Source organism: Camelina sativa, chromosome 6 (assembly GCF_030686135.1).
Source record: "Camelina sativa cultivar CO46 ecotype springtype chromosome 6, ASM3068613v1".
Lineage (NCBI taxonomy): Eukaryota > Viridiplantae > Streptophyta > Magnoliopsida > Brassicales > Brassicaceae > Camelina > Camelina sativa.
In genome coordinates, this window is record NC_141885.1 from 22168999 (window position 1) to 22415009 (window position 246011).

Consider the following 246011-nt stretch of genomic DNA (forward strand, 5'->3'; position numbering starts at 1 on the left):
ACTAAAAAGTGATGTGTAAAGTTTGAAGGATTTGACAAAACTAATAAAACAGAACTATACAACAATTCGAAAACACAAGCAACACCGCGTATATAAGAAAACTGCGATTGTAAAATTATGTATGTCATGGTCGTATATGCAATGTGTTTAATGGGCACACTTTGAAGGTGAACATAGTGATAGTCCACATCATGAGTCCGGAATGCATTTGAATTCACATACCCATTAAGTTTAGGAAAAGGTTATTCCGTCAAATATATTGCTTCAACTTTATACAAAAGCTTTGAATGGTTGTACAATATGCTCCAAAGCACACTAAAATTAGACTAGTCTGCACTTAATTTACCATTCACCATTGCATACCAGTATGCATTGTTGCATACTAAAAATTTCCATACTAGTATGCATTTAAGCGTACAACTCCATACCATTGTAAATTCACTATTGATCTGCATTTTTCATTCTGCTCTTCAAAAGCTCCATACTAATATAAACTCCATACTAATCTGCTCCGTACCACAATTCAATGTTTTGCATACCAAAATATTGGTATGCATTATCCGGTTTACTCCATACCTTACAACCATTCAAAGCCAGAATCTATTGGGCAATTTTTGACTCTAAATTTATCATCAAATTCATACCAAACAAAGCTACATTAGTAGTATACTTTCCAAAACATGAGTTCATATTCAAAAAAATAATAATCATTTTGGTACAACAATACTTTCAATCACACTTTTCATTTCTTTGCTCAGTATTATTTCTAATCACTAAAACAACGTAACCCTAGCAAATAACCTATACACAGAGACGTCCAAAAACACTAAAGACGATGATGCTCTAAGACAAACATCCACCCAAAAACATTAACTAAACTGTGGTTTGTTGTCCAGCAGGAACCTTACTCAAGATCTACCATTACGAGCAGAAGCAGCAATGGCTGATTTCTCCGACCGGAGGCTGGAACTTGCTTCTGAAGTGTTCTCATCAGAGGATTCCTCCTCCTCCCCCTCCTCCTTGTGCTCTCCATTTTTCTTCTTGGCATTGAGAAACCGACCACCACATCCTCTTGGCCGTCTTATAGCATGTAAATGACGAGATTCATGCATATACGGCTGAAAAACAAGAACATGTTAGAAAGGAATCAACTAAAGAATTTACAGGTTCAACCTGCCAAGGAGTTCACCTTCTTTGACTTAATGTCTCTATTTCGTGCCTCAAGTTTTGCCCGGGATTGCCTGCGCCTGAGTATACCGTGGTATTGTTTTGCGTTAACAAAAACAGGCTCCTCTACTGCATCACATTGCAATGGAACCCCTGGTTGCTGCATTCCCATTAACTGCAATTGGACCTGACAAAAAAAAACTCTTTTCAATAAAACATAAGCACGTTTCAATATCAAGAAGCCGACATAAGGGGGGAGTAATAATACATACCCCAGGATAGGGATGTGGAAGATACTGTTGCTGTGCAAAGACGCTTCTATAGTAAGGATCTGGATACGGGTAGAGCCCATGTGCCTTCAACACCAACACAAACAAAAGGTAAAAAACCATAGACTCGTAGATCTCAACTAGAAAACAATGAAAAGCTTAGCATTCCTTGGAATCATTACTATCTCAAAGCTTACACAATTCGCACTAAAAGTCTAAAATTTGCAGAAAAGGTGATAATCAAAGCCTTCCAGCTTGAATTAGTTCAAGCAAAAGTCGAGATTTTGACATTGTAAATTTCAAAAACAAAAGCGAGAGATGATCGGATATAAAGCACTTGGACAACAAAGGTAGGTAAAGCACACAAAACTAAAACCAAACATCGTATAACCAAAGTCAAGATCATTTCTTCCAACTTTTACTTGAGAGAATGTGGTTTAGAGAAATTACCACGGGCTCTGAGTAGGCAGAGGTTGTATCAATAGATTCAGAACTTCGTCCTGAAGGAACCGGTGGTCGGGTTTGGGAATCAGGACGTTCTTCTTGCTTCCCATGACTATCATTCTTATCTGGCAAACCAAAGAATCAATTAGAAAAGATAAACGTTGAAAAGAGAGAGCATAAGAAGAAGACGGGATGTTTCAGAAAGAGAGACAAAACCAGAAAGCTCATGAACTGAAGAAGTCATGTTTCATGAGACTGCCCTAGTTATAGCTTCCAGGAACAAACCTGAAACAACAACCACAACAAAAGCACAAAAGTCAGTACCAAAGCCAAGAATTTGAGAATCAGAATTCAATAACCAAACAAAAAAAAACACAGAGTTTGAGAAACACAATTCAATCACAACCCTACAATTTAAACCAATCCCAGAACAAGAAAAGACCAATCTTTAACCTCTAATTTCACAACCCAGCTTACACAGCAAAAGCAGTTTTACAGGAAACGAGATACATACAGTACAAAAGTTAGTAATTTCAAAAAATCTGGTGGGAGAAAAAGAACAACCTGAATTTTAATCTTTATAAAGAAATATAAAGCTGATTCAATCAATCTCTGGATCTTACGCTCAGAATATCGTTAAAGGTCTGGTCTTTTTTTTTTTTGTTTCTAGTAATAAGGAAGAAGACGAAATGACGAACAGAGGCCTAAACCGGCTAAACCCAAAGAACACTGCGTGACGTTTTCAGGTCAGAGCCTATTACACTTCATAGCGTTCTTCTCCAATACTTATAAACGTCATGCTGTTTCTTTGTTTGAATACTCAGCGAGTCCCCACTCTCACTGCTGATTGGTCAACTCAAATGAGTTGGAGTGAAAAACGACAGGACGTGCAATAGTAAGAAAGGAGGCAAATACAATGAGGACAAGTGGCGAGACAGCGATCGAGATTGTAGGTAAAGACGGGCAGATCTGAAAAAGCTGCCCGAATAATGTTCTCAATTGTTCAACTCCACTAGTTTTTTGCTTGGCCCAACTTCTGCCCGTTGCCCCCACACTCGTGAGTCATCGAAGAAGCGTCGGTATCGAAACCGAAGAAGATTCCTCCGTTTCGCTTTTGGTTTTGTTCGAATTTTAGAGACAATTAAACCGAGTGTAAATTCAATTTAGATTGGTTTGGTTTCGGTACACGGATGGAAACAAAAACCTTTTATAGACAAATGGAATAAGTGACTGACTCATAACATCTTCACAAAACACGTTTCATGTAATTAAAAAGTCTTTTTTAAGTTTTGGATAATAATTCAGAAGACTTTTTGGGTTTTGGGGTTATAAATATCGGTTAGCATAATCTATAGCATTGAGATAAACTTGAAAGAAGGATTTAACAACACTACACTCTAACCATAATCTATATATATATATAGGACCAAAATCTCATATCCTAGTCGATGATTCAACAAAAAAAAGGACTATTTAAACATATAAAAGCAAAAGAAGAACTGAGCATCACTACTGTATATATCTTTCACTAATGATATACAGTATAAAAGCTATGTTAACTACGTACTTAATCTGGTGTAAACTAAACGAAACAGTCGTTCATTCACATATAACACATATACTGTATATCATTAGTGAAAGAATTGTTCAAAAATTCTACCGCAATTTTCTTGTGTTTTTTCAAAATATTTAGATCATTGTGATTCTGAAACTATATAACTTATATAGTATTGTTAAGACGTTTTTGTCCATCTTTTCTAGTGTTATCATTTCTTTGAAAGGAAACTTAGAATTTATATTAAAAAAAAAAACAAAAGAAGCAAAAGAAATAAAGATGAGACAAAATACATAAACTGGATAGAAATAAAGATAAGGATGAGCTATTCTTTACTAAATGTTAAGTTAAGAATCCAACTATGGATCAAGTGTTGTTTTGCCTTGTTCCATGTTTCCAAACTCCAAAGTAGGCTTCTTGAACATGTTCTCTCCAATGCTTTTAGTTTCAAATCATGTTTTATCATTTTCTTCTTCTTTCAATTGCATCTAAAATCTATGAAATATAGAAATATCGAGTTTCAAACATCTACAGATGGGAAAAAATGTCATTTAAACAATGAACTTTCAAATTTTGGCCATTTAAACCATGAACTTTGTTGTAGGCCATTTAAAACATCAGCTTTTATTGATTAACTTTTTTAATCATGAAGTTTCGTTGACCAAGCCAAAAAGGCATGACGTTAAATCTGATAATTGACCTACTAACAGATGTTACTATATCGTTAATCACTATGTTACTAACAAAACGACGTCGTTTAAATGGAAGTTTTAATTCGAAAAAATGTTATTTAAACCATGAACTTTTAAATATAGGCCATTTAAACCATGAACTTGTAAATATATGTCATTTAAAACATGAACTTTCAAATTTCTGTCATATAAACCATGAACTTGCCTTCGGCGTTCGGTGAAATCTAAACAACCTGAAAATTTTGGTTATCGAAGAAAACTGAAAAGAGAAAGCCTAACCGTTCGGCGCAATTGATTTGGATAATCGGATTTTGATTTGGTTCGGACCGACTGGTTTATTAGAAACCGCAGAAGTATATAAGCCTAGTATAGTTTATCTCTTCTTTCTTTGACTCTTTCTAATCATGCGATTCTGAAAAAGAGAAAGAAAAACATCAATTAATCCTTCTTTTTTGATCTTTGTCATATATTTTGTGTCTTTTTGTATTTGTCTTGAGACTTTTTATTTATTAGGACACTACGATAGAGTTTGAAGGATTGATCATCTTGTTTAAGGACACTACACTAGAGTATGAAGGCTTAATCACTTTTTTCATCTATTATGGTTTAAATGACATAAATTTGAAATCTCATGGTTTAAATGACATACATTTACAAGTTCATGGTTTCAATGGCCTATATTTAAAAGTTCATGGTTTCAATGACATTTTTCGAATTAAAACTTCCATTAAAACGATGTCATTTGGTCAGTAACGGAGTGATTAACAGCATAGTAACGTCTGTTAGTAGGTCAATTATCGGATTTAACGTTATGTCTTTTTTGGCTTTGTCAATGAAACTTCATGTTTAAAAAAGCTAATCAACAAAAGTTGATGTTTTAAATGGCCTACAACAAAGTTCATGGTTTAAATGGCCAAAATTTTAAAGTTTATGGTTTAAATGACATTTTTCCCTCTACAGATATAAGGGAATTTACCAACTAAAAGTCTAAAACTACCAACAAATTCATTTTAAGCCTTACAATAATATCACAATGTATATTTTTAATATTTCAAGATCAACCATTTTCACAAAAAAATCTAGATATATTACCCAAAATATAGATGCGGAAATTTTAAATTATCTTCCTAAATCAAAAATGAATTGAAAGTTTCATACTACACAAACAATATCCTTCTCAAAGAAGCTACAGACCAAAAGAAAGTTAGAATTCCAAAAGAGAGGTTATAAATCTATATTATGAAAGTTGGTTAACTCTCTCCATCCTTCTGCCACATCAGCCATGGAGAAAGTGTCACATGTCCATCCTTCTTTATGTTGTTTGACTAATCATTTTCTGTCTTTTTTTGCTTGATTTTCGTAGTAACTCACACTTTGACCATTTTCGTCTTCCCTTGCTTTAGTAACTGCTCCTTTAAAATATCACTCATATCCTGCTGTTTTTATCACCAATGAGACTTGACTTTAGAATATAGATTAGAATGCTAAAGATAACAGAGGACTAAACTTCCTAAAGAAAGAAAATTGTCTTATACTAATGTTAAGACAATCTTAACATCATCTAGAAATTGTCTAATTGGAACTGGTTAGTATACTTATTGTTCCAAATAGCTGATGGGTATAACATGTGGCTTTGTAAGCTTCTCAAGAGTCTATATCCACACATAGAACAAAATTATATTGGTTGTAACTGTTTATTTTTTGTAGCTTACCTATACTATGTTAATGCATTAGTAATGAATTTTTATCTTTTGCTCAAAATAGATTACAAGTTAGTTTCTTAATTATGGGCATGCTATGTTTTGCTTAATGTTTTCTTTAATTATTCCTATATTTCTTGCTTTGGTATGATGTATCAGATTTGAAAAAAACAAATTCTTATAGCAGGAGTCGTGAATATATAGAGAAAGATGTTTAATTAGTTCTTCTAATTATAGTTTGTAAGTGATTGTATACATTCTCATTCGATAACAAACAAAAAAAATGAAAATTCTCTCTTAAGTTTACATTGTTGTGTTGTTCCTTCTCTGCAAACTTTTTTTCTATGACTCTATCTGCTCAACTATACTCAAGATTGCAAGTTCATTCTCACTATGGCGAACCTTAAGGATTTTTTTCTTTGAGTGGTGTTGTTTCTAAATTTCTGTATTATGTATATAGGGCCGGTATGTGTGTTTTTAAATGTAATCTTACTATAGAATAAGAAGAAACTGGCCATTTTGTGTTTGATTCTTACAAGGTTGAATAAATTATAAGACTTGAGAATTAACCAAATTTACTATAGTTTTTTTCTTACTGCTAAAGTGCCAGAGAATAAGAAGATTCAATCATGTGTGGTGGCTACTCCAAATTTTCAGTCATATGATATGATATTGATCATCATGGTTTGTGCTTTCATTTTTTACTACTCAATACATAATATGATACTAACAGTGAAAATGTAATTGTTCATATCGCCAAAAGATAACCCGTGCAGTGCGCGGGTATTCATCTAATAAATATAAATTTATGGCTGGATTGGTTTAACTCTGAGACACTTTTTAATAGTACTCTTTTAAAAGAATTTAGATAATATAATTATTGGATTAGGTGGACTGGACTACAATGATTTTGTATTAGGTAGAACCTTAATGACTATGAGATCTACTGATCATTATGATTTAACCAAAATTCTGTCGAATTTGCATAAAATTAAGTTTTACCAACACATTTTAAAGAATATTAAAATTATATCAATCATACTATATGATATAAGTTGAACCATTAAATTTTATCTAACCCAATGAAGTAAGTATTGAACTTTGGAATTAATGGATTGACTCCAACAACTCACAAAAACATATACACAATCCATGATGAACTTTTAATTTGTTGGAAATTGTTTGACCGATTTAAACATGGTCTATATCTTGCATAAAAATAAAATTAAGACTCGTCAACAAAATGTTAAGCAGAAAACAATGACTAGAGTCAAACACATACTATAAGATTGATTATACAAACATACACAATGTGAATTGTGAAGGGAATACAAAAGACAACAAAAATAGAGGGGTATTTTGGTAAAATCGAGAAAAGGAGCTGGCACTTAGCTTTGTTCTCGAGAATCTCGGAGTCTCCCGCTCCGGTCTCTCTCAGGTGTGTCGTAAGCGCCTCTCTTTCGCCTTTTCTCCCCTTTTCTATGCGTTTTCTAAGGAAACCCTAAAACGCTGCCAACCGAAGAAACCGTTGGAAATCGAAGCTGTGTTAGCTCTTCTCAAAGCTACTTGTAAGTTTGCTTCTCCCTTATTTTGGTTATGCCCAGTTAAAGTTTTGATTTTTATTTTTCTAGGATTTGTAATATCTCAATTCATTAGATGGGTTCCTCCTGTTTCTTATGGAATTGGTCTTGATTAAGAAACCATGAACCTTTTGTTAATTCCAGTGTTGTAAAGTTTTGATTTTTAATTGAATTTTATTGGAATTGTTACTAAAGGAAACTGTTAAATCCCCCTCCCTTAGGGCTATTGTGAGAGAGAGTGGTTTTATGGAGGAAGAGGTTGTGATGGCGGCTGAGAATGGTAGTTTAGAGTTTCATGATGACAGTTTATCATCATCACTTGAGATTGATGATGGTCTTATTAAAGAGAATGAGAATCCTGATGTTGATTTCCTCGAGGATTTAGATTCTTACTGGGAGGATATTAATGACCGTTTGACTATCTCAAGAGCCGTCAGCGACTCCATTATTAGGGGAATGGTTACTGCAATTGAGTCTGAGGCTGCTGAGAAGATTGCTATGAAAGACCTCGAGTTGTCTAGGATTAAGGAGAGGTTGCTTCTGTACCATGTGGGTTCTGAAGAGAATGAGTCCCCTCTGATGCATGATAAAGCGTGTTTGGATACTCCAGATGAACTTACTCAGGGGTCTTTAGGCAGTCTTAAAAATGAAGCCAGAAAACAGTTGATGATGCTTGTTAAAGAACTCACCAATTTGAGAGAGTATATTCACATCAATGATTCAGGCGCCAACCTGGATGAGAAATTGGGTTTAGACAGCAGTCTGCATGAGACCAGGTCCAAAACTGTTGATAAAATGCTTGATTCCTTGAAGAGCATTCTAGAGACTGTGGTGAAGCGGAGGAATGATATGGAATTCCCTTCGTCGTGGCAGCATGAGCATGATTTTCGAAAAGAGATTGAAACTGTAGTGGTGACCAGCTTTGTTCGGAGTCTTAAGGATGAGTATGAACAGAGACTGTTGGACCAAAAAGCTGAATTTGGTGGTAATAGAAGTCTGATACTTGGGAATATCAAAGAGATTACTGGTTTGCGCCAGGAACTAGAGGCGATTCGTAAATCGTTTTTGGATCATGAAAATGGGGACATCGAGGCAGGGGAGGAAGGCGACCGGAAAAGAGTGGAGAAGTTGCACCGTAAGATGTCGGGAAGCCTTAATTCAGTTTCTTTAGTTAAGGATAACGGTAAGCATGAAGAGAGTTCTATTGACTTAATGCCGGAGAATAATGAGACTTTAAAGCACATGTCATGTGATGAGTTGATCAATCACTTCAAGATCGAGATGAATAAAATGAAGAGAGACCATGATTATAAAATACAAGACATGACAGAGCAATGTTTTACCTATAAGCGCAAGTATTTGAATTTACAGGAAAGGGGTTCTTTTACTTTTGTGGGGAAGGATAAGGAGCTAGAGGCGCTGAAAAAGAAGATCCCATTTGTCATCTCTAAATTGGATAAGATTCTGATGGAAGATGAAAAGTTGGTGTCTGAGGGTAAGCACGATGCTGATATCAAACGCCAAGTGGATTCTCTTCTTCTGGAAAATCGTCAACTTAAAGATTCACTTTCAGACGCTGCTGAGAAGATGTCACAGGTTTCCCAGGCTGAGGCAGATCATCAAGAGTTGATCCGAAAGCTCGAATCAGATGTTGAGGATTCTCGTGTTGAAGCTTCTATTTATAAAGATGTTTATGGGTGTTTTGTTGCGGAGTTAGTGGGTCAGATGAAATGTGCAAAACAGGAGACAGATTTAGAGCATTGTATGTTGAAAGAAGCATATGAGTTGATACTGGAAGATCTTGCGAGTAAAGAAGCCCGTGAAAGGAAGGATGATTTTGAAGACTCTTGTGTCGAGTCTGTCATGATGGAAGAGTGTTGTTCAGTCATATACAGAGAAACCTTGAAGGAAGCTCATAAGAAAATCGTAGAGTTAAACATGCATGTAACAGAAAAAGAAGAAACTCTGAGATCAGAGATGGTTGACAAGGAAAGACTGAAATTGGAGATTCATATGCTAGGGTGTCTCGTCAAGGAGAAGGAGAATTTAGTCCAAACAGCTGAGAATAGCTTGGCTACAGATAGAAAGAGATTTAAGTTAGTCTCTCACCAGATTAACGATCTGCAATCACAGATAGAACAGCAACAAACAGAGATTCATGATAAAAACGAAGCACTGAGAGTTGTTTCGGCACGCGAGTTAGAGAAAATAGAAGGTTATGAGACAAAGATATCCAAGTTAAGAGAAGAGTTAGAGTTAGCAAGAGAGGGTTTGAAGGAAATGAAAAATGAGAAAAGGAAAACAGAGGAGAAGTTATCAGTGGCAAAAGCAGAGAAAGAGACACTGGAGAAGCAACTTGTGTCTCTGGACTTGGTGGTTCCTCCTAAATTAATAAAAGGGTTCGACATTTTAGAGGGTTTGATTGCTGAAAAGACGCAAAAGACAAATTTTAGGTACTCTTTTATCTCTGTTTTCTTTCTTTACCTTTAGACATGGATATACAAGTACTTTATCACTTGGTTCAACAGCATGCAAATACTAATAGTGTGAGAACTTTCTTGGGACTTAGGTTAAAAAACATGCAGAGTCAATTGAGTGATCTGTCACATCAAATCAATGAAGTCAAGGGGAAAGCATCGACGTACAAGCAACGGCTGGAGAAGAAGTGTTGTGACCTCCAGAAGGCCGAGGCCGAGGTGAGTATCATTGCACCTATCGCAAGCTTAATACTCTTACATACAATAAAGTGTTTGCAATTTGTCATTCAAAAATAATGTGTGTATGGTTGTTGAATCACAGGTTGATCTTCTTGGTGATGAGGTTGAAACTCTCTTAGATCTTCTTGAGAAAATATATATCGCTCTCGATCATTACTCTCCAATCCTAAAACATTACCCTGGCGTAAGCGTTCTCTCTCTCTACACATTTTCTCCTAATCTATTTAAGATTGATTTTTGTATGATCAGACGATACTTATGACTTTGCAGATCATTGAGATCTTGAAGCTTGTCCGGAGAGAACTTAGCCGAGAATCAAAGAGACCATTAGATTGATAACTTGGATCTCTTCCACACTAGTTTATTTATGTCCCTTTTTGTACAAATCTCTCAGGATTATTTGATGTTGTTGATCTTTAGTTTTGTTTAGTAGATAGGGTTTGGAAATGTAGTAATGTATTGTCGTCAATCGCAATATGTGATTTTCGATCACTGAATCTTTTTATAATCTTATAATACAGTTAGATTACGTTAAGGAGAGATAAATCAAACATATTGAACTTGCAAGTTATGGAATCTGATCTTTTTTTTTTTTTCAAACACTCCATTATATTAACTATTAAGTTTAAAGGATTACAAGCTTCCCTTGAGAAACTGAACACACCAAATAAATTTACACAGGATAGATGACTTAGACATGTTGTAATCAAAGACAACAACCAAACTTTAAAACTAGGCATAAAACCGAAAGCACTACAAGCTAAATAAAAGGGGCCTAAAGCCCTGAAGATAGCGAGTTCCCACACAAGGTAAGGCCACTCGGATTGATAGAAAGCAGTCCATTGCCAAATGAAATGACTAGGGGTTGATAATGACCAGATCGCCGATCCCATAACGACATATTGCCACACTGGAATACTAAGATTCCGACGGGTTTTAAAGCTCCTAACTCGCACTGATGACGAATCATCATCTCCCTGAACAGGGAGACATCATGTAGGGCGGGAACAAGTTCCCAAGAGCCGAAGGCCAGAGAAAGAGTCCATAACCGAGCCACCTTGCCACTCTTTGTTGATGAACCTAAAACAGATGGATAGCGGAGAACAAAAGCTAGAGGTAGACCATGAAAGCAAAAGAGTGGATTTGGGAGAAGAAAGTAAGAGCCAACAGAGAAGCCCGACATTTGCTTGAGTTTTCAAACAAAGAGGTAAGAGAAAATCATCTCTCAAACGATCAACGAAATAAGTCTCTCTTTCAAATATGAGGAAACATGAGATAGAACTCTATATATGAGGATCTGATCCACCAAAGACAAATGCAAAATCTAAACCTTGTGATCATAAGAAGTAACTCTATATATCCAATCCAGTGGAAAGATACAAAAATAGTATCGCCAATATAACTTGTGGTATGAGTTGTAGGCCTGATAATTTTGGTCTTCTTTGATGTAAACCGAATCGCTCGCCCCAAAGTGTCCTAGACTCAGGTTGGGGCCACAGACATGTGTTGGCATATTGAAGGCGTGATTGGTGGAGCTGACGTGTCGATGTCAGCATCATAGCACCGCTCAAACTATTTAAATCTTCAACTAGTCATGATCCTTCTTCTTCCTAGCTTTTTCGTCTAAGACCGCACCAAAAAAAAAGGAAAAAACTCATATGCAGGCAATATAATGGAGAAGACCATCAAGGTTAATTATTTCTTCTGTCTCGTGACTTTTCTTGTCGTTCAAGTTTATTGGGGTTAGTTCGTAATTGAGTTCTTGATACCTTACTTGCAGAACTCAACTCACAGTCCAGAGAAAATACTTGTGCATGCAGTAAAGGTAATCAATGATTGTAATCTGTCTATCTATATGATCTTTGACTTGATGAAAGGTTTTTTACTTGTATATCTAGAACCAGGAAAAAGAAGATCACTTACGTGTACAAGAAGAAACACCTCATAATGATGTTGTTGTTGTTGATGTTGAAGATGATGATTGTAATCATGATCTTGTTGATGTTGATGATAATGCTGACGATGATGAGGAAAATGAAAGATACTGTAAACGTGAGTTTGATCATGGATACCATCTAGTGAAGGGCCAAATGGGTCATAGCATGGAAGACTACATCGTAGCTGATACCAAAACCGTTAAAGGCCACAATATTGGGTTATACGCTATTTTTGATGGCCACTCAGGCCGTGAGGTTGCGGATTATCTGCAAAACCATCTATTTGATAACATCTTGAGTCAGGTTTCAAAAACAAAAACTCACTCATCCCTTACTCAAGAATATCTTATAAAATTTAAAGACTGTTGTTGTTTCTTGAAGCCGGATTTTTGGAGAAACCCTAAGAAGGCAATCAAGAGAGCATATAAGTCTACGGACGACTACATTCTCCATAACGTGGTTGGTCCACGAGGTGGCTCCACGGCTGTGACAGCTATAGTGATTGATGGGAAGAAAATTGTGGTTGCAAACGTTGGAGATTCAAGAGCAATCTTGTGTCGTGAAAGTGGTGTAGTCAAGCAAGTTACGGTTGATCACGAACCTGAGAAGGAGAGAGACCTTGTCGAGAGCAGAGGTGGCTTCGTCTACCAAGAAGCAGGTCCCCTTCTTTTTGTGTCTTAATTGAAACGAAAAGAAAAAACAATGATTAGGTAATGACGAATCACCTATGTTCCTTATAATGTTTAGGTAATGTTCCGAGAGTGGATGGACAACTAGCAATGACGCGTGCGTTTGGAGACGGAAGGCTTAAAGAGCATATAAGTGTGACACCGAATGTAGAGATTGTCGAGATACACGATGACGCCAAGTTCTTGATCTTGGCTAGCGATGGACTTTGGAAGGTTTCTTCTGTATACTAGTCTCATAAGACTTACACCACAAATATTGGACTAATCTTGGTCGGTTTTCTCAATCAGGTGATGTCGAATGAAGATGTTTGGGATCAAATCAAAAAGAGAGGGAATGCAGAGGAAGCTGCGAGAACACTAATTGATAAAGCTTTGGCTAGAGGAAGTACAGATGATATCTCTTGTGTAGTTGTTTCTTTCCTTCAGTCCATCGATTAGATAATTTAGGTCTCTCCTATCGTTCCTTTAAGTGATCACAATTCGAAAGAGAAAAAAAAAACATAGTTTCATACAATAATAAGTTCCAAGCTGAATCACTGTTACATATTTGCTTCAAAATTGCGTTTATTAAAAAATCACAAGGATTCAGGACTCGTGGAGGGTCTGATTCTGGAAGGCATTCTTAAAAGCCTGTCTCTTTCCATCATCTGATTCTTGAAAGAGTGCTTTGGGGTTATGGACATCTTGTTCATGGCATAATCAACATCCTCATCCTCGCCTTCTTCACTGTCCTCATCTCCATTCACGATTACCTCAGCATCAAAATCATCTTCTTCATCTTCGTCGTAGGGAGCTCTCACCATTGACCAGTAGATGAAATTCGGGGAGATAAAGCTAAACATCATCCAAGAAGATGCAGAAACAGAGTCAAGGTCAAGAACATTAGCCTTCATTTAAGATTCTTGCAAAAGAGTATCAGTGCAATGGTTTTAAGATAGTGATGAACCTGTTTGAGGATTTGAGCAAGCAAGGATCAAACGGGAAGAAAGTTTTAAGCTTATCACACCCGCCAAAAGAACCGGAAAGCTCAGACTCAAGTTGGTTATTGAAAATGAACGAGTCGGAGACGATGAACAGACCATCTGCTTTAGCTTGTCTAAGGAACTCCGCTACCACAGATGGAATGCATACCTAGTCCCAAAGCAAATTCGCTTATCATGCAATTAATAAGTTGGATCACTTCCAAATGACAGCTGAGCATATGTGACGAAAAAATAACTCACACTTAATGGGTCTAGTTTGTGCGTTAAAATTGACTCCAATGGTGTAAGCTCGGACCGTAAGCGAGGAACATCCAGGATAGACCTCATCCGGAAGCAGAGCACATACATGATTGCCTGTGGTCACAGAACAGATTCAAATGACGGTTTCAGCAACTGTAACCACATTTTGAAGACTCTTTGAAACTTGAAACTTTAAAGGACATATCACAAAATATATTTTCCAGCATGAAATAGCAACGGGATGATTGTAGAATTTTGTGACAGGTGGAGCTTGAGCTTGTAAGCTATACATACCTGGCATCCAGAGAAGAAAATAAGATGTGCTTCAGGCCTAATATCACCATTGCAAGTTCTGCAGTAACCCACACACTCATCCATCAACCTACAATGTTTTAGACACAAACAAAATCAATGTTAGAAGTTACAACAAACGGAAGCTTCAATAAGATCAAATGATTATGTTTAAGGTAACATTTTGTAGAAATCCCTTCCACCTTTTCAACATGCTAGCCACAAAGGAAACAGGCAAAAACTTTCCGCGAGCCAAGAAGCTAGCAAGATAAGCCACCGCACTCCTTCTGTTGATGGGGAGAAACAAAAGCACAACCAAATTGTGATTAGAACAATAACAAAGCATGGCATGCCGCATGCAGCGAATAAGAAAATTTCGATTATGAAAGAGGACGGGGTACTTGCCTGGTAGCTGGAGACTTGCGGCTGGAGAGAAAAATGTCCATCAACTTGCTTGCAAATTTCACACCACAATTCTCAGGATCGAGTGAGCAGGCATAGAACATCAGAAACTGCAGATTATATCGAAAGTGAGTGTAAAATGAGACATCTCATGTCGACCTTGCTAGATTCTGGAAGAATGATGTTCAGAATTATGCAAAATATGATAATTATGTGGCCTACCTGGGAGAATTTTGATTTGTATGTGTCCAGAACGAAATTCTCAAATGACTGAAAGAGGAGTTCAAACACCTAAGCCAACCAAAATCATTAGAAAAAATCAGAACGGCTAAGAAGATTTTGTGAGTCCATTAAGAAAAGTATAGATATTTCAACGAGGTCCCATTTTGTGTCATACCTCATCCAACCGACCATCATTTTGACAGGATTCAAGATGCTCAAAAGCTATGACCATCAATTTGTCCAACAACTCGGAGACGACAATACTTCCACCTGATGTATCCTGACTTAGAGGTCCTACTGGAAACTGCAATATATAATCAAATCCAAACTCTCGTAAAACAGCAAAACGAATGTTCCTACTAACTTGTTCCCTAGCAACTTTTAATCATACCAAAAGAAAACATAAATGATTAAAACAAACATAAGCTACCTCGTCTCCTTCATCGATGGTGCCTTCAACTGCATCTTCAAGTTCCATATCGAACATGCCTCTAGAGTCATCTTGTGGAATATCATCCCATCCAATCTCTACCTACAGGGATACACCAGCATAGCATTCAAACACCAATACCACCACACTTACTGACCTCAATTGTATATATTCATAATAATCTGTCTACTTACATCCAAATCTCGCAGTCTCTCCATCACCACATTAAGAATCACGCTGCCACCAACTCGCCCGATTGAGCTATTCTCCAACTTTAATAAGTTCTCCACATATATCACCATCAACTGCAAGACGGGTAAGATATATTTTTCTTATGAGTTTATCGCCAGTATGAGCTTGCGACTGCAAATTTACCAAAAAGAAAGACTCACAAGGTCCTTTCTGTGTATTTTGGGCATGTTCTGAGAGAGCATTGGCACTAATCTTGAGGGAGTAAGAGGAACCAAAATAGATATTTTCAGAAATGCTGCATGCACCCGAGCAAAAACTTCTGTCTTCTTGTTTAGTATACGGGGGTTCGAAAGATTTTTTATTACCCAAGGAGGTGGAAGAAAATTCTTTATGAGCATATTCAGACAAGAGTCCAGATATTTTCCACTAGTGACAGCCTGTGATGGAAAAAGAGGCAAAACATAAATTGTATACCTCCTCATCTAGTTTAATAACAATAGACATAAAAGTGTTGAGTTGTGTACCAGTGATATGACTAGGTTCACCAATGCATCCATGACATTAGGGTTGTGGTCCCACAATTTCATTCCAAAAAGCTAGACATGGCAATTGGGATGAAATCCAGGGTAAGAGGTGGAAGGATGCATCTTAAACTAGTTAAGCTGAAAGCAACTGTTAGCTTGAATAGAAAATTACCGCAGAAAGAAGCTTATAATGGTGAACGATATCTATGCAAGACACAGAGCATGATAGAGCCTTCAAGACTGTCTGCAAGTTGAATTGAACAATGAAAATACTTCAGCAAACAGAAAAAAGAAAAATGAATAAAAGAAAAGAGAATTGATTGCCATACAAAGAATAGAACACACCTCAAGCTGCGCCACTGCATCAAAATCAGCACGAAAGTCTTTCACGTCCCTGCTCATAACTTCAACAATCTCATTGTAAAGGTCTGAGTCACCCTGGCATTATCAAAGAAATAATAAACTAGTATCAAGAAGCATAACACATAGAACATCAACATATATATATATATATACGCAAAACACATAAGCAGCAGAGGAAAGAAGCAAGAGTTAATACAAGACTCACAGTTTGGACAGAGGTAAGGGCCTTTCTCAAGGTCTGCACCAAATTCATGTCAGATAAATCAACATTCTCCACAAGGTCCGATGCATATAGGCTCGACGAATCATTTAGAACCTCCACTGCCCCCATCCTCAACCGAACTTTGTTGTAAACGGGTGCTGCTGCTGCTACTTCAACTTGGCCAAAGTACGGAACTTTCCTGATGGAAAAGATGAGTAATTCATAAATCTCTAAAACTTCCAACATTAACTTACAAACAAAGGCAACCCATAAACACTCAATTAAGCTTACTAGAAACAAAATCAGTTAAAAGTCTAGTTCGAATTTCAGACCAGGAAAAAAATTCTATGTACCAACGGTGAGAATAGGGATAGGGAGAGCTACAACAATCAATATAACCAAAAACACACTACAGAAACGTTTCAACCCCCTAAAAAATACACAAAATGGAACGGTGAGAGAACTAACAAAAGATGAGTAATTGAATTAGCTTATGCTATTCACCTACCTACCTCCGTCGGCTTAGGCTTCACTCCGCGAAACTTTTTTATAAGTCTCCGGAGATTTTATTTTTCTCTTTCTTGAAGAGAGAAAGAAGCAGACTCTGATGAAAGACGGCGAGAATCGAAAAATAAAGGGAGACGTTAGGGTTCCTCTCTCTCGCACCTTTTTTTTTTTTTTCTTTTCTCTATTTCTTTTTAATCCGACGGACCTGCTCTCTCTATATTTCAATTAATTATCCCACTTTATTGTTTTTTTTTGTTTTTTTTGTCTTTATAGCCATTTTTATCATTTAATTGTTGGTAAAAATTATGAAATTACACCAAAATTAGGTTTGTGTCGTGACAAACTATCACACGTAGACATCGTTAAAGAAATAAAAATAAATAAATAAAGGTCAATTTGCCTAATAACCAAAATCCTGAATCAAATTAAGTAAATAGCATATAATTCCAAAAAATTAGAAAAAAAGGATAAGGGGTAGACAAAATTACTATTTTAGTGTTTTCGTGATAAAGATAGTAGTGAAGGGTGGCGGCGGTCCGGTGACCGGTGGCGACGGTCCGGCAATAGTGGTCCAGCATTCGGTGATAGTGGCCCGGTGACTGGCGGTGGTGGTCCAGCATCCGGTGACTAGGCGACGACTAGCGGCGGTAGTGTCGGTGGCCTGAGGTCCATCATTCTGGCGGCCAGAACTGGTGGTATGAGGCTAAGGGTGATTGTGGTAAGGAGGTGGGATGGTGGTGATAAGAGAGTGACTATGGTTGTGGTGGTAAGGGTAAGGGTAATATAGTATATAATATAGTTTATATAGAGTATATAATAAGTATATGGTTCCTATAGTTAGATAATTAATTTTTGTTTTTTTCTTGGTTTCTTTTGCCAATTCCCCTAAAAAATCCATGCCCACAATAAGTCATAACCATAATTAAATGCGACCTCAAACCAAACCAGATATATATAAACCGAAACGAGAAATGATTAGGAATTTAGGACCAAACCAGCAAATACCTCATCTTCTGTTTACACACATACACTCTCACAAATTAGTTATCATTACAATTTACACCCAAAACAATACCGTAAAACAAGAGACAAGAGAACAATCAAAGCCAGCGAATACGAAAAGAGAAAACAATATTCTTTTGGTTTAAACATGATCTAAATATCTCAAGCATCGAGCTCAGCATCTTCATCCTCTTCTTCATACTCGTCCTCATCGGCTGTAGCATCTTGGTATTGCTGGTACTCAGCCACGAGGTCGTTCATGTTGCTCTCTGCTTCAGTAAACTCCATCTCGTCCATTCCTTCTCCTGTGTACCAATGCAAGAAAGCTTTTCTCCTGAACATCGCTGTGAACTGCTCGCTCACCCTTCTAAACATCTCTTGAATCGAAGTCGAGTTACCGATAAAGGTCGATGCCATTGAGAGACCCTTTGGTGGAATGTCACAGACACTAGACTTAACGTTGTTTGGGATCCATTCAACAAAGTATGATGAGTTTTTGTTCTGGACGTTGATCATCTGTTCGTCTACTTCTTTTGTGCTCATTTTGCCGCGGAACATTGCTGATGCAGTTAAGTAACGTCCGTGTCTTGGGTCAGCAGCACACATCATGTTTTTGGCATCCCACATTTGTTGGGTCAGTTCGGGCACTGATAAGGAACGGTATTGCTGCGAGCCACGGGATGTGAGAGGGGCGAAACCCACCATGAAGAAATGGAGACGCGGGAACGGGATTAGGTTGACTGCGAGCTTGCGGAGGTCGGAGTTAAGCTGACCAGGGAAACGAAGACAGCATGTGACACCGCTCATCGTGGCAGAGATCAGGTGGTTTAGATCTCCAACTGCAAATGACCAAAGCAAAAACAAGTTCCTTGTTACATGTCAGAAAAACTTGGTGGTATAATTTTTTTTAACATATGTCTATTAAATCTGTAGAAATAAGATAAGGATTTTGAGATTTTCCTACGGTTTCAAAACCATGTCCAGATAATGATCAGCAATCTAAGAGTCAACATTAAACATTATACTTCTAAACGCAACTAGATAGAAGAGTCAAAAAAACCGGAGAAACATCTCTTCTTTGGTTGTTTGTTAGTGACTTAGTGATAAGTGATAACATAGAAGACTCCTAATAACGTACAAGAGACAATGACAGGAGACCAACCCAACTACTACCAGTATCAAATGGTTTATCAAGTTGAGGTAAATCTAAAGTAGATTACTATAATACATCATTTTAGAGTTATCACTTCTGAGTTCTGACTCTAATTCTGTTTTGAGATTTTCCTACGGTTTCAAAACCTTGTCCAGATACATCATACTTCTAAAACGCAACTAGATGAAAGAGTAGATAAAAAAAACACTACTTACAAGTTGGAGTGGCTAGCTTGAGGGTACGGAAGCAGATATCATAGAGAGCTTCATTGTCCAAAACCATACATTCGTCAGCGTTCTCAACAAGCTGATGCACAGAGAGAGTCGCATTATATGGCTCCACAACAGTGTCAGAGACTTTAGGAGATGGGAAAACTGAAAACGTGAGCATCATACGATCTGGATACTCTTCCCTAATCTTGGAGATGAGAAGAGTTCCCATTCCAGAGCCAGTTCCTCCACCCAACGAGTGACAAACTTGAAACCCTATTCAAGAACAAAATCACAACAATGTTTATGGAAGATACAATTTAGTATCCCAATTGATTAATACCTAATCAACTAAATGGCCACAGAACCATAATCAATAGATCTCTATGCGTCTCATCATCACTACCACACAAATCAAAGCTCGAGACGAATCGAATTGACAAAAAATTTCAAAAGGCGAGGAAGCAGAGGTAGTGATGAGTGAGAGCCTTACCTTGTAAACAGTCGCAATTCTCAGCTTCTTTTCTAACAACGTCGAGCACAGAATCAATCAATTCAGCTCCCTCAGTGTAATGACCTTTAGCCCAGTTATTCCCGGCGCCGGATTGGCCGAAGACGAAGTTATCTGGCCGGAAAATCTGACCGAAAGGACCAGATCTGATGGAATCCATAGTTCCAGGCTCAAGATCCATCAAAACGGCGCGTGGAACGTACCTTCCGCCGCTTGCCTCGTTGTAATAGACATTAATACGCTCAAGCTGGAGATCGGAGTCGCCGTCGTATTTCCCAGTCGGATCAATGCCGTGCTCGTTGCAGATCACTTCCCAGAACTTGGCTCCGATTTGGTTCCCGCATTGACCACCTTGGATATGAAGGATTTCTCTCATTTTTTCCCCCGCGAAAATTTTTCAAAAAAAAAATTATAGAAAACTGAGTTTTTGGAAGAGAGAAAACGAGAGACACCTTCTCCTACGCTTTGTTTTCTCGAAGGCGTTAGAGAACCAAACAAAAAAAAAAAAAGTTTGAAGGGTACCGATTAAAATGCGGATGGTGGCTAGTTATATAGGAAGGGAAAATAAAAAACCAAGGGATATTTTTGGAACAAACAAAAAAACAATTGGTTGGTCTGTCTTGGAATGAGCTGTAACAAGTGACTGATCTGTAGAAAAGGATAGGGGATAGATTGATTACAAATTAATTTATTATTGTTATTATATAAAATCAGTTGTTGTGATCTTGTCACAGCTACTTGAAACTACAACTAACTTATCTTAATTATTAGGTTGTTTTTTCTTAATTATTAGAGTATTTACTATTATTATAACCAAACTGTAGTTGTTTTTGTAGATGAGATGGTTATAATTTGTTGGTGTGGTGGATTTTGCTGCCGGTAGAAACAGTTTTTCAAAAATTGACCACATCATATGCCATATTCTCCAATAGCGTATCCGACGATGAAAAATGTTTGCGGATGAGGGATCCAACAAAAACGTGCACCTAAAAATCCAAACCAAATGAAAACATTAGGATAAGTAGGTGTTCAGTCCGTTGATTTAGGATCGACATATACATCTAATCTAAGTAACATATTACAACGTATATCATATTTTTCTAACAAACCCTTGTTCAGTTCTATCTTTCGTTTTAAACAAACAAAATTTGATAAGTCATGTTGTCAAAGAAGCTCTATCTTTGAACGTCAGATTTGATCAACATATTCACATTATTTGTTGTTTTAATTCTTCGATCACGTATTTTCATTACATTTTCTCACATATTTTACGAACCAGCTAAATGGCTAATGGTAATCTTTTTTCAAAACTAATACTATGTAGAAAAGCCATTTAACCAATTAAACAATTTTGTTTATAGATAATTTTCTGTGTTGTATTTGGTAAATATTGGATTTTAAGCAATAGAGAAATATTCTTATTCATTTAACAAACAAAATAATATATAATCAAGACTTAAGATGATAGTGAGGCCAACTTAAGTTGTTGCCTTGACGCTGACAACATATTGGTACTTTGGTACGTGAATGATTCAACGTCAATATGATGATCATCATAAGAGTCCACATCAAAATCCTAAAAAGCATTTATATATTTTACTCCAATTAAAAAAATCAAAAGTATGATCATTATCTAACGGCCAATCTCCGAATTTAATAATTGACTAATACAGCATGTAATCTTCCAATGCATGAGCGTAATTTCCTAACTTTTTATATAAGTGAAGTTGAATTTGAATTTCAAAAAGAGAAAGAACAATCAAAACTGTTAAGTTGTGCTCTCATATAATTCAATCATAACGTTCTCATGGGTCTATCCGTCTATGGAAAATGATGGCTTTAAGTCAACAAATTATTTGAACATTTGTTGTTCGCTTTAAGTCTACACAAGACTAGAACTAGAATATTGAAATAAGCTTTTGGCTCACGTATGACTAATTTCCTAATTTTTCCTTTTTGTCAAAATTTCCTAAGTTTTGATATAAGTGAATATAAAATTTGAGACTAAAATTAAAAAAAAATGTCAAAACAGTAGTGTTAAATGTAGCAACGTGCAAAATATTGGGGGGGGGGGGGGGATCCTAATAACAAGCGTGACAAGTGAGAACACGAGCGTATAGCAAAGCCACAGCTAAGGTATGAGACTAGAGCCAAAAGAGCAAACAACCTGGCACAGCCGTTGTTGAGTTTTTCTTTCTTTTTCTTTCGATTTTTGAATATTGACTGGACGATTCGTTGGCCTTCCGAGATCTAAGGTCTTCTCTCAAAATCAACGGTCCAGATTCAATCAACTTCCCTAGAAGATATACACACCGACGTTGCCTCTCTCTATCAAATACACACATCCCAACGCCAAAACCTCAAGGGGCGAATCGACACAAAAAAAAAAAAAAAAATCTCGGCGATTCTCTTCGTCTTCCGACGTCTCTCGTTTCGTCGTTAGAGTCGCTGAGATCCTGCACTTGTCGTTCAGGTTCGTTTCTATTCTCTCTTTGGTGTTTTGAATCCGTGTTTGTTTGTTTGTTTCATCCTCAGATTTCATTTTTGCTGGAACATTGAGATTTCAATGGGATTGATTTGGTGTTGTTAGTGTTTAGATCGGAGTGATTTGGTGTTGATTCTAGAACAACAAATCATTAAATCTCTCATTACGCATTGTTGTTGAAATGCTTAATTTATTTGGGACATTTTTGCTAGATGGAAGGTGACAACGTAAGCCTCATTGTTTCTCTCTCTCTGCGAGATTAGCGAAATGGTTCAATATTAAGAACTTCGATTTATGGTTATAAGACTTATATAGGACTCTTTTAGATTCTGTGTGTCAACTCAACTAGGAACCGTGTGTTTTGTTTCCTTGATGGTGATTTTGAGTTTTCTGGATAGGTTACTTGTGTATATATATGTGATGTTTGTGTGTGTTTTGGTGGTGGGTCCTTTGGAGGAGAATGAGTGAGAAGCACATGATTAATATTTTTTTTCTTTCAATCTAATTGATACTTGCTTTTATGCTAGTAATTCAATTTCTTGGGACTAATATACTAACTAACATATTTGGATAAGTTATTTGGGTATAAATTGTATAAGAACAATAAAGTTAACTATCTTGTCAAATAATTGAATAGACCCCTATCGTTTTCTTAGCCATTTTTAAGAAGTGATGCTTAAGAGTCAAGATTCAGGCCTCTAATCTATATGAGAAAAAAATTCCCCATATTGAAGAGAATCTGTACGTTTTATATATTTTGACCTGTTGAAAATGACACCAGGTGTTTCATTATAGTTTCTGTTCGAAACAGTTGTAGTTGCAGCATGTTTTTTTCTCTTTATCGTCTTTGTTCTCTTATTTTTTTCAGATCAGTAAAAAGTCTGCCAAAATGGTTGCTCAGGGATTCACTGTGGATCTTACGAAGCCCCTTGTATTTCAGGTAAAGTAATGTTTTACCGAGTTTTGGAATAGTGTTTGTCAACATTGTCTTGAGACCATAATCACCCAAGATTGTCTTCGTTTCTTTCTTAGAGCTATTTAAAGTAAAGTTCCCCTTTCAATCCCTTTTGCCATTGCTTTGGATGTGTTACAGGTTGGTCATCTTGGAGAAGATTATGAGGAATGGGTTCATCAACCTATCGCGACCAAGGAAGGCCCTCGTTTCTTTCAGAGTGACTTTTGGGAGGTATATCAGTTTCATTTAATTTTCATTGTCAATTTTACATATAAACTTTTCAATAACAGGCAATAATGTCGATAAGCCTCTAATAATCTCCATTCTCTGACATATTTTGCAATGGAACAGTTCTTGACCCTTACAGTTTGGTGGGCGGTTCCTGTCATTTGGTTGCCAGTTGTAGTCTGGTGCATCTCAAAGTCAGTAAGCATGGGCTGTTCACTTCCAGAAATCGTCCCAGTTGTTGCCATGGGAATATTTATCTGGACGTTTATAGAATACTTTCTTCACCGCTTCGTTTTCCACATCAAAACGAAGAGTTACTGGTTCGACACTCTCTCTCTCTGTCCTCTCTGTTACATTTCACATACATCGTAGGAGTACTCCCTATGTATCCACTTCAAACCGACAAACTCCTCAAAACTTGACTTCATCAGATGCTAATGATTTTGTGGAACCATTCCAGGGGAAACACGCTACACTATCTTATTCATGGATGCCATCACAAGCACCCAATGGACCACCTTCGACTTGTATTTCCTCCTACTGCAACAGCGATTTTATGCATTCCGGTACTCATCTACACTGACTAACCCAGCGTTCTACCTGTTTTCACTGCCAGACCTTAAAGCATATTTTTTATCTTGTGTCCTAGTTCTGGAATATCGCGAAGGCGATCTCAACTACTTCAACCGCACCTGCATTGTTTGGTGGAGGTATGCTTGGGTACGTGATGTATGATGTCACTCATTATTACCTTCACCATGCCCAACCAACTAGACCAGTGACCAAAAATCTCAAGGTAAAAACAATGCCAAGTTTTTTTAAAACCCGGGGAGTTCTTTTCTTTTCTCTTGGTGTGATTGCAGAAGAGAGCTGTACAGTAAAAACCCTTTTGACTTATTAGTTATGCTCTTTTCTTATGATTGTGCAGAAGTACCACTTGAATCATCACTTCAGGATTCAGGACAAAGGATTTGGTATAACTTCGTCGTTATGGGACATAGTGTTTGGGACAGTACCCACAACAAAAGCCCCCAAGAAACAGCAATAGTACTTACTAAAAAGCAAAACGAAAAAGGATATTTTCAATACTTGATGTTAAAATTTATTTTAATCATCCTTAATGAGTTTTGAGATGCTTATCTGAGGTTTCATTTGGGTCACGGTCTTTCTAAATTAATGTTTCACATCCTAATATAATATCTTTGGTGTGTTACTCAACGAAAGCAATCAAACATATCTACTAGCGTCCATGCATTTGGCCAGTGGTATTCTATCTCAAATCTGTAAGGAAATAAATAGCAAAAAAAAATTGAAAATGTAGTCTTGTAGTACCCAGTTCTTATCGCATGTGAAAATTTTATACCATGATCTATATAACTTGATCCGTCGTGTATCGGTGATGTGACAACGACGTTTGATGACCAAAACGATTTATTATATTGTTTTAATACAGTTTAAGTCCAAAAAGACAAAATTTTACTATATTTGAAAGACAACCAAATTATATATGGACCGGAAGGAGTGAATAACTAAAAAAAAACAATTAAAAAGAAAAAGCTTATATTGGGCTGGGCCTGGTTAACGAAATAAAACCGACCCTCCCTCACCCGCCCCGAAGATCCAGTTTCTCGCGGTCTCATCGACTCCTCGCTTCCTTCTTCTCTTCGAACTCTCTACTGTTCCTTCCTCTCTTCTCTTGCTCACTGAAAATTAGGGTTTAGGGTTTCTGATTTTCGTTGTCTATTAGGATCTTCTCCCCCCACCCTACTCCGTTTCATGGCGTTGAATTTTCCATTTATGTGAGATTTTGATCCACAATCGGAGTAGTTCTTCCGGCTATGGCGGCGGCTAATGCTCCACCTGAACTGGCTTCAGGAAACCCTTGCTGCCTCGCGGTATGTGTTTTCTCCACAGTATTTGATTTTCAAACGATTTATGGTGTTTTGTACTTTCTTTCTCATAAGAATCTTTTGGACTTGTATCTCACAGTGGCAAGGGAAGTACATGGGAATGAGGAAGAGGCGGGATGCTTTTAAAGAAGCGGTAACTCTTCTCCAGAAGGCCATAGCAGATGCTAATGCTGAAAAATCTAAGCTCGAGAAAAGTAAGTGGATTATCTGTTTTGTAGGTTCTTTCTTGTTTGAAATTATATCTATTGGTAGCAATTTAGATGCCTTGAATTTGGACTTTAAAATGGCAGGTATTAGCTTGCTGCGTTTTGATGTGTTGTGCTTCTATTGATGATGATTAATTGTGTTATGGTACATGATCCCTTGATGTATTGAGGTTAACCATAAACATTAGAGAAGATTATCGCTCTATGCCTCATGTCTATGATATGAGGTAGCTAATTCTTCCAAATTGATGATTCTTTAGCGATTATAATTGAATGATCTTACTTGAGCTGCTAGGGATATGCTTTAAAACTCGGCTGTGGGACTTGGCTGGAAACATGTTGTTGTTACTATAGTTCCCAATCTTCTTGTGATTTTTTAACTGATCACTGCCTTTTTGCTATCTGAATACTACAGAACTTGGAGAGATGGCGGCTGACAGAGACACTAAGGAAAATGATTCAACGGTAAGAGCAGCACTGGAGAAAGAAATTTCTGGTTTGAAGTCTGAGATATTGTCTTTGCAACAAAAACTGGAGCAGAACCTTAAAGAAACAAAGCTTCTTCAGCATCAAGCTTCCAGTCGAGGAAAGGAGATCAATGAACTGAAGGAACTCCTTAAGAAAGAAACATTAAGGGCAGATAATTCTGAAGAAGAGCGGGAACACGCTTTTAAGGAACTGAACAAGGCAAAGGCTCTGGTAGTAAAAGATGAGGAGACCAAGCCACTTGTTCCTGAAGTAAAAAAAGAAATTAGTCTGGTTAAAAATCTTCTTGCAAGCGAGAGGCAGAAGACAGAGTCAGAAAGGAAGAAAGCAGAATCAGAGAAAAAGAAAGCTGATCAGTATCTTTCTGAGTTGGAGATGTTAAGAACTACAGCTCATAAGACTTCTGATTTACTTACTTTGACCTCCAATCTGGAGACTGTAAAAAAGCAACTTGAGTTTGAAAAACAAAAGGCACTGAAAGAGAAAAAACGTGCAGATATGGAGAGTGCAAAAGCTAGGGAACAGATGAAGCTTGCGGAAGGTTTTTCTAAAAAATTTGAAACTGTTAGAGCAAGAAATGAAGAGCTTACGAAAGAAATGGAATCGGAAAGCGCTAGTAGCAAAGTAAAGTTAGCTGAAAACTCGGTAAAACTGGAAGAGAAGATAAGGCTCCTTGAGATGCATAAGAAATCAGCCTTGGACTGGAAATCTCGTGTTGATGATCTGACTCAGCAGTTACAAGAAACACGATTAGTGACTGAAGGTTTAAAGAAGCAAGTGCAGGAGCTATCACCTTCCCAGGAATCCATCAAGACTCACTCTATTTCCCCTCAGAAAGTCAGAGATCTGGAAAAGGCTAAACGCAAGCTTTTGAAGAAACAGCTGAAGTTTGAGAGAAATTGTGCAAAACACTCCAATAAAGTGGCTAAATTTGAAAAATTTCAAAGGGAATTTCAGGCCAAAGAGCTAGGTCAGTTAAAACTGGAGTTTGGTAGTTTTGCAAATCGCATGAACCTACTGGATGAGTATTTTTCAACAGACGTTGAAGGTACAGCTGGCCTTAAAAAGGTTTGTTTCTGCCATTAATTTTTTATGACATATTTCTTCTCATCCTAATTTGAAAATTGGCTTGATGACCGTAGATGTGTTTTGAAATTTGATACTTTCTTTGTTACCCGTTTTCCAACGTTTTGCATGATGGATAAAATATAATCATTTTGTTTATTTTCAATCTTCCTGAGAGAATATTCTAGGCTTAGATGCGTGGCTCAAATATTCCAATTTAGCTGAACTAGTCAGTTGAAGTTATCTGAGCATGAACACTTGTCTGTATACTTTTGGAGTTCTTGTGTTTATTGCAATTAGTGACACTGAATCTGACTGTCTTGACTGTAGAAGGTGAGAACATTTTATCTGTTTTCAACTTTGTAACACTGGCCTATATCTAAACAGGGATTATTTAGAACATTTTATCAATCTAACACTTTACTGTATCAATCTAATTCCTTGATAGTCTTCTTATGTTTATCTTATTGCTATGCAGGCTTCAGGAAGCAGGGAACTGGTGAAGCTACAATCACAGAAGAACTGTAATGGTGAAAAGCATTGTGACGGACGACGCAATTTGGTTGCCACCTCTGGTTTTCTGGAGCAGGCTCGCAAGTTTTCTGCTCACTTAACTGCTAAATCTGGACGAGGCGTGAGTGAGTCTGTCTCAGGTACTATTTCTCAATTAGAGTCTCCGACTGGAGGCTCTAGAAAATTACAGAGTTCTGGAGTAATTTCCAGCGCAACATCTTTTTCTGATGGGCAGTTACTGGCCTCACAGGGAAAAGAGCAGTTCTCTGTTACTACTTCAGCAGAAATAGCAAAAGATAAACCGAATGTCCAACCAACAAAATCAATTATGTTCCAGAAAATCTCCGACACAACTAAAAATGGGAATCTCTGTTTGGTGGCTGAAAAATATCGTCAAAGATGTCGGACAGATAGTGATGAGGTAGTTGATGAGAACTCCCGGAAAAGAAAAAGATTGTTAGAGGCAGTTGTGTCTCGTAAGCATCTCTCATCTGATGATAAAAAGAAAAATTCGCAGATTGGAGAGAAGATGGGCACAGTGCAGTCCATGGTTGCTGGAACCGGGTATAGGCCTCTAGGAAAAGAAGGAACCTTGGTCCCTGATAGGCAAGGTGGCTCCTCCGCAGATGGCATTACAGTTTCCAAGAAAAGAAGGGTTTCTTCTAAGAAGAAGACTAATTTTTTTGAGTTTAACCAGTCAGACAAGATTCCAGGTAATAATGCTGGAAAAACTATGTGCCTCTCTACTGCTAAAGGACATGAGGCGACAACATTATTTCCGGAGGACGTTGCTGTTACAGATTATATGAAGTTGCTAGAGTTGGATAATTTGGAAGAAGAGAGTTATTACCAGATGGCCAGAGAATCGCTTCTTTCTCCTGATCTTCCTCAGGTAGATTTTTTGGGTGGCGAGATCGTGAATGAGGACAAAAATCCTGCCAGGGCTCTTGACTTGACTGCCAGTAATAACATGGGTTTACGTGAGACCATAATTTCTAGTGAAACTCCCAGTCTCAACACTCCGAATGATTTAGTGACAGTCACAATGCCACCCATGTTGACAACTTTGCATAGTCATATTCTTCAACACGTTGTTGTGTTTTCAAATATTGAAGACCGGAACAGTATCATCAAAATATTCCATGCTGCAAAAAATTGTGCTCACCAATGTCCGGCAGTTACTACAACACAGTGGGCAGTGCCAGCAATTCTATCCTCTTTAAAAATGGAAGAAAACCTTTTGGCCCAGTAAGTTGTTCTGCTCTCTGATGCTTTTTCAAGTCATAATGGTTATATAATTTGTTTTCAAACTTCATCAGTAAACTAGTGTCCGGCGCTAATTTATTCTTCTTTTTTTTCAGGGAAAGGGTTTGTGTGTTCCTCTCGTTGCTACTCCATAACTTCTCTGTGGTTTCCTCAATGAAAATGGGGAACACTTTGAATGTTGATTCTTTCTCCTGCATGGATTCTTTTTCAAAACATATACATGGTGGTATGGCCCAAAACCATTTCCCTTATTTATTCATCTCAAAACTATATATATCAATCTTATTTTGATTTGATGCTTTGATTTATTGAACTTGGATTTTTCTTGTGTAGTTATGGCTGATATTGAAGCTGGAATTATGCTGTCTGAATTTTCGGAAGAACTCCTTGCTCTCCTTCAGGACCTCCTTTCCGAGCAGAGGGTACTATCTTCTGTTAAATCATCAGAAACATCTGATTCTGATCTAAGCATTCCTGTCACCTTCAATGGAGAATATATGGCTCTCGTCAGCAAAATCGCTCCAAATGAGCATTTGGTGGCTGGAAGTACTGTTTTGGCGGCAATATGTACTGCACTGGATCGTACTGGATGTATCTGGGAAGCTTCCTTTGAAATCTTGCACAAGCACAGTCGTGAGAACTCCTCAGTGCTACTGACCATTCTTCACGTTTTTGCTTACATTGCTGGAGATAAAATGGTGTCCTCTACTGAGTATGACCTATCAATTGAAGTGTTGAAATCCATTGTCATGTTTCTAGAGAACAGACAGATTGGTACTGTGGATGCAAATGCTAAGTTGCACTCAGGCAAGAACAAGTGTCTATTCTCAGACAGGTCTTCCTCGTTGGAGGCTATGGCATATAAGCTCATGGAAATTCTTCAGGAGTTTGCGCAGTCTAATACGTTGCATCAAAGCTTGAAGGAATTTAGCCCAGCACACAAAGACTTCCAGTGCGTATTGACCAGGGATCAAAGTATTAATCTCTGTGACATTCTGTCATTGGTGGAGCTTATTGCTTGTTACACGGTACGTAATTAATTTTTTTTTGAAAGCATTTCCAACCTTGATGCATTGTTTTTCTAATTTCTAGTCTACTGAACCAATTTGATCTGATATTTCAATGCAGGCATGGGACTGGACTAGGGCGAACATTGTTGCTCCACTGCTTAAGATGCTTGGAATGCCATTGCCAATGAACCTCTCTGTTGCAATCGTCTCTCTTCTCGGGCAACTTAGCAGGTAATATTTTAAGTTTTGTCTCTTTATACAGAAGGACCAATATAATATCTAAGATCTCATCTCTTGTTTGATATTTTCCAGTATTGGAGTGGATGCTGGTGGCTATGAAAATGAAGGAATCTCAAACTTGAGAGTGAAACTGTCAGCATTTTTACAGTGTGAGACGACACTAAAGGCCGGTTTTGCAGTCCAGATAGCAACTGTGAGCTCCCTCCTGAAGACACTTCAACTGGATTTGCCAATAGCCTTTCAAGGCAAAACCACAATCCTTCCTTGTTCTCACGACCAAAGCTCATCTGGTTCTGTCAATCTGGTTACCAAGTGGTTCTCTTTGTTGAGCGAAGAACAACAAGTTTTTGCATCCGAGTTTTTACAAAACCTTTGTTGATAGATGGTTCCTCAGTCCAAAAAGTCATCAAAAGCAGTAAAATTTTTGGATATGTCTCTTACTGTTTGATTCTTCATTGACTGATTCCCTTGGTTCTAGGATGCAGATATGAATGAAGAAGATTGTATTGTGTTGCCAAATTTTGTATGTCTTGTGGTGACACTCGTACAAACTACTTATGTACTAAAATGTAGTTCTATAGTTCAGAATAGGAAAATATCTATATTTAGTTCGAAACCAAATTTTCTGTTCAACAAAACCAACCCACATAAACAAGTAAAGATTGTTTTGCCTAAACAGAAACACAAAATATAGAGCGTTCCCTATGACAAAACCCAGATCCATATTATTTCTATACTTTTAAGTTTTTAACTGATGTTCTTTATTAAAATTTAAAACCCATTGACTAACAACAAGAACGAAGTCCAATATAAATCAACCAATCTTTGTTGGAACACTCTGTTCATGCCTGAAGAAATTATCAGGATCAAACTCACCCTTGATCTTCACCAACCTCTCAAAGTTCCCTTTGTAATACTTAGCCCCCCACTCTCTAGCATCACTTCCTTCCTTATTAGTCCCCAAATCAAGATCCCTGTAATTCACGTACGCCTGCCTCGGGTTCTGGGACACATACTGCTCCATGTAATCATACATTTCCCTAATCCACTTCATATGCTTGGCCTCACTCGCTTCCCCATCTGGCCAAGTGCTTAGCCACTGAATCTTGAACAACGTCCCTTCCCTGTGAGGGAAAGGTGTCTCTGACTCGGAGATCCTCGACATCATTCCTCCGTAAGGGTTCCATATCGTCAAAGGCGAATCCTCTTCTAAAAACCTCTTCCATAATCCTTCTAAGCCTTCTACTGGAATTGGCTCTTTCACAAAGTCTGATTTGGCTTTGAAGTGATTCTTGAACAATGATTTACCGGCTAGTAAAGCTTCTGGTGCTGCACTGTTTGGGAATCCGGCAATGTACATCACTGATTTGATCCAGCTCATCTCAGTGCAGTCCTTCTCGGTCAGTCCTAGCTCAGGGAAATCCTTCTGCATTATCTGTCGGGGTTGAAATTGTAAGAATAAAAAGTTTATTCCTTGAATTGTAAGAATCATAGAAATAAAAGAGGTTCAAATTTTAGACCCATAAGTTTGAAATAAAGCTCTATCGTACCTCCAAGAGACGATTAGAGTCGCCGAGAAACTGAGCTTGGAACGACATCGAGATGGTTCGATCTGCCGATCCGGTGGTTTTTCTCGCCGGAGAAATAATCACGCGGATGAAGAGATCATCGTCAAGCTTATCAGCGACTTGTTGCCATTTGTACAATACATTAGTCCCGTCTTGCTCAAGCGTCTTCGTTACTGTGAATACCGTCACGGTGGCTGGAACCGGTACGAGCTTGATCTTCCAAGCGAGGATCACTCCGAAACTACCGCCGCCAGCTCCGCGAATCGCCCAGAAAACGTCTTCTCCCATCGCAGCACGGTCAAGGATCTTACCATTGGCGTCGACGATTCTGGCGTCGAGTACATTGTCAGCACCGAGGCCGAACTTGCGCATCATCGAACCGTAAGCTCCGCCGACTAAGTGACCGCCCATGCCAAGGCTTGAGCATAAACCCGCCGGGAAACCATGGGTCTGGCTTTTTTCTTGGATCCTTTAAACCAAGAAAGGTTAACCGATTAAATTACCGGATCATTAACCGAAACTTAACATGCAATATTATGAACCAAGTGTAGTTAAACCCTTTTAAAAAAAGAACACAAACTACTAAATTATTGAAGGTTAACTAAAAGTTAAATTCAATTCTAGACTAAATTAATGACTCTTAAATAGTTTGTGTATATGAATGTTAATTCTAAATGACAAAATAACTATGTAGATGACAAAGAGAAATAAATAGTTAACTTAGTGGGAAAAAGGCTACGAAATAAATGTTACCAACTCTAACCACACAAATATACAAATGCTTTGTAACAAGAACAGGAAAAAGCTAAGTCATACTTCAACCGACGTTTCTAGGGAATCCCACTAATATAAAGTTTATGATTAAAAAAAAAAAGTTTCCCCAAATGGCAATAGGTAATAGGGGATGGATATATTAGGAAATATCGTAGCTGAAGACGTCAATCCTTCCGTTAGAATTTGAAGTCAAAATACTGCGAAGTTCTACCAAAATAAATCAGTAATACTATTATGATAAGAAAAAAAAAATCGATCAAACTTAATTGAAGCAACTTTTGTTTATTGTTACGAAACAAAAAGAATAATTATCGCTATTTAAAAATTTGGTGTTATGCTTCAATTTTTGTCTTTCCTATTCAAAAAGTTTGGCCTAGCTATATAAAGTTATGCGTAAGCGTTACCTATAATAAACCTCTCCGTTGGTAGCACCAGCGTGAGCCCACGCGCTGCTACTGTCCAAATCGACGTCGACCTGTCTAAGCTTCGACAAATCGACGACCACAAACGGCGTCTCGTCCTCGGCGACGAACGAGAGCCCTTCGTAGTCGTGGCCACCGCTACGTACCCTCAGCTGAACCTTAAGCTTCTTGGCACACACGACCGCTGCTTGGACGTGCGTCTCGTACAAAGGCTCGAATATGAAGACAGGCTTCGGCTTCGACGGCGTCAAGTACCGGAGATTCTGTGCCGTGGATTCAAGCTCCTCTTTGAACAAAGTAGCGTTTTGGTCAGGTGAGAAGAACGAAGCCGTTATCGGGAACGAGACGTCGGAGTTGTCGACGAGGCACTGCATGAAATCTTGTTGTAGGGTGGTGGATAAAGACGATGGAACCGATACTAGTAGTAGCGTTACAAGAAACGCAATCGGTATCGCTAACGCCATTTTTCTTTAATGTAAATGAGGTATTTTTTGCTTTTGGTTGTTTGAGGTATGTGTTTGGGTTTATATAGGAGGTTGATGTATGTGTGGTGACTGGTGAGGCATTGTGATTTGTGAGATGGCTTACACGTAAAGTTGGTGTAAATATTACATCATTGCTAGATTTGCATAATACTTCTAATCTTTTATTTATTACTAATATTGTATCAACTTCCGTTGCTACAATTCTTTTTATTTTTATTTTTCTGATTAGGTCAAAAGTAATGGGTTTCTTGGAGTTTATCACTTAAACATATAATCAAACATGATGTTTTGTTAACCAAATAAGGAAATGAAATGAATTGTTAGAATATCCAAGTAGTTAGGTCAATTCCTTGCATTGTCCTTTACTTCAATGCTATATAATCTGAATCTTTACATGTAAATTTGAGGTAACTTTTAAATCATTACTTTTTATATATAGATATATGTCATTTATATATTTGCAACATTGTAATGTTTATAGTATTACAAAAACTGAAGTAACGAGTAAGACCAATGTACAAAACAAAAGTATAATTAACGATACACAAGTTTTTGTGTCTAAATAAAATGATTACTAAAGGTCTAAATATAAATTATTGTATAATTAAAGGTTCTGAAGAAATGAAATGTCGTTTAAAAGCAAGGAACAATTTGTGCCTTTAGGGATAAACAATGCTAATACGCACTAATTTCAAAATTTTCCAAGGATACCGACACGACTTTATGTTTTTCACATCTAAAGATAGCGACACCACTATCTTCAGTAATTGAGGCGTGAAGCCTTAACACATTCTCTCATATCCATTTGAATTGTAATTAATCTAATTTTAATGATCACCCCTGTGTTAATCGTTTATGTTATAATTCAACTTTGACTAGTTAATCCAAAAATCTAGCTACACATACATTATACAGTACACTTTGTTTTCTTTACAAGAATTTTCACGAACCAGTTACTACAAAGAGTAATCGTAACTACATAGAGTAAAACGTATTTTATCAAAAAAAAAAAAAAAAAAAAAACGTAACTGATATCGTAATGTCAACTTCGTCCTCGGCATAATCGAAACTGCAACCTCTATTTTGTTTAATTCGTTTTTTTTCTTTCTAGAATTAATACCACATTTGGTGCCTAGTATTTTGGATTAATGTAGGTTTCGATGTGAGATATTACTTCTTTAGTTTTGGTGAAAGAATTGTTGTGAAAAGTGGTGTGATTGATGGTATTCTGAGCTATGTAGCTTAAAAGCAACAAAGTGATATTGTCTAACGTTTGTGACTCAAAAGTCTCATACTTGCTTGCTTCAAAGTCTTTATTTGAAGTATCTCTCATATAACACGCTTGACACGCACGCACGCTCAAACATACACACTGTATGTAACACACATTGTTTTTTTTTTTCCTACCATCTTTGTTTTCTTATTAGTAGACTTTAAAAAAAAAATATTCAATGCTATTTTGACTCTTGTGTAAAATGAAACTGAAAAATCAATTAAAGACACGAACTACTTTCCAGTACCAGGTCAAAGTCTAAACATTAATTTACTGCACTTTTCACCAAACAAGGTCGTCCGTCCGATTGCACTCGTCGTCTTTTTTTAAGATTTTGTATAATAACAACAACAGATAAAAGTCCCAATGCTAACCACAGAATCACTTATATTTTTTGTTTATACATTTTTAGTTCCTTATTGCATGGTTTGCCTTAATATTTTGATGAAATTAATTAAAAAATACCAGATAGGGATCTCATCTTGGGACTGCCCCCGTTAATTATTAGCACTCTTGAGTGGAAAAAATGAGTCGAACATCCTCGTTCGTTAATTCAAACAGTTAGTTCAAACCTCAAAAGCACAAGAATTTTTACATTCTGTGTAAACTTCACATGGCGGGGTACGTACTGTGATTCGTGAAGGACCCTAAAATTTTTGACATAAGGAAAAAGTATAGTAACAAAAAAAAACAAAACTAGGCTCATATGATTCTCACGAGAACTAATAAACCAAAATAATAACATATGGACTTTGAACATTACTGAAAGTCCACGAAAAACGCTTGTAAATAGGTTGAAAATAACTGAACGGAAATGTATTCGCAGAGGGCCTCTATAAAAATTTTATAGAACGGACGTTCCTATATATGTATCATCTGGATCAAACTCAAATAAAAAAAAATTAGTTTGCCTATTACATGTAAAATCTATAATGTTTGAAGAAGAAAAGAACTATACGGTAAATTCTGATTAAAAGAATAATAGCGACTTATACAATCACACATCTACTACCACAATTTTCGTTTTTACATTGTTTCCAATTGGGATAGCAACTAAATGCTTACACAAACTGCTTGCTTAGGTTAATTGTTTAAAGAACTGGGAAGATTTAATACTGATCATATCACTATGACTGGTCAATATTTGCTTCCTTATTCAACCACACGAAAGTGTATCTATTTTAAAGTAATTTAAACAAGTAGTATAAGTTTTTGAAAGAAACTTGTCGTATTCACATAGCAAATGTAAACCGATAACTCGGTCAAGGCCACCCAACCTAGCGGCCCCAGGGCAAGATTATTAGTGGGTTGTTATAAGAGGTTGTTAAACACCATTTGATTATTTATGAATTAATTGTGTATTGTTTTGAATTTAAGAATCCATGATCTCTTAGTTAAAATTTTCTCCTCTAATGATAGGTTCTAATTTTGGGTCTCTTATTTTTTAAAATATTGTTTTTAAAAATTTAAAAATTGTAAATAGAATAGAAGTGGTATAAATGTGTAAACATTTAAAATTTTATTAAAATAGAAAATATTGCATTTAATTAATTTTTAAACATAGAAAACATAATAAAAACACTAATACATATTACAATAGAAGTGCAATTCATAAATAGAGAAAATGATAAATTTTAATACTGATTTACTCCAAATTTTGTTCAAATATTCTCAACCAAATTTTCCTTTTTTCTATTTTTTTGTTCAACCAATACAATGCCGACACGACTCTTAGATCACAAATGGGTATACTATATAAGGGAAGTTCTTAGATTTTTTTTTTGTTCTGATTTATTTTTTAGATCCAAAATACTAAGAACTCCCGTATGAACCTGCCAATGGGGAATGTCTCATACATCATAATTTACCTTTGCTTTACATAAATTTCCTTCACCAAATATCTTCGTTTTGAACATTTTGTGAGTTTCAATCTTTTTTGTTGATTTCAAGGGTGAATGAATATATATTCTAGTTAATGATATAAGATGATGTTTAATTGAAAAATAATCGTATGTTCGAAAAAAAATTAAATATGATTTCCCATATATTTACATCATAAAACTTAAGTGTCCTGATCCTGGCCAAGAGTGTTAATCAGAGGAAGGCAAACGCCTAAGTAAAGTGATTGGTAACCTGCTTTCTTCTTTTGTAGAGAAAAAAGAGATGATATGTAGCAAATCTATACTAATAGTGTAAATAACATGTATTGTAAGTGACACTTTCATAATATTGTAACTGTAGATTTATGATTTGTCACAACGTAATATTGTAAATAACATTCTCCATATGGTTAATCTAAAAAAAAACATGAAAATAATTCAGAAAATATATTTGGATAAGAAAAATTAAGCAGTAGTTCGTTTTCAAAGTTAATATTTAAAAACTAAAGGGCCTAACGAAACCAATGGGCTTGTATAACACTAGCCTTTCCGATAACCATCGCCAACTCGTCGAAACATTTGAGGCTTGGTTTTTAAGTGGTAGTTAATTTTAGAAAGCAAGAGCGATGTATGGGTGTTTGTCGCAAAATGGTAAATGTTATTCCTAGCTAGTTTTAATGTAAACTGGACCTAGTCTATTATTTAGGGTCCCCTTGGGTTTGTTTCATTACTTTAAACATTAATGTCCATCTCAATATATGTCTAAAACAATAGGATGTAAAGACTCATAAGGGCTCCTTTCTTATCCCATATCCGAGCATTCATCTAAGGAGACGCCTCTATCCCATTCAATTGAATCGATCTACATTTAAAGATAATTATTAATTTGTGTGTCACTCATCAAGTATGAAAGGAAATCATTTTCTAAAGATGGTTGTTGTGCTAATTAGAAGAAGGGAAACGAGATGAAGATGGGAGACTTATCTGTGAACCGGGTCTTGGTTCTGTTCAGAAATAGTTTATTGCCATAATATGTGTGATGAATTTCTTAATATTAAAACCAAAAAAAAGAAAAAGAAAAAAAACATGTCCGGATTACTTTATGTGAATCAGTGTTGAAACAGGAGTTTCGTGAAAGATGTTGAAAGTGTAACTGGAAACTGCAGTTGGAACTAGAGTTGCATACAGAGAAACTATATCCAGTGCCGGGTTACATAGGGGGACAAGGGGTGCGACCGCCCCAGGTTCATAGATTAAAAAGGCAAATAATGTAAGATTAAGAGGCACAAAAAATAAATAATGCAAGATAAAATGATATAAAAAAAGAAATAATGCAAGATAAATGGGCATAATGTAAGATAAAAGAGGCAAAAACAAAATTTGTAACACAAAAATAATTCATTAAAATATGTTTTAACGATTTATTTTTACGAGTCAATAACCAAAAAGACTTTTTATCTTCTATAATTATCTCAACTTACTCTATCAAAATTCAAATAAGAAAAAGTAATTACGTGAGAACCAATATACTATTAAATTCAAATAGAGATAGTTTTGATTAGTTGGCATTCTTTAAGTAGTTTGGAAAATACATGTGTCGAAATCATTGAGTGTAAGAGATTTCAACCTTTATTAGAAAACTTCAGTATCAGACTATATAAGAAAAGTTGTCTTAGAACCGAATAAATCATTTAAAGTAAACGTGTATCAATTGTTTACAGTTTAGTTTCTCAATAAAAGTTAATTGGGGGAAAGTATTTTGTGTGTGGTTCTTAATCTCTACAATACAAAATGAATTCTATACATGATAGTATATGATACCATATTTTTTGTAAGCAGCCGATTGATTAGGGTGATATTTACCTATCGTTGAATATAATATATAGATGACAAATGCGTCCATGATCACTACCTCGGAATATCACCGACCCACGCATTTCGTTTGGCTTTTTCGTATCTGGTGTATAGCCGTATATATAGGGATTGAAACACTAATATATATATAGTCATTCCCAAGTTAAACACCTCCTATTTGACATTTTCAACGAGAAACTCTGTATATTTTGTCATTAGTATTTCATACCTTAGTTTCAATCGCATATTCGGAGTAATTTCGTATTTGTGTACGTAACAGCAACACGTACGATGCAAAGACGACGTACGTGTACTAAGTTGGACCGGCCACTCTCCCCATGTACCTCATTAATTTTGGAAATTTATTTCAGAACCGGTTCTGGTCAAACCACAATATCATAAAATTCACGCGATTAGGACAAAACAATATTATGTAATTATGAACAACCATTATAAAAGGAATCAAAAGAGAAAACAACTAGTATATATTGATTATTGGGAAAGGAACAACGAGTTGAAATTGGCGAAAGGAACAACCACTTATTATTGTTGTTGATTTCAACTGGTCAAGCATGTAAAACGACTGAACACAAAATTGATAATATTGACCCTTCCTCTTTTAAGTTTTGTTATTATTATTATTATTTTTTTTTTAAGTTTTGTTATCTTAGGGTTCCTTTAATTCATTGTACTATACTCTTTTAGGTAATTCAATTGAAAGTCCTTTTTAATTGAAGCCTCACATATATCAGTTCTTTTTATTTTTTTTTTGTAACCAGAAGATTCTTTCAATCCACTCACAGCTTCATTAAAGTCATTTGAAAACACTCTAAATTCATATACGCAAGTATACTTTTTATAATATCCCAGTAAATTGAAAGTCGAGCCCCCATCACCGCTCTTAGATTCGTGTTGCGTTATGACCTCAAGGTCAAGGCTCAAGCTCTGTTAGTCTCGTCGTCGATTTGGTCTTCGGACAAAAGTTGCATGCTTTGATATTTAATTTAGGGACATATACCGGGAAGATGGTCGAAACGGTGCAACCAGATCCACCATGGTCGAAACTCGAAACGGTGGCTAAGCTAAGCTAAGTGACGTCAAGTATTATATACAGGATTAGGCAGTTGTACAAAATGGCAAGGTATAAATTAAAATGAATAAACGCTCTAATTAATTATACAACTAAAGTGTTATTTAAAATAACATAAAATAAAATAAAAATCACAATATACCATTTTCGTCAAAACACATCACAATGTACTTGAAAATAAAATAATTTAGAGATATATTTAGTTTCTTAAAATCTAGACGTCAGAAAGATATATATAATCTAAATAAACCTAACTCTGTGGCTATAACTTTATACTTTATATAGATTAACTTATCTCATTAATTTCTTTTAACAAATTTCTGAGTCTTGTTGTAACTTTAGTTGACCATTACATTATTGATCAATATCTCTATTATGGTTTAGAGATAACAGAAAATAAGAATCTTTTATAGATAAGAGTTTAGAGTAAAGAGACGAGGAGGTTCTTTTCTATTGATATTGGTTCAATGATTAAATCAACACATCACTAAAAAAAACATAGCAGTTTCGGACTACCAAATCAGACGAAAAACGGTTGGAAAAAAGTATTTCTAACCATAAACCGACGACAATAAATTGGTTAGAAATTGTTGGTTAAAAATTGTTTTGGTTGGAAATCGGTCGGAAATTTGTGGCCAATAATAGCGGTCAAAAATCGGTTGGTAATAAACGGTCAAAAATCTGTTGGAAAAATTTGACTACACTCACCGTGAACGTCCTCACGGATCAAAAGAAAAATTCTTGGTTTACTCTAGGGGTGAACCAACTCTCATTCACCCTCTGTTAATTAACCAACCAATCAGAATACAACAATATTCTATGTCATATTATATTAAAAAAAAAACAAAATTAAAATAAAAAAACAAAACAAATTAAGGAAACAGATTATGTAGATATTTTATTAAAAAAACTATGTCGGTTTGGATTTATAAAAGAGGATTAGGGTTTAAACTTATAATTTTAAAAATTATATGTCGGTTTGGATTTATAAAAGAATGGATAAGATTTAGATTTTATAATTAAACAAAATTATATGTCGGTTTGGATTTACAAAAGATTGGTTAGGGCTTAAATTTTACAATTAAACGAAATCATATGTCGGTTTGGGTTTACAAAAGAGTGGTTAGGGTTTAGATTTTACAATTAAACAAAATTTTATATCGGTTTGGGTTTACAAAAAAATGGTTAGGACTTAGATTTTACAATTAAACAAAATTATATGTCGATTTCGGTTTATAAAAAATGGTTAGGGTTTAGATGTGCTAATTAAAAATTGTAATATAATATTAAAATTAACAAATTTAAAATTGATTGATCTATAGAATTTGTTTCTTTGTTAAGATTTATTTAAGGATGAACCTAAGAATTGTCCCGATCAAAAACTCCTTGTGTGCTAAAAAAATTCATGCTCACGATTCTGTCTCTTCTAACGTAGTTCTTGTGTATTTGATGGACAATTCTTGGGTTCACCCCTAGGGGTGAACCATTCTTATTCACCCCCTCTTAGTTAAGGAAATAAATTATTGATTAAGCAAATGAATTATGTATATCAATTAATTTTATAATTATTAATTCTAAACATTATATTATAGTTTTAAATTATAACATCTAAACTCAAATCACTCTTTTTATAAACTCAAATAAAAATACAATTTTCTAGTTGTAAAATCTAAACCCTAACCACTATTTTATAAACTCAAACCGACATATAATTTTGTTTAATTGTAAAATCTAAACCCTAACCACTCTTTTGTAAACCCAAACCGACATATAATTTTGTTTAATTGTAAAATCTAAATCCTAAACTCTAACCACTTTTTTGTAAACCCAAACCGACATATAATTTCATTTAATTGTAAAATCTAAACCCTAAACTCTAACCACTCTTTTGTAAACCCAAACCGACACATAATTGTGTTTAATTGTAAAAACTAAACTCTAACCACTTTTTTGTAAATCCAAACCGACATATGATTTCGTTTAATTGTAAAATCTAAACTCTAATCATTATTTTATAAATCTAAACTAACATAATTTCCTTAATAAAAAATCTACAGAATTGGTTTCCTTAACTTGTTTTGTCTTTTTATTTTAATTTTGATTTATTTTATAAATATAACATGACATGACAGTTTGTTTAATTGCTTAATAATGAGAGAGTGAATGAGAGTGGTTCAACCCAAGAATTTTTCGTATTTGATGGCCACTTAATTTAATGACTGCTACATGCAACAACATTTAATTACTAATTGTATTAAGGGTCCCAAAAAACAGAAAGAATTATAAAGTACTCTTATATATTTAGATACTATTAATAAAATAATATTAAAATATCTTTTAAAAAAAATGATGAAATAAGCATGCTGTCGCGTTAAGAGTCGAACTTAACACCTCCCGCTTACTAAACGGGTGCTCTAACCAACTGAACTACGAGAGCTGTTTCACAAATAAAAGTTCACTATGAAATATTTATCAATTTATATCACAGTTGATCATTGGGTGAGGTCGACAATTCTAAAGTAACTTCCACTGTTCCTTTTTCATATGTCAAAGTAATCAATATCTTCTACGGAACTTATATCCAATATGCATACTTTTACTCATAATACTATACAAAATACAAGCTGATAAAAACAAAGTACAATTAAAATAAGAAAACTAGATACTCCTATAATATATCTTCAAACTGAATTAAAATTTTTCATAATATATCTACCATGCAACGCGGGAATATTCCCTGTAAAATAAAAATACACTATAAGAACACTTCCCATGATTAAATACTCTTATTAATATCATAATTATATTTTTGAGGTAATTATATTGTCAAATTAAATATTGTATGATAAGTAACTAAACCAATTATTTTTAAAGAAATGGCATGTGGGTATGATCTAAAGAAAAACTCAAATGTTCTTAATTAAGAACTTCTCCTCCTTTCTCTTTTCATGATTTTGTATTATTTTTATCTTAAGAAAGTCATTACGAACCTCTCAATGGGGATGCTCTATAAATAGTTAAATACACACACAACACACAACAATACTCATTCATTGTTCTAAAACCAATCAGTCACCAATAACAAAATGCCAATGCAGCAGTTCTGGTCACGACCACCATTTCTTATTTTTATTATCTATCTCATCACAAGTCAACGAGTCAACTCATCACCACCGTCACTATCTCTCCCGGAGCATTTCCTCCGATGTCTCGACACTCAGCCGTCCGACCACGGCAGTCCCAACTCAAGAACCGCCGTGACTCCCACAAACTCATCTTTCTCAACAAACCTAATGAACGGCGTCAGAAACCTCCGGTTCGCTTCTCCTTCCACGAGAAAACCAGAAGCCATCGTAGCCGCCGTAACCGAAACCCACATAAGAGCGACGATCTCCTGCTGCAAACTCCTAAACCTCGAGCTAAGGATCCGTAGCGGTGGCCACGACTACGAAGGCTTCTCATACACCTCTCCAGTACCATTCGTGATCTTAGACATGTTCAACTTCAACAAAATCGATATCAACATGAAAGACGAAACCGTTTGGATCCAAGCCGGAGCCTCGCTAGGTGAGCTTTACTACAACATTGCAAGTAAAAGCAAAGTCCACGCTTTTCCCGCCGGAGTCTGTCCCAAAGTCGGCGCCGGAGGACATTTCAGCGGCGGAGGATTCGGTAACCTAATGAGAAAATACGGTTTATCGATTGATCATATCATCGACGCTCAAATCATGGACGCCAACGGTAAAGTCTACCGTAACCGACGTGCAATGGGAGATGACGTGTTTTGGGCCATTCGCGGCGGAGGAGGCGGAAGCTACGGCGTTATCTTGGCATGGAAGTTAAAACTCGTTAGGGTTCCGGAGAAGGTCACCGTTTTTAAACTGGAAAGAACGGTGAAAGAAGGTGCCGTTGATTTGGTTTATAAATGGCAACAAGTAGCTCCGGTTATCGACAGAGATTTATTTATCCGGTTAGAGATTAAACCGATAAACCGGAAAATCTCGAAAGGTAAGACTATTAAAGTCTCATTCATCGGAATGTTTCTTGGTTTACCAAAGAAGCTTTTAAACATAACGAAACAGAGTTTTCCCGAGCTACATTTAACAAAATCGGACTGCATGGTTAAGAAATGGATCGAATCGAGCGTTTTCTGGGCTAATTACCCAGAAAATGCACCGATTGAGCTTATGCTGAAGAGAGTATCAACAAACGAGTACTACTGGAAACGTACTTCAGATTTTGTTCAAACTCCAATATCAAAACAGGGTCTTGCAAAGATTTTTCAGACGATGATCGATCATTCACCACTTCCACGACGAGTTTGGATGCAATGGAACCCATGGGGAGGGAGAATGGCTGAGATAGCGTCTGATGCGACGGCGTTTGTGCATAGAGGTGGTAACGTTTTCATGATTGAGCATTTCATGAATTGGTATAAACCTGGAGATGAGCTAGAAGAGAAGTTCTTGTCGATTGCGAGAAGTTTTAAAGAAGCAATGGCTCCGTATGTTTCGAAGAATCCGAGAGAAGCTTTCTTTAACTACAGAGACGTTGATATTGGGATCACAACGCCGGGGTATAATGCTACGTATGAAGGAGCTAAGGTTTATGGGGATAGTTACTTTAGAGGGAATTATTTGAGATTGGTTAAGATTAAAGCCCGGTTCGACCGGACTAATTTTTTCCGGTCTCAGCAAGGGATTCCGGTTCTTGCTTAGTTTGGTGTTTGGTGAGTCTTTGATTGTATTGTCTGTTGGGGGAGTGAGTATTAAGTTGTTAAAAGTTGAAATATGGGATCCGATGAATCTATATATAGGGTGTGTCCTTTTGTTGTTTCTGGCATTGGCTGTTGATAATTTTGTGTTAAATAAAATAATGGTTTATTTTAATCTCCAAGAGAGGTCATGCAATGAAATCTATAATAAATGGAAATAATTTTCTCCTATTGTACCATGCAAAGCTTTATAGTGATGATGAGTCTGAAATGGTATCCGCGGACCACGGACGAAAACGACAACACATTAACACAATGCAGATTTAAAAAAAACTGATTGATGTAAATTTATACGTTTTGATGGATATATTTCGAAGAAACTAGAAAGTCTATAGGCATGTCCGGCATATGTTTTTCAAAGTTTGTATGCGAATTGCCAAAAACTCAGAATTGAAAATAACATGTACGGTGTTTGTATTTTTTGGGGGGTACGGTTTACATTATTGTGTTAATAAATGGCTATTTCAATCTCTAAAATCACTCAAGTTTATAATATCATATACTAAAAACTAAGCACTTATTTTATACCATCACATTTTTGGGGTTTATATTACCACTTATATTAGAGCATCTTTATCGATAGAGAGAATTTCTTAGTCATAAAAATTGATAATACAATCAAAATGTAAATTGATAATTAATTTTCTTTTTCAAAACTAAAATAAATCAATTAAAAGCTAAGACAAGATAAGAGAGTTTTTGATTTATGGGTTGTTTTTTCACTCTCTATAGTACATTTTGATTATAATTTTTTTACTTCTTGTTATTGTTTAGCCATCTTGTTAGTTGTTATAAGAAGTATTCTGTTGAAATTTTAATGGGAGGTGCTCTTTAGTTATCTAAAAAAGAAGCAAGCCTATTCGTTTTTGTTTGGATGTGTCATGACTCATGTGTAGTATGTGACTTTTTCAAGAGTAAACCTAGTATAGTAGTATTTATGTATCTATATGAACACAAAGTCATGGGTCCACTGCAAAAAGTGTTTATCAGAAATCATGGCGCGGGGTTACAGATGAACACGTGATAGGATTCACCTACTGAAAGCTTAAACAGAACATGGTCGAGTTGATTACAATTATTGATATGGGGCCTAGATATTTTAATTTTACAGTTTTAACTATGATATCGACTATTCGACTGGTTATGGTTAGTTACATTTATTAGTTCGATACAATTTTTACATGATTAATTGAAGCATTAATGTGTCAAGATTCTAATACGTACAAGACAGTCATCTTTGAGTCTCATTCCAGGCGCTTATATTCTTGATGCATGATGAAGAAGGAAGGCCTCAAATTGATCTTATTCTACAGGATATTCAGCGGCTTCTTCACAATTTCGATGAGGTTAAAAGTTTAGGTTCTCTTAAAGGGTGGTGTTAACGGAGTAGCCGAGCTCAGGAATCTAAGTTGTATTCTACAGTGCCAAATTAGTTAAAATCCAATGTGGATGTAAATCTTGTGTGAACTTTGGTTAATGAAATAGTTGCTGACTTGCTGTTGAGCTAAAAATAAAATAATGATTAATTGATATTGAAACAAAAAAAATATATTCCAACTTGCAATATTTTGATAATGATATTTCTGTTTTCTACACCGAGACCGAGGGCGAGGAGTTAATACTTCAGATGTTGGTTGTTCAACAAGGCATTATTTGAGCGGATGGATGAATATGAACTTTTTTCAATAATTTTTTTTTCGTTCTGTTGTTAATTTTATTGCTCTATCTTTCTCATAGTTTTTGAATCGTGCTACAAAATGAACGAGGGAAAAGAAAACTGATATGTCATGGCAATATAATAAAAGATTGTTTTCAATGTTTATTTCTAATTAATACTACATAGAGGACATGGCAAAGGAAAAAAACTACATTATGAGAAACATATGGAAATCACACTAACATTTCATATTGCATAAAGTGTCTCGACAAAACCAAACCCAAGTTCATAAATAATCCACACAACATTAAATTCAAGCATAACAAAATTAAACACAATGAACATGAAACGAATTCCACAGCGATATCAGACTCATGTCAGGCACAACAAAATAAACCATCATGATTCATGAACATAAAAACATAACTTCACCAATCATAGGAACGAGATTAGGAATAATAGGTGGGTTCCGTTTCTTGCTCATTAGAGGCCTTTGTCTTTCGTTTAAGATAATGTAGCTTACATTCAGGTGGGAGGGCATAGAATATGCCTCGTGAAACCTCGTATTTTGCGAGGTGTACTATAGATTCCCAGTAAAGGGGGCTCTTACGAACCATCCTTGGAACTTCCCCCACTCGCTTAACAACAATGGCCATTTTCTCTTCAATCGATGGTTGGTATCGATTGTTATAATTGCTTACATCAGTCATCGCCTTAGATGTGGTTGCCATGTATGTTACAAAATCTGTAGGGTTATCAGAAACGAAAGATATTAGTTTACAGAGCACCAATGAAAAAGATCTCACATAGGATTAGGATAGGAAGAAGAAAATTTATACAAACTAATATACAACTGACATGAGCCTATCCACCCATTACAATTATATCAAGTTAAAAGACGTTAAATGTGAGTGAAAAATACCGATTGATCGACAAATAAGTCCAGTGACAGTAACTTGAATCTCAGACTTTAAGTACCTAGGCTATATGCCTATATCATATCAAGATCATGACAGAGCACACAAAGTCAAACACTAGATCAACCTATTCGTAAGTTGGCAACGAATAACCCAGCTGATATGTTTAACCATAACATCTATAAATCCAAAAAATAATTATAATAACTAAGTCTTTCTAACCAGAGAAACTAAAGAAAGAAACAATCTAGAGAGAACATAAGACTGACAAAACCTTCAGTGGATCAAACTGAACTATGTCAATTAGAAATCATACCACGGGAGAGAGCAAAGACGAACAGTTCTTTGAGCGAAGCAGCGAGAAAAGAGTACACAGACACAGTACACACAAAAAAAAAGGTGAATGATCCCTTCACCCAAGAAAGTTAAAGCGTTGAGCAGTTTCTTTGATATTATCGTCCTCATCCCACCTATGTATATTTTTATTTAAATATTAATGAATGAAGTTATTAAAGCCCAAAATCCTTCCGAAATGGGCTTCAAAGAAATTAATTAATGGGCTTTATATACCATTTTAACGGCCAATTTATGTGTCATATGCAGCTCATTTTACTTAGGTGGGTTAGTAAACTTGGAGGCAAAGTTAAAGAATGAGGGCACTTGGAAGTTGGAACCACTAAACCAGCTTTACCCGCCTAAGTCGCCGTCTTTTACCAAGTCCACCGGATAAAATTAAAATTAAAAGATAATTAATCTGTTACTAGATGTTGTTTACACATTGATCTTGTTTACGATTAATACTTGACTACTTTGTCAATAAATAATATATAGACGATATCACGAAGAAGAATTTTACTGGAAATCACAACAACGTATATCATCTAATGACATAAAGCCAAACCCTACTTCATAATCCACGCAACATCAAACTGATCAAGCACAAGAAAATAAACCAATGTATTTAAACAATAGAGCCCAAAAATTGGAATTGAAACTGGATTAAAAGCTTCTAGATACGGAAATTTCGAGAGATGACTGCTTGAAACCCAAGACCAAGAGTAGTAAGAAGGAACTACTTCAAATAACACAAATGGGCTTAAAACGATTAGTTAAGGGGCTCTGTTTTTTTAACGGCCCAATTACCTCATTTTTACTTAGCTGGGTTAGTAAACTTGGCGGTAAAGTCAAAGAGTGAGGCACGTGGAACCACTAAACCAGCTTCACCCCGCCAAAGTCGCCGTCTTTTTACCAAGTCCACCAGATAAAAAAAAGGAAGGAAAAAAAAATACTAGTAATTACTAATTATTAATTAATTTGTTGATTAAAAAATCGAAATTATTTATTTCTAAATGAAGGTTTAAGAAAAAAAAACGAGAGGCGATGAGGTTAGAAAATGTATGGCCTTGTTTAGGCCCAGACTAAATAAAATATCGAGAGGATGCAGTTATTGAGTGAAAGAGTAACGGCAAGCTGAGTAAATAAATATGGGTGTAATTATTCAATTATTATTTCTCTAATTAACTGATACGTATTAATTCTTAATAGCCGCCAAATAACTTTTAGGTGACGGTTACTCTTAAATTTGGTTACCAAACCCAAAAAAAAATTATGATTATATATATGTTTAAAAGAAAATCTGTCCCAAATATAAATAAATTAGTAGCTCAACTTTCATATATCGATAAGCACAGGATCGCAAATAATATTACGAATAAATTTTGTTTTTTTTCTAACTTTTCATTCAGCTCATTTTGACACATTTTTTTTTACAATATACACTTCCCGATAAATAAATAACCTCAAATCAATTATTTACTATATTATGTTGGCGACGAATGATTATTAAAGCTAGATGTGATTAAAAAAACAGTAAAAAAAAAAATTATGGCCTGATAATTAGGAGGTGGTTACAAATAATAAAAAATGTAAAACCCACAGTAACTCCCTCCTTTATATTCGCTAAAACCCTAACCTCTCTCGCTCCGTCTCTTTCTCTCTCGTATATATGCGTGTGAGACAGTTAACGAGTCATCCAAACTTACAACGTTGAAGTCTACTTGAACAAAAAGGACACGACAGTAGTATCGTCTAAAATCTATCTCAAGGTCTTTGATTCTCTCATTTATCCTCTCTTGTCTTTACAATTTGTTTATTTTTTTCTAATGTATTAGCTCATTACTAGTAAGTAGTTAAAGCTTAATAATAATGCATTTAAATACTTCGTAACTCCTCCAGATGCTTAACCTTCTTCTTTACCTCTTAATTTACAGGTTTCATCTCCTCAATGTCCATGGATTGCTTAAGCTACTTCTTTAACTACGATCCACCTGTCCAGCTCCAGGATTGCTTTCTTCCCGACATGGATATGATTATCCCTGAATCTGACAGTTTCTTCCTCGAATCTCAACCGCAACTCCAGTTCCATCACCCATTGCTCCAAGAAGAAGCTCCTTCACAGACCTACTTTGACCCTTTCTGCGACCAGTTTCTTTCTCCCCAAGAAATCTCTCTCCCTAACCCTAAAACCAAAATCTTCAGCGAAACACACGACCTTGATTCCTTCCTCCCTGCGCCAAAGCGCCAGAAACTTGTTAACTCGAGCTACCATTGTAACACTCACAATCATTTCCAGAGCCATAACCCGAGTTTCTTCGACCCTTTCGGCGACCTTGAATTCGTTCCAGAAGCTTCTTCCTTCCCGGAGTTTAGAGTTCCAGATTTTTCGTTAGAGTTCAAAGTAGGCCGAGGAGCTCAAGACGACACCAAGAAACCGACGCTTTCATCTCAGAGCATCGCGGCTAGAGAGAGGAGAAGAAGAATTGCTGACAAGACTCACGAGCTCGGAAAACTCATACCTGGTGGCCAGAAACTTAATACGGCCGAGATGTTCCAGTCCGCCGCTAAGTATGTCAAGTTCTTGCAGAGTCAAGTTGGGATTCTACAACTGATGCAGACCACAAAGAAGGTAATGACCAACCCCCAAAAAACAACCTTATAATCCAATTGAAACTAAGTTAGAAGTTTTTTCTCACGAGCTGGGTTAATTTTGGTGACGCAGGGTAGCTCCAATGTGCAATCGGAAACTCAGGTTTTGCTTGAATCGCAAGCAATCCAGGAGAAGCTATCAACAGAGGAAGTGTGTTTGGTTCCGTGTGAAATGGTTCAAGATCTAACAGCTCAAGAAACCATTCTGAGAAACCCTAAGATTTATCGAGAGATCAACAAGCTACTGTCTAGAGATCTGACTAAGTAGTCTTAGTTTCAAGCCTAAAGTTCTCAATGCCTAAATTTGTGTCTGTTCTGGTTAATTTCTGTTTTTAGTTAGTGTTTTGTCTGTTGATGTTGTGGCTAATTATCCTGGTTAATCTCCTCTTAACTGGGAACTAATACTTTGTTTGTAACTTTGTATTAGTCTATGTATTAGCTAAGCTATTGTCTGACCTTTTTCTTGTTAGCAATGTATGTCCGCAAGTTGAAACATTTTTACTTAAAAGTGACGAGATCTTTCATCTTTCTTTATTCAGCTTTTTTACCCATAACAATTTTTGGGGCTTATTGTTTCGTGGGTCTTACAAGATTTAAGCCCGAACAATAAACAAACTCTCTAGTTCTCCCGATAGAAAAGGGCCGTTGAGTGATTGGTGCCTTGATTTTGGGGATTCTCGAATTTAGTATTTACTACTATTTTTTATCACGCCTTTATATTTACGGGGGAACAAAATTTAAGTTTATAAAATCTCGGTTTATATCTTTTTATGAAGTAGTTTGGTTATAAATTAAATTTAGAAACATCATTTAACTGAGTTTACTTCTATAATACTGAGATTGAGTTGTAGGAACTAGGAATCATGGGATCATGAGGGAGATAGTCCGTAGTCGTGCTCTAATGTTGATCTTCATATCACTTTTATTTTTTTTTGTTTATTCTTTCACTATGATGATTATTTTTTAACTTTTAATAGGGGAACGTGGGTTTTCCTTTAATTTTGGGAGTGTTTTGGATATTAATACACTTAAAGATTTTTTTTACAAATATCATACTATTAAAAACTATATATCATCAGGAATTGAATGAAGAAATTGCCACCTTACTAATAGTAATGATATATGTGTCAAAAAATGATTATTTGGTATTGGTATTTTTTTTAATTTTTTAACCTTTTTTTTTTCCTTCTTGACTTGTGTGTATGTTAGCTGAGTTTTCACTTAAGCTAGGGGAGAGAATGTTTCTGAAGATCATGCTAGACTAGAGTTGAGAAAAGTCTGCGTTGTGGGATATATTTAAACTTTCAAAACACCACATCGTACTTATTAACTCAATTAAATATACTTACTATAGTAATAGCAACACCATATTTTATTATATACTTAATTATTCATAATTTTAGTTTATCTATTTGGAGGGATTACTGATTAGTCTTAAATTTATTAACAAACCATCATTATCACCTTACTGGTTTATTCTCCTTATTATGATTTAATGTTACAACGAAGCTAGTCTAAAAAGCTTATCGATGGGACTTACCACTATACTTTATCATGTTATTATTTTCTCGATATATAACCAAAAGTTAATGTCCCATAATTATACTCAAAATAAACATCATAGTAAACACTTTCATTAATCTAAAAGAAGGTGACACCAAATAGTAGCATCCATAAGCCTATTTACCCACCAAAATCTTCGTCCAAATTAATATTGGCCTCTCGTTCTATATGTCCCATCGTGAGAGAATAAAATAAAAAACCATAGAAAAGTAAAAATTATGATAATTAAACGTGTAATATTCGACTGTTCTTTTTGTCTTGCCCCCTCATCAAATCAAATACTTTCCTTAGAAAATAATTTTAAATAGGTTGTGATGCAACTTTTCTTTCTATCAATCAGAATCCGATGGATTTGACAAAACTTAAGGTCACTATTTCCAGAATGATTTTGATCAAAAGTTGAGATCCCACACACTCTCTTCTATCATCATATAATCTTTGTTACCCTACCGGTGATTCTTTTTTTTTTAGTTGTTTAAGTTAATTGAAGAATGTGTTGCACAAATTTATTTGATTAATTTAATTTTTAAAAACATGCCGCTGTAAAGAAACTACAAATGAATTTAGTCAAAGGCAAATACTAGCCGGGACAGAGAGTTCAAGGTCATGATGGATAAGATTAGAAATCAAGAAAAATCAAGAAACAAAGTAGACGACAAGTCTATTTCAAATATATGTATAACATAGCTTATTTTAGTCAATAAATAATAGGATTTAAGTAAAATAAAAACAAGTTGTACTAATTAACTATTAAGGTAAGAAAGTTCGTAAACGATGCCGATTTTTTTTGTAATACAACTTCTCAAATAATTTATACAAATGTCATACGAGTCACAATTCAGCCAGAATGAATAAAGACTATTATATGGGATTCTCATTTAATTCGTCCCGTAAGAAAAGCCATGAAACTAGGGTTTTCTTCCTGCCTTCCAAGATCATCTACATGCATGGTCAAAAAGAGAAATTGTTCTCACTATCATGAACTGTTTTCTTAAATTTATATTCGATTTTTAATTTTAGTTTTTGGAGATTATTTTTCAAACATCTCCTTCCCCAAACATTTGTTTAAAGGAAAAATATCAAAAGGCAACATCTTCACAACTGAGAAATTCAATTATAATTAATGGGTGAGTCTGAGTCATGCTACTAATACTGTGGATGGACATCTTCGCTTTGTGTCCCATCCACCAATATTCCTTAACCCCACTTCTCTTGCTCCATCCCAGTACCAGTTTAGCACGCACAAGCACAAATTTATATACACACGTATCACCTATGTGTATATCTATGTCGTTCCATACCATAATTCCTATTAGTTAATTGATTTAGACTAAACTGGATAAATTAATGACCCTAGGATTTATATTAACTGTCTTAACTCTTAACAAGAGCCACATAAGCTCTGGCCACCTCTTGAATTTGAGTTCATTGTATGTAGTTAGAAATAGCTTGTACCAAAAAGCAGTTTTCAAATTATAATTCCAATTGGAATCTGAATTATATCAATTTAATGTGAAATATGAATGCTTATATGACAACAATATTTGGTCTTTTTCTGTAAGCACTGAAAATTAGTTTGGAACTCTAGTCTGAGATCTTCGGTTATAGAAAAAGGAAAGAAAAAATAGTTTTGCTCGTTAAATTTTATAAACAGTCTTTAAAGAAAAATAAAAACACATAAGCTAGCAAAAATACAATGGAGTTTTAGTGAACTAGATGGATCTCATCTAAAAAAATGAATTGTAAATGACTTGAATTCTCTTAATTGGCTACTCGGCGGTGGCATGCGCTAGGACTAATACGTCATTTAGTACAATCGTATCACAAGAATAATATAATTCTATGTTTACATAATTAGAATATTTATAAGGACCTTGAGGAGTCGTCGTCATCAAAGAAATCGCTAAAAACGTCGGGAATGGTCGTTGTGTTATCCATGTTGCCTCCGCCGCTACTGTGAGATAGCAATATATTCAAAGAGTCTCCCTCAAGCTCGTCAAGATTTGCGAAGAAATCCTCCGGCTGATGTTGAAACTCGGGCAACAACTCCGGTCTATACGTATCTTCAACGTCATTATCGAACTCCATATTGTCATGGCGCTCCTCCACCTTCTCCTCTTTAACCCCCGCGGCCGCATAAGGAGGAGGAGTGGAAGAAGAAGGCAAGTGGGACTTATTGTGTTCGTCTTTGTTATTATTGTTTTGGGAGAACCTGGATGAGGGAGACGTAGTTGTGGCTGCGGTTGCGGTTGAGGATTTGGAAGAAAGGTATGATGAGGAGGAGGAAGAGGAACGAGTGGAGCCGGCGAGAGCATTGCGTTGAGTGGGCCACGGATGGTTATGTTCAGAGGTGTAAGTAATGACTAACATTTTTGGATCAGTGCGGCTACGTTCGACTTGTTTCCTAGCTGAACAACCTTTTGAGCTGCTACATCTGTAGTAACCCCTGAGAAACAAAGAATTTATCCTTCAGATAACCATCAAAGACTTTTTTTTTTTGTATATATATCATTTCAGATTTATTATTAAAAATAATAATCATCAATAAATCTGAATGATATCCTAGCTTTTCCGATGGAATCTATATTATGATTATAAGATAAGTGTGCATCAAATGTCCCAATAAGGCATTTAATAGGCTTAATGTGGGCCGTAGAAAATTAAACGAACTTTATACTTTTATAGTTCCATGCTAATGATTGCAACTGCAATATTCTTTGTGAAAGGAGATGCAAAGCTGCAAATTCTACTTACATGTGAATTCTTTTTCAGTGGTTAATCAACAAAAAAAGTATTCCTTTTCTTACGAAACTTGGGACGAAATAATAAGACACAATGGAACTAACCGACATATACATTTTTGTATTAAAAATAGTGATTTTTTCATGTTGTTACAAAACTTTCCTATTGAAAGAACATACTTAATTATATATTTATATATATTCGTAATATGTATAGTCAGTATAGACGATCGCGAACATATAGGGTTATTATAACTATAGAAATGCATGAATATATGTGTGTGTGAGTATTACCTTGGATAAGGAGAACCTTTGATGGGTTTTTGACCGTACTTTCGCCAAGCCCATAGATCAGACGGAACCACTTCTCCACTGGACCGGCTGTTCATCGCCGCTGGAGCTGGTATGCACACCACTTTCTTTGTCTGGCTCTTCCTGCATCCATTTTGAAGACCCATGTAAGTATTACGTCGTCGCTTTTAAAGCTAATTTTGTTATCTATGTTAGTGTGGGTCATGATGAGTTCGGTTTGAGATATGATGGGCATGGGACGTAGTAAATGATCGTTGTTTGGTTACGATGTTTACACTTCATATATGTATCCTGCGCATACTCTTTTTCAGTTTGAAGTCTAAATCTTTATTCAATCAAAATCATCTAAAAGTAAAATGAATATTTTTAAAAATAGCAAAAATTTAACATTTACACCCAAAGAAAAAAACACAAGAAAATAAGATCGTACACAAACAAAAGCAAACAGAATTAAAAATTGAAAAACGAAGAAATACAACATGTAAGATTCGGAAATTTTACATGAAGGGTTGCAAATACATGCACAAAAACGAAACCCTAGTTTCAATATGTCTTATGTTTCATGAAAATAAAAATAGATTAATATGTAAACGTTGAGAATTGGTTTTAATGAACAAATTGCGTTTCATTACAATTAATTTTCTTGACACACTAATTGTAGCATATATCCCATATAGTTTTTTTTCAAAGGATGTAACCTTGGTGAGTAGCCTAATCAAATATGAAACTTAGAAAAAATGGTTGTCATTCGTTATACGTACAACATTAATATAAAATCTCCAAAGGAAAAAATTCAAATATAGTCAATCACATGGTGTTATTATATATTTATCACGACCATGTAACATTAAATGATCTCGTTTAATTAAGAAGGGGAAAATGATAAATAAATCATATAGATCGAATTTTAATCAACTTACCTTCTCTTTATGCCAAGATTCTGAGGGGAAGAGGAGATCTGAATCTGTGAGGATGATGACATGTTGTTACTATTATCGACTAGTAAACAGTTTCTTGGACTGTTAGTGGCATCAACGCGGATCATCCCCCACGGCGAAGTTGGGGCGTTGGAGACGGCTATGGCCGGTGAATTGCAAGTGGATGCATCTTGGGTAATATTGCTTTGCGAGATCCGGATTCTTGGGAAGGCACTGCATTGACTCGTAATTTGGTCGACATCCTCAAAACCCTTTGGCAAGACTGCAAAACTGTTGTTGCTCTCGTTATCTCCGGCACCGGATAAGAAACCGAAGTTGGCCGCGAGGTGGAGGAGAGGATCCGTCATGCTTACGAACGGGTCGCCAAAGGGATTTGTGAGACAGCTGACAGAAGCAGCGGCGGTGGGGAACTCTACGTGGAGATCTGACGTTGGCGGGCGAGACATGCTGCTCGGAGTTGGACCTTCCGGTGGCCCAGGAGATGACACGTGTCCTGAACCAATTCCTCGTACGACGTCTGTTAGGTCTCCTTGGAAGTTGTCCATGTTTAGTAACTCAAAGACGCTGCACATAATATGTATGTATGACGCGTGTTTATGTATATTATATATACACAGAAAAAGAATTAGAAATCCCAAAACCTAAAGAAAAAGTAATTAGGAAAAATGATTTGGAATCAGGTACATATATAAGTTTGGTTATAATTCTCGATCGAGTTTTTGTGGATATATCGGAAAAGAGTGATGACAAGTGATGTTGAATTATTTTCTTGGGGAAAAAAGAAGATGATGAAGAACAAAAAATGGTTGATGAAACGAGAAAGGGGCGCTGACTTTTCAGAATGAGAATATCTTCGACAACTTTTTCATGTTAGAGAGAGAGAGGGGAGATCAGATTATGTAGTCTTTTATATATAAAATGAACTAATTCATGACATTTGATTTAAGTATATATATCTTAAGGAGGTGAAGTGATAATAATTTTAAAATGTATACAAAAATATCAGGATCGAGACATATACGGCCAAGTCTTGTAGTACTTTTTTTGTACACTATATTAGTAAAATATTATCATATAATGTGAAAGGGCATAATGAGATGCTGCACTTGAGAGAAAAAAACAAGTGACTGGGAAGTAAAGAGATCGGCAAATAGCCGCATTTCTCGGAGTCCGTTTTATTTCCATCCAATATGATCAGCCCACGTAAATATTCTGAAATACATTTTGCTGTTGTCTTGAGTACCAAAAAATTTGTTTGTCTGTATGTATTATTGTATTTGTTTATTCTTATAAAAATGAATGATATGGGACTTACTTATATGAATTTTTATTTTATTTTTCTTTCTCCACCCATCTATGATATAGACTGTGTTTTGTTTTGGACAAAATATGATAGACTATGTTATGTGATCGTTTATAATTGATTTCATCTGCTAATTTATGGTCCAGTTATATACATAACAAAACAAGTTATATTCGTTACTGTTATATATTGAATTTTGTCCTTATTCAAGTCAACTGTGGTTGACTTGTTATTTAGCAGGTCATTTCGTGATTTACAGTAACAACAACAAAAGAAAGAGCATAAAGCAGTTTTAGTTCTTATAAAACTAAAAAAGGAGTTGCAATTTTAGTGACTATTATATGCCCTGCACCCTAACTAAAATCATTGTTTAATCAAAATTTTCAGAGGATTATGGGGCTAATAACTAATCAAGAAGAAATCATTAGCTTGCATATAATTACACCGGGAAAGACGAAAGATATGACGAGGAATTCGTTTCCTGTCAGAATCGTATATGACAAAAGAATTCTTATACTACTTATTAGTACAATTTTAACAAGTGTTAATATATATGTAAAGAAATGATCTTGTTTTGTTTTGTTTGTGAATATAATAACACTTTTCCAAACTCGTCCTCTTCGCACTGTTTAGGCATATAACCAAACAATCTCATCAAACAAAATACATAGAATTGTTTTACATTATAAAAGACATTTGATGTAATGTAAGTGGCCAAGACTGGCAAAATAACGACTCTTCGTAATATACGAACAAATATTCTATAATTTATAATTAATCCAATTTCCAAATCTGAGTTGGTTTCTTTGAAAACGAAAAACAATTCTCAGTTGGCTTATGGATGTAGATTGATTTAGTATTGGTGCCAACTAATTATACGTTTGCAGTTATCTCATTCTAGATTTGCCATTTTGTCGCCAACTATATATTTCTATACTACTTACTATTTTCATTGTTTAGATATTCTTTTTTGGACAAACACTTGTTTTCATTTATTCAAAGAAAGCCAAGTACAGAGGTAGCAAAGGATTCAAAGATCCATTGGTTAGATACTATTTACACCAAATTTCTTGAAAACATATATATCTTTGTATGGTGCCGACTAAATAAACTCAAGAATGAAAGTTGTATCATGGGTAATAAATTCCTCACATGGTATTAGCATGTGTTTTTATGCATGTTGGACTTTAATTAATTTGTTTGTATATTTATAATCTCATTCACAATTATTATTGATATACTCGCACTATATAAAATATTGTAACTCACCTAGACACCTACTTGGTTATTTTTTTTTGTCAACTAGCTGGTTAACAACAAACATTTTTGTGTGTTGATTAAATTAAATACAAGAGTTTCGGAGTAGCTTATAGCTGCCAGAATATTATTGGTCAAATTAAAATAACCCATTTCTTAACGGCTTGAGATATAATATAAGTTAACCATTGTGCAAATAAATATTATATGTGCTAATCCCACACATTTAATATATAACTCCCTCTTGATCAAAACATGTAAATGTGTAATGTACTAGTCTATCTATTGTACTCGTTGTGTTCTTACCAAATTCATATATCACAGTGATACTACCAAAATCAAATCATATGGTCTATATGTTGTTAAAAATAAATTCTAACTTTTTCCATTCATTCTAATAAAAGAATGATGAATGAAATGTTTCATATGGTCGATTCTTTTCAGAAAAATATATATATATACATATATAAATCTTTCGCACTCGTTACTTTTTGTCACAGTATATATAACTACCGAGAACAATTGTAACATAAAATAACCACACCTTTCGTCATGTAAGATGTTTCATAGAAAATAAAATTTACCTGTTCCAAAGAGGAAATGAACCCCCACAAAAACAATTAAAATTTCATTTCTTTATAAAAAAAAATCACAAACACTATCAAAATACCTAGTTTTGGAATGTAAAAAAAAAATGGTCGGCTTCATGACAGACACTTAGATCCACGTTCGTACATTACAACCTCATCACTACTATCTTTTATCCCATATTATTTATCATTTTTGTTTTCCTTTTATTTTATTTACATTATCAAATTTATATATCGATTCAATTTGCTCATATTAAACAGTTACAAAATCGACCTATTAATATACATATACACACATATTCATGAATTACGACAGATTTCACTTTCGTTGGAACTTGGAAGTTTTGGAGTTGGATCAAGTTTATAAGTGTGGACTGAAAGTTGAAGCTGTCTTCAACTGCACAAGCTTGTTGTTAAAAAAAACCGCACAATATATACCACTGCTTCAATTGGTGATTCATTCCATTCGGATGAAAATAATGATTCATACCCACAAAAAAACAAGATTAAAGTTTTTTAAAGAAAAAAATTAGACATATGTTTCTATTTGCAATTGATTCCTTTATATGTATAGTCTCTGTGTTTTATTTTTTTGTGCTAAACATTTTGAACAAAATGGAAGTTAAATATATCTTTGTTCAACGTTAAAATATACGTGTAGACTGTAGTTCTCACTTCCCGGCCCTATCGTTTCTTTAGATATTTTATCAAATGAGATAAAGAAAAAAGAAAAAGAAAAAAACAAGCACGACCCATATGATATGAAGCAGGCCTCGTCTCTAATGGCACACAGATTCATTTTTATATGAAACGACATGGACTTATACATTGTTTATATCACAATAATTAGACCAGACGGTGCAAAAGGGCAAAATAAGTCATGCCTCCCTCGTTCTACGGTGACGCATGTTGATGAACGGATTCAATAATGATAATAGTAATAATATCTATTATCCAATACCAATACTAGTATTAAAAAAAAGTTAATAGATGAACATATATTTTGATTGGTAACCACGAAACATGTGTTTTAGATTAGAAACGTATGTTTAGATACAATCAATATTTTAAACAAGCACTTGAAACATATGTATATATGGATTGGCAGAACACGTCATGAGCAGGTCTTCTTTGGATTAGGGATTTCAAATCGCAAACTAGTATTGTATTATAAAAGTGGACAAAAAACATAAAACAATAATTAATCACGAAAATTTTGCATGATAATAAGAACCAAACTGAAGGTGCTTGCTTATTCCACCAAGTAGATAGATTTTACATTTAAAAGGTGCGTGTAAGTAACTAGTAAGTTATGTCTATGACGAGCGTAACACATATTCTATGACTATTCTAGTACAGCTAAAAACCATTACATTGAGAATTGCAAGATGGTCACCAGTACAAATTGATTCAACATTAGAGTAATTGACTAATGTTATTGGGTTGTGTAGCACGTGTACGTACTACTTTGCACATGTAAAATGGATATTGACTTTACGTAAAATCGTACCATTCCCTTTAAGTGCTCCCAAAGTTCATAGAAAAAACAATAGTCATCCTCTTATTATGTATCATAATTCATAAACATGATTATTTTAATTTGAATTACGTAAACTTTAGCTATTTGCTATAATTTTGTTTTAAGTATCTGACTGGTCTAACAAACAGATCATAGCTCGTAACGCAAAATATAAGCCCATAAATTAAAGAACTTGTACTTCGTTATTTTACCACATGAGGCCCAAATCAGATTCATGGTGTCGATTGTACAAATTAAAAGAACAGGGGGCTCTGATGCATAAGCGTTGTAGTTTAAGGGGTTAAATGTTATTAACCCGTTTACTTCGGTGTGTTTTTGTTCGTTTGGTGGTATTAGACTCGAATCTGTGAGACCTTCAGGAAGAAGAAGCAATGGCAGCCATGGGAGCAGGACCAGACCACCTCTTCAACCTAAGAAACAATTTCTATTTAGGAGCTTATCAAACAGCGATCAACAAAAGTGAGATCCCTAACCTCTCTCCGGAAGATGCCGTCGAACGCGATTGCTTCGTCTTCCGCTCATACATCGCTCTCGGTAGCTATCAGGTTTCTCCATTGATTCACCTCCTCGATAACATTGACTTCTTCTGCGGATTCGATTTCGTTTTGTTTGAATCTGTTCTTTGAAATTTTTTGGTGCTGTAAAAAAGCTTGTCATCAATGAGATCGATGAATCAGCCGCTACGCCTCTACAAGCAGTCAAACTCCTCGCTATGTATCTATCGAGTCCTGAAAATAAGGTAACTCAGCTTTTGATTTGTACATGTTATATAGTAGTAGAAATTGTCAAAGAGATTCGAATCCTGATATGGAACGGTTGTTCTTGTTGGTTCAGGAATCAACAATTTCGAGCTTGAGAGAATGGTTAGCAGGTTCAACAATAAGAAACAGTGATACATTGAGGTTGATTGCTGGTATTATATTCATGCATGAGGAAGATTATAATGAAGCTTTGAAGCATACTCATGCTGGAGGAACTATGGATTTGTAAGATTTTTTTTCGAAATTCTTTGGTGGATTGTGATTATATTCTGGTCTGGTGAGAGTGGTTGTTGTGTTTACATGCTCTTTGATTGTTTGTTTGTTTGTTTGTTGCTGCTTTGTTTCTAGGTATGCCTTGAATGTTCAGATATTCATTAAGATGCATAGATTAGAGTATGCTGAGAAGCAGCTTAGAGTGATGCAACAGATTGATGAAGACCACTGTCTCACTCAACTTGCTAGTGCGTGGTTGAACCTGGCAGTGGTATAATGCGAAGTTTTGATCGTTTTTGTTGGGCTTATTTCGCATAAATTTTAAACTTCTTGTACTGATACGATTTATGATGATTTTAGGGGGGGTTCGAAGATACAGGAAGCTTATCTCATTTTCGAGGATTTCACGGAGAAGTACCCGATGACATGCTTGATCTTGAATGGCAAAGCTGTTTGCTGTATGCAATTCGGGAACTTTGATGAAGCTGAAACGCTACTGCTTGAAGCACTAAACAAGGTAACTATAATCAGACTTGCATACCTTCTTCACTGCACTTATATGTTATATCTTGGCTTTTCTGTGTGTTGGCAAGTGTTTATACGAGTTGTGGTGATTGCAGGATGCTAAAGACCCAGAAACTCTTGCAAACCTTGTTGTCTGCAGTCTTCATGTCGGGAAATCATCTTCACGCTATCTAAGGTAAATTTTCATCATCAGCTCGAGTATAAGGCGTCTTTTAGAACTCGCTAAAATTTATTTGAGAGTTATGGTATCCTTGGTTCTTATAAAAATATTGGGTAGTCGCATTAGTTGAGTCCATTTGTATTCCCAAACCTTTTTGCAGCCAGCTGAAACTTTCACACCCCGAACACGTACTTGTGAAGCGTGTATCATCAGCCGAAGACAACTTTGAGAGTGCTGTTCAATCAGTTGCCTGAAGACTCTTCCATGGTTGAAGCTAAAAGAGTTGTGCAGGATCGGTTTGCTGTACCGCATTCTCTATTAGAGTAACCAAACAACCATACTGTCTATTCTTTTCATGATTAGTGTATTAAACAGATTTTGCCAGTGGATATGTTACAGTTACTATCTCATTACGTCTAATATAAAACTTCCACTTCTCGCACTGTCAATTTTGTTTGTCATTTACTTTCGAAGTTAACTGATCCAGATGTGTAACCAAACCAAAGCCTTGAGGGGATTCACGTCCACGGCCAATCTCACCATCTGAGGAATCGATAATTTGAATCCAAACTAAATATACCAAAACAACACAAAAGCTTCTCACTTGGCAAGAAAACTTAAAATTTGCAACCACTGTTTTTCACTTCTCCACCAAGAACCAAGATTTTTAAAAATCTCAATCACAATAAAATATGTGATTGATATAGATTTTATTTGATTAATCAATAATCTCATATATAATCTCTATATATGGTTATGCATACAAAATAGCTAATAATAAACTAGTACTCATAATCTTCTACTACTTTTACTACCATCTATAATCAAGACTCTAAGAATCTCTATAGCTATCATCTACTAGGTGAAGGAGTCCTTGAAGAGTAAATTATCACAAGAAAATGCAGAAAGGTCAGTATTCAGAAACCAAGGGAGACGATCCATAGCCGTTGCGATGAAGCTTTTGCCATCTCCATGCCGTCTCCAAACTCTCATGAAGATTCGTGTGCTTGGCTGTCCAATTCAGCTCTTCTTTGATCTTGCTTGGATCACTGTAAACCTCTGCGTAATCTCCTGCCCGTCTTTCCAAGTAATCAACTTTTATATCAACCCCTGTCGCCTTTTTACAAGCTTCCACAAACTCATTCACTGAGCTACCTGCTTGCACAACAATAATATCACATTTGTCTATATATTTATTCACTTCACTTCCCAAATTTTTTTGCCTACAATCGATTTTTTTATACCTTTCCCAGTACCAACATTGAAGATCCCAACTTTGCGGGGTTTGGCCTTTTCAAGAGCTTTTACATGGGCATCAACCAAGTCCGTGACATCGATGTAATCACGTACGCAAGTCCCATCCACAGTCTTGTAGTCTGTTCCTTTAATCTGCAGATAAAAAAACCAAATAAACATCTACAAAGATCTTTTGTAATGATGACACATAGCAAAGAGCGTGACAATCACCTGCAGCCCGGGAATGATGCCTCGGGCAGCATCAAAGCAAGCACCAGAGATACGTCCATGCTCTCTGAGTTCAGGTCTTGGAGCTTCACCCAGTCTTCCTTCAGGATCAGACCCAATCACATTGAAATATCTGAAAAAAACTCAAACTTCAGGGGAGGAGAAAACAAAAACAGAGCCCTAAACACACACACATAACAAAAGAATTAACTAACAAACCTCAGGATCATAACGGCCATATTGGAATTTTTGGAAAAATCCAAGATGATATCTTCTGCCATCTTCTTAGCCTTTCCATAAGGATTGATTGGGACCTGAGGAGTTTCCTCTGTTATTGGCATCTTCTCAGGCTCTCCATACGTAGCACATGTGCTTGAATATATCAAAGTCTTCACACCGTGAGCAGCCATCGTCTCTAAAACTACCAACGTGTTTGATGTGATATTGTGATAATACCTGCAAATGACATAACATCAAGCTACTTAGCTACTATATATACATATATGATTCACAACAAATTTGACAGTGAAGGTCAAATCTTTCTTGAGAAGGATCAAGCTCACTTGAGAGGAAACTCTGTGCTCTCTCCAACATAAGCAACAGCGGCGAAATGCATCACAGCGTCAAATGCGTTTTCAGAAAATATTTTGTTAACCTGAAAACATTTCTTCCTTAAAAAACACACAAAAAAAAAAGTTTGCCAGTTGTTTTATTAGGGGTCTTATATGTAAAACCACAATGAAGGATCATACCGCATTTGCATCTCCAAGATCAGCATAAATGAATTGGAGCCTTCCAGGTTCTGGAAACAGTTGTTGCAGTATCTTGACTGCAGCGAGGTTCCCTCGAGATAGATTGTCCTGCCAAAAACATAAAAAGATTTACTTTTTTACTTGGATACAACACAAGAAGCATGAAGCTATGTAATGTAAGGCAATGAAGATGCATTTCTACCACAATGGTGACTCGGTATGAATCTTTAAGAAGGCGTAAAGCTGCATGTGAGCCGATATATCCAGCACCACCAGTGACTAGAACATGGGTAACTCCTGGTTCATGTTGAGAGAACTGAAAGATGAATGAAAACATCATAACAACCACTCAAAACATTATTACTTCAACAATGAGAAAGGGTATATCAATAACAAGTTAATAACATTATAGGAAGTAATGTACCACGCTTGGGGTATTGAAGGTTGGGGATTGCTTAAGCAAGAGAATGCACATTGCTGTAAGTGTCATGGCCATAAGAATCTTCCCCATGTAATTGTTGTTCTTCTTTGGGTCTGCAAAATCCAATCCTACACTCCAAACATCACCAACACGTGTGAATTTTGAATCCAAATTAGAAGCACAAACAAAACAAAAAAAGCTTTTGACTTTGAACTGGAGCTAACAAACTCCAAAAAACCTGGAACCTCTGTACCAACTTACCAACCATTGATGTCAACTACTTATAGACAAGAAGGCCTAAAAAGACCTTACCAAAAAAAAAAAAGAAGGCCTAAAAAGATGTGAAAAATCAGAGTTCTATTATAGATGAGTACTTTCAAAAGGCATAGATCTGTTCTGCCTCCCGATTCTTGCTCTGCCAAGATTCAGCATTTTGATTCTTAAAGTACACAGCTTAGTGTTCAGTTTCAGCTGCAAGAGATTAACAACTCGAATGTTTTAAAAACTCACATCTGCAAAAACCTCAGTATTCTGCTTAATTATATGTCTTTTAAATAACTTTGGGAATACGAAGTAACTCCAAAATGGGTTGGTAGGTCTTTCAGAAAAATGAAAGGATAATTAGATATATATAAAAAAACTACTACTACTACTAGTCTACATATGCATATAATCACACCGACACAGAATTTCACAAAAACAAAAAAAGGCCAACATTGTAGCCTGATGATCAGGAAAACAGATGAAAACTCTAGCTAGAAAGCAAAAAATGTTGTAGAAACTGGACTTGATCAAGAAGCAGAAACGGAAGAACAAGAAAGCTTAAAAACGACATTAATATCAATATCAGAGCGAGAGAGAGAGACGAACCTGATAGAGGAGTGATAAAGACTCAAAATTTTCTCGTGGGTTCTCTTCAATAGTAAGAACTAAGAAAGATTCGATCTCAAATTCTAAGCAGAGACGGAGAGGAAAAACGTATAAATAAGGAAAGCAAATAGAGCGGTCTTGACGGTGAAAGACTGAGAGAGAGAGAGCGAAGAGCTATAAAGTTTGCAAGTAAATGATAAAACTTTATTAAATGAGGTGTTGTTTGTTTATATAAAAAGAAGCAGCGAATGAGATTGCAACAGATATTATTAAGGGGACGCGGTGATTGGAACGAGGGAGCCCCAGCATCTGTGCGTCCTCGACGAACTCTCTGCTGACATGTCGGTAAAAAGACTCTACTACGTGTCTTTCACTTCATGGCCAAAACTTTACGACCTCTTGACAAAACACCATTATTACTATGTACAAATTTATCGAAATTGTTACTATAATGATATATTGATATGAAAAACAAATATAGGTGGCTGTTAGTATCGTTGCATGTGAAGTACTTTTATTCAATAAATTATAAAATATTTGAAGTGATTGTAGTATAAAATGAGAAATTATGTTTAATCAGAACTTTTGAAACATTTTCCAAAACTGAGTGTTATAGATTTATTATAGTTATACTAATTTGTACTTATTTTATATTGTAAGCATAACTATTAATGATTCTAGGTGAATTGCATGAAAAAATTAGAAAATCCAAATTCAAAAGGACATCACTGTAGTTTTATTTCGCAGTTAATATATTTATCTCAAAAATATACAAACTGATAACTGTTTTTTGTTTATTATAAAATAGTGGAACTTTTAATATGGAAAAATAATTGACTTCATTGCATTTAGACAAGTTTGCAACTACATCTTTGAACAAGCAAAGCAACCGACAGTAGTACCCATGCACATTGACTTGTTAGATCTTGAGACCATATATTCCTCCCTCTATATATTTCGATTCTTTATCATATACATCTACATTCCATTCATTTACTATTAAACTAATTTCATATTTAAAAATTGAATTATACTAGCAAGTTAAAAAGACCATATTTATTAAAAATGAAGTGAAGTGAACAACCATATTTGTGTTCTATTAAAAATGTGATATAAAAAAGTAAATAAAATAAAAATGTGTAAAAAAAAAAAATTCTTTATGAAACAGCAAATTTAAACTTAAACCTTAAACTCTTCAGGTCTGTTATGGAGCAGGCCTAACGGGACTAGGCCTTTTAAAACATCTCTGCGTTTTTTTATTGGTTCAAAATGAAAATAGTTAGAAATTTTGAGATTGAAAAGTACACGTACCAATCTGTAAAAGTTATTAAAGTAGGTGCAACAAAACGAAAATATCTGAAACATCCTTTAGATGGTTTTGGGTGTCTCTCTGGTTCGCCAGTAAAATTATGACCGCAGACTGAAAAAAAAAAAAAAAAAAAAATGGCGGCATCATCGTCTCATCTCTTCTTCGCACTCCCTTCGTCGCGTCTCCATACACCTTCTCCAGCTGCACCAAACCGGAACCGAGTCCGTGTTCTTGCGAAATCATGCCCGGAGAATCAGACCTTCGATTCGGACAATTCAGATTCTTCCTCGGAGACTTCCAACAAAACCCAGGTTAATGATCTAACTTGGCCTTTCTTCGTGCAATATTCCGAGTTAGGGTTTAGGAGATTTGTACCAGCTGCAAAAATTAAAATTCAAATGATCGTTTCGACTCTGTGATGGTTTTAATTTGGTGACTTACTTTATACACAGCTACTTGATTTGTCACATTCTCTAGTTACTATTGTGTGTATTGTCCTAAGAGAAGAAATTTCAAGTCTTGGTCTTTAGTTCTGCTACAAATTTGTGTCTTTGTTACTGTTCACTGTAAATTTGGAGCTGAGCAAGTTTTTAGTTGTGTTTGGAAGTGCTTCCATTAGCTCTTAGTCTTAATTTCTAGTATTGAATTTAAAAATTGAAGTGGAGACTTGACTTGGCTTTGTGTTCTTGGCTGCAGCAGGGTGATCAGAAATCGGTGTCACGGAGACAGTGGATGACGGCATGTGTGTGCGGATCTGCAGCTTTAATTAGCAATGCTTATACCTTTGTCTCTGTGGAAAGTGCAGCTGCTTTAGACAAGAAACCAGGAGGTTCTTGCCGTAACTGTCAGGGCAGTGGTGCTGTTCTTTGTGAGTCTCACTCTTCTTTGTTTTCATATTGAGCACCTTGCTATATTAAAGGTCATATTGAGCGAGCACCTTGCTATGTTTTAATGTTCTCTGTGTTTCCATTTGATGTACCTCATGAGCTTACTACTGATGCCATCATGCCCATATGGTTTTAACTGTATTTTCTTATGATATTAGGTGATATGTGTGGTGGTACAGGAAAATGGAAAGCTCTCAACCGGAAACGTGCCAAAGATGTGTATGAGTTCACTGAATGTCCAAATTGTTACGGTTTGTATCTCTTTCCTACTATTTCTTTAGTTTGGTGACGCTTGGGACAATGGATTTCCCTGATTAACTGGTGGCTCCTATTGCAAATCAGGTCGGGGTAAGCTTGTTTGCCCGGTCTGTTTGGGTACAGGTTTACCAAACAACAAAGGTCTTCTTAGAAGGCCTGGTGCTCGCGAGCTACTCCAAAAGATGTACAATGGTCGGCTTCTTCCCGATTCATGAGCAGGTAGGTATGAGTTCATTTTAAGACTTTCACATGGAGATTATTGGTCCGTTTACGAATGAAAAGCTTGGTGAGGACATACTATACTAGCATAAACCACTATAGTTTTTCCTGTTTCTCATCCTTCCTTCTCTTGGACTTCTCACAGATTGTGTGACTGCAAATCTTGCTTTTAAGCACAGAGTCAATAGACATGATTACAGCAGCGGAAAAAAAACTTACACATTGAGGAAGCATGGAAAGTATAGAAGAATTTGAACAATTCAACATGTTTTTGTAATGTTGCTAGGTTTATGTTGTAAATTCGATAATCCTTAAACTTTCCTTCTCCCGCAGACCCTGATCACCAACATGAACCATAAACGAGTCCCTGAGCAAATGCTTAGGTATGAGCCGAAGAAAAATGTGAGTGTTAAGTGTATATGCATGATAAGGTCTCTTGGCCTTACTAGTTACTACTTCTTCCGTCCTTTTTAGCCTCATGGCCCTCATCAATATTATATAATACGCACACTTAATTATGGATTTAGGCATATAAATTCGCACTCATTTGTACTTCATATTTATGGACCTCTAAATCTACTACTCCATCACAAAACAATGCCTTGGACACTCTTCAAATTTTCTAGAACCATATATGTTCCTTACATACCCATCATTTCATATTCAAAAACAATAAGTCTAGTTGGACTTAACAAGAAACAAACCAATGTTTAGAAAGAAAAAAAAAACAATTTCGCTAGGGTTCGGTAAGCATACAATGATACAATCATACAAATGTACAAAACAATAAATAGGATAGTGAAATGTGAATGTTAAGAACATGTTAAAATGTAAAAAATACAGCTGGTTTCGATATAATTAGACTAATTCAATGAGCTCTAACCAAGCTGCATGAGACACACATGTTCATGTGCATGCCTCTATATTTATTATTAGTCAATTTTCATGTTTCTCCTTCTGTTTTCAACCAATTTTCATGTCAAACGTACTGTTATTTTTATTGGAAAAGTATGCATGCAGCAGCCAACATGCGATGCACATGCATTTGTAATTGTTAAATCAGTCCACTGATTTTCGAATTCGGTACATTCGATGTTTTATAAATATTGGCACCATTGAATTGCGTTTTGTACGTAGGTAAAATATTTTTAAAACAATTTAAATTTTCGTTAACTTGTGTGAAAAAAAAAAAAATACCAATGAAAAAATCCATAGGCCTATATATACTCCTCACACTAAACCTCAGCTAGCTATTGCAACAGACAGAAGCAGATTAAAAAAAAAAAAAAAACACACAAAAATGGCTTCTTCAGTCATCACTATAGCCCTAACCCTAATCATGATCTTCAACCTCACGCCGAAAGCAACCGTTGCTCGTCGTCTCAGCGATCAGAAGCCGAGTGATGAAAGGGTAGCCACCACTTCCGACGAAGCGAATAACCTGCCTTTTCCACCCGGGTTGCCATTCAGCGGCGTTCCTCCGTTACCGTCACTTTTTCCGCCGTTTGTGCCTTCTCCATTCCCTGGAAACATCCCGTCCCACGTTTACCGTTTCCGTTTCCGATGCCGTCATCACCTCCGGCGCCATCTATACCTGGCTTCCCTGGCTTTAATTTCCCTCCCCTGCCGTTCCTCACGCCGCCACCTTCGTGAACGTATAGGTTAATTAACGCCGTTGTTATAGTAAATAACTATCACGTTTGAAATAAACTCATGGTAATATCGAAAAGGATCATGTGTACTCGATGATAGTAGTATAAATATAAATTATGAAAAATTAGTTAAGATATAGAGTATTTGTCGTGTCTGTATCACAATGTTGATCTAATTAATGAATAAAGACTTCGGTTTGACCAGTTTTAGCCCTGAATTAAGATCTTGGTTTAAATCGGATCTTTGGTTTGTCCGGTTACATTTTACAGTTGAACCAGACAAAACCGAATTGGTACGGCCGGTCGCTACTTAGACGTTGAACAACAAAAGTTACAATATTGCAGTTAGATGAGAGAGAGAATATAATGCAAGGATTCGATCTCGATGAAAAGAAGTCTAAGGAAAGGAAAAATTGGAGAGAAGGAAACATTTCAATGTTGTTGTACTCATAATCGATAACCTTCCCAGGTGGAAGAAACTATAGTTATAATTACAACTCAATCCTAACAAGTCTTTATCATAAAACTAGAAATTAGGTCCATAAACGGTAAAGGCCCACTTGAGCCCATTATTCAATATCTTAATCATAATAAGTTCATAACACTCTCTCTTCTGACAAATATTCTTCAAGTACGGTTCAAGTCGGACTCAAAAGGTCTTCCTTTGATGGATTTCAGTATCACGGCATATTCATTCATTTCCAACGAATCCTTCTCATTCTTATGGTTCCAATACTCCTCTAGGCGATGGTTCGGGTCAAGAGCCTCAGTGGCCTGGAGAGATGAAGATGATAAACTTGTGTTAGAGAGACCAGGTATCAAACACAAGACCCTAAAAGTCGATTCGATTAGTTAAAATTTTACCTGAATTACAAACTCAGAGCGGAAACCGAACATTTGTAGCCCGTCGATGTTTTCCAATGTTTGAACATTTTGTCCTTGGCTGCTGCGTTCTGTTCTCTCTTTGTTAACCCTCTTCAACACCATTTCCCAGCATTTCTGAGCTGAGACATTACAGAAGGTCTCTTCTTGAGACCCTTCCAAAGTAACCTGAAACGTTATTAACCAACACACAATATAATGTAAGGCAAATTCCAAGCCTAACACAAACCAATAAGAATTGAAGGGCTCTTACCCTGAATAGTGGACCATTAGATCCTGCATCTTCTTCAATCTCAGACATGTAACAGCTAATTCTCATTGGATCTAGCACGTTATAGAACTTAACCCGACTCTTAAACCCTGTACAAAATAAAGTACCACAAACTTAAGCTCTTTCGACTCATGCATATGTGCATTAATGAAATTTATCTTAGGTTATTATAAATGGTTTAGGGAGATGTGCATGCACCTTTTGGAAATATAGCATGCTTGCTATACCAAAGATCTCTGATAACCAAGGAACCGAGATTTATAGGCTCGATAGAGAGAGCAAAGTTCATCATGGATGCATCATCACTGGTCTCTGAAGAAGCATTCAACTCCTCATCCAATTGAAAGTCAAGATTCACATCAAAATCACGAATTCTATGTGGTTCTTCCTCAACGGTAACCGGACTAGATTCTTCCTTCTGAGAGCTCTCTGAAGAAGAAGAACCGAACTGAAACTCAAGATTGGGATCAAAATCACGTCTGATCCCTGGTTCTTCCTCAACGATAACCGGACCACATTCTTCGATGGATTTAGAAGTCCATGTTATATTATCATCTGATTCATAACCTTCAAATGCTCTGGCCAATGAGCTTAACTCATCTGCGGTGTAACGATAGAGGATGAAACGATCACTCTTTTCACATGAACAAAGATCGTTCGCGTGTTTCGTGCAAGTGTATTCTCCTATAGAGCACTTGGTGCAGCCGGAAGCAGTGAGATGCAAGTCACTTAAGCAAAAGACGCATTCCTTTTCACAGTCCAAATCAAACTCCTTCTCCATTTTTAGGTAGCTGAAACCATTTCCAAGAGCCTCAATTCTTCCTTCTTCTAGACGCAACCGAGCCTCATCAATTGCCTTAGTAAGTTCACCATTCTTCCCACAGAACGTCTTCCATCTTAAATACATTGTTTTTGCTTTCCCAAGAGGTGAGACTTCACGAAGGGACTTAACAGCTTTATATTCACAAAGGAACTTAACAGCTTCAGAAGCTGCTCCGAGGAGAAGCTTGTCATGGGATAGAGAAGTTTTCCTGGTCTCTTGGCTATAAAGTTCGATAGCATTCTGTCCGTAAGGCAACCAGTCAAGCGTAGCCAAATTCACTGCTTCTGCACAGTTGAACCCGGTGTTGAATCCGGAGTGATATGCCCTAGGGAATGTTACAATAAATTCCCCTGCTTGCTGAACCGCTCGGTAAACCGGAACCTCCTCAGCTTTCAAGATGGAAGGAGAGAACTGAGTAACAAGTCCATGAAGTAGATCAGGTTGCTCCTTAAACAGATCTGGTAGATGTCTTCTCATCGCCTGCTCCAGCGCAGTTGCATGGCTTCCTGGAACTCCATACCATACTTTTGGGGAGCCAAAGTGATTATAGTTCACTGAATATAGGTGATGGTCCTCGACATGCTGTTACGAGAATAAAAAAATAACAAACATTTTTGGTGAAACTGAGAAAACCAAAAATAAAATAAATGATTAGAGATCTGTGAGAGTGTGATCTTACCCAACAAAACGTCGAGAAACACATGCCAACATAGAGCCATGGCACGACAACACCTGAGATATCACAAGGCTCATACGACAATAAAGAGCCAGGAAGACGAGGTAAGTTATTCAAGTTCCAACCAGAATATATGTATTGATCCACTTCAGTATCTCCAGTCAACATGTTGACTCCTTTGTAAAATCCACTTCCAAGCACCCGTCTCTCCAAGTCTGCCCCATAGTAGACCTGCCAACCACAGGTGACAGGACATCTAATGACAAAGCTGTTTACATAAACAACTAGCTATCTGGTTTTTTAGTTATATTTTAAGAAACGCTTATAACATTTTCATTTTTAGTTATTGTTTTGGGCTCAATTTTTTTTTTTTCAAGTCACAGAAATCTTTTAAGAAACCCACAAAATCTCTTATATAGGGAAGAATCTATTAAAATCTCATTTTTCCTATTTTTTATGATATGGTCTACTTATTTTTAGAATCATGAATCAAAAACCAAAAATATGTAGCCAGCCAGTCAAGGGGAATGTAAAATGTACCTCGACTTCATCTGTTGGTTGCTCAATGATCCTCCAGTACTCTCCTTCGATTTCGTTAACAGATGGGGCCCATTCGGTATCTGCAGCATTGTCTTTTCTTTCGAAGTATGATTTCTTGAAAGATCGATCATATTTCTCAAACTCCTTAAGAGTGAAATCTGAACCAGAGTTGAAACCAAATTTCTCTTCTTCGGTCTTCTCGGGAGAGGAAACAGAGCTAGAGACAGAGCCATGTATTTTCTTGGGTAAAGCCACACTCGGCTTTCTTCCTCGTTTACGTTTTCTTCCCTTAGGTTTCTCCTTCTTCTTCATGGCCTCTCTGTTCTGAAGCAGATCCACAATCTGAATACGGGTTGGGAACTTTGTCTCCTCCCATAAATTTCTCTCCATAAGCCGACAAGGAGGACACCATTTCAGAGGTGGTACGATTCGACAAATACCATACGGTTCGGCTAAGTGACGTATGCTTTCAATGTAAGCAATTGTATCTTCAAACTCCTAATAACCAAAATTCAGAATAAAAAAATATGGAAAAAACAAAACATCAACATAACCTCTGAAACACAAGATGGAGAACAATTAGTAATACCTCTGATGAAGGGTGGAATGTAATAGCTTCATCAATGTTTGGCCTCTTAGCTTTAGATGGATCCCATCTAGCAAGAACCTACATTATGTCAAAAATAGGTATTTGTAAGCCTTTATGGACTACATTGGATTGGTGCAAAGTAAAGTTTACGCTCAGCTCCGAGAATCACTTTGGCCTTACCTTCCGATGACGGGGACTAGTAGGAGGGTCTACATTAGTGTCCTTGTCCTGAAAAAAAAAAAAGGACATTAGTATGCTTGAGAAAAAAATCAAGAGAAAATTAAGATGGAGGAGACTACACTTTGATAACGAAAAACCTCACAGTTGGATTCCAATACTAAATTCAAATATAGTGATGGTGACATTAATATGCTTGAGAAAAACATCAAGAGAAAATTAAGATGCTAGGAGGACGCTACATTCTGATATCAAAAAACCTTAGAGTCGGATTTCCAATAAATCCAAATAGCAAAAGTAAATGAAAGCAAAATGGTGATGGTGAAATTAGTATGCTTGAGAAAAACATCAAGTGAAAATTAAGATGTTAGGAGGAGGCTACACTCTGATATTGAAAAACCTGAAAGTTGGATTTTCAATAAATAAAAATAGCAAAAGTAAATGAAAGCAAAATGGTGATGGTGAAATTAGTATGCTTGAGAAAAACATCAAGAGAAAATTAAGATGCTAGGACGAGGCTACATTCTGATATCAAAAACCCTCAGAGTCGGATTTCCAATAAATCCAAATAGCAAAAGTAAATAAAAGCAAAATGGTGATGGTGAAATTAGTATGCTTGAAAAACATCAAGAGAAAATTAAGATGCTAGGACGAGGCTACACTCTGATATCAAAAACCCTCAGAGTCGGATTTCCAATAAATCCAAATAGCGAAAGTAAATGAAAGCAAAATGGTGATGGTGAAATTAGTATGCTTGAGAAAAACATCAAGAGAAAATTAAGATGCTAGGACGAGGCTACATTCTGATATCAAAAACTCTCAGAGTCGGATTTCCAATAAATCCAAATAGCGAAAGTAAATGAAAGCAAAATGGTGATGGTGAAATTAGTATGCTTGAGAAAAACATCAAGAGAAAATTAAGATGCTAGGACGAGGCTACACTCTGATATCAAAAACCCTCAGAGTCGGATTTCCAATAAATCCAAATAGCGAAAGTAAATGAAAGCAAAATGGTGATGGTGAAATTAGTATGCTTGAGAAAAACATCAATAGAAAATTAAGATGCTAGGACGAGGCTACACTCTGATATCAAAAATCTAAATAGCAAAAGCACATGAAAGCAAAATGGTGCACGGGAAACCATGACTCATGAATCAACATTAGTAAATCAGATAAGTAACAGAGTGCAACATTTAAGGCAAAAGTCATAATGCAAAACCTACTTTACAGTCTCAATATTGTCAAATCAAGTATGTCAATATAGAGTAAGATCTGTAGCAATAACTATACCAAAATGACAATACTATATACATGATTCAACAATAAATCATCCTCATAACTACTCGCAATTAATCGATGAGATCTTTAGAACTATGGGATTATTCGAAGAATCATCCTTAGAACTACACGATTGATTGATAAATCATCCTTCGAACTACACGATGAATCGAAGAATCATTCTTAGAACTATGCGATTTTTTCGATGAATCATCATCGAAAACATATAAAGAACATCAAAAGCTTACCTCTTGGATCTGAGCAACACTGAAAGGTTCCATCGAATTGAAACCCATCACTTCATTCCACAAAACCAAGGGGACCCTAATAAGAACCGAGAAGACAAAAATGAGGTACCCCAGAGGATCAGACAACCCTAACCCTAAATCCAATTAAAGTGGTCAGCAAATGGTTAAAAACATATTTATAATAATAAGAATAAAATCTGAAGATATCATACCAATCAAAAGGACAGGTCAAAATCTCTTATCCCAAACTGTGAGTCTGTGACCATAAAATAGCTTAGGCAAGTAAAAGAAAAATAAAATACCCGGAATTTGGAAAATTAATTGACCTATTAGTAAACTAGTATTGTAGTAAAGTAGTAATGAGTAAAGGAGAAGCAATCCAGAACAAAAGCTAACCGATTAATTACCAGATAAAAATAAATTTACCATTAAAAAATACATAGATGACTTAAATTATCGAAAATAAGTTGTTAATAAAAGGTACTAAGACTATATAAGTTCACCTACGAAACTTGTGCGCTAAGTGTCTTTAAAATTAAATCACCCTGATTTATCGCATAACATATTCAAATATAATGAGCTCAGTATTATTATTAACATACTATAAAAATTGGATTTTTTTTTTAGCGTATTTAGACAGAGATAGACAAAATAAGAAGATAGAAGCGAGACTGTGGGAAGAGGACGAGGAAGATGGAGCACAAATAACCGCCAAAAACTTAAAAAACTCGTACGTACAATTCATTTTAATTTTTAAGTCAAAGGTACGACATAGACCCTCCACTTCTATGTTATTTACATTTTTGTGACCTTATTCTCTTCTTTCTCCTCTTTTGTCCCTCTTCCGTAGATTTTGTATGACATTTGATTTTTCGGTTCGGTTTGCTTCGGTTCAATTGAGCTAATTTGATTTTTTGGTTCAGTTGTGGTACTTTGATTCGGGTTCAAGTTTTTTAGATTTTGGAATATTATTCTGGAATAGATCAACTTTTGTATATATATTATTTGTATTTAATTAAAATTATAATCTTTGGTAAATTTAGGTCTAGCTGGTTTGATTTCTCGGCGGGTTTTGGTAAGATTATGTTCGGTTTATTTGTGCGGTAGAAAATCCAACTAGTACCATTGTGCTCGAGACTAAATGAAACATGTCTGAGTTAAAGAGAAAATGGTTGAGTTAAGAATGTAACCCAACAATAATTTTGGCCGAGTTTCTACTTGATGGTTGATTTGTCAAAAAATTGACTGAGTTAATACTTTGACACGTCTCAATTAAGCTAATTTTATTCTTTGGTTCAGTTGCGGTACTTTGATTCGAGTTCAAGTTTTTTTGATTCGGGTGCCGAGTTAGTAGCAAAAGATCAGTTACCAGAATAACATGCAATTACGGCCGACTTATGAAGCGATACGGCTAAGTTACGTCATTAAACGGCTGAATTTGGCAGTCATGTTTTTTGTTTTTTAATTACTGTAATAATATTTATGTTGCGATTGACTTATAGTTTTGTTTGGTGGCTGGTTTCATTAGGTTGATTTACATGTTCGCTTGGTGGCTTTCTTGCCACTTCATCATTAAAAAAATGACGTCGAATGAATCATTCCATGTCATCATCACCAAAAGAAATATGAAACTATTTTTTCTAGTTGTATTGTTCTTCACCTTGTTCAAAAAGGATTTACATGTTTTTTACCTTGTTCTTCACCTTGTTCAAAAAAGATTTACATGTTTTTTACCTTGTTCTTCACATCAACAGAGATATCCATAACTTAATTTTTGAACATACAATTTGTTATCGTCTTCCTCATTATTCTTCATTTTCTTTCTTCATGCTCTGATTATGTGATGGATCCGGTTCCAGTAATTATTGTTTTCGATAATTGGGTAAAAAACACAAATATGTATTTAATACCGACGATAGAGGGTGTAGAGTTGTGCAGATAGATGCGAAAAAGTTGTCGATGTAGTATTGTTGTAATACATTTGTTTACTTTCAGTTTCTTTCTTGTAATAACTTAGCCGAGAAGCAATATAAATCGTTTGTTAAAGTTCAGTTTTTTTTCTTTTAATAAGTCAGTCGCAAGCAATATAAATCAGCCGTCATATGAATTTACACAACATTTCGTCTTCCGTGAAGTATTATAACTCAGCTGCAAAGCAATATAAGTCAACCATCTTATGAATCTACGCAACCTTTCATCTTTTGTGAAGTATTATAACTCAGCGGCAAAGTAATATAAATCAACTGTCATATGAATCTATGCTATCTTTCATCTTTCGTGAAGTATTATACCTCAGCTGCGAAATAATATAAATCAGGCGTCATGTGAATCTACACAACCTTTTTTCTTCCGTGAAGTATTATAATTTAGCCGCAAAACAATATAAATCAGTCGTCATATCAATTTACGCAACCTTTCGTCTTCTGTGAAGTATTATAACTCAGCCGCGAAGCAATATAAATCAGCTGTCATATGAATTTACACAATCTTTCGTCTTTCATGAAGTATTATAACTCAGCCGCGAAGCAATATAAATCAGCCGTCATATGAATCTACGCAACCTTTTATCTTCCATGAATTATTATAACTCAGCAGCGAAGCAATATAAATCAGTCGTCATATGAATCTACGCAACGTTTCATCTTCCATGACAACATTATAACTCAACCGCAAAGCAATATAAATCAGACGTCATATGAATCTACGCCACCTTTCATCTTCCGTGAAGTATTATAACTCCGCCGCGAAGCAATATAAATCAGCCGTCATATGAATCTATGCAACATTTTATCTTCCGAGAAATATTATAACTCAGCTATCAAATCGAATATATCTAACAAATCAATCACCATATGTAAATCAACGACAGCGACAACAGTCGTAAAACATCGATAAAAACCGTCAATAAGCCGAAAAAACGGTTAAATCACGGACTATTGTCGGAACACTAAAAAACAAAGATTTGACACATACCAGAACACGAAAATATGAACACAAGTGTAGACGTAATGAGACATCAATGACGAGGGAGAGAGGGAAAGAGAGAAAAGACGATATTAATTGTAGTTACACGCAGTACACTAAATATATTAGCCCTGGGATTTTAAACCGAACCGAACCGAACCGAACCGATATTTTTGGTGTTCGGTTCGGTTTCGGTTATGGCGGCTGAACTGATCGGTACAATTTTTTTTTTTTCAAAAAAACCAAAATATTTTGGTTCGGTTTTCGGTTAACCGTTTTTTTTTTTAACTTTTTTTTTTAATTTTTTTAAATTTTTTTTAGGAAAAAAACTAATAAAACCGAAATTTACCCTAAAATAACCGAATTTACCCTAAAATAACCAAAATAACCGAAACCGAAAAAACCAAAATATTTGAAATAAAACCGAAAAACCCGAAATTATCTCTAAATAACCGAAAAATCCGATTTTTTCATGTTTTTAATCAAATTTTGGTTAATTTCGGTTTTGAAATTTTAAAACCAAATTAACCGAGAAACCGAAATAACCGAACCGAAATATATTTCAGTTCAATTCGGTAAGATTTTCAAAACTCAAAAAAACAGAAAAACCGAAATAACCGAACCGAATTCACCGAAATAACCGAAGTCCCAGGCCTAAAATATATGAGTAAATGTTTTTAAAATATATAATCTATATATATAAAGTTAACTTTGCTCACTTCTCCCTCCTCCGTATCAACATCCACCTAATCAATTTTTTTTGTATAAAAATATTATTTTTAATATCCATTCATTGCATATTTATTACTTATAATTAATAATAATAAAAAAAATAACGAATTAACTAAATTTAAATAAATTTTAAAATAGTATAAAAATAATATAATATTTCTAGTAAATAATATAATATTTCTAGTAAATAATAAAATTAATAACTATCTAAAATGAATTAAGTAAAATAAATGAAAATTTTAAAATAGTAAAAATAATACTATAAATTTGTTTTAGTAATAATGTTATTATTAAAATTATAACCAAAAAAATGATTATATTCCAAAATTTATAATGGGTTAATGAGTTTTAGAATGTTAGTAAGATTTTAATGCATGGTGGAGTAAAAAAACAAGTTATGTAATTGTATTTATAAAAATCTAAACATGAAAGAAAATTGAAGTAAAATATTAGTTTCTAAAAAACATATACCATCAAGATATCTTATTAAATTTTACTTATATCACAGAAAAAAATTAATTACTTAACTTAACTTAACTTTTAATTTTTGATCTAAAAAAAAGATAATGTAAATGGCGCACTTTTTTTTTGGGACAACTATGAAAAAGAATTTTGAAATATAATCTATCTAAAAAAACAAAATTAATGTGAGAAAATATAGAAAAAATGATATGTAAGCCGTTACAAAAAGTGGCATGTGATTTGTGTAGCATATCTCATAAGCTATATTATCAACTTGAGCTACAGTTTTATAACATAATATAAAATATATATAACAAATATAACATAGATGTATATATATATATATATATATTATCAAATGTTTTTAACCCAAAACATTGGTAAAAACAACATATTTAAAGTACACTATGTTTCTTTTTTTGAGAAGACGAAGATAGGGTTGCATCACAAAATTAACATATGAGATTTTAGAAAAATATGTAATTTGGATTAGTGAATAGATATTTATTGTAGGGTTTAAATGTTTCATCATTTAAGCATTTTTGATTTAGTCGGAAATTATATTATGGAAGATGATGCATTTGGACAACCTTATTGTAGCGACATAACACTAAAACTGTTCAAAACTTTGTATATTTGCATTTAATCTAAAATATTGATATGTTTAAATGGTCTCTATAATAAGGTCAACGATCGACATTGACGTTAGAACTTTTAAAATTATGTTTTCATGAGATATGAGTATGGAAGAACTCTTTAAAGATAAAAGGTAAGATGATTGTCGACAAAATTATTGCGACAATAGACAATATATGATATATATAGATTAGTAAAATAAGTACGGCATTTATATAGATTTATCTTTTAATCTTCAAATTATATTTATGTTCAGTGGTTCTTATTGATAAAAATTTTAACTAAAATCCCACGTAAAATCGCAAATAGATATAACCATTATAACAAATAAATATTATCTTCAAAAATATATATGTTGTATATCACTGAGTAAAGTAAGTTTAATATTTATATAGATTTATAATTAAAAGTTAGAATGATTATATTTGAGCTCAACAATTTTTACTGATAAAAAATATTTAAAATTAAAATCTACAAATTCTAGTATATTATAATATTTATACTTTTCTGCAACATTGGAGTAAATTTATTAACTTATTTGACATCAAAAGCCAATGGCTTCATTTAAAGATGTTTCTCTATTCTTCCAGGAAAAAAATACATATATATAGGTCTCCGACAGTTGAGCTTTATTGCAGCTGGACAGATAAAATCCAAGATAAAGAGAAAATATAATAAATAACAAACCCATAAAGATGGAACAAATCAGTCACTGACGTCTATTATTATGTCTTACATTGGATAAGATGTTTCTGAGCTCTATTGTTGGTTTCATTACTAAAACCAGTTTTTTGGACCAAGCCTTGCTTCTTTTCCAAGTACCATAGTTTGGTTGTCTTGGTGAATAGAAACTGGATTCAGGACTGTTTCTAGCTCACCACAGGATGCTGCTATTAGTCCTGGATACAAAGAATTGTAATTTGATTCAAATTTTCTGAGCATATTGATATATAAAAAAAAGTTTTGGATTTGAAACAATGACAAGAACTCTGACCTAAGAACAGAGGAGATACTTTCCCGGGTCTCGATTTGTACTCAGGATGGAATTGAGCTCCTATGAAAAAAGGGTGGCTTGGAACTTCTACTATCTCCATGCGCTCCCCAGTTTCATCTTTTGCAGCGAAAGAGAGACCCGCTTTCTCGAGGCTTGCAACCATATCAGGATTCACCTGCAAGAAACCAGTTACTTGTATCAAGAAATGGCCAAGCTTTCAGAAACTAAAATGTGTATTCAGGCTTGCAAGAAACCATACCTCGTATCTATGGCGATGCCTCTCATCGATAAACTCTTTGTTCCCATATCTGTAAAAAGCAGTTTACATAAAGTAGTAAAATGTAGCATTGGGAGAATTGAATTGGATCAAGTTTGATGGTTTCTTACAGTCTTGCGGATTTACTGTCCTTGACATGAAAATAGGCTCTTCTCGAGCCTAACCGCATTGTGCCTCCCATATGAGTCGTGGAGCCCTCAGGCATGAATATGATGCATGGAGTTTGGTTTCAGGTTCAAACTCTGTGCTATTTGCATCAGGCAAGCAGAGAAGTGAGCGTGCAAACTCGATGACAGCGATCTGCATCCCAAGACAGATACCAAGGAAAGGGATATTGTTTTCTCGGGAGTATGTTGCTGCAAGAATCATCCCCTCCATTCCCCTATCACCAAACCCTCCAGGGAGAAGAACTCCATCTGCGTCCTGAAGAAGCAAATTATGCTATGTTTTGAATCATCAGGCTTCTCAAAGATTGCCAAAAAAAAAAACAAATAACAAACCTTCAGTAACTTCCAAGCAGCCTCATATGCGCGTGAATCCTGCCCAAAAGAGATACAAATTCTGTTTTAGAGTATTCATTAAGAGGCATATTAGCATGAACGTGATTAACCACACTTGTTTACCTCTTTCTTGGTGGTCTTTTCGAGATCACAAGATGGAACCAAATCAACTACAAGCTTTTTCTGGATAGCCACAGAAGCATGGAAGAGGGCCTAATTAACCAATGAGCAGGGTCATTAAACCAAACCTTAAGAGTGATGTGCCATGAGAGAAAGTGATGAATAAGTTTACCTTCAAGACAGAGAGATAGGCATCTGAGAGATCTGTATATTTCCCCACGATAGCGATTCTCACCTGTAAAACATTTACTTGGGTTTCAAGAAAGAGACATCGAGTTTTGAAATACAGAAACTATTCAAATCTTTGGCAGTTGAGACCCACCGGTACATTTAAATTGTCACTAATGTCTACCATTGAAGCCCATTTGCCTAAAGAAGGTTCTTTAGCAATACCAGAAAGGTTCAGGACTTTTGAGATTGCTTCATGAGCCTTCTGATCCTGTTTCATGGGGACAACGAGAAGTGTTGCATCTAATGAGTTTTGTGATAACTTTCGAATATCATGCATCACAGTAGTTGAAAAATCGTACATTCAGCATCGAAGGAATGTGCCAGATGTTGTGAACATCATAGAGTGAGAAGATATTCTGAATCTGAAAACAAGTTTTCAAGCTGATTAACCGAGAGTTTTGAGTAACCAGGAGTACAAGACAACAAGGAAAACTAAAACAAGATGCATCATACCGGAAGATAGCAAAACCGAGATAGCTTTGCTTTTACATTCTCTTCAAGTACCTAACAGTAAAACAATGTTGGAGTTTGTATAATAGAAACAAGAAGATAGACACCAAGATGAACAAGTTACGTTAAAACCTTTGTGCTCCGACAAGCTATGATATTAGGTGTCAGTCTCAAGCTTCGTATATCTCTAATGCTGTGCTGTGTTGGTTTTGTTTTCTGAAATAAAAGATTCAAAACAAATGAAGTTTTTCAAAGACATATTACTTCTGGAAAATGTATATACATACCTGTTCACCAACAACACTGAGCACAGGCACAAGAGTAACATGGATCAGGCAGAAGTTATCAGGCCCTACACTGTATGATAATTGGCTAAGTTCTTCAGTGAAAGGCCTGGACTCATTATCTCCTGCAAAAACACAAAAAAAATCTCTGTTTTTATATACAGAAGAAGCAAACAAAAAAAAATCCAAATTCCATGTGTTAAAATGTTACCTATAGTTCCACCTAATTCAATGATGCAAACATCAGGAGGACCTTCTTTTCCATCAACAGGAATCATTGCAACTCTCTCAACCCATTCTCGAATTGTATCAGTGATGTGAGGAACAATCTAAAAATCCATTACCAACCAAAAACATATAACTCAAAGTTTATGATGATGAGAGAGTAGAAATGTTGAAACTATCTTTCATTTACCTGAACAGTCTCTCCTAAATAATCTCCTTTCCTCTCTTTATCCATCACATCTTCGACGTTTTGTTCCAGGATATAAACGTCGAAGATGAAGTACGTGCTTGTAACTGGAGGTGTTGTGAGTGGATTAGGAAAAGGAATTACTGCAAGCAGTGTTGGTGTTCTTCTTCAGTCCTGTGGTCTTCGCGTTACTTTTATCAAAATTGGTATCTTTCTTTCATTGAGTTCAAAATGTATATGTAATGTTTGCTTACGGAACACTCAATCTAAAACCAGTTTTTATTATTTCTAGATCCTTACGGAACACTCAATCTAAAACCAGTTTTTATTATTTCAAGATAACAACATCACTTACGGGAAGATTCAGCAGGTAACTAATTACATTATGTTTATCTTTGGATTTATCTGCAACAAGTTCATAACTAAAGTACTTTTGTTGTTGTCACAGTATGTGATGGATAAAGAGAGGAAAGGAGATTATTTAGGAGAGACTGTTCAGGTAAATGAAAGATAGTTTCAACATTTCTACTCTCTCATCATCATAAACTTTGAGTTATAAGTTTTTGGTTGGTAATGGATTTTTAGATTGTTCCTCACATCACTGATACAATTCGAGAATGGGTTGAGAGAGTTGCAATGATTCCTGTTGATGGAAAAGAAGGTCCTCCTGATGTTTGCATCATTGAATTAGGTGGAACTATAGGTAACATTTTAACACATGGAATTTGGATTTTTTTTTTTGTTTGCTTCTTCTGTATATAAAATCAGAGATTTTTTTTGTGTTTTTGCAGGAGATAATGAGTCCAGGCCTTTCACTGAAGCACTTAGCCAATTATCATACAGTGTAGGGCCTGATAACTTCTGCCTGATCCATGTTACTCAATAGAATAAGGCATTTCGTCAGAATGTTTTTCCACACTCACATTTTTTTTTTTTAACATTCATTATATTTTACATTGAAATGAACGTTTGAACTCTGGAAAGTCCCTAATTTATATTTATATTGGTGTTACAACAAACTCATTCTGTTCCTTAGGGATGGATAAACACAGATATGATATTGATTTAAGCCTTCTTAGCTCTTTTAATTGAAGCTTTGTTGATTGCATCAGAGATCTCTCTCCGTCTTTTCGCATTGTTTTTGTTGATCTCTCCAGTATTGTTGTTATTGGTTTGAGCGTTTGTTCCTCCAGAGCTCTTGTTAGCTGCTGCTTTCAATGCTTCTTGCACAAACACCTTCAATCTCCACAAGGTAACATCCGTCTATTCGAAAAACAGAGAGAAAACCGTTAAAAAACCTGAAATTTCTAATGCCAAAACCACAAAGAAATAAGAACACGATTTTGGTGTTTACCTGAACATCAATGTCAAGCTCAACTTCTGGTGCTCCAGCCGGAAAACTCGGGTTGCTCTCTGAAACCATTTTCAACGCTTTCGACAGATCCTCGGGAGAGAGTCGACCTAGTGCTGCAGATAGTCCCTTCTTTTCTTGAGTGGACAGTTTCCTGTTCATTTCAAATCCAAACGAAAACTCTGTTAAGGACCCTTCAATAAGACCGTTCATTAAGGGTAAAATGATTTAACAGAGGAGGCTATTAACCTGCATCTCTGAACTACTGATTCCCGGAGTCTCTCCAGCTCAAGATCGATCTCATATAGCTAAAGATATGTACAAAGAAAACTCATCAAACCGGAGCTACTATATAATCAATGGCCTGAAACAGAGCAACAAGTAGAAAAAGGTTTTTCAAAGTATTTTGCTTACTTCATTGCTTAAATCCCTAGCCATTTCCGCTTGTGCAGCCTCCAGAGTAAGCTGTTTATTTGCATGCTCCTCAGCTTCTTCGTCTGCTTGTTTCTTTTCCTGTTCATACCAAAGCAATTCTTCTAACACACTATTATAAAAAGGGTGATTAATTGGAAACTGAACATTTGGTTTACCTCTTCTACAAGTTTAGGCATTATGTGAATCCATTTCTCCTCGAATTTTTGCAACAGAGATTGAGCCATCACATAGACATCTTCTTTTGCTTCGTTATACTTCATCGCATTCTTGAAAACTAGCCTAACATCAGCATATATCTCCCGCACATTGCTATACTCTGAACCCTCCATTTTCTTTTTGATCGTTCCCAAGTCCATTGGCTTCTCTATAACCTGATAAGTAAATGAACACAAGCTATCGACATATATCAAAAAAATCATTTCAACATTTATCGAAAACAGTTGATTTCACCATACATTTAATTTGGCCTACAGAGTAAAATAGCAAAGTTTGTAATCTTTACCTTGTAATAATCATGGAGTCCAAGTCCTTTAACATCAACAGGCTCCATGAACGGCCATGCCCATTTATTTTGAGTAATCTAAGGTATTAGAAGACGGAAACGTTCAAATGCAGCAAACACTGAGCAAAAATCTTTGCTTGGCAAACTAAGGAAGCATCAAACGAAGTAAATCAAAATCCTAAGCTTCGTATCATCAGAAGAAAAAGTGATAAGTTTTTCTTGCTTACCTGACGAAACATTGTAGCAAATTGACGCATAAGTTCAGGGCTGGAAACATGTTTTCCCTTTGTTTTATCTTTACCAGCCGAGTTACATTTCGAGATATTTGGTTGAGAAATCGCAATCTTTTTCCCTCCTGAGTTACTCTTAGAAGTATTAGTTTGAGCTGCTCCATCTTTGGTAGAGTAAAAGTGTTCAACTTCCACAACTTTTTGCTCAAGCTGCCATCACATATAGCAGTAAGAGACTCGACACTAAGAGAGTCATGGCGTCAAGTGAAAAGCAATTCATTTTACCTGATTCACTCTTTCAGTAATATCATCTATGCAAGTCCCAAAATCCTCAAGCTCACTAACTCCATTTCCATTGAAAACAACAAGCTCCGAATTCTCGACATCACAGTTTTGCACAAGCACAGGTTCCTCCTAAACAGTGACACAAACTAATCAAGAAAAAGCTTCAACACAGCTCCATGCCTTAAAACAAACTGCATCTTTCTACAATAAACTCAAACTGGTAATTGAGTCTGTATACCAGTTCTAACTACTTAAAAGTGTTCAAATTGAACAAAGTTGAAGACTTTATGATAACCCAAAACCTCAAAAGAAGGTGACTTCACAACAGAAGTGCTAGATTATGAGACGGAATAAGCCAAAATGTAATAAACAAAGTCTGGGATTGAATCCAAACAGAGGCTGCAACTTAACCGGGAAGTAAAAATAAACTTATGTACCTTGACATGTACAGACATTAGAGAAGAGTAGTAGTGACTCACGAGAGCTTTTTCGAAGGATTCAGAAAGACAGACGCAGGTCGGAGGAAGAAGAAGAAGACGGAAGAGAACGCGTTGCTCCGGTTTAGGGTTTACAACGAATAGGCTTTTTTCGAAAACTCTTTGTATCAATATGGGCTTCTCTGTTCGGCCCATTAATAAACTATTATTACAATCAACTAACATTACAGACAATTACGCGGTTTTATTACCAGCTAAAATATCGGGTTTGTTGCATCTTCCTCTTTTTAAAAAAAAATGTAAAATTGACTTTTTAGTATTTTCATTTTCCTCTATAGAAAGAAAGAAAAAAAAAATCATCTGAAACGTCATATAAAAATAATTATCTTACTTTTTTGCATTTTTAACTATAATACTTTCTTAAAACCCATAAAATATTTTCCAAAATCGTCAGTTAAATTGCCTATAAATTTTATATAAAAGAAAAAAAAAATTAACAAGGAAGTTGCAAATGCTACACCTCGCTACATTGGGTGTATAAAAAAATACTTTTATAATTTAATACCTAAAATACGTTTTCCTACAATTCTCATGCATTTTTTTTGGTCCTCTTGGCATTGGCCATGCCATTCATGTTACTACAATTAAAAACACTCGATTAAAATACTTTTAGCAATTTTTTATTGACCAACATAAAATTCTGAAGACACATTGTTCCAAATGCAGTATGGAGCCTAACCATCCAACAACAAAATAATCTTATCTTATTAACTCTCAAATCTTTTTACATTAAATCTTGTCAAGATTCTCAATTCATTTTGATTATCCACGCGTACCTAACACTGATTAAATAGCTTATTTTGGTCAAACATGTGGAGACACGGATTTAGTATATTCAAATATTATCCTGTTCCTTCTTCTTCAGACCGCCTCTGTATTAACATCGCAACATGTTCGTCACTACTTCTCCACGCCGCCATAGACGTGCTTTCCACTTATGTACTCCCCATTTTTACATCTATAAATATATTTTTTCGTAGAATTCTAACCCAACCTTAAAAAATATAACTCACATTTGTCTACCAAAAAAAATATATATATAACTCACATTTTACTTTCATCATCTTCATAGTATTATACTGTCTGGGATTTCTGAGTATAATTGTTATGTCTCCTCCAGCATTGATCGTGTTAGAAGATAGTTTAGCCCACAAATGGAGCAACGACGAGTGGCAGGGTTTCAACGTTTATTCAGGAGACCAAAACCCTAACCCTAACATTAACTTCTTGGTGAAGAAGGCGGCTCCGCAGAATCAGATGATGGTCTCCCGCCCATCGGTGAACGAAGAAAGCTTCAGAATGGTCTTGCCTCTGGCCATGTCTCCGCCAAGAGACAACGCGGTGCCGCTTCCTGTTCTTCCCCAACCGATGATGAAACAACGGAAGAAGTTTAGCCACCAAGAATCCATGCTTTCTCTAAGAAAAACTAGGTATCCCGAGAAAAACTTCTACCAAGAAGAAGAAGAATTCAAGTGCAATGCCTTCTGTTTATCCCTCCCTGGGTTTGGGAAAAAACCTGTGAGATCACCAAAAAGCGAGGATTCAATGAAGAAGAAAATGATCAAACCTTCATCATTCTCAGATTCAACTGCAGTCTCCCTAAGCGCTTCCCTCGAGAAATTCGAGTGTGGCTCATGGGCTTCAGCGACAGCTCTAGCCCGCGAAAGCGGTCGATTGTATTTTGATCTACCGGTGGAGATGATAAGATGTGGCGGTGGAGATGTGCAAGAACCTGTGAGTTCGGGTTTCTTCTTTGACAAGGAAACAGGAAGTCTTGCTTTGAGAAGTGTCCTAAAGAAGAGCAGTTCTCTGTCGGGAAGACAGCTAGGTGGTTCGGCAGAGACATCACCACAACGCCGTGTCAGATTCTCGACCATAAATTCGGATTCTTGCCCGGCTTCGCCACGATCTTGTATAACCCCAAGACTGTTGAAAGCTAGAGATGACTTCAATACGTTCTTAGCGGCACAGAACGCGTGAAAACACACCAAAAGAATATTTCTCAGCTCTCACTAATTAAGACATTACAATAATATACATTCGTATCTACGAATGCTCGGTCTGTATATATCAGTGGTGAGATCATGTATTCATGTTCATCTTCTTTTTAGATTCGAGTCTCCTCTACGTTACAAAATCGATGAAAGACATTGAGCATTTGAAAAATATGCTCTGCTTTGATTTCCTCTGTTTTTTTTCTTCATAATGCTCCTTTTTTTACGAATGTGAAAAGTACCAAATTTTTTCCTTCATTATTTTAAGATTGGTACATTACACAAAATATAAAATAAACGCCAAGTACTAAAACCTCGTACATTCTACAAATCCTGTTCCAACTTGATGCTAGGAAAGTGAAAGGAGGTATATGTAGATATTATCTTTACAAGATGAAAACTTCAACGCCAACAACAAAAAAAAAGAGTTTGGTTAGTAATTCACATATAAAAAAACATATATATATGAATCTCGGACGTAGATCCAAAACGCAAACGCGCTCCGGTCAAACGTGAAAGCAAACAGATGAGTTAGAAGAAGAAAAAACGTATCATAGGTATGTATCGTTATCGTGTTGCACCGTTTGGTTTTAGTAATTTTCAGGTTCTTGAATCAACGAAAACGCGAACGACGTCTAGAATCATGGCACAACAAATTGGACATTTCCCGCCATTGTATTTTAGTTCGTTTGCGCATCTCATGCATGTACACATGTGCCCGCATCTGCAGAAATCAAACGGAATAGATATATTTAATAACGTTTTTTGGAGTCACCACCAAAGCAAAGTAATATATAGGGTTACCTGTATAGAAGTGTTTCAATTTGGGTTTCGTTACAAACGCAGCATTTGCGTTTCAGGGGATTTTCAAGGTGAACTGACTTTTGAAGTCCGGCGTTTACGTCCAAACACGTTTTGACAGAGTCTCGTAACTCAGACATTTCTTGTTGGAGCTGTAAAATGCTTGATCTCAATTCGCTTATAATCTCCATCTCCTGAAACATTTTTTTAAATGAAATGTAAATGCCAGCCTCATCAAAACAGCTGATAGCGACATTTCAACAAGAAAAGAGAGGCTCACATTGGAATGAAGATTGTGCATAGGTGTTGAAGGCGCTGAAGATTGTGCATAGGTGTGAATAGGTGTTGGAGTAACTCCTATGTCCTGAGAACTCCATGATCCTGCCGGAGACGGTGCAAATATCTGCGACGACGATTGGCTTAAGTCATCTCTGTCTTCATCTTTCTCTTCTTCTTTATCAGCTTCTTCAATCCGCTGAGCTGGATGTGTCTGAACACGGGACATTATAAGCTTATCGATCTTCTCTTGTAATCCGCTCTGGAGGAAACCCGAAACAGTTCCTCTGTTTGAACCATAACCAATATTAAGATCTTTCTAGAAAGTAATAAAGAAGGGTTTTTGACTTTGGTTTACCTCTCGAGAAGTCTACATATATCGTCTTTGTCAGATCTAGTGTTCATCACTTCCAGATACCGAGATTTCCTCAGATCTTCCCAATAAGTCCGAGGCCGAGATATTTCTGTAAACCAGTCATTGCTCATGTCTCCGTAATAAGACTGCTCATCCTCATACTCTTCTTGCTCTTCCCATCTGTTTTGGAACGAGGTTTCTTGTCTCTCAAGGAACGGTGTCTCTTCTTGAGTTCCATGCTTACCGCTTTCAACCTTGTCTGTTACCTCGTTGCCTAGTATCTGCGGTTCTTGATAATCAGTTACGCTTGTGATCATAGGGCTAGTGCTATTAGAATTTCTTTTCAAAACTTCAGTTTCGTTCTTGCGTAAGATTGCTTCCTCTGTGTTGCGGTTTTGAGGGCTTGAACGCTCTGTGGAAGGAGTATCTGGGATAACACTGATTTCTCTTGATCGCAATCTCTCTGTTTCTACGATGGATTGTTGTTGACACTTCATTCGTTCGGCTTCAGAGGAGGCGTTTGCTGCATTTTCCCGGAATTTTTCTCTGTTGCAATTTTAAGACTGAGGAGATGAGAAAATCAAGTTCATGAACTAGTGGCGTAGCCAAGCTCGAAGTCAACGCTAATGCATACGGCATACCTTAGATGAAGAATTTTAGAACAAGGTTGGACTCGATACAAATCACCTTTCGTGCTACCGCGATGACGATCTTGAATCGCTAGACCGCGTTTGAGACTCCTTAGCCGCAACATTGACTGTCCAAAACAAAAACAAAAAACAAGACTTCACCTTTTTTACAGTGAAACCTTAAAAAGGTTGTGAGCTGTTTTGTATAAGTGATGCAAAGTACGTACCTGGAGGCGACCGCGCTGAGAAAACCTAGAAACCGCGTTGCGTCCAAGAAGCGATTCCAATTCGCGGTGGCGTTCTCGTACCATATGCACAAGCAAGTCTGACAACGCTTGCCGTCCTCGGATTCGTGGCGAACAAGTAACCACCGGAAAACTTCTTTGCTCCGTCGTCTTCGGCGTTTCGACGGCACCGACATTATCTCGGGGAGTTCGCTTCTGTTCGTTACTCAATCTCCGTACCATTTCACCGACACGGCCCCATTTGCTCTCACCGGAATCAGAAACCGTACTATTCGGAGTCCCAGATTCAATCTCCAACGTCTGACCAGGACTCTTCGACTCGTTCTCCGACTCAGAGTCGCCGTCGATGGGTGGATCCGGAATGTGGATTTCTTGAACGCTCGCTTCTGAGCTGGTGCTCTCTGTTGATCGACCATTAGATCGGTTCAGCCTTGCCTCCCATATCTGCACAAGAGAAGAAGCACCTCCAGGACTGTCTGTAAAGTTATTCCCTTTCCTCGAACGTGGTTTCTCCGGCGATCCAAGACGACAGTTGTTGTTCTTTTTCCGCTTGTTCCCGATCAAAGAATTGACTCTGTTCTGGGAACCCTCGTCGGAGATCTCCGGAGGAGCAGTTTTCACTAGAGCTTTCAGATTCTTCTTGAAAACGAAATCGTCTTCGCTGTGCCGTTGGTTGCGATCTCTAAGGACACATCCGAAGCTAGGTCGTAACGAGGCCATTAAAGCCAATTGACTTATCTGTCAACGATTGCAAACACAAAGACCCATCTCTGATTTGGATCTTAGAGAAAAAGATCGATCCAAGGTAATGAAATAGAAATCAAAACCTTTCTCTTTTGAAAGGGAAAAGAACAACAAAGTTGGTTTTGTTTTAGCTAAAAACAGAGCAACCAAAGTGGTGTGTTAGAATCGTAACGATGAAGAAACAGTTAATTCAAGTGAAACAGTATGTTTTGTTATATCTATATTTAGACATAGCACTTAACATTGATACCAAAATAAAATATTTAGACATAGCGACGAAAAGTAAAAGAAAAAAATGTGAGTCATAGAATTGTTCTGAGTCTATCCTCTAAACTTGGAAACGTGTCGGAGAGAGAGAATAAAAAAAAAACAGAGTGTAAAAAACAGGGGAAGACAGATTCGGACGAAGACAAAGTATATGTTGAGGTCTCGAGGAAGCTTCTACAAGTTGTTTTGTGAAGTTCTTTAGCGATGGAATGCAGTATTAAAGATCATTTAACTTTATTGGTTAGTAGTTATTTCTCCTAATTAGATGATTAATTAATGAAAATGAAAGCGTGGAGGGTCCAAAAGCGGAGACTCCAAAGGAGCCGTTGGGTTGAATTAGCCGTTGGCAAGTAGGGACTTTTAATTCACACTTATTAGTTTTCTAATTATCTTTAAAAGTTTTTTTTTTTTTTGGTGTGTCTACCATTAAACTTGTGGTTAGTCTGTTTTTTTTTTTTCATGTATTGGTTTGATAATTGAAGGGGAAAAAGATATTGGTTTCAACTGTTTTTGGTTTTGAAAAGAAAATAAAAATCATTACAATTTTGTGTTTGGTTTATTTTTACTTAAAGTGGGTTAATTTTAGATTTTAAATGTTTTTTATTTTAAATTTGAAATATATTTAATAACTAGAGAAGTTATTTATAGAGCATGAGAAGTCATTTAGATTTCTATATGTACAACAAAATATCAGTTGAACTGGAATTACATTTGGATCAACTACTCTCTTATTTAGGTGGAATTAGTTAGTTTGATTTATCTTCAAGATTTTTGTTCCTAACTTAAAAATTACATACTGAAGTTGTGTACTATATAAAGTGTAGACGACGATGTCTAGTGTTTTAAATGTAGGAATATTATATAAGAAAATTAATAAGTAATTGTACATATGTTTTAAATAACTAAAAAAGAGTTTATAAGTACCAAAGTGGTATAGATAAAAATTCATATATATTCTAAAGATATAAGATTCGTTTCCTATGAGTTATGATCTACTTCATAAATCATAACTCTCTAGCACTTCTTTTTGATTCTACTGCCTTTCTTTAATATTCTTATATCAAAACCAAAAAAAAATCAGTTGAGTTCGTTTGAATGAAACATTGAAGTGCCGTAAAACATGGTTGCGACTTGCGATCAACAATCTTCTTGGTTTTCTTAATAATGAGTGACATGAGTGAGGTGAGTCAAACCAAACCAATTAATTAAACGAACAATTAGTATATATAGGGATATTGTATATAACTATATATGTAGAGTTTTAAATGATTGGCTGGAAATCGTTTTCCCAAACTATTGATGGTGAATGCAAAATGGGTGACGTTCTTATATTGTTTGCTGGTTATAATAGACCTTTCCCGAAAGTGGATTTGTCGCTGGAGGCAGATTACTAAATACATGTTCTAGAGAGCCAGAAGATATCCATGAATATGAATATTAGGGATGTTTTCAACTTATTCATTAGCAGAAACCTCATCCACAATATTTTATATGTGGACATCTATTACAACTACTAACTATAGATGAAACTACTTGTTGCGTAAAAAAATTGTATGTTGTAGTCCTATATCATACCATTTGCAAATGCTTGTTTGACTGGATATAAAAAAAAAAGTCTTTACCAAAACTCTTGATAATGTTAGTAGAAGTTATTGTGTTAATAGTAAGATTGATGAGATCGGCATGAGAGAACTGAGAAGGCATTACTCTATCACCGTTGAATTTTGTGGTAATACATTCTGAACCAATATTAGTAAGATTCAAAACTTTTTATTAGTCTAGTTTATATTCCAATCTCTCCTCTCCTTCTATCTTTTTGTAATTGATTGGTACCTAATTTAGGAGCAACCGGGAAGACCAAAAAAACAAAAAAAAATCTTCTGACCAGTGTTATGAAAAATGTTTAAAATAGGAACATGACATCGTTAAATCTTGTCATGGAAGAGACTCTTTGTCTTTTGTGTGGCTAATTTTCCGTAATTTAGTATTTCTCTTTCTCCTTTTCTTCACGCTTTTCCTTTTCTTTTGGGTAACTAGAATTTTGGTATAAGATGAAGAAAAAATAGTGTTCGTCGGCTTGTGTTTGTCTCCGACACCTCCAACCAAATCAATTGATGAGATTTGTCGTCGGCAGCTTTAAGTTAAGCTAAAAATCCATCACAGATTTACAACAATTTTTTTTTTTTAATTGTAGTAGTGTAATTATATATATTTTCAATAAGTGTAATATTGAGTGTTTATATAATAAACTTTGGAGTCATATATTAACCCCTTTGATTTGACAGTCTCCATCAATCCTCAAAGTTCACACCACAGACAAAGTTAAAAAAAAAAAAATCGTACCATCTTCGCTTTTTCTTTTATTTTCTTTCTTTACATAGCTTATAAACACTTTCCACGCATTAATACACAAAAACAAAAAGAAACACTGCCTCCACAATCTCTTTCTCTCTATAACTCTATTAGCTAAAGTTTACAGAAAAATCAAAACTCTTCTCTTGATCTTTCACGAGCTCCCCAGTTCTAGTATAACCCTCAAGTGACATCAACCTTTTTTGTTGTACCGCTTTAAGTTGTATTATAATATTTATAAGCTTCTTATCTTTTTTTTTTTTTTGACATCAAAGCTTCTTATCTTATATTGGTATAACATGTGATGAGATCTCCTCACATCATCATTTTACTTGCTCTCTTCTTCTTCCTTTCTCTAATCCTCCAGACCCATCAAAGAACCATTGATGATCAAACTCACCGGATTGGCTCCAACGTTGGAGACGTCAGTTATGTGGCAGTGACTTCGCCGGAAGGAAGAAAAAGGGAGAGGTTTAGAGTTCGGCGACCGATGAAGACATGGCGGAAGGGGAAGATGTTCGATGCCCGTGAACATGGAGTCCCAAGTGGTCCAAATCCCATCTCCAATAGGTAGAATATATATTTTAATACATAGAGCTTGTTGTATGAATGTTTTGCCTAGTATTATAGTATATCTCTTTGCTTCTGAGGCTGCACGTTCAAAAAAATAAACGACTAATTATGTTGTTTGTTGATTCAAAGTTTGAAATTGGCAGAATATATTTTATTTATTTGGAGTTAAATGGAAAAAATAATTAGACATATTTATTTCTTACAAAGGTTTTCGATTTATTTGGAGTTGATGACACGCTACTTTGTATTGTATAAAACACGGTACCGCTAAATCAGATACTAATGTTTGACTGACAATTAAAGATTTACGTGAATCTAGCAATTACGTTACTTTCTCTTATATATATATATTTTTAATATGTATATTATGTATAATTTAGCGAAGAACCATAAATATATATATATATATATATATATATAGTGCAAAAAATAGCAATGAGAAACAATTTTAGACGAAAATACGTCGAAGGGCCAAGGCCATGGGGGTCCCCGGGTTATTAGATAAACAAAAAAAACAAATACACATCTAAAAACGCACGCATATGTTAATAAATACGTAGTCAAGGGTTTGATGATGAATCATTTCCATTTTTAGCATGTTTTCTTTGAACATATCCACTATGTTCTATATTCCTGAAGCAATTCTAATCTCCCATGCAAAGATGGCAACCTGAAAACACATAACTTCAATATAGACTTGTTCAGTCGTTACTGTTCTTATATTGGTATTCTAGCCATTCGACACTTGTTACACGAAAAAAGTATATAGGGCATATAAATGACAGTAAATAAATATTAAGCTATAGATCACCTTCCAAGAGCCATATAATCAGGTGGCTAATTAGTCGCACCCGTAAACCAAGGCATTAAGAGTTCGACTCCTCTTCCAGCGTGGGAATCAACCAAGCTACATAATGTTTTCATTTTTCCAAACTACAGCAAAATGAAAGAAAAGACGTGAATTTTACATCATCGTTTACAAAGAACATACACTTCCAAATTCGAAACTAGGTAAGAATACAACGATATAATCGAGCTAGTTTAAAGATAAAAGAAGAGCAGAAACTCGCAAGAATACACGTACATAATTCCCAGCCGCCGGTTCGTTCGATTATGTGATGGTAAAAAAAAAGAACAGATATAGCTAGACAACGTGTCAACGTACGTACTTATTGTAAATTCTTCTAGTATAGTATAGTTGTGTCACATTAAATAGCGCCACGAACCATGCAGTAGGGATCCATACAAATTAAACTGTTCGGGTATTAATTATAGCTAGTACTTGCATGGTGACTTCAATTCAAGAGGTCCCCCAACATATACTGGCACATGCATAGCGACCTGCATTGATGTTGTGTCAAAGAATAGGTAGTGATGACTGATGATGATGATGACTAGAGTACTCCACAAGAGTATTATACTTTTTCTTATTAATGAGGACCTTAGACCATAATCATGGGCTGTCTCTTATAAGGGGTTGTTAAATTTTTTATGAATTAATTGTGTATTGATTCGAATATAAAAACCCATGATCTCTTAGATAAAATTTGTTTTTCCATTGGTAGGTTCTAATTTTGGATATCTTATTTTTGAAAATATTGTTTTTTAAAATTTAAAATTTTAAATAGAATAGAAGTGGTATAAATGTGTAAACATTAAAGATTTTTTAAAATTAGAAAATATAGCATTTTAATTAATTTTCAAACATACAAAACATAATAAAAACATTAATACATATTACATAATAAAAACATTAATACATAATTTTAATAATGATTTCCTCCAAATTTTGTCCAAATATTCTCAACCAAATCATCTTGCAAGCGTTGTTGTTTTTCTCGATCACGAACATCCTTTCGATTCTTGAGCATAGTAGCGACACATGAAGGTCTAGGTGTTGGAAGCGTGTAGTCAACTTCTGAAGCTCTACTTGACTCTATTTGTGCGAATTCAGTTTCATCAAACAGATTGTACCCATCTCGTTCGTCCTCTACTATCATATTGTGCAGTATGATACACGCTCTCATTATTTTCCCAAATTTTACCTTATCCCAAATAAGAGCCGGGTTTTTGACTATGGCAAATCGAGCCGCAAAACTCCAAAAGCACGCTCCACATCTTTACGTACCGCTTCTTGTTGTCTCGCAAATAAAGAGGCTTTTGGAGTTTGTGGCAGTGGAATAGATTGGATAAAAGTAGACCATTTTGGATAAATACCATCCGTCAGATAGTAAGCCAATTTATACTCATGTCCGTTGACACTGTATTTAACTTTAGGAGCTCGACCATGCAAAATATCATCAAAGACTGGAGATCGGTCAAGAATATTGATATTGTTTAATGTACCTGGTAGTCCAAAGAAAGCATGCCAGATCCTGAGGTCATACGAAGCCACCGCCTCTAAAACGATTGTGGGCTTTCCAGATCCGCGGGTGATCCATACGAAGCCCCTTTGCAGCCTTTACACCTTGAGGACGGGGATGTGATCCATCAATATCATTAACCGGATGTGCATCCTGTTCAGACCCATCAACACACACCCTTCCCCTCTTCACTCCATTGCCTTTAGTAGATGTGGATGCACACCACTTTTGATCGTACCTTAAGTCTCTCCAAGCATGCTCCAAGGTAAACCGATATCCTTGATCATCAAAGTATATTTGGTGTGCCAACTTCATCACATCATCTTCATTCTGTCCACTACTCTTCTCTCTTGTCGCAGTCTCATAACAACCAACGAACTTGCACACCAAGTCATTTATCCTCCCCCACCTCTGCTTACAATGACTTGCCTCCCTCTTTGGCCGACCTGCAACATTTGGACACTTTGCAAGGTAATCCGCAATCCTTCCCCAAAAGGCATCAAGTCTTTGTTGATTCGAAGTCACCGGATCCTTGCTCGTGTTGAGCCAAGCAGAGACAAGCATGATATCATCAATTGGTATCCATGCATGCCTTGTTTTGCGGTTTTCTTGCGGTGATGCAGGTTCAAATGGAGTTTCATCACATGGACTTAGAGAAGGATTGCCTTGGAGGTTTTGTGTTTCAAGTTGGCTTTGTAACAGATTCAAATAGCTAGAGGTGGGATGATATGGATTCATGTAGTCGTCGGAATCCATATCGTATTGTGTTTGTTGGTTGAAAGAGTTTTGGTGAAAGAGTTATGATGTTTTGGTGTTTTGGTTAAAGAGTTTATAAGGTTTACAAGGGTGTAATTGTTTTGGTGTTTTTTTTACTATGAAGAGGAAGACTATGAATTTATAAGGTTTATGTTTTTTTACTTTACAACTAATTAAGTCTTTACCTAAACTACAACAACCACACATTAAAAATCTCCACAACCAACTAACACAATACTTCAAACAATAACATCAATGACTGACTAGACTAATACCTACACTAACAAGTAGTAAACACATTTATCACAACCAACAAACAAAAGCTTTAACATAAATGACTCACTCTCATACTTTAACTAACATCAAATAAATGAAGAACGAAGAGGATGATAATTACCTTCCTTCATGGCCGACGACACACACTCTATACTCATCAATCCATCGACATCCTTTTTGCCCATTTAACCTCAAAACAAAAGAGAGACATACCACAAAACCGCAAATTACAATGAATATCAAACAAGGACAATATACTAAAGGAACAACACTAACTTATCATGCAAACAGAAGGAATGAAGCATACTACAACCAAAATCGAACAAGAACAATATACTTTGTTTTATGACAATAATGTCTAAACAAAACAAAAGATCACTTATCAATCGGTAAACAAACACAAACACACCAAAAACTATACACAAACAGACCAAACACATGGTTCTCAAGAACCCTAATCCTTTTAAAGCCACCCTTATCAATCGGTAAACAAACGGACCAAATCGGAACACATACACAAACGGACCAACTCATAACACAAACACAAACAGACCAAATCGGAACACAAACACATGCACACCAAGAACCCTAATCCGTTTAAAGCATCAATTATCAATCAGAACACAAACACACCAAAATCAAATCAACCTAACAGTTTACCTAATTATATTATTGTAGTCAAAAACTTACCCTCTCAATCGAATTGATCCAATCTCTTCCGATTGAATCGCCTTCTCCTTCAAATCCCCTCCGACACAATCTCAACGACGATTGAAATCTCCACCGCTACAGTCGCCTCCGATAAGATCACCGCCGATAATAATCGCCTACGACCCAACACTCCATCGATTTTATTACCTCCGATTAAAGCATCTCTTTCTGACATCAAATCGAGTCTTTGATCGCGAGAAAAAGAGAGAAAGAGAGAAAGATGCGTAAAAAATAAATAATTAACCTTTTGTTTTCTTCTCTCAGCCAACAAGAAATAGACATGTAGCGTCTCGTAAAATCGATTTGAGGCTGTTATATTAGAGAGTCTCTTCTATTTTTCTTTTTCTTTTCATTTATTTTTAACCCAAAAAAACCTTAAAACCCCTTAACATCCCCCATAATCTTGCTCTTAATGGCTTAATCTGCTATTATTATAGTATCTAAATTTTTTTGGATCTCCACGGAAAAAGAAAATTTTTGGATCTTTCGATTTACATCATGTTATTGCGTATACATTATCAATAAATAATAACGTAAAAAACGCGTTTTTGAAAAAGGAATTCAAATAAATATACGTATATATATCTAGTTTGGGTCCTAAAAAGGCAAAAAACGGGAAAAGAGAAAGGAATAAAAAGGAAACCAGAAACGGCATAGTTTAGCGTGTAAAGGAGAGACAGATCTGGCATCCAAAGTTGCTTGCATTGCATTGGACCATCATTTTCTTTACATTCCTCAAATCCTCCTCTTTATCCAAACTAAATTATAGTATAAATGTATAATCCTAAAAAACATCGATTTATACACTCCATAGTCCATACCATACATTTAGTAGCCAAGTTTCAGCATTTTTTAGCTTTAAGAAAACTAACATGCATTTACCTTTTTTCTTTTTAGTTCAATTTGGTTAAAACAAAAAGGAAAAAGAGATGGTACCAAAACTTTTATTTTTCTTCAAATACAATATGATATGAGAAGAGAGGTAAACGTTATAAAATACTCGAAAGATATAATGGCTTAGTAAGCCATCGAAGCCCAGTTTGCTTACTCTATTGGGCCAAACCGAGAAGATGCAAATCCATTAAATATGCACTTAATTTCATAAACCGGAAACCAAACCGAGAAGATGCAAATCGAATTGTTTGAAAACCAAAATCATCGACTCAACCGTTCCAAAATGTGGAAACCAGAACAAAAACACCGGTTCGCGTCTGACTCGTCGTTGTTCTCTCTCTCTCTCTCTCTCTCTCTCTCTCTCTCTCCCCAAGGTTTAACTTCGCTTTGCATCGTTGTTGAATCTAGAAAAAGCTCTCTAATTTTCCGATGTCTTTCAAATTAATCTAGCTCTCACTCAGGTTGATTTTCTGAATTTGAAACCTTCTTCTACTCTCTCCAGTTGATTGTGTAGAACAGTCGATGCTAGTTGTGGAATTGCATAGAGATTTTTAATTTGTCATGATGATGATGGTTTATATGATTAGGCTTTTGTGTTGTTCACAAAGTGTGCAATGTTCTTGTTTCACCTAAATCATTTGTTTAGGGTTTACTTCAGAGGATTTGTATTAGTTGGTTGCTTTTTGCAAGTGATGATGCTTAAATTTAAGTTACCTACTCAGTTAGTTGTAATTGTGCAGGACCAATTTCATAACTTTCCAAGTTTTATTCAGAAAATGTCACATGTAATTGTTCGTTGCATCGATCTTTCTTAAGAGGCTAAAGTTCCTGTAACTGATTACAACATGGTCATGGTCACTATAGAGCCTGATAATATTATTGTTATTGGTATATGAGAAGGTACATTTATCTTGCAAGGTGGTACTTCTTAGCACCGTATGCTCAATTCACTACAACATTTTGCTATTTAATGTCTTTTGGACATTTTTTAGGAAGTGGTTTCCCACAGAGTAACTCATTTCCAATGTAAATGGACGGATCTTGAAACTTGACAAGCTTAGGTATGCTCCCCTCTAGTTTGTTGAACGAAAGATTCAGGCTTTGCAGAGAAGATATTGCTGCCAAGCTCTGAGGAATGGCTCCAGAAAGCTTGTTTCTTGATAGATCAAGCGTCTCCAAGCGACTCAGTTCTGAAATTTTCTCTGGAATGTTTCCTGCCATGGAGTTATTTGATAAATTCAGGATTCGGAGATACGAGAGTCCCAAGATTTCTCTTGGGATCTCTCCGCTTATGTTGTTTCCTGAAAGGTTTATGCTATTGACTATGTCTTGGTATTCACGAGCTCTCGTCACAATGAAGACTAGATTCTGGAACACCTCATTGTTTGTGCCTCGAGCAATGGCTGTGAGATTGCTGATGCATTTTGGAATTGGTCCCGAGATTTTGTTTCCGGAGAGATCCAGAATGCGTAGATTTGGAGCGCTGCAGAGATCATCTGGAATTTGGCCAGTGAAGGAGTTACTTTGCAGACGAAGCATGAACAGAGAAGACAACTTTCCTAGCCATGAGGGAAGCTTCCCAGTCAGTTTGTTTCCTCCAAGATCGATGTTCGTAAGTCCAGAGCAGTTCTGAAGACTCTCTGGGATTTTACCTTCCAACGCATTTTGGTTCAGAAGCAAGACGCTGAGAGAAGGCAACAGATCTAAAGACTCTGGTATTTGGCCTGATAAGTTATTCTCTGACGCATCAATTCCATAAAGCATGAACTGCCGGTGCCAACAGTTTGGCAAACTACCAGAGAAATGGTTCTTCCTTAGAGATAGAATTTGCAGCCCGGAGATATCACATAGAGATGATGGGATGTTGCCAGTGAAGCTGTTATGAAAGAGGTAGATATTTTGAATCCTTGGCATCAAGACGTCAATGTTCTGAGGAATATAACCCGAGAAGTTGTTCTCGTAAAGACGCAGCTCCGTTGCGTTTGTTGACCAGAGAGGAAAAGGGCCTTCAAAGCTGTTGGAGCTCAAGTCAATGTTGTTTAACTTTGGGAACGCAAGCTTTTGAGGTAATCTACCTTTGATTCTGTTGTTTGCTAGAATCAGGTAAGTTACTTCAGAAGAGATTCCTGAAAACCAGCTATCCGGTATTGTATCTTCAATTCCAGTGTTTCTGAGTACGACATAGTTGAGCTTGGTCTGTACTTGAAGCCACATTGGAAACGAAGGACCGATCTGGCAGTTCTCGATTTGAATTAACTCTAGTCTGAAAGGAGGAATCCAAGTAGATGGTACCTTGAAGATAAGAGATCTGTATGGTTCAGTTGTGAGACGAATGGTTTTCAAGCTTCTGAGATTCACGAAATGAGACTTTTGCAGAACGCCTTCCCATGTATTCGCCATCAAGTTCAGATCCACGAGCTCCGCAAGCTTCCCGAAGCTTTCTGCTATCGACCCGTTCATGGTATTGTAAGAGAGATCAAGTTTCTTCAGTGACGCCATGTTTCCTATAGAGGAAGGGACCGAACCCGTGAAGGTATTCGATGAAAGATCCAGAGTCTGCAGATTCCTCAACGCTCCAAGCGACTCAGGCAATGCCCCAGCTAACTTGTTGGAACTGAGATCGAGAAAGACCAAGCTGTTGCCTTTGTTTCTAGACAAGGCGTCTAAGAAACCATTGAGTTGACCATTGAGTTCGTTTGCAGAAAGGTCAAGAAATTTCAGTCGAGGAAGGTCTCCGAGAACAGATGGAATCTCGCCCTGGAGTGCCAGATTATTCGACAGATCAAGTGTCTCTAGAAGCTTCAAGTTCTTGAACTCGGTAGGAATGGAACCTTCCAGAAAACACCATCTAAGGGATAGCTCTCTGAGGTTGGTGAGACTAAATAGCCAGTTGGGTATTGGCGTATTGAGAGAGTTTCCAGACAAATCAAGAACTTCAAGGTGCTTCAGATTGGCAGAGGAAGACAAAGAGAGAGGCAAGTTCTTGATCTCACTATCGGACAAACGCAACTCCTTAAGCGTCGTGACTTTGCTGAAATCCTCTAACCAGGTTTCACCGGCACCGCTCAGATTCACATTTGCCATGTTGAGGTACTTCAGAGAAGTAGACAGACCAGAAAGCCACCGGAGGTTGCTTACACGCAAAGAACTAGCGTAGAGATCAAGAGACTCCAGCTTCGACAAGTTCCCAAGATTGGCAGGAATTTCCCCGGAAAACGAGGAGGAAGAAAGATTCAGGTACCTTAGGCTAACGATTTGGCCGAGAAATTCTGGAATTTCCAGTCCACCGAAATCGTTTGAACTCAAGTCCAGGTAGCTCAAGAACTTGAGAATGGTCAAAGACTGATGTAACTTCCCTCGCAAGGAACTTCTTTCATACTCATCGGAGCGAACGTCTTGAACCGGGTTTCTGAGATCAATCTTGACGACGTGGCTGGTCCGTACGTCGCAGAGAACACCGGACCAGTTGCAACAATCAGGTCCGGACCAAGATTTGAGTCGACCCGAAGTATCATTGAGTGATGCTCTGAAGGTGAGAAGAGCTTGTCGCTCGGTGGATATGCATTTAGGCTTAGCTGCAGATACGAAATCAGGGACTTTTAGAAGTAAAATGAGAACCAGAGAGAAGAGAAAGAAGCTAGGCCTGAGCTTAAGTTTGAGATCCATACTTTTGAAAGCTGAGTATGTTTAGTTTCTTTTGTCGAATGTTTCAATATATACATGTTCGAACGCAGACATATTGGACCAGCATTGTATGGTATATGCATATACAAACAGAATAGATGTATAGAAATATACGCCTGTATCTTAAACAAATACGAACACGGTTTTATATCAAAGTAATGTATATAAAATATGAATATAGAAACGTGTTATTTTGCTGGTGCGCATTGAAGTAAGTGCAAATAGATATTTGCGCACCATTCAACTCACATGGCTCGTGTGGGGTTTGTTCTCTTTGTTGTATTTTGTCTATTTGAGGCACTCTTTTTTTTTTTTCTTTGACTTTATATTTTACAATTTATACACCGACGGACTCCTCGATTTTTGTTTTTATACAAAGCAATACGATATTTTCTTAAATTGGGATCTTGTTTTGTCCAAAAAAAAAAAATTGGGATCTTGTCCAATCTTAGCGAAGCAATTTCCTTATAAAATGGGCTTGTAAAGGCCCATTAAATTATCAGTTAACGAATCGTTTTGGTCCATTTGGATGTCTTAATAAGCACGACTAATTTTATTTTTTATTATAAATTTGCCTCGTTAATTATTTGGTTACAGAGACACTAATCATCAGAAAGAACATTCGAAATAGTTAGTCGCAGAGTCATGGTAGCTCCGCTGACTTTGCCAACTCGTCGTCACTTCCGTAGCCATTAAGCTGAGCTCAAATTTTTCCTCGAGAAAAAAAAAACAGACTCTGCAATTTGTTATTTTTTCCTCGAGAAGAATGTGTCCTCCGAGTAAAAAAGGAGCTGTCTTGGGCCCCTTGGCTGTGATTCTAGCGTTGACCATGGTGGTGGTGGTCAACGGGGTTTCAGCGAGATTCTTCGTGGAGAAGGGTAGCTTGACGGTACTTAACTCATGGACAATGGGAGGTAAGCATGACGCAGCCATCGCAAACTTTGGTCTCCCCAACTACGCCGGTTTCATGATCGGCTCCGTTGTCTACGCCAGCCAAGATGCTTACGGATGCGACTCTTTCAACAAAACCTTCAATCCCAAGTCTCCTTATCCCAAAATTCTCCTCATTCATCGTGGAGGTACAATTACAAAGAAAGTTCTGTAATTGGGCTTTTGCTTCGATTAAATTAGTAAAAAAGTTAAGCAATTTTGACTGTTTCATCAAGAATCTGGTTTTTTTTTTTGGTTAACATTGTGATTGAAGTTTGAAACTATTTTGGTTTTGATAACATTGTGATTGAAGTTTGAAACTGTTGTGATCGATTTTGAGGGTTTGTGAATTTGACTCTACTTTCCTTTTTTGTTTCTAGTGTGTAACTTTGCTACGAAGATATGGAATGGGCAACAAGCCGGTGCAGCGGCTGTTCTTGTAGCAGATAACATTGTTGAGCCATTGATAGCAATGGATTCAGCTCAATATGAAGATTCTGACTTTATAGATAAAATCAACATCCCATCAGCTTTGATCCTTCGCTCTCTCGGAGATAGTCTCAAGAAAGCTCTGAAAAGAGGTGAGGAGGTCATCTTGAAGATAGACTGGAGTGAGTCTATACCAAACCCTGATGAAAGAGTTGAGTATGAGCTATGGGCTAATACTAATGATGAATGTGGTGTACACTGCGATAAACAGATAGATTTCATAAAGAACTTTAAGGGAACAGCTCAAATTCTTGAAAAGGGCGGTTTTACTTTGTTCAGACCTCATTACATTGCTTGGTTCTGTCCCAAAGAGCTTCTACTTGGCAACCAATGTCAGAATCAGTGTATAAACCAAGGGAGGTATTGTGCTCCTGACCCTAAGCAAGACTCTGAAGATGGATATAATGGGAGAGACGTTGTTTACGAGAATCTGAGACAGTTATGTGTTCATAGAGTAGCTAAGGAAAAGAACACTTCTTGGGTCTGGTGGGATTATGTGACAGATTTTAACATCAGGTGTTCTATGAAGGAGAAGAAATACAGCAAAGAATGCGCAGAAACTGTCGTGGAATCTCTCGGTAATAAAGGCCTTTTGTTTTCCTGAGAGATATCACAATCTGCTTGCAACTCTTTCTTTAACAGTGTCAGGGCCTTTTCTTAGGGTTGTCTCTTGAGAAGATCAAGAAATGCATTGGTGATCCTGATGCTGATGTAGAGAATGAAGTTCTAAAAGCTGAGCAAGCTTTTCAGGTTCGCGGTCACTTTCAAATTCACCGAGCTGTTTATTCTACTCTTTTCATGACATTGTGAAGTACAGTTAGGGCAAGAGAATCGCGGGGTTGTCACAATCTTTCCAACATTAATCATCAACAATGCTCAATATCGTGGTAAGCAGCTCTTCCTTCTCATAGATCATCAAAAAGTTTGAAGATTATACAATCTTAATGTGTTCCATGATCAGGTAAATTGGAGAGGACCGCAGTGCTGAAGGTTATATGTTCAGGATTCAAGGAAAGAACCGAACCTTCAATATGTTTAAATACAGGTCAAGTCCTTTTCCTCGAGTAAGATAGTCGTATTCTGTGACAAACATACTAAAAAAAATCTTCTTGAATCTTATTCTAAACAGATATAGAGACCAATGAATGTCTTGAAGCAAATGGAGGATGTTGGCAAGACAAAATATCCAATATAACGGCTTGCAAAGTATATAGTGATAACGAGCCATATAACAATACTTTTATCGTTCTAGAATCTATTCTATATCATCTCTTCTTTATAGATTACATGAATTTTATCAGGACACATTTAGAGGAAGAGTATGCGAGTGCCCTGTTGTGAATGGTGTTCAATACAAAGGAGATGGTTATACCTCCTGCAAGCGTATGTTTTTGAAACTTCCTTTTTAATATATCTCATTGTACACTTTTTTTCACTGGTCTAATCAAAAGTTCTTTGTTTCTCGTTCTTGATTACAGCTTTTGGACCTGCGCGATGTTCAATGAACGATGGAGGTTGCTGGTCTGAAACTAGAAAGGGTCTAAATTTCTCTGCTTGTTTGGTTAAGTAACTGCTGCTTTTTCTCCCACTTTGCTAAATTTTGAAACTTTTTCTGACTTATGTATGTGTTTGATGTAGAACTCGGAGACATCAGGATGTCGTTGCCCTCTAGGCTTCCGTGGAGATGGTCTGAACTGTGAAGGTGAATTCTTTTTGACAATTTGTCATAGTAAAATCGAGTTTCTTTGACATTGCCTCTCACCGATAAAAATTGCTTCATCATGACTAGACATTGATGAATGCAAAGAGAAATCAGCTTGCCAATGTGATGGCTGCAAATGCAAGAACATTTGGGGAGGATATGAATGCAAATGTTCTAACAGTAGTCTCTATATGAAAGAAGAAGACACTTGTATCGGTATGTTCATGTAAATCTTTTTCTGATATCACTAGGAAAAAATCCCAATGTTTATATTTGCGCCGGCTTGTGCAGAAAAAAGAAGTGGATCAAGAAGTAGATGGTTGTTCACAATTGTGGTTCTAATCGCCATTGCAAGCATCTCTTTAAGTGCTTATACATTCTACAAGTACCATGTTCAGGTAATGTCACTTTGCCACTTAAGACATTTCTTATGCATCATCATTCATCAAAGTCTGACTGTCCTTTCTCTATGCAGTCATACGTGGATTCAGAGATCGCGTGTATTATGTCTCAGTACATACCACTCGAGAGCCAAAGCATCAACCAAGACGCTAAGTAAGTAAGAACTCTGCTTGCCTGAAAATGAAGATTGTTGAATCTTGGTTGTAATATAGGGGTCTTTTTTGTAAAGAATCAATTTTTTGATGCGTTATTTAATGTTCTGAAAGTTATATGATGTAAAATAGAAAATAATAATAATTGCTTTCATTGAGAGTTGAACTCAAGACCTCCCGCTTACTAAACGGGTGCTCTAACCAACTGAGCTATGAAAGCGTTTGCACCACGTATTTTAGTTATTTCTATGATAAAATCGATGCTACCGTCTCTGCTCGTCTGATCCTTCAAGTTCAAATCGTTTCCACAATTTTGTTGTTTTTTAATTCTGGGTTTTGACCCTAGACCCTAAAAACTCGCATGAGTTTTGATCTAGCTTTTGAACGATAGTAGTTAAAGATATAAAGGGTTCATCATCCTCCTCCTGGTAAGTCTTTGTTTTCTTATCCTTCTGAATGATGTGATGTACCTTAATACCACTTGCGTTATACATTTTTTTGATCGCTGTACCTTTGTGCTAGTAAGTTGTAAGATTGGAATATGAAATGATTTGGAGATATAATTGGATGAGTTAGTAACTGATTTCAATTGGGAATTTCGATTCCATTTTTATTGCTTATGTGATTATTTTGATTGAGAGGGAAGAAGGATACAAATAAAAGAGTAAACTTTGGGTTAAAGTTGCAGAGCATTTCGAAAGTGGTTGATTTTTGTAACGAGGATGGAGCCTGAGAGAACAATTTTGCAGCACAGAGTAGACTTTCAGTTTGGATTCTATTTCATTGATGGATCAAAACTCCTTGTGAAAAAGCTTTTCTTTATGCATATTCACAGAAGATTCAAACTTTTATTGTTGCAGTCTTGCAGATTCCAGGGAAGATACCTTTTGGGGAGCTAAATATAGTTTCTAAGATTTTGGCACGGTTTGCTGATGAGCCATATCGAATGTTGCATGAAGACCAAACAACAAATAGTAAACCAACATAGCTAAAGTGCAAACCCCAAACCTTATAAAAGCCTCAGCTCCCAAAGATCCCATGAGAAAGATGTTTGTTGCGATTGATAAGCACGGGAGCCATGGGACTAACGGTACGCCCCACACTTTCGGTGTTCTTTGCTGAGGGACGAACAAAACAATCCCCAATGTCCCCAAGAACCAGAAAGGAACTGTTATTGTGTATCCGATCCATGATCCCTTAAGCCGCATCCCCCAATAAGCTGAGGTCCCCATTGAAGAAGCAACAACGACTAAGAGACAGATGATAAGCTTAAGAAGATCAGCTCTTGGAGTAACTTCTCTCACGTAGTATCTCCTCACGAGTAGTGCGACAGGCATCATTGTGAAGATAAAGAGAATACTTATCGATAGGAGGCTTGACAAAACATCTAAACCCGAAAAGAAAGCGATTAGAGCACTTGGAATTGATACTAGGAGGTTAGCGTTTATAGGTGTTCCGGTTTTGGGATGGACGAGTGCAAATATAGGCGGTATCATGTGTGTCCGTGCGATGTGAGTAACATATCGCGCGTGTGCTAGTGCTGCTACTAAAAGAACTGTGGTCATTCCTTTGAGAGCACCAAGCGCCACCAGGTACTTTCCCCATTTCATTCCAACGCTCTGAAATGCTACCGAGTAAGCTGCGTTTGGATCTATATCTGTGTACTTCTGCATCATACTCAAGGATAATGCCATCAAGCAGTATATCATCGTTATTATCGACATTGAACCGAGTAACCCTATTGGTATGTCTCTTGATGGATTCTTGGTTTCTTCAGCCATTGTTGCTATGCTATCAAATCCTCCATACGCAAAGTACACAACTGCAGCTGCTCGGAACACTCCCTCAGGTCCATAAGGCAAGAATGGAGTCAGATTTGATGTGTCAGCGTGAATGAAACCCGCTACTATCACAAATAATATCACAAAAGTGTTGATAGCAGAAGCTATCCAGTTGAGCAATGATGTCTTTCGGGTGCTGATCGATGCGATTGTGGTTGCAGCGGCTATAACCACAACAGCTATTGGGTCCAAGAGATTAAAACCGGAACTGAGATCTGTTTTGATCCGTAGAGCGTTGGGTTTGCGATTCAGAAGAGTAGCAAAATATGAAGTCCAGGCTCTAGCAACAGCTGCAGTCCCAACTATACTCTCAAGAAGTATGTTTCCTGCGGTGATGAAGGCCGCAAAATCCCCAAGCTCAATCCTTAAATAGGCGAAGGAACCACCAGCTACGGGGACTTCCATAGAGAATTCCGTGTAGCAGAAGACAGAGAGCATAGCAGAAACACCTGAAACAACATAAGACAACACAATAGCAGGTCCTGCTTGTTCATGAGCTTCTTGACCTGTCAAAACAAAGATTCCAGCTCCAATCACTGAGCCGAATCCGAACCATACTAAATCCCACCATGTCAGACACCTTTTCATCTCGTGCTCGCTCTGTTTCTTGAGCTCGAACCGCTCGGTCTCGTCATCAGACCTACTAACCAACCTGTTCTTGAACCTGGAACATGTCTGAGACAAAGCAGCTCTGTAATTACCAAAGCTTTGAAAAGATTCCTCAGGGAAGAAATCTCTCTTGCTCCATCTCCAGTACCCTCTCTCTTCACCATCCATTTTATCTCTCTTGCTTCAAAGATTTTGTTAATGAAAGAGAGCTAAAGAAACACAATAGTTTGACTAGTAGACGGTTTCATACAATTCTTTTGTACTTTTGTAGCCTCCCTCTTCTTCCAATGACACGAAACTATCGTCAACTATACTGTCCATTCAATTAAACTCCCCACTTTTTAGATTTGCTTTCGTCATCTACACCACTCTCATTGTCTTTACTTGAGTACCTCAAGGTCCCCAACCTTGAAAATTCATAATTCAGTGCCTTTACACTTAGGGGACTGTAATGTAATGAATTTGCAAATTAGACCTTGAATGTTTCAAAAGTACCACCACATTTAGTCCCTATTCTCAATTTGTCTTTTTTTTTTTTTTTGAACAACTTCCTATTCTCAATTTGTCAACTTCAGTTTTATATTGGAGAACTCAAGGTTTTAGATATTTTCTTCCTGAAATCGAATTTGATCAGTGAGAGAGACGGAGGAGATATGGGTGGTCAGAAGAAAGGCGGCGCTAGGGTTTCAGAGGATGCGGAGGAACAGAGTCCTCAACGGTTGCAAGCAATTCTTCTCGCCGATAGCTTCGCCACAAAATTCCGTCCCGTAACCCTAGAACGCCCAAAGGTACTGTTACCAATAGTAAATGTCCCGATGATTGGTTACACATTGGCATGGCTCGAATACGCTGGGATAGAGGAAGTATTCGTGTTCTGCTGTGCTCATGCGATTCAGATTATCGAATATCTGGAGAAATCTGAGTGGTACTCTCACCCAAACTTGGTTGTGAGAACGATTGAGTCTCACAAATCTATCAGTGCTGGAGATGCTTTGCGTTACATGTATGAACAACAGGCTGAGACGTCTCAGATTCAAGGTGATTTCGTTCTCGTTAGTGGTGATACTGTGAGTAATATGCCACTTGCTGATTTGATTCAAGAACACAGAGAGAGGAAGAAGAAGGATGAGAAAGCTATCATGACTATGGCTATTAAGCAGTCTAAATCATCGTCACTCACGCATCAGTCGAGATTAGGAACTGATCAGCTTTTCATTGCTGTGGATCCTTTGACAAAGCAGCTTCTTCATTACGAGGAGGATAAGATTGATCATCCAAGAGGGTCAGTTTGCTTAGATAAGTCGTTGTTGGAAAGTAACCCTTCTGTTTTAGTGTCTAATGATATGCAGGATTGCTATATTGACATATGTTCTCCTGAGGTGCTTAGTCTCTTTGAAGATAACTTTGATTATCAACATCTCCGTCGTCATTTTGTTAAAGGTGTGCTTGTTGATGATATTATGGGTTACAAGATTTTCACTCATGAGATTCATTCGAGCTATGCTGCTAGGATTGATAATTTCCGAAGCTATGACACGGTTAGTAAGGATATAATTCAGAGGTGGACATATCCTTATGTACCAGATATAAATTTTAGTGGAAACCGCCCTCTAAAGCTCGGGAGACAAGGGATATACCGGGCTTGTGATGCTGTTCTGTCACGATCTGCTGATGTTGGAGCTTCTTCTGTCATTGGATATGGCACGAAAATTGGTGATGGGGTTAAGATCTTGAACTCGGTTATTGGGAATGGATGTTCGATTGGATCAAATGTCGTGATAGAGGGATCATACATATGGAACAACGTTACGATTGAAGATGGGTGTGAGATAAGGAACGCTATTGTCTGTGATGGGGTGAAAATCAGAGCAGGAGCTGTTCTGGAGCCTGGTGTTGTTTTGTCTTTTAATGTTGTAGTTGGGCGGGACTTTGTTGTGCCTGCATACTCCAAGGTTTCCCTACTTCAACAGCCAACGACAGAAGACAGCGATGAAGAGCTGGAATATGCTGATAGTAGCAGCGGGACTGCAGATCATTTGTCAGGCCTAAATTTGCAAATGGAGTCCAAAGCATCTGAGCTTGGTCCTGATGGAGCAGGTTACATATGGGAAGTATGTGAAGGGGCTCATGATGAGGAGTGGAAGCATTCAGTTGCACCAATCCCCAAGGATAAACTTGCTGAGATTACTCAGGCCATAGACGATGATGACACCGATGATGAAAGTGTTGTCCCAACTTCTGGAGAGTTGAAATCTGATGCTGATAGTATTAACACTGATATGAATGATCCCAATGACGACTACTGTTACTTTGAGAAAGAGGTTGAAGGTACTGTCTTAAGGGCTGTTGAAGAAAACATCAAAGTGGACCTTGTAACTTTGGAGATTAATGGGCTCCGGTTGTCATACAACATGGAATCTGCAGATTGTGCAGGAGCAACATTCTACTCCATGATGAAACTAGCAGTTGATACTCCACACAACTCTGCTAGTGAGTTGTATAAAAACGCCGCGAGTATCATTACAAAATGGAAGGAGCTTCTTGGGTTCTATGTGAAGAAAATTGACGAACAGATAGAAGTGATTATGAAATTTGAAGAGATGTGCCAAGAACCTCCCAAAGAGTTGGGCCCTTTGTTTACACAAATCCTGCATCTTCTATATGACAAAGACGTGTTGCAAGAAGATGCCATCTTGAGATGGGCTGAAGAGAAAGCAGGCGCGGATGAAACTGACAAAGTATATCTTAAACAATGCGAGACATTCATACAGTGGCTTAAAGAAGCATCTGAGGAGGAAGATGAAGATGATGAAGATGAAGAAGACGATGACTGAACTGGTAAACATGAGTTGGATGGCTTTCAATTGATTGCCTCACATTTTGATTGATCATTTTACTTTTAAGAGATACTCTGTTTTTTTCTGTTATCATCAATAATCTTTTTTTTTTCCATGTCTTCTTCTGTTACTTCATGAGATGTTTTCTCATCTATCGAGTCTGCACATGTATGCGTTTGACGTATATTTTGAGTCTTTACTAAATCTCTTGTAATCGTCATGCAAGAAGAAATGTGTGTTTTATTTCATTTTCCAATTACTCCCTTTACTTTCTCTTATTTACAAATAATAGCATTACAATTTCACTAGATCTTCCCCTAGTTCCTGCGACGCGTTCTCTTCCTCTCGATTCGATCTTCTATCTTTAGACGAATCGGTGCTTGATCAAGGTTACGTAAGAACCCTAATTTTTGGATCCAAGAATCTAGAACCTCCCAAATGGAGAAGAATCTCGCCGGAGGCTCAATTTCGAGACCGAAATGGAGAAAAGTAGCTTACGGAGGGATGCAAATCGGATACGACGACAACTACACCGACGAATCATTCCTAGAAGAAATGGTGATGAACGCAAATGTGGTGAGGCGTGATTTGCTCAAGGTGATGAAGGACTCTGTCTCAATCTCTCAATACCTCTGCATCGTTGCGTTTGTAGTCTTGGTTTGGGTTCACACTCTTGAATCATCTTTGGACGAGAACTCGCTTTTGCTACTTGATCTCTCCCTCTTGGCATCTGGGTTCTTAATTCTCCTTTTAACCGAAGAAAAAATGTTGTCTTTGAGTCTCCTCTTGCGTTACCTCGTCAACATCTCTTTCTTCACCACGGGGCTTTACATCTTAGCTCCTATTTACCAGACGCTCACACGATCTATCAGCTCAGATTCGATATGGGCAGTCACGGTTTCGCTCCTCCTGCTTCACCTGTTCTTGCATGATTACTCTGGCTCCACCATTAGAGCTCCTGGAGCACTCAATACTCCGAATCTAACAAGTTGCATATCTGTCAATGCTTCAATCGTTGCTTCAGTCTTTGTTGCTTCACGTCTTCCTTCTAGGCTCCATGTCTTTGCTGTGATGCTTTTCTCACTCCAAGTCTTCCTCTTTGCTCCTCTCGTTGCTTACTGTATCAAGAAATTCTCATTTGGGTTGCATCTTGTCTTCTCCTTTGCTCTCATGGGTTTGACGCTTTACTCTATCTATGCTCTGCATAGACTCTTCTTCCTTGTCTTTCTTCTTCTTGTGCTTCTTGTCAATGTTGTATGTCCTTATTGGCTCATCAAGATGCAAGAGTATAAGTTTGAGATTAATGGTCCTTGGGATGAAGCCAAGCTTTGTTTCGACATTACAGATTGATTGATTAGTGATTACTCTCTTGATATTTTACTAGACTTGCCTCTCTTATTTTGTTTTGAGTCTCCCTATATAGTCTGATGTTAGATTTTGTGATGGTCAAGTTAATATAGTTAAACAATCATAACAGTCTCATGATATCAAACATATCGTAGTCAACTTGTCAACCAAGTCAGGATAGCCGAGTGGTCTAAGGCGCCAGACTCAAGTTCTGGTCTTCGTAAGAGGGCGTGGGTTCAAATCCCACTTCTGACAATTATTTTTCTATTATATGCTCTGTTTTATTTTTAAAAAGGTCATGTTCCAAACGCAAAACTATGTTGACAAAATACACACACAAGAAACATTTGCATTACACTCGATCATCTGGTAAAGTCTTAGACGGAGCCACCACATCTTTGCCACCGGAGGTGGACCATGCACAATCAGAGAAGGAGAAACTCACTGAACGCAGCGGCCGATTATTATTCCGTTGGTACGAGAAGACGCTCCTCTCGCTTCCGGCACTTCTGCTTCTGTATCCCTGCCGCGAGCTCCTCTCTTGAGGTAACACCAACGCCACATGGTCCACCCTCTTCTTCGTCAGTTGCGCCCGTACTTCTTCTGGTAACCGGAGCGTAAACCGGTCTAAATTATTTACCGGTTGAACCACAGAATGTCCGGTCGAATGCGATCTCGAGAATAATATCTGAGAGACGCGACAGTGTGACAACCTCGTTGACCATGACCGGTACGCTCTGTTTGCATTGGTCCACGTCACACCATCGAACAAATGCGCGTTTGCAGAATCCGAATTTGGATCCGGAATCAAGACGCTCCTCTCACCCGGTTGGAAGAAAAGATCCACACGACAAAGCGGACACGTGGAGTGATCAGAGAGCCAGGCATTTACGCAATCAGCGTGAAACACGTGACAACAACTAGGTATCAAACGCAGCGTTTCATCGTCTTCAAACTCACATAGACACACCGCACACTCGACTCCACCTATCCCGATCCTACGCTCCTTCACCTCAGAGTAGAGAAACGTCGGGAACGAGTTGATGATAGCCTCGTCGAGCCCGCGCGTCGCCGTAATACTCGTACGGGATTCATCGTCGGAGGAGTCTGTGAACGGGTTGATGATGGATTGTGCAGAGTGAAACTGGCGAGAAGTCCAACGAAAGCAAACCGAAGCCAAGCCGACAACGAAGATGGCGAATAGCAAAAGCGTGATTACTATGATGGCTAGGTCGATTGCTTTTGTCTCGGTTCCGCCAGGCTGCGCCATTACGTAATCTGATGATTCGTCCGTTACGTACTGGAGCAACACTCTTATTTTTCTCTCAAGAAATACCATATGATTTTCATGAACAGAAGTATACAATTAGTTGTCTTTGTGGTGTATATAAGACATATGGATAAACTACGAACGAAAGTATTCACTCTCAAATCTTACCTAGGCCATTTTTTTCTATTGGTTTTAATGTCTTACCTAGTAGGCCTTTTCTTAATATATATATATCAAACATTTAATATCAAAAAGGTTGACACAATAATTAGCTTGCCATAACCAAATTCAAAATAAGAATCTTCATAAATAGGTATATAATAAATATGCTTAATGCATAAAGCATGTGTGTTGACCAGTTTATTGATTTCCAAAAATCTTTAGTAAATTCTCAAATTATTCAGTATAATGCCAAAATTGCAATATGATCCAAGGAAAGAAAAGACTGATCTAATTTCACAAACGTGAAAAAAATGCACCACACCATTATTCCAGGCGAAACTAAACCATATTTTTTATTGGTACTGTATAGGTGTTTGTTTATACATCAATCTTTGTGAGATAGATGGAGTATTACATAGTGGACGATCTACTCAAATGTCACAAAAACAAGCGGAAGATGACGTGACTATCTAGCAAAAGTAACTTAGCGAGATACCTTTTAGTTCACCGTCACTTGCTATCAATTGTGTAAAACCCATTTGGTACATTTCAAAGATTCACGATCTCACACTTTTTTTCCCCTGAAACCATTAAACAATTCTTTTTTTTTTTTGACAAACAATAATTGTCATTTTTGTTGGGTCATGCTCAAACAGTCAAAAGTCAAAAAAGCGAATACGAGGCATAACAACATTTAATCCCAAAAACAAATTGTAAAAATAAAAAAAACAATTATTTACACTCGTTCATCCGGTCGGAGGCGTTCGAAAGACCGTTCACCAGCTTCAATCGCTGTCGGAAGATTCTTAGGCCCATCTCCGGAGCAAGCTGACCGGACAGAACCACTCCGAAAAGAGAATGAGAAAGACAGCGAATGCAGCCGTCGACCATTATTATAATTCTTCCGTCCGTACGAGAAGACGCTTCTACCGCTCCCGACGCTACCGCTTCGGTAACCACTCCGTGAACTCCTCGCCTGAGGTAATAACGCCACGTGTCCCATCGTCGTCCTTGATGTCTTCATCAGCTGGCGTCTTACATCATCCGGTAACCTCAACGTAAACCGGTCTAAATTCCCAACCGGTTGAACCAGCGAATGTCCGGTCGAGTGAGATCTCGGGAATAAAATACCAGTTATACGCCAGCTAGACAATCCCGTTGACTTTGACCGAGGCGTTATGTTGCTATTGGTCCACGTCACACCATCCAGCAAATACGCGTCCGAAGATTCCAAAACCCCCCTTCCTCTGTCAGGATCCATACCCGACGAAACCGTACCCGGGTCCGAAACCATGTAGCTCTCACTGCTACTACTCTCGTCGTCACCCGTTTGGTCGAGGAAAAGATCCGCTCTACAGAGAGGACACGTGGAATGATCGGAGAGCCAGACGTCGACGCAATCGGTGTGAAACACGTGGCAACAAGGAGGCATCATACGCAGCGTTTCGTCGTCTTCGAATTCGCAGAGACAAACCGCACACTCGGCACCACCTTGCCCGATCCGCACCGTCTTCACCTCGGAGTAAAGAAACGTCGGGAAAGATTCAATAGCCTCCGCGTCGAGTCCACGCGCCGTCGACCTCGTGATCCTGACAACGCGGGCCTCGGCGTCTGCGTCGGTGGATTGGAAGACTGAGGGACGTGAGTAAAACGGCGCGTTGCTACGACGACAGAAGATGGAGCCAAAGACCATGACAAAGATCACGATGAACAGAACCGTGATCACTATCACAACAGGATCGTTGGCTTTCGTTTGAGGTGCGGGTGGTGTGGTCTGACCGGATCCATAAGGAACGGACTGAAGCAAGAGCAAGAAGACGAGAAGCAAGACAAGGTTGCAACGTGTGATCCAAAGGCTGGAGTTTGTGTCGATGATCGCCATATGATGATCATCATATGTAAGTGAAGGAGAAGAAGAGGTTTTGTTTGGTGTGAAAATATAAAGGTGGTTAGAGAGAGTCAACGTCTGGGTTTGTGGAAACCCACGGAGGTGTAAAGAGTCGTTGCGTTACGGTGGATCATAGCACTTGCTTATTTTTTTTTTTTATTTTATTTTTTTTTTTTTTTGATAATCTTTATTAGTAAAGGCAATTTTATTTGATTTGATCTATTCACACCTTTGACTTTGAAGAAGTCTAGTGTATCCTTTTTGTACTTTTACAGCTTGGAAAGATTACATTACACCACTTCTAACGATGAAACATTTCACGTACGTCTGCAATTAGTGGTAACAATCTTTTTCGAAATTAATAGAAAATCTCAATGATTTAAGTTATACGTTCTTAACAAAATATATCTTTGTGAAAATAATAAATGGGGCTATATCTTATCTATAACTTAAAATCTTGTATAAATGAAACAAAGTTAATGGTTTAGTAAATCTTATCCATTAAAAGTTTTTGAAATAAATGTATTCTAAGTGGAAAACTACAATAGCAAGATTTTCTAATGCAGAATCATCACAAGTTATTTTTTCTTATTTTTTTTTAAAAGTTTCTATGTTTAGCTAATCTTTTTAGTTCTCTTTGTATTAAAGGATAATTAAATAAGGAGATTAAAATAGTTTAGGTGTATAAAATTGTTGAATAAATTGTGTTACTAGTAATAACCAAAATTGACATCTCAATACAGAATTGGCATCCGAAAGCTAACCTCGGACAATTCATATATGATAATAACGTATATAGTAATACTTAATCTTGAGCCATATATGAGTCCACTAGCGAGTATCATATATCGGACCATATATAAATTTAATAATTGCAAGTGTAGGAATCTAATTATTATTTTTGGCTATATCCAAAACAAAAATAAGTGTTTATCATTTGACATCGTGACAACTATAAACTTTCTATATACCATCACAATCCAATCAGCCTATGTAATTCACGACCATCATCATTGACTTAGATAATACAAAATTAAATATAGCAAAACTTATGAAAAATTTGATGTTAGTTATCTCGTGCGGGTTTCATCCAAAAACATTAACGAATCATGGAGTGTTCAATAATAGACCCAAGATCCAATCATTACTTTGTTGGAGGAGACACTTCAAAACCAAAACACAAGGAGACAAACAAATTTCATTAGATAAATGACGGCCAAATCAGTCTGCGATCTAAACTGCTCTATTTTTAAGGTGGATAACAAACCACTGTAGACTAATTCTATTTGTATGCAAAAGCGATTCACAGTTGATCATTGCAGTTTTATTTCTGTTTTATTTGGACCACACCATTACGGACTACATTTACTAAATGGTAAATAAAAAGCGATCCAGTCCGCATACATATTTGTTCGCCCCAGTCGCTACAACCATTCACGCCTTAATAATAAATTAATACATTATTCAAAATCTTAGTCATCACATCATTGTTGTTTATTTAAGTATATACGACGCCGTGTTTGTATAAATTTAAAACATCCTTTTAATTGGGGGCTGATTTAGAAATCGTTACTTTTATGAGGGTCATTTTGCAAATTCCATTTCCCAAGTTTTCTTTCACCTTCTCCGGCGAACCAAACCTTTACAATCGGGATTTCGAAAAACCCTAAATCAGCAAAAAGGGAGATCGTCGTCCGTCGATCTAAGAAAGCTCGAGTGTTCATCATCTAAACGAGGGATTATGAAGGTAAATTGGTCAATCGTCCGTCAGGTTTTTCACCGCCGGTTCTCCACTCTCCGGTCCTCGACACCATCTTCGCGATTATCCACTTTTTCCAGTTCCGTCGGACCTCTTATGTTGGCGCCAAACTCGTTGTCGTCGATGATCGCCAGGAACTCGTTGTTTACTGCCTCCAATACTGGCCGATCCATAGATTGTAACTTCTCAAGCACTTCTCTTCTCCACCGGAGAAGCCTCTGTTCAGAAGCTGGAGGTAATTGGTTCTGCGGGTTCTTGTGTATTTGCGTAAAGATTGGAATTTGCAATCTAGTATATGATCTAGGTTAAAAAACGAGACGGATGAGAGAAAAAAGTAATGAAATTGGGAATTCATTTGTGCTCAGAAATGAATATAATCTTGCAATTTTGATATTAGGTGAGAAAGGTGTTGTTATGGTGAAATCAGAGGAAGATTTCACCAGTGCAATGAGCAAAGCTCAAGGTAAAACATTATCGGATGTGTTATTACTTACTTCACACACTAAGTGAATGTGACTTCGTATGATTCTCTGCTTATGTTGTCTCTTCATGTTTATCTGTATTTAGATGGATCTCTACCCTCCATCTTCTATTTCACTGCAGCTTGGTGTGGACCATGTATGTTGTTTCTTCAGAATCTGAGTTTTGTTCTGTATAGATATTCTTTTTTTGTGAGTGCCCTTATTAGTTGGTGTTCCATTTTACTTCAGGCAGGTTTATCTCTCCTGTAATCGTGGAGCTTAGTAAACAATATCCCGATGTAACTACGTATAAAGTCGACATTGATGAGGTATGTTGATTTGTTCTGCTTTTGTCTATTGTCCTTGACTTTCTTTGAATAAAAACCTTCCCACAGTGTTTTGAGCTTCAACCAAAGAATAAGATTATTTGGTGTTCTGTATACAACTTGGCTCGCCACACTCTGTTTCAATGTTTATACCTACTTTCGTATGTGATAAGAGTTAGGGAGTAAAGATAGCTGAAACATACAATAATGTTCAAGCATCTTTTTACCGTTCTTTGATCAATAATCTTCTGTTCTCATGAACGTCCGATTAAAACTTAATTAACAAAGATATTATTTCTTGCATATATTTGTAGGGTGGGATTTCAAAGACTATCAGCGAGTTGAATATCACAGCTGTGGTGAGCTTCGTTACCTATTCTTTCTAGAACATAATTCTACATTATAAAATCAGCAGGAATGACTCATATGTTGAACCAATCTCATGACCATTTATGATGCAGCCAACACTTCATTTCTTCAAAGGAGGCTCGAAGAAAGGGGAGATTGTGGGTGCAGATGTGACGAAGCTGAAGAATCTCATGGAACAGCTCTACAAGTAACTGTTCCAGTAAAAAAGGTGTTGAAAACTTTGCAAGATAGTTTGAGACTGTGCAATCAAATCAATGTTAAACGTTTATTTCTTCCTTTTACAAGAACCAGGCCGATGTAGTTTTCTCCAAATATGGTTGGATGGTTCATATTGGTTAACCAAGGAACTGAGGGTGGAGAATGTATGCAAAATATGATCTCTTTTGAATAATAATTGCTGAATCCGTTGCCTTTTAGTATTTAAAGCGTTTGAAGTGAGATGTGATTACTTTTAGCAAATAATTGACAAAGATAGGAAAGCTCTGTATATCATAATAAATTTGACAAAGTTTTCAATATATATATATACAATAAAGTCGACAGTTTTCAATCTATGAAGTTCTATAATGTCCAATAAAATCGACAGTCGACACCCCCGACATTAAAATTTTGACTCTCTCTGCCATGGCTAAAAGCCTAAAACTGGTCCTATTATAAATGGGACGCTTTTGTTGGAAAATTGATGAGTACGCTGTAGAGTAATAAATGTGTAGGCAAACAGTGGAATCAGCCGAACAACTATTTGATCTGAAGAGCAAATAATTTTTTGGTCTACACTCTACAGTGTATAAAAGTAAGAAGGTATATATACAGTACGTACAATTATGTTTTGTTTTATATGGAAGTTAATTTCAAAGGAGTTGAAACCTACGGAGTCAAAGAGAGGGTTAGGCGAACAAACTGCCGGAGGAGGACTTTGGGCCTTGGAATGAGACAGGAAGAAGGGTATTATGGTCATTTACGATACTACTACTGTTCTGTTGTCTTCTTCTTCGTCTCTCTCTCCCCTCGCGCATCTTCAGTGCTATAAAACTAACCAACGCGTAGATTGAACATTTTAGAGTGAGATTTACGTTTGAAGGTTTCGATAGACGAAGATGATGAAGGAGCCAACAACGACGGAGATAGAAGAAATTGGAACTTCAGCTGTCACGACGATGCCTCCTCCTTCTCTGACGACGGGGTCACCTCACCAGGCGTTAGTGGAGAGGCTCAAGGATTACGGACAGGAAGATGTTTTCGCTCTCTGGGATGAACTTTCACCGGAAGAGCGAGATCTCCTCCTCAGAGACATCGAGGTGAATCGGAGAATTTACACAGTTCCTCCGTTTCATTTTCGAATTTTTTTTTTTTCATCTTAAATATTCCTCTACTAATTCAGCAAAATTAGCTGAAGATCCTACAAATTACTGTGAATCATTTTCTCAATTTCGCATTTGATTTGGATTATTGTAAGTGTGATGTGTCTATCTCATCTTCCAGAATTTGGATCTTCCAAGAATAGATCGGATCACCAGATGCTCCCTTCACTCTCAAGGTTCATCATCTCTATTATTGACCTCAAACCAAAAGTTTTCTTTGATATAGAGAATTAATCGACCTCTGTTTTTGACCTTATTTAGGGTTGCCAGTGGCTGCAATAGAACCGGTGCCGGAGAATTGTGTGTCAACGGTTGATGAAAGGACAAAGGAAGACAGAGAAAAATGGTGGAGAATGGGATTGAAAGCTATCTACGAAGGCAAATTGGGTGTGGTGCTTTTATCTGGTGGACAGGTACCTTTACTTTATTCTTGCAGTTTTGGGGTATTTTTCTGTTACTTTGGAAACAAAACATATTGATATGGCTCTCAGGCTCTAGGGTCCTTTTCTTGGATTACTTCTAAAAGATTGTTGAGAAGGTTTTAATGATTCTCGGATTATGGTTGGAATTGGGATGTGATTGCTGAAATGATGTTGGAATAATGCGTGATACCTACTCATATAATTGCATTTATAGATTTCTGTTACTTAAATTATTGTGGTCATAAAGGCTTTATGTGAGTAGTAATCATGACTACTTTTAAAATATCTAACCCGTCGGTGCTTTCTTCTAGATAGTGTGAACCACCTTATCATGAGAAAGAATGGTTATCACGTGACCTTAAAGATGCTTTATAGGATCTTGTTATCTTCTTTTCATTTACTTTAGCATTTCATACCTTGAGAATAATTTTCTGTTGGTATTGATGGGAGTGTAATTACCTGCAGTTGTATGATATAGTTGGCCAATTGAACAAGATTAAAGAGGGGAATTACTACTTTCGTATAGGTTTTGATTGGCTCTTTGATCCACATTGTAGTGATTGTTGGTACATTCATTGAAAGAAATGAAAATGCTCATGAAATGATCTGGTTACAAAAATAAAATTTGTAGGGGACAAGACTTGGAAGTTCAGATCCCAAAGGGTGTTATAGTAAGTAGTTCTCATTTTCAGCTCTGTTTTTGCCGTACGTCTTCTATATATTGTTGCATATTGCCTTTTGCAAGTTCAGATTCTCTTATTTTAGCAAATGCGACATATTCTATAACATTTCTATGTTTACTGTTACCTCTATCTTTTGTTACCTTACTAGATTAGTTTTATTATCTTAGATATCGGACTGCCATCTGGGAAGTCACTTTTTCAGATTCAAGCTGAGAGGATACTGTGTGTCCAAAGACTTGCTGCTCAGGCAATGAGTGAGGGTAAAGTTTACAACTCTGCGTTTTATTTTTCCTTACAACGATACTACCATTAGTACCTTGTTTCACATAACTTTTTTCCTGCAGCAGGTTCAACTCGCCCAGTTACAATACAGTGGTATATAATGACCAGCCCATTTACTCATGAACCAACACAGAAATTCTTCGACAGTCACAAGTATTTTGGCCTTGAGCCAGATCAAGTAAGAGGGTTCTTAGCTGTAACGTTTTCTGCATTTCTATTGTTTTCTTCCTTGTGTGCGGAGACCAATATTGATCCCGATCTCTGCAGGTCACCTTTTTCCAACAAGGAACCCTGCCTTGCATTTCAAAGGATGGCAAGTTTATCATGGAGACACCTTTTAGTGTATGTGTCTTCAAAGCAAGCTGAAATAAGCTTAGATGCTGGTTCTTGAGGTTTATAGTCAGTTACTGTTTATTCTTAAAGACATTGGCCTTATGAATTTCATTCTGTGTGACTAGCTAGCCAAGGCTCCGGATGGGAACGGGGGAGTTTATGCAGGTATATATTCTCTAGTCCTTCTTCTCTAGTTATAGGAAATACTATCTTCAGCATTTTCTGTTTATCAGAACTTTTTCTATGTTTATTCAGCTCTCCAATCGTCAAGGTTGTTAGAAGATATGGCTTCGAGGGGGATTAAGTATGTGGATTGCTATGGTGTTGACAATGTTCTGGTTAGCTCTTTCAGTGCTCTCAAGTCTTTATTTGTGTACTTTCTCGATTCTTCTCGAACTATTAAAACGATAAACAAGAATCTTGGAAATCAGGTTCGAGTAGCTGACCCTACTTTTCTGGGATACTTCATAGACAAAGGTGCAGCTTCTGCTGCAAAAGTAGTGCGCAAGGTATATCCAGAGAACTTTCTAATTAATTGGTTCAACAAGCTAATCATCAATAATTTTTCACTTTCTAGCAATTAGTTTTGACAGAGAAGTTTGTTGTTATGAAAACAGGCATATCCACAGGAAAAGGTTGGAGTATTTGTAAGGAGGGGAAAAGGTGGGCCTCTGACTGTAGTTGAGTACACAGAGCTTGACCAGTCTATGGCTTCTGCAACTAATCAACAAACAGGACGTCTTCAATTTTGCTGGAGTAATGTAAACTTCTTTACAGGCTTTCTAAGTTATACCTATGACCATTGTTTCTGGCATTATTGCTATTGCTCCACTTCTATGCAACTTAGACATTGGTTATTTCAAAAACCTGTAAAAACAGTGAGTGCTGTTATGGAAGTGGCTATGTGTTCAAGTTCCTAATGAATGTCAAAACGTTGCAGGTGTGCTTACACATGTTCACTTTGGATTTCCTTAATCAAGTTGCGAATGGGTTGGAAAAAGACAGCGTGTGAGATGCTTTTTACTGATCATGCAATATGAGAACATTTGACATATTCAGTAACTAATTTTAAAACTCTTCCAGTTACCATTTGGCGGAGAAGAAGATTCCGTCTATAAATGGCTTCACAGAGGGACTGAAACTAGAACAGTTCATATTCGATTGCTTCCCTTATGCTCCTTCTACTGCACTTTTCGAGGTACTGTTATGTCAAACTGTTATATTGTTTGAAACACATCAAAAACGAGATTCACATGATTGTTTGAATCTCAATTTTTTCTGCGGATTTTTCTTGTCTTTGTAGGTATTGCGGGAGGAAGAGTTTGCTCCTGTGAAGAACGCGAATGGGTCGAATTTTGACACACCGGAAAGTGCGAGACTCTTGGTTCTACGGCTGCACACACGTTGGGTCATAGCAGCTGGTGGATTTCTAACACATTCCGTTCCTTTATATGCAACTGGTAAAGAGCACATCCCACTCTTCTATTCATTTGACTTTTTTTAGAGGCCCTAAACCAAGTAAACCAAACTAAATTGAAACTACTAAATTAAAACCAAATAGGTGTGGAAGTGTCACCATTGTGCTCGTACGCGGGAGAAAATCTAGAAGCGATTTGTCGGGGAAGAACGTTTCACGCACCATGTGAGATCTCCCTCTAATCTTCTTCTTGCTTTCTCTTATTTGTTCTTGTAATTTGGCCATCTTCTCCCTTTTTATTTGGTGTTTTGATTCTCTATATATGAACTGTAATCGGCGAAGGTGGTCAATAGTAGTCTTTTTAAAATGTGTCACTCGTCATTATTGTAACAGTGGTGAAGGTCTTCAAAATTGTGATGCGTTACTCTTCATTATTTACAAGACATCTTGAAGTCAAAAAGCTCTACAAAATTTGTGTCGAGTAATCTTTCACCAGGTCTCGAATTTGACAGGAAATGCATTATTAACAAAAATTGACCCACCAAACTTTCTTATATGGTACAAGATCGAAAAACAGACAAAAATTGACAGGAAGAGCAAGGAATTAGTATTCAGTACTAACTGGTATAAATGGTACAAGATCGAAACAGACAAAAATGGTCATCTATAAGTTGCATTTTCAACTACAAACAGAAAATTTCCTGCAAGCTGTGTCATATCATTTCCTTATCGTCTTGACACTTCGGGCAGTTGAATTGTTTAGCCAACACTAAATGGCTTGGATAAATTCGTCAGTTCACCGATCTTAAACCAAGAGCCTGAACACCTCTCCGGTATGCAGAAGGAATTCAAACAACCAAGAACTCATCTTCTCCCGCTTCTGCAGTTACGTTCTTGTTCTTCCTCATTTTGTTGCCAAGATCGGATACTACCGAATCCAAGGCTACAAACTGAGGATGTGACTTATCTCCAACAACAAAAAGATGCGTCTGATTCCCGATCTTAATCCAACTGCAACCCGGCTGTTTCTTCAACCCTTTCTCCTTCATCTTCATTCTCATCTCTGCAGCTTCTTCCCTTTTCCCGCTCGCAGCATATATATTAGACATCAATACATAAGTCCCAGCATCATCCGACCCTGTTTCCATTACCTTCTTCACCACCTCTTTAGCAATATTCACTTCACTGTGATTATTACAAGCGGATAAGAGCGCTCCATAGAACGATCTTGATAGCCTAGCCTCATCACAGTTGATGAAATTTAAAACATCTTTCAGTCTACCAGCACGACCACAGAGATCCACAAGACACGTATAGTGGTCTTCTCGCAGAGGAAGTGACTCGTCTCTCACAAGCTCCTTAAAGAACTCCATTCCTTTCTCTACCAGTCCAGCGTGACTACAAGCAAATAGCAAATTAAGATAGGTAACCTCACTAGGTTTGAACCCGTGTTTCCGCATCTGATCATACATTTCAATTGCTTCCCTCCCATGCCCGTGGAGTGCATAAACCGCAATCATACTGTTCCATGATATCAAATCCCGTTCGCATACCAGTCCATTATCGAACAGTTTCCTAGCAGCAATCAGTTCACCGGATTTCGAGTACATGTTAATAAGCGCTGAAGTCACAACTTCGTTCTTTTGGTGAACCGACTTAGATATCAACTGGTGAATCTGCTGCCCCTCCACAAGCCCAGCCAAGTCACTACAGGCGCTTAAAATGCTCACATAAGTTCCTACGTTAGGCTTAACACAGCCATCCCTTAACATCTTTGAGAATACTTTAAGCGCTTCTTCGTTTTCTCTATTCTCGACATATCCTGTAATCATCGTGGTCCAGGAAATAACATTCTTTTCAGGCATCCGGTCAAATAAAACACATGCCCTGTTAACTTTCCCATACCGTACAAACCCTGTGATCATCGTATTCCATGAAGCAAAGTCCCTCTCCGGTATCACTTGAAAGAGTTGGTCAGCTTCATCTATCCTGTTGTTATGTGTGTAACCCGTGATCATAGCATTCCACGAAATGATATTTCTCTCAGGCATACAATCAAAAAGCCTTCTCGCTTCATCTACCTTACCGTTCTTTGCCAAACCATCGACCACAGCAGTCCATGAAATGACATCCCTTTTAGGCATTCTTTCGAATAGATTCATCGCCTCATCTATCCTACCACGCTGCACCAGCGCTTTAATCATCGTGTTCCAGGAAACAATGTTTCTCTCAGGCATTTCATCGAACAGTTTCAAGGCTTTTTCAATTCTCCCTCCCTGAGCATACCCATCAATCATAGTATTCCAAGAAACAACATTTCTCTCAGGCATTTCATGGAAAAGCATCTCAGCTACAGAAAGCTGCTTAGATCTCAAGTACCCACTAACCATGGCAGTCCAAGTCACCACATTTTTCCTAGAATCAACCCTATCGAACAATTCCCTAGCTTCTCTCATATTCCCTAACTTAATATACCCAGTAATCACATGAGTCCATGTGACCGCATCTGTCTCAGGCAATTCATCGAACAGTTTACGTGCTTCTACAATTCTACCTTCTTTGCAAAGCTCCCTAATCAGCCATTCGAGTCGTGGCACACGCGAATTCGAGGTGTATCCTTCCCTTCTGTGTATATGGCTAGAAGAAGAGCAAATCGAACGAACGAGATTGAATACTTGCACATATCGTTCATGGCCTGATACGGGCAATACCAATAATCTTCTGTAGTAACTTCGCAGGTGCGACAATGCGCGAGATTGCATCAGCTAGAAGATGATCTTATTTACTGTTTGTTTTGGTCGATAGAAGAAAAAAGACGAGTAGTGTTGAAGCGAGTTTTATCACTTTATGTCTGTTGCGTTGTGGACCTTGTGGTCATATGAAATATTTACAAAAATATATATGTGAAAGTTTACAAATTGGGGAATCGAACTCGTGCATTGGAGAAGCAAATTATACTTTTACGTCTGGAGTGGAGTAACAAAAAAAAAAAAAAAAAAAGAAGAGAATAGAGTCAACAAGCATAAGGAGCTTGACCAAGAAGTGGTTGAAGCTCAGCCAATTGTTGCCTCAAGAAATTGTAGACAGACTCTGTAGAATCAGAAGCTATTCGAATCACAACTCCTTTTCCCTACAAAATATTTACACCAACTTTGATTAGCCATTTATGCGGATTTGAATCTCTTCAATTAAAAGTTTGACTGATATTAACCTCATGGCCGAAAGTGCTGCAGGAAGCTATAAACTCTGGCTTCATGACGCGATTACGAGAGCTTGACTCAGAGTTTTGTCTCCTAGAACGTCCTCCATAAGAGATCTGTAGTTGTTCAGACATCATATTCTTCACATTTTCTTGGACTTGCTTTTGGATTTCCTTCAGCTTTGACCTTGATTCATTGTCACACACATTTTAGCAAAGATACAGAGAGTAATGCCAGACTATAAAATGTGCATTACAATCACATACCCGAAGAGTATGACCATTGCTATGGCGTGATAGTCTTGCATCCGTTCGGCTATGCTTTGGATGCTCCTCTTCTCTAACAGTACCTGCAGTGAATAAAACCATTACTAAAGCCAAAGCTTGGTCTAATCTCGCTAACTGTAAGAGGAATTGTCTATAAATCTAAAAGTGGGTAAGAGATTAGTAATTACTGTGTCAAGAAATAGAGGGTAATCATCTTCCAGGTAGACGTTGTTGATGCTCTTGTAAAATTCAAAATCCCATTTTTCACCGTTTGCGTGACGCCCGCTAGTGATCCAATCCACAAGGACAAGATTAGAGTCGGAAACCAATCTAAAGATCTGTTTCTGATAGTACCGGGCAGTGGAGAAGCAAGTCACTGGATCTGGAATCACAACCAAGAGTGACTCACTCCCGATTCTCGCCTACTGTACACAACAAACCCAAAGATCAATCAAGAACACAAGACTTCAAAGAAAAGGGTCCTAATTCTATCTTCTTGTAACACAGCTCACAATGATTAATAGCAAAAGAAACATTACTTCCACTATTTGTTCAGAACACTTTGATCCTATTGCCTTGTATACCTGAATGGAATCACAAGATCCAAGTCAAGAAAAATCAACCAAGTAGGATAAAACTAGTGTTCAATTCAAAGAGAGAAAAATCCCTAATTTGAGTCAACCTTAGTAGAAGACTGGGTTGTAATCACTGCGGTGCATCCATCACCAACGGTGAATTCACATGAAATCGAATCTCCCTACATAATTTGAACAAGAACTTGTTCGATGATTCAAGCATCGATGGACAAAGAGAGAGCGAGACAGAGAAATATAAAGAGGAGGAAGAATGGAGATACAGAGACAATGCCGCCGCCGTAGGTGATGCTGTAAATCCAGACAACGTCAGTTCCGGCAGGAGCAGCCTGAAAGTTCAGTGTCGGAATTTTAAAAATGAAAGATTGAATTTTTCAAACTGTGAAAAGATTCTCCAGAGAGAGAGAGGGACCTTGCTCGGAAGTAAGAACTTGAGAGGATACTTGGAGAAGCAACTCGTAGCTGTAGATCTTCCTCCTACTTTCTCCACCACCACTTTCCCTGTCACCATCTCTCTCTCTATATATCCTTTACAGACGGGAACTTTCTCGTTCTAGTTTGAGTTGAAATGTTGGATATTTATATACACATCTCATCAGTTTCTGGGTGTTGCCAAAAAATATGATTTTTGGGTAAAAATGTCAACTCTATTAAGTAGGAACAACTCTAATCATAATACATAAAGTCGAACGCAATCCAATGTTACAACATTTTTTATTTCCCACTCTTTGTGTTGCCTGGTGGGTTCTCATCTTCAGAATCTCTTGGAAATGTTTATAAGAGCAAATATTTGAGGATTCATCAGTCAATGGCGGAAATGTCTAACGTTGGTGAAGAGCAGAGAGACTCCGTACTTTTTGCAGCAATCAATGGCGTCTTGGTCTCTAATACTGCCTCCAGGTTCTGCTATCACGCCTATTCCTTTCTCACACGCCTCTTCCACCGCATCTTTCCAAGCTGCACAATTCACACAACAAGAAATTTCACAATTCAGATCGGCCAACAGATCTGTTGGTTGATGAGTCATTCATTTCAGACAAAAGAATGGAAAAAAATACCGAAAGGGAAGAATGCGTCACTGGCCAAGGCAGCTCCTTTGGCTTCCTCGCCAGCTTTCTTGAAAGCTAATCTCAGACTCTCTACTCTGTTTGGCTGCCCACTTCCCATCCCCAGCATACAATTGTTCTTGATCCAGAAACCGAAGAATCAGAAACAAAGTATAGAAAGGGAAACAAGAAAAAGGAATCAAAGAGAGAAAAAAAAAAATTCCCAACCTTTGCTATCACAATGGCATTGCTCTTGACATGCTTAACGCAGAGCCAAGCAAATTTGGCATCCGCAAGTTCGCTTTCAGTCGGAGTTTTCTCTGAGACAGACTTGAAACTGATATCTTCTGGAGTTATATCGTCTGAGTCCTGAGCCAACCAGCCACCACCAACCTGTCTGAGCGATAGTTTCCCTTGGTCATTCTTTTTAGCCTCAAGGATCCTCAAAGTTTTCGATTTCCCTTTGAGGACTTCAAGACCTTTAGCAGTATACTTTGGAGCAACCACGATTTCATAAAACATTCTAGTTTCCCCATCTGTTGGGCTCCTGAACTCCCGGAGCTCCCTCGCAAGAACCTAGAGAGAAGATACAGATCACTAAACAATAGAATAATCTATGACACAACAGTAGCTTGATTTCTGATTACCTCGTCAACTTCAACATTGAAAGCTACAATGCCACCAAAGGCACTAACTGGGTCAGCTTCTACAGCTAGCCGGTAAGCCTCAAGAATATCATCACGAGAGGCCACACCACATGGATTTGTATGCTTCACGACTACACATGTAGGGTTTTCAAATTCCGACACACAGTTCCACGCAGCATCAGCATCAAGATAGTTGTTGTATGACATTTCCTGCTCACAGATATAAATAGAAAAGTCAAAACATAATTGGCAGTATAAAACTATGACCAGCTGCTATATACTTTTACAAATATGATGTGTAAAAAGTATATTACCTTTCCATGGTGCTGAATCGCTGTTGCGATACCACCAGCGTTCACTTCAGCAAGGCTCTTATCAACATAAAATGCAGCTTTTTGATGAGGGTTTTCACCGTAACGAAGAGAACTCTTAAGTTCAAGCGGAACTGTAAAGCTGGGAGGGAACTTCTCTTCTGAGAAAAAAAAAACAGGATTAGTAATCAATGTAAGTTGCCAATTTGCATAACTAGTGTAAGGAGAACCACATAAAAACAACCACATACTTCCTTCAGTCTGCTTCCATAGCCATTCTGAAACAGCAGAATCATATGCAGCAACATGCTGAAAGGCCTTCCACGCAAGTTTTCTGCGGAATTGTTGGTCACTTTGTCCTCCTTTGAGATACTCCAAAACAGCTTGATAATCCTCTGAGTCCACAACAATGAGAACGTCTTTGTGGTTCTGTCGAACATAATAGTAGAATAAGTACATTAATAATCATGAAATGAATGTAAAGAAAAAGTCTCATACGGATATACCTTAGCAGCTGCTCTAATCATAGCAGGACCACCAATGTCGATGTTCTCAATCCCATCCTCAAAGCTGATCCCACCTGGAGCAGTAACTTTGTCGTAGAATGGATACAGATTGACAACCACCACATCAAATGTACCTGTCAAGAAATACAAAAAGCAACACGTGAAGTTTAGTATGAAGGAGACATTATTATAGATGACAAAACCTTAGAACATAGAGGGTAAATTAAATGTCAAAACTCACCAATCCCATGCTCATTAAGAGCTTCCATATGATGTTCCACATCTCTTCTAGCGAGAATGCCACCGTGTATGTTTGGGTGCAAAGTTTTGACACGGCCATCTAGCTATAAGAGAAAATAAAAAGGAAAGCCAAGTTTAATATATACTAGACTCAACAAAACAATGGTACAATCATTGCCAAAAGTCACAAAATTTGACACCAGCCTTTTATATTTATCGAAATCTTTAAAGCATTAAAATAGAAGACAAAATCTGAAGCAAGAGCAGCGAGCTTAAGAGAAAAAAAAAAGCAAACTTGCCATTTCTGGAAAGTGAGTAATCTTCTCCACTTTAGTCACAGAGACTCCAGCATTCTCCAACGTAGAAGCAGTTCCTCCGGTAGATACAATAGTGTATCTACGCAAATAACATATGAAAAAAAAAAGAGAATCAATTAAACACATAAATTGAAATGTGAATCGAAAAAGAAAAATTGAAACTTGTATAGTTGTAAGCAAGAGAATTGTGAAGAAGAAGACATACCCCAAGTCTTGCAGACCGTTGCCAAGAGAAGCCAAGTCACTCTTGTCAGATAAAGATATCAAAGCTTGCTTCTTTCCTGATTCATATATGCTCAGATTAATTCAAAACCACACAACAGAATCAAAACCAATCTCTGGAATTTTTGAAAATTGCAGCAAAAGAGAAAAAAAAATTGCAAACCAGAGGAGCCAGAGGAGTGCGGCTGATTCGTCTGAGCAGTTGTCTGAGACTCCGCCATAGCTCGAACCGCAACGAGACTCGGACGCAGCGATGTACAATAGACCTGCTCATTGAAAAATCCCACTTAAACGTTAAAAAAAAAAAGTTAAGCAGAACGTGAAAACAAAGACACGAACCACACACACAAACAGAAGACGAGAGAAACTCACGGGTTGGGCAAAACGAAAAGGCGCGACGGTTTTTCTACGAAAATAGCCGCAGAGAATATCGCCGGAGCGAGCACTCACGGAGGCAGCGGTGGCGGCGGAACTGAGCATAGTAGTTTGGTTTTGTTTCAAAACAGTGTGCGTAAAAGTGTTTTGAGCTCTGTTTTAGGTTTTTTGCAAATTTGCGGCTAATTTTTGGAAATAAAATAAAAATAACAAATAAAAAAAAGGAAAAAAATATTTAAATATTATTGGCGTCAGGTGGAATTATGTATTTATTATTTATGGCCGTGACAGTTAGATTACACCCTGTATTATATATTTCCCCTGGAATATTTTTTTCGCAAACCTTTAATAAAAACTTTTATAGTTAAAATAATTAGTAAGAAATAAAAAGAAAAACTTTAGTGGATAATCAGACTGGCAAAAAAAAAAATATACACAGAGATGACATAAGCTTTTCTACGATTATTATTATATAATAATAAAGTTACATGTGAATAAAATAATGTACGAGATAGTAGTAATAATATAATTTGGTTTATATAACGCATACAGTACTTTGATTTCTCTTTTTTTTTTTTTTTGAGAGAGAGAGAGAGGAGAATATAATTTTTTTTTTGTGGAATGTCCAAAAAAGAAGAAGAAGAAGAAGAAGAAGAGAGATTAAGGAGGAGGGAGGAAGGACTTGTCTTCTTTCTTTCTAGTTTCTTTCTACTCATCGATCGTCAAACCTCACAGTCTCTCTCTCTCTCTCTCTCACTGTGTATGTTCTTCCTTGTGATACCCTTTCTTTTGCTCTACTTCTTCTTTTGCTTACTCAGCAGCCTTCCTTCCTTTAGGTTTATTCTGAATTTTGATCTTCTGTTGTCGAGAATTCTCTGGATCCGATGTGTTTCCCCTTTGAATTTTGGGTATTGATACTTAGATCTTGCTTTTTTTTTTTGGTGTTTCAGTGGTTTTTTTTTTTTTATGCTTGATCGGTTTTTTTTTTTTTGTTTTTTGTTCGTTTGAGGTTTGGAATTGTACGGTAGTGTGACTCTATTTATTTCGTGGACTTGATTTTGATTTTGGTTTTAGTTCTATTGGTTGATCCGTTGATTTTCACTTTTCTTTCTTTTTTTTTTTTTTTTTTGTCGGAGATACAAATGGGGTTTTGCTAATAGTTTGGTGAAGCTGGTCGATTTCAGATTTCCAGCTCGACTCGTGTTACCCAAATTGTAGATGTAGGTTGAGTTCACTCCTTTCAGTTGATCAGTTTAAATATCTGTAGCTAGTTTATTGTAGATTTGCTAGAGTAGGGAGTTTCACTGGTTTGTATACCCAAATTGTTCCTTATATAGTATAGTTTGTTTCCAGTCCTAAGGTTTGATTGTATGTGGTGTTTTTTTGTTCGTTCCTGATTATGTTTTTGATGTTTTAGTAAAATTACTCTTTCTCTAAATTTCAGGCACCTCAATGAGAGTTTGATTTTTTCATGTTAGAAGGTCTTGTTCTGCAGCCAAAAAAAACGTTTGATACTTACGAATGATGCTTATGCTAAGATTTGACTTGGGCTATGATCATGATCTGTCGCCTCCAAGCGTCTCTGAGGGAGTTGATGAACTAGATGGATAGACAACTTGACAAAGAAAACATGGATCAAGCAAAGGGCTATGAAAACGTTCGGTATACTTCCCCTGACCCTAGAGATGAGGGCCTTGGCTCCATGAATCAACGGTTTCCTCACGATTCTTCTACTAATTTTAACACCAATGTACGACCTCCAGATTATGCTATTTCGACCCCTGCTCGGCCAGTGCTAAACTACTCTATACAGACCGGTGAAGAATTTGCTTTTGAGTTTATGAGAGATAGAGTAGTTATGAAACCGCAGTTCATCCCAAATGTGTATGGTGACCCCAGTGGTATGCCTGTTCCTGTTAACTTAACTGCCATGGGAATGGTTCATCCGATGTCAGAGAGTGGCTCTAAAGCCACAGAAGATAAACGTCATGCCTTTGAGCAAGAGAGGAAACCTCCTTCTAGAATTGAAGATAAGACCTATCATGAGCTGGCCCAGTCTGCCCCAGTTACCTCTTCGAGGAATGATACTGGTCAAAGGCGTCCTAGTTTGGTTTCTTCTAGAGCTTCTGATAGCTCTTTGAACCTGGCGAAGTTCTTGTGTAGTTTTGGTGGTAAAATTATACCCCGCCCCAGAGATCAGAAACTTAGATATGTAGGTGGCGAAACGCGTATCATACGTATTAGCAAGACCATTTCTTTCCAAGAACTCATGCATAAAATGAAAGAAATGTTCCCTGAAGCACGTACCGTAAAATATCAGCTGCCAGGCGAGGATCTCGATGCTTTGGTCTCTGTATCTTCTGATGAGGATTTACAAAACATGATGGAGGAATGTATTGTGTTTGGTAATGGAGGATCTGAGAAGCCGAGGATGTTCTTGTTTTCAAGCAGTGATGTAGAGGAGGCTCAGTTCGTTATAGAACATGCAGACGGTGATTCTGAGGTTCAGTATGTTGTCGCTGTCAATGGGATGGATCTAAGCTCTCGAAAAAGTTCCCTTGGAATAAGTGCTCCCGGGAACAATTTGGATGAACTACTGCAAGGGAGTATTGATAGGAAGATCAATCGGGCTACCACAGAACCAGCAGTAGCTTCGGTTGCTCCTTTGCCAGGTAATGAATCTTTATCAGCGAGCCAAGCTTCTCAACTTGTAACAGGTTTGTCTACTGGAAATGAGCCATTTCCACAGCCTTATTTAGGACAGCAATTGCACTTCACTGGACTTGGTAGCCACCAAGTTTACACATCAGCTCACATGGCAAACATTGCCTATATAGATGAGAAGGGGTCTGCTTCTTTGCATGTTCAACCACAGCCACATTATATCCCTTATTCTGTGAATCCTGAAACACCTCTGGCGCCTCACTATCCACAAAAACCTGAGCAAGGAGTTTCGCGTGAGGAGCAGATCTTTCATGTACAAGACCCAGAACCAGAAGCTTCATCAAAAGAGGCTAAGATGAGAAGAGATGATTCATTTCAGAAGGTAAATGATCCTGCTAATGTATCTACTGATGAGAGCAATCTTTCGGCAAAGGAGCCAAAGATGAAGAGAGAATCCTCAACCCCAAGGGTCAGTGAGTATTCTGTTTCTTCTATGCCTGATGATTTGATAGTCCCAGACCACCTCGTAAAGGAAGAAGCTCCAATTGCCACACAAACATCCAGTTCAACACCAGATATAAGTTCTTCAGCTCTTCCAGAAAAAAGTCTTAGAAAATCCCAGGACCATGTTGAGAACAATCTGTCAGCAAAGGAGCCAAAGATGAAGAAAGGACAAACCACAAGGGTCAATGAGTATTCCGTTTCCTCTGTATCTACTGATTCTAAGGTCCCAGATCTCGCCCTCAAGGAAGAAGCTCCTGTTTCCATGAAATCATCCAATTCAACACCAGATCCAAAATCCTTTGTTTATCCAGAAAAAAATCTTAGAACATCCCAGGATTATGTTCCGAAAGCGGGTGCTTTAGCTACAGCAAGTGAAAGCATGACAAATAATCAGGACAATCCATTTTGTCTGCCTGGAGGACTCTCAGCGTCTGGACATGGTACTTCAGATGGTAATTCATCTAATTTGAGCAATGTCGACCAGCCTGTGATTCATCCGAGAGTTTTTCATTCTGAGCGCACTCTCCGAGATCCAGCAGAAACTAACCGTTTGTCTAAATCTGATGATTCCCTTGCTTCTCAATTTGTAATGGCTCACAACACTTCAGATGCATTCCTACCTATCAGCGAATCATCAGAAACTTCTCATGAAGCAAATATGGAGTCCCAGAATGTGCATTCTACCGCACCAGTAAGATCAGCTCCTGAAAGCATCTGGACAGCGGAGGGTAGTATGGCACAGTCTGAAAAGAGAAACTTGGAGCCTAACGCTTCGGAGCATGTAAGTCAGACAAAGACTTCATTAAAGGCTGTTCCACGAGGACACACTGAGAAGGGGGATATAGTTGTTGATATAAATGATAGGTTTCCTCGTGAATTTCTTGCTGATATTTTGAAAGCGGAAGAGTCTTTCCCTGAATTAGAGCCATTGCATGCCGATGGGGCTGGTGTGAGTTTAAATATTCAGAATAATGACCCTAAAACTTGGTCGTACTTTCGAAATTTGGCGCAGGATGAGTTTGAGAGGAAGGATCTATCCCTTATGGATCAGGACCACCCTGGATTTCCCACTTCCCTGACTAATACCAACGGAGTTCCTATTGATTATAGCTACCCACCATTGCAGTCTGAGAAAGTTGCTTCAAGTCAGATAAATTCACAAATCCACTTTGATGGAAATATCCAGCCGGATGTGTCTACCACTACCATAGCAAATTTGAACACAGTAGACACTCATGAAGATTACAGTCAGTCACAGATCAAAGGTGCTGAAAGCATAGATACAACTTTGGTAAGCTTATCGTATTCAACCTAAATATGGAAAATCTAAGAAAGTTTCACTACTAGAAAACACCTGTCTCAACTGATAATTTACTAATTTCTATAAATTTGGATTTGTATATGCAGAATACTGGAGTTCCTCTCATTGACTTTATGGTTGCGGATAGTGGCATGAGGTCTCTGCAGGTAATGCATTTTTCAGCGTATGGCTTAACATGTTTACAAGCTGTTGCTTTTGCACCTCTCTATTTAATCAGATACTATGTAATGTTTGAACAACCACCATTAGTGAAGTGAACAGCATCACAACAAAGAGCCTGTTTGATTGTTCTGATTTACTTTAATAGATGGCTTTCGTACAACGAAGTATTACTCTTTAGCATTACAGACCCTAAGTACCAGAAGGACTTTTATATTCTGTCAACCAAGTTATGACTTTCTAATGCAACCTTTAAGCTGTCTTTTCTGTTTATGGTATTGCCTGCTCTTGTTTAAAGGAATTTTGTAGAATAGGCATCATGTAGCCCCATTGGCAGGTGAAATCATTGAAAGTTTATAAATCTTGTTGTAATCTTGCTCCTGGGTTTCTCACTGATGGAGAAAAAATGAAACGATTGTTATCCATTTTGTTTTCTGTTTCAGGTCATTAAAAATGACGACTTAGAAGAACTGAAGGAATTAGGTTCTGGTACCTTTGGAACTGTTTATCATGGAAAGTGGAGGGGTACAGATGTTGCGATCAAGCGAATAAAAAGGAGCTGTTTTATTGGTCGTTCATCTGAACAAGAGAGATTGGTGAGCTTTCTTTCGTAATAAGTTGAGCGTTCTTTGGATTTATATAAGTACATTGATCACTGAGTGGTTTAAAGTAATTGTATTCATTAGGGTAACTAGAGTACTGCTAGAAGACACTACCACTATCTCAACTCAAAACCGAGCTTTTCATTGTCCATTTTTCTTTGCCTGAAGCGGTTTTTAGATGCTTGTTATGAGCAAGAAGTTGGCATTCCCTATAGAATCGTATTTGATTTTTCCATCCGTAAAGAAACACGATTCTTACTTTCACAAAAGTTGCATTAGTTTAATTGGTTTTCAGTTTCACCAACTACTGATTGAAATTTTCAGACCTCCGAGTTCTGGCATGAAGCTGAAATTCTTTCAAAGCTTCACCATCCAAATGTTATGGCATTTTACGGCGTAGTGAAAGATGGACCAGGAGGAACTTTAGCTACAGTGACAGAGTACATGGTCAATGGATCGCTTAGGCATGTTTTGCTCAGCAACAGGTAATTGTTTATTACAGCATGTCGTAATCCTTGCTTCATCAAGATATATCTAGTTTTATATCAATTCAAATTTGGCGAATACAGGCACCTTGATAGACGTAAGCGACTGATCATTGCAATGGATGCAGCTTTTGGAATGGAATATTTGCACTCAAAGAGCATAGTGCATTTCGATTTGAAGTGTGATAACTTGCTTGTCAACTTAAAAGATCCTGCCCGTCCCATATGCAAGGTGACTCTCCAGGACAGTTTGAGAACAGAATGTTGCAACATTTTCATTTTGTTTTGTTTAAGTAACAAAGATATGATGCTTTTTGCAGGTCGGTGATTTTGGTCTGTCAAAGATAAAGAGAAACACTTTGGTCACTGGCGGCGTAAGGGGAACCCTCCCTTGGATGGCTCCGGAGCTACTTAGTGGCAGCAGCAGCAAAGTTTCTGAAAAGGTAAGAGTCCATAACATCCTTGTGCAAATGAATGAATTCCAAAGCTCTCAAATTAGTTGTTGGTAGATGAAAAACAGAGATAATCGGTTTTTGTATTTATTTAGTTTCCATGCCCTAATCCTGCAAGTAATGTTTCGCCATGGATACTTCATGTCACACAGGTTGATGTGTTCTCTTTTGGAATTGTCTTGTGGGAAATTCTTACCGGTGAGGAACCCTACGCCAATATGCATTATGGGGCAATAATCGGTAAGTTACTCTCTCTTTTCTCATTCGCTCTCAGATCCCTTTCGTACCAACAAGGTTGTGTACAAGTAGGTTTGTCTGTCTTGGCAATGGTTTTAAAATTTAAAACTGTCCCCGGTTCTGAATCTATGGGCATACTTTCTAGAGCTGAGTCGGTGGGCTAACCCGCCTTAACATTCCTATTTGCATTAATGAATATCAAGCTTAACTGTTTCGGTAGTCTGAATCTCTTGCTCATTTGTTACTTGTGTGAATAAAAACCGTAGGAGGCATAGTGAACAATACATTGAGACCAACCGTGCCAAACTATTGTGACCCGGAGTGGAGAATGCTGATGGAGCAGTGTTGGGCTCCTGACCCATTTGTTCGACCTGCCTTCCCGGAAATAGCCAGACGTCTCCGCACCATGTCCTCCTCTGCGGTCCACACAAAACCACACGCCGTCAACCACCAAATCCACAAGTAATCTGTCAATTTTATTGTTGCTGGTACGTAATTCGTAAAAAAAAATGGTTTGTGTATAAAATATCCTTTGCTGCTTCTTTCGGATTTGTGTGCTGCTACAGTTTCAAGGTGAGAAACGATTGTGTTGATTTGTACAAGAAACCCTAAAAGCACATATTGTATAGCCATTTTTATTATTATTGAGTGTAAGTAAATTGGTTTTGGTACAAAGGCTTTGGACTTGGACTCTTTTTCTGTACTCGGAGTCTTTTTTCTTTCAATAATAAAAAGATCAATTTTATATGTATATGATTTTGTTATAATAGTTTAACTTGATTTATATAGTTCTTTTAAGTAGATATGCATAATGAGTTGGCATCTAAATATTTCTGCTCATGCACCAAAATTTTGGTATAAACTATACAACATCAGAGACATATTAACATACAAGCAGAGTATTTAAAACACATGCATATACATAAATACTGTTTATATCATTATACATAGAAAATCTGACCAACATTCAAAAGACTTTCCTGAGGAACATTGTAGATAGCACTATGTTCTCTACAAATCTTCCTTAAAAACGCATACACGTAGTCAATGGCTATCTTCTTGTAGAATCTCGCTTCTCTCCTGGCTCGAACTACCGTGTTCCCCATAATGTGCACCACTCCTGCATCACGGCACCTATTTATGAACTCCAGCTCGTCTACTCCACCGCTCATCTGGCTCGACGCTGTCACAGTGTGGCTCACCCGTTTCACTGGCGTTATCGACTCTATCGAGTCAAATGTATCAAACGTTGCCAGATTCTCGTTCTCGTTTCCGTTCCCAAGTGTTTCTTTATGCTGTTGCTGGCTTCCGCAGATGCTGTACTCATCGGAATCCGAACAGCCTCCTTCCATCATTGATTCAAGGCGGACGTACAAGAAGAGGCTCTCAAAGAGTCGTTTCTCAAAGTCATCATCTTTCTTGTGCAAATCTCTGTATCCGTACCTGTTAACACAATGGACGACGAAATCTATAATAGCTAATACAAGAGTGTTCAGTACACCCTAGTAATCACCGCGTAAACACTGTTTGAGATGTTTACCTTGCAACACAACGGAACATGTGGAAGTTTTTTGGACCAATCCTTTTAACGAGGAACCGCTCTTCCTCGGGGACGGTGTAAACAGGGAGGTTCTTGACGCATACGAACACCACAACTGAATGAATGGCCGGTAGATTTGTAATGAAATGAGAGAAAATGTGAGGGACTCCACTAGCTAGCTCCGTGTAAACGAGACCAACCCCGGGAACCCGAACAAGTCCAAGGCTAGGACCAAGTCCAACGATCCAAGCCATTGAGACTTTACTGTGCATTTCAAACTCATATCTCTTCAAAGTCCCGTAGTGCCATACCGACATGATGAGGAGAAAAGCTGCAGCTATCACAAGCGGAACCCAACCACCTTGGTCAATCTTGAAAAGCATGGCCGAGAAGTAAGTGCATTCCACGACAAGTGAGAGGATAGTGAATATGAGAACTAGAACCCAATGGCAACGCCACACGAGGATCATGATAAGCGTCATAAGAAGTGTTGTCACGAGCATGACAATCACAACTGCGGTCCCGTAAGCGTTTCCTATCTGACTCTGGTTCTTGAATCCAGCAGTGACAGCAATGCAAAGGATCATTAGGATCCAGTTGATGTCAGGAACGTAAATCTGACCGAGGAACTTGCGAGAAGTATGCACCACTTTCACTCTTGGAAAACACCCGTGGGCTAGAGCTTGCTTGACTAAGGAAAACGTCGCTGATATCGTTGCTTGGCTCGCCACAATAGCTGCAGCCGTTGCAATAATGAACATTGGCCAATATACACTTCCTGCAAAGAACATATAATTTTACTTAAAATGACCTTAAACGTTTTCTCTACAGAATTGAAAGAATCGAAGAAGAAACCTGGAATGGAACGGTAAAACGCATCAGCCACATGATCAGGATGCCTCCTAATGTAGGCAGCTTGTCCACTATAAGCCAAAAGAAGGCAAGGAAACACGATTACAGTAAAAGCTATTTGCACAGCTGAGACCGGAAAATGCGATAGATCAGCGAAGAGTGCTTCGATTCCTGCCATTTTCATGGACATTGGCAAGAAAAAGAACAATCAAGATCAAGAAAATATGAATAGATTTCTAAGAGCAGATTTTAGTTTTCTTTTTACCTGTTATACTAAGCATAATGCCTCCAAGAGAGGTCCAGCGATCCCGACCTCCTCTTTTAAAATATCGGTATATATAAACAGGGGAGAAAGCTTTCAAGACGCTAGTGTCGTGTTTCCAGATATTGTAGATACCGATACTTGCAATAGAGAGGAACCAGAGGAAAACAATAGGCGCAAAAAGCCAACCAACACGGTCTGTTCCATAATGCTGTACACTAAACAAGCTGACTAGTATCACAACAGCAACAAAAACAACCACACCTGTAAAAATAATAAACCACATAGTTATGATTACTATAGATGTCATATGTTTCAAGATGAAGCTGAACAGCTGCAAAGTGCTAATACCATTGCTTATGTGAGGAAGGTTTACTCTTAGCCCACCAGCAGCTGAGAGAACTGCAAAAAGATTAAAATTTATAAAAAGGGTTAAGGTTTCACATTTGTAGAAAACATGTAGATGTAAAGGTAAAAGGAAAACAAACCATGGAGAGGTTGCATACCCGAAATGGCGGGAGTAAGGATTCCGTCGCCGATGACCATACAGGTACCAACAAGAACTAAAACAAGAAGAGCGGTTTTTCTAGATGTATGCTTTTCTAACCACCTTTTGGTTTTGGCAGCAAAGGAATGCTCATGAAACGTAGTGCGGCTGTAAGTAGTAAGCTCTTCATCAGTACGGTGTTGGTTCTGAATTGTTTTCACTTTGGCATGTCTACAGAGTAATGAATACAGAGCAAACGTCCCACCTACACAAAAAAAAAAAAAAAAAAAAAACAATCAAGTCAACAATAAAACCAAAAAAGGAGAAGCTTGTGAACTGGTTAATAAAATAGATACATACCTTGACCATTATCATTAGCTTTACAAACAACGAAAACGTATTTGAGAAGAGGGATGAGTGTGAGGGAGTAAATGATGAGAGATAGAGCTCCAATGATATCTTCAGGATCTTTGATCCCATGAGGAAATGTATTGTAGAAAACATAGAGAGGAGAAGTCCCTAAATCTCCATATACAACACCGAGGCTCTGAAACGATAGCTGCAGGAGCAGAATAGCCGAGAATTTCTGCAAATATAATGTTAGAAAGTGTGATAAATCAATGGATCCAAAACTCATCAGAAACAAGAAACTGAGATGAATCTGTAATAAAAAAAAAACACTACCTTTTCTCTGTACATGTTTCTAAGACGACCAGCTTCTTCATCCATAGATTGATCAAGCTTCTGGTCCAAATCCCACATGCTACCTCTCTCATCACTCTCTTCTTCATCAATCTCAACACCACCCATCGATGCTGCTTCTACTCTTGCCGTCATTTTTATACTACTCTTCTGATTCTAACACATCAAAAAAACCTCCTCCTTTCAAAGTTCAGGTCTCTTTGATACATCCAAAACCTGAATTTGCTTCGAGTCTTCAAGAAAAAAAAAAAAAAGGAAATTTAACAAACGAAAACAGATTTTTTCAAGAAGAAAAAGAAAAGTTACCAAAAGAGGAATGTCGTAAGAGCTGATTATACCAAAAATATATAGAAAACAGTAAAAAAAATGAGAAAAAGAGATGGAATAGTAGCAAAGATCCTGTTTATTAACAACCAGCCAAAGATAATCTGGAAAATGTAACAATCAAACCCCAAAAAATATCAAAAAAAAAAAAAAAAAAAAAGAATATCCCTCTCAAATAAAAAAAACTTGTCTACAGTAATAATAAACCCATCACAAAATTATTAACTAAAGAGAATTCCAAAACCTTAGTGGGTCCTTTTTGATTCAGAACCATCGAATAATCTATGAAACATTATTCAAAGATGAATTGTTGAAGTTACCAGAAAAAAAAAAAAAGAGTTCTGTTTTTGTCTGAGGATTGAGAAAGAAAGGACGAAAATTAAACGCAGGAGAGAGCTGCGTTTTTGTCTTTTCTCTCTATCTCTCCGTAACGTAACTGATGAGAGTTGTTGTTAAAAAAAAGAGAAGAAGAAGGCAACTTCTCTGTTCTAAGAGAGAAACAGAGAGAGAGAGAGAGAAGGAGAAGTACATATATGATTCTGAAGTTTCTTCTGACAGAGATGAACGTGGAGAGTTTTTTAATCTGTCAAATTTTTAAGTCCATTCATGTTTTTTTTTTTTTATGTTTTGTAATTATCGAAGAAGGGTTTTTAATATATAGTTTTCAGATTGATTATACAATCCTTTATTCCTTTACACACACAAAGAGAAAGTACTCTACTGAGATAAAAAAAATAATAATAATAACTTCCAAAAGGGAACAAAATATTTGGTATTAAGTATTTTAATATCAAACAGTTTTTGGGATTTTGTTATGAAAACTCATCATAGTATGAATGTATATATGATCATTTTTAATTTAGTACTATTTCTCACTGGATCAATTGTGGGAAGCAGCACCATCACCAGATGTAATTTTGATGCATAAGGCTACTACCCACCTAAAAGAAGTATTGATTTGTGTTGGATGAATGATAAGAATAGATGATATAAAAACACTTGTTTACAAGATGTGCAACGTTACCTAAACCAAATTCCTAGTAAATGGATGAATTTTTTTAAAAATGTTTATCTTTCTATTAAAAACTAGGTTTAAATATATGTACAAGAAAATTTAAATGTTAAAATATTTTAACTATTAGCAATTTAACTTAACTAACTACTACTACCAATTTTTAATTTAATAGCTATTTTTTTTTTACCATATTCTCTTCAGTCGACGAAAAATTTAAAACCACCTTAACAAAAGGTCTAACAGAATCTCAAATCAACAATATTCTCAAAAATGACCTAATATTTATATTAGTGGTTCTTGCTAGTGCTTTTACTATATCATTATCATCATTTGAATTCAAGTACACATTGATGTATGTTGTTGACAAAAGAAAAATCAAGTAATAATGTTAAAATAAGTAAAGTATGTAACGTAATGTAACGGTCAGCGAAACTCATCAAAGGAAAAAGATAAAGAGGTGATTTTGTCAAACGTGATTCTTGTTTAGTCTGTCAGAGAAGAAAGGCTTTTTTATAGTGTAACAAATCAAATAATTAAGGTACTAAATTGTTGGGGGGAAAAAATTTAAGGTATTAAAATCTTGGATCCATTCCCTCTTTCTTTTTTTTTTTTTTTTTTTTTTTATATTTTCTATAGTTTATATCCACATCTCGATCTAAATACCCAACAGGTTTACAGTTTTTCTTTGTAATCTGTGTCATCAAATTTTTAATGCTCTTAACGAATTGCTGGCTGATAGTGCATCATGTAATATAATAGCACTTTTGAAAATCTAGAATGACTGAAATAGTTTATGTTTTTCTTAACTAATTAGACCAACCATAACTAGTCTATATATTCACAATGATTTTGAAATTTTGAATATATAGACAAAAGAAAAATTAGCTAGTGTTTGACAAAAAAAAAAAAAAAAAAAAAGAGAAGGTGATTTGTACTTCACCTAAGATTAGCTAGTGTTTCACTGTTTTTACTTTTTATTAATGGAGTTCTTGTGTCTTGATTTTTTTATTTAAACAATATTTTTTGCAAAAGTTTGTTTCGGTAGATATTTATGGTCTTTCACTTGCTTTGACCTTAGGAGTGTGTTTACTTATAAAAGACACTGACCGGGTAAACAAAAGTAATTTGTCCATTTTGGGTAACCCTGTCTCCAGGTGATCACGTACTTACCCTTTTCGACAACAATAATTAATTTACAAAGTCCTTCCAATTTTTTTTATTGAACCCTAACCTTAAAATATTGACACTTGCTGTAGAAAATAATATTCAGAAATTAAGATTCACAACAAGATCAATTGGATCCAAGATAATGGTTAGTAATGAATACAATTCTCTCTCGACAAAATTTTATATATATTATGAAAATTTATCATCGAGAAAATTGTTATATATATATTATCATTCCATGAAAGAAACCGTCACATCTTTTAAGCGAAGAGAATCAAAATGAAACGTTGTATATCCTGTGTAGGGTATGTAATACATATATTCTTTTCGATATCATTTATTTATCGATTAGGTCAACGACTCACGAAGAGAGAGCTTTCAATTATTTCTATTCACGTACAATTAGCAAAACAATTAGAAAAAAAAAATTCTATAGGACCATGCGTAACGCTGAACCAAGTTTCTTGCAAATAGTCTATTTATTTTGGTTGTACATATATGCACATGAGACTTTGTTTTTGTAATAAACATCACATGCATGGCTTTCGTTAAAGTCTTTGTAGTTCCAAAATTGTGTATAGAGATTGAAAGCAGTAATATCAATTAACATTAATATGAATATATTTTGAACTAGATCTATATAGTACAGGATCGATGCAGTAAAAACAAAAAAATATTTATATACTGTATAAATTACCTCACACTATATTCCACGACGTCATTATGTTGCATGCATCTCGTTTACACACCTGAATTCCGAAAGAATGTAATGGCGTGGCGTGTTGATAATTCATTAATAAGTTACCACGAAAAAAAAAACCAAATTAACTACGTGCAATTTTTAATCTGATGTAGATGATAAAAAAAAATATATATATTTCATTATAATTGAATGTCATATACCAAAATTACCAAACAATTGAACATTTTGCGTTCATATATTCATTTATGATCATACATATATGTAATATGTATATATATATGTATGTGGTTACAAATTGGTTTTTTCTTTCCTCTTAATGCAGCTATATAATTTATAATGCGATAGCTAGGTGCGCACCCACGTGGTTGTATGCTAAATATACATAATAAGACAGCTGGTACGGATAACTAATGATGTATATGTGGTCCTCGTCCAACACACTACCGTTCCAAGTTTTTCTTTTCCAAAATTATAAGAAACTCGCATATCGCTAAAAATTCAAAATTTGTAGACTAATGTTAATATGTAAGTTAAAGTGCTTACCAAAAAAATCAGAGAATAGAGATGCACATGCACGAATACTAAAGAGTCAAGATGTAAATATGTTAGTTTAGATACTTAAATGTAAGTACATGATATCTAGTATAGCTTTTCTTATCTACATATAGATATGTACCCAATCATTAGTAATAGTATAAAATTTATTTTCTTTACGGTTTTAGTGCTAAAAACAGTTATTCAATTGTTGTATATGTATATTGTTTCTTACCAAAAAAAAAAAATATGCATATTGTTTTTTTTTTTTTTTTCTTTTCCGGCCATCGATCAATCCAACTATATAGGTTATTGTTAACTATTCATTGCCAATAAACACATATGTCTTAACCGAGAGGACTATTAATCAAGATGATCTCATCCGACGAATGTAAAATATATCCGGTAAATCAACGTCGCTAGCTAACATGATAAATGTGGGTTTTTCAAGCTCATGCTCTTTTTGTGGTTTTGAACTATAGCCGACAACAATTTTGATGGATCCACTTAATCTCTGCCACCAACATTAACAACCACGAACAGATTAATATCGGTTATAAATCATGGGTTCGTCTATTAGAAACGGCAAGATAAATAAGCTCCTCCATGGGGACTATATATAACTCTAAACTACAAACTATTTTGTCAAAATGAGTTCTTCTTTGTCCGATCGTAGTTTGTAACAACGTTTTCGTGATTGTGATTGAGAGATGCATGGGGAGAATGAATGTGAGAGATATCGATGCAGAGTATTAATTTGATTCAGCTTGGAGACCAAAAAGAAAAGAAAAAAAAACAAAGACTAATTATAATGTTTAACATGGGATATTGCTAGCTATAGCTAGATTAGGCTTTTCCTTTTGCCTAAAAATGTGACCAAGACCAACCATACTTTGAAGAAGTTTTCGAATTTTCAGAAATAAGTTTCTTTCCAACATTTGTCTAAATTATCTTTGGTCCATGCATGATTGCAAAAAGAATAATATCCTTATTAAAATTAAGAGACAAATAATAATCGATATATTAACTTATTTGTTCAGAAGACAAAAAAAAAAAAAAATTAAAAGAAGGTATATGTACAAAAATCATTTATTCATGTCGTGTATTTATTCGTACGTGTTTTCGTTTTCGCAGCTACAATTATAGTTTTGTCAACATATGTGATGAATGTGTGTGATGCGATTATGAAAAATCACATCGGATTTTAATAACACGTAGCACAATCTTATTGGTGATGGATGACCCACGTGCCTGCAACAATGTCGCCGGGCATATCTAGATTTGAATCGAACCCAACATTCATACGCATAAAATATACGTGTGTGCCGCAGTGCCGGGTAGTTTTTAGGCCCACAAAAATTATTCTTTTAGTTTTCGATTAAACATTTGTTAATTTCACATTAAATTATTTTTTGCATAATTTTTTATTGAATCAAAAATATTTTTGTAATATTTATGCATCTTTTTTTTTTTTTTTTGGGGCAACAATATTTATGCATCTTTATTTTCTTAAAACTTATCCTTTTGGATCAAGCTACTTTTTCCTATGGATGTGTAGTCTTATTTTAGGAGACTTGTCAATTTTCAAAATAAAAATAGTTCGAACATATCTCTCTTTTCTTCTTCTCTTTAAAAAAAAAAGAAAGAAAAAGTAAGTCTAGAAAATATATCGTAATTAACATTGGCTACCAGCTGAAACCAAATAGAACTTGATTTTTTGCGTCGGTTAGATAAGATTGGGTTTTGGAGTTTCTGGTTTTATATGCAAGCTTATCTTATACTATTATTAACAACAAAATATGTTGGAAAAGAAATAAATAAATAAAAAAAACTATAGTTGTAAATATTGCACCAAAAAAAGGAGTAATTAATGGGATACTTGTAAACGTAGTTTATATCATAAATTCGATCTCGTCGTCTTTATATTCCTTGTGAAGCAAGAAGCCTTTTGTTTCGTTAGTTTCTTCAAGCATCCGTTATCAAATAAAAAAGTGATTACGATCTCCTTCCATGCACTAGAATCATGGCAATGCAGCAGACGATTAGCATCGGAAGAACCCGAGGAGGTCTGAGTTATCGCTCACTTTCTTGCGGGAAGTACAAATCTCTCAACCATGTCGACACATTAGGAACAAGTAAGGTTCTAGAGGCGATCAACGTACCTTCGACACAAGCGGAGGCATTAACAGGCACCATCACCGGTGGCTTGGAGTCGGTGATGGAGAAGGTGAAAGCCGAACTCTTCTTTTCCAAACATTCATCAATTAGTACTACCTATTCTCACTATTACAGGATGGATACGTAGAGAGATGCATGCTTTCTTGTATATCTCTTGTATGCATTGTGAACTTATCTTAGAAACTGTTAAGGTATCTTGTGATGATGAAACGTATCTCAGAAATATATTTTGTGTTGTGAACTTATGGTTTGTTAACAGATCTCCATGGTGTGATGTACTCTTTAGTTTTCTCACTAGGAATTAATGCTAGAAGATATGCTCTTTCCAACCTAGTTAAGTGTCCTTCATTGTCTTTTTGTGCAGGAGTATCAATCACAATCAGCTCGTGTTGCAGAAGAGGTTCGAAAACTGCAAGCCGATATTGATAAGATGCGAGCCGATCGGAGGTATTTGACTCGCTGTTTAATTTTTGTTAATTTGTCCCATTTAAACTAATTAGACCTTTGATTTTGAAACAGGTGTGATCATGATATAAACATACACAACAAAATTGAGCAGGTATAGGTTTTGTTAATATTGTTTTTGTTTTTGCACTTGTTTATTTGAATATTGGCGAGTTAAAGACTAGAAAGTTGCTAGTGTTTTCATGACATTATCAAATTAATACCCGAACGATAGAAAATATTCCACTATTCATTCAGCTTACACTTGTGACTTTAGGTTAGTAAAATCGGAAATCAGAAGAACTAATTATATGTTTTGGGTGTTTCAGGGTTTTAATGAGTTGAAAGCTGAGTGGAAAGCAACAAAATATGAAGTCGTGAAGGTTGCTATATATACATTGGCTTCTGTGGCAGTAGCTGGGTCGGGAATGTTTTGCTTGATGTCATAGTAGACACGATCTTGGATCTTTGGAAAGAATTGAAAATTTTCTCAGGGACGAAAATCCAACGACTCATAACTTATCCGGCCGCAACTAGATTAATGACTCGTGGACTTTTTTGGTTTTGTGCTTTTTTTATTGACATTGGTTTAATTATGCTTTTGAAAAGTGATATTTTTCACTTGCATTGTTAATAATAACTCATTAACTCCAAATTGTACTTCCGGTCATCACCTTAGCTAGTCCAATTGCATTAGCATGCAATAGGAAGTCAGCAGCATGAATGCAATAGTACGTAATATTGTGAAAGGAGTTGGGTCTCGTTCCCATCAAAGTCTTATCTTCTGATATAAGCTTTTAAACTCAAATTAAACAACAGACGCCTACTAATTTTGCTAATTTTGAACGCCCTGTAGCTAAGTAAAAAAGGGGACCATGCATCTGAGCTAATCTTATAGGAGGCCAACAATTTGTTTTAAACCCTTTAGTAGCAGCAACTAACAAAGACCGGTTTAAAAGATCCCTTCCAAATAAATCTCTTTGCTTCTAATTTGTAACTATGTTCATCCATCACCTATGTGCCACTTACTATGACAAAGTAAGCTTGATTTACTAGCGTAATCGAACCCTACTGGTTTACTTCATTCTTTCCAGGAACATCATGATCTCTTAATGGCGATGTCACCAGTTGTAGAATTGTCTCTGGAGGTCATATGGTTTCTTTCAGTGTCTGAATAAAAACTGGACCCATTTGCTTAACAATGATGAGATTGTGTTTGAGCGGTTTTCCAAGGTTCTGAATCAATATGGGATCGCATCATCTGTGTTTCTTTATGCTATTCAAGAAAGATCGAAACTTATTCTGGTGAGGCATATGGAAGGCAACAATTGCAGATTCTTTTGAGATGCAAGCTCAAGAATTTTATCAGGCAAAAGTCTATGAAAAAGCTCAAGAAACAGCATGAAAAATATGATTTCTAAAGTTACTACCTCCACAGTGTTTTGACCACATTTGCTGTTAAGAACAGCCTGTTATTGTTGCTGGAGTTCGAGTGAACCCAACACAAGCACATTGCAGCAATAATTACACAGAAGTTTCCCTTGTAGAGTTAGTGACCTCAGTAACAACCTCTCCTCTGCTCTGACTACACTTTTTAAAAGAACTTTATACTTGTTAACTACCATACAACAAGCCAGGTATTCATACAATACAAGTGGGTGCAAGTCTTGCAGTTGCTTGCGCATGCTCTGTTTTCAATTTTTCTTGCAAGTCACTAAACGTAATTGCTAATTGCTTTAATGTAAACAAACAGGGGTTAATGCAATCCTTATTTCACTAGCTAGATCATTTCTTCCCAAAAAGTATCTCCTCCCACTTGATTCTCTGGTCGTTTAGCTTCACCTTACGCGCCATCTTGTTCCTTGCTTTCGCCTGTTCGACTTCCTCGGTCCTGCCCTCTGCTTCAATCTGAACATCTTTTAAAATCTTCAAACCAGAGCAAAAACCACCAAAGGCAATGTTGTACGCTACCAACATGGACCAGATACGTTTCCCTAGCTTTGCTTTACCCATCTCTGCAGAGAAAACAAATAAATAGATTCAGCAACTATAAACTACAGTATAAACCCAAATATCGTCAAAAAAGAAGAAGATGAAGAAACTTTACCCACGAATTGATTGATTGATTCACAAGGAAGAGTCAAGAAAACGACGGACTTTGTTATCTGAGAAAACTGCAGAGAAAACAACCAAATCTATCAACCAATGATTAGAATAAACTAAGAGAAAGCATAAGGCCAAGAGAAAGAACAAGAAGTGTTTACCCACGAGAAGCAGGGAAGAGTCAAAAGAAACTGACATTGTTAGATTTTCCGGGAAAATAGAATAGAACTGAAGAGGAAACAAAAAGAAAACGAAATCAATTGAGAAAAGATTCGAACTAGTCTAAACTCGAAGATCGTCAAAAGAAAAGAAGAAACGTTATACATTAAATGCTTGAATCACAAGAAAGAGTTAAGAGCACACGGACTTTGTAATCAGATAAATTTTCCGGGAAAGAGGAGCTGTAGAGAAGGAAAAGAAGAAAACATAATGCCACGAGAAAGAAGCAGAAGCGTTACCTACAAAATCCTTGCTGCACAAGAAAGTGTTCCTTCAAGCTCAACTTCTTTACTCTCAAACGTCGTGCTTTGATTCCTTATGTGTGTTCTCGCTTGCCTCTTCAATTCCTCACAACTTTAGAAAGATCATTGTTCTTTGCAGAGAAGAGTGAATTCGCAATAACAACTGAGCAAGAAAGAATTGGGAGAATCACGGAATGACGGAAACAACCCAATTAAGACAGAATGTCACAAAAACTTAAAAAAGAGAGATAACAAACTCACAAAGGCTCTGTTTGATTCCGTTAGTTAAACGTCGTTGTTTAGAGCTCACAATTTTGGATAGACATTTTCTGATTTTCATCATCCCGAACCGAACCGAACCAAACCAGATTTTTTTTTTTTCCTTTTTTTCAATTCGAATTGTTCAAATTGACGAAGAAATTTATCAAAGTACTATATAGTAATGACTTTATCTTGTTGAATAATTTTAATTGAATGCGACTATATTTACAAACCCAAAATTGAATAATGACCAATGGTAGAAATGAGATTCCAATCCAAACGTTTGTGTAAAGAATTAATATTAAGATTTAAGACGTACCACCATTTGTTTAATAGTATATTACTTATAGTTACATGTTGAAACTTGAAATAAATAGTCTGTATTCTTTTTTCTTTTCGTTTTTTTTTTATAAAGTAGATCGGATTAATTGGGACCTCATTTTACCATTGGTTATTGATTCAGTTCGGTTTTAAATATAGACACCTATGAATTATGATATACGAGTGAGAGATTGATTTATTTATCAGGTAGAATTCGTAAAATTGTTGAATTATTATGAAAGCAAAAAATATGCTTATAGTGTTATTATTTTTAGCAACCGAGAAAAGGTTAACCCAAGACCAAAAAAGAACAAAAAAGACCGATCAAGTGAACATTTTTCCAGTTATTAAATTCTTTCTTTGTTATAATTAAAATCGGTTTCTGGATGGATAGGATTGTTTTCCCTAAAAAAAAAATTTGTGGGGTTTATCCAAAATTCAGATAGAGTAAAACCTCTATAAATTAATAATGTTGAGACCAAAACATTTTATTAATTTATAATGATATTAATTTATCTATAAATTAATAATTATTAATTTATAGATATATTTTTAATAGTTTAACTTTTAAAAATTATGAATTGAGACAATTTTAACAATAATTTCAAAATTTTATGGTATTGGAATTGAATTTGTAATATTTAGAAAACATTATTAACAATAAATTACAAATACAAATAGACAAATTCATTTATACACATGACATACATAAAATTAAATTTATGAATAATAATATAGATTGGTGTATTTTAATAGTCAATCAAACTATCAAAATGTAAATGATGGATATCTAAAAATTGAAAACTTAAAAAAAATATAGCTATATTTATGACATGTTACAAAATATTTTATATCATTATAGTTTGAAAATACAACATAACAATTGTTTTGTCGATATGAGCTTTAGGAGAAACATATATTATATATACATATATAATATAAATATATATATATATATATGTAAATTTACATGATTATTAATTTATGATATTATTGGGACCATATTTTACATGAAGATTTCAGAAATATTATTATCTTATTATCTTATCGAATTTTGTTATTTTTTACACTGGCCCGACTTGGAACTGACAAAATTTATTAATTTATAGTGTTTATTAATTTATAAAGTATTAGTTTATAGAGGTTTTACTATATTAAAAATATTCAAAAACATAATATACTTGCAATGATCCATTAAGAATATCTCTACAAATAGATCCAATCTATGTGTATGTTTTCAGTCATCCCAATCAACGCGGTGAGAAACATGCAAATAACAAAATAGAATGAAAAAGAGATGTCAATTTCCAGCGGCTGATTCTAAAACAAAGTTTTTGTATAAGACAAAATCTCTAATTGTTAAATTGACATGTTTCGCGATCATATGAGTTATTAACTTTGAAAACCAATGTTTATATAATAACATAATATTCAATATGCTATCAAATCATTCACCGATTAAAAAACTTAAGAAATTACATTAATTTCTTATTTGATTATCTTATTTTTCTTCCATTATGTTAATCACTAATTTTAACACATTAAACATTTTCATACTTTAATCACTTTTCTGTATTAATTTCTTTTTACTATATGATTATAATAAATAATAATTGCAGTTAAACTACAAATATTTTCCTTCTTAATTGCACATATTTTGCTTATTAATTGCATATGTTTTCATATTAAAATTAATAATTTAATAGATAACTTTCCTATTAGAATTAGTGATATAATATATTACTTTTGGTTTTATATACATTAAAAAATATTAATTGTAATTTTTTAATTTTTACGATTTTTTAATTTTTCTATAATTATCAAATAATTATTCTTTTAGCACATGTCAAAATATTATTGATATATTTGACATGTATCGCGATTATATGAATTACTAACTTTGAAAACTAAGGTTTATATAATAAGATGTCATTTTTCAATCATTTGTTTAATATACAATATTAAGTTTATCATAATTGTAAACAAATATTACACGTTTTTCCATTATGTAGTATTCGTATAAAACTGAAAATGATGCTTGTAATTTGTATTCGTATAAAACTGAAAATGATGCTTATCAATTAATATAAAAAATTATATATAACTACAGGATGTAACTGTTTGCAAACAAAATGTTATAAACTTTTGCTTTGTCAAATATATATAGAAAGAGGATAACAGAAACTGAAGGAAAAATGAAAATCCACAACCATTTTTGGAAAAGTTTATGTGGATAGGAATTTAGATTCTCCTTCCTTGATTATTACATTCAAAATAATCAGTTTTATTTGGGTTAGTTATTTGGACAAAAGTTTTGGCAAAAAACAATGACGTCTCTCTGCTTTGAGGGTGATTTTTTGGGCGATTCTCAGTTTTACTTTCGTCCTCCTCCTTCTCCAATTTGGAGTTTCTTTCCGACATCTTTTCTGGTTACTTCATAGGTTTGGCGGTTTTTTTCTGTTACAGTTAGCGGGTAACAGTTTCTCTTTCCCAAATTTTTGGGTTGATAACCGCCATAGGAAACCGCCATGGGCAACCCCATATATATACACGGTGTTGGGTTTCTGTTTTCCGACAACTTTTCAACCAATTACAGTTACGCCCTCTCAAATTGCTATCGCGATGAGTGATAACATCAAAAAGAATCTCCAAAATTTGGATCTGGGAATCAATGATGCCCCGGTTCCTTTACCACCAGAATTATGTAGTCACGCTGCCAATCTCAATCGTTTCTCTTTGATAGTCTCTCCAGTGAATCCCCAGAAGCAGAATGTGCGCGCTATCATGGCGCAGATGCCTAAAATTTGGGGCTTTGCTAATGCTTGCTGCGGTCGTGTTCTTGGTAATGGAAAGATATTGTTTATCTTCCAGTCTGAGGAAACGCTAAATTTGGTCCTGAAACGAGGACCCTGGGCTTTCAATGACTGGATGCTGACGGTTCATCGTTGGTACCCCAACATCACGGATGAAACAATGAAGATAATCCATTTCTGGATCCAAGTGCGTGGGATACCAGTACAATTCCTGACAACTTTGATGGTTAACTACATTGGTGAGAGACTTGGAAATGTTGCTGCGGTGGACTTTGACGAGAATGCTAATCTTGTGGAGTTTGTTCGCATCTGTATCAATTGGAATGTTGACACTCCGCTACGATTCCAGAGAAATTTCCAATTTGTGGGAGGGGAAAACACGATTCTAAAGTTCCGTTATGAACGTTTGAGGAACTTCTGTACCAAATGTGGAGCCCTGACCCACGACTCGAAGGAATGCCCTTTAACATTTGATGATCCTCATGATGATGATGATAACCGTCCAAATGATGACAATGCGGGTGATGATGACCATGACGAATATGATCCTCACTACGACTACAACCAGAAGACTTACGACTCGGAGACAAACATTTTGCAAACAATTGCTTCGGATGGTGAAATCCCTGGTCTGAAACGAGTTCATCAAGACAATGAGTTTATCATCAATGATTCTGATGACTCCTCTGTTCCGAGTGTCTTTGAAGACACTGAATTGACTGCAGAGCGCCTCATATACCTCTTGACGAAGTTTGCGACAGGAAAGGGTCAACTTGTTGAAGAAGGTACGTCTAACATGATGCCATATGCTCTTGAAAAGGAAACGATCAACAACAAAAGGAAGAAGGCAACGATGGAAGTCTACTACCAATAGAAGGAAGCAGAGGAAGATCTGATGGTCCTGAATCAGATCCATAAGAAGGGGAGAGTGGAGTCAGTGGGTTCTTGCAGCGGTAATGGATTCAACGGAGCCGCGGGGGGGGGGGGGGGGGGGGGTACCCCCAATGCCTCCATGAAGATCATCTCCTGGAACTGCCAAGGGCTCTGCTCACCTCAAACACAGAGTCGTTTAAAACGTTTATGTCGTATTATTAAACCTAATATTATTTTCTTGTGTGAAACTATGAATGCTTGCTCTACTGTATTTGATTTTGCTTCTGTTCTAGGTTTCAATAATGTAATAACAGAACCCCCGCTTGGTCGGAGAGGTGGTCTAGCTTTGTTATGGTCAAACGATGTCACGTTATCCAAGTTGTATCAGGATGAACGTATGATCGATGTTCATATTATGTTTAATAATAAGGGTTTCTATTTTTCTGGTGTCTATGGTAACCCAAATTCAAGTTTGAGGTATTTATTTTGGAACCAGTTGGAAACTATAAACTCAACTCGTAATGGACCATGGCTGCTGGCTGGCGATTTCAATGAGATCATTGATAACACTGAGAAGATTGGAGGACCTATAAGAGATGAATACACTTTCAGGGATTTCAGGCATATGTTATCTGTTTGTGATTTGGCTGATTTAAAGTCCAAAGGAGATCGTTTCTCGTGGGTGGGAGAGAGAAGAGATTATACGATTAAGTGTTGCCTTGATCGAGTGATGAAAAATTCAGAATGGACTACCTTGTTTCCAACTGCAGAGGCTGAGTTTTTGGAATTTGATGGATCAGATCATAAACCAATCCTTACAACGATCAACCCTCGAGTCTCTTATACAACAAAGGCCTTTCGCTTTGATAAAAGACTAACTGAAATAGAGAATTTCGATAAAATAGTGGCAAACGGATGGAACTCCTGTAAAAAAATGAAACATTACTCGATAAGTGATCATATCAACAACTGTCGCAGAGAAATGGCAAAAGAAAAGCACAAAGCTAATCTAAACTCAGCAAAACGCATTGATCATTTTCAACATCTTCTAAACAGAGCAATGGAGAGTACAAACAGAAGAAACCGACGCAATATCCCGTATTTGCAAAGAGAGCTAAGCAAGGCGTATAGTGATGAAGAGTATTATTGGCACAATAAAAGTAGAAATCGATGGTTAAACCTTGGAGATCGTAATACAAGCTTCTAACATGCAAGTACAACGACTAGATATGCTAGAAATCACATTTCTAGTATACGAGACTCAAGAAACATATGCCACTCTGGTGATCATCAGATTGGAGCTCATGCTCAAGAATTTTTTTCTACAATGTATACATCAAACAGAGTTCCTGTCTCACCAATCGACTTTGGCGACTTCCCTCCTACTGTATCATCTGCTATCAACGAACACCTCGAGAGGGAGTTCACTGAAGAAGAAATTTTTGAGGCAATCTCTTCCATTGGAGATGATAGAGCACCTGGGCCGGATGGCCTAACTGCACGTTTTTATAAACATTACTGGCACATTATAGGGCATGATATAATTGCAGAGGTTCGAGAATTTTTTGACACATCACACATGAAGTCGGGTATGAATCACACTAACATTTGCATGATCCCAAAGATAGAAAAACCTCAAACTCTATCAGATTATAGGCCTATAGCCTTATGTAATGTTCTATACAAAATCATTTCAAAATGCATGGTAGCTAGGCTGAAAAAACAACTGGATCTTATAGTTTCGGATTCCCAAGCTGCTTTTATACCCGGAAGACAAATTACAGACAATGTAATGATTGCCCATGAAGTGATGCACTCTTTCAAATCTCGAAAACGAGTGTCAACGAACTAAATGGCAATCAAAACTGATGTCACCAAAGCATATGACAGGGTAGAATGGAATTTTTTGGAAGTAACAATGCACCTCTTTGGTTTTTCAAAAAAATGGATTGATTGGGTTATGGCATCAGTCCGGTCTGTAAGTTACTCAGTCCTGATCAATGGTACACCATATGGAAACATAGTCCCTCAAAGGGGTATAAGACAAGGTGATCCTCTCTCACTATATCTTTTTATCCTATGTGCTGACATTATGAGTCACCTAATCAGAACTAGAGTATGCTCGGGAGATATCAGAGGCATTCGCATAGGTAATGGGGTACCTCCTATCACTCATTTGCAGTTTGCGGATGACTCTCTGTTTTTCTGTCAAGCGAATGCACGGAATTGCAACGCAATCAAAGAAGCTTTTGAAGTGTATGAGTACTACTCAGGCCAACAGATTAACACAAGTAAATCACTTATTACATTTGGTTCTCGTGTAAACGGTCATCTTCAAAATAGATTGAAAAAGATTCTTGCAATACCAAACAACGGTGGCGGTGGAAAATATCTTGGTTTACCAGAGCAGTTTGGTAAAAAGAAGTGTGAAATGTTTCATTACATAATCGACAAGGTTAAACAACGAACTGCTTCATGGAAGGGTCGCCATCTCTCACCTGCAGGAAAAGAAATTCTCATAAAATCAGTTGCTCTCGCTATGCCGGTATATTCAATGTCCTGTTTCAAAATTCCACTTGATGTCATTTCAGAAATAGAGTCTGTTATCCAGAGATTCTGGTGGGAGAAGAGTAATCAAGACAGAGGCATACCTTGGATCGCATGGAAACGATTGCAATATCCTAAGGCTGATGGGGGTCTGGGATTTAAAAATCTAGAGCACTTTAATGATGCTCTACTTGCAAAACAAGCCTGGAGATTGATACATTACCCAAATTCTCTATTTGCTAGAGTATTTAAAGCTAGATATTACAAGGATGAATGTGTTTTAGATGCTAAGCAAAGAGTTAATCAGTCATACAGTTGGTCATCTATATTAGCAGGCCTTGAGTTAATCAAAAAAGGTTCGAGATACATTATCGGTAATGGTGAGTCAGTCCGAGTAAATGTGGACAACATCACAGCAACAAATCCTCCAAAACCTGTTCAAAGTGTTATCCCGGATGAACCTCTCATGATATCAAACCTCATTTCTTCAAATCCGGCATATCAGTATTGGGACAGAAGTAAGATTCTGCAACATATTACACCTGCAGATCAAAACAAGATTTTGAAAATGTATCTCCCCCAGAAAAAAAGACCAGATAGGCTTATCTGGCATTACAATAAATCAGGAGACTACACAGTCCGCTCTGGATACTGGTTCTCGATGAACAACCCGGACAAACCATGTGACTTGCCACCAAAACCTCATGGATCAGTTCAGTTAAAACGACAAATTTGGAAACTAAACATTCTACCAAAGGTAAACCACTTTTTATGGAGATTGCTCTCTAGATCCTTACCCACAACAACTTGTCTCATATCTAGAGGAATGAATATAGACCCTATATGTTCGAGATGTTTACAAAATGATGAGACAATTGATCACATACTGTTTTTATGTCCATATGCTGAATCCATTTGGGAATTAGCAAATATCCCGATCCATGCTTTGTATTTGTCTTCAATCACTTGCGAAATTTTCTTGGAAGCTGTTTTTGCACTGCAAAATGATAATGATGTACCATTAGAGACAAAACTACTACCATTTTGGATCATTTGGCATATTTGGAAGACAAGGAATAAATTCATATTTGAAGAAATTTCGGAAGAACCAATTCACATGGTATGGCGTGCTAAAGCGGATGTACGAGAATGGTGTCGAAGTGTTTTAAACCGACTTGACTCTCCTTCCTTAAAATCAAAACCAACGCATTGGACAAGGCCTCCTCAACTGATGCTCAAGTGCAATTACGATGCAAGTTTTGATCCCCTAACTCAAGAGACACGGGGCGGATGGATCCTACGTAATAACAGAGGCATCTCTAATGGTTGGGGAGCTGCAAATATGAGATATGCATCATCACCATTGGAAGCTGAAGGTAAAGCTCTGCTGAATGCGATGCAACAAACGTGGATACGAGGAATAAGAAATGTTATCTTCGAAGGCAATTGCGAATTACTTATTAAGATGCTGCATCAGTCAATATACATTGCATCGATTGAAGGTGTTTATCAAGATATAGTACACTGGGCACAATCCTTTGACACAATTCAATTTGCTTACATTACAAGAAATTGTAATAGAACAGCTCATGCTTTAGCAAAATTTGGATGTAGCTCTGAATCTTTTTATTCTTCTTATTTTCATCCCCTATTTGGTTAACGGAAACTCTTTGTAATGATTACATTTTATCATTTATATAAATTCCTTTTCGACGAAAAAAAAAAATATAGAAAGAGGATGATTGACCAGTGACCAATTTCAGAAGTTTACAAAATACAGTATGATATTCTCTATATGTTGGCAGAACTAATTCAAGCTGTGTTATGTTTTCGCTTTTCTGACATGTACAGTAACAGAATAAGATAGAATGGCAGTTAGGTCCGTATAAAATGTGACACTCACTATCAAGAACAAGAAAACTAATGGAATCTACAGAAGAAGAATGATTTCAAACATTTCTTCCTTATGAATCTGTTGTCATGCGTATGCTCTTGTCTTCCTTACCCGGAGAAGCTGAGCCAGGGGAGGCGAATAATGCTTGTATAAGTCTCGGTGGTCAAGAAGTTGAGATTCAAGCTCCTCCACAACCCAAAAGGTCTCTTTCAGTAGACAAAGAGATTTGTTTAAATGGAAGTGATAAGACCGGTTTGGTTTGTGCATAGACATGAGCAGTTTGGTTCAGTTAAGTTTCTTAGGACGAGGCGTCTGTCGCGGTTACCCATTAGCTTGATGAGCGGTAACTTCTGCGAGACTTGACGCCAAATTTCCTTCACTGCTCCATTTGGGTTATCATAGTCAAAATACCGTGTTACCTGTGTGCATTGGATCATTCGGGTATGAGAAACATTCCTAAGAGAATCAAATATATGAAGAGGTCAGAGGTTGAAAAGAAGGAGAGGGTACCAATCTCATCTCTCTCTGATACTCCAGGATCTTCTTGGTTTTTATCTTCCTCAGCATCTGAACCAAAAATCTGGGCTGCAGAGCTGCATTTGCCTCAACAAAAATCGAAAACTTTCTATAATCTATAACATCTTCAAAAGGTAACTCGATGCTATCGCTAACAATCACGGGCACACACAAACTGACAATGGAGTCAAAGAGTCTGCAGGCGGATGGGGTATCACCCGCAGGATTTAGACAGAACTTTGAAGTATGCATTCCTTTCGTAGCAGCTCGTCGGTTCTCCCTGGATTGAGTTCCATGTTTTATTGTTACATCTCCTTCCTTTTCAAGAACTTGGAATAGCAAATCACGAACTTTTCCACCCTGAACACACCCAAAGAAGCAGTCAGAAGAAGATCAATATTGTCTTCTTTAAAAAAGACAGAACTTGATACGAAGTTGAGCCAACAAGGGTGTATCTTTCTCCCCTGTTTTGAGGGAGATCATGCTATATTACAAATTCAGATTACAATTCTTCTGGATTTTTCCCCTTGCAATGAATTCCCTAGAAACGTTATATGGAAAGAGATTCTTGGTGGCATGTAACTAGATAAAAACTATAAAATCGCAGAGCAGAGCTCACTTAGATCAGAGGAAAGTTACGAATTCATTCTTCAACTTAACCTGCTAGAGTCTGCTAAGGCCACAAAGTTTCAACATTTTTTCACAAACCGTTATTCGTTAATCACATCCTCTAGACTCACACTAGCTGACCAATCTCCTTACTCACCTAAAACCTTAGGAAAGCTACACACTTGGAACATTTTGAGCGCTAATTAATCACATTTCCAAGAACAACTGCAAAGGCAAAAGAAGAGACTTACATCTTTGCGATATCGATTTCCCATGAAGAAGAGCAATGTGTTGCGAGCCTCAACCCCAATTTCTCCATTGAAGAGATTGACCCTATGAGAGTAAGGTATCACCACATCCTTGACGAACGATCCTTGATCAGGCCTCAGCCGCCCGAAATCCGCCACGAGCAGAACCGCATTCTTAACCCGGTCCAAGATCCGATACAAGGCATTAGGATCACCGGCGGGTATCACGTGATCTCGGCCACCATTCCTCCTCCACCACTCTTGGCCCTCAAGCCACTCCATCAACCCTTCCTGCATCTTCTCATCGCTGTAACCGGATCCGGGTTCAACGGGTCGACCCGCATTCACAATTAAGCTGAGGGAAGAGAACACCGGGACGTAGAAGAGATCAGCGTCGGCGGGATCCAAGACACGGACAATCGGAGACCCGGATCGATCGACTTCGGGTCGGTTCAGATCCGAGAAAAGATACCACTCGTGCATATGTTGATGACCCGGATACCTGAGCGCGGTGACGTCATCGACGGGCTTCTTGACTCCGCCGCGAGCGATTGAGTGCTGCTCGATGACACCGTAAGTGAATCTCTTGGGGAGATTGTACATGTAAACCCTAACCTTAGGCTGAACCGGAGCACGACGTCCTTGATCATCATCTTCTTCTTCGCGGATTAGCTGGCGAGGGAGATCGGATGAGGAAGGGAGCGAACGGCTCACGGAGGCGTTGAGAATTACATAGATTGCGATGACGGAGACGACGGCGATTGCTGCTCGTTTGAGAAGGGAAGATTTACGCGCCATTGGAAAGGAGATTGAAGAAAGCTTAGGCCTTTAGGGTTTTCAGGTGAGAGAGAGAGAGATTGAAGTTAGCTGACACTAATGAAGATGACTGTTGTTGTGATTTTGGGTTCGTTACATTTCGTGCACTTCTCTTGCCCAACAGCTGATTCTGAATTTTCACTTTATGTGTACAATTACAATATTAATAAATTCATACAGTAATTATCTAGATAATAAATAATGTTGTTAAGTGTTGATTTATTGCATGAAAATTGTTTAATTAACTTTTTACGTAGATAACGGAATTATGAAACTTAACAAGAAAAAAAGATATGCATAAGTTTTTAATGGGGCAACTGCAACATAATAAACAAGATAATCAGTGTGTTTGCGACTTGCGAGGGTATTTGTACAAATCTAATCATCTCTCTCTACATAACTGTTTTTCTTCTTCTCTGTAGTAGAATGTGGGAGTGTTGTTGTTACTTAGTTATGCTGTTTGTATGAGATGGGACCAGATCTTGAGACAGCAAACCTAGGAAGTGGACTAGGACCTGTGCTGTTTGATCCTGACCCTCCTTTATGGCTCGAGCTGTAATCCAGCGGTCCTGAACGACGGGAACTACCCCTTTGTTTGTTCTTGTTGTTCTCATTGTTTCTTGAGTTTCCAGTTTCCGGTTCCATGTAGTGTTCCTGACCGTAGAGTGAAGATGATGAGCCTTTGAAGTACCCTGAATCCGGGGCAGCTGCGGAGCTACTGCTACCGCTACCACTACCACGCTGGGGAGTCGTGGGGTTTTTCATGGAGGGAGAAGCATGGATGAGTGATACGGATGGAGAATGGTATGGAGATGCTGTTGCGAGCGGTGTGGATGGTGTGTTGGAGTAGTATTGCGTGTAGATTGACCTGAGGATTGTGTATGGGACATGTGATTCAAGGGAGCTTCTTGGGAGGTATGGTGAGATTTCGCAGAGTTGGTCTAGGAAGATAAGCTTAGCCACAAGATGAGATCTGAAGAACAAAAAAAGGTTGATATGATGATCATGTGGATAAAAAATGAGGGATGGAGTTTAAAAATAGTTCCAGGTTTCTCTTACCTGTTGGCTTCGCTCCATGAATCTAACACAATGGATGCAGCGAATTTCACAAAGAGTAACATTGCGGATTTAATGCTTGCTTCAGCGGTTACACGGGGTTGAAACTCTGAGTCCAGATTTTCACTAGAGTGATGACCATTTGAGAGGGACTGATGCTGCTGCAGGTATTCACGCTGTAACCTCACATACTCACTTCCTGCAATGACAGCGCTAATACACCGAGCCAAGCAATGGATGTTGTTGCTGAATCCACCAGTCTCGATGTTGAATCCAGTAGTGTTCCAGGCGTTTGAGGTCATAAAAGAGGCGAAAAAGTAAGGTAACAAACTCCAGGAGTTGTCATTTGCACCTCCCACCTCTTCGAGGATTAATCTAACCCATTCAGAGTCATGATCTCCAGCTACGCCAACGCCATTTGCCACACCTTTGATCCTTCTGATTTCTTTCTTTTCAGGTATTTCTTCAGGTATGTGTTCAACGATGCCAGAGATCATCGAGTGTATCAAGGATGCATTGTCTTCAAGAACAGCTCCAGAGGCTTCAGCGAGGAGCTCATCAAAAGCCAAAGCTTGACCAGCTTCAATACAAAATCCTATCACGGTATCCAAATCCACTATCTGCCTAACGGATGCGTCTCTCTCCACTCTGTCACCAGAATGCATACTTGCAGCAGCTGCCTCAATCAATTCCCGGTTTGACCTCAGAGATGTTTCTATGCAGTTTACTAGGGCAGCTGTATGTACTTTCATCATCCTATCCAGCCGGTCTACTCCATAGCCGCCGAAGATACGAACAAACGCCTGTAATTCCTTGACGTCGGTGACTGACTCTGCAAAATACCCTCCAACTGGTCTAGTGCTTTTGAAGTATTTGTGCCTCGGAGCAAAGAGGATTCCTGCACCAGACACATCCTTGATGATATTGTCCATGTACCAGTTGCACACAACTTCAACTGCAGATCCAGTGTTTTGCTGTGGTTCAGCAGGTTTTTCAAATGTGTGCAAAGACGAAACAGGCCCTGAAAAGGCTTCAGTGAGTAAAATTTCTCTGATGCCTTGGGTTAGGTCCATGCTAACGTGCTGCTCTGCCAAGTGAACTATGCTCATATGCCGCCTGATAAGAGATTCCAAAACAGAAGGCCGCTGAAGATCGTTATCGGTTTGCAGTGCAGTAAGAAATCTTCTCTTGAAGTTCCCAAGAATGCATTCTCTCATGTACTGCAAGTATTTAATCGGCGGGATAAAGTCAAAAAGCCTAAAAAAGCTTAACAAGACCAGACGATGAGAGAAATTTCATGGGATCTTTCCATAAGATATTCTTTTAATTCACGAGATATAAAAGAAACATGCAACCTTTCCATATCAGATTCGAGCAGATACTCTAAAAGAATACGTGGAAAGAATATGTGCTTCTACCAAGAGAAAATTCTTGAGTTGAAATCTAGTAGACTCACCTCTCTTAGCACAAATACGTGGTTTATAACACAAATAGGCTCCATGTCGTTCAGAATTGAACACAGATTAGTCAATCTTTGGATTGCAGCTTCCAACCTGCCATCACAAGGAGATACTTAAGATAACACAGTATCTAAGGAACACTGATTTCATGAATAGAAAAGAAAAACTTGAGGCCAGACTTGGGAACTCACATCTTAATAGACTTATTATTCTCAGGATAGCTCTCATGGCCGGGTAAAGTAAACCCGCCTACAACTCTGGGGGATTTCATTGAAGGAGCAGAAATTCTTGATGCATTATTCAGATAAGCTGCAGCTTGTTCTGGAAGAAGCTGTGAAAGGTCAACACATCAGTTGGAGGACAGTAGTTAAGTAGAATATTGCTTTTGTAATAACATGATTTTGGGGTAGGATATCTGACCTGAGATTCTAGAGCGCCAAACCCGCCTTCTGAATCAAGAATATTTATTAGGCCCTCCAGTCCCCCCATTATTGATTCAATAAGAGACTCTACATAAAGCACTGCATCTCTCCCGAATTTGGTAACCTGTGGAGAAAGACAAGAAGAGGGACCTTTCCGTTTAATAGATGGTATCACTGATATAGAAAAGTGAGACAAAACATATAGGCAATGAGAATTTGTGGTTCACCAAAACGAGAAACATTATATTGGTTTATTAGAAAACTTTTTAAAAAGATGGCATGCTAAGGGAAAATTTTTTAATCCAAAAGTAGCTTATGGAATCAATAACTTTATTTGTCATTGCACATATGCAACATGGTAACGGGGTCAATCCAATTTTACGATCACTTTAAATCATTTATTGTCATATTGAGAGTAATATGGTGCTCGCAGCGTGGTCTTAACACTACGAGAATCTCATGATCCAGACATGTACTATAGAAAAAATGCAAAATTCACTGAGACTGAATTATGGATTTACCTCCTCGGGAATTATTAGTGAAGCACATTCCGGAAAACTACTAGCCACACTGAGCCATGCACAACAATGCTGAGGACGTCCTTCTGGTCCAAACATTGTATTTCTGAAAACCTTTTACAACAATTAAATGTCAGATTATGCATAAGATAACATGTGGGGAAATAGTGGACAGTGAAAAACAACAGGAAGTATACAGTTGTGAGGTGTTGATGGTAGAAATATAATTTCTTCAGACTTCCATGCTTTGATAATTGAGACTCCAACTCATCAACACATCTGCATTAAAAAACATGGAATTCTGCAGTATATTAGTTTCACCGTTTCTCTAGATAGAAGTTAACCAAGTAATGGTAATATAAGGCCGGGAATAGTACCTGGACCAATTATATGCAGCATTTCCTTCCGATAGCAAGCCCTCCTTCCCTGTAGAGACAGTGGCTTTTTCCAGATGCCTGATGTTTATCGATGATCGAGAAGAAGTGACAATCATCAGAATGGACAACCAATCTTTCCGGAATTCCTGTACAACAAGAGGCGCTGAGCATTAGAAATAGATTAGATGACTAACAAAATAATTGTGTTGAGACCTGGCTACAATTAGGATTGGTGACAGGCCTAATGGGAAACATACGGAAACATGAGTGAATTTACTATCAGGTGTGTATTGACTATCTGTGAAAGAAAAATGTAAATGCATCATCTGACTTGAAAAAAACAAAGTGGATATAGTCCATCTTTCTTACAGATAGGTCACATGTGATTGCAGAAACATTTTCTCCCTGCGCTTTGGGTATGTTTTCGAGATGTTGCACAATACGCTGGAAAAGGCCTTTCAAGGTAGGATCAAGGTCCAGAGCCACAATTCCAGGAGTGCCCATCAGGTAACGAATCCTTCCAGCAGATGAAGAAAGGTATGATAGTGCATAACCTCGAGCAGCTGCAATCCAACACCAATGTTTCAAAATCCTGTACTTACAACCAATGCTCGAGGATGTGATATCTCAAAGTAACAAACCTGAGATGTACTTGCGCACTAAACAGCAGAGACGGTCCATTCCGTCGAGCAGGAAGCCAATGGTAGGATCATTTGGATCCTAAGAAATAAGGAAAAAATCAGCAATAGTTATCAAATTTTGAGTTCATAGAAAGTCAAAGTTACAATACTGAGAGGCTTTCAAAGTTCAAGCAATCAACTTACTATGTCAACTGGTATCACTCGAGCAGCCTTGGATCTTGAAGATGCAATGCCAGCATGTTGAAAATACCAGAGAACCTCAGATTGGGCCAAAGCCAATGCAGAGAATACCATCTAAGAAAAGAAAAGGAAATAAATCAATAACTGGGAAAGCTTAGGGAAGGGAATTATGAGTATAATACTGGATAGGAGGCTCCAATCTCTGCAGAACTTCAATGACACATATCATCTGACACAGATATTTAGCAAAACTTTTCATTTGACAATTTTCATAAGTCTAAGTCATTCTTCCATGAAAGCATTGTCTGTTTTCTCTGAAATAGACCAATAGCACCGGCCCACGATCATGTATTAAATTTACAGCCCCTTGTTCCTAATGCAAGCATGCTATTGCAAGCTTTTGATTAATCACTGACAGACGATAAACCTTAAACCCTATTATGAAACAGACTAAACCTATACCTGAATGTTTGGCGCCAGCAAACTTGGTTGATCAGTGAAAAATAAAACCATCCGACCAATTTCCTGCTTCAGCAATATTCTTCTTTCTCGGTGTATGGTATCACATAACTGCAGCGCTTGCTCATGCACCTCACTGGAAACAGCGACCAAACAAAAGTAAGTAAATTTATAAATTCAAGAGCTATAATCTCTGCAAAATCACAAACTTAGAGGAAAACAACAATTTTCCAGTATCATATGAGGATTACAAGTCAGATGCGGCTCATAAAGCCATAAGTATAGAACTAAAATAATGTGGTACCTGATCATTTTCTCAACTTGCTTTGCTACACTATATTCTAGATCAGCTTCCTTTTGTTTAGTCCGACCAGATTTTGCCATCTTCTTTGATTCTAACACACGGGGTAAAACATACAACTGATAGTCTTCGTGCAACAAAATGTACTGCATGGTCAGGTTAATAGAGTCAGCTGATGCAAAAAAAATCCAATATAAAAATCTTTGTTGCAGACCATTTAAAACTCACCTCATCCCGAAATAAAGTCACGACTAAGTTTTCCTTTAGCACAACCTGAAACGCAACAGGACAGTAAAACATTTATTAGAGAAGCACGAATTAAAAGCAATCTTGATTTGCTTTGTACATCAAAAATTTAGGTCCATTACTACTAATCTTAATTTAAATAAACGGTACAAAAAGCACAATACATTTAAGAATTATTGGAGGACATACTTCTTTATTAAGATCTCAATCGAAAACAAAAGGAAAAAACAGATTTATACCAGGGCGATATCAATGCTAGTAACACGAAGAAGCTCGTCTGGGCAAACGAGATATCCAAGAAGCACCCATTCTCGGTACGACGTAACATTTGCAAGATCTTGCGCTCTCTGTAGGAAGCAAGAGTGTAATATCCATTATTAGCACTATACTAAATAAAAGAAAAAATTGTAAGGGATATACTATAGCATTCTACTAATTCGGAGCACCATAAGTTTTGGCTGATAATTATCAAGCCGAGTTTACCATGGGATGAGCAGAATTTGTAAGTATATCTGGGAATCTAGGATGATATGGGCTTAAGAATCCCTCATTTCTCAACTTCCTTGTATCTGCTGATAGAAAAATACTAGGTCCTACAGCCTCCAGGACCTAAGAAAAATGAGTAACATTGTTACTACTGCTATATCAGTATTAGCTCATAGTATACCTTGGATATAACAAGTGCAGCCCCAACTCTTATAATCCAGCGAAACCCTAATAAACATAACAACCAAATCAAACTAAGTTGAAATATTAACCTCTCCAATCCTTGGGCTGACAAAATTCAAATCTTCTTGTAAGCCTTTCAATGGGGGGTCATAAGAGTCTATAAATTGCACCAAGCTGGATGCATGACGAAGAGTTTTAATTCATGGTTATTGGCCAATTGATTATATATAAATTAAAAATGACACAACAAGGGAAAAAGGAATCCGTACCGGTGATAAAAGTCACAGTCTCGATCATTTCTTGATAGCGCATGCAGAAGGTTGTACACTTGCAGCAACATTTTCCTAGGAATCTACTTTGACAGAATAAACACTATTACAGATTGATAATAAAATAAGTGAATGTTTCATCTGACAAGTGTTATCAATCCAAATAAACAGAGAAGTTAGAAAAAGAATAAGCTCAGCATACCTTCTCTGCGAAAAGGTTGACTCGGACAAATGCACAAAAGAGATCCATGAACGCATGCAGTATAAGTGAGTTCTGATGAGGCTGGAAAAAACTGAACTAAGTTATGAGCTAATCATGAATACTCAACAATTTTATCCTCATCCTCACAGAAAAATTTTTGACAAGTAAAAAAATAACTTAATGTACCAAAAGATTTCATGACCTCCACCTAAGGTACAAGTTCAAAGGAAAGCTCAAAGTTTCAACGAAGAGCAAGTAAATACTATCCGCAGATGAGGGGCACTGACTCACCAGCAAAGTAATTACAGTGCTGCTTAGGTCCAATATAAGCCGTAGGGCCTGTTCTCGAAATGCCATCAAGTCGAGCAGCAGCTGATTCAAGAAAAGGAAAATGCATGACGAGAGGAATACGAAGGCATCCCCTACTGAATTCTAAACACGAACTAAAAAAAGAAGGCTAACAAATAACCACTCTTTTACAATTTTAAAGTAAAACCATGTACTAAGTATATTTTATATGTGTACCCACATATACAAGACTGATTCGTGGTGAGACAGAACATAATGAACAAAGAAAACTTATAGAAGATTGACTATAGCATGTAGGACTTTGGAGATGCTTCACTATTCTCGAGCAACAAGTTTCAGAACAACAGAACATAAATCCAAAAACATATTACATAGATAGTTTCTTGTTACCTGTATCCATGGCTCTAAGCTCTGTAAGTGAAGTTCAGCACCATCATGCAAGCTATCCAGTGAAAACTTGTCAATCTGCATACATATTGCATTAAAGAGAAAATTTAGCATATAACAAAGCGCACACTAAGCCTAATAACAAAAAAAAAAAACAACTCCTTACTTACACGTTCGAGTTGCAATTTGCTGAAATGCTCAGGGAACTTTTTAGAGAGCAAAGTGCAAATCCGCGGATGGTTAGGGAACACACCCGCTTTCCAAAACGCTTCAGAGAAAACATGACCAACAGAATCAGGGTACTCCAAGATTTGATTGAGTCTATACATTTTAGCCATGAGACCTTCAGCAACCTCAATCATTTGAACAACCCACTGTATGTTCAAAGCCTTAGTGGAACTACCAGAAGAACTCTGAACATGTCCATCAGAAGAACTCAACTGCTTAGAGCTCCTAGATGACACTGATGAAGCCATTTCAGGTCCCAAGTACTCAGTCCATCTGGAAGGACCTTCCCATTCCCTCGATCTCACAGAGGTCGGAGACATTGATTCATCTTGAGAAGGATAATACTGACGGGACTTCGCCATTAATTGAGAATTCTATTTTTCAGAAACACATTACACAATTCAGCTCTTGCAAATAAAACCCAGTAATTCTCAACAAAGAACCAAGTCAGAGAGAGTAAATGCGGGGAAATTAAAGTAGAGATGAGTGAGGAACTGATAAAACCCCAGGTGAAGCAAGAGCCATGTGAAGATATTGAATTACCTGAGGAAGCTCCAAAGGAGCAAGTCAATTAGGAGAAAGACTGGGGAGTAAGATCGCAGCTTCGGCTGGGGAGTTCAGATCTGAATTTTCTGTTAATCAACTCCGGAGACGATGACGACGAAGAAGAGAGAGAGAGAGAGAGAGAGAGAGAGAGAGAGAGAGAGAGAGAGAGAGAGAGAGAGAGAGAGAGAGCGTCGTCGGGGGCTCAAATCGGAGAGTGAGCCGAGAAATAAGAGAGTTGCTAAATTCGTTCGTTTGGGTCTCTCTCTCATTTAAGACAAAATTAGTCAGTACATTTTCTAATCTCAATTTCCAGATTTACCCTTTTAATATTTTTTACTTTTTTTTTTTTTTTTTTAATTCGCTCAAGCACATTAAAAATTTTGAAAATTGAGTTGTTAGTTGTCCATTTGAATTTGAAAAAAATGCAAGAAAAAAAACAAATTTGTTTCTAGACCAAATAAAATAAATTTACTCAAACTTATGTATCAATTTATATACCATTAATTCAATGGATTAACTTATAAATTTTGGATTGTGGATATCAAAATTACATCTTATATATATTGTTATAATTTAGTGTACCAGTCCAGTCATCATATCCCCTCAACTATTGTGAGTTTAGCATAACAAAAACAATGTGCTTTTTGGTCATAAACATTCTCAAAAGGTAAATTGAAATTTACGAAATCTATTTATATAATTAAAAATATTTTTAGATATAAAACAGTATAGTATGATGTATTCTATAGTACTATTTATAGTATTTTAATAAAAGGAAAAAAAAAAAAAAAAAAAAAAGAACAAAGGCTCTTCTAGTTGGGGTGGTTGAAATATAAGTTTCCAAAGCTTTGACAAAATAAGGAGAAGTCCCTTAACCGGTAATTATAATATTCTCAAGAAATTAACAAAAATATCAAATATTGATGACTAGTTGTTACTATCATTACTTCAACATATATCACTATATCAGCTAATAAGCTTTTAGGTGTAATAATTGTCAATAATTCTAGAATTACTGTAATAAACTTTATATAATTCAGTTAATAATTAGTGTTTCTGACGTTTCTGATTATGTCATCAGTCGCTGTTCAAATACCGATCCGATTCTTACCCAAACCCAAATTAAGGATAAATATTTTGCATATTAGTGGCGAACATGACACATTAAAAAAAAGCAGAAAAAAGAAAGTAAATACATAATGTAATAAGTAGGGTTGACAAACGCAGGAATCTTGTATTACAAGGTGCTGCATCTTGTAAACTTAGTTGGACAATTGTGGCTAACAAGCTTGTATTCCACAATAAGCAACAATGATTCCCAAATCTTTTTCCCACTGTGCACATATCATTGCATTTGCAGATTTTTTTTTGTTTCTTTTCTTTTCACATTTCCCTTTTGAGGTCTTTTAAGGAACAAAAACCGGTTTCACACGATTGCTACAATATCTGCATATATTCTTTCTTTGTATGAATCTTCCCATTAGATCCTTCTTGGTTTTTTAATCTTAATCTCACCAATTGTTTCACAGTCATGATTTATCTCAAGGGTCTACCACTAGTGTGAACCGTGCTGATCTACATTCTTTTTCTCAACATAGTATCTTATACAACAGGACCATGATTGGTATAACACAATCCGGATCGGATCAGATTACCTACAAAAAAAATTAACTGGATGCATCCAATTGAGAAATGAAACGCAAAGAGAAAGAGAGAAAACTTTGCTGATGATGCATAACTCAAATTTTTTGTTTGATAACCTTGGCCATTCGATAGAAGCCTCCATCTTATTAGAGTAGGTTGGCAACTATTGATTTTAATCATTACTCAAATCAAAAGCTTCCAGTTCGGAGCTAGAAATTGATTCGAGAATTGGTTCTATCACTTAAGATCCCAAAGAATGGAAAAAGAAAAACTCAATTTGTTAAGTAAAGGGGCATAGCATAACTCCATGAAATATCAAATCAATGTAAACGCCAAAGCTCTTTATTCTCTACCATTGTTCAAACAATTTAACTAAAAAAAGCAAAACATAAAAAGAGAACGAGAGACTGGAATCTTCAGAATTTTCTTGATTCATCCATCGACAAAAATCTGAGAAACAACAATCTGCGTTGCAGTGAAAGCTTCGAGAATAATCTGGAAAAGATAAATATCTCAGTGCTTGGCATCTTCTTCTTCGCAGAACTTAGAGTAGTTGTCTGAATCCATCAGCTTCTCTGCCTCACCTGCATCACTCAGCTCCACCTTTACGATCCATCCTTGGTCATATGGGCTCGAGTTCACCTGTAAATTATAACAAAAGAATATCAGTTCAAGAGTCAAGAACACAAAACCTCCAAGTTTAACATAAGAGTATCAGCTCGAGACAACAGAATCAAGAACCTCCAAGTTTGAGATATTTTACATCATATCGATTAATCAAATCTAAGAATCCATGAATCAAGCAAGATTCTCAAAGTTAGAATTTAACTTTCCAAGAATCGTATAGAAAGCAGGGAATGTATGTCACCCATTTGTTAGCCACTTGCATCAAATGAAAAACAAGTAACCAAACAAAGAGACCCGCAAAACCAAGATTTCAAATTTGACCAACACAGTTATTGTTCAAAGCGGTTCAACAAAGATTATCTGTCTAACACAGTGAATCAATGGTACAACTGTGAAATGAGGACTCACCAATCCAGGGGACTCAGTCAGCTCCTTATTGACTTCAACCACCGTACCCGAGACTGGAGAATTGATATCGCTAGTTGCTTTCACACTTTCCACCGCTCCAAAACTCTTCCCTTGTGACACTGTAAGTCCCACATCAGGTAACTCCACATAGACCACATCTCCTAAATGGTCCTGCGCGTGATCCGTTATACCAAAGGTTGCTTTAGTCCCCTCTATCTTCACCCATTCATGTGAATCAGCATATTTCAGATCCTTCAAAACCGCTATAACACAAAAAAAAAAACAGTAAAGTTAAATGGCTAAAAAAATATACAACATTCCAAAAAAGAGAATCGAAAAACAAAGTTTTGAGAATAGTTCTTATTTCTCTATGAACAAGTTTCAGAAAGAAAAAAACACCACATAACCATTCGGTTATCAGGCAGATTTAAAAATCACACCCAAAACAACATCAATTATATAATACAAATAACATAGAACATATCATCACTCACTGCCTCCAAGCTTCTGAATATTTCTAAGAAGATCATTACAATTAACAGAGCCTCGAGGGAATCAAATGCTATTTGCTGGGATTTGATACGAACAATAGGAGAAGCGATTAGGACACGATCAATCCAACGACAACATGAATTTACAAACACAATAATCCACTATTAGTCCGATCAGACATCAACAACAACCAAACGTCGACAAATTCAAACAGAACAATCAACAGATCAAACAAGGACAGAACAATCAGAAAGAGAAACCAAAAAGAGATTAACGAAAGAGAAAGGAGATTGAGATTCACCGGAAGCAAACCCTCGTTGAGCAACGGAGATCCTTAGATGAGAAGCAACCCTAGACGCCCACAATAATCTCAAAGCCATCTTTTTTTCGTTGAGATCTCGCGCAGATATTCACAACAACAGAGAGAGAGAGACAGAGAGTGCACTCACCGAACGGCTTATTATTATATTCTGAATCTTACGACAAAAAGGGTTTGGTGGGTTTGCTTTTTTTTTTTTCTGCTTATAAAAAATAAATCACTTTCAGAATCATTAGCTCGTGGACCAATTTCGCATCAATCGCCCCACTAAAGCAACATTGTGGGTAATGACATAAAACCACATTATAGATTTATAACCCTTTTTCGATATATACAAAGATTCTGTTGATAAAAATCCAAACTTTACTATTAAGGTATATCTAAAAATGCTATCTTTGTTTTTTCAGTTTACAGTTAAAGATTTAGCCATTAGCTTTGGGACAAGAGAACTCACATTCACACTTTTATGCATTGTTCTAAGCACTGAAGTAACTTGTTCCACTTGATCCTCACTAGAACAAGACGAAAGAAGAACCTTAGCTGTTCCTCCATCTGGTGCACAACCCGAATCAATCATCTCCTCAAAGACCTCCAGACATTTCACATACAGTTTCTTCCTCGAGTAAGCTCCGATCCTCGAGGTCCATGTCACAACGTCTGGTCTGTAATTCTTCTCCTTGAGCTCGCTAAAAAGCTCTTCGACTCTCTCCAAGAACCCGGCTTTACCGTAGATATTGATCAAAATGTTGTATGTGCTTATATCCGCAGTGCAAGGACCATTCTCCATCTCGGCTAGAATCTTTTCCATCTTGGTGAACTGCCCCAACCGGCCGTATAAGTTGAGCATGCTGTTTAGGACAAATGTGTCCGGTTCTACTCCGTTTTCACTCATCTCTTTCACAATGGCTTCACATTTTGTTACGTCTCTTGCTCTAGAGTAAGCTGATAGAAGCAGCATGTGAGACTTCATTGTGGGTGCTATGCCTAGCCTCTTCATTGCTTCAAACACAGCTTCTGCATCTGCGTTTCACATATATCTTGAGACTTAATAAAGAGATTCAGGTTTGGTTTGTTCGGCTATGGATAAAATGAAACTGGAATGGGTACCCCTGGCTAAAGAAGCTTCTTACCTGAATGAAGTCCTGCTCTGCCATAGGCATCGACCATATATTGTAGGAAGCTCTGTCTGGTTCACATCCCATATGTTGCATTAGAGAGAAAATCTCAGCAGCACCATAAGGATAACCTGCACGACTGTCTCCGGATTTTGAGGACGTTACATTTAAGCTTGATTGAGTTCTGGCATCAGTCCTTTTATGGGAGAGTTTTAGGTAATCACCTATATGCCTCCATGAGAGCGTTATAGACATAGACATCAGGTTTTAGCCCATCTTCTTGAAGCTGTTCAAATATTTCTTCGGCTTTCTCGCAAAGACCTTCTCTAGCAAATGCATTTAATAGGGCTGTGTATGTGACGATGTTTGGTTTACATTGGTGACTTCTCATTTCACAAAACAAATTCCAGGACATGAATGATTTACTTGCCTGCAAGAAAAACCAATGGCATAAATATCCAAACTCTCAAAAGTCAAACCTCAGTTTATTCATATCAATCGAACTTGGAGTAGACCTTTCCGTATAAATTTATCATCAGGTTGTAAGTTTCAGTGGTTGGTTTGCATGGATCACGCTTCATCCTTTGGAAAAGATCGACTGCTTCTTCGGTGTTTCCTCTCCTCTTCATTAACCCCTCAATATATGCATTGTATACGGTAGTACCTGTACGAATACAATGTTACATTGAAAACAAGAATATCTAGCTATATCTGGAGTCTCTCAAAAACAAGAAGATAAGTATAACTGCGAATTATGAGCCAACGTTTAGTCACCAATGCATATAAAAGCTTAGGAGATGCAGAAACATACTTGGAGAAACATGATGATTTTGCATCTCAATTAAAACAGCTTCAGCTTTCTCTGTGAGCCCGGCCATACAGTATGCCTTTACAAGAAGTGCGTATGTGTCTTCAGTAGGCACACAGCGGGATTCAAGAAGTTGTACATAGAGTGATTCCGCCTCCTTGTACCGAAACTTCTGTCCATACGCATCTATAAGCAAATTGACGCAGATCACATCAGGCTGAAAGGAGCTCCTCCTTAAAATCCACTCACACACCTAAGGCAAGATTGAAGATTGTAGCTTCAGCCAGTTAAGAACTTTTCAGTAAACATAGCACTGTAACAATGATAAGTCCTCATGCTAGTCTAGTATACTAATACACTTATATGAAAGATGAAGACAAAACTGAAACTTTTGCAAGAAAGCTAATTACCAGGATTATGGAATCCCATTTTTTGTTCAAACGTAGTTGCACAGAAACATTGATTAAATCATCCCATGAGGCATGTGTAGAAGGAAGAGTTCCAAGGACATCAGCTACTTTTTCAGGATCAGTTTCTTTCTGAATGAAGCTCAGAATCTTCTGAGCAATGGGACTGAGAACAGGAAAAATCCCATCAACAAACCCGGATCCATATTTCCATCCTCGCCCTCTCAAAGAGCCACCTAGTATATCAAAACCAAAAAGTTCATCTCCAAATCTTGAAATAGATAATTAAGAAAGTTTCCTGATTTGAGGCTTACATCGTTTCCTGGAGAGTTTCTTCCTACTAAATCTTTTTAATTTCCCACGTTCATCTATGACAAAACCCTCTTGCTTACAGCTTTTAACAGTCCCACCAGTGAAATTTGTGACACGAAAACCCAAATATCTCTGGAAGCCACTGCTGGGATCGATGAATAAGCAATTCAAAGCGTTTCCAGCTACCAACCTGTCAGTCAAAAACCCAATTCCCTGTAAAGATTACTCAGAACCAAAATAACAAGCAATCAATTCTCAAAATGTTTAACAAGAAAGAAACCATAACAACATTCAGCAGAGATGAACTAAAAGTAACACAGTACAAAAGAGGCAACGACGGTTAATGTCCAAAACATTAGACTTTATGAACATTCTCCGCTTACTAACAAAATCTCCATCACAAAGCGAAGTTCGTAAGAGTTGAATAAAAATTCAGCAGATGGGTATTCTGAATTATAGTCAGAAATCAGAGTGGGTTCTTTACATGACCATAGAGATGTAGTCTGTACGGATATAACCAAACTCTTCTTCTCCTGCCTAGTTGAGATAATAAATTGTGTAATGGAGGATGGATAACAAAAGTCGCAAGGAGAGTATCCGTTAAGTAGAGGCTCAGGCCTCAGGCTTCATTTGTCTTCTTGCTTCTTTTTTTTGTTTTTTTTGTTTCTGGGAAAACTCAACGGTGAGCCATTAAATAGTGATTGCGGTTCGTATGGTTCACTTTGTCAGTATTTTTAGTATTTTACCATTTACGGTTGCTGATGTCTCTCCCGTATACCAAAAATGTAGTATGTGTTTATACATATAAAAATTATTATTAAACCGCAATTGAACCATATAATAAATTAGAGGGGTTTAAATGCAATTAGGTGAAAAGTCAATGCAAAAAAAAAAAAAAAAATGGCTTATGCTTAAATTCACCCATTCACTTTTCCTTTATAACCCCAAAATTATAATGCAAACTTCTTAACTAGTAAAAGAAAATCCCCAATTGAATTACTGAACAGAGACGAAATCAAATAAGAAAGTAAAAAAAAAAAGTAAATCCGCTGATCGCAATAGAAATCGGAGTTGATTTCAGCAAATCATACAAGATAAGGTATGATAATTGCAATATATTGTCGATTAAAAAGAAGAGTAAAATATTTATGATGATAAAGTATATGGGGGTGGGGACCATAACCCAAAATACAAAACTATATATATATATATAGAGAGAGAGAGAGAGAGCTGAACCAAAAAAAAATCTCATAACGAAAACGGAAAATAAAAACCACCACTCTCCTCGGTTTCTCTGCGTTTTGTTCACTTTGCCCCAAAAGAAAAAATCTCTTCTTCTTCTTCTTTCGCTCCCCCTCCCCTCCTTCGCCGTTTCGTGTGTCCGGTAATTTATAATTCTTGTTTCTTCTCAACTTCTTTGTGGGATTTTTTTTTTTTTTTTATGTTTTTGTTTTTGTTTTTGGTAGAAGTCGATTTTAACAAACCAGGCAAACTCCAAAGACGTGAATTCCTTTATCCAGGTCTGATTTTGTAACATTGCTTTATCTCTCTATAAAAATTAATGGCTTCATCGTTCTACTACATGTCTTATTGTAATTTGATTATGATTGCTTTGTGATAAGAGTTAACGTCAGCGTTTTCATGATGTTTAAATTTTCCAATTGCGTCACTATCTTTCGTCTTCTTTCCTTGTTGTTGTTGTTGTTGTTGTTCTAGTCCAAAATGAAGGATAGTTAGTTTCTCTGTCTTGTTATTTTTTTTAGTTTCTCTGTAACAGCATGCCGAAGCATCGGAGGATGAAGCATATGGAGGAACCCTATGGTGGTGCTTCTGGAGAGTACCCTGACTTTGGTGCAATTTTCATGTCCAATTACTCCACGAGAAAGGAATGCCTTGGACGAGAGCTTTTCGGTTTGCCAATGAGGCAAGCCGGTTTTGTTAAACAGGTCAAAGCCGGAATGTTGTTGTTTTTGTTTGAATTCGAGAGTAGACAGCTACATGGTGTCTTTCAGGCTTCCTCTGATGGTGCAATCAACATTGAGTCCGATGCATTCTGCTCTTCTGGCAAACAGTTCCCTGCTCAGGTAACTTGGGATTCACTTTCCTCCTTTGAGTATTTGGGTTTTTTTGTGTCAAACATTACATTTTTTGCCGTGATCTCATTTCTTAGGTCAAGTTTACTGAGAAGTGGCGTTGTAGGCCGCTTCCTGAAAGCGAGTTTCGTCATGCTATTCGTGAAAACTACTTTACAGCAACTAAGTTCAATTTTGGACTCTCCAAGGCTCAGGTGTGTGTGCTTAATTTTTCCCTGTAAATCTAAACATTTCTGCTTTATTATGGTTATAGTTCTCGAACTATCTTTGTTTAGTTGTTATTAGGCGGGGTTGATTTACTTTCTTTTGTGGTCTGACACTCTGTTTGGAAATGTCATGTATAGGTTCAGAAGCTGTTGAAGTTGTTTAGCTTGAAGAAAGAAGATAGATCCAGGCTGAGGAAAACTGCAGTTGTAAAACCCACTAGAGAAGCTGAAAGGAATCTGAGAAATAGAGTTGGTGATCGCTGCTTTCGGAATTTTAATGCAGGAGAAACGGATGGAGATGTTGACAGTGAGTTTCCCTTCAGAGTTACTTCTGCAGGAGAAGCCCGTGATCGTAGGCCAGCAGAAAATTATGGTTTTGAGGATGAATCTGCTATTGGCGTAGAGGTTGATCCAACTAAAGGGAATGAGTACTCTGGAGACACGTCTGACGTTAACCTGAATTATAGCTTTGGCACTGATGCTTTAACTAATAATTCTCCTGTTAATGATCGAAGAGTCCCGAAGAACCTGAGACACACTGCAAGTGGCTGGGTAGAAAACAAGCACAATGAAAAAGATGGTATCGCACAGGAAAGTCTGTGGTCTAACGACAAAGAACACCTTAAGTTTGAGGCAGTTCCAGTGGTTACTCCTCGTAGCATACCTCAAGACTTACCATATGGAACAAACAGAGGATACTATGACCCTTGTGAGCCTGGTATCATGGGAGATGCAACAATGACAAGATCTAGGCATGATCTTGGTGCACTTAATGTTGATTTAATTGGCTCAGCTTTCGTTCCAGCCAACTCAAATTATGATTTTGGAGAAGAATATATACCTGTTGGTGGTTATGTCAGTGACACCTTGCCCTCTAAGAACTCAAATTATGATTTTGGAGAAGAATATATACCTGTTGGTGGTTATGTCAGTGACGCCTTGCCCAAGAACTCAAATTGTGATTCTGGAGAAGAATATATACCTGTTGGTGGTGGTTATGTCAGTGACGCCTTGCCCTCTGAGACAGTCCAACCATTTTCTGATGAATATAATGGTACTAGTATGAACACTAGTAGTCTGGGTTATATTCCAATGCCTATTGAACATCATCGTGAATACCAAACTAACATTGGCAAGTCTGTAGTTGCGCGTGCTGAATCTGAATCCAGATATGGACATCTGCGTCATTATCAGTTTCCTGGTAACTTAACTTCTACAGGGTCCACTGAAAACATGAGGACGGTTGAGAGGCTACCGTACCCCGACCCCCGCATCGTTCCTTCATTTACTCCTTCATCATCAAGGGGTTTTTCTCCCAAGGACGGACTCAACAGTGAAATTCAAACATATCAATACCAAGAAGAAGTTGGAGGTCATGTTTCTTATACAAACAAGATGGCTGTTCGGGGTTCCAGTATTTACCCTTCTTTTGCTTATCCTTCAACATCAGGGGATGGAGCTGATTTGTATGACAGAACTAATAACAAAGGCCAAGCTTCTCAACGGCATGAAGATTTTGGCGGTGATGCTTTTGACTCTAACAATAGGGTGACTCGAATGAAAGAGCGTGTTAATCCTGCTGAACTTGGAAGAACTAGAACCAGAGAGAGTGTCTTCAAAAGGCTTGGTGTGCCTCCTTCAAGAGAACGTTATGCTGAAAAGGATACGTCTCCGGACACTGAATCAGTCGATGAGGTCATGGCCTTTTTAAACGACTGTCACAAAGTTTGGATGGAGAAAAAAAGATCAAATATGAGTACCTCTGAGGATTCTGGCAAACCGAAGAAGAAAAAGGAAAAGATTCAGAGAGCAGAGGTACTTGACAATGATTTGACCCACCCTTTAATTGAGACTACTCCAGATGATATGTTGGATTGTGAAGGAAGTATGGAACAAAGTGTTCAAAAGCTACCATTCATTAATTTTAAGCGCCGTAGCAAAGCTCAAAAGAGCCCTGGTGATCCAACTCAAGGGTGTAAAGAAAGCCCTGAAACCCCAGCTTCTCAGAACAAGAAAAGGAAGCTGCTGAGGCCTAAACTCATTGAAGAGGACTCGGAAAAGGATAGAGGAAACAAAGATAATCCTATTAGAATTGTCTTGGCCTCGGAAAATGATAGAGGTAAAAATGAGGATCCTATTGAAAATATCTTGGCCTCACAGTCTGCTATTGAAGTCCCCGTCCATGACTTCCTTGGACGTAGTGAAGATGACTCGGAAAATGATAGAGGCAAAAATGAGGATCCTATTGAAAGTATCTTGGCCTCATAGTCAGTTGTTGAAGTCCCTGTCCATGACTTCCTTGGACGTGATGAAGATGACTCAGACAAAGAAAGAGGAAACGATGGTGATCCTATTGGCAATGTATTGGCCACACAGTCGGCTACTGAGGTTCCCTTCCATGACTTCCTTGGACGTGATGATCGATAAACGCTCAAATGGAGTTGGAAGTAGTAAAGGACAGAGAATATGGCCTCTTCCAGGATGTACTTCTACAATAGAAGGTGCAGGTTGTTCCTTAGCTGTTGTGCCATTTAATTTGTCTTCTTAATCATGTTGACTGTATAATATCTAGTACTAGCATAGAATCAATGTTTACATACTTTGGCAGAACAGCCATTTTGAGGTACTTGTGGATTTTTGTGCTCATGTTAAAAGCATAGGTTAGGTTCAGAAACTTTTTCTAGTGAATCTTGACAGCTAAAATACCTTAGATTTTGTAAAAGTCTTAAACTGACAAATGCAAAGATTCGACTTGGTAAGGCGAAGATAAACCATATACAGGTTCCGGCAAGCTTCAAACTCAGGATAACAGACATTATTGTCTCTAATTTATAGCGTTTGGTCCAAAGCATCTATTCCTAGTAAGATCCCAAACCCACTGAATCAGATACTTTCTTCCTTTAACTCCTTTCACATTATACACATTCCTCCACCTATCCTTATACACACTCCCCATATACCCTCCTCCTCCTCCTGACCCGTACACTCCCAAACATAAATCCGCTATTTCTGTTGGCGCCGTGGCGTCATCTCCTCCGTACCATCCGTTCAACATCGGGTTGCTTGACACTTCCGCCAGCTCATGGGCTATCACACTGATCATCCCATCGATTCCCACCTCTCCGTTTGGCGGTTTCATCTTCTCTCTGGCTACAAACCCGCTTCCTGGAAATGGCTTAGGCTGCGCAAACGGGTACGCACACATTTCTGGACACTGCTTCTCACTGTTCCCGACCCAAGCATACGGTACGGTTGCACCAACGATGCTAGCGAAAGTGAAGTAATGAAACCCGCAGATTGCTCTGCAGAACTCTTGCATCTCTACATCATCTGAGGTCAAGACCAAGTACAAGCCGTTTACAGCGTTTAGTGGTAACTTGGAAGTTACGGCAGTCCTGATCACAGACTGAACAGAGAAGCGAGTGAGGTGAGATCCATGAGAGTACATTGAGTCGTGGAACTCTCCGGACAAGACAAGAGTGTCGGTGATGTTGGAACCAGTCTGGTCTCTGTATAGCCTCACCGTCTTCCACCAGTTGGAGACTGACGGGTACTGAGCCGGTGTCGGTGAAGAGACAGAGTAGACGAAGTCTCGGATTGTAGATTGGTGATTTGGGTTCCATCGGCCGTACCAGATGATGTAGAGACTCGTCGCCGGCGAGGATATGACCGGACCCAAGTGGTACTGAAGGTCTACGAGATCGGAGGAGCCTTCATAGTTCTTGCTCTCGTCGAAGAACTGTCCATTGGATGCGAGAGAGGATGAGAGGAAGAAGGAGAAGATGATGAGAGAGATCATCATGTCGTTGGTTCTATGATTTGCTCAGTGGGAACGTTGGAGTGTTATTATTATAAGGACTAGGGAGTGAGAGTTATTTACCTCTTTTTTTGGGCTAGTCAAGTAATTTTTAATCGATAATCTTTATATTTTAAGTTATAACCGCCAACCAACATATAATCCATAAGCACCATAACCATACAATTTACATCAAAATAACTAGAACCACATAAAGAAAGTATATATATAAACTTAAAAGAAGAAGAGATTAGATCAGAAATGTCATGTCTTTTATGTCATAAGGTAGCTTTGATTTGTACATGTATGTAATTATGTGTGTTTTTCACAGAAGGTGTCGGTTAAGTACAACTTTTGAGCTTGATTGGTGGCACTGTTAGAGGCCACTTGACCAAAAAGTTTGTTTACCCACCCTAATGATTTCTTGTCAAAATAGATTCGTACTGAAAAGCAAATGAAAAGTGGTCATTAGACTCCTTACCATAATTGCATAAAATTTTAGAAGCCCCGAAACTGTAAAGCTTTTCATGTTACCTTAACACTTTTTCTTTTCTTTCACAAATCTCATACTTCTACTCATTTTTAGTTTTTAGTTTTTACTATCTACTATTTCAATAATTGCATTTGAATGGATTCGCTCCTTTGACCTTTAAGTTTTAACTAAGTCAGTGTGAATGGTTTTCTAATTGACCAAACCGGAAATCATAAGTCAAAATTCTGGATCATCATCCGGTTAGTGATTATTAATACCTTTCTTTAAATTTCATAAACATTTAAGCTTATACAATTATGCTACAGAACTTGGTATCGGTACATCTTTCGTTCGCAAAGAATAATAATACTATGCACAATTACGACATAAAATTTTGAGGATTTACTCAAGTCGCCATCAAACCAAACTAAACCGGCTTTAACTAAGAAAACTTTGGTTTTTTACTGTCACAATCGGATCAGAGAAGCTGCAAGGAGTTCTGTATCCGCGGTCTCCTCCACTCAACACAGTTACTCAAGAGAAGCTCAATGCAGAGGAAAATGCGGTATATAACATTGACATCCACATTTTAACGTTTCTAATTTGCATATCTTTAGGCAGTGTCATCTACAGTTTTTTTTTATTTCTAAGCTCAGGCTTTGATTTTGAATAGGTTAACAAAGGGATGGAAGTAGTGGAAGGACAAAGCGCCCCTCTAGCAGAGAAAATAGAATATCACAACCATGAGAAGGTCATCACTGACTTTGAATTTTCTACAAACGATCAACCTTTAACTTGTTAGATAATTCTTGTAAATTTAACATCAATGGAAGAGATTTACCAATTTGATGGGCGGCTCGGCTCTTCGTAGACCTATTTGGTTTGACAGTTTTAGTATAGTAGCAGCCTTTCTATACAAAACAGAGAGGTTGGTGTGTTAGGGAGCAATATTGTATGACTATAACTTGCTGTCCAAGGAACTGAAGCTTGTGTTACACGGGGTAAGGTTCAGCAACAATGGAAAAGAAGAAACTAAGAACAAGAAAGACAAAAGCATCAAACCAGTGAGCCGCTCCTATCTCCAATAAACCTGAAAACCAAAAAGAAAAGAATAAGCTTTGAAATTGATATGATTAAATTGTTCTTTTATTTAAGATCGATGATAAATATACAATATTGGTTATCAAAAAAAAAAAAAAAAGAAAGAGAGAGAGAGAGAAGATGAGATCTAAAAGGGCTTGAGCTTTTTCTAGGATCGGGAGATGGCTAGGTAACGTTGTAACGACAAAGAGGACAGGAAAGATTGTTGTCGCCTTGCAGCCACCGAAGAATACAGTCCCTGTGGAAACGGTGGGAACATAACAATTTCGTGGTAGTAGTACTGCTTTCACCCAGTGGTTCTAGACAGATAGTGCAGCATGAGTCTTGTTCGGTTTGTAAGCGAGGATGATCTTGGGAGTCATCATCATCTATCACATCACTAAACCAAGTATCTTCAGTAAATCCAACTTGAGATAGAATTATGAAACCAATTTCTCCTTTTTTTTCTCGATTCAGCATAGTCACTTCTTTGGTGATGTCAGGAACGATGCGGTCCAGAATACATCCGGGGATTCCCTCAGCCTTAAACCTGTGGGCCAACCATGAACCACAATAGTTTTCATCAACTATGTCACGCGGGATCTTGGTTATCAGTTTTAAAACTCCTTTCGTGCCGATGGTTGTTTGTTGAATTAGGGTTTCAAGACAACTATTAGCACCCCGCAAAAAAGTGCGCTTGATTCCACGGAATCTTATTACTAACGATATTGTATCTTTGAAAATGTCGGTATTGGGGGGTGTTTTTGATTCATAATAGTCCATAGTGATCGAATGTTCGAGCGCCATTGGAGACAGAGAGAGAGAGAGAGATAGTCAAGCCAAAGAACAAAGTTTGATCTGTTTGGTTTGGTGATCGATCCATCGATGCGTGTAAACCTCTTTATTTATAGACTTGATTACATGTGTTTGTTTTTGTTTTTTCCATTTTTTTTCTTTCTCTGCAGGTAATAAAAGGAAATTCCTGTCTTTTTCCTTTTATTATCCGGTTAGTGTTACATTAGGGTATTAATGATTTTCTTTAAATTTCATAAAACTTTACGCTTATACAATTATGCAACATAACTTGGTAGCAAAGAATAATAATACTATGCACAATTACGACATAAAATTTTGAGGATTTACTCAAGTCGCCATCAAACCAAACTAAACCGGCTTTAACTAAGAAAACTTTGGTTTCTTTAGTTTGGGCTCACCTAGATGCAACGATACGTTAACCTCTTCTTCGGAACTGTTCTTTAAATCGACGAGATCGTCTAATTTGGGTATCTCTTGCCCTTTAATGGCATAAGTGGACTCGTTAACGGATATAGGAGCAATGAACACAAGTTCCTCTATTTCAGGTGCTGGCTTGATAGCTTCTTCTATATGAAACTCATGTGGAATAAATGGCTCAACGCTCTCATCTTGTTTGTCTCCTGATGGAACAGGGTCGGGCGGGGATGACTGGCTAACAGTTGAATCAAGGGCTGTAACCGAAGTGTTCCTCTGTTCTCGGGCGGCTGCTGCAAAGTGTACAGAAGCCACAAAGAACAAGGCATGAAAACTTGGCAACCATTCTAATAAAAGATAAGGAAAAAGAGTTCCAAACCTTCAAGCTCATGGTTCGATGTGATGAGATCAAGCTCCAAGAGATCCAAAAGACGACCAAGATCCACTCCACTTGTCCAATTCTCGGGTTCGTGACCGGCTATTAGTTTAAGTCTTCCTCGGTTGGCTGTCCCACCCCAAATGATCCCAACTGGTCGTGGCTTCTGACCATTTGGACCAGTTAAGAGTATAAGGCTTCCGCTGTCACCTTCAAGGTCAAAAGTTTGCTGGTTTTCGCCTATGACCAGAAAATCCGTGAGGAAACAGATCCCTTTCTCATCGTTGTATTCCAATGCATAAGCCATTATGGTTCCGGTGGTATATCCAGAGCTTCTTCCAACTTTGACAACTTGTTTCCCAATAAGGCTATCAATTGGGGATTGCAAATCTATAACGTGCACATTTCCTATCTCACCAATGCCTTTTATCACCGTAGTTACATTGCTCGTGTTGAAATCTTCTGCAAAAGGAATAAAGGCACCGTCCGCTCTCACAAATGTTTCTGCATTGGGATACATATGAAAGATGACCTGTATAGTCAGTAATCAGTATGAAAGAAGAGTGTCCCCAGATATGCCGGTTCCTGAACAGAACGATGCAGAGATTTGCCATAAAATTATAACTGGAGTACCTGGATTTGTGCCAGCAAATATGCCGTACCACTGATCATCTGTGATAAAAGATGTTGCTCTCTCAACTGCACCGAGGTAGACACCCGGTCCAAGGCTTGGAGGTAAAGGATGAAACATTTTCTGGCTTGGATAATCCAAATCAACTGCAACATGCCGATTAGTAAGGAAACCAACCTGATGGTTACCTGTTCTGCTTTTCACTATAGCTCCCAAGGTTCCATATGTTTCTTGGCTTGCAACCTACACAACATGAAACAGAAACTGAGAATTTACAGTTACAGTTCTTAGAAGATGGGAGGATGAAAAAAAAGATGTACCTGAGAACCCGAGCCAATGCAGGGATCACTTCCTCTCAAACGATCTACAAGTTCATTATAAACCTGTTCTTTAGGTGTTGCAGCAGGAGCACCGTAATATTGGAATTCCACAACATCTACATCGCACCATACCCCTCCAGGACCCTATTACGGAATGAATACAACATCTTATCATATATGCTCCGATAACATTTCTGAAAAGCTGTTTGTAGAATGGATGAACACAAGATATAACCCAACCTCGAGGGCAGAAGGAAGACACTGCATTGGACTTAGCCATTGCCTATGGACTTTCCTAGCAACAAAGACAAGTATTGCTGGAATATTCGTTAGAACACCACGGCTAATCCGAAACCCAACTGCAGTACCAAAGCTGAACCGGCGCAGGATTTTACTATGAAACGCTCTAATGGTCATGAGCTCAAGCAAGGTGGTGGCTTGTTGTCCTGATGGCAACCTGCCAACAACTTCAGGTAAAACCCCTTTCTGGAGATTTCCAAAGTAGTTAGCTCGGTCTTCAACAGCATCGTTAAGCCGGCTAAGAGTAGGCCAGGAGAAGTAAGGAGCATTACTCTCAGCGTGCTGGATGTTGAGTGTAAATGGCTGAAGAGGAGATGGACTTGAAGATGATGATGGAAAACTCAAGTGATTGCAGTGATGATGATTTCTCTCCAAATCCAAAGCAGAATCCTCAGATTCAGAAGAAGTTGCTGCTTGGATAAATCTCTGACTCCAACCTCCCAAAGTCATCTCCTTTTGTAAACAATGCTACTTAACCTGACTTCTATTGAAGAAAACACCAGCTCTGTCACAAGAGATACAACACAGACTTCAGCTTCGTAAATTACAACACTTTCTATGCAAAATTACAAGTAATAGAACGACCCAATTAAGATAAAATCATCCCAAATTGCGTTTTATGAACCCAAGAACTCGAGTAAACTTGAAATTTAAAATTACAATCTTTTAACATAACACGCCAAACGCGCAAAAGGGCTTATAGGAAGAATAAAACCTGAACGAACCCAGAATCAAACATCATGAGAGAAGCCTAAAGAATACAAATTTCACACAAAACTCGATACAGAGAAGAAGATTCTCGAAGGCGCGAAACTCACCGACAGGGGAAGTCGTCGGAGTAGCCGAGACAAATTCATAGCGAAATGGGAGCTAAGACGGAGAATTGAAAGAGAGATAGCTGCATTTAGATAGAGATAAAAGTGAGGATTACAGAGAAGAAAATGGGAAGAAGAAGACGAAGAGAGAGCAATAGCTGCATAATAATAATAACAAGTTACTGTTGTTGATGGTGGTTGGTTGTGTGTTATACAGGACAGCGTTTTTTTTTTGTCGACGCATGAATAAATTAGCTTATTATAATAATGTGTAACCAATCAAATCTCTTTAAAAAATTTTAAAAAATTTAATTTATTATTCATTTACTTTATTATAAGGCTTTTTTTGCTGTTATGTTATTATTATGATTATCTCTTTTGAGCTTTTGAGATTTAAAAAAAAAAATAATGGGAAAGTTTGGGAAAGGACAAGAATAAAGATTTTGTTTAGGTATATGATAAATTGATAGAAAGCAGTACTATAAAAGATATGACGGCAAAAAAAAAAAAAAAAAGATAGAATAAAAAGGCATCAAATCAAAATATTTGGGTGCTCTTAGTCGAGTAGTTGTTGGAGTGTTGGACCTAGGAAATGTGCAAACTCGTTTTCTCTTGAGTTGGATGGATTCACACTAGGAAACAACAACCATATGCTTATTTGGTAAGCCAAAGGCTAGGTGATTCTAATGTCATGGTTAGTTTCTTCTTCTGAGCTTTATTTTTTATATTCAAAACAACAACAACAATTTTATCCCAAGAAACAAAACAACAAAAATTGCATCTCATTTTTTGGGATCAATGTTTATAAGTGACATGATGGGAAGACTAACCTTTAATCTCAAACTATGGTTTAGTAAGTTTTGAGACTTTGACATTATTCAACAATTCTAGATGATACATAGAACCGGCCAAGAGTACAAGCAGGGCAAGCAGGTGCTTGCGGCCGTGAGATAATATACTCATTAATCAGCCTCTTTTCTTGTAAAGTTCTCTTGGTCTGATGCTTGGAGCAATGTGCTATTAATGTCAAATGTCTGGTTCGAATCCAACTCCTCTATTTATTTGGTTGTCAATAATTTTTTTTTAAAAGAATAATTATAAAAAAATTGGGCTTGCAGCCGGCATTGCTTATATCACATTAGACAATAGCATTAAGTAGTATTTTCCATATGAAAGTGTTTGTTATTATATTTTTTTTCATATCAAAGTCAATTCAATTCAAACATACAAAAACAAAAAGGAACGGAGAGGTTATATACTGGTGAAAAAAAAAATGTCAAAAATATGCACAACATATTCTCAACAAAGTTTGTGTCCAATTTCCTTAAAGAACAGAACAATATCTCCATCAAATTCTCAATGACCTGAAGATGGAAACAAGAAAACAAAGAGACTCTTAAAAACAAACCCACAACAACAACAAAAAGAAATAATAAGAACAATGTTTGTGCCAACACAAATATCTGAGGACAACAAATTAGGAGTCAGAGACTCTCGAATCAGTTGAATATGGTCGAACGACCTATGCTCCATCACTGTTGGAAAAGAACAAAGTTTGTTGATTTCTTTGTTTTGTTTCCCCTTCTCTCGATACAAAGACACTCCTTTTCCTTACCTCAATCACAACCTTCTTCTCTAACACACATTGAAGGTTACTTCTTCCTCTGCAATGCGAACAAAAAAATTGTGTTTTTCTTTCAGAAACGGCTAAAACCCACATGAAAACGATTTTTTGCGTAATTAATCTCTTAAAAACAAAAAATTACCAACTTGGGTCGATTTTCATGTCCTCAATTTGGAGTTTTAGAAATTTATAAATTACCTTCAAACCTCTATCCAATTTCTTAATTCCAGTAAATCTATAAAATTCTTTCCAATTAATTAAATTCAATTAATTTATTAATTAAAATTTAAAATCGAATTGAAACTAACCTTGTGTTCAGTTGTTGATCTAACGCCAATTTTAAATCGGGAATATCACATTTTAAACATTCAAAGTGTCATTGAGTAGCACTTTAAACCTTGAGATATTTTCACTAACACTATAAACCTTTAAAATAATTTCACTAACACTTTAAACCGTAAAATTAATATTTCTGTTTGTACCGTCACAAAATATGACAGAACGATAATATCCGTTAACGTGAAATAGTTAAACTATGCTGGTTCGATTTAAATACTTATTTAATTAATTTAATTTAATTTAATTATCTATGAGGATTGATAAAAAAAATACATCAAAGCAAAAAAAATGAAGAATCAGAGGTAAGGTTAAAACATTTGACAAATGTAAAATTGAAGACGACAATATATTTAGAATATTCATGTGAAATTTCCAATGAGAAGTCAATCAATTTGAATTAGAATCTAGTAGAGATGCATTTATTAAAAGGATTAATAATATGAAGAGTAAAACCGTAAAAGTTTTGTGGACAATGAAGATGAACACAAATTTATTTTTATCTTTTTATTTATTTATAAAAACTAAAATTAATTAAAATTTAAATTAAACCAACATAGTTTAACTATTTTGCGTTGACGAATATTATTATTCTGTTATTTTTTATGGCGGTACAAAAATGAAAGTTAGTTTTAAGGTTTAAAGGGTTAGTAAAATCATTTTAAAGGTTCAAAGTGTTAGTAAAATAATTTTAAAGGTTTATAGTGTTAGTGAGATTCTCTCGAGGTTTAAAGTGCTACCCAGTGATACTTCGAAGGTTTAAAACGTGATATTCTCATTTTAAATCTGAATTGAAAGCCTCTCTTTGATAGAGGTTTCGGTTTCCTCAAAACCAAAATCGATTTGGAAAAAATTTACTCTAACAGTATAAGCAGATTAGAGAAGCTGTCCTTTAATATTTTGAAAGATTTTAGATGTAATTTTTTGTTTTGAGAAACTTCTAAAATATAGGAATATGAAGATCTCTAGAATATTCTAAAAAATTGTATTTCCAAAAAAAAAATACTAAAAATCTAAAAAAAAAAATTAGGTAAACAAATTGGAATATATTCTCAAATATTATATTTACAAGAAAACATCATTATTATGGTCTTGTGGATTCATAAAAACCCTAAATCAATATTATAGCAGTTTTCTTCATATATAAGAATAATTAGAATAAGTAGAGGTTACAGAGCAGTTTAACCACACAGAAGAGAGGCATGAGATGCATGCTGAGATAACAATAGTTATTATCTGAGTGAGTGAAAGACAATTTACCCAAATTTCGAAAAGAAAAAGAAAGAAAGAAAGACTAATAAAAAACTGATTTTGTTTTGTTTTGTTTTGCCCAATTTGAGTAGGCGATTCCTCTTATCTCCCGCTCCGGCCAATCGTCTCGTCATCTCCGCCAATTTGATTTCGCCTGGTAAAAATCTCTGTACCCTTCTTCTGAGACGCAAGATTTGATCTTTTTTTGTTTTAATCGCTTCCATCTCTCGTTTTTACTGCGTTTTCTGTTGAGAACTAGACAATGTAATTAGGCAAAAGTTGGTAATTTTGAGACTATGAAGTTTGTGAGATTTCTCAGTATAGGGTTTTGAAGATCTGCATGTGTAGGATGGTGTTTTGTTTTTCATGTAATAAAGCAAAAGTTGATAACTACTAGGATGGTGTTTCTTATAGTTCATATTCTTCTACTACATGAGTAGGAATTGGAGATAAATAACATGGTACATTCAGAGTCATCAATACTTAGTTCGTTGCGCGGTGGTAGTGATGTTTCTAAGGAGGAACCAGCAACATCAGTTTCTTCAGGGAATGGTAGATACACTGATCCCCTTGGTAGGAGGAAGTCCAAGCGGTTTAAGGTTGCTGCAGAAAGCGAGTTATCACCTGATTGTGGAACTGTTTCCATGCGGCTCAGATCGAGAACTTTACAGAAGGAGGAGTTCCTAACTGATACTCGCGAGAACAATAGGAATGTTTCTGATGACTTTGTTCCTTGTTCTGAAGCTGAGGTTGAGTTGATTCCTGGAGAAAACGTGGTCGGCCAAGATCGCTTTAAATCAGTTGATGTAACCGAGAACACAAGTGAGATAGATATGGTGGAGGCCCAGGCTCCAAGCATTAGCTTGCAAGAAGATGTGGTTCCATTGGAACTTGAGAAGTCGAAAGTTACAGTTCCAAAACCAGTTGAGGCTACAGGTAAAAGTCGTACTCATATTATCGGAGCTGTGCCTGGTGTTGAGGTTGGCGATGGATTTCAATATAGAATGGACCTGAACCCTGTTGGTTTACATAGACCAAGTCAAAGTGGTATAGATTATATGAAAGACTACGACGGGGAACTAGTTGCCTTGAGTATCGTATCATCTGGAGGTTATGGTGACATGCTTGATAACTCTGATGTCTTGATCTATACAGGCCAAGGCGGAAACTTGGGGAAGAAAAAGGGAAAGAATGATAATGAACCCAAAGACCAAGAGCTTGTTAAAGGAAACCTCGCTTTGAAAAATAGTATACACAAAAAGAACCCTGTGCGGGTCATAAAAGGCTACAAGAATACGACGTTAAAATCATCAGCTGCTGCAAAGAACTATGTTTATGATGGTTTGTATCTGGTGGAAGAGTATTGGGAAGAAACCGGGTCACACGGTAAGCTTGTCTTCAAGTTCAAACTCCGACGTATCCCTGGACAACCCGAGCGTTCTTGGAAAGTGGTTGAGAAAAAAAAGAAAACGGAGTTCAGGGAAGTTCTTTGCAATGTTGACATCTCAGGAGGGGAAGAGACATTACCCATACGCGCTGTGAATGATATAGACGACGAGATACCCCCTCCGTTTATCTACACGGCTAAAATGATATATCCGGATTGGTGTAAGCCAATTCCTGCAAGGACCTGCGGTTGCACAAAACGTTGCTCCGAATCAAAAACGTGTTCCTGTGTTGCAAAAAACGGTGGAGAGATACCGTATAATAACGATGGAGCCATTTTAGAAGTAAAGCCATTGGTCTATGAGTGTGGACCACACTGCAAATGCCCGCCTTCTTGTTACATGCGAGTCTCACAGCACGGGATCAAGATAAAGCTGGAGCTTTTCAAAACAGAGTCAAGGGGATGGGGTGTGAGATCGCTGGAATCTATTCCAGTGGGAAGCTTCGTCTGTGAGTACGCAGGAGAGCTTCTTGAGGATAAACAAGCTGAAGTACTTACCGGGAAAGATGAGTATCTCTTTAACCTCGGGAATGAGGAGGATCCGTTCACCATAGACGCAGCACGGAAAGGGAACATAGGGAGGTTTATAAACCATAGCTGCTCGCCTAATATGTATGCGCAGGACGTTTTGTACGAGTATGATGAAACCAGAATTCCTCACGTGATGTTTTTTGCACAGGAAGTTATACGTCCACTTGAGGAACTCACGTACGATTACAATTACAAGATCGATCAGGTGCGCGACTCCAATGGTAATATCAAGAAGAAATTTTGCTATTGTGGTTCGGCTGAGTGTTCTGGTAGGCTCTACTAATAATCTGTGGTTCCCCACTTGTATTCTCTTCATTTTCCGCTCTTCTGAATAAGCAAATTTAGTGGACAGCTTTAGCCAAAATTACAGTACACAATTGGTGTTGTGATGTTTAGATTCATTGTTTCATTCTTCAGTTAATTCCCAAAAATCTCACCATAAGCCAAGTCTTTCATAGTTATTCTTCATTCTCTGCATTGTTATGTATTTGCAACTATTGTTTTGTGTGTGTTCTCCTTGTATCTACAAGATTTGCTACTTCATTATGACACCTGAAACCACAGAATCCTAGGAAACACATGACCTTACAATCTGTCTGAGCCGAATTTAAAATTGCTCGATCATGATGATGAGGAATGAATCTTGATCATTTTGAGAGATAAAATGGTGATGTTTGTCTTAGTGATCGCTAGGAACCAAAGAAGTAGCTAGCTCTCTTGTTTGTTTGTCCCAATCTCATCTCAGATTTGGTTTGATTTGGACATTATTGTTACTATTACTTAATTTATAGCTATGCATGGGATCCACTATGTTACATTACATATACTCCACTTTATTGCTGATTCCAAAACTATTCACTCCACATTGTTTTTTAGCTTTTAAAGTACAAAATGGTTGAGAGATCCATAAGATTTACTCTAGCATTAGGATAGAGATAGCAATTGTGTGCATAGATAGGGACCATGATGTGTATTGTATGGGTAGCCATGAAATCTTTAAATAACAAAGAAGTGAAAAGCTACAACTTATCCATCCATTGAGATTCTCAGGGATTTGGCTGGTTGGCCTTTTGGTAGTCTCCAATTCTGAATGACCATGAGCCATGACTATGACCATGCTTATCATTATATCAGCTATATTTCAAGATATTGACAAGCAGTTACAAGTGTATTTTTACTTTTGACTAGTTTTTAGGCTGAATACAAAAGTTTTTTTACACACCATATCTAGTTGAACTTTACTTGGGATACTAATACAAATCAGAAATTCAATTGTTTTGGTCCAATCATGATTAAACATCAAATTGGGTAGGCCTCTCTACTTATGATAAATCCCATTTTAAATTTTACAGTCAAGAGGACTAATGATTTCTGCAAATAGATTAAGAAATTAATAACCGTCCAAGAAATTATTGAATGTTGCTTTTATGACCTTTTTAAACTTGTTTTTTTCTGAAACAAGCCTTGCTGAATCTTCAGATTACTTATTTAAGAAAATTATTGTGTGTTTGTTTTGATGAATTACAAAATTCCAATGGTTTCACTGAATTATGTGTTTTGGGTGCATGCTAACAATTTTAATTATAAATCGTTAAACTAATCATATTATCATTGGTTGTTGTTAATTAACAACCAAACCACCCAAATAAACCAGATAGTTATTGAGACAAAATAAATACCCCATTTTATTAAGAGACGCCATAAAATTTTAAACACCTGAAGTTTATGCGTTAGATTCATCCATTGAAAGCGAATAAATTATAGGAATCTTAGAGAATAAACTTCCTTATTAACTAAGGAGATTTGTTTTAATCATTAATTAATTCTGTCATCAAGGATTGGGTCAAACAAGTGGCAAATCGATGGCATGTTGGTAAATAAGTGAAACTCAGAGGTGTTTATTGGAGATCCTTTCTTTACCTTAGTTTTCAAAAGTTCAAAATTGAGCTTTCTCCTTCTTCTTCCTCCTCTTGAAGCAGTTTAAGGAACAAAAAAAACAAAACAGAGACTTTGATTTGAAAAAAAACCCTAATTTTTCAAGAAACCCTCAAATTCCAGACCATATCTTCTCAAACCCTCAATCAAGTTTCAAACTCTCTCTATGTAAATGCATCTGAAGAATTCATCACTACCAGAACGACGATTCATCGGGAAAGAAGATTCCGATCAGAGCCCAGATAAGTCCATTGATTCAGTCGGTGGCCTCACTTTGTATAACAAAAATCCGCAAGATCATCATCTCACGGTTGATATCCCAATCTCGACTCCGCACAAAAGGTCTGTGGTGGCTCAACCGTCTAACATCTCCGCCGCCGCCGCCGATCGTTTCCGACGAGGACGTACAAGGGCACGATTGGGATCGGTTTCTTCATTTTCCCCGACGAACCTTTTCTCTTTTCTTTCTTCGTGTCGTCCTGTGATTGTTCGGTTCTTGAGGAAGCTCTTACGCCATATCCTTCGAGCACGTTTGATTTGTTTCCATCTTCGTTTCTTGCTTCTTCTCGCTGTTCCTCCTTTATACATCTTCTTCCTTGTCATCAACCTTCGTATCTTTCTTCGTCTCATCTTTGCGATTATCGCTTTATCTTTCATCTTCTCCATCTCTCTCAGATTCGCTCTTCCTCACTTGCCTTCAATTCGTCTTTTCGTCGCTCGGTTGCTGACTTTTATCCCCGCGAGATTCTCTTCCTCTCGGCCGAGCAGCACGAACCAAGTTGTTTGGTCTATTGGGTCGAAGCCAGTTTCGGAGAATAAGACAAATTCAGGATCTTGGGTTCAGAAGTTTGGAAGCGATGATGTCTATGAAGGAGAGTTTCATAAAGGGAAGTGTTCAGGAAGTGGAGTTTATTACTATTCCATGAAAGGCAAATATGAAGGTGAGTGGATTGATGGGAAATATGATGGTTATGGAGTTGAAACGTGGGCTAAAGGAAGTAGGTATCGAGGACAGTATAGGTTAGGGCTAAGACATGGAATTGGAGTCTATACGTTTTACACAGGAGATGTATATGCTGGTGAGTGGTCCAATGGGCAGTGCCATGGGTGTGGTGTTTATACCTCTGAAGATGGAAGCAGATACGATGGAGAGTTTAAATGGGGTGTCAAACATGGCCTTGGTTGTTACCATTTCAGGTCAGCATTATTCTTTTTTACTCTTCATTGCCTTTTACTCTGGTTTGTCATTTGAGTTTCTGGAATTTGGTTGTGCTTTGATCTGTGATGTGTTCTAACTCCAAAATCATACGCTGTTGACATAGAGTTAAGTGAGAATCTGAATCTTAATGATGTATCTCACAGAATAAAGTTGTGCACTGAGTTATGGTGGTGTATTAGGTTCATGTATATGTTGCTTGTCTGAGAGTGTTTCCGACATTGAGTTCCATAAGGGTCGTGTAGTTGTCTTTCCCTTTTTATTGTGGCCCTTGTTCACCTTTGGATCAATTGTTAATCTGTGAAAGGCTTTGAATTTGCTTTCGGCCATTTGATGAATAATTTGGCTTGTGTTTCTTGCTTGTCGTGATTATCTCACCTTTTCAATACGTCTAGGGGAACATTAAAGTTTAGGATTCTCTATTACTGCATTAGCATTCAAGCACTGGCTGGTCAAATGTGTATCATGGCTTTAAAGCTATATTTATCTTGGAGATATTGCAGAAATGGAGATTTATATGCTGGGGAGTATTTTGCAGACAAGATGCATGGTTTTGGAGTGTATCAATTCGGGAATGGGCATAAGTATGAAGGAGCTTGGCATGAGGGAAGAAGGCAAGGACTCGGTATGTATACATTCAGGACTGGTGAGACCCAGGCAGGTCACTGGGAAGACGGCATTCTGAGTTGTGCCAGCGAGCAGACAATCCGCCCTGGTTCATCTTTTACCATCAGCCATTCTAAAGTTGTTGATACCGTTGAGGTAAGTAAACTAGTAATTTTTTTTATCTTTTATGCTGCCAACATCATAAAAAATACACACTAGAATCTTCAATGACCAACTTGTTCTCTCTATTTCGCATTGGTGATTTGGTTCATTAGCAAGCAAGGAAAGCAGCTGAGAAAGCACATGAAGTTGTGAAATTGGAGGAGAGAATCAAGAGAGTGGTGATGGCTGCAAACAGAGCAGCGAATGCGGCTAGAGTAGCAGCTGTGAAGGCTTTCCAAGCACAAACCTTTCACAGGAATAATGGTAGTGATCTTGGAACCGTATGATGACATCTCATATATACTCATGGGTCAGGATAGTTTTTATTTTTCCCTCCATGAGCAAAGCTAGTTTTTAAACTGTAGATAATAATAAGCCAGTTATTGTGTTAGCCAAAAAGAGATCTTTGTAAATCAACAAAACATTGGGTCTACTTCATGGAATGCAATTGACAAGTTGACAAACATGTAGCCAAAATCCCCAACTTCATTAAATAATCAGAAATCTGGTCTATCATCAACCTTATAACAAAAAGATGGATAAATGTTGAATCTGGTATTGAAAAATGTGTATGAAGAGTTAGATAGAAGTCTAGCTCTCAGTTTGCTCTCTGAGCCTCCTGATGGTACTCCTAACAGTGACAGCACTGGCGGTATTCATAGTGTAGGGCACCACCAGCGTTAACTTTGCCAGAGTCCTTACATCCCCAGATTCCAACAGCCTTCCTCTTAACAGCATACTTGCCACAGAACTCGCAGAAGTATCTGCTGTGCTGACTCACTTCCATCTTCTTGATTTGCTTCCTAAGACTTGCACCATATCTGGTTCCTTTTCAACAATGTTCAAAAACAAACCAACACAGAAACAATGTATTAAAATGGCTGCAACTGCAAGCAAAAGATGATGCAATGATTTGTAACACGAAGTTATGGGCACAGACCATATTTGCGGACAATTCCAGCCTTGCTCGTCCTCTTGGTCTGAAACCAAAAAATAGATACATTAGTGCTCACAACTCGCCGTGAAGAAAGGAAGAATTATTTTGAGGAGAAGGATGAACTAAAAGCAATTACGTTAGTTACATGGAATCCAATTACGTTATCATTGTCGATAATTTGCTCATTTTATAAACATGAAAACATCAGAGAGTTATCTGAAAGATCGTACCACTGATAACCGGTGGCTCGAGAGATCGACTAGAAGAAGCGGCGGCTGATGAAATGTAACCTACCGGATCATGGTTTTAACCCACACCAATTTAAGTTGGATTCGGGTTTTTTAATTAAGCTAATGTAAGAGTGTTGACCGTTGGATATGGAGAGGTGACCAATCTGACGTCCCAGATTAATACGATTTCTCTCTACTGACTACGACGTCGTGGCGGGTCCCACTGATATTTTATACGGTAATCGCAGGTTTTTTCAAAATCTGTCTCACTTTTCGTCCCTTCGAGCCCAAATCAAAATGGCTAAAAAATAGCTTTTAGAAATCGATCCCACAAGAACAAAATAAAAAAATAAAAAAAACTACGTGTAGGGGAGGGAGAGAGCTTTGTGCTCGGAGATTTTGATTTTGTGTCTCTCTTCGTTATCGATTTTGAAAACATCCACATTGGTGTCGTAGATCTGAAGAACAAAAAAAATCCATCCCCACACGGGTTTGGTTATCACGATTTACGCTTTTCGTGTTGTTCGGTGACCTTGACATCGCGATTTCGATTTTTTTTTTTTTGTTGGAGGTCTCACGACGAGCTAAGTGATTCGATTTTCCAGATCCATACGGATCTAAATCTCGGCGAGTTGATTCCGTGGGGTCGACATAGATCTGATAAAAGAGGGCATTTGGAATTTTTATAGAGATGGATCCAATCTCTGCGGTTAGCGAAGAGCTGGCTGAGATCGAAGGACAAATCAATGACATTTTCCGTGCTTTATCGTGAGAATCAACCCAACCCTCTCTCTCTCTTCTTCTTCCTTTTTGTCTTTTGGGGATTTTTTCGTGTTTATGTGTAAATGTTTTGATATTTGGTTGTTATCACCAGAAATGGATTCCAGAAGCTGGAGAAGATCAAAGATGCTAGCAGGCAAAGTAGGCAGCTCGAAGAACTCACTGACAAAATGCGTGACTGTAAAAGGTTATTACATTGATCTCCTTCTTCTTCTCTTATTGAATCTGGTTTTTATTATCTAATGATGATGACAATGATAATGATAATGATGATGATGATACCTTCTTCTTCTTTGCAGCCTTATTAAAGATTTCGATAAGGAAGTTAAAAGCTTGGAAAGTGGAAATGATGCCAACACTAACCGTATGCTTAACGATCGACGACAATCTATGGTATATATTATGCACTTCTTCTTTTTCACCTGTTTTTTTTTATTTGACATTTGGTGAGGTCTGTTTAATGTTTTCTATTGTTTTGTCTTCTTATACAGGTCAAAGAACTGAATTCATATGTTGCTCTTAAGAAGAAGTGAGTGATGTTTATAATATTGTCTACAAGTCTACAAGTACATTGATTTTTATTTGTGTTAATAATGGTGATTTGATGATATTAATGAGGATGGGTTGTACAGATACTCATCTAACCTAGCAAGCAATAACAAGCGAGTAGATCTTTTCGATGGACCCGGTGAAGAACACATGGAAGAGAATGTCTTACTTGCTTCAAGTAAGCCTTTTAAATCTCGTTATTTTGCAACCTACCAACTATGAGATATATTTATTGCACATTTTTAAGATCTTTGATTACACCTACCTATAGAGTATTTACTGGAAACTTAATTCACTCTCAGACATGTCCAATCAAGAGCTTATGGATAAAGGAAACTCAATGATGGATGACACAGATCAAGCTATTGAAAGGGGGAAAAAGGTCCTTTTTCAGATTCTTTCAACATATAAATATCATTGCCTTCAGAAATTTCAGTCTAATAATGTTTCATAAGGCTGTGATGTGCCAACAATCTGATAACTTTTGTCCATTTTCCCATCTTCACAAAAGCAAAACCTCACTGCATTTTCTGTGGCTTTGCGACAGATTGTTCAAGAGACTATAAATGTGGGAACAGATACTTCAGCAGCTCTTAAGGCTCAGGTTTGTAGTTAGCTTCTGAATATCTTTTTCTTTTCTTTTTCAAGATGGTGTGTACATTCTGAGAATTAAGATAGTTTACCTTTTCCATTTTCAGACTGAGCAAATGAGTAGAGTTGTCAATGAGCTCGATTCTATTCATTTCTCACTCAAGAAAGCCTCCAAGCTTGTCAAGGAAATTGGTAGGCAGGTTAGTCTCGGAAATCTTCTTATTTCTTCTTTATATCATTCCTAGTTATCCCCACCTCCTTCTTGTCCCTTTTACTACTTTATGCCCTTCCTCTCTCAGGTTGCCACTGACAAATGTATTATGGCATTTCTTTTCCTTATCGTCATTGGCGTCATAGCAATCATTATCGTCAAGGTACCTCTCAACTCCTTTCTTTTTTAAATGTGCACACACATTCGGATTCTTGTTTGAGTTGAATAGATTACTCTGTTCATCTTTTTCATGGATATCATGAGGTAGAGGTTTTAGACTTTTCTGGAAACCATGTTAATCGAAGAACGTATAAAACGCACACATACCCACAATTTTTCTTTCTCTGGTTATTCAATTACGAATTGCTTAAATTGTCTCCTGTGATTGTTTATTTGATCTCTCTTTCTGAATTCATCTGCACTATGTCCTTTCAAACGCTTGTATTGTGCCCACATGTAACTTCTTTTTCTCTGTTGTATAGATTGTGAACCCAAACAACAAAGACATCCGTGACATACCGGGCCTAGCTCCACCAGCGATGAACAGACGTTTGCTCTGGAACCATTACTGAAAGGAAAAAAATATCTCGCTTTCACCCCATTTAAAATACTGGTAAATTTTTTTGTCCCATACACTTCTTGGTCATCCCTCCCCTAAGTCCATGTTGTAGTAGATGAAACGCCTCATCTGAGTACTTAACCAGTTTCTATTCACATGGCTCTTGGCTGCTGCGCATTGAGTAGTCAAAGGAATCAAATTCCCATTTCGTTAAAATCCCAGAATGAACACCATCTTTTTTTTAGCTCATGCGTTTGTAAAAGGATGACTCTTTGTGTTATATCATACTATGTACGTGTATTTTTTCAAACGTCGTCTCTGTTTCATGACCTGGCAAAAAAACTTGTTCCTCTATTTCACTGATTCATGTTGGAAGTTGTAACTGAGTTGTATCATATTCGATATCAGTATGACTTGACTCTCATTATTTAGCGTCTGCGGAAAAAGTATATGGTTCTTTCGCAAAAAGCTAGTCAAAAAGTGGTTGTAACAAACAAGGACAAATAATGAATCTGTAAGCTCTAGCAAATCATTAGTTTGATTATTTAAGATTGATAAAGTTTTCATTTATAAATTATTAGGAGTTTAATAATATATAATTCTATTAGTGTAGATTACATAAAAATTTTGAATGTTCTTTTTATTTACACACAAATAAAAGTAAATACAAATTTTTAACTAAATTACCTCCCACGTAATCTACAAAACGCAACGGATCGAGAATCAAGGCATATAATCCGGAGCTGATGAGTTAAGAAGCTGTAGTTAGTTACACTAACCAAGGGTTATGGTTAAGACTTAAGATGAGTGGGGCTTACTAGTGGCTTTATCTAATCAAAATTACAAAAAGTTAAAACCTTTTTCTATCTCTCTCTCTCTCTCTCTCTCCTTCACAGCAAGCAACAGAGATTCGGAAAAATGCGAGAAAGCGAATCAAAACGCGACAAAACTCAAGTGCGGTTGTGCTTCGATGAAGGAGGTGGAGGAGGCAGCGTTTGGCAGAAATGTTCAAGACACGACCTGTCCGAACGCGGTTTCGTCTGCGTTGGCGGCGTTTGTCCTTACTGCCTCCACGATCGCCTCTCATCTCTATGCCCTGACTGTGCCCACGATCTCCCCTGCTCTTGTGCTCCACGCGCCTCCGTCTCCTCCGCCGGTGGATGCGGTGACGTTCCGTTCGCCGGTATCGGTACGGTTGGCCGCGTTGCTAACTTGATCGAATGCGAACCGGCGTTTCGGAGATCGACATCGATCGCGGTTCCGTATTTATGGTCTGCTAAACCGGAACCGGATTCGGAAACCGGGTCGGATGTCAAACCTAGTCGTGGACGTTGGCTATGGAGACTGTTCAGAGGAAACAAGAAGGGAGAAACGAAAACGAAGACTGCTACCACGGTCATGAAGAAGTCTAAATCCGACGCCGGAGAGGTGCTATTATCTCCGGCGCCGGTGACGAGCAAAGGGAATGGTTGGTACTTTCCAAGTCCGATTAATGTTTTCAGGCAATCAAAGATTATTTTTCAACAACGATCTCCTTTGTACAGAGGTTGAATATTAAAGTTCTTTCTTTTTTTTAGTATGTGTGTTTTTTTTTTAAATGTTTTTTTCTTTTACGTAAACGTTGATTTGTATATCTTTTCATCATGAAAATGTTAGATGTTACATGAAAATATGGATATGCTTGATGAATTGGTTGATGTTTAGCAGTTTAGGTCATTTTCATTTAACGATGGGTTTCTCAAGAATTCACAATATTGTTTCCTACTAATTAATTGAGGTTATATATCATTAATTTACGTAAAAAGGTTGAACGGAATTGATTTTTTAATATCATATGCCCAAGTTTATTGTTTTTGCTGGCTACTGATTTAGCATCATGCTCTTTGTAACGAAGGTTCAGCCTGATTAATCTAAATTAGCGAATTATGAGAGAGCAATTTCCTGATATCTTTTCTGTTTATAATATATTTTAACAAATTGTTACAAAACTAACAAATATAATCCTTTCCGAAACCAAGCAAGACAAAATCTCTTCACAGAGTTAAGAAAAAACATATATATTAAAAAAAAAAAAACACATACTACTTGATAGATGTTTTAAACTGCAAAGTACAAAATCTCAATTATCGAGAAGAAGAAAGGTTGATGGCTTTTTAAAATATGTACAGTTCTAATAGAAAACAAGGACGAACCGAAGAAGTAACATGGTTACATGTGCACGGAAGCTCCTACCAAACACGTGAGCGAAGAAGCCTTGTCCATTTTTAAAAGATATATTTTTTGTTGTATTCTTGTAAGCAGAAAGGATGAGTAATAGGGAAACGTGAAGAAGTGTTAAGGAGATAGAGAACAGAACCGACAAAGAGTGGCGACAGACATACCCACACGGTTGCACCTTCTCTTCATTGTCATCATCACCATCACCATTCACCACTCTTGTGCTTCCATCTCCACCTCGATTTGTCAAGATAAATCCCTCAAACCTTACTTTTTGCCTTCTTAAATTAATCACCCAAAGTTTGTCAAAAAAAAAAAAAAAAAAATTTAATCACCCAATATAATATATTCCAATCATCCTACATATATATTTTCGGTTTTCTTCCTTTTCAAAAAATAAATAAATAAATAATAAGAATATAGAAATGACTAAAATCATATTAATTTTAAGTAAGTAGAGATACCAATTTAAGCATTTTCAATAGAGCTAGTACATTAGTCTCAACCATACAATCTTAATCTTTTGGTCTCTTGAACATAAACTTTTTAATTTATGTTACTAACTCATCATGCGTTGAGGTTCTCCTAAATCCTAATTTTGATTTTGATTAATAGAGGTATAATCAGGATCTTATGAGTTAGCTTTAAGAAAATTAGTTTTGAGTAACCAAAGTTGTAAATCCTCGCTAGATCAGAAATGTTAATTAATTTTTGAACTCATGACTGTGTTTTTTTTGTCTTAACTGTAATCATTTTACGAAAATAACTTTCTTTGTTTAAAGCAGGTTTTTTTTATCTCTATGATATTTTTATAAATATGATTGCCAAATTACATGAAATTAATCATTTAAATATGTAAGGGTAATAAACAATAATAGAAGTAAGGGTAATAATAACAGATGATTAAGGGTTAATTACCTCTCATAGTTGGGGTAAAAAATAAATGCAAAATTGGTTGGTTGGGGGATTAACCAACTACCTCTCGTTACCGTTACAAACCAAAACGCGCGAGATAGTAAAAAAGGATGAAATGGTCAATTCACGTACCAACCTCTCACCTTACGGCTGGATCTTACGCAATCTCGTTTATAAACCCCTCGATCTCTTGCGTTCTTTTCGATTTTTTTAATCTCTTTCCATTGTTTTTTTTTTGTCACCTCCCCTCGATCCAAAATTGTCACATCTTTAGATTTTTTTCAGGAGAAAATTTTTGTTTTCTCCCTACAATGGCGTCGTCCGAGAATCTGAATGATAAGATCTCTGTTTTTAAGAAGCTCAAAGCGAAATCAGACAATAAGGTAAGATCCGATTAAGATTTGGAAGTTTAACGATCAGATCTGAGATTTTTTTGTTGATGTTGGTGGTTTTTGGCAGATTTGTTTTGATTGCAATGCGAAGAACCCAACATGGGCTTCCGTTACTTACGGGATCTTTCTCTGCATCGATTGCTCAGCTGTTCATCGTAGTCTTGGCGTCCACATCAGCTTCATCAGGTTTCATTTGAATGGCTTTTATGTTTGTTCAGATGCAACATTACATTTCGTTGTGATCTAGGGTTTAGAGAATTTTCTATTAGCAGCCACTTTCATAAGGCTTTTGGTCAAATTAAGTAGAGGTATGAACAATTTATCATCATGGTTGATCTTCATTATTTGTTTAGGTCTACAAATCTAGACTCGTGGAGCCCTGATCAGTTGAAGATGATGGTGTATGGAGGAAACTGCAGGGCACAAGTCTTTTTCAAGCAGTACGGATGGAGCCAAGGAGGTAAAACCGAGGCTAAGTATACTTCCAGACCTGCTGAGTTGTATAAACAGATTCTTGCTAAAGAAGTTGCTAAAAGCAAGGCCGAGGAGGAATTAGATTTGCCTTCATCTCCTCCTGTTTCTGCTCAATCAACACAAGTGCCTAATGGGCTCTCCAGCATCAAGACCACTGAACCTCCTAGGGAGCAAGATAAGCCTGAAGTTGTTCCCGTCTCACCAAGAGTTTCTCGCAGCGTTAAGAAACCTCTTGGTGCGAAGAGAACAGGCAAAACTGGAGGACTTGGTGCCCGGAAGCTAACTACCAAGGTTTCAATAATGCTCTCTCCTCTTTATACGTACAACTTGTTGAGAAATGTTTCATTCTAATTTTTTTGAGAATGTGCAGTCTAGCGAGACTCTCTATGATCAAAAACCAGAGGAATCTGTTGTCATACCAACAGTGACTTCCCCAGTTTCAGCCAAATCAGCTAGGTCATCGTTTGCTTCTCGCTTTGATTATGTGGACAACGTACAAAACAGAGAAGACTACATGAGCCCTCAAGTGGTTAGTCATGTAGCTCCACCAAAATCAACAGGCTTCTTCGAGGAGGAGTTGGAGATGAACGGAGGCGGCTTTCAGAAGAAACCCATCAGAAGTTCCTCAAAAGTGCAAGTAATAAGCTCATCCTTTTCCCTCTTATGTCATTATTCTTGATTAAAGACTTTAAGCGCAGGTACTTTTTTGTACTCACCTTCTCTAGCATCTCTACCAGATACAAGAAACAGATGAGGCCAGGAAGAAATTCACAAACGCCAAATCAATCTCATCTGCTCAGTACTTTGGAAATGACAACAACTCGGCCGACCTTGAGGCCAAAAGTACATTAAAGAAGTTCTCAGTACGTTTCCTCATAGTTAACCTTCATTTATTTGCCTTAACTTGATGATGTGTCTCTATTGGGTTTTAAAGAAACACTCATCACTATTTAAAAACAGGGTTCATCCGCAATCTCTAGTGCTGATCTTTTTGGAGACGATGATGGAGATTTCCCTCTAGATCTCACCGCCGGTGATCTTCTCAACCGCCTCTCTCTCCAGGTATCATTTCTTTTACTGACCATGCTCTTTCATATGCAAAAAAAAAAAAGAACCATACACTTCCTTTGTTTGTTATCATCAAGACGCCGTCGTTTTATGGATATGTTAGGCCCAACAAGACATATCATCATTGAAGAACATGGCAGAGGAGACAAAAAAGAAGCTCGGCAGCCTATGGGTCTGAAAGATCAATCTATTCATTTTTTTTGCTTATACACTAATTTCCATTTCCAAATCAATTATTCTATTCATCATACTAGGGAAACAATGTTTTTGTTTATCAATATTTTGTATAATTGAGATTATGTTTTGTAAAAATTGTCATCAAATAAAAATATGTGGAGTGCTTTTTCGACGTTTATGATGCATCCGACTTTACACCAAAACTCAAAAGAAATATAGAAACAGACCACCAACAAAGCCATTCAGGTAGGGAGAATACAGATTAAAAACAAAAAAAAAACCAACGTCCTAACCAACGACCAACACAGAGGGCAAAGCTAATGGTCAACTACTAAGTTTTTAGAAATATATAACTCTATTTTGATGTTTCTATAAAAAGGCGAACAAACATCTACTTAAGATAGGTTGCAGTGTCCTTTTATTTCTATTTTTGACATTGTTGCACTAAATTTTTAGTTGTATAAAGCTAAAAAAAACAGTTCCATGTTTCTAATTTATAAATCTTTGTCTGGAAAAGTTTACTATTTTAGACTAGTTGATGTCGGTCGAAGAAGTGGGGGCCAAGTTATAATAAATCTCCCACGTTAAAAATATGCTATGTATCTGTGTCATAGGAGAATATATATATCATCAGGTACTATTTATCATCAAGTTATATATATGCTGACAAAAAAATATTGTAATAATTAAGTTAGTAAAATAAATGAGTGGTCATATAGCTTTTGTACGACGTCTATCAGCAGTTGTCACTATAATGCCTATAAATTCAATTGTGTGGGTGAAGAAGAGTGTGTCTGGAAACAGTTGTTATTCAGATAACCAAATTTGTACCATCAATATTCAATACTTTTTTGGCTGGTTATAAGAATTTTCAGAAACTGCTTTTATAATATCGTTGAGTCTGGCAGCACCAACTTGGTTTCTCACGTGCGCCTCATGAAATGCGAGCCTGACTAAAAAATAAGAGAAAATAATATGACGGATTTCAAAAAGCATGAGCTGATAGCCTCATTAGATCATAATATGCAAAATGGTAAAATCAAATAAATCATGTTAATTAGAAAAGAATCAGCTTATATATTTTCACTGCACCATTTTGTCCTTCTAAATGTTATATAAAAAAACCTCCAGTTTTTTGGTAAACCAAAAAAAAGCTCTTTATTTTTGTTTTATTTCTAAAATCATAGTAAACAATAAACCAAAAAAAAAAAAATTCTGTATACTTATGTACTAGCTAGTAATCTAGTATATATTTAAAAAGGTGAAAAATATCTTATAAGAAACTGAATTCTTTTTGAAGTTAGATAAATATTGAAAATGATTATAGAACCTTTTTCATAGTATTTGGATGTTCATAGATAGTAAGTCTCATTAGTTAAGTATATATAACTAATAACTTTAATCATTTTGTTAGGTTAATAACCTCATGTTACAACGGAATAAGATTATAAACGCATCCTAGAAGGTTATGGCATGTTTTAAACAAATAACATGGTGAAACAAACAAACAAACATGTTTTTGATTATTACTTTTTATTTCATTTAAATAAAGTTAATGATCTTTTAGCTCTAATTATTTAGTACTAGACAAGACACAGATTTAGTTTGGGTCAAAAAAACATATCGAAGTGATTTTTTTAACTGAACTCAATTCAGTCCACAATATATATTAGGGAAGAAGTAGTCTCAGACGAACAAAGGAAGAAACAGCTGATGCACGCTCGAATAGTACCCTTTAGAGCCGGATCTGCTATATTCCGCTCCACAACCACTATTTTACATGATCCATCATATGCCAAAAACACATACTCACTCTCTATCAGCTTTTTGGTGACAAATACCATCCATTTGCATTTTAATTTTGTCTATAGGTTTATAAATAAACAATATATTAATTAGTACTATAGGATAGCATTGATGTTTCTAGAAAGAGGAAAACAGTTGTACCGTAAGAATTAGTTGTACTCTTACACTAGCGTCGACTACTACGTATTTCATATTCAAATATGACGCTATATATATTGATGTGTCTTCTATAATAAGTTCTATGTTTCTTCTCTTTATAGTCTAGTTGTTGCCGGTCGTCGAAGAGTTATATACGCCAAAAGGCAAAAAGCTCCCCACGTTAAGAATGTGCTCTATATATTATTCATTGGTTGGAGTAGAATATTATCACGTGCTGTTTATCTTCATGGTGTATTGAATCGCTGACAAAGAAACTGTAATAAGTTAACAAAATAATGGAGTAGTCAGTAGTGATCACAGCTTAGCAGTTGTCACTATCATGCCTCTAAATTTTGTGGTTAGAGAGTGTTTGAAAATAATTGACCGGTAGCTACCAAAAATTGGACTATCAACAGTATTTTTCCTAATTCAATGAATTTCCAAAAGAAAAAAAAAATTGAGGGGTCCGGAAATTCCCTTATTGATTTTGATTCTAAATAATTGAAATAAAACTGGCTTTGGGATGTATTCGAACACATTTTTTCTATCGTATATATTAGGGCTGTTTCGGTATCTAGCTAGTCTATAATTTCGAGGAGATCACATTTTTTTTTTTTGAATATGAGGAGATCACATTTAATTGAACGGTTATGGTGGTAAATTAGTAACTAAGATCAGTATTTATATGTGCACATGTTCGCCAAAATACTTTAGTGTATTCAAGCAAAATTATGTAAATTATATAAAATAATGTGACATTTGGTAAAATAATAGTATTATTTAAAACTAATTATAATATTTTGGCAACACGGCGAAGTTTATAACAGTTTCTTCTGTTCTAATTTGGTTTCATTTTGCAAGAGTTTACAATAATGTGACAGTTTATTTGCTTAGGTAATCTTGCATGCAATGTCTTAATGTAGTGCGTTTATCCAAATTTCATGGCCTGGTCGAATGGAAACATAACAGCAAGTGCAACGTTCAACTGGAAATTCACTCAGGAGAACAAGCCTTTTCTGGCACGACAACTGGACGGGACTTGGTCCCCTAATGGGTGTCATCGGGGATTAGGGTCCAAGAGTCACGGGTATCCCTTACCAAGCTAGGGTGTGTGAAGCCTCAAGAAACAACAGCTGGACTCTCCCCAGAAGTCGACACCCACTTGTTCTTTTGCTTCGAGCTTGCGTACAAGGACACAACCCTCCACAACAAGGCTTGGGAAACGATACTTACCAGTGGAAGACTGATCCAGAGCAAACTATTGACACTTTCTCTTCGCTTAGAACTTGGCGGCATCAGCATCCTCCTGGTAATTCAGTCCCATGGCATACTCAGATTTGGTTCAAAGAACGCATTCCTAAAATGGCGTTCATGGCTTGGCTTACTGTCCAAGATAGGCTCACTACACGTGATAGATTGATTCGCTGGAGTCTACCTATTCCACCAACTTGCCTCCTATGTCAGACAGGTGCAGAATCACGGAACCACCTATTCTTCATTTGTCCTTATTCTCTAAATCTTTGGAATAGATTCTATGAACGATTTCAACCCCTTCCTCCAAGTACTTTTGATGGTTTTGTAAATTGGATTAAGTCTCCCACCACAAATAGGAAACTTACTTCAATTTGCAAACTAGTTTTCCATGCTTTGATCTATGCTATCTGGAAAGAGAGAAACTCTAGACTCCATGGTCCTGCTTTCCGCTCAGAAGCCCAGCTCCAACGAGATATTCAGCTCTAACTCCGACGTAGACTCTTATGGTTGGACCGAAATAACTCAGGAAGATCAGCTCTTACCTCCCCCCCCACAAGCTGATTACCTATGTTTATGGTTCACTCACTTCCAAGCCCCATAATATTTTACTTCTGAAATGTGTTCTTATCTAATGTAATCTCCAACTCTTGTAAAGTTTCCGTTGCTTATTAATGAAAACGGTATCTATTTAAAAAAACAAAAAAAAAAAAAAAAAAAAAAAAAAACGTTCAAAAAACTATTTACCAAGCGGAGACTAATTAAGCTTCTTTTCGTTGACTAACTTTTAAGTATGGCACGACAAATGATTCAAACGACCAAAAATTATCCATATATAATTTGATTATTAACAAACAAATCCTTCCATACTTCAGGGACTTCGTATATATACATTTATAATCATACTTATGATCATTTAACTGAACTCAAATCAATACATATTAACAATTGACTACTCTCCTAACATTATTATCTAGAATCATGAAATTTAGCACAGTCCCTTTCAATAATGACGCACATATACATAACTAACAATATAACCTCACCTCTGATTCCTTCCGGTTTTCTCAGTCGAAACACTCTCTTTCTTTTAAAACGATGACTCAGTATAATAACGCCGAAGACTCAACCATGGAGGGTTTCATGAGTTTCTTGGACAACCCCGAGATGTGGCCGGTAGAGAATGTCCAGAAGCGATTACAAGCGGTGTTGGATGGGACTCACAAGGGCTGGGCCTACGCCATTTACTGGCAGCCTTTGTTAGATAATTTCGGCGACACCGTACTCGTGTGGGGAGATGGTGTTTACAAAGGCCAAGAAGATAAGAGGACAACGCTGTCGTCTCCGGCTGAGAAGGTGACAGGTGAGCTTAACCATGAGGACAACGACGTGATAGTGAAGGACATAGAGTGGTTCTTCTTGAAATCAATGTCATGGAGCTTTTCAAGAGGATCCGGATTGGTGGGTCATGCGTTCTCCACGTCTACCCCGGTTTGGGTTTCCGGGTTGGATCAGATACGCAAGTCAGACATTGAGCGAGCTAAGGCGGGAGGAGATTTCGGAACGCAGACCATCGCATGTATCCCGTTGGCTAACGGAGTCGTGGAACTTGGTTCGAGGGAGCTGATCCCACAGAGCTCAGATCTGATTAACAAAGTCCCAATCCTTTTCAACTCAAACACTTTTCATCACAGCGTGAGCCGTGACCGGGTTAACGTAGCTCCAAGCTCAAGCTCCATGGTTTTGTCTAAGTCAAGAAAGCTGGAGAGTGGTTGTTCAAGTCCCACCAACAAGAGTTTCTCTAGCGAGGTGTCAGAGAAACTTTTAAAGAAACGAGGGAAAAAATCGTCGAAAGGCAGGGAAGAGCCGCGAGACCACGTCGAGGCTGAGCGGCAAAGACGTAAACAACTGAACCAGCGGTTCTACGCGTTACGTGGTGTGGTTCCCAAAGTGTCCAAGATGGACAAAGGGTCGTTGCTTAGCGACACGATCGCTTACATCAAAGAGCTGAAGTCCAAAGTAGAAAAAGCTGTATATGAGAGAAATGAGATCCAGATCCAGCTCGAGGAAGTGAAACGAAAAGTCGCATCATCCAAGGAGACGGAGGGGATGGAGATCGAAGTGAAGATAATTGAATGTTATGCCATGATCAAGGTCAAATCAAGCAAGCAGAATCATCCAGAGGCAAGATTCATGAAAGCGTTGAAGGATTTGGAGCTAGAGGTGGACCATGCGAGTATTGTGGTGGTCGAGGATCTTATGGTTCAACAAGCGACGGTGAAGATGGATTTCAGAATCTATACGCAAGAGCAGCTCCGGACCATGTTGATATCCAAGATATATTAGGGTTTTATCTAGGCCAGGTTCGGAGGGCTCTCTGAGAAATTACGAGGATGCATGTGTAAGTGAGTTTATTGGAATGGTTAACACTGTGATAATTACCAATTTAAAAATAAGCAGGAATGGTTAACACTGTGATATGGATTTGGATCTTCCGAGCGGCTCAATCTTTTTCCCCCAATTGGCTTTTGTCACTATTTGTGTTGTCGGTGTACGATGCTTTCATGAAAAAAATAGCAGGGCCTAGCTAAAAAAAGAATTAAAGTCCTCATATGATATATACTCAATTAAAAAAATAAACATAACAAAATTTATGGTTTAATATTTTATAGTAATATTGGCAGAACCAATTTCTCATTAACATTATTTTATTCTATTTTGAAATGATATATATATATATATATATATTTAACTATTTCTTAGACTATCTATATATTCCTGAACCTTGGAGTTGAATGTATCTTTCATCTTATATAATTAAAAAAATATAAAAAAAAATAGTAGAAAAGGATGAGAAAGAGTGAAACAGGTATCTTATTTAAGAGACTCGAAAGCAATTTAAAAAAAATAATCAAATAATAACAATAATAATACAACTAAATTATATCATAAAATAAATTTCTTATGATTAAAGATCCTATTTTGCTGGATAGAAAGATGCTGTTATAAAATTGACGACCCGAAATCATTGAAGAGCTTCGCCGGTTCACATGATGTGTCGAGGGATGGCCCTTCCCCTCGCAAGCTAAACTGTTGCCACAGGGAATGTACTTCCCCTTCCCAAAAACTGATAAATTCTTTACACGCACACTTTCTTCATCCCCGACCTTTCATATTATTCTCTTTTGACGTATAACTCATCATTATAAAAGATATAAGTCGTCACAACATATCATATAAGATACTTCTAACTATAGGACCATCCATTTATATGTTTTTTGGCTTCATAGTACAAATGTTAATGAACAATGCTATATAGAGAGATCTAGAAGATCACAAGATTAATAACAATATATTCTATATTTATTATTTAGATATTTTATATATTTACAATCATTATAGTTTAGGAAACTCTTGTACTCTATAATTCTATGTAACCTAAAGTTTATGATTATGAGAGTCAATATACTATTTCCTAAACACTAAGGTGTTCTTCTCTCATCAACCTTCTTACATAGGTATGGGAACTTGATCACGTGTCTGCAAGGAGCTTGAGTATGTCCAAAAGATATTTGAATCAAACAAATAATTTAAAGAGAAATATCTAAAACAAGCATATATCATAATCATATTTTATATGCATCATGCATCGTTATCCATGCTTTGTAAGTATATATGGGTCTACCATTTAGAAACAAACAGCCAAAACCAAAGAATGAGAGGGATAAGTCAAGTCAAAACACAAAGAGGTTGATTCTGTACTTAGAATAATTGCATTTGAATCGCTCTTTTTTTTTCCTTCGGTAGCCTGGAAGTGTAATCTTGAATTTTAACCCTCAAAATAAGTAGACTTAAAAATAGAAACCTTTACAAAGCGTATACTATAAAAAAAAATCCTTTCTTATCCACCGAACGAGCAAACACTAAAAATAAGCAAACTGCCAACCCTGACCCAAAAAGCTCACAGATCTTTTTATCTCTCTTTCTTCATTTGCATAAAAAGAGTTAGTATCACCTTTTTACCCCCTAATTGCTCAACAACAAAACAATCAAAACCCATTCATAAAGGTTTTTCATTTTGGCCTCATACTTTTCTTGTCAATCAAACAACCTAAACCCTAAAAGGAACATCTCCAAAAGGTTGTCATTTGGGATTTGAGCTCTCTTTGTGATACCACAGCCTGCACTTAGAGTTTTTCCCCCTTTGAAAAATCTCTCATTATTTTCGATTTCATTTCCGTAAGAAAAGAAACTATGAGCCTCAACTGCCTCGCTTGCCACATCCTCCAAAGAACAGACTCGGACAGAGACATAGGAAGCCGTAAAGATTCAAACTTGAATGAAAGTTTCGCAACGTCAAGATATGAAAAGATGAGAAGGAACAGATCATCGTTGCCCGTACCGAGACGGGTCAATAAGGGTCATCGCAGGCTTTACAGTGCGGAGATGGTGGTCTATGGGGATCTGGACGAGCCCAAGCTGGTCAGGAGCAGTGGGATCAGAAGGGATTGGAGCTTTGAAGATCTAAAGAAACAAAAAGATCAGCTAAGAATTGAAGATACGATAAAGGAATAAAAAAGATCCTTTACTAGGTTCCCCTTTTCTAATGTCCATGTTGTTGTTAACTTGTTCTGTTGTTTTCAGATCATAAGGACAACCTGTGCATTGTAAGATCTCAATAAGTTTGACATAATCTGTGAAATTTCGTATTATATAAATTCATTTTCCTGATAAAGATTCTATAATAACAAACTTGAAGTGTCTACTCGTTCATGAGAGGGAAGGAACAAATGATTCGCCTTCTTCGGATAGAGTTTGTCCCTTTGATGTTTAATCCTTACAAGATCCTTTGAATCCGCAGAGCTGATGAAATATAATTTTAAAAGGCTTCCTTTTCAACCGAATAAAGCTCTGCTTCCGGCTCTGCTTCATCTCCCTATACTTGCGTTGCCTTTCTCCGTTCTTCATACGATATATCATGAGATATTCACGGATGCCTCTTGAACCGTCTTTGTTCTCAACCATATGCACAAAAGTATATAGACGTTTTAGAGAAGCTAACCGTAGTGTTTCAAAGTCCGAACAAAAGAAATTAATAGCTAACAGAATAAACAACGAAGTTATAAACATTTAAAATGGGCTATAGAGCAAATGGGGTGGTGGCGGAGTTGGCTAGCGCGTAGGTCTCATAGCTACTGAGTGATCCTGAGGTCGAGAGTTCGAGCCTCTCTCACCCCATTCATTATTATTTCTAACATGTCATTTCAAAATTTCTGTGATGTTTTAAAATATGCAATTGATATGCAAACAAAGAATATCGTCATGTACCGACAATGACGATATCAAAACTACGTTCGTTTCATCACTATACTGAAACTACTATCATCACTAAAAATTTGGCGACGTGTTCCGACCAAAATTTGGAAACCATGAATTTTCGGTGCTCAAAGCTGGGTATGTCTCGTGATCAAAACACCAACTCTTTGTACTGAGACGGAAGCTTCAATCTTATTATATCACGCTTCTTTGTACTGATACCATGTTGATTTTCATGTAATTATCTTAATCACCAGTTCACCACATCAACGTACGAAATCCAGCAAGACATGATTTTGATCTGTCGTTAACAAAACTGTGTAATCGATTTATTTAAGCATAATAAAGATTTCTATTGAGTAGTTAGTTAATCAACCTTGTATCAAATTAACAACAGATAAGCCAACACTGAGAACAAAAATGGCTTAAGATCTCTTAACACAACACAACACAGCGTTTCCAAATCTTTGGACTCATAGCTTAAATCAATACTACTAATTCACGCTTCAGAGCTTCCTGGAATCCATAAACGTCTCTATTCAGTTATCACTGTCTTGGAGCTGCATCAAAAAAACGAGCCAAAGGTTACAACTGCTAATTCACATAGACTAATACCAAAAGTACCGGAGATTCAGATGTCCCAGGCGAAATAAACATACCTCCACCAAGTGTAGCTTCAGGTAACTTCTCTATTGAGTACTTGCGTTGTGTCACATACATGATCGGCACACCAGGAATCTGCAAATGAACAAAAATTGAAGTTAATCCATGGACATAAACAAAAGAGTTAGTCCATGGACATAAAAAAAAGTACTCATACAATAGACTATCTTTACCTTTCGAATCCTTCGCTTCAAGTCTCTATCACATGTAGCCACTATGAAGCACTTATGCTGTACATTGTAAGAAAAGAATATCACAGAAACATACAAAAAATAGAAAGAACTATGAGACTAGAACATCGTACATCCTTGCAGAGTCTTATATACAAAGTTTCAACAAGCCAGGAACGAAGCATTACCTGAGTAACTCTGTCAACCAGACAGTCATCAGCATATGTCCCTTTGTGTACACAAGGTAATCTTTCAAAGCGAGGATCTTTCGCAATCCTACCAAATATTACAGTAACCAATAAGTAAGCCACGAAAATAAATCCATGGTGAAATACTACTGAAACTAGGCCCTTCTTTAAGAAGTGTTACCTTAGAGCTACACGATACTTCTGACCTAACTTCTCTAACTCAGCCATGACGCAGTCCGTGATACAAGGAGTGCCTTTAAACCAGAAACAATAAAAGGTTAACAAAAGAGACAAAATTTGCATACCTATAAACCAATCAAAGTATAAGTAACTCACAGTTTGCGTACAAACAGTCTCTCATTCCCTTCTCAAGATCGATCTATAGATACACCCGACCAGAGCAAAAAAAGGATACCATAAGAACCATAATGAGAATCCAGTCAGGTCCACAAAGACAATAACTCTGTAAAGATGGTTCTTTATTATAATAAAGAAACTGCTCAGAGCTCTGTGGTAGAGAAGAGAAGATGTACACACCGACCTTATTCTGGATAGAGAAGTTGATGAAGTTAGTATCCACCAAAACACGGTAAGGAGGAACCAAAGTAGCGTTGTAAGAAAAGAATAGCCCAGCAGGAACACTCGGACTGATCCAAAAATCAAATCAAAATCAAACTTTGAAGAAACCCGAAATAATGAAAACTTGGCAACGAAAGCAAAAAAAAGGGTATGTAAGCTTACACGTTTCTCGGAAGCTCCGTGAGGTCCTTCTTGTTTGGATTCAGAACCTCTTCCTTGTAACTGAAGAAAGAAAACAAAACATCATTAATAAATTCTTATAAAAAAAAAAGGGAATAAAATTTGAAGGAAGAAGAAATCGTTTACTCACTGCTTCAAAGCTTTGTGGGTAATCAGTTTCTTCATGACAGCAAACTTTTGAGCTTTCTTTGCTCTTCCCATATTTTAACCAAAAGAGTAAGAAAAACCCCTAGAACTAAGCGCAGAGAACGGGATGCTGAATAGGGTGATGCGAGGTCGAATCGGCGGAGGCGGAGAGGTTTTCCGAATTGTTTCAGAAGGTCTCAGAGAACGGAGGCCGACACTGAAGATGAATAAGCTGTAGTGGGCTTATGGGCTTAGCAATGTTCTGGACTTTTAAATATAAGGCTTAAAATATAAATTTGTTTTATAAATCCAAAAGCAAAACCCAACATGTATGTAAGCATCACCAAACAAAGAGTGATATAAAACGGTTTCTTTTTCATTTTCTTTTTTTTGGAGTAAAAACGATGTAAATATTAGGCGTAATTTTATCATTTCGTGGACCAAATCTAATACTAGAAGTCCAATAAAATGGAAAAAGTTAAAGGATATTTCAACTACTGTAAAATAAAATTAACACAAATTTACCTGTCCTCAATTTTTGTGAGGAATTTTATTAGGGGCTCTTATTGAAGAGGTAATTTCTAAATTTATATGGAATTGAAAATTTTAAAAATCAAAACACATGGATTTTAAAATAACATGTTTTATGCTTGGATTTGAATCCTTCTATTTTAAACTTTCAAATCCATTGAAATCCATTTAAAACATAATGTGGATTTTGAAATCCGAAAAACAAATTTTTAACAAGTATTTGTAAATCATATAACCAATAACACATAATTTTAATAAGTATTTTAAAATCAATGATTGAATAACACATGATTTTTGTTTAAATTTCCAAATCCATTAAAATCATAAAACCAATAACCCCTCTTATAATAAAACATAATCTAGCATTTAACTTGTATAATCAGTTAACCAAAAAAACATAATACACAACAATAGTGAAAATGAGATACACAAATTTTCGGAGATTGTTTTTTCTTCACCACTAAAGTTAACATGTTCATTGATCATATTTCTATTTATCTTATCCAAGAGAATCTATCTAGTTTTCATGTTTTTCCCTAGGTTTCAACGCTATTGTAAACGATATTTATCATTATGATCCTAGTTTTTTTTACCTACGCAAGCCTTTCTTTGACCTTTTTGAGGTAAGATGAGTTCAAATCTAAAAGTTTCAGTTCGAAAAAAAAAAATTTGCGAGGTAGAGTTTCATAAATAGCTGATTTTACTGCAGGTTATTCACATGCTTTAAAAATTATATATATATATATATATATATATATATATATAATTGATTATTTATTAGTATTATATTAAAATATGAAATATTCTATGATATATAAAAATTAATTATCAAATCTTCATTTTTTATAAAGAATATGTGTATTTATGATTAACTATTTCTTATTCATATTAATCATTTTACAGCTTAAAATATTTTTGAACATTTAAAAAGTGATTTATTAGAATGTTTAAAGTAACATGGAGATCCGGCCAATTCAAGCATATAAAGAAGGGTATACTATTTTACTACAGTAGATTTTGAACGATAGATTTTTGTGAGTTAAAATTTTTAAAAATCTGATGCTAGATGGACTTAGAGACAAGTTTAATTCAATTAACATTTCTATATTGATTAAATAAGTTTAATAGGTATAAATATTGAAAAAAAAAAGTAGGATAATTAGGAAAGAAAAGAATGGTTTCCTTGGTATATTTCTTTTTTGAATTGGAAAACTTATCACAAATATAGATAGATATATAAACCTTTTGAGAAAAGAGTGTAGGCACATATATATTTTGCTAATTGCTCCCATTTTTCCACTAAATAGCTCTATGACAAACATAGAAAAATACTTTGGGGAAGATGTAATATATAAGCTGGAGATGAGTGTGATGATACGAATACGTCAGCTCCATATCTCTCCAGTCTGGCAAAACACGATTTATAAATCAAAAAATAAATAAGAAAAAGACACAAAAGAAAAAAAAAACAAAAAATAGAGAATCTTTAGTTTCGTCTCATTTCTTCGTTGACAGAACAACAGAAACTAGGGTTCACTTCGATTCTCATTCTCTTCTCTGTATCGTGTATTTTTAAAGATCTGATTGAAATTAGTCTCTGGGCTCCTTATGGGTAAAGCTCGGATCTAGAGTCTCAGGTGAAAGACCTCTACTTTTTGCTCTCTCATCTTAATCTCTTCCTTTTCTTTTTGGGCTGGTCTTTGGTGGGAGGATATACAATAGAATTGGGGGTTAGAGAGTGTCAGAATTGTAATTCTTGGAGTATTTTGCTTTACTGTTTGATCGAGTTTTTGGTCTTAGTATCATGGGTTTTATGTGGGTTCAGGGGAGAATATATAGTTAGCTCAAGAAACTGAGGGATCTACTTACTTGTAGCTGAATTTTGATTCGGTTCTGGACTCATTAGTTGGGTAGTGATTAGTTATAACTTTCAGGATTGGAATTGAGATAGTAGTATATATAGTATTGGAGTTTTAGAGTGTGGAGATGGATAGGCCAAGGCCAAATGATCATTTGGGTGTGAATAAAACTGGGAAGAGTATAAGAAAGAGTCCTCTGCATCAATCGAGTTTTGCTTCAAATGTTCACAACAACGCCACCACCGCTGGGAGACCTCAAAACCAGCCTCAGGTTTATAACATAAGCAAAAACGACTTTAGAAGTATCGTTCAGCAGCTAACTGGTTCTCCAGCACGTGAAAGCCTTCCTCGCCCTCCTCAGAACAACAACCCACCAAAGCCTCAGAATACTCGGTTGCATCGGATTAGACCAGCTCCTTTAACGCAGATCAACCGGCCTGCGGTTCCTCTCCCTACCATGGTTCCTCCACCATCTCATCCGCAGTTTGCTAGACCGCCTCCACCCCAGCCACCTTTCCCTCAAGGCACACAACAACCAATGATGATGGGTCACGGGGACCAGTTTTGGTCTAATACAGCTGAGTCTCCTGTCTCTGAGTATATGCGTTATCTTCAAAGCTCACTTGGGAATCCAGGACCTAGTGGTAACCAAATGCAGCCAGGTCATGAGCAGCGGCCATATGTTCCGGGTCATGAGCAGCAGCCATATGTCCCAAGTCATGAGCAGCGGCCATATAGCCAAGGATATGAGCATCAGCCATATATGCCCCATCAGCCTCAGCCTCAATCACAACCTCAACCTCAGCCACATATGATGCCTGGATCGCAACCTCGAGTGAATATGCAGGGGCCACTTCAACCTAACCAGTATGTACCACCACCGGGTTTAGTTCCTAGCCCAGTGCCTCGTAATCTACCTTCCCCTCGGTTCAATGCTCCTGTACCTGTCACCCCAACTCTACCGTCTCCCAGGTTCAACCAGATGTATGGTGGATTTCCTTCTCCCCGATATAATGGTTTCGGGCCACTACACTCACCCACATCCCAGTTTCTTCTACCATCACCTACTGGTTACCCGAATATGTTCTCTCCCAGATCACCTTACCCGTTACTATCACCAGGAGTTCAGTATCCTCAACCACTCACCCCAAACTTCTCATTTTCACAAATTCCTCAACCTGGGAGTCTTGGAACCGGTGCAGGTCCAGGTCCAGGTCCTGGTCTGCCTCCTCCTTCGCCAGGGGCCATGTTCCCGTTATCTCCATCCGGGTTCTTTCCGGTTTCAAGTCCAAGATGGAGTGATTATTAGATGCTCTGTTTTCTCTCTTCCTCAATTCATTGAATTTTAAAGTAAATCACAACATGCGTATTCAAGTCTCCCTAGGTTGTTAGTCTGTACTATGAAAGAAGCTTTATACTTCAGAGCCTATAGTGGAATAGACGCAGCAGAGTAGAGGCGTAAAACACTAAAGGAGCTTTTTTTTAGAAGCAGTGAAGATTTATAGGGTTTTTTTTTTTTCACTGGGATTTTTATAGGTCAAAAGTTGGGAATCTTGGGACATGATGACTACCTTTGTTTTTGTTTGTTACATTATAAGTTTTATCTTTGGTTAATTTGTACACAGACTACAGACGAACTCAGTCAGTTTATATGATTTTTGGGTGATTTCAAAGCAAGTATCTCTCTACTTTTACTAAGCATAAACATGATGATCAGTTGCTTATTATTACAGTAATTCGTTTTTTTCAATAGAAACATTGTCAAGTGAGAATTTTTTGGATAATAACCATAGATGCAGAAACAATTGGTGATATGAGCATTATGCAACTGCTGAACCTTGAGAAAGCCAGCTATGACGAGCCAGTATGATCCTCACTGTGCGTGTAATGAAAGAACAGTAGGGAAGAGTGGTAGCACCCATCAATGAGCCTTTATAAGTAGACAACATACATGAAAATTTGCTTCTTTTTCTTTATTTTCTGGAGACTAAATCTTCGCCTACAGGAAAAAAAAAAAAAGAGTTTCATGGTGTAAGTGAGCCTTTCTTTGAACTTGACCTCTTCCCTTGAGAGCTTTGCCTACCGGAAAGACCACCAAGTAAAGGAAAACACGATGCCATGACTAGATCGATCCTGTTTCAGGTTAATAAATCTTTGCTCAGACTAACTCCGAGCAAACAAATCCTCGGGTTCCCATCTCATTGAAGAATCCTAACAGCTTCATCATCAACATACATATTTGCCTTGCAATGCGCATTAATAAAGATACAGTAAGTGACCACATCCAGTTCAAAACCTTGGTCTTTCATCTCTCCGTAAACCTCATTAGCTCTCAAAAGAGTCAACTCTTGAGTCCTGATCCCAACGTTCAAGTAAAGATAGTACAAGACTTATTAGAGCATACACTGTGAGTTCTCACCGATATAGTATTAATTTTTTTAGTCTGTCTACTGGTGAGAAACATATAGGCTGGTTGTTGGTTTTTAATTGAGTTTTAGATTTTGGTTTTTAATTTTTGGATTTTGGTTTTTGATTTTTGTAAATTTTGATTTCTGGTGTAGATTTTAGTTTTTTGCAAAAACTTGAATGGTAATTTTTATATATAATTATTTATTATTTATAAGAAAAGGAAAATAAAAAATAAATTCACATTGAAAACCAACAAAATGTGGTTTTTGGATTTTAAGAAGAAATTTCCAAAATACTCCAAAATCTAATTTTCCTAATTTTCAGAAAATCTATTTTTGTTATAATCCTGACTGGCTTAAAAAGTAGATTTTGCAATATCAAAAGCCAAAAACTGTTCAAAAATCTGTTGACATTCAATGCCATAATCTTATTATTTTTAATGTAATTTAATATTTTTAATTTAATTTTATTTGAGTACTTATTTTGTTATTTTGTTTTCCGTTTAATTTAAAATTATTAAAAATTATTAATATTTTTTAGAGATATTAAATTACTTATTAAATATATTAAATTTTATTAATTATTTCTATTTTATACCATATATCATCATGACGCTCTTCCGTTGCCTTCATCGCCGTCGCCGTCGGTTTTAGTCACGTCCGGCGAGTCAATCACGCTCTGTATAGCGGCGAGTCAATCACAACCAAATAAAAACTCGGTGCACAACTCAGAATAAAACAGAGCATATAATCATAGCATGGGGAAATTTCAGAGCATAAAATCTTTGTCGGACTCTCAATCAGGCAACTAAAGCACTAAAACAAAGTCGGTGACGCGTAATCATCATGGGATCTCTCTAACACGGACAAACTGACTCTCAATCAAGCAACCAACTAAAAAAACTACTCTGCAAAAAAATTGGTAATGCATAATCATCATGGATGGAATCTCTAAAACGGAATCTCAATAAACCAACCAGAGAATTAATCACATGGGAAAATTCATCATGGAAAACCTTCTACTAGTATACTAATACTACTATATATATATGACTAACCTTCTCAACCGCATCTTAAACCAAAAAAAAAACCTCAAACGCATACGTACTTTAAAGAGCACAATGTCGGTTACATATAATTAAGAAAGAATTTAAGACTGATACCGTTTTGAGCTCCTCTTCTCACACACGCACGCTAATTAATAATATAAGTACAAAAGTGATTAATGGTCTTAGTGGATAAGAAGATAAAACACTAATTTAAATCTTTAAAGCAAGCAAATATAGATCACATAGTCCAGATGGAGTATATATTACATTTGAACGAATTGCATGCATGGTCGAGAAAGAGTACGTTAGAAATGAGACGACACCCATAAATATCAATTTATTAATTAATTAATAAGTATATATATATATAGATTCCATATTCCAAAGGAAGATGGTAGGGATAAACTTGAGTCCAAGGATTTGATCGATGGAAATGGATGATGGCATACATATATATTCTTCTTCTTTGGTGCGTGTGTGTTGCAACAAAAAGAAAAAAGAAGAAGCTATACGTACACCAATCGGTGTAACAGATAGAACAACAAATCTTGAATATGCTAATTAATGAATTTGACATCCATTTGGTTATTATATTGCATGTTGTTTATATATTAAGCATGCATGACTACACTTAAAAAAAAAGGTCACCCTCAAATTGTTTGAAGCCTGAAGGAATTCAAATATAATATTGTTTGAAGTCACAAAACGTATGTAAATTCCGTAAAAGTTTGAATTAGTTATTACTTTTGGTCAATTGAGGAAAAAAAAACACAATAATAGACAATATTTGATGAAAATGATAGAAAAAACGCAAAAAAAGATTAGAGACTTATATCTGGATGAAGTAAATGGGACAAGTTTAAAATATATATATATATATATATACACATATATGATGTAAATGAAAACAAATATTTTGAATTTTGGAATGTATATGATATTAACATTGAATGAGTATGTGTGTAGGGAAGAGATAACATATAGTTTATTTAATTTGTAAATGAATACAGAGAGCATGGTTTTCGGATTCCAAACAAAAAAATTAAGGGTTGATAGGAGGCAGGCTTTGAATGGTTGATTGGTATGCTCCAGACCGGACTAAAGTCGGACCAGTTCGCTATTTTCTACCATTCACACACTTGTTTGGTAAATTCCATACCTCAGAACAAACCCAGAACAATAAAATACATGTTAGTATAGAGTGAACAATAACTTCATACTAAAATATAACTATCTATCAGAATTTTTCTGGTATTCTTTAAAAATGCTTTATACTCCAATATGGAGCTGAGCATACCAAATGATTAGTATGCATTGTTTGGTATAGAGTGTATGGACCAACCATTCAAAGCCTAACAAACTCCTTTCCTCTCCTCGACCTTGTGCTTTTTTTGTCTTTGTTTCCGAGAAAAGCAAAGCAATGAGTTCCCTCACGAAGACCACGCTGAAGAAAGAGGCAACGTCGTCCTCGTCGTAATTTTTCACTGACTCTTCTTCTTTCTGATTTCACTTTTTTTTTTTTTAATATTTTGATCTGGATCTTTTTTTTTGCGTTGGTTTTATGTAGTGACGAAGAAGCCGTCATGGAAACTGTTGAAGAAAGGGTAGTGGATGAGAGCGGTGAAGAAGAGGAAGCGGATGAGAATGTTGAAGAAGGGGAAGCGGCTGAAGACGATCTAGAGTAAATTTTCAATTTTCAGTACTCTCATGGTTTTTTTGTGTGTTCCCTTTGGTGTTTTCGTGTACCTGACTACTCATTTCCCGTTTTACAGTAAGGACGATAAAGAAATCGCTGGAGAAGAAAACGAAGGCCTCGGTGATGGTCCATTGTTGCCCGCTGAACAAGGTAAAAGCAAAGCCTCTTCTTCTCTTGGATCTGGATTTTTTTTTTGAGGCCATGGAACTGAAAAATCGCTCGCTGCTTTGATCATGATATCATCAAAGTAGAATCATACTTATTGGAGACTGCATGATCAACTACCTATTGTAAAATCAAGCAACCAACTAAAAAATACTATGCACAAACGTCGCTCCTACCTACACATACTTAAAAGTCAGTCTCCGAAAAATCGCTCCTACCTACACATACTCATTAAATTTTAATATCATATACATTCCAAAATTCAAAATATATTTGTTTTAATTTACATTAATATTGTTCTAACATTTTCATCAAATATTGTCTATTATTGTTTTTTTTCTCAAATTACCAAAAGTAGTAATTCAAACTTTTACGGAATTTACATACGTTTTATGACTTGAAACAATATTATATTTGAATTCCTTCAATCTTCAAACAATTTGAGGATGACCTTTTTTAAAGTTAGAATTTGTCCTATCTATTACACGCCGATTGGTGGTGTACGTATAACTTTTTTGCCTCTTGCATCACACACACCAAAGAAGTAGAATATGCATGCCATCATCCGTTTCCATCGATCAAATCCTTGGACTCCCTACCATCTTTCTTTAGTACGCTGGAATACCATCATGCATGCATGGTCGTCTGATTTCCAACGTACTCTTTCTCGACGCATGCAAGCATGATGGCTTGGCTTTGACAGAGTTTAACCTCCCAGATCCTTCAAACAAACGAAATGTTAATTTCAGACTCGCTACTTCGACAGAGTTTCACAAGGCGGAAGAGGTAAAAGCAAAAACCACAATCATGATATTAATTGTCTCATCCTCATTAACCGGAAATATCCCATGCATGCGCGGTTTAATTTTAAGAAGTAGATGGAGAATCTAATCACTTGTGGAGTCAGCTGGTTGAGTAAAACTGGCGTATGCCTATAGTCCTAACATCGAGGAGGACATGAACGAGTGGTTTAACTTCATGGACACGCTAAATTTACTAATTGGATGACTTTACTTTGTGTAAATAATTAGAATTGTATGTATGTCAATGCAAGTAGTCCTTGGTTCGATAGTAATGTAAAGAACCAGTGGTCTAGAATCAATTTTTTTTTTTTTTTATGACGCTTGAGTATATTTAGTGAGCTTTTAAGTTTTAAAAGCCTAGATCTCAGATTCTCAGACATAAATATGAACCGTCCAAATCTTTAAAAACAAAGAGAGACAATATCCAACGGTTGAGAACACAGTCGATCCTAGATAATTTGTCTCAAAAGAAGTCTTCGTTGGTCGGCAATCTTCTAATGAAGTTCTGGAACCCGTAGGGCAAATCGTTGCGAAGATACAGGAATTTAACCCACCAGACAATAACTCCCAAAAAGAAAAACTTACCAACATGACTGTACTACATTCCAAGTAATATAAACGATGTACATGATCCAATAACAGACGACGAAGAAGGAGATCAAAACGGATGGTTGGTAAAGCAACGCAAAAAGCTATTGTTTCAAGGCATTCACCCCTAGTAACTGATAGCACCTCCACAATCATGACGTTCTCCATAATCTTCCTCAACCTATCGTACCTCATCCTAAGAATGTTCAAAATCATCACGAACCTAGCCAAAAAGGTAAAAAAAAAAAAAAAATCATCACGAACCTAGAGAAATGGAAATTTTTTAAATTTACTTGTTATCGATCGTCCCTGAAGGACAAGATTCAGCAGTTGCCTATGCTGCTTACCTATCTTAATGGGCCAGTTGACCTCTTATTTACTGAGGTTCGTTATCTTTGAGCTTTGGTTAACTTCGCTTTTTTTCTTACATAATACTGGATGCGACAGTTTTAGATACATACAAATAGAAAATTGTTTCTTACAAAGTTAAAGGTATTTGTTTTCCGAGTTTGCACTTACCATGACTACATATATGATTTTTGGGGGTATTCAAAGAATCATAGAAAGCAAGCTCGTTTCTTTCAAAAGAAAGATTGATCAGTAACAACCTAATAAAAATAAGATTTATTTGGAAAACAACTGATACATTCGCCACCACCTAAACACCATCATATACATTATTCGTTAAAGAGTCTAGCAAATTAAAAGAACAAAGAAAAAAGAAAAGCATATGAGCTCAAAAGGCAAGGATTGCTCTAGAGTAGAGCCCTGAGAATAAGAGTCAACGCATGTTCTCCCTCCGTCGGACATTTCTGGTTCTGTCATGGTACTTTGGTTTAGCCGATCCTCTTTGAGTTGTTAACTCCACTATCCTCCTCTGTCTCTCTGGTGGACGCGGAACTACTTCTCCGTTCTCAAACAACTCAGCTGCAATTGCAATAACATTTAAGCAAAGAGTTTTTGAGCTAAGCTAAGCTGATAGAATCCAACAAAAAATTTCATGTACATAAACCAAAGAAGCACTTCGCAAGTTCAATCAATCTTTCATACATGCATCATCAAAGAAAATGTTTTTGCTTAAAAAAATGCAGTCAAGTTTCAGTTTTTACTTAAAAGAGTGATGCTTCTCCAAGAGATCTACTCATACCAATGCCAAAACCAGACTTTTAAATTCTTGATGATTATGACAAAGGACATCAAGAAATGATCAATGAATACACACAACTTGAGACAATGCAGAACAGTGTGTTGATACACTTACCTCCGTAATCTTTGTAATCTGGATCAACATAAGAATCCGGAAGCACGAACAGAACACCAGGAAGTCCTGATGAGTGTCTCAAAAAAAAAAAAAAAGCCAATTCAATCAATCATAATCACATCATCTGATTCTATTCTAAAGAACCATACACATCCGAGTGACTGACAAAAAAACTTAGTGTGTCTCAAAAGATTACCTTCAAGTTTGTTTGATGTTTCCTCATCGATCTGACAACCAAACCCAAAATACCTCTCGCACGAAACATTGTACATCTTCTTCTTAGCTTCTTCCTCACTGATAAACCAAAACAAGAATCAGATTTTGAGTATCATAACAGTGAAGTAGCTAAGGAGGAATACTTAACGAACACGACAAGGACTTACCTGCCGACAATTTTGGCTAGGTTTTGAACATAGCAATCAATCATTTGCTGTTTCTGAGCGTTTTCGCCGCCGGGCTTGTCCATGACGATCAGCCAATGCTCGTAATCGCAGCCAGGACACAGCGGCGCCATTTCCGTGGGTGGTCGATCACTGAAATTGGATCCGGATTTGAGCGGCGAAGACGATCCACCGGACCTATCCATCCGGGTCCGTATCGTTGTGAAACGGGTCAAAGCAGGGATGTACCCGACGGCGTTGAACAGCGTCGGTGAGGTTCGACGGGAGAGGAGGTGAGAAGGAAGCGGGGATTGAGAAGCGGCGGCATTTGAGGTGGAAAAGAAACGCTTAGCTACGCGTGAGGCCGTTGATCGGGATAGTGTTTTCGCCATTGAGACTGACTGGTGTGGTTCCCGGCGATGATCGACGTTGACGAGACTTGGGTTTAAGGTAATGGGGTAAAACTAATTGGGCTTGAACTTTGTTATTATTGGGCCTTATCATTTCAAACTGTATAAAGGCTCGTTTGGATGAGAGATGAGAAATTGAGAAATCGTTTCTACTACTGTACGTTTGATGAACTTTGTTAAGAAACAAAAATAATTAGATATAACTTTATTTTTATTCAGAAATTTAATAGAGTTCATCAAAAACCACATGTACCACCAGGTCCTCCAAACGCGAAGGCCAATCCGGTGGATTTAAGGTAATTCAAATATGTTACCCTATAGCAATTATAAGTACCAGCATCAAGTCTTGTGTCCCTATTCTCAAGATACACCTTCTTGTATTTCGAATCTATAAGGAAGATGTTTTTAAAATATGCTGTCTTTTTTATATCAGTCACTGGAAAATGTCCGTTCCCCATTGGAGGACTAATTCCAGATGGAGATAAATAAGTATTTCCTCCAAATGTTATTCGAGAAGCCCCTTTGTTTAAGTGTGTAAATAATTTTTTGGGCCAATAACCAACCACTTCATCAAAGAATTTGAGTACCCAATTTCCAGTGAAGCCATCCTAAATACATATGAAACAAATTAAAAAAAAAAAAAAAAAAATTTTTCAACAAGTACTTAAGAGATCAAAATAGTTGGGTGGTTTAATAATTCTTTTGAAACTAAATATAAAAAAATCGTAAAAAAGACTAAAGAATAATTTACCTGAATAACTTGCATTCGAAAGGTAAGGCTCTTTTGACCATAGACGGATGACCCCCAGAATCCTTTTCCAAGAATGAGTTTTCGACTTACAACCACAAAGCCAGGACATTGTGTATTATAGCACCCTGTTTTTTGATAATGATCTCTCTACAAATAAATTAAAAATAAATAAATAAATAAATTAGTAAAGGTCATCCAATTGTTTTGGTTTCTCATTTTTTTTAACTAACCTAATTTTAGTTCTTATGTGAATAGATTTACGATTAACTAAAAACTACTACTCACAGTCCAATATATTGTTAATCGTGTGACACTGTCACCATACAATCTTGGATGCACCTATAATATATATAAATAAAAACATATAGTTAGATACTCATATATGTTAAAAACCACATGATTGTGTATACGATGCATAATCTTTAGTAAGTAAATGGTGGTATAAACTTACTGCCCAACCAGCTTGTATACTATTGACTTGACCTGCATGTCCATTCTCTAACCATATTTGACTTTTACTGTATTGACCGTTTTTCAACGTTAATAATTCATGAATACTTATTTCTGCTTCAGCTCCTCGATAGATAGTTCCATTTAGCACTGTCTCAATTGCTGCATACTGTAAATTTTTAAAATATATGTTAGTCTTAATAACTAGATGAGACTTTATTACTCCTTTCAGAAAAGAAAAAAAATAGAGCGAGACATACATGTTGACCATAAAACTCGACTGAATTCAAACGAACGCTCTGTAATTCGTTTCCTTGTCTTAAAATTGCAACTGTTCCTTTTGGACAATGCTCTTGTGTGCTATATTTGTTGCTTCTTTCAATATTTCCATCTAAGTTGAATGTTTCCTGTATCCATCACAAGTCAAAAAAAAAAAAAGAGTAAGATTCTGCATAACAAATGTTTCACGGACTATTTCTTTCATAGCTGTTTGATTGACCACAGCTGTTCATTCTAATAATATAAATTAAAAATGAAATATTTATCCAAAATGTTCTGAGGAATGGTCATCTTAACTATAATAATATATAGTATTAAAACCAAAAATTGAATCATTGTAAAAAATACATTTAAAACTTTATTTTGCATAAATACTTCATACAATTTAAACATATTTTTTTAAAAAGTAAATAAAATATTTGAGTTTTTATTCGATTTTGACTCCAATGAACAGAATAAGATCTAAGTTATTTGATCTACCAGCATTTTACTGCCTTACCTGAATCTTGTGATTTTTCAACAATGGATGTTGAAAAGCCGGTTGTTTGTATATATCAACACAATCATATTCCTAAAAAATTTGTTGAAAAAATAAGAGAAAGATTGTAAAAAAAAAACATAAAATTTTTGAAAGTAACAAAATTAAAAACATACATTAAGGAGTCTCACATCAATGTTGCCTTGTGCGCCTTGTGTAAACAACAGATAAACACAGATACATAGAGCTAGATGTAACGCCATTGATAAATTATTTTTTTAGTTTATCTCTAGTTATTGTCTATGATACTATCTGGTATAAATACAAATTCAGTCAACCACTTTAAACTACTGCTATATTACTACTTGTTTTATAATCTCTTGACCAAAATTAATATATGCATATATTTTTTGGTCAGAAATCAAATGTCTATTTAGGGGAATATATCTAAATGGCCATACTACATCCCTTATAAGAAAAATTACCAAAATTTTCAAAGATTTACAAAGATATTTGCTAAAATAATATTAAAATAACCAAAATAATCCACCAAAACTTATTAAAAATAATCATATTGATTTGTTTACCAAAACATATTTGTCACATTATTTATTTACTTCTTATGAATTTATTATTAGGGATAATAATTTAGGCTAAAATATTAAGAATTTTTAAAAATGTTTTAATTTTTATAAAACAATTTTATTTAATTAAAAGGTGGATATGGAAACAAATGCAACTAGATTTATAACATATATGTATTATACAAGAATTCAAACAAAAGCTAAATGAAATAGAATTTAGAAAAGAAATACAAAATCTATCTTAAAAAACGAGAGAGGAAAATTTAATTAAATAAATATATGATATGAAAGCTACTCTATAGTGTATTTTTTTTTGGATTTGTCACCTTAAATTATTGAGACGATTTAAATAAATACCGAAATTTTGAGGAATAATTAAGAAAGAGGGAAAAAGTTGTGAAGTCTCGGGTTTTCACAAGGCACACTTGAGTCAGACCAACACGGATATGTGGGACCCTCTAGCGGTGAATTTTCTCGCAGCATTAAATGCATGATATGATTATCCGTTAGCTTGGTGACATTGCTCATGTTGAGGCACTAATAAAAAAAAATTCTTCAACAAGAAAAACATGGGAAGAAAATAAGAAAATGCGGAGGAAAAACAATAAAATAGAAAATAATTGCATATGAGAGGATTTGAACACTTCTCCTCAAAGTTAGGATGAGGCATTCTTTTCCAAATGAACTAACATATATAATATTGAAATGTCTAGCTGAACAATTATTAAAAAGGAGAGTTGGGCACGTGCCCCACCCCCTTTGTCTGTAGATCCGCCATTGGATGGCATCCATCATTGGTGGCTGGGTCGGGTTGTTGGTAGCGGCAGACATGGCAACAGGTGAGAAAGGAAGAGAAGTATAGACAAATTTTTGTATTTAGGTCTTAGATTCGTGGCTCTGATACGATGTAGAATGTGAAACTTAATAATATTGACAGAGAGATTACAACTATATATAGTGGGATACAAGTAGGGTTATTAGGGATTACTAATGTATATAACTACCCTTGATACACATAATATACATTCTCTACAGATTTCTGCTACTTTTTTACGTACCACGAAATCTTCCTTTTCAGCGGGAAAATCTTCATCCAACTAGGTGTAGAAGCATCAGCTTTTAAGTACGATACAATGAAATAGTTAAGGAATACAAAAAAACATAACATATGGAGGACTTACATGCCACAAGTTTTGGCTAGGGTTTGAGCATATCAATCAATCATATGCTATTTTTGCGTGTTTTCACCACAGGGCTTGTCCATGATGATCAACATTCTCTACAGATTTCTGCTACTTTTTTACGTACCACGAAATCTTCCTTTTCAGCGGGAAAATCTTCATCCAACTAGGTGTAGAAGCATCAGCTTTTAAGTACGATACAATGAAATAGTTAAGGAATACAAAAAAACATAACATATGGAGGACTTACATGCCACAAGTTTTGGCTAGGGTTTGAGCATATCAATCAATCATATGCTATTTTTGCGTGTTTTCACCACATGGCTTGTCCATGATGATCAACCAATGCTTGTAACTGCAACCAGGAAATAACGGTGCCATTTTAGTGGGTGGTTGATCACTGAAACTGGATCCAGAATTGAGCGGCAAGTAAGAGCCATCACACTTATCCATCCGCGTCTGTATTGTTGTAAAATGGATCAAAGCAGTGATTTAACTGATGGTGTGGAACAGTATCGGTGGATAGGAGGTGAGAAGGAAGCAGATTAAGAAGAGGCGACATTGGAAATGGAAAAGAAAGGATTAGTGAGGTCATGGGTCGGGATAGAGTTTTCGTCATTGAGACTTGTTTGGTTCCTGGTGATGATCGATGATGACGTGATGAGGCTCGTTTGGATGAAATGAAGGTTTTTTATATAAAAATATGAGGCTAATTAAAAAAAAATGATCACTTTTAATTTTAATTAATTCATATTTGGTATTTGATATTATTTTGTTGATACATAGCATATATAGAATTCCTCAAATACCACAATTTCCACCTGGTCCTCCAAATGAAAATGCCACACCAGTGGATTTATAATAACCCCAATATGTCACTCTATAGCAACTATAAGAATCAGCGTAACGTCTTATTTTCTTATCTTCAACATAAACTCTTTTATAGTTAGAGTCTCTAACCACAATGTTTTTAAAATGTGCTGTCTTCTTAAAATCTGCAACCGGAAAATGTCCATTTCCCATTGGAGGACTAATTCCATCGGGAGATAAATAAGTATTTCCTCCATAGCTTACTAGAGAAGCTCCTTTGTTTAAGTAAGTAAATAATTCTTTAGGCCAATAACCAATCACTTCATTAGATATTTGAAGTACCCAGTTTCCACTATTGGGATCCTAATATATATGAAACAAAAATAAAAAAACAAAATATACTTTATCAAGTATCCAAAAAGTCAAAATAATTGTATGGTTTGATAATTTCATTGAAACTAAATATATAAATCTTTTCGTATAAAGGCTAAATATAAATATACCTGATTAACTTGTATGTTAAAGGTAAGGCTTGTTTCACCATAGATGGATGACCCCCAAAATCCTTTTCCAAGAAGGAGTTTTTGACTTACAACCACAAATCCAGGACATTGCGTATTGTAGCATCCTGTTTTTCGATAACCATCTCCCTGAAAAGGAAAAAAAATTATGTATAATATTATTTGTTACCTTAATAAAATAGCAAAGCTCATCAAATTGTTTTGATTTCTTCTCTTTTACTCCAAGCTAGTTATTGTTCTTATGTGAATACCATTAACTAAAAACTACTTACTGTCCAATATATTGTTAATCGTGTGACGCTGTCACCGTATAACCTTGGATGTACCTACAATTAAAAAACAAAAAAAACATATAATTATGCTTATAATTTAATAACCACATGAATATTTGTGAATGTGTAATCTTTAGTAAGTAAATGGTGGTATAAACTTACCGCCCAACCAGCTTGTATACTATTGAGGTTACCTGCAGATCCATTCTCTAACCATATTTGACTTTTACTGTATTGATTGTTTTGCAACTTTAAATCGTGAATACTTATTTCTGCTTCGGCTCCTCGATGGATAGTTCCATCTATTATGGTTTCAATCCTTGCAAACTATAAATTTTGTAAATTTGGTAGTCTTAATAACTAAATGAGATTTAGTAGCTCTTTTCGAAAACAAAAATTAGAGGGAGACATATACATGTTGACCATAATACTCGTCTGAATTCAAATGAACGCTCTGAGATTCATTTCCCTGTCTTAAAATTGCAACTGTTCCTTTTGGACAATGCTCTTGTGAGTTATATTTGTTGCTTCTTTCAATATTTCCATCCAAGTTGAATGTTTCCTATATGTATCACAAGTAACAAAATAAAAGTAAGATTTAGCATAACAAATGTTTCTCTAACTACTTTTTTCATTGCTAGCTAATTGATTAGCCACATCTATTCATTATAATATACAATCTAAAATTGACATATTTGTCCAAAATGTATTTAGGAATAGCCATTATATAACAAATCTGAAAATTTTAAAATTGAAACTGAAAATTGAATCATTAGAAAAAAGTATAAATTTTATTTTGTATGAAAATACAATTTTAAACATAGCTTTTAAAAATAAATAGAATATCTGAATTCTGACGCAATATGAAAAATCTAATTATTTATGGTGGAATGGAAGAATAAGAATAAGATTATATTACCTGAATCTTGTGATTTTTCAACAATGGGTGTTGAAAAGCCGGTTGTTTGTATATATCAACACAGTCATAATCCTGTAAAATTTGTTTAAGAAGAGAACTGTTGTAAAAATAAAATGAAAATCTTAAAAGAAAGAACAAAGAAAGGAAAGTTAAAGAGACTCACGTCAATGTTTCCTTGTGCACCTTGTGTAAACAGCAGATAAACAGAGAGACAGAACAATATATCTAATGCCATTGCCATTGATAAGTTATTTTTTTTTGCTCTCCAACTAGTTACTCTACCATACTTGCCAATATAAATAAAAATATATATTAATTCTGGTCAACGAGTATTTAAGGTATTGATGTGGATACACTGGTTTTTATTATATTTTTACCAAAAATAGTATATGCAATTATGCATATATTTTTGTGGTCAGCAGTCAAATATATATATAGGGAAATATGGCTAATGGTCATATACTATATTCCTTATAAATATAAATTTACCAAAAAAAAATAAAGATTTTCAAGTATTCATACATATTTTGCCATTTCTTTTGCATTTCTTATAAATTAGGCTAAAAATAATATTTAAAAAAAAATGAATGAAGAAATAAAATTTAAATGTAAATGTGGATACTAAAACGATTACATCTAGATTTCGATATATTCAAAAATAATTTTAAAAAACGTTTATAGAAATTGGATTTAGAAAAAAAAAAAATCTAAAAGAAACAAAGAAAACGTAATTCCAAAATTATTAAAAATATAGTCATTTTATTTAATTAAAGATATTAAAATTAAATGAAAATAATAATAATGAGACGAGACGACAGTTACCTCGGTTGGGAACAGATTCTGATCCCGCCAATGTTATCTACACGTGTCAAATACTGATTGGTTAAATAGATATGCTTCATCTAATCTCATATTCTTTCAACCGTACGATATAAATCCAACGGACCATAAAAAAACCTTATCTCTCCAGCTTTTAGATCTCGTATAATACACATTCAAAGAACCCAAAATAAACGAAGCACACGAGCAGCAGTTAGAGGAAGAAGAAAAAGAAAAAGCAAATGAAGAAGACGAAGCACACTTATATATCTTCACCAGTCAGAGATCACGACTAAAGGTTTTTTTTTGTTTGTTTTAAGTTTCCGATTAGCTAAGAAGACGAAGAAGAAGCAATGGAGCTTCCGTTACTCTCTTACGCTACCTCCCCGTCGTTTCCGCGGACAGGCTTATTATGCTCTTCTTCAACTAGCGTCTGTGACTTCCCGGAGAGAAGTCGGAATTTGAGAATGAGATTTAATGGTGGAGATAAGCCTCGAAGCGTTACAGCTTCCGCCGAACAAAGCAGCGAAGGGATTGAGAAGACAGACGGCGTCGGTGGCGGAGGAGGAACATTCGCCGGTTCTACTATGGAGGTGACAACGCTTGATCGTGGCTTTGCTAATTCCACCACCGTTGATTTCCCGATTTGGGACAAAATCGGCGCCGTCATTAGACTTACTTACGGAATCGGTGAGTAGATTCACAAGTTTCTTGTGGCTCTGAGATATGTGAAACTTGAAATCTGACTTTGTGGGATCATTGTAATTTCTTGTTGTTTTGGATTGAAATTGAAAATGTTGAGTTTGGAATGTATTAGGAATATATGGAGCAATGGCTGTAGCAGGAAGATTCATATGTTCTGTGACTGGAATTGACTCATCTGGTGGATTTGATATTTCTATTGATGCACTTCTTGCTGGACTTGGCTATGCAACACCACCAATCATGGCTCTTCTCTTCATACTCGATGTAAGCTAAATCCACTGTTATAACCTCTTTCTATATCATCATTTGATACGTACGTCTACTGTTGTTAGAATTGGTTTTATAGATGAATTCTCTTTTGTCTGGTCTCAGGATGAAGTTGTGAAGCTATCACCGCACGCTAGGGCCATCAGAGATGTGGAAGATGAGGAGCTTCGAAACTTTTTCTTTGGAATGTCTCCATGGCAGGTGAGAGAAATTATAGCTATTTTCTTGGTTTTTCGAAATCTTTGATATTGTATTCTTGGTTTTGAGGTTTTCAATCTCTGGTTGTTTTCTTCAGTTTATACTCATTGTAGCGGCCAGTTCGATAGGAGAAGAACTCTTTTACCGTGTTGCTGTACAGGTATGGTTTCATTAGAACTTAGCCTAGTAGAATATATTTTTATTGACTACTTTGATTGAGTTAGTTATTACTGATTAATTGTCCGATTCTCATGATAGGGTGCTCTGTCTGATATATTTTTGAAAGGAACACAATTGATGTCAGATTCTAGAGGCATGGCATCTCTGGTAGTTAAAATCTCTCCTTTACATTATTTCTTCTACATTTAGATGATCATATATATCTTCATGGAGTTCATATGTTGTTTGTTATTATGACTTCTAGACTGGAGTCTTTCCTCCATTTGTGCCATTTGCTCAAGCGTTTGCAGCTGTAATCACCGCGACTCTCACAGGCTCTCTCTACTTTTTTGCTGCTTCTCCAAAAGGTTAGGATTTGATCATGTCTTGATCTTGTTATAGTTATCTAGTTTCTTAGTTGATTCAGTTCTTTCTCATTTCTCGTTTTCGTTTTCAGACCCTACATACATTGTTGCCCCCGTTTTAAGGTCACGCCGAGATGATTTCAAGAAGCTTTTGTCAGGTACTCGTTCTCTTCTTCTGATCATGTTTTTGTGAGAAAGATTTTGTTCGGAGAACATGAAAACGGTTTGGTTATCATATTAATTTGATCCGCTGGGTATGATATATATGTTTTGTCATTGCTTTGATCAGCTTGGTACGAGAAGAGACAGATGAAGAAGATTTACTCTCCCCTCCTCGAAGGACTCTTAGCCCTCTACCTCGGTATTGAATGGGTTCAGGTAACATCTCCGTACCGTTTTTTGTTTTGGTTCAGTTTGGTATGCAATAACTCTGGTTCCAGTTGGTAGAGCTATACGATTTTTTGTTGTTAAAAACCCAAACCGGTTGATTAACCAATTATCTGGTTTACCTGGTTCTGATATGTTCTTTTTTTCAAATTTCAAGACGGATAATATTCTAGCACCGATGATGACGCATGGTATATACTCGGGGGTCGTATTAGGACATGGGCTATGGAAAATTCACGATCACCGGAGAAGATTACGTCGGAGAGTCGAACGGATCAGATCGGAGGCTACTGATAAGTTGATTTAAATCAACACTAGATATTAACTGGTTGTGGGGTGGGATTTATGTGTATTTTTTTGGAATGGGGTCGTATAGTGATTAGGGAAATTAGCTAGGACCTCTTCCAATTAATTAGAGAGCTTCATACAGTAGAAAATTACATACTATAGGCGTACATATATATAATAAAATCCCTATATATATTACTTGAGAAGTAACTTTTTTTTAGTGGGCAACCTTATGTGATTATATTGGTCGCAGGACCATACAAAAGTTTGAGCACTAATATTGGCCAGAGTTCATGCTTTTGTACACTTGTTGACATTGTTGTTTACACGTAGTTTTCATTGGGCCTGCATCTCTACGTATTGCTTTGTGCTCTTGCATTTCCAGTGCCTTCATTTTCATTTGATTGTAGTTGTACCCAAACTTTGAACTTAACTAATACAGCACCTAAATTTATTTGAAACTTGAAATCAAGCAAAAACCGAAGATATAATTAATTATATAAATTTTTCTTTTGTATACTATTATTCTTAAACTGAAAAACTCTGAACTCAAATGGGAACTAAATTCATAGATTGAACATCATTAGCAATTAAAAATAAAATAATATTTTCTAATATATTTATATTTTAAAGACAGCGTCTAATTATACGTAACATATAAAAATTAAACCTTCTTTTTTAGGCAAATTTTTTTTTGTTAGACATAAACATGGATTTTAGTATTCAAATATTAGAGAGCTTGTAAATGTGTGTTGTCACATTTTTAGGTTCGAATTGATATGGACAATTACTAGCTATCCAAAATATTTTGCTGGTATAAAACAGAGTTTCCAGAACCCAAACAAGAATAGTTGGCAAGGACGAATTAAAATAATACTAGCAAGGTGGTGAATTCGATTTGCTCTTGCTATTTTTGTTTTTCTAAAATACATTAATTAGTGTACCTCTAATCACTAATTTGGTATCCGAACTCCAAAGTTTGGTCCAAAACTCTAATTAATTATGTAATAAACCGATGATATACAGAAGAAGGATAAATTAAATAATTCTGTCTTCTTCTTTTTTTGTTCTGGGTCAACTGATTATGTCTTCTTAATAATTCAAAACTAATCTTAACAGAGAAAATATTAAATAAATAAATCAAAAGCTAATCTTAATTAATTTGCAGAAAACGACAAATGAAAGCGAGTAGTCGGTAGAATCATGTGGAGGAGCAAACCTTATTGTATTGGTGTATAATATTTTATTCCTTGATGTCCAGATTATATATATCATTTAACTTAAATGATTCTAAACACCAACTATTATATTGCTCGTAGTCATAACGAACGAAATTAAAAACAAAATATAAATGTTTAACTCACAACAATTTTTTTAGCCACCATTTAAAAATTTTAAAGTTATGATAAATAAACCATATTAAAACTCTCGTGATTATGAAAGCTTTTTTATAATTTTAGAACAGTGATTTATGTGACCGTACAAACTTTTCAAAGACACACATTCTTTTTTTATATTGCACATTAAATTTAACTTAGTATCTTTCACTTCTAGTTTTTTTTTCAAGTTGAAAGTACGCTGACAAAAAGAAGTCATTTACAATACATTGATAATTAGTATAGCTAGTTATAACAATAACGAGAATATCTCATTATCGTTGTCTGTCTAGTCTTTAGAAACACATCAGTTTTATTTTTATGTACAAAATCTTGAGCTGGATTATACATAAAATCAGGAGAAGATTCCAAAAATGTTGGTATGATAATTAAGATGCTTGCGTCCGTGGAATTTATTAAACTAATGACTATTCACATTACGTACGGTCTTATTCTAAATTTCTCTAACTAAACATCAGACCAATCTTTAGAGAAACTAACGCATATTCTAGTATGATAAATTATTTAATGGTCTCAAACCTGCTGCAAACACACACACACACACACACATATATATATATATATATACACTCATATGGATATCAATCCGCGATATCCTTGTATTGGTTGATCGAGATTATTGATTACTTTTTAGTTTTTACATGACACCATTGAGTGATCGAGATTATTGATTACTTTTTACATGATACCCTTGAGTTACCTCACTTTTTACATGACACCCTTGCGAGATTTGAGATAACCTCACTTTTTACATGACACCCTTGAGTTATCTCAAATTTCGCAATTTTTTACATTTCAATCCGGGGGAAAAAAAGAAACAACAAGAAGAAAAGTAGAAAAACAAATATTTGGTCAGATAACACACTTGCAACTTCGCTTAAAGTTCGGTGGTGGCCATACGTTTTGGTCTTGCGAAGTTGGCCACCATCAAATTACTTAATCATATATATATATATATATATATATATATATATGTGATCGGCATGTATACTATAATTATACTGTCTGTCGCAAGACCAAAACAAAGCACTTCCAGACTGTTCAATTATCAAAAGAAAATTATAATATGATAGTTTAAACGTATTTAATTGTAAAAAGATGATCTTAAAAAATTAATTAACTCTCAAAGTCCAATGCAATTAGTTATCTCTTGTATTGGATTAGCGATTGGTGGAATCATATAAGATTATAAAACTAGTTGATCATTATTAAATATAAGTTGAGGAGAATTTATAATTTTATAACTAATGGACGGCTTCTTGATTTATTATTAAAATGGCTCCGCTGATTAATCGATAAATCATACATTTGCACAAGAAGCCGTCACACGTTGTCCGCCGTTGCTGAGTCTATCCCTTTCCATATAACTACTCATTTTTTCTTAAATAAATATTCGTTGTATAAACTATTGCGTTGTGCCTTTCATAATTTATTATATTGCTAAACGATCCTATTATCAAAGAACATAAGACAATATGATTTTATCTCCTTTATTGAAATTACAGTATTTAGACCTTTTGTTCGTCTAATGATAGTTGCAACTGGAACTCGGAGTCTTACTTGTCTTAGGTGTTCACTATGTGATGGTGAACTGTAAATAAATTGAAGTACTTTGTCGACTCTACGCCTTTTGGTCTTTAAGTCGGTTTGTTAATTCGACAAACTTAGAAGATTTGTCAATTGATTTAAAAAATCATCACGAGTTACGTTGTTTATATGTTTTATTTTATTGCACCGTTATTTTTAATCTCCATTTAACATATGATATGTACATGGATTATACACACTTACGTTCACTAATCTTATGAAAACGTTAGCTAATCTTCTTATGAAAAAAAACTTTCAATTTTTTTTAATAGTAGTTAACTCGACATAATAGGTGAAAAGAATCATAACTTAGCTTGCATGGTTTTACGTTTTTAAAAAACATTTTTTTTTTTTTTTTGTATTCGAACAACTTTAACCAAAATAAAATAATTAGTCGGCGTAGATAACAGTTTGATTTTCTCAGTTCAAACCAATGTTTTGAAACCCGATCCAGATTGTGAACCGGACTAGCTCTCGGGTCACCGGGTCATCAGGTTAACCGGGTTCGACCACGGGTCAATTGAGTAAAATATGTTTAATATATTTATATAAAATAAATATTTTTAAAAATATTATAAAAAGAATATCATGTTTAACAAAGTATAAAGTTTAATAATAATAATAAAATGATTAAATTTTTTAAGAAGGTATAAAGTTTAATAATAATAATAAAATGATTAAAATTTTTAAATCCAAATAAAAAAATAAATAACATTAATATAACATCTTCAAAAATAACCAACTGTTCTTACGTAAAATTCAAGAGATGACAAAGAAGTTGAAGACCAGAGTTATGTCTTGAGTCATGTGTTACCGTCTAAGCTCTAAACGAATAAAAAATTCTAAAAGTAATTGAAACTGTGAATCTCTATATATTTTTTACAAAAATCAAATATATTTTTTTTGAACCGCTAACCGGTCGGGTCAACCGGTTCACCGGGTTACGGGTTAATAGCGGTTTTTTCTGGGTTTTGCCGGTTTTATTACTACCAGTTATTAGCACTATACCCGAATCAGTAAAGTCTCCGAGTCGCGGGTTAACCGGTCGGACCGGCCGGTCCGAGCGGGAGGTGAAAACATTGGTTCAAACTGATATTTTCGTCGTTTTGACAAATTGAAAGGATTGATCAGATTAAGTTGTTTGCAAAATACATGCCGAAGTTATCGTTTGAGGTAAGAAACAGTTGTTATATATATAGACTTCTTCTTGTTCGTGTGAGAGCTTTATATAGTAATATAGACTATAGAGAGTTTCTTTATTTTTACATTTTGGTAATCTTCTTCATGTAAACACAATAAACATAGTCGATCAGATATGTAACTATCTAAATATTTCTAACAAAGAAGCTTGAATATATATATATATATATATATATATATATTTTGATGTATTAGTTGACGAAGATATCAGAGCTCATCAGCGCGTGGACCAACGCGACACTACGCATCCGTCACTTGTCCGCATGGATCTCCGCGTTTTCGTCCCATTTGTTTAATGTGTTCTCATCTTTATTGTAACTAATTAATAATTAGTAAAGAACTTCAAGTTGTTAAGTTGTTAACCATAGTTTATCGTTGACAAAGAAAAAACAAAAAAAACCATAGTTAATTGGTCAACTTGGTTAACCAACTATAGTTAACGATCGAGTTTTTTTGTTTGTCTTCTAGCTTACATTTGAGCCAACTTCATCCACTTCGTGTTTGATGCTGCAAATAAAATGTACTACCAAAATTAGTAAAATACTAATTTTTCTATGAGTGATCATAACAAGGACTTAGAAGTTTGAATGAAGACATACAAATGAAATGACATTGATTGTAGAGATGACCGGTCAAAAGACTCAAAACTATAACTCATGAATGTTGGTATCAAAGAATTTTCAGGAACAAACATCGAACCTATTTTGATCCACAACAAGTAGTGCACTTGATATATCTATTGATAAGGGTTACAAGGTTAACATCATATCTCTTCTACACTTCTACCATAAACTGGGACTCCACCAACTTTTTCTGGTCGGGTAACCCAATTACTCCAACCCTAATGAAATAATATCTATCAACACTCTCTTCGTTTTATGGAGGGAGATATCCTGAAAATTTTAGAAAAAGAATCACCAGTTGCATCATTTCAATGACGTCGCCTCTTAATTATTGAGTTTCTGAAGAGAATCTAACATTCACCAGGCTTATTACATTTGCTTCTAAAGATCTCTGTTAGGATCATTTCAAGATCTTTTTACTTGAGCGTACGTACTTTATTTGTCTAAATTCTTATATATGCAGTAATTATTTGCATATGTTTTTAGTAGTTTTGTACAAGCTAGCTGAATGAAAAAATCATTTTAGCCTTTGGAAAAACCAATTCTAGCTAGTCTAATCATATTGGTTCAATAGAACGTCCTGATTAATTATAACTAATTAAGAAGTCTCAGTTTAAATATGGAGAATTTAATTGGTGACATTATACATATATAAAACAGTGATAGAAAGAAAAAAATACAAGATTATCGGTTTATAGAATCATATGAAAGATAAAAATATGTTTCCACATTCTTGGGATCTCGATATTGTGTCCATTGCTTTATTCTGCGAGAATACATGATAAACAATGTTAGCTTCTTCGATAATATATACATTTAACGAAATCTAAGAACCACAATAACGTCTTTATACATATTCGACAATATATATTATAAAACTTATGAGCAACTTCATCTCGAATTTGACATATAATAATACATTAACACAGAGGGAATAAAACCTTATAAAAATAATAATTGTCTCTTGGGGCCATTGGGTCTAGAGAGAAGACTTAGTCTTCTTCTTCATCTTTCTCTACTTGATACATTACATATTTCATTTCTCAGGTTTCTATATATTTTCTTCTCCACTTTTTATAATTTATCCGCTTGTCCTGCTATCTCTTACATTAAATCTAAACCTAAATCATTAGAATCTCCAATCTCATTTTAAATATACTTTTCTTTTTCGTCATTTTTTTTTTCTTTTCTTTTCTGTTTGATGTTGGCATGGCTGGTCTCGATCTAGGCACAGGTTCTCGCTACGTCCACAACGTCGATGGCGGCGGCAGCGGCCAGTTCACCACCGAAAATCACCACGAAGATAACGGTGGCGCCGGAGGAAACCACCACCATCACCATCACAATCTTAACCATCATCAAGGTTTAGATTTGATAGCTTCTAATGAAAACTCTGGACTAGGAGGCGGTGGGGGAGGAGGGAGCGGTGACCTCGTCATGCGGAGGCCACGTGGCCGTCCGGCTGGATCGAAGAACAAACCGAAGCCGCCGGTGATCGTCACGCGCGAGAGCGCAAACACTCTTAGGGCTCACATTCTTGAAGTCGGAAGTGGCTGCGACGTTTTCGAGTGTATCTCTACTTACGCACGCCGCAGACAGCGCGGGGTTTGCGTTTTGTCCGGCACTGGAACCGTCACTAACGTCAGCATCCGTCAGCCCACGGCGGCTGGAGCTGTTGTGACTCTGCGCGGTACTTTTGAGATTCTTTCTCTCTCCGGATCTTTTCTCCCGCCGCCTGCTCCTCCAGGAGCGACCAGCTTGACGATATTCCTCGCCGGAGCTCAGGGACAGGTTGTCGGAGGTAACGTAGTTGGTGAGTTGATGGCGGCAGGGCCGGTGATGGTCATGGCGGCCTCTTTTACAAACGTGGCTTACGAAAGGTTGCCTTTGGACGAGCATGAAGAGCACTTGCAGGTTCAAAGCGGCGGTGGAGGAGGGAATATGTACTCGGAAGCCACCGGCGGTGGCGGAGGATTGCCATTCTTTAATCTGCCTATGAGTATGCCTCACATGGGAGTTGAAAGTTGGCCGGGGAATTCCGCCGGCGCCGGTAGGGCTCCGTTTTAGCATATGTTTAATTAAGAAACATTTTTATGACTTTATGATTTAAGAAATTTTATGAAATTGATTTTTCAAACTTTTTTCTCCTCTCGGAAATTTATGAAATTATGATTTAAGAAAGAAAACAATATTATTCATGTATTGATGACCCTCTTAGTGCGTGATTTTTACTTAGGTTATTGATAATTATCTTTTGAATTTCTCAAATCTAATTCGATCGGTTAATTAACTACTGTAGCTCCTAAATATAATAATTGAGGCGTAGTGTTATCAATTTAACCCACGTACAAATATATTATTTCTCTTGTAATTTTAATGGGTTAAAACTTAAATCATTTTTTTTTACAAATATAAATTCAAAGAAAATAATGAGATACTTAGACGTACGCATATGTTTTTTTTTTCAAATATAAAAATCAGAATACTGCAGAGGTTATTGCTTCTCTCTGTTAAACAAAGATCATTAATCATATTGCTCACTAGGGTTTTCCAAACACATGGCTGAATAAGTTCTCTTTTTCGAATTTTGAGGTCACCATGTTATAAAATAAATATATAACGGGAAATTATAGTAAACGAAAAAAAAAACAAATTAAAGTAATAGTGGTAAAATACAAAGGAAAGTGCAAGTGGAGTGCTAATTAATAAATTAAATTTATTAATTTGACCAATTCATTGCCAATCATGCCCTTAATTGCCCAACCCATTTGATGCTAAGCTGTCACACACGCAATTATATAAAGTATAAAGTAGCCGAGATTAGTGTTCATCGTAAACAATTAGTATCGACTAACAATCATTACTTTATTTTTGTCCAACACTATAAGGTTATCTCCATTAAAGTATCTTAACATAAATTTCTTAGAGTAAAAAGATAAAAATTATTAATATAAAATTGTTTGAGTTTCTTAAATAAGAGATTTTAGAAATTTTGGAGAGAGTTATTACACTATCTAAGAAACTCATCAAATTAAATAATAATAATTGGATAATTTTCATTGTAAGAAACTTATATTAAAATCCAATTATTATATTGCTTAATTATTGGAGCCTTGGAATAGGGTTATGGATTCTAAACATAAAATATTGCTCATTCGCTGTGAACTAAACAGTAAAAAAATGGTTCTTAATTATTTACTTTACCTGGGGTGTTTTTCTATCAAAATATTATATGTTTAGCTTCTAATTTCATCAAAATCGAAGGATACGTAACAGTACCTATGCATTCGAATCTGAAGTGAAAGTAAAACTATCAACTGAATTTTCTCTTCAGTGAAAAGAAATATACAATTGTTAGAACTTTGTTACAATTTCTCTTCAGTAAAAAGAAATATACAATTGTTAGAACTTTGTTACTAATTTGTAACAGTTTGTAGCTATTATTTGTTATTAACTTTTTTGTAGCAAATTTTTGTAACTATATGATACAAAACTACTAGTGTATCTTGTCATCTTTGAGTTATTGATTAGTTTAAGTATTTCAACCATGAACTTGCCTATCGTGGTCAATACTAAAGACAATTCAATCGAAAATGTTATCAAATTAATAGTACCATTAAAAGTATAAAACCATCCATCATTAGAGAAGTACACCACTGTGAGGGGTGGCCTAATATATATACAAGTTTTTTTTTGTCAACAATATATTGAAGTTATCTAAATGTTAAAGTGTTGATAAACAATATTTCAGGCGTGGGTAAAGAAGAGACAACGATGATCTTGACCAAAGTACCACGGATCATTCTTTTATCTTCATTGGATTTTGTATCTAACTAACTTTTACAAAAAAAAAAAGAAAAAAAAATTATTAAGAACATGATCATGTTCTAT

At 36.5% G+C, this 246011-nt stretch overlaps 54 protein-coding genes, 1 long non-coding RNA gene, 2 other non-coding genes and 8 pseudogenes across 123 annotated transcripts; 32 read left to right on the forward strand and 33 right to left on the reverse strand.

The window, feature by feature from the left end:
- Positions 1–670: 670 nt before the first annotated feature.
- On the reverse strand, positions 671–3510 carry LOC104792229 (nuclear transcription factor Y subunit A-4). 4 transcript variants are annotated; one of them, XM_010518325.2, is made up of 6 exons: positions 2445–3510; positions 2097–2165; positions 1887–2005; positions 1440–1523; positions 1190–1354; positions 671–1118 (listed from the first exon to the last, which is right to left on the reverse strand). In XM_010518325.2, exons 2-6 carry the CDS (start codon positions 2122–2124, stop codon positions 909–911), a joined length of 606 nt encoding a protein of 201 aa, XP_010516627.1. In that variant the 5' UTR covers positions 2125–2165; positions 2445–3510; the 3' UTR covers positions 671–908. The 4 variants fall into 4 exon arrangements, with proteins under 4 accessions (XP_010516627.1, XP_087310567.1, XP_010516628.1 ...); XM_087454441.1 differs by having other exon boundaries at positions 1190–1370; positions 2445–2582; XM_010518326.3 differs by having other exon boundaries at positions 2334–2483.
- A 3551-nt stretch (positions 3511–7061) lies between these two features.
- LOC104792230 (WPP domain-associated protein) lies at positions 7062–10659 on the forward strand. Its single transcript, XM_010518329.3, has 5 exons — positions 7062–7395; positions 7629–9860; positions 9977–10103; positions 10207–10308; positions 10395–10659. The coding sequence occupies exons 2-5, from the start codon at positions 7654–7656 to the stop codon at positions 10458–10460; spliced, it is 2502 nt and encodes an 833-aa protein (XP_010516631.1). The 5' UTR covers positions 7062–7395; positions 7629–7653; the 3' UTR covers positions 10461–10659.
- Positions 10660–11731: 1072 nt separating this feature from the next.
- LOC104792232 (putative protein phosphatase 2C 28) lies at positions 11732–13308 on the forward strand. Its single transcript, XM_010518334.3, has 6 exons — positions 11732–11814; positions 11905–11949; positions 12023–12364; positions 12443–12719; positions 12809–12963; positions 13039–13308. Exons 1-6 carry the CDS (start codon positions 11797–11799, stop codon positions 13186–13188), a joined length of 987 nt encoding a protein of 328 aa, XP_010516636.1. The 5' UTR covers positions 11732–11796; the 3' UTR covers positions 13189–13308.
- Positions 13237–17880, reverse strand: LOC104792231 (uncharacterized). 6 transcript variants are annotated; one of them, XM_087453686.1, is made up of 16 exons: positions 17595–17880; positions 16603–16798; positions 16380–16472; positions 16207–16278; positions 16035–16106; positions 15711–15947; positions 15513–15623; positions 15319–15420; positions 15064–15192; positions 14889–14957; positions 14670–14776; positions 14468–14551; positions 14268–14355; positions 13974–14087; positions 13697–13881; positions 13237–13584 (listed from the first exon to the last, which is right to left on the reverse strand). In XM_087453686.1, exons 2-16 carry the CDS (start codon positions 16726–16728, stop codon positions 13326–13328), a joined length of 1848 nt encoding a protein of 615 aa, XP_087309812.1. In that variant the 5' UTR covers positions 16729–16798; positions 17595–17880; the 3' UTR covers positions 13237–13325. The 6 variants fall into 6 exon arrangements, with proteins under 6 accessions (XP_087309812.1, XP_010516633.1, XP_010516632.1 ...); XM_010518331.3 differs by lacking the exon at positions 17595–17880 and adding an exon at positions 17112–17342; XM_010518330.3 differs by lacking the exon at positions 17595–17880 and adding an exon at positions 17108–17321.
- A 181-nt stretch (positions 17881–18061) lies between these two features.
- Positions 18062–20633, reverse strand: LOC104792233 (tubulin beta-7 chain). The gene is made up of 3 exons (XM_010518336.3): positions 19964–20633; positions 19477–19746; positions 18062–18947 (listed from the first exon to the last, which is right to left on the reverse strand). The coding sequence occupies exons 1-3, from the start codon at positions 20355–20357 to the stop codon at positions 18271–18273; spliced, it is 1341 nt and encodes a 446-aa protein (XP_010516638.1). The 5' UTR covers positions 20358–20633; the 3' UTR covers positions 18062–18270.
- A 1381-nt stretch (positions 20634–22014) lies between these two features.
- On the forward strand, positions 22015–24788 carry LOC104792235 (dihydroceramide fatty acyl 2-hydroxylase FAH1). The gene is made up of 8 exons (XM_087453676.1): positions 22015–22117; positions 22237–22454; positions 23335–23406; positions 23560–23652; positions 23773–23969; positions 24110–24215; positions 24299–24445; positions 24578–24788. The coding sequence occupies exons 3-8, from the start codon at positions 23356–23358 to the stop codon at positions 24695–24697; spliced, it is 714 nt and encodes a 237-aa protein (XP_087309802.1). The 5' UTR covers positions 22015–22117; positions 22237–22454; positions 23335–23355; the 3' UTR covers positions 24698–24788.
- A 421-nt stretch (positions 24789–25209) lies between these two features.
- On the forward strand, positions 25210–30966 carry LOC104792236 (uncharacterized). Of its 5 annotated transcripts, none has more exons than XM_087453687.1 (9): positions 25267–25544; positions 25639–25753; positions 25850–25992; positions 26181–27319; positions 27795–29077; positions 29191–29321; positions 29429–30123; positions 30224–30336; positions 30418–30966. In XM_087453687.1, the coding sequence occupies exons 4-9, from the start codon at positions 26192–26194 to the stop codon at positions 30722–30724; spliced, it is 3657 nt and encodes a 1218-aa protein (XP_087309813.1). In that variant the 5' UTR covers positions 25267–25544; positions 25639–25753; positions 25850–25992; positions 26181–26191; the 3' UTR covers positions 30725–30966. The 5 variants fall into 5 exon arrangements, with proteins under 5 accessions (XP_010516640.2, XP_087309813.1, XP_087309814.1 ...); XM_087453689.1 differs by having other exon boundaries at positions 25348–25544; positions 26181–27299; XM_010518338.3 differs by lacking the exon at positions 25850–25992 and having other exon boundaries at positions 25210–25544.
- A 116-nt stretch (positions 30967–31082) lies between these two features.
- On the reverse strand, positions 31083–33854 carry LOC104792237 (monolignol oxidoreductase AtBBE-like 15). Its single transcript, XM_010518340.3, has 3 exons — positions 33092–33854; positions 31896–32382; positions 31083–31780 (listed from the first exon to the last, which is right to left on the reverse strand). Exons 1-3 carry the CDS (start codon positions 33571–33573, stop codon positions 31160–31162), a joined length of 1590 nt encoding a protein of 529 aa, XP_010516642.1. The 5' UTR covers positions 33574–33854; the 3' UTR covers positions 31083–31159.
- An 8791-nt stretch (positions 33855–42645) lies between these two features.
- LOC104699234 (berberine bridge enzyme-like 16) lies at positions 42646–44580 on the forward strand. The gene has a single exon (XM_010414570.3). The coding sequence runs from the start codon at positions 42778–42780 to the stop codon at positions 44407–44409; it is 1632 nt and encodes a 543-aa protein (XP_010412872.2). The 5' UTR covers positions 42646–42777; the 3' UTR covers positions 44410–44580.
- A 1767-nt stretch (positions 44581–46347) lies between these two features.
- LOC104792238 (uncharacterized) lies at positions 46348–47507 on the reverse strand. Its single transcript, XR_769039.3, has 2 exons — positions 47356–47507; positions 46348–46867 (listed from the first exon to the last, which is right to left on the reverse strand). It is a non-coding gene; the product is annotated as an uncharacterized LOC104792238 (long non-coding RNA).
- Positions 47508–49315: 1808 nt separating this feature from the next.
- Positions 49316–50550, forward strand: LOC104792239 (transcription factor bHLH53-like). The gene is made up of 2 exons (XM_010518341.2): positions 49316–50004; positions 50098–50550. Exons 1-2 carry the CDS (start codon positions 49324–49326, stop codon positions 50290–50292), a joined length of 876 nt encoding a protein of 291 aa, XP_010516643.1. The 5' UTR covers positions 49316–49323; the 3' UTR covers positions 50293–50550.
- Positions 50551–53229: 2679 nt separating this feature from the next.
- LOC104792240 (putative WRKY transcription factor 35) lies at positions 53230–56498 on the reverse strand. Its single transcript, XM_087454058.1, has 3 exons — positions 55561–56498; positions 54623–54763; positions 53230–54033 (listed from the first exon to the last, which is right to left on the reverse strand). The coding sequence occupies exons 1-3, from the start codon at positions 56148–56150 to the stop codon at positions 53451–53453; spliced, it is 1314 nt and encodes a 437-aa protein (XP_087310184.1). The 5' UTR covers positions 56151–56498; the 3' UTR covers positions 53230–53450.
- Positions 56499–60526: 4028 nt separating this feature from the next.
- LOC147942906 (coatomer subunit epsilon-2-like) lies at positions 60527–62369 on the forward strand. Its single transcript, XM_087453677.1, has 7 exons — positions 60527–60813; positions 60918–61007; positions 61103–61254; positions 61378–61512; positions 61603–61759; positions 61863–61942; positions 62088–62369. Exons 1-7 carry the CDS (start codon positions 60640–60642, stop codon positions 62179–62181), a joined length of 882 nt encoding a protein of 293 aa, XP_087309803.1. The 5' UTR covers positions 60527–60639; the 3' UTR covers positions 62182–62369.
- Positions 62370–62591: 222 nt separating this feature from the next.
- Positions 62592–65825, reverse strand: LOC104792243 (putative UDP-arabinose 4-epimerase 2). 5 transcript variants are annotated; one of them, XM_010518344.3, is made up of 10 exons: positions 65435–65640; positions 64939–65035; positions 64568–64692; positions 64346–64459; positions 64144–64251; positions 63955–64046; positions 63611–63847; positions 63395–63524; positions 63172–63316; positions 62592–63082 (listed from the first exon to the last, which is right to left on the reverse strand). In XM_010518344.3, the coding sequence occupies exons 2-10, from the start codon at positions 64994–64996 to the stop codon at positions 62838–62840; spliced, it is 1254 nt and encodes a 417-aa protein (XP_010516646.2). In that variant the 5' UTR covers positions 64997–65035; positions 65435–65640; the 3' UTR covers positions 62592–62837. The 5 variants fall into 5 exon arrangements, with proteins under 5 accessions (XP_010516646.2, XP_087309805.1, XP_010516647.2 ...); XM_087453679.1 differs by having other exon boundaries at positions 63955–64062; positions 65435–65588; XM_010518345.3 differs by lacking the exon at positions 64939–65035 and having other exon boundaries at positions 65435–65825.
- Positions 65826–66719: 894 nt separating this feature from the next.
- LOC104792244 (protein PHOTOSYSTEM I ASSEMBLY 2, chloroplastic) lies at positions 66720–68562 on the forward strand. 4 transcript variants are annotated; one of them, XM_010518348.3, is made up of 5 exons: positions 66720–67054; positions 67440–67611; positions 67789–67881; positions 67973–68107; positions 68253–68562. In XM_010518348.3, the coding sequence occupies exons 1-4, from the start codon at positions 66878–66880 to the stop codon at positions 68101–68103; spliced, it is 573 nt and encodes a 190-aa protein (XP_010516650.2). In that variant the 5' UTR covers positions 66720–66877; the 3' UTR covers positions 68104–68107; positions 68253–68562. The 4 variants fall into 4 exon arrangements, with proteins under 4 accessions (XP_010516650.2, XP_010516651.2, XP_087309811.1 ...); XM_010518349.3 differs by having other exon boundaries at positions 66769–67054; positions 67973–68111; XM_087453685.1 differs by having other exon boundaries at positions 66769–67054; positions 67443–67611; positions 67973–68111.
- Positions 68563–69306: 744 nt separating this feature from the next.
- Positions 69307–69963, forward strand: LOC104792245 (uncharacterized; annotated as a pseudogene).
- A 224-nt stretch (positions 69964–70187) lies between these two features.
- LOC104699235 (lysine-specific demethylase JMJ15-like) lies at positions 70188–75554 on the reverse strand. Of its 2 annotated transcripts, XM_087453681.1 has the most exons (10): positions 75456–75554; positions 75244–75377; positions 73721–73768; positions 73541–73618; positions 72952–73449; positions 72415–72642; positions 71111–72317; positions 70895–71001; positions 70624–70809; positions 70188–70533 (listed from the first exon to the last, which is right to left on the reverse strand). In XM_087453681.1, the coding sequence occupies exons 2-10, from the start codon at positions 75289–75291 to the stop codon at positions 70387–70389; spliced, it is 2547 nt and encodes an 848-aa protein (XP_087309807.1). In that variant the 5' UTR covers positions 75292–75377; positions 75456–75554; the 3' UTR covers positions 70188–70386. The 2 variants fall into 2 exon arrangements, with proteins under 2 accessions (XP_087309807.1, XP_087309806.1); XM_087453680.1 differs by lacking the exon at positions 75456–75554 and having other exon boundaries at positions 75244–75426.
- A 4986-nt stretch (positions 75555–80540) lies between these two features.
- On the reverse strand, positions 80541–83516 carry LOC104699237 (uncharacterized). The gene is made up of 14 exons (XM_087453684.1): positions 83309–83516; positions 83105–83222; positions 82897–83018; positions 82742–82825; positions 82613–82663; positions 82459–82521; positions 82251–82367; positions 82101–82163; positions 81932–82021; positions 81809–81847; positions 81419–81731; positions 81291–81339; positions 81032–81206; positions 80541–80936 (listed from the first exon to the last, which is right to left on the reverse strand). The coding sequence occupies exons 1-11, from the start codon at positions 83351–83353 to the stop codon at positions 81468–81470; spliced, it is 1056 nt and encodes a 351-aa protein (XP_087309810.1). The 5' UTR covers positions 83354–83516; the 3' UTR covers positions 80541–80936; positions 81032–81206; positions 81291–81339; positions 81419–81467.
- LOC104792247 (uncharacterized) lies at positions 83393–84207 on the forward strand. The gene is given in 4 exon segments (XM_019246917.2): positions 83393–83675; positions 83754–83804; positions 83891–84008; positions 84097–84207. Coding segments are annotated over 4 exon segments (546 nt in total). The 5' UTR covers position 83393; the 3' UTR covers positions 84192–84207.
- LOC104792246 (transcription factor GTE1) lies at positions 84201–86681 on the reverse strand. Of its 4 annotated transcripts, none has more exons than XM_010518353.3 (9): positions 86546–86681; positions 86109–86237; positions 85821–86033; positions 85594–85671; positions 85247–85462; positions 85071–85169; positions 84906–84964; positions 84660–84810; positions 84201–84568 (listed from the first exon to the last, which is right to left on the reverse strand). In XM_010518353.3, exons 1-9 carry the CDS (start codon positions 86561–86563, stop codon positions 84371–84373), a joined length of 1161 nt encoding a protein of 386 aa, XP_010516655.2. In that variant the 5' UTR covers positions 86564–86681; the 3' UTR covers positions 84201–84370. The 4 variants fall into 4 exon arrangements, with proteins under 4 accessions (XP_010516655.2, XP_087309808.1, XP_087309809.1 ...); XM_087453682.1 differs by having other exon boundaries at positions 85594–85738; positions 86546–86680; XM_087453683.1 differs by having other exon boundaries at positions 85594–85738; positions 86588–86678.
- Positions 86682–87602: 921 nt separating this feature from the next.
- LOC104792248 (uncharacterized) lies at positions 87603–88860 on the forward strand. Its single transcript, XM_010518358.3, has one exon. It carries the CDS (start codon positions 87713–87715, stop codon positions 88583–88585), a length of 873 nt encoding a protein of 290 aa, XP_010516660.1. The 5' UTR covers positions 87603–87712; the 3' UTR covers positions 88586–88860.
- A 156-nt stretch (positions 88861–89016) lies between these two features.
- Positions 89017–92135, reverse strand: LOC104792249 (uncharacterized). Its single transcript, XM_010518359.3, has 6 exons — positions 90888–92135; positions 90673–90788; positions 90035–90577; positions 89681–89963; positions 89404–89594; positions 89017–89323 (listed from the first exon to the last, which is right to left on the reverse strand). The coding sequence occupies exons 1-6, from the start codon at positions 91623–91625 to the stop codon at positions 89200–89202; spliced, it is 1995 nt and encodes a 664-aa protein (XP_010516661.1). The 5' UTR covers positions 91626–92135; the 3' UTR covers positions 89017–89199.
- A 2162-nt stretch (positions 92136–94297) lies between these two features.
- Positions 94298–95047, forward strand: LOC109133411 (CLAVATA3/ESR (CLE)-related protein 42-like). The gene has a single exon (XM_019246501.2). The coding sequence runs from the start codon at positions 94573–94575 to the stop codon at positions 94840–94842; it is 270 nt and encodes an 89-aa protein (XP_019102046.1). The 5' UTR covers positions 94298–94572; the 3' UTR covers positions 94843–95047.
- Positions 95048–96607: 1560 nt separating this feature from the next.
- Positions 96608–97960, reverse strand: LOC104699238 (glutathione S-transferase T3-like). The gene is made up of 3 exons (XM_010414571.2): positions 97285–97960; positions 97059–97187; positions 96608–96834 (listed from the first exon to the last, which is right to left on the reverse strand). Exons 1-3 carry the CDS (start codon positions 97958–97960, stop codon positions 96608–96610), a joined length of 1032 nt encoding a protein of 343 aa, XP_010412873.2.
- Positions 97961–100704: 2744 nt separating this feature from the next.
- On the reverse strand, positions 100705–103730 carry LOC104792250 (receptor-like protein EIX2). The gene has a single exon (XM_010518360.3). It carries the CDS (start codon positions 103505–103507, stop codon positions 100805–100807), a length of 2703 nt encoding a protein of 900 aa, XP_010516662.1. The 5' UTR covers positions 103508–103730; the 3' UTR covers positions 100705–100804.
- Positions 103731–103844: 114 nt separating this feature from the next.
- On the forward strand, positions 103845–107366 carry LOC104792251 (vacuolar-sorting receptor 5). 2 transcript variants are annotated; one of them, XR_015559349.1, is made up of 12 exons: positions 103845–104604; positions 104836–105522; positions 105606–105694; positions 105762–105831; positions 105906–105989; positions 106074–106150; positions 106227–106327; positions 106423–106505; positions 106583–106646; positions 106734–106862; positions 106938–107044; positions 107122–107366. XR_015559349.1 is itself a non-coding variant. In XM_010518361.3 (12 exons), exons 1-12 carry the CDS (start codon positions 104292–104294, stop codon positions 107203–107205), a joined length of 1869 nt encoding a protein of 622 aa, XP_010516663.2. In that variant the 5' UTR covers positions 103845–104291; the 3' UTR covers positions 107206–107366. The 2 variants fall into 2 exon arrangements, 1 of the variants encoding a protein (XP_010516663.2); XM_010518361.3 differs by having other exon boundaries at positions 106246–106327.
- TRNAT-AGU (transfer RNA threonine (anticodon AGU)) lies at positions 107347–107420 on the reverse strand. The gene has a single exon. It is a non-coding gene; the product is annotated as a tRNA-Thr (tRNA).
- A 521-nt stretch (positions 107421–107941) lies between these two features.
- LOC104792252 (cationic amino acid transporter 5) lies at positions 107942–109818 on the reverse strand. The gene has a single exon (XM_010518362.3). The coding sequence runs from the start codon at positions 109816–109818 to the stop codon at positions 108109–108111; it is 1710 nt and encodes a 569-aa protein (XP_010516664.2). The 3' UTR covers positions 107942–108108.
- A 174-nt stretch (positions 109819–109992) lies between these two features.
- LOC104792253 (uncharacterized) lies at positions 109993–112743 on the forward strand. Its single transcript, XM_010518363.3, has one exon. It carries the CDS (start codon positions 110304–110306, stop codon positions 112482–112484), a length of 2181 nt encoding a protein of 726 aa, XP_010516665.1. The 5' UTR covers positions 109993–110303; the 3' UTR covers positions 112485–112743.
- A 51-nt stretch (positions 112744–112794) lies between these two features.
- Positions 112795–113867, forward strand: LOC104792254 (phosphatidylinositol N-acetylglucosaminyltransferase subunit C). The gene has a single exon (XM_010518364.3). The coding sequence runs from the start codon at positions 112926–112928 to the stop codon at positions 113835–113837; it is 912 nt and encodes a 303-aa protein (XP_010516666.1). The 5' UTR covers positions 112795–112925; the 3' UTR covers positions 113838–113867.
- Positions 113868–114005: 138 nt separating this feature from the next.
- Positions 114006–114089, forward strand: TRNAL-CAA (transfer RNA leucine (anticodon CAA)). Its single transcript has one exon. It is a non-coding gene; the product is annotated as a tRNA-Leu (tRNA).
- On the reverse strand, positions 114085–115173 carry LOC104699239 (RING-H2 finger protein ATL38-like). Its single transcript, XM_010414572.3, has one exon. The coding sequence runs from the start codon at positions 115171–115173 to the stop codon at positions 114187–114189; it is 987 nt and encodes a 328-aa protein (XP_010412874.1). The 3' UTR covers positions 114085–114186.
- On the reverse strand, positions 114085–117419 carry LOC104792255 (E3 ubiquitin-protein ligase ATL9 pseudogene; annotated as a pseudogene). The gene has a single exon (XR_015559350.1). The product of XR_015559350.1 is annotated as an E3 ubiquitin-protein ligase ATL9 pseudogene (transcript).
- Positions 117420–118632: 1213 nt separating this feature from the next.
- LOC104792256 (thioredoxin O1, mitochondrial) lies at positions 118633–120488 on the forward strand. The gene is made up of 6 exons (XM_010518368.3): positions 118633–119148; positions 119311–119376; positions 119481–119531; positions 119624–119703; positions 120015–120059; positions 120162–120488. The coding sequence occupies exons 1-6, from the start codon at positions 118896–118898 to the stop codon at positions 120258–120260; spliced, it is 594 nt and encodes a 197-aa protein (XP_010516670.1). The 5' UTR covers positions 118633–118895; the 3' UTR covers positions 120261–120488.
- Positions 120489–120753: 265 nt separating this feature from the next.
- On the forward strand, positions 120754–125027 carry LOC104792257 (UDP-N-acetylglucosamine diphosphorylase 2). 6 transcript variants are annotated; one of them, XR_015559770.1, is made up of 15 exons: positions 120754–121367; positions 121552–121606; positions 121692–121843; positions 122484–122523; positions 122703–122795; positions 122880–122995; positions 123085–123159; positions 123276–123315; positions 123406–123488; positions 123582–123659; positions 123768–123906; positions 124091–124158; positions 124234–124348; positions 124454–124610; positions 124712–125027. XR_015559770.1 is itself a non-coding variant. In XM_010518370.2 (15 exons), the coding sequence occupies exons 1-15, from the start codon at positions 121167–121169 to the stop codon at positions 124807–124809; spliced, it is 1512 nt and encodes a 503-aa protein (XP_010516672.1). In that variant the 5' UTR covers positions 120995–121166; the 3' UTR covers positions 124810–125027. The 6 variants fall into 6 exon arrangements, 4 of the variants coding, with proteins under 4 accessions (XP_010516672.1, XP_010516671.1, XP_087310580.1 ...); XM_010518370.2 differs by having other exon boundaries at positions 120995–121367; positions 122883–122995; positions 123768–123911; XR_015559771.1 differs by having other exon boundaries at positions 121057–121367; positions 122883–122995.
- Positions 125028–125071: 44 nt separating this feature from the next.
- On the reverse strand, positions 125072–127329 carry LOC104792258 (pentatricopeptide repeat-containing protein At2g35030, mitochondrial pseudogene; annotated as a pseudogene). Its single transcript, XR_015559768.1, has one exon. The product of XR_015559768.1 is annotated as a pentatricopeptide repeat-containing protein At2g35030, mitochondrial pseudogene (transcript).
- LOC104699241 (urease accessory protein D) lies at positions 125072–129164 on the reverse strand. Of its 3 annotated transcripts, none has more exons than XM_087454456.1 (8): positions 129039–129164; positions 128890–128955; positions 128716–128790; positions 128573–128617; positions 128222–128455; positions 128034–128116; positions 127779–127953; positions 125072–127697 (listed from the first exon to the last, which is right to left on the reverse strand). In XM_087454456.1, the coding sequence occupies exons 1-8, from the start codon at positions 129135–129137 to the stop codon at positions 127581–127583; spliced, it is 894 nt and encodes a 297-aa protein (XP_087310582.1). In that variant the 5' UTR covers positions 129138–129164; the 3' UTR covers positions 125072–127580. The 3 variants fall into 3 exon arrangements, 2 of the variants coding, with proteins under 2 accessions (XP_087310582.1, XP_087310583.1); XR_015559773.1 differs by having other exon boundaries at positions 127391–127697; positions 128222–128458; XM_087454457.1 differs by lacking the exon at positions 128573–128617.
- An 87-nt stretch (positions 129165–129251) lies between these two features.
- Positions 129252–132736, reverse strand: LOC104792259 (uncharacterized). Its single transcript, XM_010518371.3, has 12 exons — positions 132288–132736; positions 132079–132181; positions 131899–131974; positions 131676–131772; positions 131378–131480; positions 131137–131270; positions 130882–131059; positions 130634–130791; positions 130320–130529; positions 129901–130248; positions 129685–129811; positions 129252–129583 (listed from the first exon to the last, which is right to left on the reverse strand). The coding sequence occupies exons 1-12, from the start codon at positions 132393–132395 to the stop codon at positions 129432–129434; spliced, it is 1794 nt and encodes a 597-aa protein (XP_010516673.1). The 5' UTR covers positions 132396–132736; the 3' UTR covers positions 129252–129431.
- Positions 132650–139465, forward strand: LOC104792260 (RAF-like serine/threonine-protein kinase 24). 6 transcript variants are annotated; one of them, XM_087454444.1, is made up of 10 exons: positions 132797–133050; positions 133735–136239; positions 136471–136749; positions 136866–136925; positions 137382–137534; positions 137865–138025; positions 138110–138257; positions 138346–138468; positions 138630–138717; positions 138981–139465. In XM_087454444.1, exons 2-10 carry the CDS (start codon positions 133894–133896, stop codon positions 139178–139180), a joined length of 3558 nt encoding a protein of 1185 aa, XP_087310570.1. In that variant the 5' UTR covers positions 132797–133050; positions 133735–133893; the 3' UTR covers positions 139181–139465. The 6 variants fall into 6 exon arrangements, with proteins under 6 accessions (XP_010516677.1, XP_010516676.1, XP_087310570.1 ...); XM_087454446.1 differs by lacking the exon at positions 132797–133050 and adding an exon at positions 133127–133198; XM_087454445.1 differs by lacking the exon at positions 132797–133050 and adding an exon at positions 133193–133510.
- Positions 139466–139530: 65 nt separating this feature from the next.
- Positions 139531–143547, reverse strand: LOC104774290 (potassium transporter 11). Of its 7 annotated transcripts, none has more exons than XM_087454450.1 (9): positions 143202–143547; positions 142540–142790; positions 142216–142441; positions 141875–142120; positions 141720–141770; positions 141372–141632; positions 141110–141277; positions 140255–141032; positions 139531–140157 (listed from the first exon to the last, which is right to left on the reverse strand). In XM_087454450.1, the coding sequence occupies exons 2-9, from the start codon at positions 142690–142692 to the stop codon at positions 139656–139658; spliced, it is 2385 nt and encodes a 794-aa protein (XP_087310576.1). In that variant the 5' UTR covers positions 142693–142790; positions 143202–143547; the 3' UTR covers positions 139531–139655. The 7 variants fall into 7 exon arrangements, with proteins under 7 accessions (XP_087310576.1, XP_087310573.1, XP_087310577.1 ...); XM_087454447.1 differs by having other exon boundaries at positions 141857–142120; positions 143202–143509; XM_087454451.1 differs by having other exon boundaries at positions 143126–143449.
- A 12457-nt stretch (positions 143548–156004) lies between these two features.
- On the forward strand, positions 156005–157606 carry LOC147942907 (uncharacterized). Its single transcript, XM_087456230.1, has 3 exons — positions 156005–156894; positions 157099–157343; positions 157464–157606. Exons 1-3 carry the CDS (start codon positions 156005–156007, stop codon positions 157604–157606), a joined length of 1278 nt encoding a protein of 425 aa, XP_087312356.1.
- A 2421-nt stretch (positions 157607–160027) lies between these two features.
- LOC104792262 (putative arabinosyltransferase ARAD1) lies at positions 160028–162565 on the reverse strand. The gene is made up of 3 exons (XM_010518377.3): positions 161572–162565; positions 160706–161071; positions 160028–160614 (listed from the first exon to the last, which is right to left on the reverse strand). The coding sequence occupies exons 1-3, from the start codon at positions 162364–162366 to the stop codon at positions 160426–160428; spliced, it is 1350 nt and encodes a 449-aa protein (XP_010516679.2). The 5' UTR covers positions 162367–162565; the 3' UTR covers positions 160028–160425.
- Positions 162566–162659: 94 nt separating this feature from the next.
- LOC104792263 (protein NAP1) lies at positions 162660–170936 on the reverse strand. Of its 3 annotated transcripts, none has more exons than XM_010518378.3 (23): positions 170652–170936; positions 170051–170482; positions 169884–169958; positions 169476–169556; positions 169185–169265; positions 168983–169065; positions 168803–168887; positions 168528–168653; positions 168284–168391; positions 168027–168071; positions 167802–167944; positions 167501–167633; positions 167042–167152; positions 166859–166937; positions 166587–166780; positions 166218–166363; positions 166038–166119; positions 165844–165954; positions 165321–165446; positions 165092–165231; positions 164897–164993; positions 163444–164660; positions 162660–163357 (listed from the first exon to the last, which is right to left on the reverse strand). In XM_010518378.3, the coding sequence occupies exons 2-23, from the start codon at positions 170468–170470 to the stop codon at positions 162832–162834; spliced, it is 4209 nt and encodes a 1402-aa protein (XP_010516680.1). In that variant the 5' UTR covers positions 170471–170482; positions 170652–170936; the 3' UTR covers positions 162660–162831. The 3 variants fall into 3 exon arrangements, with proteins under 3 accessions (XP_010516680.1, XP_087310585.1, XP_087310584.1); XM_087454459.1 differs by having other exon boundaries at positions 168983–169085; positions 170652–170915; XM_087454458.1 differs by having other exon boundaries at positions 169185–169275; positions 170652–170915.
- Positions 170937–172574: 1638 nt separating this feature from the next.
- LOC104792264 (glycine cleavage system H protein 2, mitochondrial) lies at positions 172575–174338 on the reverse strand. Its single transcript, XM_010518379.3, has 3 exons — positions 174127–174338; positions 173334–173596; positions 172575–172940 (listed from the first exon to the last, which is right to left on the reverse strand). Exons 1-3 carry the CDS (start codon positions 174203–174205, stop codon positions 172812–172814), a joined length of 471 nt encoding a protein of 156 aa, XP_010516681.1. The 5' UTR covers positions 174206–174338; the 3' UTR covers positions 172575–172811.
- Positions 174339–174489: 151 nt separating this feature from the next.
- On the reverse strand, positions 174490–177411 carry LOC104792265 (uncharacterized; annotated as a pseudogene). Its single transcript, XR_015559774.1, has 8 exons — positions 177271–177411; positions 176789–176976; positions 176478–176710; positions 176071–176320; positions 175775–175923; positions 175484–175689; positions 175275–175398; positions 174490–175164 (listed from the first exon to the last, which is right to left on the reverse strand). The product of XR_015559774.1 is annotated as an uncharacterized LOC104792265 (transcript).
- Positions 177412–178009: 598 nt separating this feature from the next.
- LOC104792268 (uncharacterized) lies at positions 178010–181788 on the forward strand. 4 transcript variants are annotated; one of them, XM_087453696.1, is made up of 5 exons: positions 178010–178170; positions 178256–178306; positions 178550–178870; positions 178957–179073; positions 179224–181788. In XM_087453696.1, exons 3-5 carry the CDS (start codon positions 178565–178567, stop codon positions 181351–181353), a joined length of 2553 nt encoding a protein of 850 aa, XP_087309822.1. In that variant the 5' UTR covers positions 178010–178170; positions 178256–178306; positions 178550–178564; the 3' UTR covers positions 181354–181788. The 4 variants fall into 4 exon arrangements, with proteins under 4 accessions (XP_087309822.1, XP_087309823.1, XP_087309821.1 ...); XM_087453697.1 differs by having other exon boundaries at positions 178564–178870; XM_087453695.1 differs by having other exon boundaries at positions 178012–178170; positions 178253–178306; positions 178564–178870.
- On the reverse strand, positions 181776–182887 carry LOC104781913 (protein EXORDIUM-like 7). Its single transcript, XM_087453698.1, has one exon. The coding sequence runs from the start codon at positions 182885–182887 to the stop codon at positions 181910–181912; it is 978 nt and encodes a 325-aa protein (XP_087309824.1). The 3' UTR covers positions 181776–181909.
- A 1732-nt stretch (positions 182888–184619) lies between these two features.
- LOC147942908 (uncharacterized) lies at positions 184620–185240 on the reverse strand. Its single transcript, XM_087456231.1, has one exon. It carries the CDS (start codon positions 185238–185240, stop codon positions 184620–184622), a length of 621 nt encoding a protein of 206 aa, XP_087312357.1.
- Positions 185241–185451: 211 nt separating this feature from the next.
- On the reverse strand, positions 185452–188325 carry LOC104792269 (protein NARROW LEAF 1). 4 transcript variants are annotated; one of them, XR_015559351.1, is made up of 6 exons: positions 188109–188298; positions 187231–187795; positions 186991–187134; positions 186673–186913; positions 186043–186571; positions 185452–185956 (listed from the first exon to the last, which is right to left on the reverse strand). XR_015559351.1 is itself a non-coding variant. In XM_010518381.3 (6 exons), the coding sequence occupies exons 2-6, from the start codon at positions 187738–187740 to the stop codon at positions 185613–185615; spliced, it is 1740 nt and encodes a 579-aa protein (XP_010516683.1). In that variant the 5' UTR covers positions 187741–187795; positions 188109–188325; the 3' UTR covers positions 185452–185612. The 4 variants fall into 4 exon arrangements, 3 of the variants coding, with proteins under 3 accessions (XP_010516683.1, XP_010516685.1, XP_087309825.1); XM_010518381.3 differs by having other exon boundaries at positions 186043–186543; positions 188109–188325; XM_010518383.3 differs by having other exon boundaries at positions 185452–185953; positions 186043–186543.
- Positions 188326–191169: 2844 nt separating this feature from the next.
- On the forward strand, positions 191170–193736 carry LOC104792270 (histone-lysine N-methyltransferase, H3 lysine-9 specific SUVH5-like). 2 transcript variants are annotated; one of them, XM_087454460.1, is made up of 3 exons: positions 191170–191305; positions 191409–191473; positions 191757–193736. In XM_087454460.1, the coding sequence occupies exon 3, from the start codon at positions 191775–191777 to the stop codon at positions 193575–193577; it is 1803 nt and encodes a 600-aa protein (XP_087310586.1). In that variant the 5' UTR covers positions 191170–191305; positions 191409–191473; positions 191757–191774; the 3' UTR covers positions 193578–193736. The 2 variants fall into 2 exon arrangements, with proteins under 2 accessions (XP_087310586.1, XP_010516686.2); XM_010518384.2 differs by lacking the exon at positions 191170–191305 and having other exon boundaries at positions 191356–191473.
- A 1488-nt stretch (positions 193737–195224) lies between these two features.
- Positions 195225–197677, forward strand: LOC104792271 (uncharacterized). Of its 3 annotated transcripts, none has more exons than XM_010518386.3 (3): positions 195225–196426; positions 196949–197207; positions 197327–197677. In XM_010518386.3, exons 1-3 carry the CDS (start codon positions 195402–195404, stop codon positions 197498–197500), a joined length of 1458 nt encoding a protein of 485 aa, XP_010516688.1. In that variant the 5' UTR covers positions 195225–195401; the 3' UTR covers positions 197501–197677. The 3 variants fall into 3 exon arrangements, with proteins under 3 accessions (XP_010516688.1, XP_087310588.1, XP_087310587.1); XM_087454462.1 differs by having other exon boundaries at positions 195230–196426; positions 196984–197207; XM_087454461.1 differs by lacking the exon at positions 197327–197677 and having other exon boundaries at positions 195250–196426; positions 196984–197118.
- Positions 197678–197681: 4 nt separating this feature from the next.
- Positions 197682–198920, reverse strand: LOC104699244 (large ribosomal subunit protein eL43z-like; annotated as a pseudogene). Its single transcript, XR_015560450.1, has 4 exons — positions 198891–198920; positions 198381–198440; positions 198154–198193; positions 197682–198041 (listed from the first exon to the last, which is right to left on the reverse strand). The product of XR_015560450.1 is annotated as a large ribosomal subunit protein eL43z-like (transcript).
- Positions 198498–201494, forward strand: LOC104792272 (putative plant SNARE 11). Of its 2 annotated transcripts, XM_010518388.3 has the most exons (11): positions 198644–199148; positions 199255–199347; positions 199460–199553; positions 199652–199689; positions 199793–199887; positions 200012–200091; positions 200257–200313; positions 200408–200500; positions 200600–200674; positions 200994–201124; positions 201256–201494. In XM_010518388.3, exons 1-10 carry the CDS (start codon positions 199072–199074, stop codon positions 201081–201083), a joined length of 792 nt encoding a protein of 263 aa, XP_010516690.1. In that variant the 5' UTR covers positions 198644–199071; the 3' UTR covers positions 201084–201124; positions 201256–201494. The 2 variants fall into 2 exon arrangements, with proteins under 2 accessions (XP_010516689.1, XP_010516690.1); XM_010518387.3 differs by having other exon boundaries at positions 198498–199148; positions 200994–201494.
- A 296-nt stretch (positions 201495–201790) lies between these two features.
- Positions 201791–202740, forward strand: LOC104792273 (uncharacterized). Its single transcript, XM_010518389.3, has one exon. The coding sequence runs from the start codon at positions 201989–201991 to the stop codon at positions 202619–202621; it is 633 nt and encodes a 210-aa protein (XP_010516691.1). The 5' UTR covers positions 201791–201988; the 3' UTR covers positions 202622–202740.
- A 1579-nt stretch (positions 202741–204319) lies between these two features.
- LOC109133505 (ADP-ribosylation factor GTPase-activating protein AGD10) lies at positions 204320–206489 on the forward strand. The gene is made up of 7 exons (XM_019246921.2): positions 204320–204585; positions 204662–204780; positions 204948–205359; positions 205439–205705; positions 205806–205931; positions 206029–206130; positions 206240–206489. Exons 1-7 carry the CDS (start codon positions 204514–204516, stop codon positions 206312–206314), a joined length of 1173 nt encoding a protein of 390 aa, XP_019102466.1. The 5' UTR covers positions 204320–204513; the 3' UTR covers positions 206315–206489.
- A 3898-nt stretch (positions 206490–210387) lies between these two features.
- LOC104699245 (transcription factor MYC2 pseudogene) lies at positions 210388–212045 on the forward strand (annotated as a pseudogene). Its single transcript, XR_015559606.1, has one exon. The product of XR_015559606.1 is annotated as a transcription factor MYC2 pseudogene (transcript).
- A 1403-nt stretch (positions 212046–213448) lies between these two features.
- On the forward strand, positions 213449–214243 carry LOC104792275 (uncharacterized). Its single transcript, XM_010518392.2, has one exon. It carries the CDS (start codon positions 213763–213765, stop codon positions 214081–214083), a length of 321 nt encoding a protein of 106 aa, XP_010516694.1. The 5' UTR covers positions 213449–213762; the 3' UTR covers positions 214084–214243.
- Positions 214244–215152: 909 nt separating this feature from the next.
- Positions 215153–217799, reverse strand: LOC104792276 (uncharacterized). Its single transcript, XM_010518393.3, has 9 exons — positions 216735–217799; positions 216587–216646; positions 216387–216492; positions 216182–216224; positions 216027–216099; positions 215846–215933; positions 215661–215717; positions 215484–215562; positions 215153–215384 (listed from the first exon to the last, which is right to left on the reverse strand). The coding sequence occupies exons 1-9, from the start codon at positions 216803–216805 to the stop codon at positions 215371–215373; spliced, it is 591 nt and encodes a 196-aa protein (XP_010516695.1). The 5' UTR covers positions 216806–217799; the 3' UTR covers positions 215153–215370.
- A 909-nt stretch (positions 217800–218708) lies between these two features.
- On the forward strand, positions 218709–220797 carry LOC104792277 (protein HAIKU1 pseudogene; annotated as a pseudogene). The gene has a single exon (XR_015559352.1). The product of XR_015559352.1 is annotated as a protein HAIKU1 pseudogene (transcript).
- A 3063-nt stretch (positions 220798–223860) lies between these two features.
- Positions 223861–225601, forward strand: LOC104792278 (uncharacterized). Of its 4 annotated transcripts, none has more exons than XM_087455621.1 (5): positions 223861–224050; positions 224145–224258; positions 224350–224423; positions 225157–225224; positions 225314–225601. In XM_087455621.1, exons 1-5 carry the CDS (start codon positions 223998–224000, stop codon positions 225314–225316), a joined length of 312 nt encoding a protein of 103 aa, XP_087311747.1. In that variant the 5' UTR covers positions 223861–223997; the 3' UTR covers positions 225317–225601. The 4 variants fall into 4 exon arrangements, with proteins under 4 accessions (XP_087311747.1, XP_087311748.1, XP_087311746.1 ...); XM_087455622.1 differs by having other exon boundaries at positions 225188–225224; positions 225314–225569; XM_087455620.1 differs by having other exon boundaries at positions 225157–225569.
- An 851-nt stretch (positions 225602–226452) lies between these two features.
- On the reverse strand, positions 226453–227920 carry LOC104792279 (multiple organellar RNA editing factor 6, mitochondrial). Its single transcript, XM_010518395.2, has 4 exons — positions 227474–227920; positions 227287–227384; positions 227091–227156; positions 226453–226756 (listed from the first exon to the last, which is right to left on the reverse strand). The coding sequence occupies exons 1-4, from the start codon at positions 227860–227862 to the stop codon at positions 226611–226613; spliced, it is 699 nt and encodes a 232-aa protein (XP_010516697.2). The 5' UTR covers positions 227863–227920; the 3' UTR covers positions 226453–226610.
- Positions 227921–228073: 153 nt separating this feature from the next.
- On the reverse strand, positions 228074–230177 carry LOC104792280 (protein neprosin-like). 2 transcript variants are annotated; one of them, XM_087454463.1, is made up of 7 exons: positions 230015–230177; positions 229860–229931; positions 229342–229488; positions 229083–229250; positions 228917–228970; positions 228632–228778; positions 228074–228488 (listed from the first exon to the last, which is right to left on the reverse strand). In XM_087454463.1, exons 1-7 carry the CDS (start codon positions 230099–230101, stop codon positions 228117–228119), a joined length of 1047 nt encoding a protein of 348 aa, XP_087310589.1. In that variant the 5' UTR covers positions 230102–230177; the 3' UTR covers positions 228074–228116. The 2 variants fall into 2 exon arrangements, with proteins under 2 accessions (XP_087310589.1, XP_019102097.1); XM_019246552.2 differs by having other exon boundaries at positions 230030–230164.
- Positions 230178–232334: 2157 nt separating this feature from the next.
- LOC104792281 (protein neprosin-like) lies at positions 232335–234528 on the reverse strand. The gene is made up of 7 exons (XM_010518398.2): positions 234289–234528; positions 234126–234197; positions 233622–233768; positions 233369–233533; positions 233207–233260; positions 232917–233063; positions 232335–232776 (listed from the first exon to the last, which is right to left on the reverse strand). Exons 1-7 carry the CDS (start codon positions 234364–234366, stop codon positions 232405–232407), a joined length of 1035 nt encoding a protein of 344 aa, XP_010516700.1. The 5' UTR covers positions 234367–234528; the 3' UTR covers positions 232335–232404.
- Positions 234529–234928: 400 nt separating this feature from the next.
- LOC104792282 (uncharacterized) lies at positions 234929–237663 on the forward strand. The gene is made up of 9 exons (XM_010518399.3): positions 234929–235634; positions 235762–235913; positions 236022–236117; positions 236212–236274; positions 236373–236441; positions 236539–236641; positions 236731–236796; positions 236928–237016; positions 237183–237663. Exons 1-9 carry the CDS (start codon positions 235298–235300, stop codon positions 237330–237332), a joined length of 1125 nt encoding a protein of 374 aa, XP_010516701.1. The 5' UTR covers positions 234929–235297; the 3' UTR covers positions 237333–237663.
- Positions 237664–243051: 5388 nt separating this feature from the next.
- LOC104792283 (AT-hook motif nuclear-localized protein 21 pseudogene) lies at positions 243052–244322 on the forward strand (annotated as a pseudogene). 2 transcript variants are annotated; one of them, XR_015559776.1, is made up of 2 exons: positions 243052–243167; positions 243349–244322. The product of XR_015559776.1 is annotated as an AT-hook motif nuclear-localized protein 21 pseudogene, transcript variant X2 (transcript). The 2 variants fall into 2 exon arrangements; XR_015559775.1 differs by lacking the exon at positions 243052–243167 and having other exon boundaries at positions 243176–244322.
- Positions 244323–246011: the final 1689 nt, after the last annotated feature.

Bases quoted from the DNA above. Each gene is read 5' to 3' on its own strand.
- LOC104792229 (XM_010518325.2), bottom strand. From the start codon at position 2,124: ATGACTTCTTCAGTTCATGAGCTTTCTG. The intron at 2,006-2,096 runs GTTTTGTCTCTC...TTGGTTTGCCAG, and splicing joins TTCAGTTCATGAGCTTTCTG to ATAAGAATGATAGTCATGGG. The intron at 1,355-1,439 runs GTATGTATTATT...TTTTTTTGTCAG, and splicing joins TTCCACATCCCTATCCTGGG to GTCCAATTGCAGTTAATGGG.
- LOC104792230 (XM_010518329.3), top strand. From the start codon at position 7,654: ATGGAGGAAGAGGTTGTGATGGCGGCTGAGAATGGTAGTTTAGAGTTT. The intron at 9,861-9,976 runs GTACTCTTTTAT...CTTGGGACTTAG, and splicing joins ACGCAAAAGACAAATTTTAG to GTTAAAAAACATGCAGAGTC. The intron at 10,104-10,206 runs GTGAGTATCATT...GTTGAATCACAG, and splicing joins TCCAGAAGGCCGAGGCCGAG to GTTGATCTTCTTGGTGATGA.
- LOC104792232 (XM_010518334.3), top strand. The intron at 12,365-12,442 runs GTTTCAAAAACA...TGTTTCTTGAAG, and splicing joins TTGATAACATCTTGAGTCAG to CCGGATTTTTGGAGAAACCC. The intron at 12,964-13,038 runs GTTTCTTCTGTA...TTTCTCAATCAG, and splicing joins CTAGCGATGGACTTTGGAAG to GTGATGTCGAATGAAGATGT.
- LOC104792231 (XM_087453686.1), bottom strand. From the start codon at position 16,728: ATGGGGGCAGTGGAGGTTCTAAATGATTCGTCGAGCCTATATGCATCG. The intron at 16,279-16,379 runs GTGTGTTCTATT...TTCAACTTGCAG, and splicing joins ATGCAGTGGCGCAGCTTGAG to ACAGTCTTGAAGGCTCTATC. The intron at 13,585-13,696 runs GTTCATCACTAT...GATGATGTTTAG, and splicing joins TTGCTCAAATCCTCAAACAG to CTTTATCTCCCCGAATTTCA.
- LOC104792233 (XM_010518336.3), bottom strand. From the start codon at position 20,357: ATGAGAGAAATCCTTCATATCCAAGGTGGTCAATGCGGGAACCAAATC. The intron at 19,747-19,963 runs GTAAGGCTCTCA...GTTCTTGAATAG, and splicing joins GAATTGCGACTGTTTACAAG to GGTTTCAAGTTTGTCACTCG. The intron at 18,948-19,476 runs GTAAGTAGTGTT...GGTCATTTGCAG, and splicing joins CAAGCTAGCCACTCCAACTT to TTGGAGATCTAAACCACCTG.
- LOC104792235 (XM_087453676.1), top strand. From the start codon at position 23,356: ATGGTTGCTCAGGGATTCACTGTGGATCTTACGAAGCCCCTTGTATTT. The intron at 23,970-24,109 runs GTTCGACACTCT...GAACCATTCCAG, and splicing joins ATCAAAACGAAGAGTTACTG to GGGAAACACGCTACACTATC. The intron at 24,446-24,577 runs GTAAAAACAATG...ATGATTGTGCAG, and splicing joins CAGTGACCAAAAATCTCAAG to AAGTACCACTTGAATCATCA.
- LOC104792236 (XM_010518338.3), top strand. From the start codon at position 25,488: ATGGCGGCGGCTAATGCTCCACCTGAACTGGCTTCAGGAAACCCTTGC. The intron at 25,754-26,180 runs GTAAGTGGATTA...TGAATACTACAG, and splicing joins AAAATCTAAGCTCGAGAAAA to AACTTGGAGAGATGGCGGCT. The intron at 30,337-30,417 runs GTAATATTTTAA...GATATTTTCCAG, and splicing joins CTTCTCGGGCAACTTAGCAG to TATTGGAGTGGATGCTGGTG.
- LOC104792237 (XM_010518340.3), bottom strand. From the start codon at position 33,573: ATGGCGTTAGCGATACCGATTGCGTTTCTTGTAACGCTACTACTAGTA. The intron at 32,383-33,091 runs GTAACGCTTACG...CTTGGTTTAAAG, and splicing joins AACGGAGAGGTTTATTATAG to GATCCAAGAAAAAAGCCAGA. The intron at 31,781-31,895 runs GTACGATAGAGC...CAACCCCGACAG, and splicing joins ACTCTAATCGTCTCTTGGAG to ATAATGCAGAAGGATTTCCC.
- LOC104699234 (XM_010414570.3), top strand. From the start codon at position 42,778: ATGCCAATGCAGCAGTTCTGGTCACGACCACCATTTCTTATTTTTATT.
- LOC104792239 (XM_010518341.2), top strand. From the start codon at position 49,324: ATGTCCATGGATTGCTTAAGCTACTTCTTTAACTACGATCCACCTGTC. The intron at 50,005-50,097 runs GTAATGACCAAC...TTGGTGACGCAG, and splicing joins TGATGCAGACCACAAAGAAG to GGTAGCTCCAATGTGCAATC.
- LOC104792240 (XM_087454058.1), bottom strand. From the start codon at position 56,150: ATGTGCAGCGTCTTTGAGTTACTAAACATGGACAACTTCCAAGGAGAC. The intron at 54,764-55,560 runs GTAAGTTGATTA...AAATGGATGCAG, and splicing joins AATCTTGGCATAAAGAGAAG to GAAGAGCCAGACAAAGAAAG. The intron at 54,034-54,622 runs GTAATACTCACA...TTTGTTTCTCAG, and splicing joins AAAGGTTCTCCTTATCCAAG to GGGTTACTACAGATGTAGCA.
- LOC147942906 (XM_087453677.1), top strand. From the start codon at position 60,640: ATGGCAGCCATGGGAGCAGGACCAGACCACCTCTTCAACCTAAGAAAC. The intron at 60,814-60,917 runs GTTTCTCCATTG...GCTGTAAAAAAG, and splicing joins TCGCTCTCGGTAGCTATCAG to CTTGTCATCAATGAGATCGA. The intron at 61,943-62,087 runs GTAAATTTTCAT...ACCTTTTTGCAG, and splicing joins TCATCTTCACGCTATCTAAG to CCAGCTGAAACTTTCACACC.
- LOC104792243 (XM_010518344.3), bottom strand. From the start codon at position 64,996: ATGCTGAATCTTGGCAGAGCAAGAATCGGGAGGCAGAACAGATCTATG. The intron at 64,047-64,143 runs GTATGATCCTTC...AAATGTTTTCAG, and splicing joins ATCTTGGAGATGCAAATGCG to GTTAACAAAATATTTTCTGA. The intron at 63,525-63,610 runs GTTTGTTAGTTA...AGTTTTTTTCAG, and splicing joins ATGGCCGTTATGATCCTGAG to ATATTTCAATGTGATTGGGT.
- LOC104792244 (XM_010518348.3), top strand. From the start codon at position 66,878: ATGGCGGCATCATCGTCTCATCTCTTCTTCGCACTCCCTTCGTCGCGT. The intron at 67,055-67,439 runs GTTAATGATCTA...TCTTGGCTGCAG, and splicing joins AGACTTCCAACAAAACCCAG to CAGGGTGATCAGAAATCGGT. The intron at 67,882-67,972 runs GTTTGTATCTCT...ATTGCAAATCAG, and splicing joins TGAATGTCCAAATTGTTACG to GTCGGGGTAAGCTTGTTTGC.
- LOC104699235 (XM_087453681.1), bottom strand. From the start codon at position 75,291: ATGGGTTTCAATTCGATGGAACCTTTCAGTGTTGCTCAGATCCAAGAG. The intron at 73,450-73,540 runs GTATTACTAATT...TTTGGTTATTAG, and splicing joins CATTCCACCCTTCATCAGAG to GAGTTTGAAGATACAATTGC. The intron at 71,002-71,110 runs GTGCATGCACAT...TATTTTGTACAG, and splicing joins GCATGCTATATTTCCAAAAG to GGTTTAAGAGTCGGGTTAAG.
- LOC104699237 (XM_087453684.1), bottom strand. From the start codon at position 83,353: ATGGATAAAGAGAGGAAAGGAGATTATTTAGGAGAGACTGTTCAG. The intron at 82,826-82,896 runs GTATGTATATAC...CTTTTATTTCAG, and splicing joins TCAGTGTTGTTGGTGAACAG to AAAACAAAACCAACACAGCA. The intron at 82,522-82,612 runs GTATGATGCATC...ACTTGTTTTCAG, and splicing joins CTCGGTTTTGCTATCTTCCG to ATTCAGAATATCTTCTCACT.
- LOC104792246 (XM_010518353.3), bottom strand. The intron at 85,463-85,593 runs GTAAAGATTACA...TTTACTTATCAG, and splicing joins GACTCCATGATTATTACAAG to GTTATAGAGAAGCCAATGGA. The intron at 84,569-84,659 runs GTAAACACCAAA...TTTTTCGAATAG, and splicing joins AGCTTGACATTGATGTTCAG to ACGGATGTTACCTTGTGGAG.
- LOC104792248 (XM_010518358.3), top strand. From the start codon at position 87,713: ATGTCTCCTCCAGCATTGATCGTGTTAGAAGATAGTTTAGCCCACAAA.
- LOC104792249 (XM_010518359.3), bottom strand. From the start codon at position 91,625: ATGGCCTCGTTACGACCTAGCTTCGGATGTGTCCTTAGAGATCGCAAC. The intron at 90,789-90,887 runs GTACGTACTTTG...TGTTTTGGACAG, and splicing joins CTCAGCGCGGTCGCCTCCAG to TCAATGTTGCGGCTAAGGAG. The intron at 89,964-90,034 runs GTAAACCAAAGT...TGGTTCAAACAG, and splicing joins ATATGTAGACTTCTCGAGAG to AGGAACTGTTTCGGGTTTCC.
- LOC109133411 (XM_019246501.2), top strand. From the start codon at position 94,573: ATGAGATCTCCTCACATCATCATTTTACTTGCTCTCTTCTTCTTCCTT.
- LOC104699238 (XM_010414571.2), bottom strand. From the start codon at position 97,960: ATGGATTCCGACGACTACATGAATCCATATCATCCCACCTCTAGCTAT. The intron at 97,188-97,284 runs GTATGGATCACC...TTGGACTACCAG, and splicing joins AAAGGCTGCAAAGGGGCTTC to GTACATTAAACAATATCAAT. The intron at 96,835-97,058 runs GTATTTATCCAA...ACAATATGATAG, and splicing joins GGCTTACTATCTGACGGATG to TAGAGGACGAACGAGATGGG.
- LOC104792250 (XM_010518360.3), bottom strand. From the start codon at position 103,507: ATGGATCTCAAACTTAAGCTCAGGCCTAGCTTCTTTCTCTTCTCTCTG.
- LOC104792251 (XM_010518361.3), top strand. From the start codon at position 104,292: ATGTGTCCTCCGAGTAAAAAAGGAGCTGTCTTGGGCCCCTTGGCTGTG. The intron at 105,523-105,605 runs GTAATAAAGGCC...GCCTTTTCTTAG, and splicing joins AACTGTCGTGGAATCTCTCG to GGTTGTCTCTTGAGAAGATC. The intron at 106,506-106,582 runs GTTAAGTAACTG...TGTTTGATGTAG, and splicing joins TAAATTTCTCTGCTTGTTTG to AACTCGGAGACATCAGGATG.
- LOC104792252 (XM_010518362.3), bottom strand. From the start codon at position 109,818: ATGGATGGTGAAGAGAGAGGGTACTGGAGATGGAGCAAGAGAGATTTC.
- LOC104792253 (XM_010518363.3), top strand. From the start codon at position 110,304: ATGGGTGGTCAGAAGAAAGGCGGCGCTAGGGTTTCAGAGGATGCGGAG.
- LOC104792254 (XM_010518364.3), top strand. From the start codon at position 112,926: ATGGAGAAGAATCTCGCCGGAGGCTCAATTTCGAGACCGAAATGGAGA.
- LOC104699239 (XM_010414572.3), bottom strand. From the start codon at position 115,173: ATGGTATTTCTTGAGAGAAAAATAAGAGTGTTGCTCCAGTACGTAACG.
- LOC104792256 (XM_010518368.3), top strand. From the start codon at position 118,896: ATGAAGGTAAATTGGTCAATCGTCCGTCAGGTTTTTCACCGCCGGTTC. The intron at 119,149-119,310 runs GTAATTGGTTCT...TTTTGATATTAG, and splicing joins CCTCTGTTCAGAAGCTGGAG to GTGAGAAAGGTGTTGTTATG. The intron at 119,704-120,014 runs GTATGTTGATTT...ATATATTTGTAG, and splicing joins ATAAAGTCGACATTGATGAG to GGTGGGATTTCAAAGACTAT.
- LOC104792257 (XM_010518369.2), top strand. From the start codon at position 121,167: ATGATGAAGGAGCCAACAACGACGGAGATAGAAGAAATTGGAACTTCA. The intron at 122,996-123,084 runs GTAAGAGGGTTC...CGATCTCTGCAG, and splicing joins TTGGCCTTGAGCCAGATCAA to GTCACCTTTTTCCAACAAGG. The intron at 123,316-123,405 runs GTATATATTCTC...ATGTTTATTCAG, and splicing joins GAACGGGGGAGTTTATGCAG to CTCTCCAATCGTCAAGGTTG.
- LOC104699241 (XM_087454456.1), bottom strand. From the start codon at position 129,137: ATGGTGACAGGGAAAGTGGTGGTGGAGAAAGTAGGAGGAAGATCTACA. The intron at 128,956-129,038 runs GTCCCTCTCTCT...CTGAACTTTCAG, and splicing joins AGTTCTTACTTCCGAGCAAG to GCTGCTCCTGCCGGAACTGA. The intron at 128,791-128,889 runs GTATCTCCATTC...CAAATTATGTAG, and splicing joins ACGGCGGCGGCATTGTCTCT to GGAGATTCGATTTCATGTGA.
- LOC104792259 (XM_010518371.3), bottom strand. From the start codon at position 132,395: ATGCTCAGTTCCGCCGCCACCGCTGCCTCCGTGAGTGCTCGCTCCGGC. The intron at 131,481-131,675 runs GCAAGTTTGCTT...TTTCTCTTATAG, and splicing joins TTACTCACTTTCCAGAAATG to CTAGATGGCCGTGTCAAAAC. The intron at 129,584-129,684 runs GTATTTTTTTCC...TGAATTGTGCAG, and splicing joins TGACGCATTCTTCCCTTTCG to CTTGGAAAGATGCGGTGGAA.
- LOC104792260 (XM_010518375.3), top strand. From the start codon at position 133,894: ATGGATAGACAACTTGACAAAGAAAACATGGATCAAGCAAAGGGCTAT. The intron at 136,926-137,381 runs GTAATGCATTTT...TTTCTGTTTCAG, and splicing joins GTGGCATGAGGTCTCTGCAG to GTCATTAAAAATGACGACTT. The intron at 138,026-138,109 runs GTAATTGTTTAT...TGGCGAATACAG, and splicing joins CATGTTTTGCTCAGCAACAG to GCACCTTGATAGACGTAAGC.
- LOC104774290 (XM_087454447.1), bottom strand. From the start codon at position 142,692: ATGACGGCAAGAGTAGAAGCAGCATCGATGGGTGGTGTTGAGATTGAT. The intron at 142,442-142,539 runs GTAGTGTTTTTT...TTATATTTGCAG, and splicing joins GAAACATGTACAGAGAAAAG to AAATTCTCGGCTATTCTGCT. The intron at 141,771-141,856 runs GTTTGTTTTCCT...ATCTTTTTGCAG, and splicing joins GGGTATGCAACCTCTCCATG to TTCTCTCAGCTGCTGGTGGG.
- LOC147942907 (XM_087456230.1), top strand. From the start codon at position 156,005: ATGAATGCTTGCTCTACTGTATTTGATTTTGCTTCTGTTCTAGGTTTC. The intron at 156,895-157,098 runs GTATTATTGGCA...TACATCAAACAG, and splicing joins AAGGCGTATAGTGATGAAGA to AGTTCCTGTCTCACCAATCG. The intron at 157,344-157,463 runs GTATGAATCACA...AATGCATGGTAG, and splicing joins CACATCACACATGAAGTCGG to CTAGGCTGAAAAAACAACTG.
- LOC104792262 (XM_010518377.3), bottom strand. From the start codon at position 162,366: ATGGCGCGTAAATCTTCCCTTCTCAAACGAGCAGCAATCGCCGTCGTC. The intron at 161,072-161,571 runs GTAAGTCTCTTC...GGGTGTGTTCAG, and splicing joins GAAATCGATATCGCAAAGAT to GGTGGAAAAGTTCGTGATTT. The intron at 160,615-160,705 runs GTACCCTCTCCT...CAATGCACACAG, and splicing joins ATCAGAGAGAGATGAGATTG to GTAACACGGTATTTTGACTA.
- LOC104792263 (XM_010518378.3), bottom strand. From the start codon at position 170,470: ATGGCGAAGTCCCGTCAGTATTATCCTTCTCAAGATGAATCAATGTCT. The intron at 169,066-169,184 runs GTATGCTGAGCT...CTGTCAAAGTAG, and splicing joins TCAACCTTTTCGCAGAGAAG to ATTCCTAGGAAAATGTTGCT. The intron at 165,955-166,037 runs GTATACTTCCTG...TTGTTGTAAAAG, and splicing joins ACCATCAACACCTCACAACT to GTTTTCAGAAATACAATGTT.
- LOC104792264 (XM_010518379.3), bottom strand. From the start codon at position 174,205: ATGGCTTTGAGATTATTGTGGGCGTCTAGGGTTGCTTCTCATCTAAGG. The intron at 173,597-174,126 runs GTGAATCTCAAT...TTTGTGTTATAG, and splicing joins TCAACGAGGGTTTGCTTCCG to CGGTTTTGAAGGATCTGAAA. The intron at 172,941-173,333 runs GTGAGTCCTCAT...TATAATTTACAG, and splicing joins TGACTGAGTCCCCTGGATTG to GTGAACTCGAGCCCATATGA.
- LOC104792268 (XM_087453696.1), top strand. From the start codon at position 178,565: ATGCCGAAGCATCGGAGGATGAAGCATATGGAGGAACCCTATGGTGGT. The intron at 178,871-178,956 runs GTAACTTGGGAT...CTCATTTCTTAG, and splicing joins GCAAACAGTTCCCTGCTCAG to GTCAAGTTTACTGAGAAGTG. The intron at 179,074-179,223 runs GTGTGTGTGCTT...TGTCATGTATAG, and splicing joins TTGGACTCTCCAAGGCTCAG to GTTCAGAAGCTGTTGAAGTT.
- LOC104781913 (XM_087453698.1), bottom strand. From the start codon at position 182,887: ATGATGATCTCTCTCATCATCTTCTCCTTCTTCCTCTCATCCTCTCTC.
- LOC147942908 (XM_087456231.1), bottom strand. From the start codon at position 185,240: ATGGCGCTCGAACATTCGATCACTATGGACTATTATGAATCAAAAACA.
- LOC104792269 (XM_010518381.3), bottom strand. From the start codon at position 187,740: ATGACTTTGGGAGGTTGGAGTCAGAGATTTATCCAAGCAGCAACTTCT. The intron at 186,914-186,990 runs GTACATCTTTTT...CATGTTGTGTAG, and splicing joins GCATTGGCTCGGGTTCTCAG to GTTGCAAGCCAAGAAACATA. The intron at 185,957-186,042 runs GTTTGGAACTCT...TACACTTTGCAG, and splicing joins ATCGAACCATGAGCTTGAAG to CAGCCGCCCGAGAACAGAGG.
- LOC104792270 (XM_087454460.1), top strand. From the start codon at position 191,775: ATGGTACATTCAGAGTCATCAATACTTAGTTCGTTGCGCGGTGGTAGT.
- LOC104792271 (XM_010518386.3), top strand. From the start codon at position 195,402: ATGCATCTGAAGAATTCATCACTACCAGAACGACGATTCATCGGGAAA. The intron at 196,427-196,948 runs GTCAGCATTATT...GAGATATTGCAG, and splicing joins CTTGGTTGTTACCATTTCAG to AAATGGAGATTTATATGCTG. The intron at 197,208-197,326 runs GTAAGTAAACTA...TTGGTTCATTAG, and splicing joins AAGTTGTTGATACCGTTGAG to CAAGCAAGGAAAGCAGCTGA.
- LOC104792272 (XM_010518387.3), top strand. From the start codon at position 199,072: ATGGATCCAATCTCTGCGGTTAGCGAAGAGCTGGCTGAGATCGAAGGA. The intron at 199,690-199,792 runs GTGAGTGATGTT...TGGGTTGTACAG, and splicing joins TATGTTGCTCTTAAGAAGAA to ATACTCATCTAACCTAGCAA. The intron at 200,092-200,256 runs GTCCTTTTTCAG...GCTTTGCGACAG, and splicing joins CTATTGAAAGGGGGAAAAAG to ATTGTTCAAGAGACTATAAA.
- LOC104792273 (XM_010518389.3), top strand. From the start codon at position 201,989: ATGCGAGAAAGCGAATCAAAACGCGACAAAACTCAAGTGCGGTTGTGC.
- LOC109133505 (XM_019246921.2), top strand. From the start codon at position 204,514: ATGGCGTCGTCCGAGAATCTGAATGATAAGATCTCTGTTTTTAAGAAG. The intron at 204,586-204,661 runs GTAAGATCCGAT...GGTTTTTGGCAG, and splicing joins AAGCGAAATCAGACAATAAG to ATTTGTTTTGATTGCAATGC. The intron at 205,706-205,805 runs GTAATAAGCTCA...CATCTCTACCAG, and splicing joins GAAGTTCCTCAAAAGTGCAA to ATACAAGAAACAGATGAGGC.
- LOC104792275 (XM_010518392.2), top strand. From the start codon at position 213,763: ATGAGCCTCAACTGCCTCGCTTGCCACATCCTCCAAAGAACAGACTCG.
- LOC104792276 (XM_010518393.3), bottom strand. From the start codon at position 216,805: ATGGGAAGAGCAAAGAAAGCTCAAAAGTTTGCTGTCATGAAGAAACTG. The intron at 216,225-216,386 runs GTCGGTGTGTAC...GTGTATCTATAG, and splicing joins ACTTCTCTATCCAGAATAAG to ATCGATCTTGAGAAGGGAAT. The intron at 215,563-215,660 runs GTAAAGATAGTC...GTTCATTTGCAG, and splicing joins TGAAGCGAAGGATTCGAAAG to ATTCCTGGTGTGCCGATCAT.
- LOC104792278 (XM_087455620.1), top strand. From the start codon at position 223,998: ATGAGTTCCCTCACGAAGACCACGCTGAAGAAAGAGGCAACGTCGTCC. The intron at 224,259-224,349 runs GTAAATTTTCAA...CCCGTTTTACAG, and splicing joins GCGGCTGAAGACGATCTAGA to TAAGGACGATAAAGAAATCG. The intron at 224,424-225,156 runs GTAAAAGCAAAG...TTAACCTCCCAG, and splicing joins ATTGTTGCCCGCTGAACAAG to ATCCTTCAAACAAACGAAAT.
- LOC104792279 (XM_010518395.2), bottom strand. From the start codon at position 227,862: ATGGCGAAAACACTATCCCGATCAACGGCCTCACGCGTAGCTAAGCGT. The intron at 227,385-227,473 runs GTAAGTCCTTGT...TTGGTTTATCAG, and splicing joins CTAGCCAAAATTGTCGGCAG to TGAGGAAGAAGCTAAGAAGA. The intron at 227,157-227,286 runs GTAATCTTTTGA...GACACTCATCAG, and splicing joins AACATCAAACAAACTTGAAG to GACTTCCTGGTGTTCTGTTC.
- LOC104792280 (XM_087454463.1), bottom strand. From the start codon at position 230,101: ATGGCGTTACATCTAGCTCTATGTATCTGTGTTTATCTGTTGTTTACA. The intron at 228,779-228,916 runs GTGAGTAGTAGT...ATTTATTTGTAG, and splicing joins GATTAACAATATATTGGACT to AGAGATCATTATCAAAAAAC. The intron at 228,489-228,631 runs GTAAATTATTCT...ATATGTATTTAG, and splicing joins TTCGAATGCAAGTTATTCAG to GATGGCTTCACTGGAAATTG.
- LOC104792281 (XM_010518398.2), bottom strand. From the start codon at position 234,366: ATGGCAATGGCATTAGATATATTGTTCTGTCTCTCTGTTTATCTGCTG. The intron at 233,534-233,621 runs GTATATGTCTCC...CAAAATTTATAG, and splicing joins ACGAGTATTATGGTCAACAT to TTTGCAAGGATTGAAACCAT. The intron at 232,777-232,916 runs GTATATTTATAT...CATATATATTAG, and splicing joins TTAACATACAAGTTAATCAG to GATCCCAATAGTGGAAACTG.
- LOC104792282 (XM_010518399.3), top strand. From the start codon at position 235,298: ATGGAGCTTCCGTTACTCTCTTACGCTACCTCCCCGTCGTTTCCGCGG. The intron at 236,642-236,730 runs GTTAGGATTTGA...TTTCGTTTTCAG, and splicing joins TTTTGCTGCTTCTCCAAAAG to ACCCTACATACATTGTTGCC. The intron at 236,797-236,927 runs GTACTCGTTCTC...TGCTTTGATCAG, and splicing joins TTTCAAGAAGCTTTTGTCAG to CTTGGTACGAGAAGAGACAG.